This window comes from Pavona decussata, unplaced genomic scaffold, assembly GCF_977016875.1.
Source record: "Pavona decussata unplaced genomic scaffold, jaPavDecu1.1 SCAFFOLD_395, whole genome shotgun sequence".
NCBI classification, from domain to species: domain Eukaryota; kingdom Metazoa; phylum Cnidaria; class Anthozoa; order Scleractinia; family Agariciidae; genus Pavona; species Pavona decussata.
The window spans coordinates 1-285,000 of NW_028145766.1; the positions used below are offsets into that span (position 1 = coordinate 1).

At 39.3% G+C, this 285,000-nt stretch overlaps 14 protein-coding genes and 2 long non-coding RNA genes across 23 annotated transcripts in view; 6 read left to right on the forward strand and 10 right to left on the reverse strand.

The window, feature by feature from the left end:
• Positions 1-41,459: 41,459 nt before the first annotated feature.
• LOC146451163 (uncharacterized) lies at positions 41,460-41,870 on the reverse strand. The gene has a single exon (XM_085099492.1). It carries the CDS (start codon positions 41,868-41,870, stop codon positions 41,460-41,462), a length of 411 nt encoding a protein of 136 aa, XP_084955618.1.
• A 3,406-nt stretch (positions 41,871-45,276) lies between these two features.
• On the reverse strand, positions 45,277-46,951 carry LOC146451164 (uncharacterized). Its single transcript, XM_085099494.1, has 2 exons — positions 46,678-46,951; positions 45,277-45,811 (listed from the first exon to the last, which is right to left on the reverse strand). The coding sequence occupies exons 1-2, from the start codon at positions 46,918-46,920 to the stop codon at positions 45,317-45,319; spliced, it is 738 nt and encodes a 245-aa protein (XP_084955620.1). The 5' UTR covers positions 46,921-46,951; the 3' UTR covers positions 45,277-45,316.
• An 11,758-nt stretch (positions 46,952-58,709) lies between these two features.
• LOC146451165 (uncharacterized) lies at positions 58,710-89,586 on the reverse strand. Of its 2 annotated transcripts, XM_085099511.1 has the most exons (10): positions 89,430-89,579; positions 89,250-89,348; positions 87,892-87,998; positions 86,232-86,314; positions 85,126-85,195; positions 83,859-84,134; positions 81,634-82,380; positions 60,227-60,444; positions 59,777-59,898; positions 58,710-59,120 (listed from the first exon to the last, which is right to left on the reverse strand). In XM_085099511.1, exons 1-10 carry the CDS (start codon positions 89,489-89,491, stop codon positions 59,033-59,035), a joined length of 1,872 nt encoding a protein of 623 aa, XP_084955637.1. In that variant the 5' UTR covers positions 89,492-89,579; the 3' UTR covers positions 58,710-59,032. The 2 variants fall into 2 exon arrangements, with proteins under 2 accessions (XP_084955637.1, XP_084955638.1); XM_085099512.1 differs by lacking the exons at positions 58,710-59,120; positions 59,777-59,898; positions 60,227-60,444 and adding an exon at positions 67,002-68,170 and having other exon boundaries at positions 89,430-89,586.
• Positions 89,587-91,399: 1,813 nt separating this feature from the next.
• On the reverse strand, positions 91,400-96,685 carry LOC146451166 (neo-calmodulin-like). The gene is made up of 3 exons (XM_085099516.1): positions 96,170-96,685; positions 95,772-96,068; positions 91,400-92,172 (listed from the first exon to the last, which is right to left on the reverse strand). The coding sequence occupies exons 2-3, from the start codon at positions 96,056-96,058 to the stop codon at positions 91,971-91,973; spliced, it is 489 nt and encodes a 162-aa protein (XP_084955642.1). The 5' UTR covers positions 96,059-96,068; positions 96,170-96,685; the 3' UTR covers positions 91,400-91,970.
• A 3,221-nt stretch (positions 96,686-99,906) lies between these two features.
• On the forward strand, positions 99,907-107,088 carry LOC146451167 (neo-calmodulin-like). Its single transcript, XM_085099518.1, has 2 exons — positions 99,907-100,454; positions 105,627-107,088. Exons 1-2 carry the CDS (start codon positions 100,180-100,182, stop codon positions 105,862-105,864), a joined length of 513 nt encoding a protein of 170 aa, XP_084955644.1. The 5' UTR covers positions 99,907-100,179; the 3' UTR covers positions 105,865-107,088.
• Positions 107,089-109,855: 2,767 nt separating this feature from the next.
• LOC146451168 (adenylosuccinate lyase-like) lies at positions 109,856-131,147 on the reverse strand. Its single transcript, XM_085099503.1, has 12 exons — positions 130,975-131,147; positions 130,613-130,816; positions 127,925-127,969; positions 126,689-126,768; positions 123,568-123,739; positions 122,787-122,924; positions 122,454-122,523; positions 120,893-121,040; positions 118,624-118,714; positions 117,435-117,524; positions 116,056-116,232; positions 109,856-110,650 (listed from the first exon to the last, which is right to left on the reverse strand). Exons 1-12 carry the CDS (start codon positions 131,116-131,118, stop codon positions 110,564-110,566), a joined length of 1,446 nt encoding a protein of 481 aa, XP_084955629.1. The 5' UTR covers positions 131,119-131,147; the 3' UTR covers positions 109,856-110,563.
• LOC146451169 (uncharacterized) lies at positions 112,029-114,027 on the reverse strand. Its single transcript, XM_085099502.1, has one exon. The coding sequence runs from the start codon at positions 113,732-113,734 to the stop codon at positions 112,151-112,153; it is 1,584 nt and encodes a 527-aa protein (XP_084955628.1). The 5' UTR covers positions 113,735-114,027; the 3' UTR covers positions 112,029-112,150.
• A 36-nt stretch (positions 131,148-131,183) lies between the features above and the next one.
• LOC146451170 (phosphatidylinositol N-acetylglucosaminyltransferase subunit Y-like) lies at positions 131,184-132,914 on the forward strand. The gene is made up of 2 exons (XM_085099505.1): positions 131,184-131,359; positions 132,668-132,914. Exons 1-2 carry the CDS (start codon positions 131,225-131,227, stop codon positions 132,797-132,799), a joined length of 267 nt encoding a protein of 88 aa, XP_084955631.1. The 5' UTR covers positions 131,184-131,224; the 3' UTR covers positions 132,800-132,914.
• A 6,286-nt stretch (positions 132,915-139,200) lies between these two features.
• Positions 139,201-140,463, forward strand: LOC146451171 (uncharacterized). Its single transcript, XR_014860085.1, has 2 exons — positions 139,201-140,074; positions 140,107-140,463. It is a non-coding gene; the product is annotated as an uncharacterized LOC146451171 (long non-coding RNA).
• LOC146451172 (uncharacterized) lies at positions 139,712-171,407 on the reverse strand. Of its 5 annotated transcripts, XM_085099508.1 has the most exons (5): positions 171,307-171,407; positions 171,164-171,181; positions 144,216-144,411; positions 142,994-143,172; positions 139,712-141,091 (listed from the first exon to the last, which is right to left on the reverse strand). In XM_085099508.1, exons 3-5 carry the CDS (start codon positions 144,391-144,393, stop codon positions 140,651-140,653), a joined length of 798 nt encoding a protein of 265 aa, XP_084955634.1. In that variant the 5' UTR covers positions 144,394-144,411; positions 171,164-171,181; positions 171,307-171,407; the 3' UTR covers positions 139,712-140,650. The 5 variants fall into 5 exon arrangements, with proteins under 5 accessions (XP_084955634.1, XP_084955633.1, XP_084955635.1 ...); XM_085099507.1 differs by lacking the exons at positions 171,164-171,181; positions 171,307-171,407 and adding an exon at positions 169,478-170,148; XM_085099509.1 differs by lacking the exons at positions 171,164-171,181; positions 171,307-171,407 and adding an exon at positions 161,052-161,287.
• Positions 171,408-176,556: 5,149 nt separating this feature from the next.
• On the reverse strand, positions 176,557-190,371 carry LOC146451173 (uncharacterized). 2 transcript variants are annotated; one of them, XM_085099514.1, is made up of 4 exons: positions 190,255-190,371; positions 182,799-182,906; positions 180,027-180,184; positions 176,557-177,995 (listed from the first exon to the last, which is right to left on the reverse strand). In XM_085099514.1, exons 2-4 carry the CDS (start codon positions 182,869-182,871, stop codon positions 177,294-177,296), a joined length of 933 nt encoding a protein of 310 aa, XP_084955640.1. In that variant the 5' UTR covers positions 182,872-182,906; positions 190,255-190,371; the 3' UTR covers positions 176,557-177,293. The 2 variants fall into 2 exon arrangements, with proteins under 2 accessions (XP_084955640.1, XP_084955639.1); XM_085099513.1 differs by lacking the exons at positions 182,799-182,906; positions 190,255-190,371 and adding an exon at positions 180,348-180,790.
• Positions 190,372-198,349: 7,978 nt separating this feature from the next.
• LOC146451174 (retinal homeobox protein Rx1-like) lies at positions 198,350-209,343 on the reverse strand. 2 transcript variants are annotated; one of them, XM_085099500.1, is made up of 3 exons: positions 205,242-209,343; positions 200,909-201,066; positions 198,350-199,730 (listed from the first exon to the last, which is right to left on the reverse strand). In XM_085099500.1, the coding sequence occupies exons 1-3, from the start codon at positions 205,468-205,470 to the stop codon at positions 199,557-199,559; spliced, it is 561 nt and encodes a 186-aa protein (XP_084955626.1). In that variant the 5' UTR covers positions 205,471-209,343; the 3' UTR covers positions 198,350-199,556. The 2 variants fall into 2 exon arrangements, with proteins under 2 accessions (XP_084955626.1, XP_084955625.1); XM_085099499.1 differs by having other exon boundaries at positions 200,909-201,069; positions 205,242-209,339.
• A 12,084-nt stretch (positions 209,344-221,427) lies between these two features.
• Positions 221,428-222,365, forward strand: LOC146451175 (histone H1.0-B-like). Its single transcript, XM_085099498.1, has one exon. It carries the CDS (start codon positions 221,537-221,539, stop codon positions 222,122-222,124), a length of 588 nt encoding a protein of 195 aa, XP_084955624.1. The 5' UTR covers positions 221,428-221,536; the 3' UTR covers positions 222,125-222,365.
• Positions 222,366-227,052: 4,687 nt separating this feature from the next.
• On the reverse strand, positions 227,053-247,308 carry LOC146451176 (CCR4-NOT transcription complex subunit 3-like). The gene is made up of 22 exons (XM_085099501.1): positions 247,104-247,308; positions 246,941-247,008; positions 246,749-246,823; positions 246,525-246,614; positions 246,245-246,305; positions 244,079-244,146; positions 240,976-241,002; positions 240,391-240,459; positions 239,355-239,423; positions 238,450-238,494; positions 237,981-238,028; positions 237,109-237,175; positions 236,637-236,797; positions 235,304-235,466; positions 235,160-235,184; positions 234,376-234,674; positions 232,156-232,583; positions 231,406-231,523; positions 230,307-230,505; positions 229,420-229,552; positions 228,308-228,433; positions 227,053-227,475 (listed from the first exon to the last, which is right to left on the reverse strand). Exons 1-22 carry the CDS (start codon positions 247,126-247,128, stop codon positions 227,377-227,379), a joined length of 2,463 nt encoding a protein of 820 aa, XP_084955627.1. The 5' UTR covers positions 247,129-247,308; the 3' UTR covers positions 227,053-227,376.
• A 6,788-nt stretch (positions 247,309-254,096) lies between these two features.
• LOC146451177 (uncharacterized) overlaps positions 254,097-285,000 on the forward strand; it is a 63,434-nt gene continuing 32,530 nt past the window's right edge. Inside the window, exons 1-2 of the long non-coding RNA XR_014860087.1 lie at positions 254,097-254,162; positions 255,216-255,302. This is a non-coding gene — a long non-coding RNA (uncharacterized LOC146451177). The remainder of the gene's footprint in view (positions 254,163-255,215; positions 255,303-285,000) is intronic.
• On the forward strand, positions 262,032-266,346 carry LOC146451178 (tetratricopeptide repeat protein 28-like). The gene is made up of 2 exons (XM_085099517.1): positions 262,032-263,259; positions 263,620-266,346. Exons 1-2 carry the CDS (start codon positions 262,032-262,034, stop codon positions 265,233-265,235), a joined length of 2,844 nt encoding a protein of 947 aa, XP_084955643.1. The 3' UTR covers positions 265,236-266,346.

A 285,000-nucleotide genomic window follows, 5' to 3' on the forward strand; every position in this document is an offset into this window, starting at 1 on the left:
CATAACGTAAAAAGTCACGCATAGAGTAAGTGCAAACGTGACTTTCGCTTTATCCTCTATGGCTTTCAACTCGCTAGGATTATTCACACCGAATTCCTTGGGCATAAATCTGTTAGTTTTATAATTTATTTGGTTTTATTTGGAATTTACCGCTAAAATAACTGGGGAAAAAATCATGCATAACCGATAGATTATATATTCTCTTATTGTGTCGCTATTGACGATAACTAAACTAGTTAGCTCAGCCATATGTGTGTACAGAATTCCTGTTTTTGCGACGCAACGAAAATTAACTAATCCTTTCTTTCTCTCTTCTCACTCCAATCATCGCACTAAACAACGAACTTATCCAAACTGAATTCGTCAAACTATGAAGTTTGCTGCTCACACTTTACCTTGGCTTCGCCTACAGTCTCGACGTTATGATATTGCTTTCTACACCGGCAAACAATAATAATAATAATAATAATAATAATAATAATAATAATAATGATAATAATGACCGTTTATTATTCACCATTGCAGTTAAAAACTGAATTACAGGGATAAAATACAAGCTCAAAATGTTAACACTTTTATAATGCGAATGGGAAAACAGGAAACGATTAAATTTATATTAATGGCATCATGGACTGCCGGACTCGTCAAAACAAAAAGAGGTCGAAAGGGCACAATCCTACTACATTTTTAAAGTTTCTCACAAAGTGGTTTTCAGTTTCGTAAGACTTCATAAACACTACAATTCAGGCTTACATAGGCTAGGATACCGGGAAAGGGGAAAGAGGAAAAACTGAATACAACGTGTACACCCCTCTGTGAACTCGAGTCAACAGAACGCTAAATATCCGAAATAAATGGTTATCCCTTACTTGTCAAAGAAGAATTATTTTGCATGGAAAAAACGTGTGGCTACAATCTATTTCCTTGATGCTGGCTCGTTCCCGGTTAGAAGATAGTACAGATCCTGAAAGCGTCAACCCCTAAATTAAACACGCATTTTTGCTTTTTCTTGATTCCAGATCTAGAATCTGAAGACGCTAATAAACGCAAGTAGAGCATGAAAGAACAAACCACTTTCTGAACAAAAGGCGATTTTCATTTACCCCAAAGTATTCTCTAACATTATTGAAAAGTGTCTCACATGTTAAACTTACTTTTTTTATCAGAACCTCTCATCATGTTCCTCTGGTTCCTTCTTTTCTCGTTTGCCTCTCTTCGCTGCAACTTTCTTCTCCCACATCTTTACACATAACAAGGTTATTATCGCTCCAATCACGGCACCAAACACTAGACTCCCTAAATATTTGCCTGATGGTAACATTTTATCGCACGTAGTTAAACGGCACTTGCTGAAGACGACTTGTGTTAATGAGTGATTATCGCAATGTTTACATCCGCTGGACTCAGCTCAGCTCCGATGGCTTCCTTGACTCAATGAACAACAACTCAACCAACCGTGTTTATGTATGACCGCAGACGTTCGCGGACCGGAATAGCTACTCCACCCAGCATGACAAGTTCTCATAGCGATCTGTTGTCGACACAAAAAGACGAAAAAAGTCCAGCAAGCGATGTCACGTTATCAGAGCGTTTGTCATTTCAGCGATGTCAGCACCCTCGGCTAATTGCGTAGCCCCCACATAATATGTGTTTCTCTGATCACCGCTTAAGGGTGTACAGAACTGTATCCAGCGAAAGGCACTCTCTACACCGTGGGGCGGTGATCGCTATAATGAAAAACCCTCTGCTAGACGAAGTCACGTTATCAGAGCGTTTTTCATCACCTGATTACAGCGATGTCAAGACCCTCGGCTTTTTCATTCAACGAAGCCATTGGAGCAGAACTGAGCACAACGCAATATGCCGAGCCGAAATAGCAACAGAACTTTGAATACAGTGTGGTCAGTATGGAACGACGTTGCGTCAGCGAACTACGCAGACTACGGACAAAGCAAAGATATTGCAGCAGCTAAGGTTCAGCGAAAACAGTTTGAAAAATTGTGGCTTCGCTCTTGAAATTTTAGAAGAATAAAAAAAAAACTGACGCCTGATTGAAAGCTTCGTGTTAGTATAAATGATAATAAATAATAAATAAATCACTCTAGTTAAGTGCCAATGTATTTAGCGCGGAGCACTAATTGGGGACACTTTCCAGATCGAATAAACCCGGGTAGAAAGGCTCCCTATGCGGCGTCCACTGATGGTGAACATCTTTAACCAGCTATGATCTGTACAGTTTTGTGGTGAAGAACCACTGATCGGCACTGTATAACCAAGCAGCTGCATCATAATAATAATAACAATAATAATAATAATGATAATGATAATGATAATGATAATGATAATGATAATGATAATGATAATGATAATGATAATGATAATGATAATGATAATGATAATGATAATGATAATGATAATGATAATGATAATGATAATAATGACCGTTTATTATTTACCATTTTAAAAAAAACTGAATTACAGGAATAAAATACAAGCTTAAAAAATTAACACTACTATACTGATACGAATGGGAAAACAGCAAACGATTAAATTATTAATGGCATCACGGACTGACTCGTCCAGGCGAATTGCCTGCATCAAAACAAAAAAGAGGTCGAAAGGGCACAATCCAGACTACATTTTCAACTGAAGTTTCTCACAAAGTGGTTTTCAGTTCCATAAGACTTCATAAATACTACCTTATTCAGTTCAGGCTAACATAGGCTAGGATACTGGGAAAGAGGAAAAACTGGTCATGGGCTCCTGTTTTCGCCCGAGGCGGTCTGTTTAACCGTAATACCAAAACTTAAAAGTGCAGTGTCTGAAGAATAATAATCTTATGAATAACAAGTGTCAGCGAAGCCTTTGTGTGCCTCGGTACAATTTTAATATATGTGCAGTGCAAAATCACAATGTGGGCTGGCTCTATATTCATCCAGCTACAAGTCAAAGATATTACACAACTCCTGCACAACTCACTCTTTTCGAAATTGGGGAGGAAAGATTGCGTGACAAGCCAAAAAAGCGTCTGCAAGGGAAGCTACAGATAACATAACATTTTTTTTAGAACAAATTTTCAGCTTTCTAAAACGCAAAATAAGCTACAACATTTACAATTTTCCGTCTTTGTTTTATGCTATCTTATCATAACAAACAAATGTTACTGCTGTGAGACTTCATCAATCATCCAAGGAACGAGCAAAAGTACAAGCCAAAATAGCTGTCTTCAGTAATATTTCTTCCGTTAACTCGAATAACTGAAAAGGAGCAATAAAATCAGTCTGATAAGTGAAGGTTGACATGTTTTTGACTACATAAACTTGCTCAGCTCGCCGAGCGAGTTTGTTGCGGGAATTCACAATTTCTCGCCGATGTGTCATTTGCGTTGGGACGAGAACTTCGTCTATTACACTCGCAAACCACGCAGCTGCATCATGTACGAATGAGAAAATAGGAAACGATTTAATTATTGGCATTACGGACTGATTCATGGCCTGCGTCAAAACAAAAAGAGGTCGAAAGGGCACAATCCTACTACAGAGATCCCACTATATTTTCAAAGTAATCCACAAAGTGGTTTTCAGGCAAACATAGCCTACACCACAGGAAACGACGAAATACTGAATAAAACTAACCCCCATCCCCCATCCCCCACCCCACCCACCTCCTTCCCAAAATCGTTGTCAACTTGTGCGGAATGGAATACTAAATATTCGACAACAATAGAGTTATACCTTAAGCTCTAAATTAAACTTGACGCGCGGAAAAAGGGAGAACGAAGCCATGAAATACTACTTTGTCATTTCTGACACGACACGTGGCAAAGGTCATTTTAGAATCACTGACAGTTGTCTCCAGGATCTGAGATTCTGGAAGACGCTAATATTCGCAAACTACGGCATGAAAGCACGCACCACTTTCTGAACTCAACGATTTTCATTTACCCCAAGTACTCTCTAACATTATCGAAAAGTGTCTCACATGTTTAACTTACTTTTTTTATCAGAACCTCTCATCATGTTCCTCTGGTTCCTTTCTTTTCTCGTTTGCCTCTCTTCGCTGCAACTTTCTGCTCCCACATCTTTACACATAACAAGGTTATCATCGCTCCAATCACGGCACCAGACACTAGACTCGCTAAAAATTTGCCTGATGGTAACATTTCATCGCACGCAGTAAAAAGATGTCACTTGCTGGAGACGACTTGAGTCAATCAGTGATGATCGCAGTGTATATACCCGCTAGAAATGCAGCGAGTGTCGAGTCAGAAAGAACACGTGTAACAGACGATGGAAATCGTTGGGCGCATAGGTGACGTCGCGCGGGCGGATATGACATCGATTTCTGATGATATCGAATATGACATCGAATATGACGTTTGCAGGAGGATACGACATCGATTTCTGATGACTTCGAATTTGACGTAGGCTCGATTACCAGCCGCTGTTCGGGAAAATGAGCCCGCGCTCACAAAAGGGAGCGGCGGAAATCGAGCCTAAATGACATCGGGCGCCGGATATGACATCGAAGATTTCTGTTTCCTGTTAGACCGGTTCGAGTAGGACATGCAAACAAAAAGCTGAACAAACGTGGTTCACATACATGTTGTTTTTATTTATGATATACATATACATGTGTAATGTATAAACGTCCAAAAGATCCTACGGTAAGAGTTAGTTTCATCTCAGTGTACAAAAACATTTCACTATTTGTCGCTCGATTTCATTCTGTGCGCACTTGGTGAATTCATAATCAGTGCAAAAATCCAAAACATTACGGAAGGTTTCTTTCGGTTTCAACAGTGACAGAATCAGCTACTAGCTTTGCGTGTCGTCATGTGCTGAGCATTATAGAAGCAAATCGTGCATGACGTAGTGTAAACTATTCCTACAAAATCATCCACTGAGTCGCAAAATAACAAACTGTCGTATGTCGTGCGTGACATACCGGGGAGTGGAATCGACCATAACCATTATAGCCTCCCAAAACCGGGCGCAAAACAATAACTATGAAGACAAACAGTGAGTGGTGCCCACGGTGGGAAAAAAATGTTGCAGTGAATGTTTTATTGGAATGAGCTTTGTGTAAAGTGATAACTTCTGAAATGAAAGGCGTATCCACAGATTTTCGACGGTTCCAGTATGTGCTAAGTCACACCATGGGACTAACACAGGGTCCGGAGCTTTACAACTGCTGTTTCCTCACCTGAAAACAGGCTGAAACTCAGTTACCAAATCTAGCGAGAGAGTTAGTTCACTGAAAAACAGTTTGACCAGAGTCGAGACCGAAGCGAGGAAGTCGGGGTATTGTATTCATGAAATCGGTACAACTAGTTCTAAACTCAAGTTCAGCCCGGTTCCCTCTTGTGGCTCTGTATTCGTTAACACGATATTGGACCAAACTCTCGCGTCAATACGAGTTCACTCCGGTTGTTTTACCAGAGCCGGTAAGTTTTTCTTACTGAATGTAAAAATTCATACCAGTATCGTGAAAACGCGGTGCGCCTGTTCGTTTCCTTTTCCTTCTTGTTTAAAATATTTCTTCCCAGAATAAAGCTATCACTGCCATTAACACGGTTGATGTAAATGTGTTATTTTGAATTACACTCTTATCTTGTATTATACTTGATGAAACGTTCCACCTAAATGATCTCAACATATGCTCAGACTTACTACAATGGCTACACGTTTACATACATATTTAATAATCCTAGGAGCTTGCATAGTCCTTAGCTCAATATCTACGTTCAGTATACTTGTGTAAAGGGTATGGTCACTCGCCTGTGACACAGGACATAAAATAACATCGCTATAAGTTCAATACTGAGGATAATTATTGATCACAGTAAAAGTCTATTTAATTTAATAATACATTATTTGCGGTGGATTTGTACCGTCTAATAGCATATATTAGCTAATATTTACACGGCTGCTAAAGCAAAGCTATTTGAATATTTGTGACATGACATGAAATGACATTGTCCTCCGAAAATTATCAGCAAATAGTGACCACTGAAGTCTAAGCAGTGTTTTTTTTTTCACACAGTCCACAAACTATTATTTCCAGCGGCTTTGTATAATTATACAGCTACAGCTAGGCCTTAGTTTTCGAACAGTGTTGGAGTGACGCGGTCAAAGCAGTTGTGATAGATATAACAAGGTTTTTGTCAATTTTACATGGTTTGAGGTCGTTGTCATGCATCTGAAGATATATAAAAAGCCTGCAAAACTACTGATAACAGTGTACACAATGTTTCAATCCAGCGAAGACATAAACATCCTCAGCTGAATAACAAACTGCCGTACGTTCTTGCTTGAGCTGCACATTCCTTTTGCCTGAAACCAACAGAACAAAACTTGGTTTATCTTTCTCCTGCGTTAGGGATAATGCGACTTACGACTTCACAGCGTATGCAGTACGATGTCGTGATTAAGGTGGCACGCGCGGAATTCCTTACGTGACCAACCGCGCGCGAAGAAATTACCGTTGTTAATACTAGATAGCCACCCTAAGAAGCAGGCTTTTAAATCATCGGCATCTTGCAAAACAGAAAACCATAGAAGAAAACGTGATACAAAACTTAAATAAATTGTATATTTTGTTTATGATGGGAGGAAGCGTAGAGAGTACTGCGCACCGAAATGAAATGAATGAAATGAACTCCACGAGACTACAAGCGAGCGAACTACGAGGGCGCGCGCGATAATTGCTCTCCGAGTCGCGTCTCCCGGCGAAGGAGGCTCAAGCGGTTTACTAGCCCGACCTAAAAAAATAAGGGACGGCTCGTGATCTAGAACTATACAAGAGCGGTAATTAAGTACGGTAGTATTGAGAATACTATCACACAAAAATTTTAAAAAAGTTAATATGAAACGCTGCCTGTACGGCTGTAAACGCACGCTCTCAACACACGCTTTAATATTTGCGCAAGTATCATCAGCTGAGAAAAGGAATGACAAAAATGCTAAATAAGTGATTCCCTTGCTGAGAGAAAAACCAACTCACCTGCTTATCAAAACCTTTCATCGTTTTCTTCAGGCTCCTTCCAAGATTCTCGTCCATCGTTTTCTTCAGGCTCCTTTCGTAAGTTTTTCTCATCGTTTTCTTCAGGCTGGTTCGAAGATATGGGAAAGGAACGCTGCCCGATGATCCGTCCCCTCACAACAGCTTGTAATTTATTGTTCCAAATCTTAAAGGCTAGTAATTTTAGCATCCAGGTGATGATACCAAAAACTACAATCCAGAAAAATACTGCCGAAAAACACGTCTCCATTTCTTTACCAAACGTAAGTACGCAGTTATTATCTCTAGTTTGCAATACCCGCGTACCCGTGGTCCAAAAATTTGCTTTTTCATGTGTTTATGGCTCTTTGCACATTGCCGCAAGCAGAAGCTCAAAATTCGACCAATCAGAATGCGTTATTTGACAAAGTGGCGGCGCGGCGCCAATCAAGTGCCCGCTGCCCTCTTGTGATTGTAAAATCTAAGGCGACTCGACTGACTCTCAGGCAGGCGCATATGAACGAAGGCGGCAGAAAGCAGTTAACGAAGTTACGAAGAGGAACAAGCACTCCTATCTGTAAAACTAGATGAAGAACAACAAGGAGAAAATGACGAGATAGAGATTCCAAGCGCTCAGCCTGAGCCTTCAAGAAAGACCACCTCGCGGCCTAACACAAGCAGGGAAGGAAAGAGCTACTATGGAGTATCGAGCCAACAGAGTACCAGTAGGGATAATAAGCGCTCTCGAGATAGCAAGTTCGCCAAGCCAAAAGTACACGATGCAAAGAAGGCCCGACTGGATGAGGAGTTAACCTTCATCCAAGAAAAGATGGACAGCTCAAAGAAATCAGTCGGACTGCTTCAGAATCACTTTGTCAAGGGCATATGTGGTGGTCACATGTCCCAAGACTTTAAGATACTATATTAAGCCCGACCAAGAATTCAAAACTGACACCAGCTCGATCCGTAAGAAAGCAGAACAGGCTCTTGAGAGCGCTGGCGCGTAGAAAGACTTACGATTAAGATCAGAAAGCTCGAACAGGCGAAACATCGTCGAGAAGAAATTGTATTACAAGAAAGCAGTCTTTTATCAAGGCAGACCCTACAAGACAACTCATTCCAATTCAATGGAAAAGACTCCATGTCTACAAACTCATGGAACAGCCGTGGGAACAAAATTAAATTAGCTTACTTAACTAAAATAGTCCGACAGAGCGACAACAAACCCGGCTTGTGTGGAAAAGGTTCATTGATGGGGTGTTCTCGCTATGGAACATAAGCGTACACGAAATAGAAGAATTTATTCATATAAGGCAAACAGCTTCCATCAAAAAATCAAGTTTACAGCTGAAATTTTAGAAACAGAAATTACATTCTTGGACACAAAAGTGTACAAAGGTGACACATTTCACAAGGAATCTATCCTTGACGTGCAAACATACTACAAACCCACGGAGACCTTTCAATACACGAATTTCTATTCGTGTCACCCACCAGGATTTATCTAGGGGGAAACTTTTTAAAGGCTTCTGAGAACAAATTTCTCTCATTTCCTCTCTCGATGATTCGGGATTCCCAAAAAAGATCACAAAAGTTTGTTCATTCATTTCGACAAAGATCTGACAAGTAATAAAAATGTTCATGTTGCGCATTCGTTCTAACTTGCAGGCCTGATACTCGGGTTACATTCATTCGAATGTTTTCAAATTTACAATGCAAATGACTTGGCTGTCAAGATGATTGACAGGTCAGAGTGGTGTTATCAAAACATCTATTGTTTCCAGACAGCTAAGTTGGAGGGGATTCCCCTAATTAACGAGTCCTTGTCATTACAAGAAGCAGAGGATTATGGGCGATTCAGCCGCAGTTTCATATGGCGGATGTGTGAATCATTTAACCACATCTTAACAACATCAGCCTTGCAACTAACATTTACCAAAAACTCCGTAGAGAAGCGCTTTCATGCGGCTTGAGGTAGGCAACGAAGATAATATCTTGAGGCAGCAGAATAATAACCAAGACAAACATCACTGTCAGTGTCCATTCATGAACGAAGCCAGAATAATAACAGAATCTTGACTACAGTATGGAACGGAGCTGCGGCTACGAACTACGGAACAAGCAAAGATATTGCAGCAGCCAGGTATTTTCACTTGAGGAAAAACAGTTTGGAAAATTGTGGTTTCTTTCTTGCAATCTTGGTCAAAACAGACACCGCATTCAAAGCTTCGCGTTCGTATATAGCGGACCGCTTTCGTCCACTGATGGCCGTGAACATCATTAACTACGATCTGTTTCAGTCATTTGCCGATGAAGAGCCACTAATCAGCACTGAATTCACTGAAAGTTAAAGAAGGATTTAATACTCACTATCATAGACTTTCACTGTTCGTTAAAGAAACCGTTCATTCGTGCAGTCGAAGCACAGCCATTATATATTGTTAACAAACTGGTCTAAAAATTACTTGAAACATTCTACAGATGATCAGATGATCTACTTGCATCATCTACTCTTTAGACAGCGATTAATTTTCAGGAGGTTTGTTTAACAGTTACCAAAAATGTGCAGTGTCTGTATAGTAATAATTAAATGAATAATAAGCGACAGCGAAGCCTTTCCATGCCTTCGCACAATTTTGCAATTTTACTATATGTGCATTGCCAAGTCACTGATTTGGGCTGGCTCTTTATTCATCCAGCTATGAGCCAGGATATAAATACAACTCACACTTTTCGAAAAGCGACAGAGTACAATTTTTCAGAACAAATTATTCTGCTTTTTAAAACGCAAAATTAGCTACAACATTTACAATTTTCCGTCTTATTTATTTTTTTTTTTGTTATCTTATCATAAAAGTCCACGATAACTGCTGTGAGACTTCATCGATCATCAAAGGAATACAGCACAAGCCAAAACGGACGTCTTCAGTAATAAAAGGGAGGCCATTCTTCAGTAAACTTGAACAGCTGAAAAGGAGAAATCAAAATCACACTGATGAGTAAAGTGGGGGGGGGGGGGGGGGAGGGGCAGTAAAATGTTGTCATGTTTTTGACTTAACTATCTTGTGCAGGTTGCCGAGCGAGTTTGTCGCGGGAATTCAGAATTTCACGACGTTATGATATTGGGGCGAGACTGACTTGACCTTCTACACTCGCAAACCACGCAGCTGCATCATGTACGAATGAGAAAACAGGAAACAATAAAATATTGCCATTACGGACTGACTCATGGCCTGCATTAAAACAAAGAGGTCGAAAGGGCACAATTAATTCCTACTACAATTTCATAAGACTTCATAAATACTACCCTTTTTTCCCACCCACCCTCTTCCCGGAATCGTTGTGAACTTGCGCGGAACGGAATACTAACAGTATCCGGCGACAACAACATAGTTATACCTTGAAGCTCTAAATAAAACGCGCGGAACAAGGGAGAACGGTGCCATGTAAATGCCTCTTTAGCATTCCCGACTCCACACCTGGCAAAGGTCATTTTGACTCACTGACAGTTGTCTCCAGGATCTGGGATTCTAGAAGACGCTAATATTAGCAAACTACGGTAGGAAAGAACACACCTCTTTCTGAACTAAACGATTTTCATTTACCCCAAAGTATTCTCTAACATTATTGAAAAGTGTCTCACATGTTAAACTTACTTTTTTTTATCAGAACCTCTCATCATGTTCCTCTGGTTCCTTCTTTTCTCGTTTGCCTCTCTTCGCTGCAACTTTTTTCTCCCACATCTTTACACATAACAAGGTTATCATCGCTCCAATCACGGCACCAAACATTAGGTTCCCTAAAAATTTGCCTGATGGTAACATTTTATCGCACGCAGTTAAAAAGATGTCACTTGCTGGGGACGACTTGGGTCAATCAGTGATAATCGCAGTGTATATACCGGCTAGAAATGCAGCGACTCTCGAGTCAGAAAGAACACGTGTAACAGCCAATCAAAACGATGGAAATCGTTAGGCGCATAGGTGACGTCGCGCGGGCGGATACGACATCGATTTCTGATGACTTCGAATATGACATCGAATATGACGTTTTCGGGCGGATACGACATCGATTTCTGATGACATCGAATATGACGTTTTGGAGCGGATACGACATCGATTTCTGATGACATCGAATATGACGTAGGCTCGATTACCAGCCGCTGTTCGAGAAAATGAGCCCGCGCTCACATAAGGGAGCGGCGGAAATCGAGCCTAAATGACATCGGGCGCCGGATATGACATCGAAGATTTCTGTTTCCTGTTAGACCGGTTCGAGTAGGACATGCAAACAAAAAGCTGAACAAACGTGGTTCACATACATGTTGTTTTTATTTATGATATACATATACATGTGTAATGTATAAACGTCCAAAAGATCCTACGGTAAGAGTTAGTTTCATCTCAGTGTACAAAAACATTTCACTATTTGTCGCTCGATTTCATTCTGTGCGCACTTGGTGAATTCATAATCAGTGCAAAAATCCAAAACATTACGGAAGGTTTCTTTCGGTTTCAACAGTGACAGAATCAGCTACTACGTAGCTTTGCGTGTCGTCATGTGCTGAGCATTATAGAAGCAAATCGTGCATGACGTAGTGTAAATTATTCCCACAAAGTCGCAAAATAACAAACTGTCGTATGTCGTGCGTGACATACCGGGGAGTGGATCGACCATAACCATTAACCATTACTGAGCCTCCAAAAACCGGGTACACAACAATAACTATGAAGACAAACAGTGAGTGGTGCCCGCGGTGGGAAAAAAAATGTTGCAGTGAATGTTTTATTGGAATGAGCTTTGTGTAAAGCGATAATTTCTGAAATGAAAGACGTATCCACAGATCTTCGAGTTCCAGTAAGTGCTAAGTCACACCATGGGACTAACACAGGGTCCGGAGCTTAACAACTGCTGTTTCCTCACCTGGAAACAGGCTGAAACTCAGTTACCAAGTCTAGCGAGAGAGTCAGTTCGCTGAAAAACAGTTTGACCAGAGTCGAGACCGAAGCGAGGAAGTCGGGGTATTGTATTCATGAAATCGGTACAACTAGTTCTAAACTCAAGTTCAGCCCGGTTCCCTCTTGTGGCTCTGTATTCGTTAACACGATATTAGACCAAACTCTCGCGTCAGTACGAGTTCACCGCTCCGGTTGTTTTACCAGAGTAAGTTTTCTTTACTGAATGTGAAAACTCATACCAGTGTCGTGAAAACGCGGTGCACCAACGCGTTTCATTTTCCTTCTAGTTTAAACTCTATCCGTTTCCAGAATAAAGCTATCACTGCCATTAACACGCGATTGATGTAAACGCGTTATTTTGAATTACTCTCTTGTCTTGTATTATACTTGATGAAACGTTCCACCAATATGATCTCAACATATGCTCAGACTTACTACAATGGCTACAGGTTTACATACATATTAAATAATCCTAACAGCTTGCACAGTCCTTAGCTCAATATCTACGTTCAGTATACTTGTATAAAGGGTATGGTCACTCGCCTGTGACACCGGACATAAAATAACATCGCTATAAGTTCAATACTGAGGATAATTATTGATCACAGTAAAAGTCTATTTAATTTAATAATACATTATTTGCGGTAGATTTGTACCGGTCTAATAGCATATATTAGCAAGAGAGGATGAAGGCTCTCTTGATATTAGCTAATATTTACACAGCTGTTAAAGCAAAGCAATTTGAATATTTGTGACATGACATTAAATGACATTGTCCTCCGAAAATTATCAGCAAATAGTGACCACTGAAGTCTAAGCAGTGTTTTTTTTTTTTTTCACACAGTCCACAAACTATTATTTCCAGCGGCTTTGTATAATTATACAGCTACAGCTAGGCCTTAGTTTTCGAACAGTGTTGGAGTGACGCGGTCAAAGCAGTTGTGATAGATATAACAAGGTTTTTGTCAATTTAACATGGTTTGAGGTCGTTGTCATGCATCTGAAGATATATAAAAAGCCTGCAAAACTACTGATAACAGTGTACACAATGTTTCAATCCAGCGAAGACATAAACATCCTCAGCTGAATAACAAACTGCCGTACGTTCTTGCTTGAGCTGCACATTCCTTTTACCTGAAACCAACAGAACAAAACTTGGTTTATCTTTCTCCTGCCTTAGGGATAATGCGACTTACGACTTCACAGCGTATACAGTGCGATGTCGTGATCAAGGTGGCACGCGCGGAATTCCTTACGTGACCAACCGCGCGCAAAGAAATTGATTGTTAATACTAGAAAGCCACCTTAAGAGGCAGGCTTTTAAATCATCGGCATCTTGCAAAACAGAAAACTATAGAAGAAAACGTGATACAAAACTTAAATACTTTGTATATTTTGTTTATGATGGGAAGAAGCGTAGAGAGTACTGCGCACCGAAATGAAATGAATGAAATGAACTCCACGAGACTACAAGCGAGCGAACCACGAGGGCGCGCGCGAGAATTGCTCCCCGAGTCGCGTCTGTCGCGTGCGCTGCGTGGCTCAATCGCTTTACTAACAAAAAATAAGGGACTGCTCGTGATCTAGAACTATATAAGAGCGGTAATTAAGTACGGCAGTATTGAGAATACTGCCATACAAAAATTTAAAAAAAGTTAATATGAAACGCTGCCTGTACGGCTGTAAACGCACGCTCTCAACACACGCTTTAATATTTGTGCAAGTATCATCAGAAGACAAGGAATGACAAAAATGCTAATTAAGTGATTCCCTTGCTGAGAGAAAAACCAACTCACCTGCTTATCAAAACCTTTCATCGTTTTCTTGAGGTTCCTTCCAAGATTGTCGTTCATCGTTTTCTTCAGGCTCCTTTCGTAAGTTTTGCTCATTGTTTTCTTCAGGCTGGTTCGAAGATATGGGAAAGGAACGGTGCCCGATGATCCGTCCCCTCACAACAGCTTGTAATTTATTGTTCCAAATCTTAAAGGCTATACTCAAGTACTTTAAGGCTTGGTTATTTGTCCTTCAAAGACCCCCAGCAAAGATTTTAAGGAACCTGTTTTCTCTGTCGAGAAAAGAATTTACACTATAGAGGAAATTCATTCCATAAACTGCCTGACTTTCTTGACCAAACGGAAGTCTTCCTAAGTGTCACGTGACATTCCTTGGTTGATGACGTCACATAACTTGTTTTTGAAAATGGGGAACATTTATACTTCAAAATTTTGAAAACATTGCCATTAAAATGTTTGGTATAGCTGTGCCAACCTAATTCCGCCTTTTAAGGTGGTACTCGTTATTTATCTTTTAAGATATTTGGATATTTATCATGTCACGTGACCCATTTTCCTTAATTGACCGTTACTCTTAAGATGTGGACATCATTAAAAGGCGGGATGATAAAGCCCTTAAAAGGGCTCATCGAGTAAGCAACAAACAAGATTGATATAATGTAGCTTTTTGTTCCCCATTTTTGAGTAAAGATTTTAACCGTTAAAAGTCGTTTTCAGGTCACGTGACTAGAATCTGATACAGCAAATTTTGGAAAATTAATAAGGACACCGATATTAAACTGTTTGCTAAGTTTCACAGAGATCGGACAAATGCAGTTCCTTCCAAATAAAAATGTGCATAATAATTAGGCTGGTCAAGCCTTAATAGGTGGTTTTCACCTTGCACGTCGTCACGCAAGGGAAAAAATAAAATCCTCAACCATTCAATAGATTAAGTCAAGAAATTGATATGTTGTAGAAGAGTGATACAAAAACAACGTGTGAAAGCCACAGGGCTGTGCGATATCTCCTAATCAAGTTATTCGAGAAAATGAACCACGGAAAATTACAGAGTTTAGTATGGGACGCCATGTTAGTGCCCCGTCTGATGGGCACCAACATGACGGCCGGAAACCAGCAAAAACATCTGGAGTTTACCTTGGCTATTTCAAAGCCTTTCTTCTCTCTGCTGAACTTTCACACATTGACATTAACGCTTCTATTACATGTTAGCTGATCAGACCTAAAAAAAACACGAGACGGATCGATGTTTTCATGTACGTGACATGTTTAGAGCAGCAATCCTTCTGTCACGCAACGCGCAAAAATCTAAAATTCAAACTGCTCTATTTTCAAAACAAAGAATGCTATCCCGCTGAAAACAAGCAAGCCGATGGAAATTTAGATTTTCTTATATGTGAGGAAGATAAAAACCCAAAATTGTGTTTAGTTATGAATTTCAGTTTTTTATGACGTCATGTGAAAACCAAGAATACACTTGAGCTAGTAATTTTAGCATCCAGGTGGTGATACCAAAAACTACAATCCAGAAAAATACTGCCGAAAAACACGTCTCCATTTCTTTACCAAACGTAAGTACGCAGTTAGTATCTCTAGTATGCGGGACCCGCGTACCCGTGCGTCCAAAATTTTGCTCTTTCATGTGCTTTTGGCTCTTTGCTGCAAGCGGAAGCTCAAAATTCGACCAATCAGAATGCGTTATTTGACAAAGTGGCGGCGCGGCGCCCACTGCCCGTTTGTGAAGGTAAAATCTAAGGCGACTCGACTGACTCTCAGGCAGGCGCATATGAACGAAGGTGGCAGAAAGTAGTTAACAAAGCTACGAAGAGGAACAAGCACTCCTAATCTGTAAAATTAGATGAAGAACAGAAAGGAGAAAATGACGAGATAGAGATTCCAAGCGCTCAACCTGAGCCTTCAAGAAAGACCACCACACGGCCTAACACAAGCAGGGAAGGAAAGAGCTACTATGGAATATCGAGCCAACAGAGTACCAGTAGGGATAATAAGCGCCCTCTAGATAGCAAGTTCGTCAAGCCTAAATTGACCGATGCAAAGAAGGCCCGACTGGTAGAGGAGTTAACCTTTATCCATGAAAAGATGGACAGCTCAAAGAAATCAGTCGGACTACTTCAGAATCACTTTGTCAAGGGCACTTATGGTGGTCACATGTCCCAAGACTTTAAGATACTATATTACGCCCGACCAAGAATTCAAACCTGACACCAGCTCGATCCGTAAGAAAGCAGAACAGGCTCTTGAGAGCGCCGGCGCGTAGAAAGACTGACGATTAAGATCAGAAAGCTCGAACAGGCGAAACATCGTCGAGAAGAAATTGTATTACAAGAAAGCAGTCTTTTATCAAGGCAGACCCTAAAAGAAAACTCATTCCAATTCAATGGAAAAGACTCTCTACAAACTCATGGAACAGCCATGGAAACAAAATACAGAAACTTAAATAGTCAGACAGAGCGACAACAAACCGCTTGTGTGGAAAGGGTTCATTGATGGGGTGTTCTCGCTATGGAACATAAGCGTGCACGAAATAGAAGAATTTATTCATATAAGGCAAACAGCTTCCATCAAACAATCAAGTTTACAACTGGAATTTTGGAAACAGAAATTACATTCTTGGACACAAAAGTGTACAAAGGTGACACATTTCACAAGGAATCTATCCTTGACGTGCAAACATACTACAAACCCACGGAGACCTTTCAATACACGAATTTCTATTCGTGTCACCCACCAGGCGTCACGAGAGGATTTACCTAGTGGGAAACTTTTTTTAAAGGCTTCTGCGAACAAATTTCTCTCATTTCCTCTCTCGATGATTCGGGATTCCCAAAAAAGATCACAAAAGTTTGTTCATTCATTTCGACAAAGATCTGACAAGTAATAAAAATGTTCATGTTTCGCATTCGTTCTAACCTGAAGGCCTAAAACTCGGGTTACATTCATTCGAATGTTTTCAAATTTACAATGCAAATGACTTGGCTGTCAAGATGATTGACAGGTCAGAGTGGTGTTATCAAAACATCTATTGTTTCCAGACAGCTAAGATGGAGGGGATTCCCCTAATTAACGAGTCCTTGTCATTACAAGAAGCAGAGGATTATGGGCGATTCAGCCGCAGTTTCATATGGCGGATGTGTGAATCATTTAACCACATCTTAACAACATCAGCCTTGCAACTAACATTTACCAAAAAGTTCGTAGAGAAGCGCTTTCATGCGGCTTGAGGTAGACAACGAAGATAATATCTTGAGGCAGCAGAATAATAACCAAGACAAACATCACTGTCAGTGTCCATTCATGAACGAAGCCAGAATAATAACAGAATCTTGACTACAGTATGGAACGGAGTTGCGGCTACGAACTACGGAACAAGCAAAGATATTCAACAGCCAGATATGTTCACTTGAGGAAAAACAGTTTGGAAAATTGTGGTTTCTTTCTTGCAATCTTGGTCAAAACAGACACCGCATTCAAAGCTTCGCGTTCGTATATAGCGGACCGCTTTCGTCCACCGATGGCCGTGAACATCATTAACTACGATCTGTTTCAGTCATTTGCCGATGAAGAACCACTAATCGGCACTGAATTCACTGAAAGTTAAAGAAGGATTTAATACTCACTATCATAGACTTTCACTGTTCGTTAAAGAAACCGTTCATTCGTGCAGTCGAAACACAGCCATTATATTGTTAACAAACTGGTCTAAAAATTACTTGAAACATTCTACAGATGATCAGATGATCTACTTGCATCATCTACTCTTTAGACAGCGATTAATTTTCAGGAGGTTTGTTTAACAGTTACCAAAAATGTGCAGTGTCTGTATAGTAATAATTAAATGAATAATAAGCGACAGCGAAGCCTTTCCATGCCTTCGCACAATTTTGCAATTTTACTATATGTACATTGCCAAGTCACTGATTTGGGCTGGCTCTTTATTCATACAGCTATGAGCCAGGATATAAATACAACTCACACTTTTCGAAAAGCGACAGAGTACAATTTTTCAGAACAAATTATTCTGCTTTTTAAAACGCAAAATTAGCTACAACATTTACAATTTCCGGTCTTATTATTATTATTTTTTTTGTTATCTTATCATAAAAGTCCACGATAACTGCTGTGAGACTTCATCGATCATCAAAGGAATACAGCACAAGCCAAAACGGACGTCTTCAGTAATAGAAGGCCGGCCATTCTTCAGTAAACTCGAACAGCTGAAAAGGAGAAATCAAAATCACACTGATGAGTAAAGTGGGGGGTGGGGGGGGGGGGGGGGGCAGTAAAATGTTGTCATGTTTTTGACTTAACTATCTTGTGCAGGTTGCCGAGCGAGTTTGTCGCGGGAATTCAGAATTTCACGACGTTATGATATTGGGGCGAGACTGACTTGACCTTCTACACTCGCAAACCACGCAGCTGCATCATGAACGAATGAGAAAAGAGGAAACGATAAAATATTGGCATTACGGACTGACTCATGGCCTGCATCAAAACAAAGAGGTCGAAAGGGCACAATTAATTCCTACTACAATTTCATAAGACTTTATAAATACTACCCTATTTCCCACCCACCCTCTTCCCCGAATCGTTGTGAACTTGCGCGGAACGGAATACTAAATATCCGGCGACAACAATAGAGTTATACCTTGAAGCTCTAAATAAAACGCGCGGAAAAAGGGAGAACGGTGCCATGTAAATGCCACTTTGGCATTCCCGACTCCACACGTGGCAAAGGTCATTTCGACTCACTGACAGTTGTCTCCAGGATCTGAGATTCTAGAAGACGCTAAAAAAAACTATTCGCAAACTACGGTAGGAAAGAACGCACCACTTTCTGAACTAAACGATTTTCATTTACCCCAAGTATTCTCTAACATTATCGTAAAGTGTATCAACTGTTTAACTTACTTTTCTTTTTATCAGAACCTCTCATCATGTTCCTCTGGTTCCTTCTTTCCTCGTTTGCCTCTCTTCGCTGCAACTTTCTTCTCCCACATCTTTAAACATAACAAGGTTATCATCGCTCCAATCACGGCACCAGACACCAGACTCGCTAAAAATTTGCCTGATGGTAACATTTTATCGCACGCAGTTAAAAAGATGCCACTTGCTGGAGACGACTTGAGTCAATCAGTGATGATCGCAGTGTATATACCGGCTAGAAATGCAGCGAGTCTCGAGTCAGAAAGAACACGTGTAACAGCCAATCAAAACGATGGAAGTCGTTGGGCGCATAGGTGACGTCGCGTGGGCGGATATGACATCGATTTCTGATGACATCGAATATGACATGGAATATGACGTTTTCGGGCGGATACGACATCGATTTCTGATGACATCGAATATGACATCGAATATGACGTTTTCGGGCGGATACGACACCGATTTCTGATGACTTCGAATTTGACGTAGGCTCGATTACCAGCCGCTGTTCGGGAAAATGAGCCCGCGCTCACAAAAAACGGACTCGAGGGGAGTGGTGGAAATCGAGCCTAAATGATATCGGGCGCCGGATATGACATCGAAGGTTTCTGTTTCCTGTTAGACCGGTTCGGGTAGGGCATGCAAACAAAAAGCTGAACAAACTTCGTTCACATATATGCTGTTTTTATTTATGATATACATATACATGTGTAATGTATGAACGTCCAAAAGATCCTACGGTAAGAGTTACCTAGTTTCATCTTAGTGTACAAAAGCATTTCACTATTTCTCGCTCGATTTCATTCTGTGCACACTGGGTGAATTCATGATCTGCAAATTAGCCCAAAGCCTTTCGGAAGTTTTCTTTCGGTTTCAACAGTGACGGAATCAGCTAGTTTCGCGTGTCATCATGTGCTGAGCATTATTGAAGCAAATCGTGCGTGATGTAGTGTAAATTATTCCTACAAATCATCCACTGAGTCGCAAAATAAAAGATTGCAAAATCTCGTTACTTTTTTAAAATATAAACTGTCGTATGTCGTGCGTGACATACAGGGGAGTGGAATCGACCATAACCATTATAGCCTCCCAAAACCGGGCGCAAAACAATAACTATGAAGACAAACACTGAGTGAGTGGTGCCCGCGGTGGGAAAAAATGTTACAGTGAATATGTTTTAATTGGAATGAGCTGAACGATAAACGGTGTATCTACAGTTTTCCCCATAAATATTTAAAATAAGCGAGCTTCGAATTCTAGTATGTGCTAAGCCGCACCATGGGTCTAAGGGCCACACGGCCTGAGCTTAAGCCGGTTTCTAGCTCATGAAGCACAAGAGCAGCGAGCCGCATGAAAAAAAAGGAATCACTGTTTCTTGTGTTTATCTTTTAATATCAACGATTCCAAAATAATATAACCATATCTCTCTGTAATAATAACATAGTTTGCAAATATTTGTGCTCCTCGTTTGACGCTCTTATACAAATTTTATGCGCAAATATATCTATACTTGTGTTAATCTCCCAATACAGAGCTCCAGAATAAATATTATTGACGCCACTGACTTTGAAGAATATGTTACTGAAACCACGATTTCTCCACCTTTGATGGCGTAAATAAATAAGGCGATCACAGGCAAGCATGTTTCCATTTTTTTAGCCGCATTGGTTACAAAATGTGCGTGCGAATCATGCACATGATTTGTCTGGTTATTGACCTTTTGAAGATCAAAGGATATTTCAATGACTTCTAGTAGATTGTTATTCCAAACCAAGCTGAACACAGCTAGTGAAAATGTTAATATACTGAGACAACCCTTGATTTTGAGAAAAAGAAAAAAAATATTGCTTTCATTGTTAGGCCTTTCACTTGAGAACATACAAGTGTCAGAATGGATGATTGCTTGTACACATGAGCTACACATGAGCTCATCAGTATCAAACTCATATCTCAGTGTTGTAAAAAAATTATGTATTTCATTCCTAAGGGAAGACGCCTCTTTAAAGTCCTGTTTACAGATACTATTTTTGTCACACCTTTTTAGTGAAACTTGTGGCACTTTCAAGTCGTCTGATCTGTGTTAACGTAGATTAGACTAAACTAACCTTGTTCCCAGGGTCGTCCTGTTGGTGAAATCCAAGAGATCATCATCCATGGGGATGAGGTGGAGAATGATCAAATTTTTAAATTAGCATTAATATGACTTTGCATGATCGGTTTTTGTGGGGACCAAGGAGCTAAGATGGGTTTGGGATTCGGTCTCTCATCTCAGCATTTAGCATTTCTTTTGTTTCAGCTATGGGGAATAATTATTTATTTATAGTTTTATTTTTTAAATTTATAAATTATATACCTGGGAGGTTTCCTTTCAAGCTCAAATACGACTTCCTGGTGGGGTTAAGATAATTTATGAAGTCCACTTAATTAGTGCTTTTATTTTTGTACCCTTGCCCTTTAATACTCTCTTCCCTGAATCACAAATATAACATGAGTAAAGTTGGAAGAGTTAGGAAGCAGTTCTTACATTGTATTTCTAAATATTTACTGTTTTCCATCTGAATTAAAACTATTAGCGAGGCAGTGTTACATATCAACAAGCCAGCATGAAATTACAATTGTATTTAGGAAGTCTGCCTCTGCCTAATTTTTACTATTTCCAGTATTGCAATTTATTACGTTTTTTTCTGTCGTTATGAGCTATTGTTTTTGACGGCATTTTCTAACACACAAAAGCGTGACCTAGGGTAAAATTAAAATGGGGTGATTTATAGTTCGCGTGACAGAGTCACCTAAAATAGCGTTACAATAAATTGACAAGAAACTGTTCCCAATGATTTATATTCCTCAATGAGCTACAAAGCGGTCGTAGTCGACAGCAGAAACTGTGAATTCTTCTCCGGCAAAAGTCTGTAGCTTTAAACTTCAGGCTTGAGCGGCCATTCATCAATGCTGTAGGAGTCTGTAGGGAAACAAATTAAAACACTTAGAAAAAAACGCATTTGTTGTCAGGCTGAAGGAAGATCACTGATGTGAGTCTTCAGTGAAATTTCTTGGACACAAAAGTAAAGCCTTTCAAAAACTGATTTGTGCTGAGATTTCGCGGGCGAGGTGTTAGAGTCCACTGAGTAGGTTTTTCTACTCCTTAGTTATTATTCGCTCCCTAAAAATGAATTCGTCTAACGAAGCCGTATTCCAACTGGATAAAAGTCTTTAAAAAGTACACTCGACTGATCTAGGACCCCTGACTGAGCTACCGTACTGATTTGATTTAGCGCCCTCCTTCCAATAAGCGCCCTCCTTCTAATATTATTATGTACAGCGCCTTCAGAGTACGTATCAAACGTGGTCTATCTTCCTTTAATAGCTGAGATACGTAATAATGTATTACAAAAATAGTGCCCTGCGTCTGAGTTTCTCAACTGTAATGTCCATGTTAGTTAGCCTGCGTAGCTGGCGGTATTCATAGTGTAGGCGCGAAAACTTTATTTCACGCGCGCCTACAATACCGCCAGCTACGCAGGCTACATGTTAGTTACCGCAGATAAATTCATGAGAACCTGACAAGAAGCCAAAATAAAACGGAGATTGAGATGTTACTCGCAGTCAGAGTAATATGCTGTGTCAAGATGAGGAAAGAAGCAAAACTTTTATAACTTTAACGTGAACACAAACGACACGAAACACACAATTGTGGAGTAAAAGAAGCCGGACTGATTGAGTAATTTCCATCCTTAGCTGAGGAAAATTTAAAGCTGTTAGAGAAAGGTCTTGTTGCCGCTGTATGGGTATATAAGAAGCACTCACTTCTTCAAGTAGATCGCTCGTCGTGTTCACAGGGAAATTTCCGGAACCCAGTCAGTGAATATCCCTGTCTCCTTCGTTTTTCTCTTTCTTCAGCTTCCCACAACTTTAAACTCAGCACTGCGATGATTCCACCAAAGACAAAAAATACTAAGCTCCCCCAGAATTCGTTCGATGGAAACATATCTTTTCCGGTGAGGCGAAGTAAAGCCAAATGTACTTCTTGTTGGTGAGAAACAAGCGCCTTCTCAGTTGTTACGAAGTAGGGTATGCATATGCATGCGCCCAGCATTTATATATTCGCTTGGTTTCTCCGGCGCAGTCTTGCAATTGGAAGGGGGGGGGGGGGGGGGGTAATACTTCCCTTATATAGGCCGGCAAAGAGAATGTGGTTTTTTTTTTTTTTGAGCCGTTTTAATTTTGGAATGAAATTTTTTTTCCAACGATTTCGGCTTGTCTGAAAGTCAGAAAATGGATATGGACTGCCCAGGTCTGAAAATGGGTATAAATTTTTAATAAAGGCCATGTCTAAGAAAAGGAACCCGCGGGCTGTACATCTCACCAAAACGTTTGAGGAGTACCCCCTATCACATCTTACATCCGAGGTAAAGAAAGTCAAATATGCGTGGGCACACCGCCAAAGGTTTTATTGTATTTCCGGATGGCATGTAGCCAGCGTCACAGACGGACTATAACCCCTATTACCGGGGGTTATAGTCCGTCTGTGGCGCAGACTAGATGGCATGTCGCGTGTGGAAACTCATAACACATAACTCGTAACATCATAACACATCTGGCTAATTGTTCTATGAGAACACAAAAGGGAAGAAGTCAATTCAAACAACTGATACTAAGAGCAAGATTACAACCAAAGAACCATCCATGCCTGTTACGATTCTCTGGTGATGATAGCTCTGCTGCTATCACATGCGATTTGAATACTAACGTCAGCATCTTCACGAAAGCGGTATGAAAGGATGGGTTCAATATCAACGGCTTGCTACAGAAATACGAATGGAACAACGAAGGGTGGCGACATGTACCGTCTAAGGCATTTGATCAGAGCAAGAGATCAGAGACAGCAGAGGAAAATGATTTTTCACTCGAGTCCCTTTATGGGTATTGTATTATTGTCAAGAGATTGTCATTGTCATCCTCTCTTGATTATTGTATATTATATATTCATCATTGCCTTTGAGACAAGCACAATATCAGCTGGAGAAGTAACAACTTCCTACCCATCGTCGATACTTTGAACTTTGCCAGAACTAGAAAATGGAATCAAAATTTCCTCTGGTTTCCTTCCATCATCTGTTTCTTGGCGGTTGTGTATGGATACGCGTCTGTCAGCGGTGCTCTGAAAAACCTCCGCGGCCTGAAGTACAAGCAAAATGCACTTTCATCTCGAAGTTTAAAATATTCTATTCCAAACAAACGTCTGTGAGGGATATATTGTTAACACGAATATTTATCAACACAAAACATCGACGATTTGTCAGAAAGAATGAGTCAAAGATTGTTCTAAAAGGGAGATTTTAACATTTTTGGCGTTCAGCATTCGGAAATAGTACTCTAGGTAGAGAAAATATTCACAAATCAATTAGTATCTTCTTGGACGCTGAGCGTTTTGAGATGCATATAAGTTAGATGACTCCTGCATAAATCAACATGTGCTACAAAAACATCTTTTGTTTTCAGTTTTGGTGACCTTCATCCTCTCTTGCGTAAGGGGATTCCCCCTGATCAAAGAGCCCATGTCACGATATTGATGCAGTGCAATCTAGTTCCTTTTGTAGCCTCAATCGCTCCTCCTGTTTTTTCCACGGATATATGGATCATATTTAGCTTTGCCTGGTGATAAAGAAGCCACGAACGGCTGTCATACAGTCGAGGCGGCGCAGCAATCCACAGAAGCCACGTGACATCACATTCGGAGATTGTTCATCGACGCGACTTCAGACTGACAGCATAACCAAGATAGAACAGCCATAAAAAAGCTTGCTAAAACAACCTACATAAACTGGAATACAGGACACTAAGAGGCGACATGTCTGTTGAGGGGAATCGCCAAGCGGCAGTCATTATAACTGTAACTGTCTTTAAAGCTTAAATGGAAATAGAACTTCACTTTCAACCACTGAAGACCATTGAAGGAAAGGCACATTATTCACTGTGATGTTTTAACTCTATAAACGGTGAGCGATCGCTTTACGACTGCTGTCTCCTCACCTGGAAACAGGTTGAAACTCAGTTACCAAGTCTAGCGAGAGAGTCAGTTCGCTGAGAAACAGTTTGAGCTGAGTCGAGACTGCAGCGAGGAAGTCGGGGTGTTGTATTCATGAAATCGGTAAAACTTCTAAACTCAAGTTCAGCTCGGCTCCCTCTTGTGGCTCTGTATTCGTTATAAACACGATATCGGACCAAACTCTCGTGCCAGTACGAGTCAAACTCGTACGAACTCACTCCGGTAATTTTACCAGAGTAAGTTTTCCTTACTGAATGTGAAAACTCATACCAGTGTTGTGAAAACGCGGTGCGCCTGCTCGTTTCATTTTCCTTGTAGTTTAAAATATTTGTTTCCAGAATAAAACTCTCACTACCATTAATTAACACGCTTGATGTAAACACGATATGGTGAATTACTCTGTTATCTTGTATTTTGTATTATACTCGATGAAACGTTCCACCTATATGATCTCAACATACTATGGCTTAGACTTGCTATAATGGCTACAGATTTACATACATATATTATAATCCTAGCTAGCAGCTTACCGAGTCCTTACCTCAATATCTACATACAGTATACTTACATAAAGGGTATAGTCACTAGCCTGTGATACAGGACATAAAATAACATCGCTATTCGTTCAATAATGAGAATAATTATTGATCACAGTAAAAGTCTATAAAATTTAATTGATATATTATTTGCGATGGATTTGCACCGGTCTAATAGCTTATATTAGCTTATATTTACACGGCTGTTAAAGCAGAGCTATTTGAATATTTGTGACATGACATTAAATGACGAAAATTATCAACAAATAGTTATCACTTTAGTCTAAGCAGTACTTTTTTCTCACACAGTCTACAATCTATTATTTCCAGGGGCTTTGTATAATTATATAGCTACAGCTAGGCCTTAGTTTTCGAACAGTGTTGGAGTTAGGTGGTCAAAGTAGATGTGATAGATATAACAAGGGTTTTGTCAATTTTACATGGTTTGAGGTCGTTGTCATCTGAAGATAAATATAAAGCCTGACTATAGCTACAGCGTACACAATGTTTCAATCCAGCGCGGGCATAAATCTGTTAGTTTTACGCTAAAATTACTGCATAAAATCATGCAGCATAACCGATAAAGTTGATTCTTTCAGTCTAGAGACAGGTCTTACCTTGGCAGTTTGGCCATTAAGATAGCTGCTGCAGTCACCAAAAAAATCCAGAAGAAAAAAATATTTTCTTCTCAGCGCTTCGCGCCTCTCTGACGCGGCTTCGCCGCGGATCTCGCGAAAAAAAATAACCTCTGGCACCCAGGGTACGCCGATGGATACAAGCGATATCAGCTACGAAGAGGAGCAAGCAACTAGATGAAGAGCAGTAACGAGAAAATGACGAGATAGGGATTCCAAGCGCTTAGCCTGAGCCTTTTAGAAAGACCACCACAAGGCCTAACACGAGCAGGCAAGGAAAGAACTACTATGGTGTATCGAGCCAACAGAGTACCCTGGCTTCCAGAAGTTATTTTTTCGCGAGATTAGAAAGCTCCAACAGGCGAAATCTCTTCGAGAAGAAATTGTAACTAGAAAGATGTCTTCAAGCAAGACAGACTCGGTGGCTAGAAAGAGCAATGTAACCCGACGTAACTACTCGAACCAAATCAAACGTTTCATTAATCGAACATAATCGAACTCAATCGAACGATTGGGTTCGATTGATTGGAATCGAACACAGAATACATTTTGCGAAAAAATAATCGTATACAGTTCGTTTGAGGAAGAAGGGGGGAGTGGGAGGGGGGGTCCGATTTCAGATGAGAGTCCTTCGAGAGCTCGCTCACGAAAATAACGAAGTATTTTACTTTTTGTATTTTTATAGAAGTCCCACTCCGATCCAACTCTAAGTCTAACTCGAACTCGAACTCGAATCCAAACTCGATGATTCGGGATTCCCAAGAAAAGATCACAAAAGTTTTCGTTCTTTCATTTCGACCAAGATCTGACAAGTACTAAAAATGGTCATTAATGCTCCGCATTCGTTCTAACCAGAAGGCCTGAAACGCGGGTTACATTCATTCGTATGTTTTCAAATTTACAATGCAAATGCCTTGGCTGTCAAGATGATTGACAGGTCAGAGTGGTGTTATCAAAACATCCATTGTTTCCAGACAGCAAAGATGGAGGGGATTCCCCTAATTAACGAGTCCTTGTCATTACAAGTAGCAGAGGATTATCGGCGATTCAGCCGCAGTTTTAAATGAAGGATTTGTGGATCATTTAACCACATCTTAACAACACCAGCCCTGCAACTAAAATTTACCAAAACTTCGGCAGAGAAAGGCTTTAATGCGGCTTGAGGTAGACAAAGAACATGGCAGAGTAATAACCGGCACACAAACGTGAGCACATCACTGTAGCAGTGTCCATTCATGAACGAAGCCAGAATAATAAATGAGAATCTTGACTACAGTATGGAACGAAGTTGCGGCAACGAACTACGGAACAAGCAAAGATATTGCAGCAGCCAAGTATGTTCAGGGAAAACAGTTTGGAAAATTGTTGTTTCTTTCTTGCAATATTGGTCAAAACAGACACCGCATTCAAAGCTTCGCGTTCGTACATAGCGGCCCGCTTTCGTCCAGAGATGATGAAGATCATTAACTACGATCTGTTTCAGTACTTTTCCGGTGAGGAACCACTGATCGGCACTGAATTCATTGAAAGTTAAAGAAGATTTACTCACTATCACACACTGTCATTGTTAAAGAAACCGTTCATTTGTGCAGTCGAAACACAGCCATTATATTGTTTACAATCTGGTCTAAAAATCACTTGAAACATTCTACATATGATCTACTTGCATCATCTGCTCTTTAGCAACTGAGCTATTAATTTTCACTTGAGCAGTCAGGTTTGTTTATTAACTGTAACAAAAATCAAAAGTGCCGTGTCTGAAGAATAATAATCAAACGAATAATAAGTTTGAGCGAAGCCTTTGTGCGTCTTGGTACAATTTTACTATATGTTCAGTGTAAAGTCAATTAGGGCTGGCGCTATATTTATCCAGCTATGAGTCAAAGATATTACACAACTCACTCTTTTCGAAATTGGGGAGGAAAGATTGCGTGACGAGCCAAAACAGCGTCAGCGAGGGAGGCTACAGATTACATTTTTTAGAACAAATTTTCAGCTTTCTAAAACGCAAAATAAGCTACAACATTTACAATTTTCCATCTTTGTTTTATGCTATCTTTTCATATTAAACAGTCCAATGTTACTGCTGTGAGACTTCAGTAAAAGTAATAAACGACTGTTAAAGCAAATCTCATTGAATATTTGTGACATGACATTAAATGACATTGTCCTCCAAAAATTATCAACAAATAGTTATCACTTTAGTCAAAGCAGTGTTTTGTTTTTTTTTTTTCACACAGTTTACAATCCATTTTTTCCAGCGGCTTTGTATAATTATATAGCTACAGCTCGGCCTTAGTTTTTGAACAGTGTTGGAGTTAGGTGGTCAAAGCAGTTGTGATAGATATAACAAGGTTTTTGTCAATTTTACATGGTTTGAGGTCGTTATCATCTGAAGATATATACAAAGCCTGCAAACTACTGATAACAGTGTACACAATGTTTCAATCCAGCGAACACAGGGCCCTGCAAACCAAACCAATCGATAAAAATAAAGACATAAACATCTTCAGCTGAGTAACAAACTGCCGCACGTTCTTGCTTGAGCTACACATTTCTTGCACCTGAAACCAACAGAGCAACACTTGGTTTAGCTTTCTCCTGCCTTAGGGATAATGCGACTTACGAGTTCACAGCGGTTTGTATGACGTAAGATTTCGTGATATAGGCACTCGCGGAATAAAGAAAAGAGGCCGGCTTTTAAAGCATCGGGATCAAAACAGAAAACTATAGAAGACAAGGTGATCCAAAACTCAAATATTTTGTATAGTTTGTTTGTGATGGGAAGAAGCGTAGAGAGTATGGCGCACCGAAATGAAATAAACTCCAAGAGACTACAAGCGAGGGAGCCACGAGGGCGCGCGCGATAATTGTTCCCCAAGTCGAGTCTCCTCGCAGGAGCCAATTATCGCGCGCGCTCGCGTGGCTCAATCGGTTTACTTTCCCTAAGTAAAATAAGGAACTACTCGTGATCTAGAACTACACAAGAGCGGTACTTAAGTACGGCAGTATTGAGAATACTATCACACAAAAATGCAAAAAAAAAAAAAAAATTAAATAAGAAACGCTGCCTGTGCGGCTGTAAACGCACGCTCTCAACACAAGCATATTTGTTTTTTAACAAGGCAAGTAACTGAAGTCAAGGAAAGACAAAAAGGATAAATAACTGATTTCCTTACTGAAAGAAAAACCAACTCACCTGCTTATCAAAACCTTTCATCGTTTTCTTCAGGCTCCCTCCAAGATTCTCGTTCATCGTTTTCTTCAGGCTGCTTTCGTAAATTTTGCTCATCGTTTTCTTGAGGCTCGTTCGAAGGTATGGGAAAGGAACGGTCCCCGATGATCTGTCCCCTCACAACAGCTTGTAATTTATTGCTCCAAATCTTAAAGGCTAGTAATTTTAGCATCCAACCGATGATACCAAAAACTACAATCCAGAATAATACTTCAGAAAAACACGTCTCCATTTCTTTACCAAACGAAAGTAGGTAACACTAGTACGCAGGAAGCGTATGTGTGGGTCAGTTGAATTATTTGGAGGCGGTACGGTTCGCGCCTACGCAACTCATATGTATACAAGTTCACATGTAAATGTTGTTGTGATAGCCGGAAAAAAAAGAAGTAGCGGCGCCAATCAAGTGCTCACCAATGATCTGCCCGCTTGTGATTGTGTCTAATGAAGCCTAATGAATATAATATGAAGTCACGCATGAAGCAAGGTCAAGCGTGATTGTCGCTGTCGATGTCGTCTTTCTGCTCTTTGGTTTCAACTCGTTAGGTTTTGTGCTTCATTTAGAGGGAATTCCTTGGGCATAAATCTGTTAGTTTTACCATTTATGTAATTTTATTTAAAATTTAACGCTAAAATTACTGCATAAGATCATGTAGCATAACCCATAAAGTTGATTCTTTCAGTCTAGAGACTGGTATTACCTTGGCAGTTTCGCCATTAAGATAGCTGTTGCAGTCACCAAAAAAATCTAGAAGAAAAAAATATTTTCTTCTCAAGCGCTTCGCGCCTCGCTGACGCGGCTTCGCCGCGGATCTCTCTCTCAAACTCGCGGAAAAAAAAAAAAAAAACCTCTTGCACCCAGGGTACGCCGATGGATACAAGCGATATCAGCTACGAAGAGGAGCAACCAACTAGATGAGCAGTAAGGAGAAAATGACGAGCCAGTAGAGATTCCAAGTGCTCAGCCTGAGCCTTCAAGAAAGATCACCACACGGCCTAGTTACACAAGCAGCGAAAGAAAGAACTACTATGGAGTATCGAGCCAACAGAGTACCCTGGCTTCCAGAGGTTATTTTTTTCGCGAGACTAGAAAGCTCCAATAGGCGAAATCTCTTCGAGAAGAAATTGTAACTAGAAAGCAAGACAGACTCGGCGGCTAGAAAGAGCAAAGTGACCCGACGTAACTACTACCAAATCAAACGTTTCATTAATTGATCGAACATAATCGAACTCAATCGAACAATTAATCGATTAATTGGAATAGCACACAGAATACATTTTGCGAAAAAATAACCGTATACAGTTCGTTTGAGGGGGGGGGGGTCCGATTTCACATGAGACCTCTGACATGAGAGTCCTTCGAGAGCTCGCTCTCGAAAATAACGAAATATTTTACGTTTTGTATTTTTATAGTAGTCCGAAAATAACGAAGTATTTCGCTTTTTGTCTCTTTATAGTAGTCCAACTCCGATCCAACTCTAAGTCCAACTCGAACTCGGACTCGAACTCGAACCCAAACTTGATGATTCGGGATTCCCGAAAAAGATCTCAAAAGTTTTCGTTCGTTCATTTCAACCAACGTCTGACAAGTAATAAAAATGTTCATAAATGTTTCGCATTCGTTCTAACCGGAAGGCCTGAAACTCGGGTTACATTCATTCGAATGTTTTCACATTTACAATGCAAATGCCTTGGCTGTCAAGATGATTGACAGGTCAGAGTGGTGTTATCAAAAAATCTATTGTTTCCAGATAGCTCAGATGGAGGGGAATCCCCTAATTAACGAGTCCTTGTCATTAGAGGTAGCAGAGGATTATGGGCGATTCAGCCGCAGTTTTATGTGGAGGATTTGTGGATCATTACTCGGGCCGTAAGGCGACACGAGTTAAGGATTCGGTCTGCATTATCAAATTCTTTTTTATTCTTGGGGTGGCAATGGGCCGAGAGATAAAACTTCGGGCCACGAATTATTGTTCTCGGTCTCGTTTTTTGTACTCGGCTGGCACGAGTTAAGTTTTCGTCGCGTTATAAAATTCTTTAAATTCTCGGTCGCGTTCTTTGTACTCGGAGGAGTGTATACAATATGCGAGCCAGCGAGGCATGCGAGGCAGACGTGCGAGGCATGAACAAAACATGCGAGGCATACGAGGCATGAACAACCCCAACATAAACTGCTAACCGTTACCGGGGAGCTATTTAAGCTAACCTGAGTGCTATTTAGGCTAACCGGAGTGTTTTTTAGGTTAGTTTTGTTAAACCGCAACTAAATCAGTCTATGACCCCGCGGGCCAAGATAGATAAAGATGTGCCTGAATTTCATTTTAAAATATAAACAGCGACAACATTGAAAAACGTATAAGGATAACGTACGCGTGATACGCAACGTTTCTCTAGATCATACCGGACTGTTTTGATCCGTCACTAGTGACCCGGCGTCACATACATGCATATCAGGACCGTACAAGTGGTTTTTGTCTCTAAACGAAAGGTGAAAACGTAATAAGGATTAAAGCCCCGGGATTATAAAAAGCATTCGTATGACAAATGTCGTTTTCCCCTGTATTTCATTCTGACTACAAGAAATGCAATTCTATCTGGTGGCTTATTCACGCCTCACTATATCTCTGTATCTATCTATTTGGGGGAATTAGCGATGCTGGAGGTTATCACTGCTAAAAGGTTGTAGGCTTACGCCATACGTAGTCAAATATGGCACGAGTTTAAGCTGAAAACAGCTTCTTGTTTAACTACATCTTAACAACACCATCCTTGCAACTACAATTTACCAAAAAGTCGGTAAAGAAGGGCTTTAATGCGGCTTGAGGCAGACAAAGAAGATGATAATATCTTGAGGCAGAGTAATATTTTAAGCAACATAAACTCGAGCACATCACTGTCAGTGTCCATTCATAAACGAAGCCAGAACAATAACAGAATCTTGACTACAGTATGGAACGGAGTTGCGGCTACGAACTACGGAACAAGCAAAGATATTGCAGCAGCCAAGGTTCAGCGAAATTGCGGTTTCTTTCTTTAAATTTTAGAAAAAAAACGACACCACATTCAAAGCTTTGCGTTCGTATATAGCGCCCCGCTTTCGTCCACTGATGTTGAACATCGTTAACTACGATCTATTTCAGTACTTTGGTGAAGAACCACTGATCGGCACTGAATTCATCGAAAGTTAAAGAAGATTTACTCACTATCACAGACTGTCGCTGATCAACATTCCATTAAAGAAACCGTTCATTCGTGCAGTCGAAGCACAGCCATTATATTGTTTACAATCTGGTCTAAAAATTACTTGAAACATTCTACAGATGATATACTGGCATCATCTGCTCTTTAGCCAGCGATTAATTTTCAGGAGGTTGTTTAACAGTTACCAAAAATTAAAAGTGCAGTGTCTGTATAGTAATAATTAAATTAATGATAAGTGACAGCGAAGTCTTTGCATGTCTTCGCTCAATTTTGCAATTTTACTATACAGCTGTATGTGCATTGCCAAGTCAATTTGGCCTGGCTCTTTATTCATTCAGCTATGAGCCAAGATATTAACACAAATCACTCTCTTCGAAAAGCGCCAGAGTACAATTTTTCAGAACAAATTATTCAGCTTTTTAAAACGCAAAATTAGCTACAGCATTTACAAAATTTCCGGCTTTAGTTTATGTTTTGTTATCATAACAGTCCACGGTAACTGCTGAGAGAATTCATCGATCATCAAAGGAATACAGCATAAGCCAAAACAGACGTCTTCAGTAATAAAAGGCCTTCTATTCAAACAGCTGAAAAGGAGAAATAAAAATCACAGTGATGAGTAAAGGTTGACGTGATTTTGAATTTACTATATATCTTACGCAGCTCGCCGAACAAGTGTTGTCGCGCGATATCACAATTTCTCGACGTTATGATATTGCCTTCCCCGGCAAACCACGCAGCTGCATCATATATAATAATAATAATAATAATAATAATAATAATAATAATAATAATAATAATAATAATAATAATAATAATAATAATAATAATAATAATAATAATAATAATGACCGTTTACAGGAGCTCATAATGGGCTCCTGCCGTTTACATGGGCTCCTGCCGTTTATTATTCACCACTGCAGTTAAAAAAAATTACAGAGATAAAGTCCAAGATTAAACAATTAACACTACTATACTGATACTAATGGGAAAACAGGAAACGATTAAATTATTCATGGCAAGAAGGACTGACACGCCGAATCGCCTGCATCAAAACAAAAAAGAGGTCGAAAGGGAACAATTCTACTCCATTTTCAAACTTTTTCACAAAGTGGCCGTTTTTAATTTCACAAGACTTCATTAATACTACCCTATTTAGTTCAGGGTAGGATGCTGGGAACGACGAAAAACTGAATACAACGTGCAATATTTCCGCCTCTTTTCCGGCCGAAATTATGTAGATGTTCAAGCGAGCTGTTTTATGCCTATCTTTCTCTTTGTATGGTGTTCAAAACACCATACCATATACTTAGTGACTGATGTGATGTCACGTGGCTTTTGTGGATTGCTGCGCTGCCTCGACTGTATTGCGCTGATCAAGCTGATCAACTCGAAACTTCAACATCCCCCCCCCCCCCCCCCGGGCAAACCCCGGGCATTTGAACGTTTGAAGATTGGATCGTTCAAATTCCCGCCCCCTTGGGCCAAAATGGAGTTCAAATGCCCTACCTTATCGTCGGATTTGTCTGTCAAATGCCCCTCCTAAAGAACAATCGTTGTCTGCTCCTGTCATGAGTTACTACAAAAACCACAACTTTAACACTGAAACTAATGATTGGAAATTGAATTTATTAAGTCGGACAATGTCAATCAGCAAGTGTAAGCTGTTCTAACTCCGAAACACGGCTGTTTAACGAGAAATACATAATAACATATTTAAAATGAGTTAGCCGGCTACGTAGACTGTTCGAGTGGCAGGGTGTTCTGCAGTTTAAGCCAAAGCAGCGTTTTTTTTTTATTCGACAATGTTTTTTTTTTCTTTAACTGTTCACTGCTGTTTTATGGCTATTCTAAAAACCTCTGCAGACACAAATGCGGGAGAAAGGCGCAGCTTGACTCATTGCGTAAAAAACTACATCGTTTAAAGAACTAGAAATACATATTGTAAAATTAGTTAGCCGGCTACATAGAATGTTGTTCGAGTGGCAGGATATTCTGCAATTTTTAAAAGCCAAAGCGGTTTTTCATTCGACAGTGTTTAGTCTTTCACTATTCACTGCGGGACAAAGCCGCAGCTTGACTCATTGACATCGTTTATATACAAAAAACTATCTATAAAAATAATTAATTTTTAAGCACTCTCACTTTTGAAGACCTTTTTCTGTAATTTAAAGCTTTTTTTTTTGTAATGCTGTATCTCTTCCTTTACGGCTCTTCCATCTCGTCCAAACACGTGTTTATAGCTGTTAGCGTAGCCTGTTCCCGGTTCCTAGAGAGATGCGCGAAGGAGAGTGCGAGGGGACGAAAACGAGGGGGAAATGGTCCCCCCGCGTTTTCGTCCTTTCGCACTCTCCTTCGCGCATCTCTCTAGGAGCCTGGAACAGGCTACTGTTAGCGACTTCGGCGCCCCCCCAAAAAGCGATTTAAAACCTGACACTTCCGGTTCAATTTTCCCCACCCCACCCAGGCAAGGTCAAATTCCCCACTCCAGGGCACAGAAAATAGTCAAATGCCCGGGGTTTTCCCAGGGGGGGGGGGGGGGGGGAAGTTGAGGTTTCGATTTGATCGGCGCATATGTCAGCCGTTCTTGGTTTCTTTGTCACCAGGCAAAGCTATACATGATCCAGATATCTGCGAACGAAAAACAAGAGAGCGAACAAAGCTACAGAAGGAGCTACTGTAGATTTCACACGCTTCACTGTATCAATATCGTGCGTGACATGGGCTGTTTGATCAGGAATAAACGGGGAATCCCCTTATATCACCGAAACTAAACACAATAAATTTTTGACAGCACGTATTGATTGATCCAGCAGACAGCCAACCTATTTGCATCTCAAAACGCTCGGCTCGGCGTCCGAAGAAGTTACAAATTCGTTTACGAATTAGAATTTTTTTCTACCTAGAGTATTATTATCCAGCGTATTATTATTACTTCAGTTCGGTAGTTCGCGGAATGCATTAATATTAAAATCTCCCTTTGGAAGCGAATAACCTTTGACTTAGTCTCATTCTTTAAGACAAATCGCCGATATTTTGTGTTAATACTGATGATATTCGTGTTAACAATATAACCCTCATATTGTTTGGAAAAGACAATTTTAACATTTTTAAATGTCGAGATGAATACACTAATAAAATCTATGACCCGCGGGTTGGCCTTATTTTATTTGCATGGCCATACAAATTTACGTGGTATAAGAATAGGGAGGTTTGCGGTTCGCATCGTTTTTGTAATCAATATTTGGCTCTTTAGAATAGATGTCTTTATATCCGTCGCCAGTATCGCCGCGATCGTCGGAATCACAGGAATTTGAAGAAGGGCTGGGCGATGAAACAAACGATGTCATCGCCGGCGCTATGTCCTGGGTGCTGATGCTGTGAAGCCACTGAAGATTGGTTAAACTATCTTCAAGAGAAGATTCATCGTCTTCTTTGTCTGTAGGATTCTGGGCTTTCCAGTTTGCTGCAAATCTTTCAGCGTAGGATTGCATTGCTACCGACATTTTGCTGTTCATAATATACACGGACCAGTAACCTCTGTTTAGCTTGCGATACAGCTGCCCCGTTTCGGACTTTACTATGCCACCTTAGATCAAGTCAAAATGCGCCCAAGGATAACGCGATTAACGCGAAGCACGGAAATAAAATTGTAGAAAGTTTATTTTCATACGGCTTTTTTTAGCGAAACGTGCTCCACGTGAAAAGCATGTGCTCACGACACTTCCTTTGCTTCTATTGGTGCAGACCTGGACTAATGTCAATCAGAAATTCAGAATGATTGGCGGGATGGGGAAATTTGAAGGGCCTAGCCTGTACGCGCCGTATAAAACACGACAAAAGTAAAGCACTCATCAAAACACAGCAGAACGTCAGCTGCCCATCGTCGGACGTTGCGTGCTCTCAGTACACGATTTGGGAAGTTGAGAATTTTATCCAGCACAATTTCAAAATGTTTCCCTGCGACGACTTTTGGCAGAGCCCAGTGTTTGGTCCCCTGATCGGAGCCTTAATAACATTGCTGTGTGTAAAGGTGTGGGTGAATCAACCAGCAGAAAGGGAAGATAGAGAGAAGAAACTGCCAAGTGAACACGACGAGAGATTCTGATAAGAAAGTGAGTTTTGAATTTATTTTGTACACACGTCATATCCTCTTTGTGTTTGTTTCTAGTGGTAGGCATCGCTTCCCCTCAATCCTCCTGTCACTCGCTCATCATACTTTTGTTATGAGGCCAATTGGGACATTTTTTTTTTTGCGGAGCGAGCGACCCCTTGACCCTGGATTGTTTTGCAGAAACTCGGTTATGCTTCGGTGGTGTCGGACTGAAATATTTTGAATGTTTTCGACTGTCATGTATCACAAAACTTCGCGGGGTGGCAGGGCAAAAACTGTCATGAACTATTCTTTTGCAAACAAGCGTAGGTAACTGGCAAAAACAATCCACTGATAGAGTACACCGCTACGGCGGTTCCCATGCATTTACATCAGTTTCCCCACGTGCGCTTTCATAACTCTTTCTCGGCAATGGTCTTTTGTTTTGTTAGCCAATTAATGATATGATGTGCCTGGTTTAGAGACGTTATGCTCGATCCCGGCCCTATTGCTTCCAGTTTCAGTTGTGTTGGTGCATGCACTGTTATGTTTACAGTCAACTCCCCTTATTGCAGACTCAGTAGCCTGTGAACAGGCTCCCAAGTGGGGTATAGGGCGAAAAGCCCTATATCCCACTTGGAAGCCTGTTGTGGACACCCTCGGGACCGCCAGTTATTGTCCTTAATAGCGAGAGTCCGTAACAGAGGAAATTGATTTCAGTCAAACGTCTGTAATTTATTTTTACCGGGGATTTAGCTGCTGTCCGTATTATCGGGGTGTATTTTAGCGAGGTGTCAGCGAGACGAGAGTTTGACTGTACTAAACATGCTAAATACTGCTCGATTGGCAAAAGGAAAGGTCAAGCTCTCTTTGTCATAGATAAGTATCCAGACATTCAGTGGCGTCGTGACTGAGAAAGAATGCGCGGTCAGCTACGCTAGATTTTAATCTGTGTGTTTCCGTGTCTACTTTAGATTCAAGAGAAAGACGAAGAAGATGTGGTGTATTTACTTCTGAGGACGTCTTTTTTGGCTTGTGGCGAATCATTGCCATTGAAGCATGGCAGCATATAGTGGACTGTTATCATAAGTGTTTTTTTACCGGCTGAAGCCAGAACTGAAAGGCTGAAGCGACGTTAGATTTTTACGTTAGCGTTTCTTAGTTAGAAGATAAGGAGTTGTCAGTGCTGGTGACTTATGGCTCAGAATTGTATCAATATAGCCACGGCAGATGTGAGTTTTAAAAAACTCTGACTGTGCAAAACACATTAAAGCACGAATTGTATTAAAATAAAAGGCAAGAGAAGACACATTGGTTAAGTTGCTTTCTCAGCTTCAAGCGATGAGAAAGAAAGTGAAATAATCATCTTAAACATATTCCTGTTTAGAGAGAGAATCTCGACAGCCGGAAATACGTCTGCGTTCGCAGGTTAATTGCTGTTCTGTTATGCTTATGTCTAAAGTTCTTTTGTGAGAAATCCATAACCTTCTCAAAACTCAAAAGAGGCATAGACCACCTACAACTAAAAGGACAGAAGACCTAAGAATTCCATCGGTCATTCACGCATTGGTATATCAAGCCACAAACAACGCTGCTCCTGCAGAGAAGGCAGCCAGAATAACTAGCCTGCACCCATGGTCAAACTTGACTGGAGGAGGGTTATAATAATAGCTTATGCGTTATCGTGAAGCTAACTGAATAAATATCAAACATAGATTGCTGTAGATAAAATCCACCATACCAAATACACCCCAACAAAAGCGCCGTCAAAGTGATTTAGTAGTCATTAGTAGCCGTGTTAGGCCGAAACTTCAAGGTACGCTAGACAAAAAAAGGTCGAATACAAATAGTTTCGACCTTTTTTGACATCTTAAAGATGTCAAAGATGTCATAAGTAGTCTTCCTAAAACAGCGAAAACCGTGGGAGTCTTGCTACAAAGCGTGAGCAAAAGTGCTTGAAGCAGAAGAACCTTTTTCAATTTTTTTCGCGCAAGCAGTAAGCATACAAATCCTTCTAACGTTTGGAACTGATACAAAATTAAAAGGATTTGTGTTCAGTTTTGGTGATGTAAGGGGATTCCCCCGATCAAAGACTCCATGTCACGGTATTGATGCAGGGTTAAATCTACAATAACTCCTATTGTAGCTTTGTTCGCTTTCTTGTTTTCTTCCGCAGATATCTGGATCATACATAGCTTTGCCTGGTGGTAAAGAAGCCAAGAAAGGCTGTCATACAGCCGAGGCAGCGCAGTATATCCACAGAAGCCACGTGACATCAAATCGGTGATTGTTGATCGATGCGACTTCAGACTGACAGCATACCAAGAGAAAAAAGAAAGGGCCATAAAACAGTTCGCTAGAACAACCTACATAAACAGGAAAACAGGCTGAAATATGCTAAGCTGAGATAGGTGTACTGAATGGAATCGTCAAACGCAGACATCACAACTGAAAATGTCTTTAAACCTTAAATGGAAATAGAACTCCGCTTTCAACCACTGAAGGAAAGGCGCGTTATTCACTGTCATGTTTTAACTCTATAAACGGCAAGAGATCGCTTTACAACTGCTGTTTCATCACCTGGAAACAGGCTGAAACTCAGTTACCACGGAAGTCTAGCGAGAGAATCAGTTCGCTGAGAAACAGTTTGAGCTGAGTCGAGACGGCAGCGAGGAAGTAGGGGTATTGAATTCATGAAATCGGTACAACTTCTAAACTCAAGTTCAGCCCGGTTCCCTCTTGTGGCTCTGTATTAGTAAACACGATATTGGACCAAACTCTCGCGTCAGTACGAGTTCACCGCTCCGGTTGCTTTACCAGAGTAAGTTTCCTTTACTGAATGTGAAAACTCATACCAGTGTTGTGAAAACGCGGTGCGCTTGTTCGTTTCATTTTCCTTCTAGTTAAAAATATTGCTTTCCAGAATAAAACTCTCACTGCCATTGATTAACACGGTTGATGTAAACGCGATATTTTTAATAACTCTCTTATCTTGTATTATACTTGATGAAACGTCCCACCATAGTTAATTGAAGGCAATGGTTATGAAACCTGACAAACTTCTTTGTTATATGTTTTTGTTTGCCTTTTTGGCCTTGACCCTGCACAAACAACAATAGAATTTGGAATGTGTTGGAGCAACTGACCAATCGCAATGTTTTTTATTAAGATATTCAACTTTGGTGGAACGTTAAAACAAAGGATTGTGCACGGTCGCGGCCCTTCCAACATAAACTGCAGCACCATTATTGTTTTCATGGAAAAGTTTCATAACCAGTCCCTCAATTAACTATGGTTCCACCTATATGATCTCAACATATGCTTAGACTTATTACAATGGCCACACGTTTACACACATATTTTATTATCCTAGAAGCTTACACAGTCCTTAGCTCAATATTTACATTCAGTATACTTATATAAAGATATAAAGGGTATAGTAACTCGCCTGTGATACAGAACATAAAAAAAACTTCGCTATCAGTTCAATACTGAGAATAATTATTGATCACAGTAAAAGTCTATTCAATGTAATAATACATTATTTGCTGTGGATTTGTACCGGTCTAATTGAGTATATTAGCTCATACTTACACGACTCTTAAAGCACTGAGCTATTTGAATATTTGTGACATGACATTAAATAACATTGTCCTCAGAAAATTATCAACAAATAGTTCATTATCCCTCCTGCATACTCATTAGCATTTAGTTATGAGAAAGTCACCCCAGACGAGCAAGCTCGCTGGGGAAAACATGAGAGGTGCTAATAGAGTAAGCAGAAGGGGTGGGTGGGTGGGACGATTCCAACCACAGTTAGGCAAAACTGACAACTATGAATAATTAACGCATGCTTATATACTATGCACGCGGGCTAATGAATATTAATAAAGTATGAATAGTTCATTATCCCTCCTGCATACTCATTAGCATTTAGTTATGGGAAAGTCATCCCAGACTGCGCCCCGCAATCGCCGTGGCATTCGCTGGCTAATCCAAACAATCATACCAAAATAAGTCCCCCCAAGTCCCCAACCTTACCCATCCTCAACCCAACCAATTTCCCAACCCTCACTAATATTTCAACATGACTGTCATAGATGCTATAGAGAAAACCATGCCAAACTATTACAGGCCTTGAACGCATCTCCAAAGTTTATTGCCACAAAAACAAAATGAACAAGACAAGATCAAAGGAACCTACGAAAACTATGATAAACTATGCAAACTTATGACACTCCTTGTAAACTTTCGTTAGTATCTACCTCTATCGAAACAACAAAATCAAGCCTTAGAATGCTTTGGGAAAAAAGGATAAACAAGCTTTACACCCTGAAACAAACGTAACGCTTAGAATGCTAAAGTAAAACCATGTAGGTTATTATACTGCTTGTAAGCTTTCGCTAAATCTACTTCCAACGAAGACAAGGTGTCCGCCGCTCCACCAAGGCCAAGCACCTGATTCAATTTAATATAATGACGTGCAGCTGATGAGGACTTCCAGCCCACGTGATCCATGATCACATCAAGCTTCGCTCCGGCAATGGCGAGCGAAATTGCACAGCCACTCCTTAGACCATGTAAAGTAACATTCCGATTATTAAAGGCTGGAATTTGGCGAACATACGTCGAGAGCCGCGCCTGAGCCGCGGCCGACTCAAAAGGTGCTGGCAAAATTTCTCCAGAAGGGTTGAGGGGCCGAAACAAAATCCTTGTCGGATAGAAATCTTCAAAAGGTCGCATAAGCTAATGTAAACCTCAACTGCAGTCGCCGGGCAGACAGAAGGGTCCGCATGACACTTGAGAGCAAAAACGTTCGAAGTGCCGTCTCGCAGCGACTTAGTTAGTGTATGGTTAAAGAGTAGAGCCTTTTTTTCCGGAAAATAGAGAATCTCCTTTGTTTTCATTCGACCGAGGTCTCCGGCCCTGTCACCACCAAAGAATTGTACCTTAAAAAAGGCTTAATCTCTTGCGAGAACAAATAGCTGTGTCGAAGAACGAACATGTATGTTCATGCGCTTAGTTATTTGAAGATAAAAAACACCAAATCCTGAAGAAAGAAAGGTTCAGCCTTCTCTGCATGACCCTTGCGGCGAGCTGTTCCTCTCTGACAGCTGATAAATAGGACTTAACCAGTGGTGAAGCTGCGGGGTTGGCGATCCCAGGGAAAAGACTCTCGGTTGCCGATCTCCCATACTTGTTGAATATAGCTCTTAATTTTCCAATTATCGAGTCAATGGAGCCGTATGCTAAACGCTTAGGGCAAACACAAGAAGAAGCATTCTTCTCACCCAACAAAGGGCAGGAATCAATATGTACCACCGTCTTGCCGAAATTATCCTTCCAGATCAAGAAGTCAATCACGTCGTCAGGTATTGCCGAGCAAATGTCCCTCTTCGAGGTGGATTCTAAGAACTGTGAAAACTCCATCTCTAAAGCACTTCTTTGTTTTGATAAGGGGTAGCCTGTTGCCTAGTAACCAAAGTTTTCTTTCTCCCCCTTATAAAACAGAGGTCAATAGGGGCCTTCAGACTCTTCAAAGTTGTATGTGACTTTGTCTGACGCTGATAGCCACATCTCTGACAATAGCGAAAATCAAAATCCTTGGGTTTGGAACAAGCCGGGCACGACACAGATGGCTGGAAAAGCCTGGGTACCAACGGCAAAGACTGAAAAGAGAAAAAATGGTTTCTCCCGTTAGGCAGTTTACGACATGTCTTTCCCAATCCTAAATGCCCAGAGGCTATACGGAGAAGAGCCAGGAATAAAACCATCCTTTGAAGGGAAAAGGAGCGTATCCGGTGATCCCTTCTCGGCCACCAAAACATTGTGGCTGGACAATGCATTTAATAACGGCCACCATCCGGGTAAGGGGGACATCAATGGTACTACTATCGTAACAACTGCATTCACTGATGCTAGGAAACGCACAAGAGGCCCAATAAGTGAAAATGGTGGGAAAACGTAGGCGTTAACGCGGTTGCCATCGCAAACAGAGAGGTCTTGGTTAAAAACATTGACACCCGATGACTCTGGAGTAGGGTAGGGCGTAAAGTGCTTTAACGAGTTCCCTTGCCAGTCCCGTTGAACATTGCAATCTAATGACATCAAATCAAGATCATGGCCATTAATTCCGCCAAACCGACGCTGGACGATTTCCCAAGACTTCGGAGAAAGCATAGCATCCGATCGAGATAGTCTCCTGGAAAACCAATCTGCCTGGTTCAGGTGAGAAGGAACAAAAGACATTTCCAGGGAAAGGTTTCTATCCACCAAGAACTGGAAAATCAAACGCGAAATCTGAACTAACTTTCTAGAGCGTGGCCCACGGCCCGACCAAGCGTGGAAAACAACCATGCTGTCCACCTGTGCATCAATCCTGCAATCAGAGACGCTCTCTGGGAGTGACTGCAATCCCCTGAGGACGGCCCACATCTCCTTCACATTAATATGCTCGCTTCGAACGGTTTCTTCCCAGTAGTCGCCGACAGAAATGGTCCCGGTAGGCAGGTGAGTTACCGCTCCCCAACAGAAAGACGAAGCGTCTGAGGTAAAAGAGATGGCAACATGACGTTCACTTCTCCACCGAATCGCCTTGTCCCAACTATCAAGGAACCTCCAAAACACTATTTCCTCTCTCAGATTCGGAGATAAATTCACCTCACCACCTCTGGAAGCCCCTGCGATTGACGCCGCCATTTCCCTAATGTAGAATTTAGACGCTGGAAAAGCCAGGGAGAAGGAATTGCATTTCCCCATCAACCTCTGTAAAGACTTCAAGGAGATAGTAGATCCACGTGAAAGTATTTGCTCGCGTGGCTGAGAGAACTTTATCTTCTTATCTTCAGGAATTCGAAACGCCTGCGCTATCGAATCTACTATCATGCCCAAGTAACGGATGCTGGTTACAGGGACCAGAACGCATTTGGGGAGGCCCAAAAAATAACCCAGGTTTACCAGCACGAAACAGACTATGTACAAAGCCGCCTCCGCAGATTGATAACTGTATTCCGGCGTCCTCTGCAACAGTGGGCGTGACCAAAATCCCTTCAAAGCAAACAGCTCCCCATTCAAACGGTCGTCAATATACAGTCAACTCTCTCGTAAGCGACCACCCTTGGGGCACGACAAAGTGGTCGCTTACGGGAGGTGGTCGCCTACGGGAAAGATCAACAAAATAAGCCTAATGCTGGATTAATTAATTAACTACATAAAAATATTACCTTATCAGCTAAAATTAGGCGAATAGAAACTAACATATTTGGCTTTTTGACCTGCAGCAAGTTTCGAGAATACTACAGTGGCGTGTACAGTACTTGTCAATGTGTCTCATGTTAATTAAACTCACCTGAAACTTTGTATAACATTTTGGAACAGATCACTGTAACAATTCCCGTTTACCTACAGATATAATTGTAGCCATCTTCTCTGTCTGTAAATTGTTATCATATGTCAGCAGTCCAGGGTAGCATCATTAAAAATTGAGCTTTTGCGATTTCTGAGTAATGAGTTTTTGGGGTGGTCGCTTACCGGAAACAGAAAACAAAAGAATTTGTCAAATTTCTGGCCTAAAAAGTGGTCGCGGTCCCTTAATAAATTTGAGAGGCAATCACTTACGAGAGAGCTCTTGAAACAGTATTTAACTGAGAAACAAAACGGTTGTTTGCGAAGTGGTCGCTAGCTTACGGGAGGTGGTCGCTTACGGGAAGTGGTCGCTATGAGAGAGTTGACTGTACAGGGAACACGCGACCCCTAAACTCCTAAAAAATTTGTGGGACCCAGTCCAACAGTTTGGTATACAAATGGAGAATTTTTCCACCCGAAGGGAAGCGTAACTCCAACCAACCACCACCCCTGCCACTCAATACCAAAATACTGCTGAGAATCAAAGGAAAGCAAAATATGGTCATAGCCGGACTTGTCATCAATTTTGCTCATGTAGGAGTTAGGATATACGAAACGAGGGACGCCAACAAGCGTGTCCAGCGAAAAGGGGGTGTCGACCACAAGTTTAAAAACCTGGCATCAATGCATAACCCCGGCTTTTGTGGTTCGATCGTCATGGGAAGGACGAGGTGGGGCGGCGCCCCTACACCCACTTTACCCCAAACACGGATCGCTCCTGTCTCGATACGTTTCAAAATCGTTTCCGTAACAAATTGCGAAAACTGTTTGCAAGAGTAGTGGTTCTTAAAAACCCTAGTCGGGGGTTCCGCGCTCTCATACTTAACACCCATAAATGATCCCTTAAAGGGCCTCATGAATGTTTTGATATCCACCCCATGCTCCAACCATTCTAGAACGTCCTTTGCAGGTTCGTACCCGACCAAAATGTTTTCCCAGAGTCCAATTCGGGTGCGAAGTTGACCAGGTTGAAAGGAGCGCGGATCGCGAAACGACAGATCCCGCAGGTTAGAAGTTTCCCCCGCCACAATGCCTTGAACATGGGTTAAACAAGCGTCTTCTGATGTCATTTTCTCCGAACTCGGTTTACCCTCCATGGATACCCATCGTATTTCCTTATGCCTGCTTTTTCCCACCGCTTCCAAAGGCATAAAGGTCACCGTATCTCCCTTGAGACGTTTTGGTTTGGGCTAGAACAAAAGAACCAAAAAGGAAAAAGGATCAGAACGATGTACTCAAACAGAGACTGCAAACCCGAGTTCGGAGAAAATGACCACTGTAGCCCGAGTAATCGGGCTCAAGGGCATGCCTATGGGCAAAACGCTTGTGGGGTCATTTTCCCAACCTCGAGACCACAGACTAAAATGACTCATATTACTCAGTGCCTTACATTTTATTATTTTCAATTGCAAATACAAGGACAATCCCGAATTCCATTGCAACACACATCACTTTAACAGATTTCACAATCTTTAACACTTGTCCGGGCAAGAGCGCGAGATGTGTCCCGCCTTTCCACACACCCAGCACTTCCTCTCCGAAAGTGATCTAAAACCGAGATTGGTGCCGCGCCTCTGGTATGGAGCCTTGCGCGTCCGTCCAGTGAACGAAGCTTGATTCACCGAAACGGGTCGTTTGGTTGCCTTAGCAATAACGTTGGCCACCTCGGCCTCCTCTTTCGACGCCACCAGCTTTATTAACACCTGCTGAAGGCACGGGTTGCTCAACAACGGACGGCACTGCCTTAGCACTATTTCATAACGCAACGCTCTTTCATCCTTCTTTTCCTTCGTAACATTAACCACTTCATCCAGAGCGGCGATCGCAGCATATGGGTCAAAAAGAGCCGCAGGACGCGCGATCAGCACTGGAGACACGACAAAGCAGACTCGACTGCCGATGCATCCCTTTTTTTTCTTCCACTCATCAAACTCCATCTTTAGTGCCCCGACCGTTGCGGGCGGGACCTACAAAAGAGAGAAAACACCAAGTAACTCCACAATGTCCTTAAAGATGGTTTGCTTGTCGCCTTCCATTCTTACGCCACCCCACGGCACAGAGCGAAAAGAAAACTCATTGCACAAGTGGTGCCCGACCGATTTTTTTGTTTTCGTTTTGACGCCACCTCGTGGTACAGGGCAAAATTTCTCGACACACCCTCGACCGCTTACTTCGTGTTTCCCTTTGTTTTTTTTTTCCACGCCGCCCCTTGGCACAGAGCAGAAGTCCTCGACCCACAGCTCGATCGGTCCTCGACCGATTTCCCATTTTCCCTTTTTTTTTCCACGCCACCTCGTGGCACAGAGCAGAAGTCCACGACACACTGCTCGATCGGTCCTCGACCGATTTTTTTTTTTTTTTTCACGCCACCTCGTGGCACGGAGCAGAAGTCCACGACGCACTGCTCAAACAGTCCATGCCACCATGTGGCCAGACAAGCAAAACAGAACACCACTGTGAGACTAAAACGGACCTTGGCCGAGGCCGCACATTCCGCGCCCCTCAAGGGACAAGTAAGGAAAGGTGCAAACGGCATAAATAATTTCTACGGTCCTCCAACACAAACAGCTCCCAAATATATCGCAACCCTAATTCATAAGAAAAAACAAAAAGAAGAAAACAACTGAGTGCAACAGCAAAAACATAATATAAAACAACAGACTATCGCCCAAACATTTAAAAGAACTGTATCGTGGCGAACCCAGAAGAATACCCGCCGACCATGTGCTCCAAGCGCGAAATTTAAAACCGGCTCCCCAGTAACGGGAAAAACATAACGAGAAAATGTAATGTTGGGCAAACAGAAATAAGCAACAAACCCCGGCTAGAATACAAGACTAAAACATTGTAGGCGAATATATACCTCAAGGTTGACTGTCGAGCTGTTCGACGTACTCGTCTCATTAACATTTTCTCGGGCAGAACTTTGGGCCGCAATATCTCCGCTCGCAGTTGCTCCTGAAGTTGCACCAGCCAGTTGCACCAGCGGAGCAGCCTGTTCAACAGCGCCTTGAAGTGGTTGTAAAATTTCCTGGGCCCTCGCACGGTCGTTCACTTGGGACGGACGCTCGGACATCTTCAACCGATTCCAACCACAGTTAGGCAAAACTGACAACTATGAATAATTAACGCATGCTTATATACTATGCACGCGGGCTAATGAATATTAATAAAGTATGAATAGTTATCACTTTAGTCAAAGCAGTGTTGTTTTTTTCTCACACAGTCTACAATCTCTTTATTTCCAGCGTCTTTGTATAATTATATAGCTACAGCTAGGCCTTAGTTGTTGAACAGTGTTGGAGTGAGGCTGTCGAAAGCAGTTGTGATAGATATAGTAAGGTTTTTGTCAATTTTACATGGTTTGAGGTCGTTATCATCTGAAGACATGTATAAAGCCTACAAAACTACTGATAACAGTGTACACAATGTTTCAATCCAGCGAACACAGGGCCCTGCAAACCAAGCCAATCGATAAAAACAAAGATATAAACATCCTCAGCTGAGTAACAAACTGAGTGCCGTACGTTCTTGCTTGAGCTGCACATTTCTTGCATCTGAAACCAACAGAACAACACTTGGTTTATCTTTCCCCTACCTTTGGGATGATCAATGCGACTTACGAGTTCACAGCGCTTGTATGCAGTACGATGTCGTAGTACGCGCGGAATTCCTTACGTGACCAATCGAGGGTAAAGAAAGACGTTAGTATATCTTAGAAAACTTTTGAATGCAGCTGTTACTAGCTGTGGTAAGCCTAACTAGGCAGGCTTTTAAAGCATCGGGATCTTGCAAAACAGAAAACTATAGAAGACAAGGTGATCCGAAACTTTAATTCTTTGTATAGTTTGTTTGTGATGGCAAGAAGCCTAGAGAGTACTGCGCACCGAAATGAAATGAATTTCACGAGACTACAAGCGAGCGAACCACGAGGGCGCGCGCGATAATTGCCCCCCCGAGTTGCGTGACCTCGAAGGAGGCATTTGTCGTGTGCTCTCGCGTGGCTCAATCGGTTTACTATGCCTAAGAAAAATAACGGACTGCCTGTGATCTACAACTATACAAGAGCGGCACTTAAGTACGGCAGTATTGAGAATACTACCACAAAAAAAATATAAAAAAGTTAAATAAGAAACGCTGCCACGAGGGCGCGCGCGATAATTGCCCCCCGAGTTGCGTGACCTCGAAGGAGGCATTTGTCGTGTTCTTTCGCGTGGCTCAATCGGTTTACTATGCCTAAGAAAAATAACGGACTGCCCGTGATCTAGAACTATTTAAGAGTGGCACTTAAGTACGGCAGTATTGAGAATACTACCCCCAAAAAATATAAAAGAGTTAAATAAGAAACGCTGCCTGTGCGGCTGTAAACGCCACTCTCAACACACGCATATTTGTTTTCTAATAAGGCAAGTAACTGTAGACAAGGAAAGACAAAAAGGCTAATAAATAAGTGATTTCCTTACTAAAAGAAAAGCCAACTCACTTGCCTTTCAAAACCTTTCATCGTTTTCTTGAGGTTCCTTCCAAGATTCTCGTTCATCGTTTTCTTCAGGCTCTTTTCGTAAATTTTGCTCATCGTTTTCTTGAGACGGTGGGAAAGGAACGGTGACCGATGATCTGTCCCCTCACAACAGCTTGTAATTTATTGTTCCAAATCTTAAAGGCTAGTAATTTTAGCATCTAAGTGATGATACCAAAAACTGCAATCCAGAATAAGACCTCAGAAAAACACGTCTCCATTTCTTTACCAAACGTAAGTACGCAGTTAGTGTCTCTAGTATGCAGGACCCGTGAACTTGAAACTTTCCATTTGCATTTTTCAGTCGCAGGTGTCACAGTCATAGTCAACCAATTCGACCAATCAGAATGCGTTATTTGCCTGGTCAATGTTGTTGTGCATGTGATAGCCAGGCTCACGCTTGATGAAGCACTGGCGTCAATCGTGGGGTCACCAAAAATTGACAAAGTGGCGGCGCCAATCAATTGCTCACTGCCCGCTTGTGATTGAAAAATCTAAGGCGACTCGACTGACCCGTCATGCAGACGCATATGAACGAAGGCGGCAGAAAGCAGTTAACGAAGTTACGAAGAGGAACAAGCACTCCTATCTGTAAAACTAGATGAAGAGCGGCAAGGAGAAAATAACGAGATAAAGATTCTAAGCGCTCAGCCTGAGTCTTCAAGAAAGACCGCCACACGGCCTAACACGAGCAGGGAAGGAAAGAGCTACCATGGAGTATCGAGCCAACAGAGTACCAGTACGGATAATAAGCCTCCTCGAGATAGCAAGTTCGCCAAGCAAAAGTACCCGATGCAAAGAACGCCCGGCTGGATGAGGAGTTACCCTTCATCCAAGAAAAGATGCACAGCTCAAAGAAATCAGTCGGACTGCTTCAGAATCACTTTGTCAAGGGCATATGTGGTGGTCACATGTCCCAACCAAATCGAACGTTCGATTAATCGAACTTAATCGAACCCAATCTCGATTGAGTTCGATAATTGAACACAATCGAAACCTCACAAAAAAATTGGGCTAATCGAACCAAATCGAACGATCGAATGGGTTCGATTAGTTCGGTAAGGTTCGATTGAGTTCGATGGGTTTCATTGAGTTCGTGGATTAGGTTTGATTTTGAATCAGTGAATATATATTTTTCTGGTTGGATTCCCGGGTCCGATTGTTAGTTGAAAATGATGTCCGGAGTATGAGAACACACACTGTTTTGGGGATGACTCCAGCCACAAAAATTGATTTATTTTCCATTTTAACGAATCCATGCACCGGACAGTGTCATTCAACATTCAACACTGCCACGTAAAGCTTGTATTGGCCACGTGGATCTGGAAATAATGTGCAAGTCTTAAGCTGTTAAGCAATCTCCTATGTGCTGAGATTGCAGAGGTTTTTTTAGAAATCGTTACACGGTTAACAACTCTATTGTTGCTTTAATTGCTTTACTTGCAATTATGGCAGTTTCATTTATCTCACGTTATCTTGTGGATGTTGTGTTGAAGACCGCGTTCTTCGCAACTTGCATTGTCTTATAGTCCGTTGAGCGGAGTTGTATCAGTAAAGGATGTGCTTAATACAAATGGCAAGTTTTTATGATATGAAGAGTTTAGCAACAAATTTAACATTACCACAAATTATTTGCACTACTTGCAACTAATTTCAGCCGTTCCATCCGAGTTGAAAAGGAGAGCAGCACAAACGTTTATACCTGCAGCTGATCTCTCTCCGACTTCCGCATCCGTTCCGTTAAGAAAAACTTTTTTTGATCTTGCTGAAGCGCGCTGTAAAAATTATTACCAGTTGTTCAATAATCACGGCTCCATTGTTCCAAGTGGAGTTAAAAAGTGGCAGGATAAATTCCCAGAAAAATTTGTTGATTGGTCAAATAAGTTTCAAGATATATACCGCTTTACTAAGGATAACAAACTCCGTCGATTTTGTTTTCGTTTTCTGCGTAGAATAACTGTAACGAGGAGAGAACTCAAACTATTTCATTTAGCAGATAACGATAAATGTATATATTGCTCTAGTGCTGATTCAAAAGAACACACCTTTATTGATTGCAGGGAGTCTGCATAACTTTACTCACAAATTATATCATGGTTCAGCCAGTGTCAAGGTACTACAATAACACTCGAATGAAAAAATTGTTTTTCATGATGTACATCATGTAACTGATGTGCTCTCGGACCCCGAAAGACGCAGGCTAGATTTGCTCATCATCTTGGTCAAACAATATATCTACTCCTCTAAACACCTTCAGAAAGAATTGTCTTTAGATGAACTTGTAAACAAACTTACTATTCAATGGAAATTAGAAAAATGTGCTTAAATGGAATTTCTGCTCTCAATCGAAATGAATGATGTGATGCATTTTTTTTCTTAACTCTCATACTGTAAGGTAATGCATAGGCTCGATTTTGTAGTTTTTTGTTTCACTTCTTTTTGTTATCTTAACAATTTTTTTCTTCTCTTCTTTTCTTTTTCTCGATTACTTAGTTGTCTTTTTTTTTCTCTTTTAACTTAACAGAAAGTACTTTGTAAAATTCAAATACTTTATATGTGCAAGTAATTTATATAAGTGTAAGCAACCTAAGTGTATTTGCGTATTTAAATAAAGCGTGTGAAAAAAAAAATAGTCCGTTGAACTTATATCATTTTCGATTTTACAATAAACTCACTGTGTTTTTTATTCCCAAAGGTTATTTCAATAAAGTGATTATCAATTATTGCTTTTTAAAATTTTTACTTACTTACGTATGCTAAAACGGTCCCGCCGCTGAACTGGCATATTTTTAGTGATTTTTATATCATTCGATTAGGTTCGATTTGGTTCGGAAATCGAACTCAATCGAACTCTCACACAAATTTTTTGGTTCGATTGTGTTCGATTTCCGAACTAATCGAACCCAATCGTTCGATTAAGTCCGATTGGGTTCGATGATTAAGTTCGATTACCGAACTGTTCGATTAGTTACGTCGGGCTTCAGAATCACTTTGTCAAGGGCACATGGGGTCACATGTCCCCGACCAAAAATTCAAAACTGACACCAGCTCGATCCGTAAGAAAGCAGAACAGGCTCTTGAGAGCGCTGGCGCGTAGAAAGACTTACGATTAAGATCAGAAAGCTCGAACAGGCGAAACATCGTCGAGAAGAAATTGTATTAATAGAAAGCAGTCTTTCATCAAGGCAGACCCTACAAGGCAGCTCATTCCAATTCAATGAAAAAGAGTATCTACAAAACTCAGTGGAACAGCCATGGGAACAAAATACAGACAGAGCGACAACAAACCGCTTGTGTGGAAAAGGTTTATTGATGATGTGTTCTCGCTATGGAACATAAGCGTACACGAAATAGAAGAATTTATTCATATAAGGCAAACAGCTTCAATCAAACAATCAAGTTTACATTCTTGGACACAAAAGTGTACCAAGGTGACAGATTTCACAAGGAATCTATGCTTGACGTGCAAACGTACTACAAACCCACGGAGACCTTTCAATACACGAATTTCTATTCGTGTCACCCACCAGGCGTCACGAAAGGATTTATCTAGGGGGAAACTTTTTAAAGGCTTCTGAGAACAAATTTCTCTCATTTCCTCTCTCGATGATTCGGGATTCCCGAAAAAGATCACAAAAGTTTTTGTTCGTTCATTTCGACCAAGATCTGACAAGTAATAAAAATGTTCATGTTTCGCATTCGTTCTAACCGGAAGGCCTGAAACTCGGGTTACATTCTTTCGAATGTTTTCACATTTACAATGCAAATGACTTGGCTGTCAAGATGATTGACAGGTCAGAGTGGTGTTATCAAAACATCTATTGTTTCCAGACAGCTAAGATGGAGGGGATTCCCCCAATAGTTAACGAGTCCTTGTGATTACAAGAAGCAGAGGATTATGGGCGATTTAGCTGCAGTTTTATACGGCGGATGTGTGGATCATTTAACCACATCTTAACAACATCAGCCTTGCAACTAAAATTTACCAAAAAGTCGGTAGAGAAGCGCTTTAATGCGGCTTGAGGTAGACAACGAAGATAATGTCTTGAGGCAGCAAAATAATAACCAACACAAACATCACTGTCAGTGTCCATTCCTGAACGAAGCCAGAATAATAACAGAATCTTGACTACAGTATGGAACGGAGTTGCAGCTACGAACTACGGAACAAGCAAAGATATTGCAGCAGCCAAGTAAGTTCACTTGAGGGAAAACAATTTGGAAGATTGTGGTTTCTTTCTTGCAATCTTGGTCAAAACAGACACCGCATTCAAAGCTTCGCGTTCGTATATAGCGGACCGCTTTCGTCCACTGATGATGAACATCATTAACTACGATCTGTTTCAGTACTTTGCCTGTGAAGAACCACTGATCGGCACTGAATTCACTGAAAGTTAAAGAAGGATTTAATACTCACTATCATAGACTTTCACTGTCCGTTAAAGAAACCGTTCATTCGTGCAGTCGAAACACAGCCATTATATTGTTAACAAACTGGTCTAAAAATTACTTGAAACATTCTACAGATGATCTGCTCTTTAGCCAGCGATTAATTTTCAGGAGGTTTGTTTAACAGTTACCAAAAATGTGCAGTGTCTGTATAGTAATAATTAAATTAATAATAAGTGACAGCGAAGCCTTTGCATGCCTTCGCACAATTTTACTATATGTGCATTGCCAAGTCAATTTGGCCTGGCTCTTTATTCATCCAGCTATGAGGCAAGATATACACACAACTCACTCTTTTCGAAAAGCGACAGAGTACAATTTTTCAGAACAAATTATTCAGCTTTTTAAAACGCAAAATCAGCTACGATATTTACAATTTTCCATCCTTGTTTTATTCTTTCTTATCGTAAAAGTCCACTGTAACTGCTGTGAGACTTCAAGGATCATCAAAGGAATACAGCACAAGCCAAAACAGACGTCTTCAGTAATTAAAGGTCTTCAATTCTTCCGCAATCTAGAACAGCTGAAAAGGAGCAATAAAAATCACACTGATGAGCAAAGGTTGACGTGATTTTGAATTTCACTATCTTACGCAGCTCGCCGAACGAGTTTGTCTCGCGATATCATAATTTCTCGACGTTATGATATTGCTTTCTACACCGGCAAACAGTAATATAATAATAATGACCGTTTATTATTCGCAATTGCGGTTAAAAAATGAATTACAGGGATAAAATACAAGCTTAAAATGTTAACACTTTTATAATACGAGTGGGAAAACAGGAAACGATCAGAGTTATATTAATGGCATCATGGACAGACTCGTCAAAACAAAAAAGAGGTCGAAAGGGCACAATCCTACTACAGGTTCAAAGTTTCTAACAATGTGGTTTTCAGTTTCATAAGACTTCATAAATACTACCCTAACGAGGAAAAACTGCATACAACGTTCACACCCCTCCGTGAACTTGTATCAACAGACCGCTAAATATCCGAAAACAATAACTATCCCTTGTCAAAGAAGAATTAGTTTGCATGGAAAAAACCTGTGGCTACAATCTATTTGTTTAAGTGGCCAGTCTTGATGCTGGCGTTCCTGGTTAGAAGATAGTACGGATCCTGAAAGCGTCAACCCCTAAATTAAACGCGCATTTTTGCTTTTTCTTGATTCCAGAATCTGAAAACGCTAATAAACGCAATTAGAGTATGAAAGAACAAACCACTTTCTGAACTAATCGATTTTCTTTTACCCCGAGTATTCTTTAACATTTTATCGAAAAGTATATCAAATCTTTAACTTACTTTTTTTTATCAGAACCTCTCATCATGTTCCTCTGGTTCCTTCTTTCCCCGTTTGCCTCTCTTCGCTGCAACTTTCTTCTCCCACATCTTTACACATAACAAGGTTATCATCGCTCCAATCACGGCACCAAACACTAGACTCGCTAAAAATTTGCCTGATGGTAACATTTTATCGCCACAGTTAAACAGATGTCACTTGGTGAAGAACGTAGCGACTTGTGTCAGTGAGTGGTTACCGCTGGGAAAAACGGCTCAGTTAAGCGCTCCGGTACATTGACTCAATGAACAACAATAGGACATTTTCAGTATGGCGTCATTTGATTACAACTACCAGAATCCTTCAGTTTTTTGTTTTCTCAAGCTAATTAGAGCTATTGTTCTTTTCTCTCCACTGGGATTAAAAAATTTGAATTTGAAAAGGAAAACGAAATGAATTCTGGTAGTTGTAGTCAAATGACGCCATCATGAAAATGGCCTATTAACAACTCTACACCACCCACAGTTCTCATAGCGATCCGATACTACGTGGTAGAATGCGGATTTGTTGTCATAGCGATCTGCTGTCGACCGGAATAGCTACTCCACCTGATAAGTTCTCATAGCGATCTGCTGTCGACACAAGACGGAGGAAAAAAGGTCCCGCAAGCGATGTCACGTTATCAAAGGGTTTTTCATTTCATCGATGTCAGCACCTTCAGTTATATAGCTAATTGCATTGCCTCGATCACCGCCTCAGGGTACGGGGCTGTCAGTAAATGAGAAATCTGAGCCAGAGAGAAAGTGGTGCAGAAAGGCCACCTCCCAAGAGGAAATGAATAAATGATTGGTCATGACTAGACATTCCTCAGTTTCAGCAACCGAAACCCAACCTTGCCTCCCTGGCCTGATCAAACATTTTCAGCACACAATGTATAGGCAAACAAGGATGACGTAGAATTTGTGAGTAGAGCAGGTGCTAATATGCAGGTAATGGACCACTTTGGATGCATCAAAGTTAAAAAAAACTCATTCAAAAACCATGTTAGGTGGGGGGAAAGTCATTATAAATATTGCAAAGGCTTACTTGAACATTTTTTGAAGATATTTGAAACTGCCCTACACGTTTGCCTGCAACTTCCCCCAATGTTTATAACAATGACTCAGCACACCAAAAGGGTAGAGGGAGGGTAGGGTAGGGGAGAACCCAGATTCCGAGATATATTGTATTTTAATTTATGTAATCTTTACTGAGGAAACCAACATCACTAGAAGTGATTTAAAGATTCCTCTTAAACGACTAAATCGATGAAAAAGACGAAAATTAAGAGTATATTGGAAATCACATTTGGAAATTAAAAAAAAAAAGACTAAAATTCATACCTAGGGTGGATAAGATGCCTCGTTTTAGAGACACCATGCTTAAAAATGGTTAGAGAGGACACTTCCCTGACTGAGGAATAAAGGGAATATTTGTTTACAAATAGGATTTTATGTCTTCAATCCGATCTGTTGTTTGTCTTTTTATTCAGTACTGAAGTTTCTTTAGGAATTTTGTTGTATTGTGTGACATAATGTCACGATACCAGGGTCACGGGCTGGGGCCCTGACAATCTATATTGTACCACCCTCTAGCGTTCATGACCTTTGCACCAAGACACGCACCACGTTCGTCAGTGGATTACTTCTGAACGAATTCAGCCGCCTTTTATTTTTCCCACCCGCCCTGTGGCCCTGTCCTCTTTTCCTAGTCCTGTGTTTTGGTTGCCCTCACCTTTACTGGGCAAAATCATTAATAGTTAATTCAGGACAGTAGTAGTCCTTTCGCTGATGTTGTAATGAGGTGGCTATGGGCCTTTGTTCATAGCCATACATTAGTTCAATTTATATAAAAAATAAAAGGGGCTATGAGACTTTTGCTCATAGCCATTTTCACCAAATCATGGTTTGTTTTGTTATCCTTTGCCCAGCAAACTGAGCCCGGGACATGCAGCACACAGCAATAATATTTATGTTAGTAGGGGTGAAGACATAAAGTGAATTCCTGTCGTTTGCAGCAAAGTTTATGGAAGACCAATAACCCATCTACTGTTCCTTTTATTACAGCATTTCACTGAAATCCAAATGTTCAAACAAACATGTGAGGATAGATATCTTTGAGGAAACATCTAACATAAGCCAATAATCTTCACCATTGGTCATGATGTCGTGAAGGAAATATTGTTTTTTTAAACTCATGCAATTTCTTATTCAAGCTTACACATCTGATCCCAGTTGTTCAAAAAGCGGAAAACTCTATCCAGTGGATAACTCGCTATCCAGTAGATTAAATTCTACTCCAACCAATACATTTTATCCGTTCTTTGAACGACCGGGGCCTGATCATTCGAGAAGAACCCACTATGGTTTGAGCAGGTCTCGGCATTGCTGAACACAGCATTCGGTTTTTCTTTTTCTCAGCAAACACAGCTTGTGAATCTTCTTCAGTTGTTCTTCCAACCTGATACAAAAATGAAGCAAGATTTTCGCACAGCCCCAAACATTAATTAAGCCTATACATTTGCGACTTAAACTCTTTTGGAAGAACTTTTGGAACTCTTTAATTTAAGTAGCTAGGGGACCCCAGGGAGATGGAGTATGCAGAAGTTTTAATCTGATTAATGTGTGATGTGTGCGGCTGTGCCGAAATCTTTCCCGAAATGAATATACAAGATGCTGATCTGATGGACTTAAATTAGTAAACAAATGTTTCGAGAAAAATGCTGAACTCACATCTTTAGAACTTTGGTAACAGCTTCCGCGTCTGCTTCCGAATTTTGTTTTTAGTGAACAACCCGCTGATTCACTTGCAGGCACACCACCCAAGAAAGGTGTGAAACGGCTGTCTGATCCCGCTCGTATTTCAACGGCTCTCTTTGATCTTCTTGTCTTTGTTCTCGTCCTCTGCCGTTCCTGTTTCCTTTCTGTAACATATCTGTCTACATCCTTAAAGTTCACTTCATTTCCTTATGTTCAGTCATCATCAATAGCAGATTTAGGACTGGGTCAAAGTACAAGGGGTCACTACCTTAATGAACCTTCTGAAAAAATTTGCTTGACCCAGAGGATTTAAACTATTAATTCTGAAACATTTTAATGCAAGGCCTTAGATCTCTACTTATCTTTTCAGATCACTCACCCCAGAAACTATGAAGAGTATGGCGAGGGAAAGGGATAATTAATAATTTGAGGGGGAGGGGGGGGGGGGGGGAGACAAAGAAACCTTAAAAACGAGCAAGAGAGGATGAAGCGAGGCATTCAGTGGAGGAACCTTGTTTATAACACAATTGTCTCTAAGAAGAACTACGTTTACAATGAAAAATACCAAACAAAGTATTTATTAATCGACCTTTTTTTATTTTTTATTTATTTATTTTATTTTAATTTTATTCATCGACATGATGTCCCTCAGGCTGCCCAAACGATTCCATAATCCCCCAATGGTACCAGTCTCTCTGAAGTTCCTGGTAAGAGGAATTCATTTTACTCTCGTGGAGAGTGGTTTTCGTTTATTTTTCCAAAAAATTATTCCAAATTCTGGCAAATGTAAACAAAACAGACGTGCAATCTAAAATCTCTTAGCAAACACATGTAGCCCGTCTGCACTTTGTAAAGAATTGATTAAGAGGAGGGGGTAGATTCAACGCCGAGGCCGGGGGGCGTTCACTTGAGAAAGAGACCTTTTTAGGAACAGTAACTGCAGCAATCAAGTACGTACACTCGGCCTCATTCAAGAAATGATTCTGATGATTAACAAAAATCTATTCATGCTAAGTGGTATTTGCAGTTACCGAAACAGAAAATGGGTCTTGAATATCGTGTACCAGCAAAGGTTTTCAGGTACGCCTTACCAACGTTATTCAGAACCAGATGTGTAGAGACGTTTATTCACATTCTGGAATACTGTCAATCGAGCGCGACCTAACTAAACGTTTGCTTAATTTGTTTATATTGATATTTTAATTGGTTGTTTTTAGCTCTATGTGATTAAGTATTCATGCAAGAATCCATGCAATTCATACAATGATTACTAGAACTTTATCATAAGTGGTTTTTAGAGTTACCGAAGTTATTTAAAAACAGAAATGAATTATTCTAGAATACGGTCAATCGAGAGCGACCTAAGTAAAGGTTTGACAAAGACTTTACATTAATTTGTATATTGATGTTTGAATGAGCTCTATATGATTAGGCTGAAAGGGGCCTGGTTGTACAATAGAGGTGCGTACACAGTGGGGGCATGCACTTATTTTCTCGTGTACCCTCACTGGAATACTAGGGAAGCTTAGTAGTAAAAACACCACAAAGTAGGGCTGCTTAACAGAGAAGTGGTGAAACTCGACAAATTTGGTTTTGGTTTTATTTTTACAACAGCGCTAGCACAACACGTTCAATTGTTATCCATGACCATTTCTATTCGACAGTTTGAGCACAGTTTATATGTCAAACAGAGCTTAAGTGCCGTGGCATCTCTGCAGGAACATTCCAGTCCTATGACAAAGGCAGAGTGAACCACCAAGCTCTGCCTGGATCAACCTTGGATCCAAGCTTTTGGGATCAAACTGCCAGAACAAGAATTTCTTCAAATGTCCTTTTTGCCGAGTGTATGCCTGACCAGTCTAAGACAACAATTGAAGATTGCAAAATAACTGAATTTATCGATCAAACATGAAGTCAATATACATAGAGCAGTAGCGTGAAAGTCTAGAAGCACATGTAAGGTTGGTAGAAAGACTGTATCCTGAAAACATGTTGACACTAACTTCTGAAACACAGGCTGAATTGATCAAACAAGAAGTCAATTGCCCAAAACAGTAGTGTAAAAGTCTAGCAGCACATATAAGAATGGTTGAAAGCTTGTATCTTGAAAAGATGCTGACACTGACTTCTCGGAAGCACAGGCTCATAAGTTGTCAAGAACCATGGCTGGAAAAACCTTGCCTCCTCCACAAAGAAATCCATGTGTCAGGCGATGCAGAGGTACAAATGTTCTAAGGACAGAGAACACTGGATATCATTCTTTGTTCATTGAGTAACTGTACAACACATTTGAAAGAAAGAAAGAAAGAAAGAAAGAAAGAAAGAAAGAAAGAAAGAAAGAAAGAAAGAAAGAAAGAAAGAAAGAAAGAAAGAAAGAAAGAAAGAAAGAAAGAAAGAAAGAAAGAAAGAAAGAAAGAAAGAAAGAAAGAAAGAAAGAAAGAAAGAAAGAAAGAAAGAAAGAAAGAAAGAAAGAAAGAAAGAAAGAAAGAAAGAAAGAAAGAAAGAAAGAAAGAAAGAAAGAAAGAAAGAAAGAAAGAAAGAAAGAAAGAAAGAAAGAAAGAAAGAAAGAAAGAAAGAAAGAAAGAAAGAAAGAAAGAAAGAAAGAAAACTAGATTACGTAAGGTTACGCTGTGTTTGTATATTTGTCTTTGTACACATACGGGTACCCCATAAAAGGTAAAAGAAGTTTGGCACTAGGCCCCTCCGTACAACTTAAGACCAAACATGTAATTAATTACAGGCAATTGTCAATAAAGAAGGAAAAAACTGAACCGTGTTATTAGATTTCAAACACAACTGAAGAGAAAATGGGAAGAAACAAAAAGAGAAGAGAAAGGGCAGGAAAAAGAAGGGAAGACAAGAGACGATACTTCTGTTTGTATCTCACCTGTCCGAAGGGTCCATCTTCTCAATGAGTGGCAAGAGTTTTTCGCCAGCAAGTTCTTTTATGTTCAACTGGAAACACAGCAACTGAGCTTCGTGATGGAGGCAAATAAGCTCGTGAAGTTCCTGCGAAATACAACGGCAAGAAAGATGAAACAATTACCATTAACAAACGGGGAAGTTTCCCCGATTTTCCGTTTACTTCTCTTGAAAATGTTGTTCTGTAAAACAAAGTTTCTATACTCAATTGGTTGCCTTTCGCAAAGAAAAACAAACAAACAAACAAAGTTTTGAAATTTTACCAAAAACATCCTAATGGTCGCACATTTTTTAGATGGAACCACTTTTTAAACTCTCATGAGTTGAACTTCGCTGGTAATTCACGACCACTAAACTCCCTCTCTGTAAAAATCATGATTTTTAGGCTCAGCCGTATCTTTGTTTTTCCACTAACCTTAAGAGAGGAGTAAGTGAACTCCACCATACCACAATGCCGGCTCATATCCTTACATGACCCGATTATTTCAGTTTCATAAGGCAACCAACTGGAGAGAAGCACACAGCTTTCCTTGCGAATGGACTCGTCTTGATCTCCCGAGGCATCTTGTGGGCAGTCCTGGTCAACCAAATTGCAGTTTCCGCAAGGACAGCGTTTGGAAAGCTGCTCCTCCGCTGTAGGAGATAGAAGAAAGCAACTCATGCTCAATATAAACACACTTCTTAACAAGGACAATATCTTAACTTGCCCCTAAAAGCATCTGCGTATAAGAGTTATAACACCCAAATGAATTCCTCGAACCGATAGTGGAATTACTTCAGAAAAACAAAACAGTTCGACTGCCGAAACATCAAGTTAACTTCTTAGTGCTAAAAAGATTATATAGACTATGGTCTGGTTTTTACTACCGACTCGATCACTCAATCTCAAGCCAAATCATAACCGAAGGAAAGCTTTCTCTTTTTGTCCAGGCTCGTAGGCTGAGGTGCGGTGAGGAAGGTGATGGAAACCGGAGCGATGAATATGAGCTTATCAATATCAAAGTGGTATCTCATTCTTGTCTTTCATTCCTAAGGCAGAAAACTCCAAAGGCCAGCTGTTTATGCATACATTTTTTCCGTTTTTGTATTATCATTTTTTTTTTGCACCTTTTAATGCAACTTTTGTTTCAGTTAAGTGACAGTTTCAAATCGTCTGTGTAAACTAGAGGCGATTTCAGTGTAATATGTGTCTGCAGTATTGCAGGGATTTAAACTTGATGCAAACTTGCAGGGTTTCTCAGAATATGTACTACGGTATTCCGTTGAAATCGCAGCTAGTTTGCGGATGCAATCTGCATGGAGTCGCTGCCTCGCGTGACAAAAAATTGTAGTACTGGGTTCAGACAAACGTTGTATCGCTCATGTCAAAGGAGCCTCAAGGTACCCCTTATACATCTTGGAACTGAGTTTAATGTTTCAAGGACCCAGTCACTGCATATCCCTGTCTTCTTCGTTTTTCTCTTTCTTCAGCTTCCCACAACTTTAAACTCAGCACTGCGATTATTCCACCGAAGACAAAAAATACTAACTCGTCCGATGGAAACATCTCTATCCAGAAAAAGCCAAATGATATGGCACAGTGTTGGTGAGATCCAAGTGGCTCCTTTTGTTTTTGTTTCGCGTTTTATAATACACTGCTTTTGCTTGACCCTCTATGCTGTCGTAATCTGAGATCAGGTGTTCTTTTTTTCGGGGGAGCGCGAGAGTTGGCGGTCGGGAGAAGGGCCGAGGAAAAAAAAATAATTACCTCCGAATTCTCCCGACCGCCGTTTAGAAAAGAAAAAAGAACGCCTAATGGCAGGTTACCGCTGTGGCGGTAACTTGTGCGAGAAAAAACTATAGAAGGCTCTCCTGTTTCAAGCACTTTCGCCCACGCACTGTAGCAAGACTACTTATGACACGGCAACTAATGACTACTGAATCACTTTGACTGCGCTTTTATGGGGTGTATTTGGTATGGTGGATATTATCCATAGCACAGTCTATGCTTGATATTCTATTCACTCAGCTTCATGATAACGCATAAGCTGTTATTATAAGCCTCTTCCAGTCAAGTTTGTTTGTGGCTTGATAAACCAATGCGTGAGTAACAGATGGAATTCTTAGGTCTTCTCTCCTGTTAGGCGTAGTTTTACTAGTCTATGCCTTGTTTAAGTTTCGGACTCGTTTCAAGTTTGTTATGGGGTTCTCACAAAAGGACTTCAGATTTCTACTTTGACATACGCATAATAAAACACTACAACAAGACAATTATTTCACTTTCTTTCTCATCGACTTGGAGCTGAGAAAGCAATGTGACTTCTCCTGAGTTGTATTTTAATGCGGCAGTCAAACTTTGTGACATAACATGACATATAAATCACAACAGTCATATAAAACGTGTATAATAATTGATAATATTAACATTAGTAAAATTCTTGATGTATTGCACAGTCAGAGTTTTATAAATCTTATATCTGTCATGGCTATATTCATATAGTTCTGAGCAATTAGTTACCAGCACAACTCTTTATCTTCTAACTAAGAGACGCTAACGTAAAAACCTAACGTCGCTTCAGCCTATCAGGGTAAAACTATTGTAGTCACGATATTTACAATTCAGTTCTGGCTTCAGCCAGCAAGAAAACACTTATTACAACAGTCCACTGAATGCTGCTACACTTAATGATAATGCTTTGCCATCAACCAAGTAAGACGTCCTCGAAAGTAAATACACCACATCTTCACGCTGGAGCTGCTGCTGTCTGTTTCTTGAATCTAAAGTTGACATGAAAACACACAGATTAAAATCTGACATAGCTAGCCGCGCATTTTTCTCTCACGACCGTGCTGAATGTCTAGATACTTAGTTATTACAAAGAGAGCTTGACCTTGGCTTTCCTCTTACATTACGATCCACACCACTTGCTGCAGTATCGAGCAGAATTTAGTAAAGACAACAAATATGCAAGCACCCCGCGCCTTTCAAACACCAAGGAATGGGGCCGTAGTCCAGCATAGCCTCTCTAAACCAGGCACATCATTGTGGTTACCAAAGCAATAAATCCCTCAGAAAGAGTTATTGCGCACGTGGTGAAAACTTTACTTAGCGTGTACTAATTTCAGTGGAGTGTTTTTTAGTTCTGTGATACATTATATCAAAAACATTAAAAATATCTCAGTGCACCACCGCAGCAGAACCGAGTTTCCGCAAGGCCGACCTTAAATGTCATACTGTCGTACCAATAATTATGATCGCATCAGTAATTTCAGTGCAACAGGGTAGAGGGATAAAAGGAAACGATGCCTACCGCAAGAAACATGCGGCAACGACCGACGGCTAAAATGAAAACCATTGGGAAGACATGATGTGAGGTGGAGAGAAAATCGTGGAAAACTCTGCTCTCGGCCTTATTTGTGACAAACAGACACGAAGAGGATGTGATGTATGTACAAAATAAATCTCTCGTCGTGTTCACTTGGCAGTTTCTTCTCTCTATCTTCCCTTTCTGCTGGTTGATTCACCCACACATTTACACACAGCAATGTTATTACAGCTCCGATCAGGGCACTAAACACGGGGCTCTGCCAAAATTCGTCGGAGGGAAACATGTTTGAAACGGTGCTTCTCAAATCGTGAACTGAGAGCGCGCGAAGTCACCACGATGGCAGCTATGTTGTTTTGATTTGGCGAGAATCGCTGTCGTATTTATAGTGCGTTGCCGGCACTGACACGCGCCTCATTCTCCCTTGAAATCTGATTGGTTCATTAGTTCCGGATCTGTCAAAACAAACCAATAAAAACCAGTTGCTCGCAACCTTTAGGGCTTAAGTCTGACTATTGCGGCTTCATCCTCCACTGACTTTGCAGTGATCATGATATTTCGCACCTCAGAAAACCATAAAGTCTAACCAAAAACATGACTTTGTATTGATCGAATAATCGTGGTTTACTTTTGTCAGTGGTGCACAGAAAATGGAACTGCAAAAATGATTGCAACTTGGTAAATTGGAGAAGTCGCTAAGTTTGACTACACTGAATACAGCAAAATTCTCTGTGGCAGTGTCCCTTCAACGTGGTAAACATTGGATCTTTTTTGGATGTCTTTTGGTGCAGCATAAAGCACCACAAAGTCGCCTTTTTCAAAGATTCACCCTGCAGAAAAGGCTAGTAGCTGCTGTCATCTGAGACGATAAGTACGTGAAAGGAAAATGGACTTGAGCGAGCACCCAAATATTAAACTAATATATGATGCGCCAGACAAGGGCAAATGATTACTCAAGGGCGCTAGAAAAATCGGACCTGCTGATTAAAGTGAGTCGCCGTGTGAGTCTTCGCATAGTGCACTAAGCTCGCTGAATTTTATTGTCCCTGATTCATCCACAAGTAACATATTCAGCATGGATCATAAAAATCGCACGATTCACTGTCTCCACGACAGCAGCCCTGCTGATAGATCTAAAGCAAACCTGACAGGAAAGTTGGATGGAAGATAATCCAAAGAAACGGCAGAAATAGGCTACTGTAGGCTCGATTTGGTAATCGAGCCTAAGACTACAGTGGCGACAAAAATATCCACCGGGTAAACTAAAGTGATTCGCACAATCGTAGAAACTTTCAAATTTGTCACAACCTGAATATAGATCCTTTTTTTAAGAAATAGAACCGAAGTCGTTTCATTCGAGCCATGGCAAACACCGCCGGTACGAATTCATCCATAGCATGGCTTAAACATATCATTCTAAACGTTTTCGTTCATTTCATGAATGGTCTGACAATGCTCCATAATGATAGTTCCGCATTTGAATATGAGTTTTACAATGCAAATGAGTTAGCTGGTGGGATGATTGACAGGCCGGAGTGGTGTTAAACAAACATCTATTGTTTTCAGATGGCGGGGATTCCCCTAATTAAACAGTCTGTGTGATGATCGTGGGCGATCCGATCGCAGTTTTTTTATTTCGTGTTTGTGGATCATTTAACCACATCACAACGACAACAATCTTGAAACTTAATTTACGACTTGAGGTTAACAAAGGGAACATCATAATATCTTGAGAGAACAACAAACTACATAAATTCGAGTGCATTAGAACAGCGTTCATTCAGGAACAAAGAATAGCAAAGCCGCACAATCGACAGAAATTAGACAACAGGAGAAAAAAAACACCAAGAAAACACATTGCAGCAACCAAGTATGTTCAGCGAAAACGGTCTCGTGTTCTTTTAGTTGTATTTTTTTTTCTTGCAATCTTTAACAATACTGACACTGTATTCAAAGCGGCTTCCTTTGGCCCACTGATGGTGAATATCTTCAACAAGGATGTGTTACAGCACTCAGCTCTTAAAAGAACAACTGATCGACACTGAATTAATTAAAGGATGCGGAAGATTTATCGAAAGTTTCCCCATTATCATTTTAAGGCCCACCTTCACCCAAGAGTCATTGCGGTCGTTTATTTTTGTTTTGAAATGCTGTATTGTCCAAACGCGTGATCTTATTGACTGTACGAACTCAAGCGGTTCATGCGGGTTTCCTCTACGACTCGTGCTGGAAGGAAAGAATATTCGTGATCGCTTATTGCTTTCTCACTCGACTCCCGCTCAAATAAAATGGGGGGGGGGGGGGGGGGGGAATTCATATATGAAAACTGTTCCTCGGCACTCAATACATCTTATGTGAATGTGGGCTTAAGAGCACATGGTTTCTCTTCAGAATATTCATTTTAGTAATTTAGTAACAAACCGCTAAAAGAGAGAAAGAGATTGCACCATACTCTAAGAAAACTAGGTAATAAAACGTGAAAAGCTCTAGTAACCCCCAAATAGCGACAGTCATTAAATAATCCCAGAACCGCATGTGCAGAGTTCAATTTAAGAAAAGCTCAATTATATTCGAAAAGCCTAAGGCTATTACGTGTTTTTTTGTTTTTGTTTTGTGATACCGTAACTTGTCACGCTAACACTAATTGTAAATATTCTTATGTCACAAGTAATATACGATGACTGTTTCGTCGACAAATACATCTGCAGAGTACACATTTCGGTGGATAGTTTCCGTCAACTAATCATCTTTAACTGGTCCAAAAAATGCCATGTAACCTGAAAAACAAATTCAGGAGAAATTTGAAACAACTCACTGAAACACAACAAGAAGGCATACACACACAAAACACAACTAAAAAAAAAATGGGATGGATTAGAAACCATAAAAAAGCAAGCTTTTAAAAACGCCTTTAAAAATCATTTTCATCCTCAAATTTTTCTATTTATGCAGGCAAAACATACTCTCACACTTTTATGAAGACCTCTCATCATGCTCTTGAGCTTGCTTCTGGGACTCTTCATATCCATCCCCTATTCCTCCAGCCTCGTCTTCTTCATATCTCCACACAGCATCTAAGCACAGCACTGCAATCATCGCTCCAATAGCGCCAAAGACAGCAGCCAAGCAAATAAACCCCTCGTGGTCTTGAAAAAAATTCATGCATTTTCCATTTTCCATCGCCCCTGAGTCCGTTCTCCATGAGCGATTCACACACAGTATTGTTAATACTCCGGCGACGGCACCAAAAACAGCTCCCCAGAAAAATCCACGCGGAAACATGTTTAAGCAGAATCAAAAGTTCTCAAAAAGGAACTTCTAAGGTAGGCAAGAGCTACAACGTTGGCAAATATACTCTGTCACTATATTCAAGACCAAAGGTAAAACGCAAATGCGTATTAATACAATCACGAAACTAGAAGGAACACTAACTTAGATACACCGAGCACGGTTTATATCAGCTGACAACAGTGTAGGCCACATTCACGTGACCTCTGGCAGCAGTGACGTATTGTGCCAAAACAGTCGGGATTCCCCGGTGTATCACTGCTGTGCATTATCATTCACATTCGGCATAATTCATTGGAGTGGAGTGAACAATTTAGTTGAACTTACATCAGACCTGACGGTGGTCACGACAAGAATGTGAATTCGAAGAGGGCATACAGAACCAATTAGCCATCAAACCTACTTTGTTTTCCCCTAGGATGTCCACTTCACTATAGTAGTTTATAGCAAGTTAAACGCTTTATTTATCGCCTTATTTCATGTTTGGTAGGATGCAGTGTTGGTGAGATCAAAGCGGCTCGTTGCTTTTGTTTTCGCGTTTTATAATACACTGCTTTTGCTTGACTGTCTCCGCTGTGGTAATCGGCGATCAGGTGTTCTTTTGTTCGGGGGAGCGCGAGAGTCGGCGGTCGGGAGAAGGGCCGACGAAAACTGAATTCTCTTCGAATTCTCCCGACCGCCATCTAAGAAAGAAAAAAGAACGCCTGATGGCAGGTTACCGCTGTGGCGACTACTTGTGCAAGAAAAACTATAAAAGGCTGTCCTGTTTCAAGCACTTTCGCCTACACACTGTAGCAAGACGCCCACGCTTTTCGATTTTTAGGAAGACTACTTATGATATCTCAACTATTCGTATTCGAACTTTTATATCTAGCTCATCATCAAGTTTCGGCCTAACACGGCTACTAATGACTACTGAATCACTTTGACTGCGCTTTTATGGGGTGTATTTTGTATGGTTTATATTATCCACAGCACAGTCTATGCTTGATATTCTATTCACTGAGCTTCATGATAACGCATAAGCTGTTATTATATAAGCCTCCTCCAGTCAAGTTTGTTTGTGGCTTGATAAACCAATGCGTGAGTAACAAATGGAATTGTTCGGTCTTCTCTCCTGTTAGGCGTAGTTAGTCTATGCCTCGTTTAAGTTTCGGACTCGTTTCGAGTTTGTTATGGAGTTCTCACAAAAGGACATCAGATTTCTACCTTGACATACGCATAATAGAACACAACAACAAAACAATTATTTCACTTTCTTTCTTATCGACTTGGAGCTGAGAAAGCAACTCAGCCAATGTGACTTCTCCTGCGTCGTATTTTAATGCGGCAGTCACACTTTGTGACATAATATGACATATAAATTACAATAGTCTTAATAAAACGTGTATAATAATTCATTGCTGTAATATTAGTAAAATTCTTGCTGTAATGTCTCTTGCACAGTCAGGGTTTTATAAACCTTGTATCTGTCGTGGCTATATTGATACAGTTCTGAGCAATTAGTTACCAGCAGAACTCTTTATCTTCTAACTAAGAAACGCTAAGGTACAAATCTAACGTCCCTTCAGCCTATCAAGGTAAAACTAGTCACGATATTTACAATTCAGTTCTGGCTTCAGCCAGTAAGAAAACACTTATTATAACAGTCCACTAAATGTTGCTACGCTTAAATGACAACGATTCGCCACAAGTCAAAAAAGACGTCCTCAGAAGTAAATACACCACATCTTCAAGCTGGAGCTGCTGCTGTCTGTTTCTTGAATCTAAAGTTGACACGAAAACACACAGATTAAAATCTGGCGTAGCTAGCCGCGCATTTTTCTCTCACGACCGTGCTGAATGTCTAGATACTTAGCTATGACAAAGAGAGGTTGATCTTTCTTCTTACATTTGAATATTTTGGAAACGATCCTCACCACTTGATGTTGTATCGAGCATTACGATGACAAGCTTTTGTATAGACAACTATGCAAGCACACATACAAACCGCAAGCAATGGGGCCTTAATCGAGCATAAGGTCTCTAAACCAGGCACATGACAGCGGTTAACAAAACAATAAATCCCTCAGAAAGAGGTATTGGAAGCACGTGGTGAAAAGTTAACACTGGGCACCGAGGTAGTGTGTACATTTCAGTCGATTGGTTTTTTTTTTCTTTTTTTTTTTTTTCCACCTGCTAGCTCGAGTAGTTTTGTGATACATGACATCGAAAACATTCGAAAATATCTCAGTGCACCCCCGAAGCAGAACCGAGTTTCCGCAAACTATTCAGGGTCAACGGGCCGACCATAACATCACATAAGCGTCATACTGGCGACATGTCATTATGACCATCATGAGGGATGGCAGGAAAACGATGCCTACCACAAAAAACATAGCGGGAACGAACGACGGCTGAAATGAAAACCATTGGAAAGACACAAAGTGAGGTGGAGAGAAAATCATGGAAAACTCTACTCTCGGCCTTATTTGTGACAAATAGACACAAAGAGGATGTGAAGTGTACGTGATGAAGATGTGATGATTTAGTTTAAGTTATACAACCCACCTCGATTAGCTTTGCTATAAGCGGCTTGTACATTTTTCTAATTTGTTAAATTTTAAATCAGTCATTGAAATGAAATGATTGATTGATTAAAATGATGTATGTACAAAATAATTTCAACTCACTTTCTCATCAAAATCTCTCGTCGTGTTCACTTGGTAGTTTCTTCTCTCTATCTTCCCTTTCTGCTCGTTGATTCCCCCACACCTTTACACACAGCAATGTTATTAAAGCTCCGGTCAGGGAACCAAACACGGGACTCTGCCAAAATTCGTCGGAGAGAAACATTTTTGAAACGGTGCTTCCCAAATCGTGCACCGAGAGCGCGCGAAGTTACCACGATGTGCAGCTATGTTGTTCTGATTTGGCGAGAATCGCTGCCGTATTTATAGCGCGTTGTCCGCCTTATCCTCGGACTCCCCTGAAGTCCCTTGAAATCTGATTGGTTCTCGAGAACATACTTAACAGATATTAGTTCAGGATCTGTCAAAACGAACCAATAAAAACAGTTGCTCGCGACCTTTACAGCTTCATCCTCCGATGGCTTGCCGTTGCCACTCACCTCAGAAGTTTAGCCAAAAACATGACTTTGCTGTATTGATCGAATAATCGTGATTCACTTTTGTCAATGTTGCAAAGAAAATGGAACGGCGGAAATGATTGCCACTGGGTAAATTGGAGAATTCGCTAATTTTGACTAAACTGCCACTTCAACGTGTTTCATATTCGATCTTTTTCGGATGTCTTTTGGCGCAGCATTAAAGCACCACAAAGTCGCCTTTTTCAAAGATTCAGCCTGCAGAAAAGGTTAGTAGCTGCTGTCATCGGAGACGATAAGTACGCAAAAGGGAAAGGGCCTTGAGCGAGCATCTAAATAACTAATATATGACGTGCTAGACAAAGTCAAATGATTCCTCAAGGGTGCTTACTGCTAGAAAAATCGGACCTGATTTAACCGGCACCGTGTGAGTCTTCGCATAGTGCATTACGCTCGCTGTTCAAATTTTATTGTCCCTGATTCACCCACAAGTAACATATTCAGTATGGATTAAAATCGCACGATTCATTGTCTCCACGACGGCAGGCCTGCTGATAGATCTAAAGCAAAGCTGACAGGAAAGTTGGATGGAAGATAATCTAAAGAAACAGCAGAATTAGACTACAGAAGGCTTGATTTCGTAATCGAGCCTAAGACGACAGTGGCGACAAAAATATCCACCGGGTAAACTAAAGTGATTCGCACAATCGTAGAATCTCTCAAATTTGTCACAACCTGAAAAATACATGTAGAACCCAAGTCGTTTCACTTGAGCCATGGCAAACACCACCGGTATGAATTCATCCATAGCGCGGCTGAAACATATTCATTCTAAAAGTTTTCCTTCATTTCGTGAATGGTCTGACAATGCTCCATAATGATAGTTCCGCATTCGAATATTCTGAGTTTAAAAAATGGAAATGAGTTGGCTGGTAGGATGATTGACAGGCCTGAGTGGCGTTAAACAAACATCTATTGTTTTAAGATGGCGGGGATTCCCCTAATAAACAGTCTGTGTCATGATCGTGGGCGATCCGATCGCAGTTTTCTATTTCGTGTTTGTGGATCATTTAACCGCATCACAACTACAATCTTGAAACTGAATTTACGACTTGAGGTAAACAAAGGGAACATCATAATATCTCGAGGCAGAACAACAAACTATATAAACACGAGTGCATCAGAACAGCGTTCATTCATGAACAAAGCAACACAATCTACAGAAATTAGACAACAGTATGAAAACACGTTGCTGTAGTGAACAACGGACCAAGCAAAGAAATTACAGCAGCCAAGTATGTTCAGGGAAAACAGTTCGTGTTTTTGTATGTTATAGTTTTTTTCTTCCAATCTTTATAACCAAAATGGGAAAATAACTAATTACAGTTTATTCATAGGTAACCAACTTTTCACTTTTGTGGATATCTGTTCGGCGGCCTTTAATAAAACCCAAAGTACTCTTTCCGCGCAAAATGTTAACTGAGCATTTTGTTACATTGGAAGCTAATTTCAATCGTTTTCGAAAGTCTACGTTGTCGTTGCAAATGCTTAAAAATGGTCAGCTTGCATTTTCGTTAAACGAAGAACAACGTTTAAATTCGGAAAATAAAACACCATTCTCTAAAACGTTCTTCAATTAAATTTTCAGTTAAAGCATCCGAGCTGATCCAGTTTTTTAAGTTTTACAAACATAGTGCCTTTGAAAGGACACAAAAAGATCTGGGAACACAAAAGACAGCTTAATCGTCCCCCATGCGTGCCCCTGTTTGTTAGTTTCTTGAGGTGTCTTCTAAGACCTGACAAAAGACAGCTTAATCGTCCCCCATGCGTGCCCCTGTTTGTTAGTTGCTTGAGGTGTCGTCTAAGACCTGACAAAAGACAGCTTAATCGTCCCTCGTGCGTGCCCCTGTTTGTTAGTTTCTTGAGGTGTCTTCTAAGACCTGACAAAAGACAGCTTAATCGTCCATCATGCGTGCCCCTGTTTGTTAATTTCTTGAGGTGTCTTCTAAGACCTGACAAAAGACAGCTTAATCGTCCCCCATGCGTGCCCCTGTTTGTTAGTTTCTTGAGGTGTCGTCTAAGACCTGACAAAAGACAGCTTAATCGTCCCTCATGCGTGCCCCTGTTTGTTAATTTCTTGAGGTGTCTTCTAAGACCTGACAAAAGACAGCTTAATCGTCCCTCGTGCGTGCCCCTGTTTGTTAGTTGCTTGAGGTGTCGTCTAAGACCTGACAAAAGACAGCTTAATCGTCCCTCATGCGTGCCCCTGTTTGTTAATTTCTTGAGGTGTCTTCTAAGACCTGACAAAAGACAGCTTAATCGTCCCCCATGCGTGCCCCTGTTTGTTAGTTGCTTGAGGTGTCGTCTAAGACCTGACAAAAGACAGCTTAATCGTCCCTCATGCGTGCCCCTGTTTGTTAGTTTCTTGAGGTGTCTTCTAAGACCTGACAAAAGACAGCTTAATCGTCCCTCGTGCGTGCCCCTGTTTGTTAATTTCTTGAGGTGTCTTCTAAGACCTGACAAAAGACAGCTTAATCGTCCCTCATGCGTGCCCCTGTTTGTTAATTTCTTGAGGTGTCTTCTAAGACCTGACAAAAGACAGCTTAATCGTCCCTCATGCGTGCCCCTGTTTGTTAATTTCTTGAGGTGTCTTCTAAGACCTGACAAAAGACAGCTTAATCGTCCCTCATGCGTGCCCCTGTTTGTTAATTTCTTGAGGTGTCTTCTAAGACCTGACAAAAGACAGCTTAATCGTCCCTCGTGCGTGCCCCTGTTTGTTAATTTCTTGAGGTGTCTTCTAAGACCTGACAAAAGACAGCTTAATCGTCCCTCGTGCGTGCCCCTGTTTGTTAATTTCTTGAGGTGTCGTCTAAGACCTGACAAAAGACAGCTTAATCGTCTCTCATGCGTGCCCCTGTTTGTTAATTTCTTGAGGTGTCTTCTAAGACCTGACAAAAGACAGCTTAATCGTCCCTCGTGCGTGCCCCTGTTTGTTAATTTCTTGAGGTGTCTTCTAAGACCTGACAAAAGACAGCTTAATCGTCCCTCATGCGTGCCCCTGTTTGTTAATTTCTTGAGGTGTCTTCTAAGACCTGACAAAAGACAGCTTAATCGTCCCTCGTGCGTGCCCCTGTTTGTTAATTTCTTGAGGTGTCTTCTAAGACCTCACAAAAGACAGCTTAATCGTCCCTCATGCGTGCCCCTGTTTGTTAATTTCTTGAGGTGTCTTCTAAGACCTGACAAAAGACAGCTTAATCGTCCCTCATGCGTGCCCCTGTTTGTTAATTTCTTGAGGTGTCTTCTAAGACCTGACAAAAGACAGCTTAATCGTCCCTCATGCGTGCCCCTGTTTGTTAATTTCTTGAGGTGTCTTCTAAGACCTGACAAAAGACAGCTTAATCGTCCCTCATGCGTGCCCCTGTTTGTTAATTTCTTGAGGTGTCGTCTAAGACCTGACAAAAGACAGCTTAATCGTCCCTCATGCGTGCCCCTGTTTGTTAATTTCTTGAGGTGTCTTCTAAGACCTGACAAAAGACAGCTTAATCGTCCCTCATGCGTGCCCCTGTTTGTTAATTTCTTGAGGTGTCTTCTAAGACCTGACAAAAGACAGCTTAATCGTCCCTCATGCGTGCCCCTGTTTGTTAATTTCTTGAGGTGTCGTCTAAGACCTGACAAAAGACAGCTTAATCGTCCCTCATGCGTGCCCCTGTTTGTTAATTTCTTGAGGTGTCTTCTAAGACCTGACAAAAGACAGCTTAATCGTCCCTCATGCGTGCCCCTGTTTGTTAATTTCTTGAGGTGTCTTCTAAGACCTGACAAAAGACAGCTTAATCGTCCCTCGTGCGTGCCCCTGTTTGTTAGTTGCTTGAGGTGTCGTCTAAGACCTGACAAAAGACAGCTTAATCGTCCCCCATGCGTGCCCCTGTTTGTTAGTTTCTTGAGGTGTCTTCTAAGACCTGACAAAAGACAGCTTAATCGTCCCTCATGCGTGCCCCTGTTTGTTAGTTGCTTGAGGTGTCTTCTAAGACCTGACAAAAGACAGCTTAATCGTCCCCCATGCGTGCCCCTGTTTGTTAATTTCTTGAGGTGTCGTCTAAGACCTGACAAAAGACAGCTTAATCGTCCCTCGTGCGTGCCCCTGTTTGTTAGTTGCTTGAGGTGTCTTCTAAGACCTGACAAAAGACAGCTTAATCGTCCCCCATGCGTGCCCCTGTTTGTTAGTTTCTTGAGGTTTCTTCTAAGACCTGACAAAAGACAGCTTAATCGTCCCTCATGCGTGCCCCTGTTTGTTAGTTGCTTGAGGTGTCGTCTAAGACCTGACAAAAGACAGCTTAATCGTCCCTCATGCGTGCCCCTGTTTGTTAATTTCTTGAGGTGTCTGCTAAGACCTGACAAAAGACAGCTTAATCGTCCCTCATGCGTGCTCCTGTTTGTTAATTTCTTGAGGTGTCGTCTAAGACCTGACAAAAGACAGCTTAATCGTCCCTCATGCGTGCCCCTGTTTGTTAATTTCTTGAGGTGTCGTCTAAGACCTGACAAAAGACAGCTTAATCGTCCCTCATGCGTGCCCCTGTTTGTTAATTTCTTGAGGTGTCGTCTAAGACCTGACAAAAGACAGCTTAATCGTCCCTCATGCGTGCCCCTGTTTGTTAATTTCTTGAGGTGTCTTCTAAGACCTGACAAAAGACAGCTTAATCGTCCCTCGTGCGTGCCCCTGTTTGTTAATTTCTTGAGGTGTCTTCTAAGACCTGACAAAAGACAGCTTAATCGTCCCTCATGCGTGCCCCTGTTTGTTAATTTCTTGAGGTGTCGTCTAAGACCTGACAAAAGACAGCTTAATCGTCCCTCATGCGTGCCCCTGTTTGTTAATTTCTTGAGGTGTCGTCTAAGACCTGACAAAAGACAGCTTAATCGTCCCTCATGCGTGCCCCTGTTTGTTAGTTTCTTGAGGTGTCTTCTAAGACCTGACAAAAGACAGCTTAATCGTTCCTCATGCGTGCCCCTGTTTGTTAATTTCTTGAGGTGTCTTCTAAGACCTGACAAAAGACAGCTTAATCGTCCCCCATGCGTGCCCCTGTTTGTTAATTTCTTGAGGTGTCTTCTAAGACCTGACAAAAGACAGCTTAATCGTCCCTCATGCGTGCCCCTGTTTGTTAGTTGCTTGAGGTGTCGTCTAAGACCTGACAAAAGACAGCTTAATCGTCCCTCATGCGTGCCCCTGTTTGTTAGTTTCTTGAGGTGTCTTCTAAGACCTGACAAAACACAGCTTAATCGTCCCTCAGCGTGCCCCTGTTTGACTAGTTTCTTGAGGTGAACTGACTGACAAACAAATGAACCCTTCAATGTTTTGTTGACAAATTCGCGCACGCACATAGGGAATCGCGGAAAAACTGATGCAACAACCTCACGTCTACTTCCCGCACTACGGGAGAAGAGGGAAGTTAAGCAAGGAACGACGGCGGGGTAAACTGATGAATGAATGGGCCTGTTTCCACATAATCAGAGAGAAAAGAGTAAGCCAGTCAAATAACGTGAGCTAAACTGAAGAATTATAAAGCCTTACAAGGTCAGGTAACAGACCAACTAATGTGTCTCTTAAAATGTGATATAAGAAACCGTGCCTACACTTTTTTTCAAATGTTTAAGCCACTTACTGTATTCTAATTCACAAATACAGACTGTTCAACTGAATTTTAGCTCAATCGTCTCGAAATTATAGGCCCCTTTCAAACAGCAATTAACCTTTTCTGTCAGATTACCCGATTTCGTTGACCATTCTTGCAGTGTCTGCGATAACGGCCACCCACAATCGGTGATAGGAAGAAGGACATTCTACCGAACCAATAACTACAAGAACCACTGTAAAATCGTATCAGATTTAATACTGCTATTTCGGTACAGTTAGTCAGTCAGCCACCATGACGGAACCCAAGATTTACATGTACTGCGAATGAAAAATGCGAAACACTAGACCCTGAACCACAAAACAAAAATCCAACATTGATTGTTCCGATGTAAAGTATATGAAATAATTCATATATAACGTTTTGCTCATAAAAATAGCGACAAGAATAACCTCAGAACAAAGAGTTCAATTTAAGAGACACTTAACTAAATTATATTCAAAAATATTCAAAAACTGAACACCAGAGTCAATTTGTTATCACGTCTTTTGTACGATCACGACCTCTTCTACTATCACAAACCATGATTAGTAGTCAAATAATCTAGTATTATGAACAATACACAATTTGGTAACCACGTCGCAGAGCACTTATTTCGGGGATAGTCTCCGTCAACTAAATGTCTTCAACTGGTCCAAAAAAAATGTCAGCTAATCTGAAAAACAAGAATTCAGGAGAATATAAATATTTGAAACTCTGGCACAAAAGAAAGGCGCCCCCAATAAGGAAGTATACACACACAGATCACTAAATTACGGCACGAATCAGAAAAAATAATTAAAATAGTAAACGTCTATATTCTTAGCTAGCTTGTTAATGACTTTTAAAATCATTTGCCGTTCTCTTCTCCGTAGAGGCTCCTTCGAAAAAAAGGAACGAAGAGCCGGAAATGGGAAGAAAAACGGAAATGGAGTAAAGGAGCGTGGAGACGACGAGAAGAGCTCTCTCCAGTTCCTTATTTTTTTCCGCTCGAGCGCAAAAGAGGCGTCTGCGAATTTTGACCCGAAATATTTACGAATCACAAACAGAAAAATAAAATACACTCACTTTCTTAAGGAAACCTCTCATCATGCTCTTGGGCTTGTTTCTGCGTCTCTTCATACTGATCCTCTATTCCTCTATCGTCGGCTTGTTCAACCCTCCACAGAGCATCCAAGCACAGCACTGCCATCATCCCTCCAATAGTGACAAATACAGCAGCCAAACAGCATCTTTCCTCGTGGTCTTGAAGAAAATTTATGTATTCTTCATTTTCTTTCCCAGCTTCTTCAATGCTCCACAGAGTATTGAAACACAGTGTTGCTATTACACCGCCAACGAAACCAAAAACAGCACAACAGAAAAATCCACTAAGAAACATGGTACGAAACGTCCTTAAGGAAGCTTGTAAGAAAGAAATAATGCTGCACTGGACCGGCGGTGTTTTTTATCAGGAGAGGTGGGCTCAAAATATACAAGCTCATTGGTTCCTGCTCGTTCCATTGACGTCAAGCCATCCGTGAAACAATAACCAATCATGCGATTCGCCCGGACAGGCGGTCCATTGCATTTCAGCTACATCCGAAACCGAAAGGTCATCGGTGCAGTCCAATATGTCGCTGCACGTACACCGCTTTCAAACGCACCACAAACGAAAACTTACAGTTTAAATTTCTAATCAATCCTTCATTCTCTACATGTAAATAGTTCATTAAACTAGAAAGCTACAGTCTAGTGGACTTAATTTTCTGACTCTCTCTAACAACTAGTAAACAGAACAAACACAGAAATACTACATGTAGTATTAAAATTCCTTCTTTCCGTTCAAGTTTTACTTCACTTCGTGCCGTAATGCCCATTGGGGGCAAATAATCTGCTGTGCACTGATCTGAATAGACCAACAAATATTCAGTTTGTGATGGGATAAACCGGATTATAGTGTAGTGTGGATTCTTAAGACAAACACATGTAAAACCTCCCTGTGAATAGTGTTACCAGTTTTAAAATGCAATCCAGTGACGTGTGATCACAAAGCGAAAAGGAAGACTAAGAAATATCACGCAAGGTTTAGATCAGCTGACAGCTGCGCAAGTCATATTCAAATGTAAAATGGATTACGTTTCTATACGAACCGCATCGGTGTTGCGTCGGTGTTAGAGTGGAAACCAATATTTGCTTTTATCAACTAAGCACGGTAATTTGGTCAAGGCAAATCGTTCTGTTAAACCATATTCAAATGTAACAGCTGATAGCAATGAAACATTTTACCAAATGCAGTTGGGAAACGGTAGATCACATTATCATTCACACTTCACATAATGGATTCGGTCGGGTATTTTTCGCTTTTTTTTTTATTTTTTAATTTTTTTACGCGGGATGCCCTCAGGGCAGATCCGCGCAGACCGTGCAAAATTTCGGCCGCGTTCCTTTTCTTTTCTTCCTCGTAGTCACAAATTGCAATGAATAAATTAACTGAACCTGAATTAATTATAAGATGTTGACAAAAGCTAGCACAAATTACGAACAATTGGTATCTGGTGGAATGTGTCAATGAAAATAGAACTACAGGACTGTGCAAAAAGAATGCAAACGTACGAATTTCGGCCATTGTTCAACCGATATTCGGCCGAGATTTCGAAGCCGCGCGAAAGTTCGCGTACATCCCCAAAAATTCGCTAATCTAGGAATGCTATTTCGAGACGACTTCGCTTGAAACGATACGAAATTTCGTATAGCTAATCGAAACTTCTTAATCTTAAAGTTTCTCTTGGTAAGTTGGATGATTTATGACGACGCTCAATTTGAAATTCGCTCGTACGTAAAGCGATTGGATTTACGTCGGTTGGTATTGAAGTTATCACCATACTTGCAGAGTTCCTTCGAACTCCAAGAGAAAAATCAATCTTATGGTCGAAGGAAGCTCATAACTCGCAAGTAATTACGACCCGAAAAGCAATGAAAATCGATTTGTTGTCATTTTCATAGCGCGGTGCAGTCGACGAGTAAAATCTGTTGCGCGAGCTAGCTATTTATAGCCGCCGCTCGTGTTCCTTTAATAGCACTTCGAATATCTTGTATAATCGTGTCAATAACAAAATGATTGAATATGATTGGTTCTTAACAGCCCATATTTATAGCTCAATTTTGATATGTAACTCCAAAACTGTCCGATTTGACCTGTCCGATTACTAGAAGCTTGTAATCGGCAGGTCACATCGGACAGTTAAAGAGCCAATGAAAATCAAGTAGCAAATGCCACTAGCCAATGAAATTTCACTACATGGCACGTGATAACCAATCAAAATCAATGAAAAAATTGTGACCAGGTAAGCTGTTCAGCTTCAACTGGAAAAGAAAAATGGAGGAAACTAACTGGTCCAGTGACTTTTATTCAGACACAATTAATTGGTAATAGGACTTCGTGTCGTACAATTCAGGGGTAATCAGGCTCGTAATTTCAAATCGGCCTCGCGCTACGCACTCGGCCGATTTGAAATTACTCGCCCGATTACTCCCTGAATTGTACTCCACTCAGTCCTATTACCGTTACTTATCGCGCGCCTTTAATAGCACTTCGAATATCCTGTATTATGTGTAAGAACTTGTTTTCATTTAAGGAAACTGAGATAAAGGAAGATAATAGCTTTAAGCTACATTTTAAAGTAGGTAAAGGTCTAAAAATTTTCCGAGCAGGCGACATATTAAATTATTAAATAATGCGATTCACGCTTTCTGGGCTTTGCCGATGAAATGTACACCGTATGTGTATAGGCTGGTTTTCACTTCTTGTGCTTACGCTTATGACATGTTATGTCGCCGTTTTCACCAGTGAGAACAGGGACGACATAACTGAGCACAAACACAAGCACAAGGCAGTCAACCGTTTCGTCCGACATCTTGCTTAACATTGATTGAGGGTAGCTGGTATCGAGAATTCCGTCAAGAAATGGTTTTCTGCGTGTGCTTCTGTCCTAATGCTTATGTAGCTTGTGTTCTCACTTGCTTATTTTTATGCTTATGCTAACGCTTATGTCCTAGTGAAAACCAGCCTTATAGGTGCAAACAAACACTGCTTTGGAAAACCGGCTTCTCCACAACACCGAGGCGCACAGCCCTTACGGTCTTTGCTATTCGAGATAAATTGAATTCATCGACCTAGGCCCCAAAGAAATCTTATATATCTGTGAAGATGTTCTTTTCTTTTACTATGTGACTAGTGATATGGCAAATTACTTCACTTCATCGCTGCTTTGATGAATCACGAATAGCGTGATAAGCCGGTTAGCATGCGCACGTGCTTTATTTACACTCTGTTACATGTATTTAGAAACTTAAGTTTCCACAAATGTTATTTTTCTTTCGAAGTGTACACACAGATCAAGAACGAATGTTCGAGTGATTCAGTTGACAAACTACACTGTGCCATATTTACGTTTTCCTTTCTCAGAGTTACCCCCATTACGAAGTACTCCGCGAGGTTTCGAAGACGAAGTCCGGCATGCATTTTCGATAACGGTGAAAGAATAAAAAACGTTACAGCCAGCGAAATAATCACAGACATCTCAATCATTCGCTCCGCGTTGGTAAACCATAAAGTGTGATGGTTGCTAATATTAATGTTGATAATGCAATGCTATAATATTAACAACGTCAAATTTTGTGCTTGACAACAACAAATATAGTATTATACGCATAATCTACAACTGTGTTTTTCTGATGTTGAATGTGTCACCTTTACCGCGGGTCTGTTCAATTCATGTCAACAGTCTTAATGCGTTTTCGTCCCTTTACAACTCAGACGTGTATACACGTTCGTAAGTATTAAGTGTAAAGCTAATGATACTGATACACGATTCAACATTTGTTCAGCAACAAATGTTGACAATGTTGCATTCGGTTTCATCAATGACTTAAGGAGGCTCGAAGCAGTTTTTTTGGACTTAGGGTGGAAGTTTTGAAATTACAATCTCGCATACAAGATAAACTTCGATCTCCTTCACACTACTTCATCATTTCAACATATGATCAAAGTTAATTTTCTCATCGGTTTCCAAGCAACAGCTATTACCATAGCAACGAAAGCCCATAGCCTCTCATTTTAAACATTGTCGATTATCTCGAAATCTAGTCAGACACTTTATGACGAAAATTTTGGGATTTAAACTACTCAATCTAGACAACTTGTAGGCGAAATTAGAAAAAAATCCGTAAGAGCGTTTTCAAGTAAATAATGAATCAATTTTTACGAGGTGATTTTGTTTATTCTAGCATTTTTCACCAATATCTCTAACAAAATAAAACTTGACACTTTTTCTTTTCTGTTAAAAGGTCCTTGCTCATAGCAAAACATTCTAAATGTATATTGAGCTTCATGGGTGTCTCCGATTTTAAGATATTTATGTTTGAAAACAGTGAAAATAAAGCGCAGATGAATGAAAAAGTTTCTACTTTGCATAAATCGAGATATCTTTAAAATACCCCGGCAGATTTTTTCTGTTCAATTACAAGCGCTGTGAATATTTATGATTACGTGAAGTCGTGCAGAGGTAACATTTACATATATATATGCTCCTGCTTCTCAAGTCTTCCATTGTAAATTTTACCTTTTGCACGACTTCACATTATGATAAATATTCAAAGCACGTGAATAGCAGTGAAATAGACCGGGACAAACAAAATAAAATTCTTGTTCGGAGAAAGCGAATAACGACTGAAACTTGACCAAGATTCAGCCTTCTTATCTAACACCAATTTCGATTCCTGAGCCTAAAACTTGGGTAGGTATCGAAAAGAATTATTACTTTAACCGCTTGTAATTTAACAGAAAAATCAGTGGGGGCATCTTAAAGATATCTCGATTTTTGCAAAGTAGGAACTTTTTCATTCATCTGCGCTTTATTTTCACTGTTTTCAAACATAAATATCTTAAAATCGGAGACACCCATGAAGCTCAATATACATTTAGAATGTTTTGCTATCAGGAAAGACCCTTTGACAGAAAAGACAGAGTGTCAAGTTTTATTTTGCCAGAGATATTGGTGAAAAATACTGGAATAAACAAAATCACCTCGTAAAAATTGATTCATTATTTACTTGAAAACGCTCTTACAGATTTTTTTCTAATTTCGCCTACAAGTTGTCTAGATTGAGTAGTTTAAATCCCAAAAGTTTCGTCATAAAGTGTCTGACTAGATTTCGAGATAATCGACAATGTTTAAAATGAGAGGCTATGGGCTTCCGTTGCTATGGCAATAGCTGTTGCTTGGAAACCGATGAGAAAATTAACTTTGATCATATGTTGAAATGATGATGTAGTATGAAGGAGATCGACTCTTGTATGCGAGATTGTAATTTCAAAACTTCCACCCTAAGTCCAAAAAAACTGCCTTGAGCCTCCTTAAAGAAACCTTACGGTGGTACAAAGTAAGGGTAACAAAAAACGCCAGTTCCCGTACTTTTTTGAGCAAACATTATCTCTTACCTTCCAGTAGCTGTTGCGTCCTTCTTTGCAGCTCGTTAAACTTACTGAGTACAATTTGCCAGTGTCTGTAACATTTGTAAACTTCCTGCCATGGAGAATCCTCCCTTAACTTATAACTTCGAGTAACCACGTCACCAGTGAGTCTTAACCATTTTTCATGTTCTTCAAGAAGGCTGTTAGTCTTGTCTTGGATTTCTTTGTGAGTGGAAATGTTTTCCATATCGAACTCAGATTCAAGACGATGAAGAAAGTACTGACAAGACGAAGGTCTTTCTCTGCTTTCAGCGATGTTTCTCAGATCAGAGTACAGCTTTATGCTTGTTGCTTTAAGTTTGCGATATTTACCAGGTAAAGAAAGTCCAGTGCCTTCAGCGAATGGATCAAGCAATTCTTCTTTGTCACCTTCAACATCTCCTGCCTCTGAATTTGATTGGCAACGTAAGTTTCCCAATCCAAGGGATTCACTTGGTTGTCTTGTCGTATTTTGTGGTTTGCTGTCCATACCAATCAAGGATTTTAATTCATCACCAGACAACCTGCTACTTCGGTACTCTCCAGCTTCAGTGGATTGTTCAACAGACGTAAGTGTATCAAGTGGTTTGTCTGAGACCGAGGAGTTCTTCTCTGATGACAAAGGGAGCTGTAAATTATGATGCAATCCTTCCTTTTCTTTACAAGCTGATGTTATAGTCCTCTGAGCAACATTGCCAGATGGTCCGCTTGCAATTTTTGCTGAGGATTTCAGTCCTGAAAAAGAAACTTTAATGTCACATCACATAATTGTTTCCGCGATCAAACTAAACATATGCAAATGAATTGTTTCTAATGGATGTGCACTTGGGTATAAGGACGTTTCGAGGGACTAAACTCAAATACACACCAGTCTCTTATGATCTACAAGGTACAGATTACTGAGAAACTGAGGCCACCGTTATCATCTTCCGTCAATTAGAACGGAACGCTTCAAAGGTTTTTTCATGAACCCATAACTTTTTAAGTATATTTAATCCTCTTTCATTAATCTAATCTGAATATTTATAGTTTTAGCGATGTATGTATTTTGCATTTATATCTTGTAACCAAGACTCAGGTTTGTTTACTACTTGTCTATTTTAACATTTTCATCCTCGAAGACCAAAGTATGGCTCTCTGCGCTGTGCTTCGCTGGCTCCCTATAAAATCACAGCTATCACCTCCGTGACGCCGTGCTTGCTTTCAAGTGTATGACTGGCTCCGCTCCCATTTACTTTCTAACACGTAGTGAAGTAAGCGGCAGCACGACTAGAAGCTCTCAACTTTTGCAAACCCCCTTATTTAATTAAATCTAGATCTGGACAAAGGACATCCTATTACCGTATAGTAAGTCTGTGGAACAGTTTGGGCAATTCTTTTAAACTCTGCAACTCTGTTCTTATTTTTAAGCGTTAACTTCGAGCTAACTTATTCGCTGCTTTCCTTTCTAGTCTGTCTTATTAGCTTTAAAATAAAGTTTTTATCTTGCTATTTTTGGCGACCATTCTTCAGCTTAATTTTTATTCTTTTAATGTAAATCATTGCATCATTGTAACTTTTAGATTTACTATCGTTTTGGCGTATAATCTTGTAAACTAATTATTATTATCACTGAAAAGCCCTTTTCAGGGAGTGTCATTGAAGTCTGTATTTTATTGTTTGTATGGAAAAAAAAGGTAATATATAGTCGGAAAAAATCCGATTTTCAACCCCGATCCCCTCTTTTTGATATTGTTTTGCTTTAATTTTGACTGCATGTTTTCTTTCTTTTCTTTTATTACTTCTAAATCGTTTTCACTTCCTCCCGGTGATCATCAGATCCGCATTTGGGTTTCATAGGATAACTTGTTCAAAACCTGGCGTTATTGATGGGCAGTAGCTATGGCGAAGTGGTGAAAGCACTCGCCTCTCACCAATGTGTCTCGCAATCGATTCCCGGCGTTCGCGTCAAGTGAAGCTTGAGTTTGTTGTTGATTCTCATCTTTTAGTCCTCTGAGAGGTTTTTCCCTGCCGGGTTATCCAGTTTTCCTCTCTCTTCAAAGACCAACATTTCCAAATTCCAATTTGATCTGGAGGGTGTCCCTAATTAGTGCTCTGCGCTTAATAAGTTACGGAGACGTAAATAAATAATTGATTGATTGATTGATTGATTGATTGATTGATTGATTGATTGATTGATTGATTTTAACCAAAATGAATGAAATTTTTTTTACCTTGCTCTCTGGAGTCAATTGTTGAAGGTTTTCCTTTAGCATCTTTATTCAGTACACTGTCTAAGTAAACCTTCGCAGAGCTCCGAGAGCTTGTTGGCCGCATGAGGGACTTTGCTGTGGATGGTCTCCCATAAGACGCATTGTAAGTACTCTTCATGGCAGGCTTCTGTGCTGCTGGCTTCCTAGCAACTGTAGGCTGCTTTGATACAGGTTTGCTGGCAGATGTAGGGACAGACTGCTTTTTTGCAAGCTGCGTGGGCTGTTTAACAGGAGGTTCTGAAACAGATAGCAAATCAACCGCAGCATTAAACCCAACATGCACTGCACCTGGTAAGAACTGCAGTAGGGTGAAAGTTTGGTAATTCAAGGCCTCCCTGAAAAAGAGGCGTACATTGGATAACTTTTTGACTGAGAAATTTCAAAAGCGCTTCATGCTTGCCTAACTTTTGAATGCGCTGCGTGTATATTATGTTCACTACTAATCTACTCTTGTTTTTGCTTTACGACTAAATTTGTACGGATTTAACCTCAGCAAATGGTCAACAATTAAAAAACACGAAAACAATACCGAATTTCTAACAAAGTAAGACTTGGGACAAAAGACAAAACGGGATCAACAGTTTAAACGTAAAATGCAGAGTACATGAAAAAGCTGAGCAAATTTGGGACATTTTCACGATTTTTTCTTGGCCAAAATAAAGATATATGCCTTCGTTTAAGCCAGGTCTTCTTTTCAAATTCATTTTAAAGAATTTAAAGAACCTGAATGACAAAGAGCACCTATAAGCACCACTCAATGGCTTTCACTTAAGCTTTTCCTTCACTAAAAATTAAACGTCTGACCAGCCGCCAATGTCGTACTAAACAGTGCATATTGTAGAAAAGAGCTGTTCTATCATTATTTCGGCTTCCAGCCACAGAGACAAAAGGCAGAACCACTTCGGACGGAGTAAGAGGTAACTTGCTGCTGGAAATTATTGCTCACTGCATCTTCTATACAGAGGTATGGTTAAGATTTGCAACAGGCAGACAAGAGGTCTGTGCAACCAGGCAAGATAGTTGTTTTATGGAAAAAAATATCGTTTGCGATGATAAAAGCAGCTGGGCAAAGTCGTGTTCACAGACGGTCAATTTGCCTGGTACCCGGTCCTTAATGAAACCCCTGTCTCTGTAATGAATAGTCAAACTTTTAAGCAATTTAAACCTTTTCACTGACAATACAATGATAACAGTTCTTCCTGTACAGGTAAAAAAAAAAGAGACATACTTGTGGTTACAGGAAGAGGCTTTTTGGATGTTTTGTTTTTCTGCTTAGCCTTGACTGCAGCTTCGTCAATCTAGAAACAACAGTAGTATTGAGAACGATGTCTTATTCAGTAATGACACAGGCAAACTTGGAAAAAGAAATTCCGTGCTCCTATCAGGAGTTGAACCTAAGACCTTCCGATTACTAGTTCGGGATGCTCTACCACTGAGCTACAGGAGACTCGTGGGAGCTAAGGCCATTAAACTAGGTGCATGGGACAAACATTCTGCATACTGCTAGGATTGGAATGTCAATGAGTGGCATATGCGTAATGAAAGGAAATGTGATGTTATATTTTAAGCATGGTGAACAAATGAGAATGATGTACATGTAATATTCAGTAATGACACAGGCACTCGAAAAAGAAATTCCGAGTGCTCCCATCAGGAGTCATACCTAAGACCTTCCGATTACTAGTTCGGATGTCCTTCCACTGAGCCACAGGAGACTCGTGGGAGTAGTATTGATATTCTAAATCCAACTAATTACTGGAAATAGTGAGGTACAAACTAAGAACAAAGGAAAAATATTATCATCCCTGAGACAGGTTTTTTAGCCTTTGCTGTTGTCATACCACTTCATACCCTATCAATAGGCAAACATCTAATAATTTTAATTTATTTGCATAGAATACTAGAATACTTCCAAAACACTATAATATTGTTTATAATATTGTCTCACATGACTGTTGGAATACTGGTACTGTACACAATTCACAATTATTCCATGAGCGTGCGTTGGATATGAGATATGAGATATGAGATGATAGATAGCCAACTCGGGGCGCTATAACCATCTCATATCCAACAAGCGCAAGTGGAATAACTGCGTTACTAAAAGCAATCAAGAAACATTGCTAGATCGTACTGATTTCATTGTGCAAGAATAACCAGCAGACAATTTAATGGCCACCATTTCGCAGCCATGGTAATAATAATGCTCATATACCATGGCCGCCAAGCCAATCAAATCCCTGGAATTGCATTATACAATGATTCAATTTTTAATAGTTATCATTATGCTACACCTGTATCAATAGACAATTAATTATGTATATTTAGACACACTTTTGTTTGTATCTCCCTTGCTCTCTGTGCCTTGGCTAACAGACCCTCAAGTGCTGCTAGATCTTGTCTTTCAGCTTCTTTTGCTGATTAAAACAAAAAAAATATTAATAATAGCAGTTGAGTGAGAGGGTACAATTGTAGGCAAGGCATTCTCATGGGTAACAACCATATTTCCTTGGTGGAATATGATCATTAAAACTACCAAATACCAGAGACGAAGTCATTTTTAACAAAAAAAAAAATCTGTGAAACAATCCTGTCTTCATCTTGTGAGAAGATTTCGGATTTACGTCCCAGATCATGAAATACCAAGGTTGGATTTGTAGGTTTGATTCCCAGACTCGGTGCCACATGTGGGTTGAGTTTGTTGATGGTTCTCATCCTTACTTCGAGAGGTTTTTCTCCATGTACTCCAGTTTTCCCGTCTCCTCAAAAACCAACATTTACAAATTCCAATTCTATCTGGAGAGACTTGTACCCAAACTATAAAGTGCACTTGATCATGTCATAATGGAATTCTGCTGGATAAAAATTTACCGTACAGGGTGAAACAAATCCACCATATTCAACAAATATGCAACAACATTGCACCAAATAGTCTTTAAAGGGCAGCTAAATCCCTCCTTGTACTTAAAGTAATGTCATTACAGCTACAAGGTTGGATTTGAAGTGACCAAGAGGCCCTCAGGGGGGGGGGGGGGGGGAGGGAACTGCCCTATATTCTACACTGTACTTGCTAGCCTCTATACCTGTAGGTATGTGCAGCCCCAAAGGATATGTTTTTTAGCCATTGTTGGTATAGGGTATGGCTCAATCTCGTACCCAGAGTCTTCAGGCTTTTTGGGCAGCGGGGCAACGCCGGGAAGACTCTGGGAACATCGAAAAAATTCAAATTTTTTGATTGGCTGTTCCGTAACGGTTTCCATTGTTTTACCGCAGAAATCCTGCGGTAATAAAATTTGATGTCCCCAGAGTCTTCCCGGCGTTGCCCCGCTGACCAAAAAGCCTGAAGACTCTGGGTACGAGATTGGGTATGGCTTTCAACCATTCTTCTCTAAAAGTTTCAAAATGGGTATGAATTCTAGAAAGCAGGTCTGAAAATTGGTACTAACTTTAGAAACCAGGTCTGAAAAAAGGGTGACAAAAAATTACACGCTTAGGTCTGCAATACTGTCAAGGTTTGGAAAAAGGAGCTATACATACCGATTACCCCACCAAAAGTTCTGAGGGGGTACTACTTAGCTCACCTACTCCCCCCCCCCCCCCCTTGGCTAGAGGCCTGCCGTTGTGGAATGCCCAAGCCCATTTACACATTACACTTGATGTCTGGTCTCGAGGGAAACAGTTAGTTTTGTTTTCGCGAGAGTCCTGATGTTTCCTAAGATGAAGTAGAGGGAAACATCAGGACTCGAGGGAAAACAAAACTAACTAGTTTCTGAGGGACCATACATCAAGTGCTTTGTTATATATTTAGACTTTGCCTTCAACAATCACAGCAAAACAAACAAACAAACGACTGAGAGGGCAACAACTGCAGAATTGTATCCCAGTCAGGATACATTTGTATTTGATCAGGGGCATGTGACCAAGAATCAACCAATCCCAGTGCTCATTTTGTGGAGTGAAAGTCTGGTATATAACAAAGACACAAGTATCTCACCTGTGTGATCAGTTCCTGTATCTTCTTTGTCATTCTGCATTGTTTCTGATTTTGCAAGGCTTTCTGTGGTTTCTTCACTCTTCTTATCCAAATTTGATTTCATTGGCCTACATGTACAAGCAGTTAAAATATCACAACTGTTTACTGAAATATAAATCTTGAAGACATCTGAATTGGATGGCAATGAAAGCAGCAGTGAAATGATCGCATGTGGGAGTCATGGGTAAAGATACATGTACAGTGTATCTGAATGAAGGCAACTGACTTCAACAGATTCAAAGAGACCAGGGCTTTCAATAAGCCCTGGCTCGTGCCAGAGTATTCTGTTGTGAATCGAAGTGACGTTTAAGCCAAATTCTGCCAAAAATGTAGGAACAGTGTCCAATAATAATACTGGACTATTTACCTCATCTGAGCAATTTCTTTCACAAGAAAACTAATGAAAATGTTTTAGTGACTGAGAATGTGGCGAAATCATTACATGGTGAGACTTCTTGTATTCCACATCACAGACATTGTGTACGTAATAGTTATGCAATGCTTTCGAGTGGTATACCGTGAAGTATCCCACAAGTGACTTGATTTTTCTTAGTATACACACGAACCTTCAGGCGAGTGTGTATACAAAGAAAAATTAAGTCACGAGTGGGATATTCACGTTATACCATGAGAAAACACTGCATAACTAATTTATCCCATGCCACTCATTGAATTAACTTTCCTGTTCGACGTCTGGTTCCAGGAATTCTAGCCTTCTGATTGGCTGTATTCTCTATGGCATGGGATAAATGTAGATATTAATAATTGCTCTCTCATAAGTGCCGTACAAGGGCAGCCACCTACTTTAAATCTTACTGAAAGCCCTGAGTCATGAGGGTTAATTCAGAAAATAGCTTCTTTAGGACACAGGTGGCCTTCTTCAGAGATTTTCAAGGACAAAAGAGGGGCTAATATTTCATCTTCTACCTGTTCGGCCTGTAGAGCAACCAGTGTCTGCAATTGCTCTTTCCTCGAGGTATAAATCAATTTCTTGAAACAAGATTCTCGTCTGAATAATCAGGAATGTTTCGGTTCAGTGATTCTCGCTCGTTGTCCGTGTTGGAGGGTATGATAATAGCGTATATAAGCTTACATGTACATTGTACATGTATAATCTTAGTTAAGGCTATCAGATAGATTTCTGCACAGCTTTATTCATAAATGAATAAAGCTGTGGAGAAATCTATCTGATAGCCGTTACTAAGATCTACTCTTCCCGCATCGTATTAAGCCGAGAAAAAGCCTTTGTTCTAGAGACAAAATTATGGAATGCTCATTTAAGCTTTCATAGATGACAAGATTCTCGAAGATAAACGCACCATGATTTGAGCAGGTCTCGGCATTGCTGAATACAACATTCGGTTTCCTTTCTTCTCAGCAAACACAGCTTGTGAATCTTCGTTATTCGTTCTTCCAGCCTGATTATAAATATACAATATGCGGATTTGGTATACTTAAATTACAAAAGAGAGATTGGTCATGATAATCGCTGAACTTACATCTTTAAAACTTCAGTAACCACTTCCATCTCCGTCTCCGAACTTGCCGCCAGAGCCGCCATTTTGTTTTCAGTGAATACACCGCTGATATAGTTGCAGACTCATTATACTCGGCCCTCGTTCCCAGGACTTTTCCCTTTCAAATTCGGAGGGGCCCCTCCCAAATACAAGAGAAAAGCCCTGGGAACGAGGTTGGTCGACGAAACAGAACCACCCGACCTGTAGTGAAAGGACCCCTAATCAGGTATGAACTGCCGAACCGATCCGTGATAACCCCCTTATTAGGGTTCCGAGTGCGAAAGCACGATATCAACGTCATCAACAACGTCACTTTGAAATAAATCACGTTGTCTGATCTTCTTTGTGATTATCGCCGGTCACCCGTTCAACTTGTACAATGTCACCGAATTATCCAGGAACATAAGTAGTAGTAACAGCGTTCAAGTTCAGAAGGAAAAAGAAAAATTCATCTTCATGGAGTGGCTCTTGCAGGTGCTCACATTGGCGTTCTCCTTAAAACTTTGAATTTGGCCAATTCATGTCGTTAATGTCTAACAGAGGATGTCAAAGAAACGCACTTATTTTTAACGCACGTAGAGAGCCATTGTTTAGCCGAATAGGAGCCTCTATCCGTACTAATTCCTCAAGTAAGCTCCGTACCGGGTAGATTGATTTTTTACACTGAGTGCTTTTCCTCGGGAAAAGGCGTGACGTATGGCATTTCAACTGTGGGCGTTGCCATGAGACCCGTTTTAAAAAATAAACCTACTCTGGAAAGCGTTGACTTCAAGGCTGAGTGTGAGAGACACAGAATCTCCGGGTCGTGGGCTCCTGACAAAATATAATGTTTCCACAGACACAGCTTTTCTTCTCCAAAGACCAGGGTGTTACAGATATTACACCTCACCCTCTACGAGGATTTAAATCTCCCACTGATTATGCACATTGGTTTCCGACTCAGGCTCGTCTGGTCTGGAGCACCGTTTTTCACTCGCTTGTAGCTCCACTTATGTCCAGAATTGCACCTAACTCTAAATTTGGGTACTTCATATAAAACAAATTTTAAATTTTCATATGACTTGGTGTTTGACAGAATTATGTGTGTTTTAGTGAGAATTAAGGTTGGGGGACACCTTGTGATGTCGATCTATCATACAGTTCATGAATCTCATTAGCGTGCATTTCGGGACATATCTCAAATCTCCAAGTAAAGGCTCAGTTTACAAGGAGGTAGCGGAGTTGTCGGCTGCGAGTAAACAAGGGGAAACCAGTTGTCCAGCTAGATGGGAAATCCTAAAGCTGCCTTAAAACGTGATGGCTTAAAAAGACCAAACGCAAGTGCCAACCTTATGGATAGTCCTCTAGGTGATCTCTAGCACTAGGGTTACCAAACGGCTTTGTGAACAGGTCCCAGGCAGAAAGAAAGTTTTAGCTTGAGAGCTCAACAGCGAAGATTACTGAAGATAGGGTGCTTTATGAAGAACAGAACGCTTATTTCAGGGGGGGGGGGGGGGGGTGAGCACCCAACGGTTCACTTCGGTAGATATCTGTTTTGGATAGCCTTAGGATTCAGTCGTAAAGAAAATCTAAAGTTTACATAGTTAGCTAGAATTTTCGTAAATTCAGCAACAGCTAGTAAATCAGTCGGGGAATAAAGTTCCGTTTCCTAAATCTTTCTGCAGCTCTAATTTTCAGTTAAAGCATTCGAGCAGATCATTCTGTATCAGCTTACACAAAAGTGTGTTTGAAAACGATCTTGGAACAAAGGAGACAATGTATTTTCAAGTATTGTGCGCAAATATTCTCGTTTGGTGCGTCTGAAAATGCCTAACAAGAGAATTCTGTTCTCGTGTGCGTAAGTACCATGATGAGGATGATGATGATGTCCAAAATCATCGATCACGGTAGGGACGAGACCTTTGAAAAAGCCGGGGCGCTGCGCAAAGAAAAAAAAACACTTATACAGTAGGGTCGCCAACATATAGAGGTTCTTACACAAAAGGTGTTCTAACAAGCACAGAGCTGCTTACTCAAAATGGGTGACACAGCAGAGATGCTTATACAATTGTAGCGCCGCGTAGCACAGGGAGGCCTATTTAATATAAGGATACATATTGGTAAAAACTAGGAGGAAGGAGGCGAGGGGTGCCTTATAGGAAAACAGCACTAATTTGGACAAATGTGGTCTGTGTTTCACTTGACACAACCTGTGAGGAAATGGCGCGATGTTTTTCAACTAATCACAAATATATTTTTATCCGCATCTACTGACAATCATTTAGTTTCTACGTAGTTTCTTCTTCTTCTTTTCCTTCTTCTTCTTTTTTTTTTTTTTTTTTTTTTTTTTTTTTTTTTTTTTTTATCGTGTAAGTCTGGCTAGGTTAAAATAGCCTTTATTGGCCCAAGGAAAAGACAAAAACGCTGAAGGATTCTGCGTTCCAGATTAAATTAAAAACAGAACAAAAAACGAAACAGTCCATTCGAGGCAGTCGGACCATCTCGAAGTCCCGTTTACTGATCGAGTATCATACAATTTAAACTTTACAGAGACTTCAAGTAATCTGCCATGGAGCTTTTGGCCCACGTCACAAATTCCTCGTACTCCAGTTGTCCGTTTTTGTTTTGGTCAAACATGGCGATCAGTTCTTCAGCCTCTTCCTCAGTTAATCTCTCTCCAAACGTTGTCACCACGTAACGTAACTCCTCCGTAGAAATGTAGCCGTTACCATCGCGGTCAAAAACCCTAGGAAGACAAAAGGTGCGATACATGAGGGATATCAATGGGTGTGGAGGCAGAATCGGATGGGGTTAAAGCCCCATGCGAGAAGATGCTGGATTGAAGACAATTTGAGGGCGGGATGCGGGATTAAATAACCACCTCCAGGGAGAGAGACCAGAGATAAAGTTTGAAAAGAAAGCTAGCAAGCGTAAGTGGCGGGATTGTTTGAGCGAAGATGAAGTTTGGGCGAAGTTTCAGCGGCGAGCCCACGAAAAGGAGTGTCGAAGGCGCTGGGAAAAGGGAGGAGGGCAGCCCATGTTTTCATCCAGGAAAAAGTACAGCGAAAACGAAAATCAAGAGTTTCACTTGACAAAATACTTCAAGATTTAGCAGCGTGTATCCAGGTTCTTCGCCGCCCGCAATTTTGAATTTAGCGAGGACCCTGCGACGAGGTTGACGAATCACTTTTTAATTTTTCGAGAGCCCCCTGTGTTGCCGGGATCACGAGCACGCAGCCTGAATTATCTATCACGCATAGAAATCGAGAGAGAATGATCAGCAGTGTGTAGCATGAAACAGACAGCAAGGAATATTCGTGAATAAGCCATATTTTTACATAGAATCACTGTAATAATCTGTTATATGAATGGAACAAAGTAAGTTGACGTGTAAAAGCAAGATGTAACATACTATATGAAAATATGGTTCACCGACGAGGACTCGAACCCCAGTCTCCTGCATTTAAGGAAGACGTGATAAACACTACACCACAGGCGAACCTACAGTGACAGCGTACGAAATAGCACAGCTTATTCTTATTACATTACTAAGATGTCGGGGTCGCTCACTCAACCCGGCGAGTCTGATTTCTCTTAGGATCGGCAAACAGTGATCTGAATATTCAATTAATATGTAAGATGAAACAGACAGCAAGTACTATTCCTATTCTGACACGTAATTGTTGTCCATGAAAATAAAAAATTTCCTCTGGATTTCCTCACGTTTCCTTCAGTGAAAATTCTTAAAAACTGGCACAGAGGTTCACAAAAAGTTATAAGACAAGTTTTTAGGCAGTGACAAAGCCACAGATTTGCAAAAAGGAAAGAATCTACCTTGGTAAGTCCTGTCTTTTTTGCTCCTAAAAGATTTCCTGGTGAAGTTCTATCCGTCGTGAAAGTTTTAGAAAATTTCACCAAAGGAAATTTAAAAAAAATTGAAATCAAAGCCCTATACACACTAACAAATGCCTGTGTTTGAGTACTTTTAACTCGATACTCAAAGGAATTATTTACCAGCGAGGGTTCGACGGACTCAGTTTTGTTCTTGATTATTACATTTTGGTTGATGTCAATAAATTGGTCGAAAGAAAACAAGAAAAAACTGGCCTTCGATGTGTTACATAACGCGCATCATATCATTATAAGTGAAAACCATATGGAGCCACCTTAATAGGTTAATTGCAAATTCACAAGAAGCCTCCAATACCGGCGCAGTTTTTGGGGCGAGCGAACGCTATGCGACCAAGGGGGTGGGACCCGGGGGGTTGGTATTGGGCGACTATGATTCAGTACCCGACATTCTGGCACTCACGCGACACGCTCCCTCCCCCCCCCCCCCCCCCGGAAAACGCCTGCATTACAGGCTAACTCACAAGTTTGATGAGCGCCTTTACCTCGATCGCTTGAAAGCGAACATTAAGAACTGAGAAGGGAAGGGAAGGGAAGGGAAGGGAGGGGGGGGGGGTAGGTGGTGGAATCCAGGATAACCCTAACAGTATTCTTAATGATCATAAGCATTGCTTGCGCCTTTTAGTACCAAACTAATTTTGTTATTTTTATTTATTCATTTTTAATATCCTTGAGGACCAACAAAGTTTTGGTTACTTCCTGATGTGTATTACATTTACTTCCTCGATCTAAATGAAAAATCATTCTTACACGAACATGTGAATCCAGTGAAGGTGTTTTTTTCTTTTCTTTTCTTTTTTTTTTTAATGTAAACTCAAGAACTTGTTCTTCTAGATTCATTAACTATTTTCACTAATTGAAATATAACCCACAAAACAAGGGCATTCTTCACTGCTGAATGAAAGAGCTCTCTAAAACTATATATAAATATTTCCATGCTGAAGAACTTCCTGTATTGGTTATTCGACAGAATAAATACTGCAGAGAACTCGTTATCATTTGCGACCTAAGAAAACACAAGCCTAAGGCTTGCGTTTTTATCTCTTACGAAACACACGGAAATGGTTTAAGACGGATATCAAAACTTGAATTAAATTTCTTTTATTGCCCGCTTTTTCGTATTTTAATTGGTAGGTATCAGAAAACGCGATGTAAGTGTAACAGGAAATCGGAAATGAAAAAGGTTTGATATTGCTGCAAAAAAAAAAAAAAATGCAAAAAAGACATCATTCATTTAACCCGAAACGTTAATCCTGTTGTTGCAAGTATAAGGTATTACGTACGTGTGAAAACAGTATTCCCAGAAGAAAAATTGCCTTTCGGCTGTTGACGTCTAGAAGCTATGTTTGTTGAAGATAAAGGCACGAAAATATTCATTCCGAAATTAGTTAAAGCAGGTGAAGCGGATGTCCGCAGTGCAAAATTCAAAGAATGATTAATCAAGTAAAAATTCCCACTGTGTGTTTTATCATACTTCAGCAAAAAGTACTCTAAGAGAAATGTTTTAGAGGACTGGCTAAATATAATTCGACCAATTTCGGATTCCTCTCAATTCTGCTAGCAAATTAATAAATATTCACACACAGAATTTTTCAAGATTGAATTTTACCGTCTAGTTTTAAATCATGCATTTCGTCTACTATTCCATATGTGGGATATTACTCGTATTTATAGGTTCTGTTTTCGGGGTACAAATTTCTGACTAAAACATGGCAGTTTCGGGAGCGGAGTACGATTTCATTTTACGCTTTCAACATAACAAATTGCCCAGAGGTAGTGTTTAAAATGCACAACATCCCAAATTGCTTTTACCATATTGCTTTCAACGACAGGTTTATTTTGTTTGATCTGCTACCCCAGTTGTTTTTGCATTGTTCCTACCTTTTAAAAGGTTTTAACCGTTTTCAAGGCTACTGCTTGAAAACAAATTATCTGAAAACTGAAAATTTTCATCCGAGATAAAGCTGAAGGCCCAACGAATACAAAAGATAGTTTCGATTTAATTTCTTAATGCATCCTGCTGTAATTAGAGCGGCATTTGACAAGTAATGTTCGCCTACCCTTGTCTGGCGCCTGCTAATCAGAATTCAAATCCCATTTGTTAGAAAGCAAACAAAACCTAGAGTTAAATTGGGGATTCCTCGCCCATGGCATTTAAAATAACGGCAAATACAAAACCTACTCCATTGAAACCGTAATGTCGTTGGATCATGAAAATTTACAGCGCGACATACCTGCCAACGAACGCATTTTGCGTTGCCAGAGGTTGTAACTAAATCCTACCTTACGCAACTGACAAACGATGTCAATAAGACCAACTCCTTTGACTGTTTGTGTAGTTTGTGTCTGTTTGATAGTCAACTTTGACTATCCTGGCGAACATAACTCTACCACACGACAAGAAAAGTGAACGTTCAGTATTAAGATCACACTTACCTAAACGCTTGCCGAAGGGTTTGTTCCATGTCGTCCCGGCTGCAGCCCTCAAAGTGCTTCGCCATAGAGATAAACTCTTGGAAATCGATTACGCCATCACCATTCTTGTCAAATTTCTTCAACGTCTCCTCGATTTCCCGATTACTTGGATTAAAGCCGATTGCGCGAATCAGGCTCCCAAATTCGTGCTCGTCGATCTCGTTGTTATTATCTTTGTCAAAAATATCGAACGCTGTTCGCATGATTCGAAACTCCTCGTTTGTCAGTTGAGATATTTCCACGGTCATCGTGACGGAGCTGGGTGAAACAAGACACGACGAATTAATTCGCGCAAACGCGAGAAACGAGAGGGTATTTCTCCTAAAAGTAGCGAGATAACAACCAACTGGATGACTCACAGGTGCTAATTGCGTTACTAAACTAGAAGTTTCTCTTTTTTTTATACGAGTTGATCGCCTTTGTGATGTTTAAAGACAGAAGAAGAGAGCTATGCCGTGACCGAACTGAAGTCTTTCATTTCGATTTTAGGCTGAGTATGCGGGTACGCGTGGCTGGTCTTTGTTATAAACGCGATTCTTGCCCTACGGAAGTAAGACGGATTTGTTGGGAAGATTTCTAGTTACACTTACGCAACTTCAATCAACTGTTTCCATGGCAACTGCCTAATTGCTTTTGTCTAGAGGATCTCCGCCTGATTGGACGAAAAGCAACTAAGATAGACACAGACCGCACGGCACCAATAACCAATCAAATAGCATTTCAATCGCTTGAAACGGACAATGAATCGATTTCCCTGTCGATAAAAATGATCTAACATTGCTTGGATTAATTTATTAACGGGTCGATTTGCCAAGCAAATAAGCTTTCGCATGTTACACACTGCGTTGATGCTATCTTCACGTCCAAAGACACTTCACACAGATGTCTGTTAGGTTTACAAACAGGATGACACATAACAATAGTGTGAAATTAAACGTGAGACGAGTCATCACGCGGCTAAATATATTCTGTGTTTTCGATCTCGGGAATAGTTTACCGAAGGATCGATTGCTATCACAATCACTGTGTACTCAACTGATCCTATTGATGGTTTGCGTGTGACGTCATGGCAGCCATGTTGGTGGATAGGAACAATAAGATTTTTCTCCTCTGTGAGTTCACTGTCATTTTTATGCAAACTTTGTGAACAAATATTCTTTTGTTTTGTCCACTAACATGGCGGAAGTGAAAACCACCTATACCCGCTGAAAAAAATGACATTTTTCACCTGACAAGATTATCTCCTCGAAATCACATCGGCTTGACAGCCTGTACATCAGGTTTTGTTTGCTATCAAACTAAATTTCTTAATTATTATATTTTATTACATCTCATCACCTGATTATAACCAAACAATAAGAAACTCTCCTGTAATTTCGACCGAACGACATTTAATACTCACAGATTCACGACTATCGCGACTCGTTCCATTTTTGAAATGTTGTTTATTTCTATTTAAAAATAATCCTTCCTATTTGATGGATCCAGTTTGCTTTGGTGTCAAAAAGAATTGGGACAAGTCTAAAGTTACTTCTGAACAAGACAGCTTCCTGAAAAAAAAAAGAGTCAGAAAATAATAATAAAAAAAAAACATGTCAAACGACCTATAAAAAAAAAAGTCAGAAAATGATAAAAAATCAAACGACTTATATATCAAACTCAGAATGTTCTTCTGCGCTCCTAAGTAATAAGATTTTGTTTATGCCAAAGCACAAGAAAGAATTCGATCCAATTTCTACCACGAGACATCACTTTAGGGCGGTGCCTTCTTATACTTAGTATTTTGTGCCGTTTATGACTATGCAGGAAAAACAAATCTTAGCAAGGGTTACAGGAAGCCAAAAGGGGATAATTAAGCACGAATAATTCTAAAAAATTTAAAATACATCCCACTGTATGGAGTTTAATTCATAACTGAATTATCTCTGAAAAACGCGTGGTTACCCGTAATCAATCAATCAATGTTAATCTTTATTAAGGAAGCCGACATCATGCAAAGATGTTCACAGTAGGGTCCTCAAAGATAAAAATTACAAAATAAAAGAGAAAAAAAGTTTAATGAGTAGCAAATATAATTTTCTTTTTGGATTCGAATAATCCTTGTTAATTAAGATCTGCTTTTCCTGAAAAGTCATAAAATTACCTTTGTTTTAGTGGGCACTGTTCTGAAGAAAATCGAGTTTATCGGTCCATTCAGAGATGCACAGAACGTTTGTGAAGTAGCAAAAGAAGGTAAAGTTACAACAAATTGACGACTGGAAATATAGACTCGATCCAAATGTTTTATTGCTAATAGTAATTTCTTACTTCCTTATTTTTGTATTTGTTTTTCGAGGGCCACAAGTTAATCAGTAATTGTAGTTTCTGTCACGTATTACCCTCGTAAAATAAAGTCGTTTACTTACTTACTTACTTACTTGCAGTGAAAACTGTTAAGCGGAGAAAAATGGAATTGAGTTGATTGTCTACACGCCATCATCCTAGGACGTCACATGATCACTGAGGAAACATGCTATGATGCTTAGTAACCGTTCCTTAGCGACGAAGACCGCAGGCTCGCCGTCAGCCTTTTCAGTTGTCACAACAATCTCGTTCCCAGAGTCCTCTGGCTTTTTGGTCAGCGTGTGGGCGCCAGGAGAGACTTTGGACTCTTTGATTAGCTGTTCCGTAACTGGCTTCCATTGTTTTACCACAGAAATCCTGCGGTAATAAAATTCCAATTCTCCAAAGTCTCTCCTGGCGACTAACCGCTGGCCAAAGAGCCAGAGGACTCTGGGTACGAGATTGTCGTGGCAACTGAAAAAGGCTGACGGCGAGCCTGCGGTCTTTGTCGCCAGGGGGCAGCGGCTAGCAAAAAAATATAAATTAAAAAAATGACAAAAAAAAAAAAAAGAAAGACAAAGCTGCTTTGGGAAAATGTATGTTATCAACAAGATCTCAAGAACTGCCGTGCATGCTACGACAAAAACAAAATGATGCTATTATTATTTATTTAACGCACGAATCTATGGTATATTATAATTATCCATACAGGTTAGAGTTGACGGTTTTTTTTTATATTGCGGCTAGATTTGAGTCAAAAGAAAATCGCAGCGCTAAAAATCGCTGAAATCGAAATCACTTCAGCGTGATTGGCAAATATAAACTCTTGATTAGAAATGTAAATAGGGTATATTGAAATCGGAGGATAGAACTACGGAGAAATATACCTAAACAAAATAACAGGCCAAATTAGCACATGTAGGAAGTACGGAAATAATTTCTAGGTTGTCCAGTGTGATTAAAATGACAAACGGAGAAAAGGGCGAATATAAATAAACGCAAATGAGTAAGCAGATGTCTTCCTCATAATGCAACTTCAAAAACTTGATTAATAATTTATTCTTTCAGTGCAAAAATAGAAATGTTTACTCGAGTAAGTCGTCTCGGAAAACGTCCATTTCCAACGGAGATTATTTTGAGCCAGTGGTTTTCAAGGCTGTCAGAATTAATTGCAGGCACCAAGGTGAAAAACAGAAGAGCAAATTATCATCGGTGCATCATAAGCAAAACATTTTATGTTAAGATGTAGGGTAATTAGCCATCGCAACACCAGATCTTCTCTTCCTCGGCACTGAATAACCTAAATATATTTCGAGGTGGACGGTGGGTAGTTTGTTAACTTATTCACGGAGTGAAATAAGGAAAGTATCGAGAAAAAATCAAGTAAAAGTTAAGTAAGGAATAAAAGAAGGCTTTCTAGGTAGTTATATGTGGGTGTGTTTCCGTTTTGGTTTGTATTGTTACAAGCCGAATAAACCGAGATTAGCAGTAAGTCGATAAACTGAGCATAAACCAAATTGTTGCCGCAGAAAAATTTTATTTTGTCTTGACAAAATCATTAATTTATTACCGTAAAAGAAAACATCGCTCTATTTCAGTGGCATAAAGGAATCAAGCGAGCGGTGAAAGCGGAAGGCAAACGGTCGACCAAAAGGAGTGTGAATAAATTAACCGCGGAGGGATACTGAAGCATATACACCTGAAATGCATTTGCTATTTTCTCGTTCGACGGTTGAAGCTGGCAATCAATTTATTTTTAGAATTTTATAGAATTTTGACAAAATGCAAATCACCATTTCATCAAACCAACCAAATGTCTTGAACCGATGTTCACCGCTATGTTATCCGAACGCGTTTTGCAACCGGTCCGAGTTCCGTATTCAGCCAATGAGCGCACTGGATTTTCAGGAGGGAAATTATGTATTGTAAAGGTTGTCAGATACGAAATACAAGACTTGCAGCCCAGCTGTTACCATCGGCTTTTTGCGTTTCGCTTTCGTAGCTCAAAGATACAACCAGAAGAAAATTCAGTTGTGACCATTTGACCATGGCTGAGTCTTTATCGGGAAAGATGCCATCTTTCAAGCGCGCTTTCAACGCGTTTGACCACGACCAGACTGGAGAAATTAACTTTGTTGATTTTCCTACTGTGGTGCGGTCTCTGGGCTACAATCCAACAAACAGTCAAGTTGATGAAGTTCTCAAGGCCGCCAATAAACAAGTGAATGATAAAATTAATTTCGACGAGTTCTCAGACATGATGGGGAAGTTTGAAGAGTGCAGGAAAGAAGAGGCGGAGGAATCGCTTCGCGAGGCCTTCAAGTAAGTTCAACCGGCTAAAACAATTTCTATTTTTCTTTTCCTCAAAGTTTTGTAAATGTTTATTTTTACGCTCTTCGTGTTTCCTTGATATGCTTTCAAATATACATTCATAAACAGCAGTTCTCAAAATGCGCGCTTTGAATAAATTTTCCTCAGTCGTAATAAAATACGGCCATGTATGACAGACTGAAGATACGCCGGCGTTTTTAACCCAGTATGTTTTCATTAGAGGAAGCTATCTTGAACGAAACGGAAACACTACTTTCCATGTATTAGATACTTCTATAAAAATAAACGAGCACTTTCAAGCTATTTTAGTTACGACTGGCTTATCCCAACTTCGGAGTAACTTTTTCCTCGCGTATATTTTGTTTCGTCCTCACAGCGCAGCCCCAGCAGGCAACTGTTGCCGAATTTACATCGCGTTGTTTTTAGAAATTTCGCTTGTCGTGCCTTGAGGTGCCCAACATCTGGGTCGATTGAGCTAAAATTAGCTCGTTCTTATTAAAATTTGGCAACCGCGATCGAAATTTAGCGGTAATCAACACGAACGAATTTGCTGTCAAATCTGATTGGCACTATACCTTAGTTCAGTGATTGGCATTAATATTCAAATTGAGCTTTTATCTCATTAGTCTGCCACCAGCTGCGAAAGACAAATTAAAACAGCCAAGAAATTTACACGCGACAGCAAAACGCCTTGCGAGTATAACACAGGGAAATAAATTGAACCAAGTTCTAGATCTATCGCACGAGGATATGGTTTCCTAAAGTTAGGAGAGACCAGCTAAGTTTCTAGTTTAAAGGTTCCTGTTCAAGCTCTCGGCCCACGTGTGATAAGATGACGATGATATTGATTTGAAACTGAAAAGAAAAATTTAAACTTAAATTTATGAAAATTTATGTTTGTAGCTAGACTGTTTGTTTCTCCTTGCAAAGAAAAGTATCAATATAAAAGCCGGCCAAGTGAAATAGAAATTGACCCATGCAAAGGTCTACAAAAAAATGTTCCTTCGCAGTTTTGCTAGGTTTCTCCGCGACATTTTTCTCAAACTTTGTTTTGCACTCGACCGGTTGTGTGACAACTATATATTAATGAACAGAATAGAAAAGATAATAAATAAATACGAATACATTTTCTTTTCCACTTGAGACTGGCGTCACCTGGTGAGTCGGAGAATCGACGCTTTTTTTTTCTTCTTGCGTTTTTTTTTTTTTCTTTCGGTAAGGGCTTTACACGGAGTTTGTAAACCTAGGAATATCGTATACGGAAAGAAAACTTGAAAGCGTAAATAAATAGAACACTTAGTCGCAGGTTTCGCAATCATCTGTCATTTACGCCAAGAAGTATATTCGACCTTGTGTTTTTAGCACTTTCGCTCCATAGCAAACAAAACACAAAAGGGAAATGATCGAAGGCTTTTACAAGAAAACAGACCAAACCACCAGTGTATCCCAAAATATCCGACCAATAAAAATTCTCTGCTCTTTTTTCCTATGCAATAAATATTAAACTCCTCTTGTGCGTTTTAGCTGCGCGCGTTGAGTAACTTGTTTTACGCGCGGCGTATAGGCTGATAAAGGATTCAAGGGCGAAAGCTGTTTGACAGAAACGAATTTGAGACAAGAGCTGCTAACTGGAGAGTACATATAATCAATGTTTTTTGGAGATAAATGAAAACGAAAAAGGAAGAAAAACAAAATTAAGTACATGATGGTTTTCTCCAGAGGATTCTGTGGGTTATTTTAGTTTAAGAGCCTTAAAGGTCAACAAGCAGGCAATTTGCACCTGCGAGCAACTTTCGTTGAATTGTAAATTTTCAAGGTGTTGATTGCCTATTGCTCAAAGACGAGATCAGTTTTCGAAACGTGACCTGGCTTCCTCCAGAATCCATGAAGCGTTAACCACCCTTTGTGGGCGGACTAAATTTCGAGCATTCGGAATCCAATTTTCAACATTTTTTCTAGTTATCCATATACTAAAGGCGATAATTTGAAGAGCACTTTGCGGACCATTTCCGCACTGGCCCGGAGACCATGACAAAAAGCTCTTGTGGAAATATTAAAGCACACTGACAAGTTGGTCCAGTTTGCTCCTGCAGCCTTATGTAAGCGACACCTTCTGTCCAGTTTTTCAATAAAGTGATGCACTATTTTGATTAATTTTAGTGCAAATTCAAATACTAAACAATTGTGAAGTATTATGCAGCCACTGAGGCTTTTCCCTCAGGCGTATCTCATACCTTTTGACTGCGGGCTCTCTTATCAGCGGATGATCGCTGAGGCAATATCATGGATACATCGTGTACAATATCGTACTAGAGACTCAATCAGGCTCCGCGGTTGTTCAAAGAGTGGATATCTCCATCCAGTTGTAAAATCGTTATCCAGAAGATAAAATGTATTCCAACCAATACATTTTATCTACTGGATAACGAATTATCCGCTGCATAAAGTTATTGGCTCTTTGAACAACTGGAGCCTGGTGTACAGAATGCTTAGGCTCTTTGGCCAGCGAATGATCGCCTTAAAAGAGTCTGGGGATATAATAGAAATAATTTTTTTGATTGGCTGCCTGTTCAAAGGCGCCTGCCTTTCACTTGGATTGTTTTACCGCAGGATTTCTTCGGTGAAAAAATCCCAGTATCCCACACGCCTAACCGCTGGCCAAACAACCTCAGGACGCTGTGTATGAGATTGGTTAGAGACTCTGATGTTTCGTTAACCAGGGTTCAAATGATTTAAATCTGCATTGCAAACTGAAGAGAATTGTAAAAAAAAATTGTAAACTCTGCTTCGTTAAATAATCACCATTGACAGTGATTAAGAATCCTGTTTATCCCTAAATTTGAGAGGCACGAAAAATAAACTTTTGACAGAAAAAAAGGCTTAAGGTGGCTGGCACCGGTTTCCAACACTTGACGCGATTTGACGGATCAATACTACCACTCTTTAATTATCAGTTGATACTACAAAAATTGGTATAAAAAAACGCCTAATTACAAGTCGTAGTTGTTTTTTGACTTTATAGGTTACTATAGCGACAATATACAACAGCCCTAAATTTAGCTTTAAGTGATTATAACTAAAAAACGAGCTCGGTAACGCCGATTTTTTAATATCGAATTGCAATTAGCATGTCAAGGCCTCCCCTTTTTGCAAATAAAAAAAAAGAAAAAAATCTTGGGAGGGGTTAACAGCCACCTTAACGTTTCGAGAATTTTAATGGCTCTGGGAAGGTAACGTTTTTCCGTAGGGCCAGGTGTTGTAGTAATTATTTTAAATACAAAAGCCTGTTGTTTCAGTAGTTAGTTGGGAACTTCATAAATCCGTTTCCTGAGACTCAAGCAAGGTGCGGAATTGAAGGTGCTCCGAAGGGTTATGAGTGAGAGGAAACACAAGCTTGATATGTAGGAACTGAAGGAAATTGAACAAATTTCGGTGCTTGTCTGGAAAAAGATGTGCTAGATGTAAATAATATTATCAAAACGATGCAAACAACGACGTGAAGTAACATTCTGACTGATTACAGCCACTTTCAGTGTTACGTGAAGAACAGAGAATAACGACTATCTCTCGACATGCTATATAAACAGCAGAAAGAGGGTTTAAACTATTAATTAGGCTGGAACATTTTTTGGTTATTGGCAAAAGAAACAACAAAATAACTAACTACTTACTTTAAATGGCTGATGAGAGGTGTTGACCTTGCAAGGCTCCAATTTACTTTGAAATTTAAACGACTTGAGCTCTCGTCCCGCATTCGATCGACTCTTGGTCCGTAATGTCTGGTAGAATTTGGATGCTTTTGGATGCTCCAAACAGTCGATTTATCATTGATCATTGACTGACTTCTTGAAATTCTGCCCCCCCCCCCCCCCCCCCCCGTCATTTTGGTGATGAATAAGGCCATCGTCATCACCCAAAGTTGAGTTCAACTGTAAATAAATCAGTTGTGCTTACATTTAACACTCAGGCCCGGTTAAGCTGCATGTCGAAAGGGTTTTTACTAGAATGGATACTCAAAAACAAGGTTAGACACCTTATGATGAGTACAGAACAGAAAACTTAGTTCAAACTTAACAGTAAATGAAGTTTAAAAATAGAAGTACCGAACCCCATCTATTCATATCCACTTCGCCAACAAGTGCTGACTACTTCGTTACTTGTTTGAACGAGTTAGCCATGACAATAAATGACACTTAAAACGTTTCTCATATCAGTGATTAGGCCTAAATGGCGTAGATCAGTGCATGCACAACCACAAAACGCTGTTACCTGGCGAAATGGAGCTCTTTTTCCGCTCAGCTTTCTGCCTAACGTGCAAATGGGGTTTCTGCTCTCGATCTACGTCAGCACTATGAGGATTAAGAATACTAGATTGTGTAAACATCATAAGCTGTCCAGCCATGTTTTGGAGTATCCATCAGACTAGGTACAACTATGTCACAAGATAGTCGCTATGCACGCAACACTGAAAATTGGTTTAACTTAGCCCAATGAGTTTAGCATAATCATGCTACCTTTTTCTGTTAGAAATATTTTTTCTTTTCCTTTCCGTAAGCCGGGTCAGCTTTCCTATTATTTTTTGTTATCTGCAGAGGAAATTCATCTACGACATCAAAGTCGAGACCTATAATTAAAAGCCAACGTGGAAACATAGAAACTAAATTTACTTTCCTGTCAGTGTGAATTGTCAGATATTTTTTCATTACCATGACGCTGTAAATGATTAACTTGCCATTACCAAATTATTCGAATTTATCCGAAAAGGCGATCACCTTTGCTTAAGAATTTCATTGTTGCAAAACCGAAGCTACTGGATGACTGGCAAGTTCGGAGATTAAGTTTGAACAAGTTTCTACCGAGGATGTAAGAGCGGCATTCATTAGCCAATAAAAACAACAATTATCTATTCGTAGCAAATAAACTCTGCAATTAAATGTTCCCGCAAAGTACATTTTAATACCAAATTATTATCACTAAAACTTTAATGCGAAGAATCTGGTAACAAGTTCTTAAGAAGACGCATCGTACATGCACAGTAGTTTTTTTCAAACCTTATCTCATTCCAAGTGTTTTCGCTTATCCTTACTCCTGTGAGGAAGTAAGAATTTTCTGGGAACGAGGTTGCTTGCGAACGAGGTTGATGACAGTGACGTCATTTTACAGGAAGTTTGACCGTGACGGCAATGGCTACATTTCTCCTGATGAGCTGCTGTACGTGGTGTGTAACAGCGGAGAGAAGCTGAGCCGAGAGGAGGCAGAGGAACTCATTGGCATGTTCGACAAGAATGCAGACGGTCAGCTTTCCTGGGAGGAGTTCGTGGAGTTTTTCAAGTGCGACAGAGAAGCACCGGAAGCTGGTATGACCATACCGGAGGAGGACTGTCCTGAGGAAGATACGTAAACGTGACTCCTTGTTTTGTAACGAACTAGTATGTAGAATGAGTTAAACCTTGAGAGTCGTATAATCTTGTTTCTCTTGTTTTTTTTTTTAAATCGCAGGACTCTGAGATACGTAGTTTTTTTTTATTTAAAAGGTTATTAAAAGGTCGTGACTATGTCACTCTCTCTTAAGGTGTCAATCAAACATAAGATCTCAGGGGCCTGACAAGCATGCGTCTTTTCTACAACCACTGCAAACTTGATCAATATTGATTTGTCAGTTGTCGCTTCCATTCAAACCACTATAAAATTACTAATTTTTTTTTGTCAGAGACATTCTACTTTCATGAGCTTTTGAAGCATATTTAGTTCACAAATTTATATTCCACCTCAAGAGACAAAAAAAAAAAAAAAAAGAATGTAAAATTTATTGATTGATCGATTGATTGATTTATTGATCATTTGACTGAATGATTGATTTAAGCAAGGTAATTTATTTAATCTTAATAACACAGGGAGTCCTTACGTATCTTCCGAGCCAGAGGCTGATGATAAAGTGCTTGACAATACGAGATCGAATTAGAATGTTATTGATTGATTGGTGAATGATTGATTGATATATAATTGTGCATGGAAAGTTACGCGAACATACGCTACCAGAACATGGCAAATGTCTACATCTCGTAGAGTCTGCTCCCATCTGAATAGTTTGACCGTATCCAGAACAGATTCCCGGTTATACAGGCATGTACAAACCCCTCCCCTCTTCACCCCCACAAAGGTTTAATTTTTTTTTTCTGTTTTGGTCTGAAATCGGTTTAAGGATTTTGCCATATTGGTCTTCATGACACTGCACCGATTTTTCGCTGGCTGAAATACTTTAAGTGTTAATTTTCAAATAAATACTACAGCGCATCAATTTCCTTTGGGGCTCAATGGAGTGTTTTCACATGACGTCACGGCTGCCATGTTGGTGTCCCAAAACAAAGAAATGGCGGCCATGTTGGTGTCCCAAACTAAACCTCCGGGAATTGAACACTATTTTTATGCAAATATTTTCTTTTGTTTCAGTAAACCAATATGGCCGGTAGTCACGTGAATGAAAACACTCTATACGCATTACTGCGGTACGTTAATGTGTCCACATACTTATCACGCTGTACAAAGTGATCCTAACTTTTGACTCTGTAAGTGAAATAATGCTAAAGAAAAACGTTCCAATAAAGCTGCATAGCATAGCACTTCAGGATAATGTTGTTGATTTTAACAAGAATAGGCCCACTTTTAGGAGTCAAAGGATTTATGGCTCCTAGACTGCAAGCAGTCCCTTTCTGGATAGTCGAGGGGTCGAGCGAAATAGCCGAGCGCGAAAAAACTGAAGCGAACGAGCGGAGGGGGGCTTGCGGAGAGGCGGGAAAAACGCCTCTCCATAGTCGCTTCTCGTTTATTTCTCCTCGCTCCAGTCTCGCTGCACTGTGAGCGCACCCTTTGGACTAAGGGACGGACCATTAGAAAAGTGATGGGGGGGGGGGGGGGTAGAGAAAATACAAAAAAAAAATTCATGCAAGCCAAAATGCCCGAAAAAAATTCTTGCAAGCCGAGACGGAAGAAAAAAAATTCTTGCAGAAGGAGATTAAGGAATTATTATAGAAAATACCTTTTAGTGTTTTAATGACAGAAAATTTCTTCCAGAATGCCCCCAAATGGCCTTTTTAATGTTTTGAAAATCAAAATTTTTTTGTGGAAGTTTGTTTTAAGCGAAAATATTCACAATCCCAAAATGAATTTGACTTTTAAATTTTAAGTAAATTGAGATTATATACTACTTGAAGTGTTTGTTATGAAATATTTCATAAAATTTCTTGGCGCCAACAGTTTTGAAAGATTTTGCATCAATTGTTGTTAAAATGTGTTAAAAAGTAAACAATCAATAACCAGACAGTACATGAAATTTGATTTAAATTATTTTAGAATGATGACCAGTCTTTTATTTAAGTATGAGGCTGATTTTACTACCAGCACTAGATACTACTTAGACACTAATTTCGATGTTTTTGTTAAGTTTTGACCATTATGCTGTAATTTTTAGATATTGTCTCAGGGGTTAAAGGTAATCATTTTAAGCCCACAAAGTACAACTTTTTTTAAAAATCCTTTACTTAAATTTTTTTAAACAACAACAACAACAAAAAATTCGTGCAGAGGGTATCAACCGAAAAAAAAAAATCCTGCACAAGCACCGGGCAAAAAAAAAAAATTCCTGCAAACTGAAAATCCCCCACCCCCCATCACTTTTCTAATGGTCCGTCCCTAACCAGAGAGGGACTGCTTGCAGAATATATAGCTCCGACAGTGCAGACCTGACCGTCCCCTCCCATTCTGTCAGGTATTTGTCTGGCATATGGCATGCTGTTGGTCCTCAACGTGGGTCATTTGTAAACGGTAAAAAGAGGACGCAGGCGGCCAATTTAAAGATGTTACGTTAGGTCATGGTCATGCATGACCATCCCCACAAATTATTTGCCTTCCTGTCGAACGCCTCCACGTGTGATTGTGCAAAGATGACGGGCGACGTGCGTGTTGACGACTGTATCGAGGATTTCATTTTCAAGCCTGTAAATTCAGTGGTTGCCTAGTAATAGCGAACTCTCGACAGACACCAGAAATACTCCTTCCGAAGGATGAATAAAGGTCGGTCACGGAGATCGCCCTCGCGTGGAATGGAGGGGGTACGCGAACGCTGGACGAAGAGAGCGCTCGAACGCAGAATGCAGTGAGCCGCCAGAATGCAGAACGCAGAAACTCCCTCTCTATTTTGCGTTCATGCGCGCTTACTATTCCCCACTACGTAAAATAGCAGACGATTTTCATAATGATTGCAAATCGCAGATCAACTTAAGAAAAACAATGCACAACAGCTAAGACGAAGACGCAGTGAAGAGGACCAAGAATCAGCTATACAAAGCCTACCTCGTCAAGGATTGTCCCCTAACTCCCATTTCCTTTCGAATACGGCAATATACCTTTGTTTCCGAAAAGCTGTTGCCATAATCTGGAACACGACTGTTGCAACAGCGGCTTGTCTGAAACCAAAACAACAACCGCTGCGAAACCCAATGCACACAGTACCTTAGATAGAAGAAAGAAGTCGTGACTGTCTGGGTTTGGCAAAACGAAAAGCTCATCTCGAGGAGAGTGACCGTGAAAAATGTAACAAAAAAGGGTTAAAGTACTAGAATACTAGAAATACTAGCGTTGCGATAGTTACGTCTAGCCTTTGATTTTTTGCTGTCGTTTTTTTTTTTCTTTTTTTTTTTTGTTTAATTTTTATTTGATTTAGTCGATATAGCCGGTATATAATGGACATTACTACAATTACCAGTTTTACTCTGGTATTATTCAGGCTACCTCGTCCTCAGGCTCTTCGCGATATCCAAAATGGTGGTACGGAGAAGACCCTGGAACACGCTACTAAAAAAAAATTCGTGGAGCATTGTCACGTGACCTTCGTGATTTTTGCCTTCGCTACACTTTTTCTGTGAAAAAAAAAATGGAAATAGCCATACTTGATCCTGTAGAACGTGTAGCTGTCGGAGACTGGGCCCGATGTGTTATCGATTGTGCATCAAGATCCGTGATTGACAGTTGGAAATGATGTGATCATTGTAAATCGTGTTGTAGTTTCCGCCCAAAGTGATTTTACTTAACCCATAGAGCGAACCTTTGACCGAGACAAAACCCTTGTTATCGTGAGGCAAATAAACACTTTAATCTTATAACCTGTGACTTGTGTGGATACTATCTCTAGCGGCCGGAGAATCAAGCAAATAGCGAAGGCAAAACTCAAGTGTGTCGCGTCACAAAATACTCCACGTTAGTGAAGTATTTTTGCAGCGTATTCTAGGGTCTCCTCCGTACCGCCATTTTAAATATCTCGAAGACCCTAGGGCCTAGGTTGTTGTTCAGGCAAGAAGTTGATCCTGTGTAATTGATAAAGTCTGCACACAACAGTGTAGAAATGGGGTTATTTATTACATGTTTACATGCTTCTAAGTCACGCACTCAAGTCTACTTGTTTATCAATATTCTATAGCAAAGACCAAAGACGAACAATGCATTCACACAAAAATTGCTGGAATATATTTGCCAGTATTTCCTTAAACTTGCTGTCATCAAAATCAGAACAATACGACATATTTGCACTATAATTATTACGTGCAAAAAAAACAAAACCCTAAACAAATTGTTTGCACTTTGAGTTTCAAAATGATGTGATGACGTTATCCCTGTTTGTTTTGCTTTGTTTGTTGTTGTTGTTGTTGTTGTTGTTTTGCGCTGTAGAATGTTTTTAGCAAGTTGGAGCTTTTCTTGGCAAACCTTTAATTTAAATTTTTCATTCTAGTACCTACAGTCCCACCCTAACACACAGTCCCCCTTAGAAGAGGAATTTCCCACCATCACGGTCAGTTATTAAAAGATAGTGTAGACGGTGTTTAACAAAACCACGTTCTAAGCCGTCTTCAATTTTGCCACCAATCATATCTAAACATTGGCTGCTGCTGAGAAGAAGGCTTGCATCCCAGACTAGAAAACTATTTATCCACTTAAAATAAACCCCTTATAAACAGATTTGAAGGCCCATTGATTGTCTTAAGCCGCGACCTAAGTTAAACTTTGTTTAAATAACTGGCCCTCAGTTTCTAATTACATAAAAGGAAATCCTAGACATCGATTGAAGACTTGCTGTCTAGAACTGATTTAAATGGAACTAAAGCTGGTTGAACTTCTTCCTTAATGAATCTGGAAACCTGGCAGGAATAACAAAAGGCGGTATTAGTTCAGTACACTTCGGTCGGGCCAATCCAAGTGAGCCTTAGCTTCAAAACTGTATTTCACTAGTTTATACTGAATTTAAATTTGTGTGGAAGCGATGGAATGTAGAACGCCATTAGGTGGTTTTTTGAGGGTTTATGCCAAGGAAGATTGTTACGTTTTTTGGGTAAGAACTGTTCTGAAACTGAAACTCAGTACGGCTCATAGAACGTCAAAGGGATAACCGTAATCAGTTTTTCTCGATTCTTTCCACATACAAGGGAAGGACTTGAAAGAATTGGCCCTATTTTTTCGTTGCAATCCATTTATACACTCTTCAAAGGTCAAAGGTAGGAAACATACTTTCAGTCTAATGACTATTACTTTTAGGTTTCCATTGGTATAAATGGCTTTTCAAAGAGTTACTAGACACGGTCCGTTTACGACGAGAATTTTAAGTAATATTTCTCAAACTCATTAATAACTCATCAAGAGAAAACAAAGAAAATCACTACCGTGACCGTGGTTTGGATATGTGATCATAATTACCATAAACTTTTGCCAACTTTAGCCTTGAATTTCTCCAAGAATAATTGATCATTTGAGAAGCCATATCAAACACTCGAAAGTGTGTTTCATCAGATATCCAAACACCTCGAAGTCGTTAAAAAAAAACTCGGCTGCACCTCGTTTTTTCAACCTACTTCTCAGTGTTTGGATATCTGATGAAACACTCTTCCTCATGTTTGATGTAATATATCAATCATGCAAGTTGAGATTAAATTTTACTCAATATTTTTACGTTTGGGGTTCGTAAACGTGGAAGAACAGTCATCATTAAAAAACCTAAAAAATATAAATAAATAGATACAGCGGGAGCCCGTTAATACGACCACCTTTGGGTCGTGAAAATGCCGTCGTGATAACGGGGTGGTCGAATTAACGAGGTTGTAAAACTAAGGAAATGACTGGAATTTCAATTTGCTTGGAGCACAAAAAAGTTGTCGTAATAACGAGGTGGTCGTAAGGAGGGGTTCCACGGTACTTATTTATTTGAAATAAGTAAACAAGTAAATAAAGAGACATGAAAGACTGAACTTTCTCATGAAAAAAGTTAGAGGGGAAGTATCATGAGGTTTTTGACCCCTTTTGTTAAAAATGGTGAAATAAGACCTTCACTTTGCTACAAAGTAATTCTAGAACAACGAGAGTAGAGAAATCAACCCAATTCTTGACAGAAACAGCTCGTACTCTGTTTTAGCGTATTTTGAAACAAAAATGCGAAAACTTGAAAAACATTAGCCTTATATTTTTCAATTCTTAATCCATTCCGACCTACTCTTTCTCTGGCCAGGGGCACTAATCGACAGTTTTATTACACTGGGGTGATAATTTATAAGAAAACTAGACAATTATTTTTTGTTTCTGTTGTCAGACAAACATTTTTGGGTTTTGAAATGACATCAAATTTTCATGATACTTCCCCTTTAAGACAACTAAAACTTAGAAAACGCTCCTGTGCAACTGGAATCTCGTCCCTTAGCTCTTGGGCTATTTGGAGTGTTTTTGTCTTCTACAACCGCGAACAAATGAGTCGTAAAATAACACAGCGTCACTGCAGTCAAAATAAAGGCAATGAGCAAGTGCTTTCGCCACTTCTTTCGCCAAACTCGTACCACAGCAACATTTAAGTAGGACATTTGCAGCCACAAGGAGAACGAATTGAAAACAAAATCAATGCTCAGAGCGATAGATACACGAATAAAGAACTGCTTTACAAAATGCAAGTTGTTAGAAGACGGATCACCATCGTGGTACATGAAGTTGTACAACTGGATGAAACCGACCGCTGCTATCAATGCTGTTGATTCTCCCAAGATCATCTGAATGCTCATGTCGGCTACAAAGCGCATGCTTCTGGGGGAGCGAAACCGATCTGCACTCAGTGTAGCTTCTTCATTGCACCACTGAAGCTTCTTGTACATAAAGTACCACATATAATCGCGAACAACGATGGTTAACCTTTCCAGTAAGTCTATCGCACCGTGTGCGAAGCTTAGAAGTATAAAGAGTAGGAGATTCGTTAGTTCAGCTTGCATGACACGGAAAACAATGGCGGAAGCAGTGTACAGCACGTTTAGCAACACGTGCGAGTCCCCGGGATGAATAAAATCTATTCTTTGCGCCGCTAAACGTACAATTACCTTTGGAGCAGCGGTTACCAGAGGCAACGCTCCAGCGATAACAGCTCGGTAGGTCTCCGTTGCTCCACCATACAAAGGGATCAAAACATACACCAGAACAAATGTGATTGGGATTCCCAACGCAAACTGTGCAACAAGCATCACAGAAACCCTGAGGGCTTTCTTGATTCTTTTTCGCCTCTCGGTCTCGCTGTTCTTTGCTATTTCTCTGCCGATAAGTAAACTATTCATCAACAACATCAAGACAAAGAGGCCGTTGAGAGGGAAGGACATCCAAGGTCTCTTGTAAATGCCGTATATCTGAAGATAAAGCCTGTAGCAAGTATCCAAGAACGCACCGAGAAGATTAAGGATCAGTAGGTTGAGTTTCTTGATCAAATGCCAGCCGAATACCACCAACATAACAAGAAACGTCCATAGTTGAACCACGTATGCTTCTGTAGTCGCAGCTGTCACCATAACGGCCTGAGTTCTCTTTGGAAGTGCCGTCCAGTTTTTAGACTGCATATCAAAGCAAAGATCAACTGAGTTGAAATCTAGAACGAGTATTAAAATAGCGAGCGAACCCAGCGCCACACCGCAGACGATCTGGATGTAAAAGGCATGTGTCATGGCCTTCCAGAGCGACATCCGCCATGTTGGCGGCCGGGATCTCTTCCATCCCATTTTGCTGTTGTCGTCCACTGGCGGATCGTACTCCTGGAAAATCACATCATCAGGATCGAACTTTCTAAATTCCTCCAATGGATCTTGTTGTTGTAACAACGGGGCATCTTCAAGGAGTCCCTGGCCTTGATAGGATTGAATAACACCAGCGGTGAATGTCTCCGTGATATAAGCAAACACGCCTTCGAGCGAGAAAGGAGTTGCAGCCATCAATGAAATAAAGAAGCTCAGCAACGACTAAAGGGTTTTGTTTCCTTAATAGTTCGCTTGTAGCCTTTAGTATTAACTTGCGTCCTTCTCTTGTAGCTTTTAGTATTACCCTACACAACTGACTGAGCGTGCGATAACAAAACCGAAAAAGGAACTTGAATCGTCTGTTGATCCACTTGATCAGTTCCCGGAAAGCCGGATGAATTTAATTAAAGGAATTGTAATATTCCAACGTGTGTGACCTTTTGTATGTATAAATTATTTTAAAGCAAATAAACGAAGATAAAACATTTAATATATAAAAATGATCTGATTTTGTGTTCAAAGCCGCAAAGTTAAGGATGAAAGACTCGAGAAAAAATAAAATGTTTACTTGGTATTCTTTGAAATATAAAAAAAACTGAATTCAGCGGAAATAGCTTATTGGCAGTGAAGTAAACAATTCCGAGAACTTGCTGAGGAAGTGATCCGATCATCACGTTTGACCGAGTAAAATTCAATGAACCGGCACTAAAGGACAAGAGTGAAATCGAAAACTTGTCGGCTTGTACAGAAATTATTTCAGATAGGGATGGAATATGGATTGCTTCGTAAAACGTAATTTGTAAACCCGCGGAGCACCAAAGAGCTCTCAAGGACTCTTTTCAAAGGCTACGTCCGTTACGGGTCCAGTGGAATTTGGAAGTATTGGTTTAGTTGGAGGGATGAAACCAGAAAACCCAAAGGAAAACCCCCGGAGCAAGGAAAAGAACCAACAACAAACTCAACCGATACTGATATGGCCGGTCGACGCCGGGAATCGAATCCGGGCCACATTGGTGGGAGGCGAGTACTCTCAACCTGCACCATCCCTGCTTCCTGCCATCCCTTGCGTGATCAGGAGAATAAACTTAAGGTTAAGTTCATGCAATAGAGTAGAACCCCGCTCAATACGGACACCCGCTTAGTAAGGACAATAGTGTTTGTGTCGATCTAAAGCTCATCTATTTTCTTCTACACAACGGACACTTTTCTGTGATACGAGCGACACACTCATACAAAGTTAACCTCGCTTTACGGAAACTGCAGCTGACACTAATTATCTGCGCATTATATAAATTATCTAATATTTAGTCACAGACTATTTTAAGCGATTACTTTTTCAGCTGCGGTTGAAGCACTGAGAGAACATTACTTTTAGTGCGATACTATTTGAATGAGCGTACGGTTTCTTCGGTTGAACCTAAGTTACAGTCAAGACATTACTGCGCCTTTCAATAACATACGGATTCTGACCTTCACCACCGATTTGCATTTTATTGCTGTCAATCATAATTACGGCGACAACGGACTAACCACAAAAATACAGAAACCGACAAAGTGGCTCGAAATTCGCCAATCACTGAAACGAACATTAATTTTTGCCACGTTGAGCCAAATGCCTTGTTTTATTAGATGTCCGCTGCAGGTGATTGACAGCAGTGAAACTGAAATGTAACGGTTGGTTGAATCTTGAACTTTGTTTCATTTTCTTTTATTTCTTTATTCGTTCATTACAACAACTGATATACATGTATATCTGCTACAAAAATATTATATAATGGCAAGAGATCTTGGCAAGCTCTACCGGGCTTTTTAAAGATGGTAATTATGCAAGGGAACTTTAAACGGCGACTTTCAGTTCGATTATTCATAGTTAACCCTTACAGCCCTAATCGTGATCAGTATCTTAATTCTCCTTACAATATCACAGCATGATCAAACAAACAGGTCAAGAGAAAAAAAAAATAATCTCTGCAAAGATGCCTTGATATCTGAATAAATTCTCCTTACTTGTGCCGTAAGAAATATATGCGAACAGTGAAGAGAACTTGCATTTTGATATCGGGGCTTAACGGGTTAAGCACGAATCCCCGCACTTGGCCACAGTTGCATGTTTTCCCCTCTGGGTTTACACTGACTCATAGCGTTATCTGCGCAATAACAGTAAATGTTGAAGTTGTGTTCAAAGTGATTGTCCAGATGTGAACACTCGTGTTCTGGATGTGCAGCAAACACTACAAACCCGGAAGCTGTTACTCTAGTACAGTAACTTTTAACACTAAGAGTGCATTCGATTGCCTCTATTCCGGAATAGGAATATACGCAATGATGACAAGAAATCCCTTACAACAGGTTTTCTGGGTTACTGGAGTACAAAATGATCGAGTGTCAGCGAACTTTTGCAGAAATGTCTTCCTAAATTTATTTAAAAAGAAAAATCTAACAGCTATTCCGCTTATTCTTATTCCCGAATAAGGTCAATCGAACAACCAGATCGATTAGATCAGAGCCTTGCTTACCTGTTGAGGCGCACGTCCTATGAAAGTGCTTGCGTCCAAGATGGTGTCCAGCTTACTGTGAATAGGAGCAAAGTAATCACAACTCCTGATCCTATCAACCAAATCATTATCCCCGCCCTGCTCCTTGACAACCGCTCCAGACTCCTGGGACAGAACACGGATCTTCTCGTGGCACTCCTATTGGATGTAATTGACACCACACAAGGTGAGGTGGAGTGAAACATGACTAACAAGTTGCCCACACGACAAGCGCTTCATCCCGTTTCTAAGGCATAAAGTAACTAGGAGTATTCCTACTGCCCCCGCTAAATGGGGTGCCAGTCCATCGCATGGCTACCCCCAAGCAAGGTTACCCTTCCTAACGGTATCCATTCATAAACACAGCCACAGAAAGCCAATCAACCAGATTGGCATCTGCAATTCTGACCTATAATTAACAATTAGATTATGAGCTCGAGATTTCTATCGCGTGATAGTTGATGAGGGCGAAGCCCGAATCCGACTACCACCCATAGAAATCGAGAGCAAATTATCTAATTGTTAATTATAGGTCAGAATTGCAGATGATAAATCTACTAATTGTTCAAAACTAAACAGGTAAATTATCTATATCCTCATCGCAGACACTTCGAAAACGCGACAAAGCGGCCGCCATTTTGTTGAAAACCGCTACTCACTATCTATCACAGAATAGATAGCGAGTAGCGTAGCCAATCAGAGAACGGCATTCGTGTTAGAACACTAGTAGATATACACTAATTGGGCATGTTCGATATAAATGTCTCCATTTCCCTTTGGAAATGAGATAAAAAAAAGAAAAGAAAAGAAAAGAAAACGAAAAAGAAACAAAAGCAATAAATGGGATACATCTTATATTAGTAGTCCTTCGTGAATCTGGCCCAAGGTATGAATTGGAAAATTGCGTATTTTGGTTTGATATACACGTAGGGTTGGGATTCAGAGGAACTACATATTCATAGACTGCAAAACAGTCATATTTTTGCGTCGGTCTCTCAACGGAGAGTTGGACTGGAGAGAGACGCGAAAATCACACGTTTGTGAGGTACGCGTGAGGATCCACGCTTTCGGTGCTTTGTGCCTATTGATTTATAGAGAAATATTGACAAAAAAACGGCTGTTTTACAGTCTAAACATATGCCAAATCATCTCGTTCATAGGACAGCTTAATGTCACGACTGCTTCCTTGAAATCATTGGTGTACATTGGGACCTTCAAACGGAAACTCGGTGACGCTTTTCATCGTCAACTATCGACGGACAGTGAAGCGTCAGCAAGGTACAATTTACACCCTCAGCTCGCCCCCAGCAAAATTCAGCGGAGTACCCCTCCCTCCAAGGGGTTTGGATACAGTAATGTACCTGTCTGTTGCCACCAGCTTTCACCATCGCCATGATGATGTTTTCAGAAGCCATGAACGGTAACTCTTGACGAATGTGGCGGTCAATAACCTACCAATCAAACAAAAAGGAAGAGTTAGGGCTAGGGCTAGGGCCGCAGTTTAGAAGCGTCAAATGCAATTTAAAGTACGTTACAACTAAAAATCGAATCCCCACTCAGTTTGACTTTTGCACCATTCACGTCTTAAAGCAAAGTATATTTCGTGTTGTCTGTGTGGTTTTTGGTCTGATTTGTTGTGATTTTTCCCAGTTTTTGCATTGTACGCCTTGCATTACATTTCACTGGACTTACCAAATGGAGCAATAAATCGACTTTGTTTATCGATGTTGAAGGAAATGTTGAACGTAAACCCCTTTAGCCCCAAGAAAAATGCTGTATGTTTCTAAATTGGTAACTCTGAACTGGAGACCACATGTGATATGAAATTAATCACACCAACAGAGACAGAGGAGATCACAGATTAGACTGAGAAGTGGCCAAAACTAAAGGGAAAAAAAGATTTAAAAATGTCATATCTCTTGTACACGCCCAAACTATAGCTTAATTTGCAGCTCTCGTTACACTGGCTACTGTAAGATATTAACTGGACCCTTAAAGTACAAGGGAAAAAGTTCCATTAGTTGGAAGGGTGAAAAAGGAAGGCTCATACTGAGCTCTTAATTGAATCTTGTGCCATATTGAACTATTGGTCATTGCAACCTGACAAACCGGTGGCCACAAGATTTAAAAATGTCATATCTCTTGTACACGCCCAAACTATAGCTTAATTTGCAGTTCTCGCTACACTGGCTACTGTAAGATATTAACTGGACCCTTAAAGTACAAGGGAAAAAGTTCCATTAGTTGGAAGGGTGGAAAAGGAAGGCTCATACTGAGCTCTTAATTGAATCTTGTGCCATATTGAACTATTGGTCATTGCAACCTGACAAACCGGTGGCCCCAAGATTCCGTATCGAATTTGTGGAATTTGGAAATGTTGGTTTTTGAGGGAAGGGGAAAACCGGAGAACACTGAGATAAACCTCCCGGAGAGAGGCCGAGAACCAACAACAAACTCAACCCACATATGACGCCGAATTCAAGAATCATCTCACCCGTATTAGTGCTCTCCCCACTGCGCCATCCCTGCTCCTCCTACTTTCATTCTTACCTTAGGGTAAACCACTAGACCTTCCGAAACATTCTGCAAAGTGCTGAGTAAGATATCTGCGGTGAGGAACGCTTCGGCAAGACTTATTCTCCTGCAAGATAATGATTATCAAATAATAACCTTACTTTAAAAAAAATCAAGTCAAAAAAGTCACCAATTAAAAGAAAACAAAGTGACTCTGTTTTCTCAACTGATACTACAACTTTTAAGGCTAAATGGCGGTATAAGGAGTTATATTGGGCACGTAAAAGCTCTCTGAGATTTGCCACAAGCCTGCATACCACTCATCGGAATACAAAAAAAAATTCCCTGACTATTCACAAATCCATTGACAATAAAACCAGGAGAGAAGCCCTAGATTTCAGTTTTTCTTTCATAAATAGCTTTCGAAACGACATAGCCTTTGGCAACATGAAAACTCCTTTGCAAACCTTATGGTTAGCCAACAATAAAATTCCCTTACTGTTCACTGACTCTGAGGCAGAATTTACAATTTCCTTGACTTGATCCAAAATTCCGACTTTTACCTGACCGTGGCAACCCTTAACCATTGCCATACTTTGTGTTCCTCTAATTGTTTGAGCATCATTGGTCTGAGACCAATGATGCTCACTCTCGTTCAGACGAAGTGCTCGTGCCCGAATTATCAATTGATATTTGTGTATAGTATTTGTTCCCTGTTTGTTTTCTTTATTTGGCCTTCACAATGGTTAAAAAGATAACAATGGACAACTAATCGCCAACAGCGCGTGAGATTCAGTTTCACGAAAATCGAGAGCGAGGGTTTTAAATCCAGACGTGATCACATCCCTTCTAAAATTCGTCCGCTAAATCAACACGGACGACATTCGAATAGAGCTTCAACCAACAGGAGCAAGAGAGAGTTCCAATGGTTTTCAACTATCGTTCTCGTCTGGACGCTCTCGTTTCGAGTTTCACAAATCACCTTACGGATAAAGATGGCGCCTGTACATTTTACCACTAGTAATAGTTTTCACTAGAGCTGCCCCCGCTTTTAAAGATCTGTTTAACACCTGTATATGGTTTTTACTGGATATAAATACTGTGCATACAAATTTTAAAAAAGAAACGTTTGAATATTTATTTAAGTTAACATCCATGTAACTGGTTAGCATATTTATCTGTAAATATGACATTGAAATTTATCACAGTCATACAGTTTTGTTTTGTGAAACAGCAACGTATTGTATGTATAATTACCTACAATATATAATCCATAAATCAGTTGATATAAATGTATTTCAATTGTAAAGTTAATATTCCGTGTAACAGGAATGTATTGTACGTTAAAAATTTGAGTAATTGTTGGGAAAAATGACTATAATAACCATAACAACAACAATAACTAAACTTGCAACACTGTATAAATCTATCAAAATATAATCATCTGCAGTATATTTACGTATAAATCAGGCAATATAAATCTATTTCAATTGCTGCTCGAAGATGTGAACTCGTGGTTTGAAAGGCTGCTAAAGATGGCGAAAGGTGTGAAGTCGTGGTTGCAAGACCTTGACACACTGCAAGAAGATGACAAAACGCGATAGTTGAAATGCGATTCTATTCAGTGCTCTTAAATGCCTTTGAATTCAAATAAATCACTCGTGAACTCGTGGTTGGAAAGGCTGCTAAAGATGCAGAAGATGGCGAAACGTGACTTCGTGGTTGCAAGACCTTGACACGCTGCTAAATGATGGCGAAATGCGAACTCGTGGTTGCAATTCCTTGAAACTGCTAGAAAGAACTCGAAATGCTGCTAGAGGACGACGAAACGCAAACTCTTGCTCGCAAGACCGTCAAACGCTGCTCGAATGACAGCTACCCGACAGCACCCTGCGCGCTTGCTGAAATATTACCCGAGACGACCGTGCGCGCCTAGTTTGATCAAATCGAGATTTTTTTCGCATACTAACAAATTTAGTTACAGTACTTACTTTCTTACATTTTGAAATTCCTTATATGTATACACGCGGGGAATCCTAGGGTGCCTCCTCGAGTTTTGGCCTCTGGGCCAAAACCCTGCGGGGGCAACAATACCTTGCGAAACTAACACAGCCAACAGGCACATAGAAAACCTTTTTTTAGCGAAATTCGTCTCTCTGCTAAAAACATTATGTATGCTGGGTTGGAAGATTTTGGAATTTTTCTGTGCGTTTGTATGGGCGTTTTTAGGATTTTCGTAAGTTAATAATTATGGCTAAATATACCGGCATGGCAGTCTCCATCTTTTACGGTACAGTAAATTCACCTGTTAGCGCTGTCATCCAGTGTTCTCTCCAGCCACTGTGTCGCTGCAGTTTGCTGTGCATCCCCTATGAGAACCATTAAGTGACGTGCAAGGCTGCAACATCTTTCACTTCGCATTGGATTCCGTTTGTAGGGCATTGCACTTGAGCCTTTGAAAATAAATGAAATTATGACTAAAGCGTTCTGTACGCAGTTTTAGTTCGTGTATACGGCAAAAGATGTCGGTCTTGCAAGATTCAGGATGATTTAGTGACAATGTTTGAGAAAGTTTCCACGTTGAAGAAAAACGTCCAATCTAGGGAACCTGGTCTATGTATAATAATGGTTAGAAAACAGTGCAAACTGAACAAATAAAATTGTCAGCAACGTCAAGCAAATCCTCAAAAATTTCTTGTTAACCCTCGAAACGCAAGGGTCTTCTTTTTTCCTTTTTTTCCACGGGCAAGATTTTCTTCTTAAGTTCAATTTGTTCCAGTTAAAGAATAAACAAGTTTTCCTGTATAATGATTAGTTGTCCAGTCGGCACACAATACAGTTTCTCTAATGAAGTGACAATCTTTTTTCTGATTAAATCTTCCAAGCAAGACCAATTGTCAACAAAAGAAATGCTTGACACATTTTCTTTGCAAACTCTTGTAAAAAACTAGAGAAAAACTTGTCTATGTTACACGTATTTGATGCTTCGTCAATGGCAAATTTGTGCAATACGGGAACATTTTTTGTGTGAATGTTGAACAACTTTTAGCAGCTCTCACGTTTCGTTAACTTCATTTGCTGGTTTAAGAAAAAAGGTGTACGTTATGTTTTAACAAATCAAAGCAAAGCCAGAACTTGGCTTACAAGCATTTCCCGTACTTGACTGACCAATCGTAAATTTATCAGCCCTTAGCAACAGTTGTATTAGTGTTTTCCCACACTTTGCACTGGTTGCCCCTTTCTGTTTGTTCTGTTCGAGTTTGTTTGCATAGAGCGGTTTTCAATTGAGTGTCGAAAGCAACCTCGTTCCCAGGGTCTCTCACCCTGGGAACGAGGTTGGGTCGAAAGTAATTTCGCGTTTGCTTTGGCTTTGTATTACTATGCTCTGTGATTGGTTAACAAAACTCGCGCCACTTTCTCAACCAATGGGAATCCAAACCAAAACCAACCGTGTTTCCGCCGCACGCGTTTTCCCGCAATTGGCGCCAGTTACATGTATTTGCTTTGAATTCTGATTAGCTCGTTGTGTTGTTTGCGTCTGTTGCGATTGGCCAGAGTAATTACTTTGGTTTTGGTTTTACGACACTCAATTGGAAACCGCTCTAATTAACTCTCTGTCAAAACAATCCAATCCGGGCTTCGCTCTGACAAAAGACCAGCACTGGAAACGACAGCTCATGAATCATCTTACGGTGACCAATTTAACACATCAACTCGGTTGATACGTCCACAGTTTCGATTTTCACTCCCTCACCGAGGAAGTACCAAAGTTTCCCTTTGATCAATTTTCTTTACCGTAGTTTGGTTGAGTGACGATAATGGTTAAATTCTTTCCATCGTTTGATAGTATAGTCCCTTGAACTTACCGATTTGATCTTTCTCAAAGGGTTCTTCGATTTCTTTTTGATTGGCTAAAAGCCTGATATCTGTACAAATCTAAAAAAGAGAGAACAAAAATAAATAATTTTGTTAAGTTAACCTTTCTCTTTTAGTGGGGGACCAGGGTTTATTCTGAGGAGACGCGATGCACGAAGTGTGACACGCGGGGTGACGCGCATCGCCTCTCTCTCGCGGGAGGCAGTTTTCACTCGACTCGCGTGTTCCGCTCGCTTTACTATCCCTAAGAAAAAATAAGGGATTACTCGTAGTCTACCTATGGCCGGCGCCTTAAGAAGGTCTATTCTATACACTGTGAATACCTTGTGAACTGATGCTCCTAAACTGCCAAGAGCTGACAGACAGTCCAAGTCGACCTTCCGACTGTATGTTTGCCCTGTGACGATGTAATGACTGTTAAAACCAGCCATTTCAGTCACTAGCTGGTCCAGCTTTTCCACCTAGAACAAGAAAGGAAATAATTTATCGCTATATTAAAACCTATTAACTTAGAGAAACAACGATGAGGAATAAGAACAGTTTTAAAGACCAAAGATACAGTCACTTCAACCAGATGTACGATAAAGTCAGGTTCATCAAGCCAAATGGCCTATCGAGAAAGAGATTTAGCTCTGGGTTATATCTAGTTCAGCATGAGAATCTGGAGAAGGAACTAGAACGTACCCAGAAACGTAGCCTTAAGATTATCGGACTCGCTGTAGATCATTTACCCTCTCTCGCTAAAAGACGAGAAGAACTCAATGTTATTCGAAAAGATCCCAGCCATCCTATGCTTTTTATTTCATGCTTATAATTTAAGGCGCGGTCATGCTCTTAAGTCACTGCCGCTCTCAGGAACTGAAAGACATGAAAGCAGCTTTTTGCCGAGGGTAATAATGTTGTGACGTTAGGTCTTTAGGTTTATTGTATAGTTTCACTGCAGACATATATTTTTCTTTCTTAAGATAGATGGAATACTGCCACCCCTCCCGGCCCTCTGGATGAGATACATTGTACTAGGTTATGGCCCTGACGAACTGTACATGTATGAGCTTTGATTGAGTCAGTGGGCTTTTATTCGGCATTACATGTCAGTGTGTTTACCTGTTCATGGTCCCCATCAAAGAGACTGAGGAAACTGGCCTGGGTGCCTGTAGTGCCCTTGACGCCTCGGAATCTTAAATCATTTCGTGCCCTGATCAGATTTCTAAGATCCATGAGTAGATCCGACAGCCAAAGGCAGGCTCTCTTTCCCACTGTCGTAAGTTGAGCAGGTCTGTAGTTCAAAACAAAATACCTTAAACACCGATACGTAAGCCGTTGAGTCGCCCAAACAACTGGAAACAAGGATGACATTTTTATTGTTTAATAGACTGTATGAGTATTGTTGGTGTTCGTGTTATTAATACAGTCGAACCTGCATCAGGCGGTCACCCTCTATTAAGCAGGCAGTTGTTAAAGTCCCGAAAATTACTTCTCTTAATCATTGTAATTTTGACCTCTATTAAGCGGTCGCGATTAGAGCGGTTTTCAATTGAGTGTCGAAAGTAATTTCGCGTTTGCTTTGGTCTTGTATCACTACGCTCTGTGATTGGTTAACAAAACTCGCGCCACTTTCTCAACCAATGGGAATGCAAACAAAAACCAATCGTGTTTGCGCCGCACATCGCCGCACACGTTTTCCCGCGCTTGGCGCCGGCTACATGTATTTGCTTCGAATTCTGCTTGCCTCGTTGTGTTGTTTACATCTGTTGCGATTGGTCAAAGACATTACTTTGGTTTTGGTTTTACGACACTCAATTGGAAACCGCTCTACCATATTACCCTGCAATTCCTTCGATCTTCCTAGAAAAATCGGGAAGATGATTTTTCTAGGAAGATCGAAGAGACCCTCTGCTTGCAGGGTACTCAAGTATAATAACAAATGGTCTGCCAAATAATTTAATTTCTAGGATCTTGGCATTAGTATTTTATTAGTCCGTTTCTATACTATGTTCTACATTGTCATACCACTATCATTATTGTTACAGTTACAGGCAAAAGATTTTGTGAGAGATTTTGTGTAAAACCGTAGTGATCAAACGTGATATAAAATGTCACTTAAATTGTGTTTGGCGTGTACTCTGTGCAACCAGTATTAAGCAGTAACAGCCATACCCCAAGGGTGACCGCCCTTTAACCCCTAAGGCAAAACGACATTTTCTCCAGATCCAGGGCTATAAACTCTATGTCCTTAATGGTCTTAAACTGTAAAAATTTAAAAGTTCAAAAACATCCCAACCCTTGTGAATATTAGGTATATCCCAAATATATAGTTTATTTTGCAGTTCTCAACATCTTCATTAATGCGAGAGATGTCTTAAGACCCACTACTTCTAGGGGGAAAAACTTGAAAAGTTATGGGGGTGGTCAATCATATCACATATGGGAAGGGGTTAAGATTTTATCCTTTTATTGAGTAGATCTTCACAACACCATCTTGGTGTCAAAAATTCATTGAATTCAGTCAAATATTGACAGAGTTACGGCATTATGTGCCAATTGGCACTCTTAGGCCCAGTTCAGACGCCGAACTTTTCATGAGCCCACATCACGGAAATCCCGCCTTTTGATTCAGACGCCGAACTTAATTTACTTGAAGCAAAACGAATCGAAATGTTAGCGTTTCTTTTTATTTTTTTATTTGAAATACGTTATAATAATTTATGCATTAGGTTCGGCTCATGAAAAGTTTGGCGTCTGAACCGGGCCTTAGGGATTAAAGGGTTAATACAGGTTTGACTTTATTTGTACATGTATATATAGTTACTGTATTAGCCATACTTTTATTAGCACTAGAATCGTATTTTTTAAAAATGCGCATCTAAATCAAAGTTATGGTATAGTGTGGTATGGTATTTTAAGCCACAATCACAGATTAGCATCACTCCTAACCCCAAGTTTAGAATCTCAAAACCCTTTTTTTTAAACAAAACAAAAAAAACAAAAAAAAAAAAAAACAGCAAACAGATGAAAAAAAGTCAAGTGAAGAGAAAGCAATATTGATGTTGAGCAGACATAATCAAAACTACATACATGTAGGTATTGATCATTGAAATCATTAGTTTCAATAAACTGATCTTAGCAAATTTAGCTCTGAAAGTGTACCCGAATGGTATATTTACATCTGTATGCACTTGGAACCAATACAGCTTTCCCTATGGAACTTTTGCACCAGTTTTTACTCTCCTACATTTTCAAGTAGTATTTGTCTTTGCCTAGCTAAAGTGGAGTTTAAATTTGTGTTCAAGTGGTGGTTTGTGGAAATCTAGTACATACATGAACAGTGGACATCTCCGATTTTGAAGTCAATTTTGGGGTAAAAATGTGTCGCTTATCCGCCCGTTTTTTATGATGACAAAAAATTGTCAATTACACTGTAAATTGAAGAGATCTTCCGCCCTCAACAGCTGCCAATGTCTACAAAGGGCCTATTCAGCCCTGATGTCCAAAGGGCTGAATCAACTCTTGGTGTTGCCTTTTGGACACAATTAGGGGCAACACAACCCAACCAAAAACCATCTTGGCTCAAACTGGGACTCAGTTTAGCCCTTGGGTCCATTTCAGCCCTTAAAAAGAACCAGTTTGGTTCTAATGGAGAGCCACCTTAACCCTCAAAATATGTATGTATGTTACTCACTTGAACAGCAACACTTTCGGGGTTAAAAGAAAATGTTGTCTTTTGAATTCAGTTTAAAATGGACAGGTAGTAATTAATGGGGATTGGCCTGTACAATGTACATTACAGTGTACTATTTATTACAATCATGCAAGAACACAGTTTCTGTTTGCCCTGACAATTCAGGTATTAAAAGTTAAAATTTTAATACCATAAAGTTTCAAAATAAATTTAAGGTGCCACTTTTGTTTGTTTGTTTTTGTTGTTGTTTTGTTTGATTTTTGCAGTCTTTCAGTACACCTTCCACATGGGATAATTATTTATAATTGTCACCAGCCCGTCTGCATAGTCTAATAATCACTATTCTAAAAAAACTTTACTCTGTGGAAGGTTGTGAAACACATTTTCTCTAGGGTTTACTGATTCCAGGATTTATAAGCATTAAGAATTAAAAAGCTATATCTACATTGTAATATGATTCATAATCTGATCTCTCAACAATGCATGTAAAAAGATGAGTAGGGGATAGAAAAAATATTCCTCTTTCTAACTCATAACAAAACTCACTGAAAATGTGTATAGCCAAGGGTGGGAATTGACTTGTACTTTTCTGCAAACCGTGACAGCCTTTCTATGCATCTTGCAAGCTTTAAAATTAATAAAAACAAACAGTCAGGGTACTGAGACTATTATTAATAACAAACTAATCTTATAAAGATGGAAACCATGACTATGATAAATCACTTTCAGTGTCAAGTAGCAGAGTAGTCAGGCATACTTGGAAAAAAGAAATCCAAGTTCTCCCAACAGAAGTCGAACCTTAGGCCTGGTTCATACTCAGTATGTCGGACTTCACATGAGCCGAATCGAATTCGAATTGAGACCGACCCAAATTATTAATCCCGGCTGAATTGATTCAGACGCCGAACTTAATTCAGCTGAAATTAATACACTGAAGCATATTATGACTGAAGAAAATTGCAGATTTTTAATAATTTATGCATTTGATTTGGCTCATGTGAAGTACGGCGTCTGAATCAAAGCCGATCCACAGCCGTTATTCCCGGCTGAGCCAGGCAGGAAAAATGGCTGAGCCAATCTGATTTAGATCAGCCGTTCTGAATTGATTCAGATGCTGTACTTCACATGAACTTAATTCATTGAATTCAATTTGGCTCGTGTGAAGTACGGCGTCTCAACCAGGCCTTAGACCTTCCAATAACTACATGTAGTTCAGATGTTCTACCACTGAGCTACAGGGGACACATGGGAACTAAGGTCATTAAACTAGGTTTATGGGGCAAACATTCTATTACACAATAATCATGGTTTTTCAAGTCATGTTCTTTTAGGTGTATCTAGATTGAACGTGTGCGTCTGTTTCATTTGACAAAAACCAATCCTGTAACCAGAAGAGATTATTTAACACATGTACAGTGTAAGTATGTAATCATGTACATGTACCATCAAATGTTTACCAAGAGCATACAAATTTATTTTCTTAAGGGTATTCCAAAGGATTGCAAGGCCACTTTGATGAAAAATACCATTTTATGCAAATTAAAGTTCATTTCTTAATTTTGCAATTCCCAAAACAAAAAACAGAAAAAAATAATGTAATCTTAAATGTGCAAAAACAATAGCATTATTTTTGGATTCTATAGTTTATTATCTTCACAGTGATATATGGTTTTCTAGGGTTTCTATAAAAGAGGCAGGTATACAATTTTTTTTTTCTGAGGCACACCTGTGAAGGTTTGTAATAACCTTAAACACATTAAGTACGAATCATGCCATGCCCACCTTTGGGAGTAGAATGTCAAAAGCATCCTTTATAACTATCAGGTCCTATGAAAAGTTAGAAAGAAAGATGGCAGTGAAGTTAATATCAACTTTTATAACGTTAGAGACCAAGTAAAAGGAGAGGCCTATACGAAGAGGACCCTGGGTAGATATGGGATTTGGACCCACCCGGGTCCAAAAGTGGGTTAAATGAGGTCAAATCCTCTCCTTTTATCCCGGCATTGATCAAACATTCAACAGTCAAATGCCCCAGGGTGGCATTGAAAAGACAGATCAACTGATAGGTGAATGATTCTAAAGTCTAAGAAACAAGAGACTACTCTTTAAAGTGGAATTCAGTGAACTCTTCATCTTTATAGTACATTATATTATTACTGCCATCATACTCCACAGAAAAATCCTGCAATTTACAATACTCAAGGGAAAAGTTGAGGCTATATTTCCATCACCCTGTTACTTTTCCATCCAATATACAACATGACTTCACTGCAGTCCTGTAAGCAAGTTCATTCATTTTAGGTTAGAAATGGTACACAGGATTTTTTATGCCACTGGCACTGTGGCTCAGCATACCCTAGTAGTAAAGCCACTGATCCATTAACTGTGACAAAAAATTTTTCATCACTACCCAGACCACTTCTTTGATAAATTCTGATATTCCTGAGGCTCATACCAGCAGTTAGGATTTGAGCCTCATGAAGGCATGTCTTTCACAAAAAATGTTACAACAACAAGTTAATCTGCCAGAGCATTCCATATAAGATGCCAAGATTCCCTTAACCCTTTCACTGCTACAAGGATGTACTAAGTACGTCCTGTATCAGATTACTCATATGCTATGAGGACGTACTCAGTACGTCCTGAGTTACAGTGCTTGTATGAATAATACCGCACATAGTAAAAACAATCAAACCACATATAAATAAACTTATGAGGGCCTGGTAAAGACTCATACATTTGGTGACAGATACATGGCAAGAAAACCTACAAGATTTGTTTTTCTTGTCAACTGCAAATTATCCGCCATCTTGGATTTTCCATGAGTGGTTTTTGGGTGAATTGTGTGATTACTTCATCCTTTTTTCGCTTGAAACTTACTAGCAATGTGTGGATACACAGCTGACGATGTTCTAGAGTGGCTTTGGAACGATTCTGCTGACGAGGAAGACATTTTTGGCAATGAATTTGATGGCGAAAGTGATGAAGATTATCGCAACAAGTCTGGTCCGCACAGGGGTGAAAAAATGGCTTGCAGCAAAAGGGTTAAGGCTGAAACCTTCAAAAATAGCTGGCCAGGGTTTTTTCCTGTTGTGGCATCAATGCATTGTGTTTCTGTCAAATTAGCTGGAAATAATATGTATAATTACTGGGGAAATCCCCTGGTCCATGGTCCTTATTTTCAGCTCTGAATTATCACTAAGGTTAAAAGGTCATATCTTGGCAGCATTTTCACATGGCCTGATAAAAATTTAAGAAGGTAATATTTGGCTAAAACTCTAGCTATACTAATTTTTGTTGGTTGTTTCTGAGGGATAGTAAAGGTTGGTGCAACATGAGGGGACAACTTCCTGGGACAAATGCCTTTTAGTGTTACCAGAGGGGTCTGGTCGCATGAAGGGACAAGCATAAGTTTGAGGGGACAAACCAGTTTTTTGAGGGACAAGTCAAGGGGACCAATAGATTTTTTAAAATGGCTAGTTCACACAATGGAACTTAAGTCCCCTCGACTTATTCCTGCAACAAGTCCAAGGAATTTGTCCCCTACTCCCAAAAAAAATGAATAGGGGTGTGTGGCCCGCTTCCCAAAACCCTTACCCTATTTATGACCAAAATCTGCGATTTTCCCTACCCTATTTATGACGTGACCAAAAATTTGATACCCTATTTATGACCTGATAGTGTCTGGTCAACTTCAGTTAAAAAAACCCTGGAGTCCAGCACGTAACCGGGGCGCATGACAAGCCGTTGCGGCACGTACACATTGATGCCCTATTTATTACCAAAATGGCGGCAAAATGGCTAAAATCGATACCCTATTTATGACCAAAGTGGCTGAAAAACCATACCCTTTGGAGCCGCACATACTTATATAGCTCATATAAGGGAGTACCCCCCCCCCCCCCCCCAGGGCATAGCCCCATACACTAAGTATGTATGTTTCCTTTTCTAACTCAATTCAAGCTTGCCATTTTTGGAAAAGGTTTAGTATGACAGTGTTGCATGTGCACGTATACCGTATTAGTATACACAGCTGGTTTGACAAAGGTTGTCCAAAAAAGTGTAAAAGCATATGCGACAAATGGCATTATGCCAAAAGGTAGTCTGGCAAATAACCGAATAAATTTCCATGAAAGCTCAGAATCCATAATGCCTGGACCGTACAGCAAACACTTGAGATGGCTATTCGGCTTACCCAATTCAGATTCCCCGGGGTTAAGATTCTTTGTTTATTGCATTTGCATTGTAATGTAGCATTGATATGCCCAAAGGATTTGAATTGGGTACAACACTGCGTTAGCCGAATAGGTCTATTCTGAGCTTTTATTGAAATTAATTGGGTTATTTCCCAGAATACCTTTCGGGATTGTCGCGTACGCTTTTACGCTTTTTTGGACAACCTTTGTCAAAACAGCTGTATACAAGGCTGTGTGGAAATCTTTCCAAGCAATCTTCTTGAAGTTTACTTACGGTATTATCACCAACATAACAAGAGGTAGCCCCCAGGTGGATGATAGAAGCCGCCTTGGGACAGCACGCGCCAAACGTGTGCACGTGCGCCATGACATCATGTCTTCGTTTCTTCTCCTCAGCAGCGGCTAAATTATAGTCGATGTTCGTCAAATTAGCTTCCATTTCTTGAATTTGTTCATCTGAGATATCCAAACCCAGCATCTAGAGGAATTTAAAATTCATTAACCCCAACGAAATTCGATTTAGTACACCTTCAAAATAAGCTTAATCCGATAATCGTCGAACCAAAATTAAAGGGTTCGACCCTTTGTGTTCGACCTCCACTCAACAGAGAGGGCGTAGGAAGAATTCAATTTTACCTTTTCAGATTTCGCTAGAAATAACCATAACTTTCTCCAAGTAGAAAATTTCTTGTCCTCGGAAAAATTAAACGCCATTTCAGGACTAGCATAGCGACTTGTAAGAGGACTTCGGTAAACCGCGTGAACTGAATCTCCCGCCATATTGGATCCAAAGAAGCTGCGGTCAAAAAATGTTTGGTCAGCAACCTTACAACAAAAAATTATGGGCCTCAATACTAGGTAATCAGCGGTCAGTCACGGAAATGTTATGGCGGACGAACAAGAAGGAAGGGTTCATTTCACTTTTGCCGACAATTTTGCTCCGTATTTTTTACTGATCTTCTCTCCGATCTTTGTTGCTATATGCCTCTCCGGGATATTCTACACTTATCTGACTACAGAGGTAGGATTTTTCATGTACAGTGGAACCTGTCCTTACGGACGCCCCTTTAAATACGGACACCTCTCTATTTCCCGACGAAACTACTCGAACTGTTCGGTAATCGAACCTAATCGAACGATTGGGTTCCATTGAGTTCGGCAATGGAACACAACCGAACCAAAAAAAATTGTGTGAGAGTGCCACTGCGTTCGATTTCCGAACCCAATCGAACTTAATCGAACGGTGCAAACCATCAATCGAAATAGACAAGAATTTTGAAAGTCTTTTTTAGCATGCAAGAACAACAAAGAATTACGTGAAACGAACAATAGATTGATGTAGCTTTACTGAAACATCATTTTATGATCCACCACTGTTATCATTTTTAATCATTTTTAATCGAATGTATGCCAACTTCGGCCACCAAACCTAATCGAACTCAATCAAAATTCGACTGGGTTCGATTGCTCCAATTTTTTTTTTGTGAGAGTTTGAACCCAATCGTTCGATTAAGTTCGATAAATGAAACATTCGATCTGGTTCAAGTAGTTTTGTTGGGCTATTTACAGACAGTTGACTTGGTCCCAGAGAGACCGAAATCCATATAAAGCCTACAGTACTTCTCTTTAAAAACAGACACCTCTATAATGCGGACACTTATTTGGGTCCCCTTGGTGTCCATAATAGAGAGGTTCGACTGTACTCGCCCTGAGAGTGGAAAGCAATGGCACGTTTCAAAAGTATTGTTTTTGAGAAAAACCAAGGGAAATGTTGTATGTACCAGGCGTTAGATCCAAAAAGTAAGTTTATGTGAGCCGTTTTGGTTTAAAATAGGGATGACTTTTTTAATCGAATTATTTTTGTGTGGAATGTGGTATGTTTTGCTCAAGTGATGTGAAAGGGTTTGGATCATTATTTTGTTCTATTTTTGTTGCTTTTTTCGACTGAAATCGCATATTAAGGTCTGAAGTGGCTAAACTCACCCCAAAATTCTGAGATATACAGTGTATATACATGTTACCACCACCCTTAACCATGGTCAAATTTAAAACATATGAAATTTAAGTCTGTTGAAGATAAGGTTTTTACTGAGCTCAAAACTGATAAGTTTTTTGGGAGTTTGTAAGTTCACTAAATCATTTTAACAAACTCATGCCCACAGACTCACTAAAAACGTATCAGTTTTGAGCTCTCAACGTGAAAAACCTTATTGTCAACAGACTTGTCTTGTTTGTTATGTTTGACTGCAGCTAACCCGAACCCAAGCTTGCAAAATAATGTTGTCTGTCCTTTGTTATTAACCCTAGTAAATATTATGTTTTATCACAGGACTTTCCAGAATCATGTCTGAACCAGTACTCATCCTGTTACTTTGGTCTTCTTGTACCAACCTTCATACCGGTAATGGTAGTTTTCATGTATTTCAACTGGATGGGACTAAAGTTCTTCATTCACAACTAAACAAGGGAAGAGGAAGGTGACATCATGGCAGTGCCGACAACGATGGAAATAGCTATGATGATGATGATGAGGAGGAGGAGGAGGAGGAGGAGGAGGAGGAGGAGGAGGAGGAGAATGATGAATTGATCATGATAGTGGTGACAAGGACAATGTGAGTGGTTTCTTTGTATGTGAAAATCTAGGGAGGCATGCCCCATTTGATATCAGCCATAGGTTGGTGACAGTTAAGCCAGTTCTCCTTATGCCAGTGGCCATACCTTCCACCTCTGGGGCAATCCTATGCTCTTCTTCTTACAAAGCTTGCATATCAGGTAATGACCTGGTATATCAAGGCAAAAGGTTTCTTCGGTGGCCTTTTAAGAACTAGCAACTAGTTGGCCCAAGGATCGTTTAAAGGCTCTTGAATGTACAGCATATGAAGAACTAGGCAACCACGAATAGTCACTAACAAGAGTCCTTTACTTCAGAGATAGCATGTAACAGACATTTTACAAGGAGGAAAAGACACTTGGGTCAGTTGGTCATGGACAAAAAGTCAATAAACATAGATAGGCTCATCGGGAATCCTTTCACAAGAACTTGCTGACTTCCCAGATGAATGACTCATTAGATTACCTGATGATGCCTTTGCTGGTACAGTCAAATCTCTCCTTATGGACACCTCTCTATTATGGACAGTTCACTTGGTCCCTGAGAGACCAGAATCCATATAAAGCCTACTTCTCTAAAATGGACACCTCTGTAATATGGACACTCATTTCTGTCCCCTTGGTGTCCATAATAATTTTTGAGGTTCAACTTTATATGCTTTTTATAAATTAAAATATTAAAAACTGGATCATTGGATAATGCAATTCCAAAATTCAGTTTTTTGTTGGCTGAACACACATGAGACCCTGCAAAGCAATTAGTGTTCTATGGAGTTCTCTGCACTAAAAAGCTGATTTCTGTATTTTTTGAACGCACACAAAATGGGATGAGACAGACCTCTCCTCTCCCCTCCCACCTCCTCCTTTTTTTTCATCCCAATTCCTGCATGTTCAAACAGCGAAAAATGTCACCCAAAGAATGGAAACACTGGCTATGCAGGCTACACTCATTGAGTATTAACCATTACACCATGCCCCAAAAAAGTGGCCATTAAATCGTCTTCTTGTTGTTATTGATACATGAAATCAGCATGATAACACTGATATTTGTTGTTTTAATAAAACAATTATTCCTTCTGTGTTTGTTGGATATGAGGTCACTATGGCTAATAATAATTAATACATAAAAATATATTAGTAGTTATGTAACTGTGGTCCTTTACCTGCAATGCCAACATGTGTTATTCTCCTCAATTAAAATTCTCCATAAATTTTTTTGTTTTAGTTGGGAGAATTTGATTAAACGTCACAAGTTATCTTTGATTATCACCTGTTTTATTGCTATGTCCTGTTTTCACCAGTAAGACGTCATTATGATAGTATGTCCTCTATTAAGCACTGTGTTGGTGAGGTGGGCATTAACTTTGGGCTCTCAAGGGAGGGGGGAGCTTATTGAAGAAGGGGTTAGTAGTAAGAGTACTCAAGTGTGGTGCCACAAATATTTGAAGCTTTGAAATTATGGGATATTTTAGGATGTTCATAAAGAGCATGATAAAAAAGCCCACTTGCAAAAAAAATCAGCATCTTTTCACAATTTGGGGATGATATATTGGCACTGTTATGCTCTGTTGACCCCATACCAATCCTTCAAATTTTGCTTCATTTCCAGGATTTATATGGAGTTATCAGAGCATAACAGTGCCGATATCTCAAACTATATTCAGGTCGCAGAAAATTTAAGCGGGTGGAATCTTATTACTGCTGGAGATGGCTTATAATGCAATAAAGACACCATCTTTTGAGGTTGAGGAGGGGGTTTAGGTGCAGGCAGAGACCATCATCTGTTTTGTGGTTGAGTGGGTTCTGTTCGAGTATAGTAGTTTTGACCACCTCCCTTATGCGTCTCTAGTATAAAAACGGACAATTGATTGAAGGATTTTACGATTGAAAATTTGATTTGGACAAACCAATCTTTGCCTGCTATCTAAACTGCGTCCACTTACCGTGATCACGCGTCCTTCGGACTGTGTTCCATTATATTTAGCAAACTTAGGTCCTGTCCCCCCTTAATCTGGATAAACTCGAAAACTCATTCTTTTTTATTTGAATTAGTATTCATGAACGGGGCCCATTCAGGAGCGGGTTTTCAAAAAGATCCATTGTCGGTGGCTGATAACGCAGTTTTAGCGTGAACGGAAGGCGAAACAGGAGTAGAAAAAAGATGCGATTTCAAAGCTATCCGAATTAGAGTACAGGGAGCCTTATCCACTCAAGAGAGCGTTTTCAAGAAGATCCATCGTCCTCGGTGCTCGAAAAGGCCATTTAGTGTGGACAGAAGGCAAAACCGGAGTAGAAAACACATTTGATTTCAAAGTTATCCGGATAAGTGTGAACGGGGCCCACTCAGGAGTGCGTTTTCAAAAATATCCATTCTTGATGGCCGAAAACGCCGTTTTAGTGTGAATGGAAGCCAAAACCGGAGTAAAAAACAGATGCGATTTCAAAGTTATCGGGATTAGTGTGGACGGCGCCTAATAGGTCTTGTCCTATCAAGCACAACATGCTAATTCTGAATGGAGTAATCTCTTTTCAGTTTTCATTTCCACCTAGCACGAACATCAAAACAATTAGATTCGGAGCGTAATCAGAAAAACCATTGACAAAAATGAAGGCGGTCAGAGAAGACCGAACTACGACAAGAAGAAATAGATAGAGGGTGTTAGTTTAAAAAAAAAAAAAAAACGGTGGCGCTACATCGGTGAGGAGTGAATACGACTAAATGTTTGGTTTTGTCTATTGAGTTGAGAGGGTAAATTAGCCACTGTGTTGAAAGATATACAAACGGCAGACGTTTTGGAGGCGTAAGCCTCTCGTCAGACTGAGCATACATACGCTCTGACCAAGGCTAGCGCTTGTAAAGGTGGTCAGATAATTTACCTCATCACTGAACTCAGTAGAAGCTGATAAAGCTGATACGAAACAAGAAAAATCAAACGCAAAAACCAGTGTTTGCCATTGTTCGTCACCCAGAAAAGCGACAGTTAGAGAAGGTAGACCGTCAAAACAAGCAAAAAACAAAAAACATTGCTAGAAATTTTAGTATTGAAGTCCGCGCGTTAAGAGACTAATCTCAGTATTTTCCCCACTCTTAGCTCTTTTCACTGGTCTTAAGTTTGCGTAGCTGGAAATATTTCAAAACCTAATTATCTTTTCCCTTAGTAACCAAGAATTTATTCGACTCAATTGTCTTTCAAGGGTAGTCATTTGCTAAAATCCCTAAAACTCTAGAAAATAGATTACTCCGCCGTGATAAGAACCGTTTCACAACCGAAAAAATTAGGCTAGGGCTTAGAATTCAGAGAAACGCGTACAGTAGCTGCGTAATTGAAAAGCTTGGTGTCAATGAAAAATGGGAATAGGACAATTTTGAAAAATAAAGTTGACTTTTAACAAGGAATATTGGCGCTAACGTTGGACGAATGAAAGTCGATTAAAATTATCAATTTACTACCTTTAATTTCCAGTTTATGTATATTGTTAGAAGTCATTTGTTAAACATCCTGGGAGCGTAAACCTATCAACTCGTTGAAATTCAAATTTTCAACGCCGAACATATACGTGTTAAATTACTTGGCAAATTCGATACTGATTGCCTTCTTTTAATGCGAGTAAATACAATCCAAGGAAGCTTTTAAAGTTGTGTTGACCCAGGTGTGGATGAGAAAAAAATTCGAAAGGCGATCTTCTAGGGAAAATAGCAGCTAGCACAAACATGAAAATAATCCTGCGATAGGGGATCGAATAACTCAGAGAATGGTTGAATTTCGTTTGTATTTCGAGCAGATTTCTTTGACTTAAAGAGGCCATCTTTCTAAGCTTCTGCGCCTGTATTTGAAATCCTTAAGTGTTAAGGATCAAGGAGCTCTTTCCCGTGGTCTATCCGTTTTTTCAACTTTTCGCATTTGTACACTTTAAAATAAATTTTGAAATTTAAACTATTGTAATCTAGGGAAGTACCGAAGATTATTTTTTTTGTGTAGCAGACCGAAAAGGAATCAGGTATAAAATGAACTTACAAGGGTGTAAGTTTCACATTTGTGTCATTAAGGTTGAAAATTATCGCCGCCTTTTTATTTTAGTTTTATCTAAAAATATTTAACACCGTCTTCGGACAGAGAACAATTTTCCCACAAAGTTGATAGTCCCATATCGGACAGTGCATGTAATCAATTAAGAATTTCCAATTAATCCTTCTCATTTACGCTGAACAAAATCCATTTTACGAGCTTCAGAACAGCGAGTAATTCGATTTTAAAATGCGGATATAATTATGAGAACCAAACATGTGGCGAATACGCCAACTTCCGCGAATTCACGGCCATTTTTCCAGCGCTCAGTGGCTGAAGTTTGCGTTTCAAATTTGACCTCCGATTTAAAAGAGTCCCACAATGGGATGTCCCGTGTTCATTTGGTCGTTGTATTATTTGCCTGGAAAAAAATTCCCACGAATAAATTAGAAACTAAACACATAAAAGTGGTTTTGTGTTCTAATGCTCAATTGGCGCTTCCGTAATGGTTGTTTAACGATGGCATTTGGTACATTAAAAGATCTCTTCTCCGAGTGAGTAAAAACAGTCGGAAATAATTAAATTCTGCACTGTAATCAGAAACTCTTGAAGACCTTTCGCCGGTTGAAAATCAATATTTTGAGAATAAGCTATTAAAAGTTTAACAGTAAGCTCTTGCTCGAGGGTCGAGCCATGGACGTTTTCTATTGAAAAATAATTAAATTCGCTGATAAAGGTACGAACCGAACATGACAATGAAAGTTAACTGACACCAGCACGACTAGATATCAAGTACGTTAAACGCAGTACAGAACCGATCGGTACATTCGTTTGTATCAGTTAATCCGTAAACTTACTTTACACCTTTTCAAAACGGAAAAAATAATAATAAAATAAAATGAAATAATTCTCGGTCCTTTTAAGTCTTTAACTTTCTTTCGGCGGAATATAGTATGGAAATAAAATAAATGTCGGCTTATTACTAGGTGACGAAACAGAATTGATTTTGGTGAGCTGAAAAACACGGCTTAATCAGCGAATTACCATTTTTTTTTCTTGCTATTTAATCTTCAAAATACCCAAGATTTTAAAGTTCTTGCAAATTAAAATTTATTCAATTTCAGAAGCAAAATTGTGTTGAATCAACTTGTAATAGTCCAATGAACCTCAACTAATCCACGAAAAAAGTGACCGATTTGTTGAAATTACTTCAAGTGCTGAATCCGTCAACAATTTAGCAAAATATTAATTTTAAACGATTACGCGCGATTGTTGTTCATGAATATATATATATTTTTCGTTTAATGTGTGAATTTCTGAAGACGAGGAAACCAGAAGAAATATAATAATAATAAAATAACACGATACTTCACTACTGCCTTCGTGTTCAGAAGTTAATTTGTTTCTTCTGACCCATGATCATGAGAGGAAGTAAGCAAAGGCCCTTTCAGCGCTTTTCACTCGAAAATGTTCAAATATTTCGCCTTCACTGTCGATCCACTTATGTTCCGCCGCTAACTCTGGTGTATTCGCGGCGTCATTTTATCGAAAGTGTACCGTTTTTTGCCGTCAATATTGGTGCATTTATCAATCAAATCCTTGCTCAGTGTGAAAACTATACATCTTTTTTTTCTTACACCTGCCTGTGAAGAAAATCCGGCCTGGCTTAAGTCATAGACAAAAGGCCGTCGATAATCTCAACTCGGGATATTCTGGTTCTCCGCGACGTTTTAATGAAGGCTACTTCAGTTGTCGGTTGGCAGGCTTGAAGGGAAATCCGTCTTTTAAAACCCAAAATTATCGAAAAATAAAAAATAAACCAAAACTTTTAAAAATAACATCTCCCCATAGATAACGTAAATGAAGGGAAAAAACAACTTAGAAATTGCGAAAAAAAAAATAACTTTTTTAAATATCATTGACCTTGTCAATTACACGTAAAAAAAGGAAAGAGGACCAAAAGGTTTTAAGATTCTTGAAAAATATCATTTGCGCGCATCTTTCTAACTTAAGATGTCAGTTATAGTTTTTTAGAGCTCTAAATGCTACTGAGGTGGGAACTGTAATAAAACGTTATTTTCAAAATATCATCAACGGTTATGTTAAATTAAGTAAAAACTAAAACATTTTGGGATTCTGTTATTACAAATGCTCACAAATGGCCTCCAAGTTAGAAACTTGAAACTAAAGCGCTCGAGATTCTGAAAAAGCTTCGAGAAAATTGAAAGAAATCGTTGCATTTAAAAATGCTATTCAATAGGTTGGTTGTGTGCCGAAGCAACTGATACAAAATGCATTTAAACACTAGAGAGTCTGCAATACAGTATATTCAGGCATATATGCTTTCTTTTTTTAACTTGATACTAGAGCGCGGGACAAACTCTCAACTTTACATCAGTGACTCTAAAGTCAAACGTTAACTCAGAAACGCGGATTGGATCTCGGTAAAAACCTCAAGATACATGAAGACTGAAAAAGTGATTATATTATCAGTTTGGTCGAAGTATCCGTTGTCTTAATAGCAATTTAATTTAATAAATCAGTATGTAACAAAGGTGGTGCGAACCGATCGTGATATATTTCTACTGCTTCTTTTTAATTTATCCGATTCTTGTAAGCAACAATTTTTCATGTTTAATTTACATTCTTGGCTGAAAACATGTCAATTTTCATGAAACTTGCTTAAATAAGAAGGAAAAGATTAGTGTTTCCTCAATAAAGAGTTATCAGTAATATAATAATTCCGTGATAGACTCTTGCAGTTTCTACGGTACTTTATTCAAAAGCTTGGCCTTCAAGACAAGCAATTAGTACACTGAGTGAACTGGATTTTTTTTTTATAATTTTACAATAATATTACTTTAAGTTTAAATATACATCTTATGTTTGCTTTATGCGATTGGGACAAAGTTACACGTATCTCATTTCAGAAAGTCACTGTTTACTGGGTTTTAATTAACTAATCTTTCGCCGAGATAATGCGTTTTGTTGTGAATATAAGAGTTATATTCTTATCAACATTTTATATTTGCGGTTGAAGAAAAGTCGTCTGGAAATCAATTTTACCATTACAAAAACCTATAACTTCTTTTTGTCACATCGAAATTCTCAGTCATAGTGTTTAGGTAGATTTAGCAGAGATATACTTTAGAGCTGGCGATATGAATTTCCTTTCGGCAATTTAAGGCCGTTTGTAGTTCGTGAAGTCGTGGTAACTGCGGTGTTTTTGAGTCAAAAACTGTTCGCGAAAACCGTAAGAGAAATTGATTTTCTCATTGCAGGTATAATTACGTTTGCGATCACTAATCAGGTTGTCGAGGTGAGTTAACATTTACTTCGTTATTCTGTCACCAAACAAAACGTTGTGACAGCTTGCTCTGTTGAGTTCTTGGCACAAACGAGGCAGTTTGTTATGTGGACTGGAAATCTCTTATTTCCACTGGACAGTATTCAACATAGTGTACGGTCATTAGAAGCCTCAATTACAACCGAACTTGTCCAGTTTTTTTTTTAAAGAAGATGTACACAAAATGCACATCAACCAAATTATTTACACTTACATTATTCATTAAACAGGAAGGAGCGATAGACCTAACAAAAGAGTCGTTTCCCAATGTTATGTCTTTCAACTTGTCACAGTTACAGCTTAGAAGCGCTCAGTCATGTTTGTTCATATTACGAGATCCTCATTAAATCTAAATCGCAGGATTCTGCGAAGTAAGCAAGACCTCGTGTTCCTTAGCTCTCCGTCGGAGCACGGCGATGCTTGAGCTTCTGATGTTTTCGAAGTAGTCGATATTTCTGGGGCTGTGTTCTCTATTGTAAGCTTCGTGCCCACATCCCTTGAACCTGCCGGCGTACTGCTCCGGGAATTCCTCTTTTACCTTACGTTTAATTGCTATGTACTCCTCCTCGGGTTTATCTTCACTATCAGCTGCAACATGGCCCTCGAGCTCCACGCACGAGCTTTCCTCTCTCTTAATCTCCGTTCCTCTAGTCTCTTCCTCCTCGTTATCCTCTGCCGTCTTCTCGCTCGCCGTTGTTTCATCGTTGTTCTCCGAATCTTTCTCAGCGTCTTCGCCATCTTTCGCTTTCTCCCGTTTTCGCCATTTCGCTCGTCGGTTTTGGAACCAAACCTGTAGAAATGAAACAAGGGCATATTTTCAAAACATTACTCTAAAGAAGTCACTATCTATTTTAATATCATTGTTTACAAGCAGCATGTGGTTTCATACAATAACCTTTATTATCTTAATTCCCATGAAAAAACCTGCGGCCGAACCGACCTTTTACATTAAATCATCTCATTGCAAACTTAACCACTTTAAAGTTGCTGTTCTTAAGATTTTATTGTGTGCGACCTTCATTGTAGCCATTAGCGTCTAGTGTGGCAAATTTTTTGATACATCTAGACAAAACTCTACGCTTTCATTGAAGCGTTTTTTTCTTGTGGCAAGATGATATAAATAAAATATTAGAAAATAATTATTCTTTTCTTGTCAGTAAATGGCTGCTGTGAGACCGAACAATGATCGGCGGCACTTGCTCGATTACAACAACAGAATTTGCATTTTTAACCCTTCCGTTGTCAAGTTTGGTTTAGATAACATTTATCCGTGCCTGTTTAAAGATGTAACTGTTTGTTGAGGATAATTCCCGAGAAATGAACTACGAATTAATAGGCGTTAATCGTGTACACGGAAAAAAATCTTGTTTTGACGAGGTTTTCACTCGAACTGTGACCAGAACACAGTGTGGGTGAGAGAGCAACATTTGGTGTCTTGTCTTAATTCATTTGATTAAAAATTTCCAATTAGAAAGAAATAAAGAAGAATGAATGAAGCGTGGCTGGCTTTGAAATTTGAAACAGTGAGAGAGAAAATAATGCTGCAAGCATCGGATAAATGCTCACTGAGGACAATGACGCTCATTACAGACAAAGATCGCCTTCTCAAAAAGAGAAAAATAATTACTTCTTTCTAAAGCCGTTGCTCGTGTCAACGCAAATTGAAAAGTGACAACTGCTGAGGTTATAATGCGACTTGTAATGTTGGTTTTATAGACTTTTAATTTGCGATTTTTAATGCTTTTTTTTTCTTCGTTCAACATTCAATATTTTCAGTAATCCGAGACATCAAATTCGTTTATGTTGCGTAAAATGTGACACAACTATGATCAGCGACAAACAATCTGCTCTGTTCTTTTGAATTCGAATTTTGCTTTTTTTTTTTCACTTTGCCTCTCCTATCTTATTCCACCTGTCGTATCAATGTAAGCGAAAAAGATATTAACGGATGAAGTGTCCAAACACAAGAACAACGCAATGAAACAGTTCAAAAGATGGTGAGTGACGCGATGTCACTATCAACAAACAACTGTGTATTTTTTCCCAGTATCTTTCAGATCCGAGAAATACTGTTTTCTGTTCTTGGGACATTTTATCAACAGCGCGCCTCTTGCCGCATGAATCCACAGACTGAAAGGTTACAAAACGCTGATGTTTATGATTTGATTGAATTTTTAAATAAACTGACGTCAAATTAAGTAGCCTCCGGCAAATGCGTTGTAAAGACTGAGATTTTTGAACATTTGGAGCGGAAATATTATTAAGGATTGAGGCAAATGTGTTTGCTCTGCGTCTTCATGGTGTAAATTGACGTAGGAGATCACAGAAGCTATCAGAACTGGTCAATATATCATCTGCCGAACAAGTATCCTTTTACGTTCAAAGCCTTATGTATTGCAACGTTACACTCACGTGTATCCGACTTAAATACGATGCTAGAATTAAAATTTTCCCTGCCTTAGAAAGCTAAAACACGGGTGAAGCCTTTAAAAAAGAAATCTGTAAACACACGTGGAACAAATGCAGCTTCTATGTTGGCTAAAACCCCCGAAACATTGTAGACACAAGAAGACGAAGTAGCGCAAATCGCGCAGTAGTAAAGCTCCCGGAAAGAGACGAGAATTTGTTTTGAAAACAAAATAAACTGAATTAAATTTGTTTTACTACTAACGACGAAGAAAATATAATATACCTGGACTCTAGCCTCGGTGAGATCAAGTCGTAGTGCAAGAGCCTCGCGCATGAAAACATCAGGGTAATGTGTGGTCTCAAAAGCTCTTTCAAGCTGCTCCAATTGCCACGGACTAAAGTTGGTACGAACTCGCATCCTTCGAGGTTTGTGTGGTCTCAAGTGGTCCAAAAACCTCTGGCCTGTAGAGTTGGGAAAAATAAAACGATTCTACTTTAATAGCTAGTATTTTGATACTGTGTATTTTAATCAAGTTTGATATCTGTTAATAAGGGTGTGACTTAATTGAAAGTTCAAGAAACGTGCAAGACGGGAGGATTGTGTTCTGATTTTTTTTTTTTATCTGAGAAGTTACACGCACAAATCATAATTTTTTTCAACCTTTGATTTGTCTACTATTAGCGAAATAACGGACTGTGATAATATCGGATCATTAGTTGCTTTATCTGTTACCAAACCCGTAAAAATAATCCTGTAAACGCGATAAGTGATAAAAATATTTTGATACAAGTTACCAGTTTTCATTAACCTTTGGGGAAATTTCATTTCGTGAAAGAAGTCGAGTATTATTATACATTTTCATTGAAAAATATATTTATTCCAACTTTTAAATAAATAAGCGATGCGCATAATTTTTAAAATTATTAACGCCTTGAATTCTTTTTGCAACTAAAACACTTGTTTAAGCGACATCACAATTTTGTTAATTTTTTATTCTCGAAATCTTTCTCCCAGGGGCGGAACAGGTGGGGTGCAACATTCAGAAAATAAAAGCAGTATTTCGAAATTTTTAATTCTGATTTCGTTTAAAAAGCCTGTTAAATATTCTGCCTGGGGAAATATTTCCCCTGACTCTTCGTTACCATGAAGCGGCAAAGCGTGGAAAGAAAATCTCGACAACAAAGCCACCTTAACAGTTATCTCCCCGTACATCCTCAAATCTGCGTTATCGCGTAAGATAATCCCTTGAAAAAAAATCGCAGTGTCTGGTTACGTTTCTCCTTGTGTGTGATCGCAAGGACATCTAGAGTTTTTGGCAACGCGTTATCGGCCCCAAAAATGTCAGTACAAATTAGTTAATACGAATTTCAGCGACATGAACAATTACTTAATGATACAGCCTCAATCAAAGAGATATATCTCGGAACTGACTTGAAGGTTGAAATTTTGTTCACGCAATGCGAGAAAAATTATTTTGCAATTAAAGTGTTTTTAATGCTCTTACCTTGAAAGGCGGCGAGTTGTATTTGAGGATCCACGTAGGTGCTGGGGTGATAAACGCAAGGAACTTCGTACGGACGGCCGGTGTACGAGTGGTACGGCAGATAATTCGGCACACTGCAACAGGAGTCGGCATAAGGCAAACTGTTGGCGTTGGAAATGGCCTGACCACGGGCAGACATCAGCGCGTAGAACGGTGACTGAAAATATGTACGATGTCCTTGTAAGTTACTCTCCATTATTTATAAAATGGCCAGCTAAGGATCTCTAGCAGCGCGGATCACGATTGCTAAAACGGACGTTAAGAGTGTTGTTGGTCTCGAGAGGAGCGCAGTCAAATGGCTGAGTCCAAATGTAAAATTACGGTGATATTTAAAGGCTGCCTATTATTTTTTGCTAATGGAATTATACAATGAATTCTGAAGTGTATTCTTTGCTCATCCTGAAGTTTGCAAATCAAATAACTATTCAATCAACTGGTCATAATATAATACAAAGGCCTTTAAGAATGGCTACATTTTGCTTTCTGGCTCGCGATTGGTCCGCTGCGCCGGACCGTCACCAAGTTTCAATCGCGCGTCAAACGCTTCGGATCGGGAAATTCGTTTGATTAATTAACAAGGGGAACATTGAATTAAAACATTTAACGACGCACAACTGGCAAGTGAACCAAACATTCCCAAGCCTCTACCCGTGAAGTCGGTTTAGCGCGAACCAGTTAGCACTACGAAGCTGTCATCGTCCCAATGTGGTCTCGACTCGCTTGCCTTTTTAGGACAAACACTTGATGTTGCTATTTGAACTGTGGGAGGTCCTAAAATTTCACCTGCGTCCAGTGTGCACAGCTGGTATCAAGCTCAGAGCTAATAGGATCACGGGTGATAGTTTAATGAATTATTCCCCATGTAATAAGAAGACTTTAAATTAGAGGCGAAAAAAACTCGTCAAATTCTCTTTCGTACCTCTCGACGAATGAGAAATTTTTCATCGCCTGCATAAAGCCGGCTCAACTAACTGGTCACACGTCTCAAGAAGCCGCCTTAATTGACGAACGTGAATAAAGGGACGCAAATTGGAATACTATAAATGGATATTTTGCGTTGGATATCGGCTTGTTGTCAAATTGTCATTTTGAGTCAAGTACGTTTGCCTTGTTCAAAGAAGGGAACAACAACATGAGTAATGATTAATTAATTTACAGCCTTTCATTAGAGTAGCTAGCTGTGTCGAGAAATAATCGCAATAAATTCGTCATTTAAAGTGATCACAAGCCTGTACCCCACAAAAGAAGGCAAATCAATGTCTTTCCCGAGTGATTAGCAGCTAAATTGTGGAAAAAAATTTCGCCACTTCTAGGTTTTACCATAAAGTATCGCTCCTCTGCGACTGTTTAGTTCGCCGCTTGTCTTGCTGGCTGGACTCAGACATAAATTTAAGGTTGTCCTGTTTGTTTTGGATCTGTCCGATGTCTTTAGGCTTTAATTAAACCGCTCACCAAAACATCTTTAGGAACTGTCATGTTAAATAATGGACGACAAGCTTTCTAAGGCACACTTTAATCAAAGCCTGGTGTATTCGGATCCCTATCGGCACTGACTGACCACAAACAAAAAAAAACACTGAGAACTTGACTGGCCGAGCTATAAACATATAATGTATCAGATTATAAAGGCAGATGGCCGAGAGTTATTTTCAACAAAAAAAAGAACAACCTTTGGTATCTTTTCACTGGAATTAATGCGCGAACCGGTTCTTTTCAAAATTTGTTAAAGAGGTGCTACACTGACTTTTTTTTAAATCAGTCTTCCCTAGATTTCCTAAATCTCAGCGGCGAGTCAGCCATCCCTCAGGCATGATAGCGCATGCTGTTTCCGTCAAAGCGAAGGTTTTACGTTTTCGCTGACGCGAGCTTTTGTTCGTGACGCAAATGAGTAAAGCACAAGGTTTCCTTGAGGAAAAACGACAAAGAATCAAGCCATCGAAGTATCAAAAAACAAGGAAGATCAAATTTGAAACAGTAAACTAACCAAACAATGCTGCGTAACTTGAAACTAGCCTTTTGGGTCATTAAGAATTTCCAAGGCTGTTCTTGAACGAAAATTAAAGAAAAATTAAAGGTTTTAGACGTTTTCACATCAGCTGAACAATCTCGTATTCAAACCTTTGGACACTAACCAAATATTCTAAATCCATTGTCTCGAAGCTGTGATCACGTGATCCAACGTGCAAATTGCCTTTACAAAATCGCCTTTACACACACTCCACTTGGTGACAGTAAAGAAAACGTTTAGAAGTGCGTATTAACAAGGGTATTGCGTATGAAAAGGCGACAAAACATGTTCAACGACTCATCCACGCGCCTAATTTTTCGTTGTCGACTATCTTCTATTTTGGCTCGACATTCCAGCCCGAGTCAACAGATCCGGCGCATGTCACCAATCACGTTCAAATTTCTTGGTAGGCATCGCAAACAGGAACCTGATATCCCTGCTGGTTTAAACATCTTTCTTGGTTTTTCGGGTTTGCTTTGTCTCTTTTTGGCAGAGCAAAACAAAACATCTGTCTCCACAGCAAAGGAACTGGCGCAGTTCGTCATTTCCACCAAGTTACGCTATTCCACATTCGTCAACGTTCCCAGAAAAATACATTGCAACGGCTGGAATCCGGCAATAAAAAAAAAACCATGTTCGAAGCATCAAATTAAGTTTAAAAACAAAAACCACGTTTATTCAGTCGAGATCTCCAAGGAGGCAAAGGAATTATTACGGAATACTTAAGCGACAGCTGAAGCCAAATCCTCTTTCTTTTATTACGGGGATAATTACGAGTTAACTCGGTGCTATTGTAAATTGTATCAACTTTAATGATCTTTGAATCTTTGAAAAAAGTGCTGTCGAGTGACCAACTGATGAAATGGCCTTTTAAAAGACAAAATAAAATTAAAACGAGATTTTTCTCTTACTTGTTTCAGTAGGGTAGCCTCTCACTAAGCGGCCATTACCGAGCGGGGCGTCATTCTTGAAAAAGACCTCGAGCGCGCAGTAAAAAAAAAAAAAGATGTAGCGTTTCAAGTTACATCGACTCCCCTCTTTCTTCGGCCATTTGTTTTCTCGGTTCCGTGTACGTGCTTTGGCTATTTGGCACACTAAACAACATCAGGAAAAATAAAAATTTAGGATTTTAAGTTTGTGACAGAAGTCGTCATTATTTACCTAGACCTGCGATTCCGAAGATTTCACAAGCTCATTTAGCCGCCTCTTTATTAAAAAGAGAAAAGGATTAATCATTTTATCGCGCTTTAAACTAAACGGTGTTTTTGGAATGCAAAAGATGAAAACAATCAACTGAAATCAACATTTGTTAAAAACCCTGTCAGCCTTGTAGCATCTAAACTTCACAATAATTACTTCTTTAGCTTTAAATCTGGCTGTCACAGTACGTTCTTTTCCCTTGCATAAAAGCGCACTGACCATAAAGAATTAGTGAGTCAGTTTAACTCAAGAAAAACGTAAATCTACAAGAAAAACTAACCAGGCTTGAGCCCAGTGGTCCAGAGCACATGTGATTAAGCTTACCGATAGTTACTGTGAACTTTGATGCCAGTGTAATTACTAATAAGTAGAGATTTTTTTTTCCAATACCGTATTTGGCCTCCAGTTCTGAGTCAGACTTTTCTTTATCTTAAGCTTAAATTCAGCCAAGCGACGAAGATGAAACCCTCATTTATAGTTCGTTATCTTGGTCGGCGCGCCCTCACTGCAGTGGTCATTAGATCGTAATTTTGTCTCGATAATATATTACCAGACTACCCGTGTTTCACGCTACAGAACATATCCCGGCCTATGGACAAACATTTTTCCGGTTTATTTACCGTTGAATAACACGCATATTGACCGATACCGAAGCAACAAAAAATACGCTTCGATATTTCAATATGTCTCTCTCGGTTTCTTTGAAGCTGTATCATTTCGAGCTACTTACCAGCGCGATGTATCTCTTAGTTACAGAATAAAGCTGCCATTTAATGGCCTTAATTGGAAATCTATGCATCCCGCTATCCTTTGTAATTCTCGGGCAAATAAAAGGAGATAAACCACAGTAGCAGGTATCAAAACAGCTTTTTAATCTGTTTTTAGTGCGTTTTTCTTTTAAAACAATTGAATTTTGACATTGGCCTTTCCTGATTTGCATGGGACGTTAGCTTTTGTTGATACCATTTCCATAGTAAAAATTTAAGGCTTTTATTTTAAAATTTCACTTAGAAAATAAAAGAAAGCAAACAATCCTCAGAAGACTACTTACTGCTGACTAGATTGAATTTGAATGACCACGATTGCGATTCACACATAGACAATGACAGACCGATAGATAAAACCACCGTGTTCTTCTTGTCATCTAGCATAATAGATAGCATCACAGAAAACACTGTTTTCTGGCTTTTATTTTAACGTTTATAGATATAAATTTTTCTATAGAGTCGAAAATTTATTTAAACTAGAGACCCTTTCATTCAGTGTAAAATGAGTACACTGAGAACTTAACTAAGAGCAAGTTTAGGATTTCATCCCCATACTGAGTACATTTGGCTAAGCTGACCATCCTTAACAACATAGCATACATGGCTACAAGGATGAACTGCTTGAGAGAACTAAAAGTTAAGCCAGATTTATTTATATCCTATCGATGTTTTATTTCCAAAACGTTTTGACTGACTACGGAACGAAACGTGTGGGGGTTGTACTGACTCAAAGGGCAGACGTGACTAAAAACTGTAAGACACTGACCCAAACGCTTGACTGTACAGGTCTTCTTCTCTGCGGTCCTTCTAGCTCAATTAAACTGCTACTTAATTTTTAATGTCGTTCTATTTAATACTGCTTTGACCTTGAGATTTAAAAACAAGGGTGTGAAAACGTGCTTGCGTGCTGTTGCGCCGCGGTCGTCCATTATAAAACAAGCTCAATAAGGTGGCAAACAAAGTGTACAATGACGATTTTCTTTGTGGTAAGAATTTTTATCACCGTACCTGTTCTTATGAAAATCATTCATTTTTCATTGTGAGCAACCGTCAAATTCAAATTTCCCCTTTTGATCAATGCATACTTTTGGAGTGTTTTGGCTTCCCCGCACAACTCAACCATAACGGGTAGAAACACTTTTTTGTATTATTGTTTTGTTGAGTTTTTGTGTGATTCACGCGACCAACCGCGTGTGCTCGTCATGCATCTTTTACAAAACAAGAAACTTCCTAATTTCATTAGAAAAAGAAAAGAATCTAAGAAAAAAAAATCGCGGGCTTTGGGTTTCGGTTTCCTAAAGACGTTTACCTTTTCAGTTCAAAAACTGGAAAAGATACTTTTTGTCTTCAATTCCTTTAAAGGTGTTCAGAAAAAGCCATTGCCACACCATCCTGAACGAAAAGTTTGTTTAAGTTGGAGCTTAAAATAAATTAACCCACGTAAAATAATGAGGCTTTTCACAACCAGATTTTCTGGGATTTAAACATTCTGGAACTTGGCCGAAGTTTAGAACTATAGATTGAAAAAAGTGCAGTAATAAATTAAAAAAAAAGTCTGTTTCCTTTATTTTATCATAATTGAACCGTTCTCCTGATGTTACAAAGGCGAGATAAAAATTTTATATCGATATGATTGATAATTTGGATCACAAAATAGTAAGCTATTGTCGAATGTCCGTGTGAAAAGAAGCTTTGGTGAAGCCAAAATGACATTTAAAATGTAAGTAAATTGCATTCTACTAGAAAAAAAACATCAATTCAAAGAAATTTCAGTTTTGAAAAACTTCTGTGTCAATGACAATGAAAAATAGCGAGCAAGTTGTACTGAAGAAACTAACTGTTCGTATTGACCTGTTAGGTAAGTAGTATCTCTTGGACGTGATTGATTGCTTCATTTTCCAATCGTGTTAATTGACTGAGGGCGGCCTGTAGGAAAACGGCTCGCAGTCTAGGCAACGACTCGGACAAGCGTTTCAAATTAACACAGTCGTGAGAGCGGCGTGGTGCTCTCTCCAACAGAACTGTATGATGCATAGAATTATACAAACTGGTGGCGTATTCAGCAAAAAAAACAACGGGTTTTAAGCAATTCAGTGCTGGTTGGATGACTTGTACCTGCTACACGTAAAATAAAGAAATCAAGTCAGCTAGCTTTCATTCTCTCGCTTCTGACAAAGCGCCCACGTAGAATTTCAAAATTTCGTTTTGTTATAAAAAATATATATGCTGAACAAAATAAAAAACGAACCGGAGCACCAAGGGAAAGTATTGCCGAGGAGTTTCCATTTTAGAATTTTAAAATAAAGATATAACAACTCCATAAACAGCACCACAGGAACGTTTTCATTTGAATGGTCACACTTTAGGATTTCATCAAAAGTCTTTAAGGTAGAAGTAGAACCATCTTGTACAGCATAATAGATAACTACACAGGACAATGCTGCTCAGTAGCTTTTAGTTGAATGGTCACACTTTAGGATTTCAGCCACAGACTCAAAAGTGTAGAACACACATACACACACATTGTGCAGCATCATATGAAAGTACTGCTCGATATACCACTCATTTTTTCACTTCAGAATAAACAGTTAGAACTGACCACGTTTTGGGAGCTGTGAAATATAGACTTTTATTGTTAGAGCTCTTTATGAAACTTTGTCAAGAACAAAAACAAAACCACAATGCCTTAATCACAACTTCGATTTTTCAAGCCGACCAAGGGTTTTAGGTTCAGCTCCTTCTTATACAGAACTGATTCCCTTCATATAAACGGACGTGAATGCCTTAGAACAATAGATAAAGGTCTATTCCCTTTCGTCGAAGAAGGTGTCAAGATACAAGGTTTACAAAAAGGCTGGTCATTCTAATTTTAATTACCCCTCGTTTAAAGATCAGCGTTCAGCCAATCGCGTCCGCAAAGACATACAGTCACTAGGATCCAAGATTGATGTCAACATACAACCTGTTTTTACAAGCAAGAAATTATCGCAAATTCTCAGTGTTAAGGAAATCAAACCTCCAATTTGTAAACACACAACGCGTTGTTTATCTTTTTGAAGGTGATTTGTGTGATGCAAATTATGTTGGGTCACTGCCCGACACCAACATCAACGCATCCGTAAGCATCGTTATTCTGCCATCGGAAAACATCTCATCACGAAACGTGGTTTTTGGACAAAAAGGAACCTATTAACCATCTTCTAAAGTTCTAAAGAAATGTACAAACAAGTTTGATTGCTTAATTTACAAAATGCTATTCATCAAGGACGTCAAACCTGCCTTCTCTGAACATTCAAACGGATTTGATTCGCGCCAAACCTTTTAAAAAACTCTTAAACTCTAGGTAATATATTCTTTATTTACTTCATTTCACCCCTTGGGAATCGTACCCATAGGGGCATGGACGAACATTTTGGAATTGTTTATTATCTATATATTTCCACTTTCCAGTCTTACTTTTTACTTGACGTCTCAGCATTGAATTATGCCGTGAAATGCCATTTTAGTTTGCAACATTTTTTTAATACAGTCCATTCCTCGATCCTCAAGGGCTTTCCAGCTTTCTCAGGGATGTTTAAGCCCTACAAATGACCAAGTTAAATGTATATTTAAAACAACCTTGTAGTGTTGTCATGATAAGCTAATCTAGTCACACCTGCTTGTGATCTGATCCTTCGAGAACTTCAGTGTCATGTCACCACGAAATTCAAAAGACAAACGTTTAAAACATTTTGGTCGTCTTTGGCTTCTAGAGCACGAGTTATTGAAAGTGATCATTGATGGTTCTAATTGTATTAGATTCGGACAGTCAAGAAAAGAGTTGGGGCAAATTTGAATGCAGCGGTGTGGAACATGCATTGCATAATGTTTTCACTTGTGGTACACTGTATTTGTAGTGTTTTGCTTTGACCACACGGACAAAGGTTCAATTAAAATCAGTACCCGCTTCAAGAAACATCAGTTTTAAATTTCAACTTTAACTTGCAAAAAGACCTCTGCAGTGAGGCAAGTGTTAAAAAGATTCCATTCAAAAACGCATGAGAAAAGGATATAAAACCACCTGGAAATTTGGTCGATTTTGACGCAAGACACTTTTCTTGGATTCAAGATAAACCTTTATAAATTTAGAAATTAAATAGTGAACTCAAATTTAGCCTCGAAGTCGTCATTTTTTTTTTATCATTGTAACTGTTCTGAGGCCTCTCACGAAAAAAAAAAACGCGCATTTTTTCACTGCATGACAGATTGTCCATCCATTATTTTTTATGACAATTTCTGCAGGTTCGTTCCTTTTTCACTGCATTGGCCACAATTACATTGTTGTCTTATTTTTTATACAGAGTACAAATATTTCCCACGGGAAGATCGGTTTAATGGCTTTTCCATCGTTCAATAGAAAGTAGGTCATGGTTGTGTTGACTATAAAGAATGTTTGCTGGTGGTGTGTTCGAATATATCCACCAGCTATCGTCACGATATTTTGCGTGTTCTTGTTTTCGCCATTTCTCGCTCTGTTAATAAATTTTCCAGAATTAAACCTCAGAAGAGAGCTTTTAGCTTTTCAGATATTACTTCAGTTTACCTCAACACAAATGTAAGAGGGTCATCCGACCCACCCTATGTCCGTTACACTCTTTTTTTATATAAGAATATATAAGAACCTTTTTTTAAAGAACGTTGAGACTGAGATTAACTAAAATTTAAGATCGATACCCAGGCGGCGGAGAGTCAGTTAAGAACATTTCATTTTGACCCAAATGTTTTTTAAAATGAATAGTATAATTACGAATAAAATGAATCCATTCTACAGAGTCCAATTAACCCAAATGATAAAGGGACTTCACTCTATGGCACACATTGCTGTTTAATAGGTGTTTTGGTCACGTCCGCATAGATTTATTGACATACCATAACAGGTAACTTAAGAATTAAGAACTTTTTAGGCTCAAATAGCCACAAAACTAAGAGCGTTCAGCCTCAGTCTCAAAGATTAGACTTTCTTATGAAAGAAAAAAAAGAGTGTAATGGGATTCATCATTACTGGCTGCTGACACTGTTTTCTCTTGTACTGAAACTATTTTTGAATTAGATACTTTGAACTGTTCTCAATTTTTGTACATGAATCATCGCACATCGTACAATTTTTTCATACACTAGAAAATGGAACTGGCCAAATTTGTCCGTTCTGCGAATTTAATACCAAACGCCTTGGAAAATGAAGGCTTTATAGGGCTGCATAATCAGTAAGGTAACGCAGGATTTTTTTGGTGGAGTCCGGCGTGAAACCAGTAATTTATCATTAGTATACACCAACCATTTCTTTGTTTGTTTTTTCAATCACATTTTTTGAGTAGCTCGTTGCATGTTTTCATCATTCCATCATTTGGTTTAATGTTTGAGTCTGAACTGTTTTTTAACCCTACCTATCCATATCTAGTCACATTTATGCTTGAGATTATGCAGGATATTAAAATGTTCTGCTTGACCTTAAAAGTGAAGGGAACAACTTTTTTCAGTTCTTTAGGTGGTTTTGTTTTCCTCTTTCACAACCTCACGCCTTGGCAATCCAATGTGATTTACTTACTGTACAATATTATTTTAAACTGTAAAATAGCTTCTGATTGGAATTGAATTCCATACAGTATGTTGCCCAGTTTCCGAACGGTACCAATATCCGGCCAATAAAAATTAAAATCGAACTTTTTGGATCGGTCTTAGCAACTTGCAGAAAACAACAAACGGTATGAAAGAACTTTAAGCTTTCGAATGCTTGTTCTCGTGGACGTAAAGCTCAAATGCAACGGAAACTCATACTGCGCAGTGAAACTACTGCTGATGGAATAAGGCCCGGGAATAAGGGTCTGTAATATGTCATTTTTTCGAGAGAATTTTCGGATATCTGGCGTGACGATAGTTGAAAAGCTTTGTTGCATAGAACTTAAACGAATTTTCAATGATTAATCATTCGAGAAGAACATGAAATTAGAAACCGTGCTAAGTTGTGCGTACCCATTATCCGACCTGCAGTCTTTGCTGAATGGCCAAAATTTTTGCACATATTCTGCAAAAATTTAATTTCGTCGGTTAACCTTTATTCAAACTTTTAAAAAGACATACATAAAATAACTGGGCACACAACGTTAAACAGAAACTGACCGCAGCTATGATGATTTTCCTCTATTATCTCGCCGCGTTTCTTAGAGATGAACACATATTTATGGTTTGCGCTTGGTTTCTATAATGGCCGATTTCTTTTCCAGTGAATAAAGTTTCCTTTGGCTGGTTATATATGGTGCTCGGATACTGGGCAGCCTAACCTCTCTCTGAAAAAGTACGTTTTACAAGCCTGATGATTATTTAGATTTAACTCTTCCTTTCATTATATTTGTGAATAAACAAATGTTCTAGATCCAAAATTTCAGGCACCTCCAGTCAAGAAAGAAGAAGATACAGTGTTACAAAGTTAAGCGATCGATACTGGGCCATATACTGTATTTTTTTCATGTAAAATGTTGTTTAGGTAACACACTGTCGCTCTTGTGCTCCATTGCATTTACTTTGTGGTTACTTAGTGAATAAACAAAGGTGGAATGAAACGAAAGTTTTCTTACGGTTATACCAGAGCCTATCTTAATGCATCTAACCACCAGTCATTCTTAATACATGTACATTACAAATTAATAAGGAATCAGTGGAGGGTGAGGGAGTTCTAAACGCTATAAAAGAAGTTGAACCGAGGAATGACGGATTTCTAGAAAATGATGAGCATGCATCGCAGTTTTGTTAACAGGAAAAAATTGTTTCAACAATATTACCATAGCTGCTACTAACTTCCTTTCTTAGGGGAATTTGTATTAAACATTATTTCTGTTGTCTGCGGATACCAGGTCCCAGATATGTATAGAAGATTCTATGACTACAGGAATTAAAGAATCTAGACTTTTATCGCCGAAGCTTTAAACCAGAAAAATAGAGGAATTAAGGAATCTAGTTTGTCGAAGCCTTGACCATAAATTTACAGGAATTAAAGAATCTAGTTCAGCGCAATCAATACGCTTTTTTGTAATTGCTGCGCCCTGTAAATTGCGAAAAAATTAGGCGATAGAAGTGAGCCGGATTAACCACTGATCTACGGTTAAAACTCATACTACGCTGGCGTGTAAGGATGCGACAGCCGGAAAAAACAATACGTTTCTTCGTTTTATTTTTCGTGCATAGCTGCCGCGTTAACTTCCCAAGCACATCACACTTGCTGCATGCTTAGCGTTTACGTTGTGTGAATGAAGCTTCTACTGTACAGGAGCTACGCTGTGGAGTTGGCTGTGTGATTCGCCCGAATAACTGAAGGCGTAAATATATATCATAGATTCTCAGTGGTTTAGCAATCAGTGTGGAGATTGCTCTGAAGAGTTTAGAGGCAATCTTGAACGAGAAACTTCAAGGAACAAAGAAACCTAAGAAATGAATGGTCCTACAGGGAACTAAGCAGGCCAATTTACAGAGGTTAATTCCTTCAATCCCTGAATCAAAACTGATATGGCTTGAGCATTTGAATCGATCGGTGGATGGAACCCTCAAGTGTGACCACTCCGGATGAGAGTGGCCCAGTGCGCGGTACTTTCGTGTGTCGCTTTCTTTGTTTCTCCTCCTTTTTTCCCGATATTTTGAAAATTGGAATTTAGAATTTTTTCTTTTCAGTTGAATTGAGCTGAAATAACATGTTATTATTGCTAGACTGCTAGAGAACACCAGACAAAACGTTTTAATATTAAACGACTGGATTAAATGCAATACGCAAAGCATTACCTGATAAAAGTTCCTTCTGTTACGGCTGAGGTATTGCTCCATGATTGTAAGAGATAAAGAAACGAAAAGCAAGGAATTATTCCTTGGACTAATGAATGCTGTATTAGCTTTAATTGCAATGGAGCACCAAGTATAATAGCAAGCATATTTGTACATCTGCTCTGAAGACGGCTCGCTCAAAGACAAACCTAACCAAAGCTATAACCGGCGGCTTTTCGAGTTCTCAACTTCGGATTTACTCAACTAACACGTTGGCTAATAGACCAGTTTCAGACCTTAAACTGATAAGGTATTAATTTATAATTCAGTGAAGAAATGAAATTCTGCGCCAGGCTTTATGTCAATTATCAAAAATTCAAAGAAATGCAGTAATTACATGCGAAAATATAATTGAAATTTCATTATATTCATTTATATGCATTTTGGACTTGACGCAAAACATCGAAATGTTTTACTAATGACCAAAAAGTGTTGTAATAAGTTAAAAATGCAGCTGAAAAGATCGCTATCTGCTCTTTATTTATTTATTAATTGACTTTAAATCCGTTTTAAGTGGTGAACAAGCTCAATAAATGCATGTGCAAATACTAATATTCCCGGATCGTGCGAATGGGCTTTGACAGAGCCTGGGTAAACTTGAGCTGTTTGGGAAAATTAATTTGGTCGTGAGTAGAAAAGACGGACGTTCGTTTATACAAGACAAATCGTAACTGGCGGAAAATATCAATGTTTCGCTTGGATAAAACATGTTTTTAAGCAACAGTCGAGTAAAGCTAAGAACACTAAAATTTCCGTTTTGGCAAAGTAGGTGATTTTGATTTGCTCTGATTATAAACGGCGAAATATAAGGTGATGATCTCCAAACAACATTTTAAAGAAAGTGTCGAGTAAGGAAAGGAAAAAAAATTAAGAAAGGAAGATTAAATGATTGATCAGCGCCCGGAAAATTCACCTTCATTTACGCTAGCCTGATCATACTGGTTATGAAATAAATCAGTTATGGCTCAATTTATATCTAGATTGATTTTAACTTCGCGTTTAAATAAAGTCATACAGAATCCTTTTATTCATTTTAATTGGCACGATCACAGCCTTGTAGCAATTTTAAATGATTATTTTTTTGGTAATTTACAAAGCTTTGCACAGTTGTCTCGAGGTCTGATTTGCAACAAAGAAAAAGACTGATGTGATTGGCTACTGATATACATCAGGCATGTGCCAAGAATACCAAGTTAGTTAACACCAAACTATTTAATAACGAAGTCTGGAGTGATGTAAGAAAGCTGCGTTTGCCTTTAATCTGAAACCTTTTTTAAAGTTGAAATTAAGTTTGCCATGCTCTCGCTATTTTTCAAATTGAACGACGAATTAATTAGTGCCTCGTAGAAGGGACCTGTCACATCACGATGAAATATCACCTCTTTCGGCGAGGGGTAGCTTAACATGCACCTCGACACTTCATGCAAAGAAGCGGACGATAAGCACACTTTTGAAGCTTCATTAAGCCTTTCTAATCTATAATACATTGCAAAAGACTATCCTTCGAGCCAGGGTTTATTTATTTATTTTTTTTTTTTTTCAAGAAGAAAAAAATTTAGAAGAATATTACTGACTTCGATCCCCTTTAATACTGAAGGACTTCTTCGTTAATTAATGGCGACAACTGATAATTTTTTTTCTACAAAATTAGTTCTAGACACATCAAACGATTCAAGATTTGTGTCTGGGAGTACAACGGCCAACTAAGGAATTTTTAACCTGACGACAAAGAACTCGACGGCAACTCATCTTCAAGAACTGGCCTTTGCCAGTTTAAAAATATAGCGATTTTCTCTCGCCTTCTTCATAAAAACCCCGAGCTTACACACATGCAGTTTTAACTATCTTAAAGTGGTAAAGAATTCATGTTCATCGTTTTAGTAATGAAAGTCGGCATCAAAAATATAAAAAATAACCAGGATAGGTTTTGCATGTAGCTAGACTGTCTAGGCAATCTCCATAAACGTTTCACATCGCCCGACCGACCATTTTATGTAAAATAAATAAATGAAATAAAAACTAGCAGTTTCTGATTCATTGCCTGCTACCTTTCCCGGTGTTTACTGTGAATTTTTAAAAATGTCTGGGTATACTTCTTCATTTAAAGCGACCCTGAAATATAAATCCCCTTCATAATAATGTCATCGAATGTCTCAGAGTCCGACAGCTACTGGTTGTTGCAAAATGGCCATCACAGGGAAAATATAATCAAGACTGTTGGAATTAGTTTCTTTTCCCTAACCGACTAACCTACTTTTTACGAATGAGAGGACTCTAGAATAAACCTTAACTCACAAGACGTTACTTTATAATTTTTTTTCCGATCTGCGGAAGGAATTAGCTATATATTGAGCTGTAGTAGCTGTAGTTTGTTGTTTATTTATTTTGAGGAACATGGCTGCTCATGATTTTCGTGGTAAGGAACGGTTAATCAGGTCTTCATCTGTCATGTAATGGTCTGAGTAAAAAAGGAACTTTTGTACGTTCAGGGGTACTCAACAAGAACATATTAGAAGCAAAATACTTGTAATGTTGTATCCTGTGTTCCCATGCAGATCGCTCAGTTGTGCCCTTTAACAGACATGTATTTCTGTAAGATAATAGATTGATCTGTTTGGATACTTTAACTGAAAATTCATTCGAAGCTTTATCCGCCGAATTTACTAGCTGTTGTCAGTTGGTCTTATGAAAACGCTAGCTGACGATTTTTTGCATTTTGAGCGACATATTTGCCCCTTCGCCGGAAAACGAAAGGAATTAGTTAACCAGTGTTACGAAATTTGGAGCTGAAATTTTGTCGAAGGAAATTGTAGACTGACTTTCTTTCCGACTAAAGCCGAATTTTTGAAGCGATTAAGGGCATCCAAACAGGTATCCGCCGAAATGAAACCTTGGGTGCCCCTGGAAGTCGTGCTAAGAAAATGTTTCTGAATTAAGTGGAAAACATCCTTATAAACATTGAGAACAGTAGAAATAAAAGTGCCATTAAGTTTACGGTTGTTTTGTTTTATTTTAATTTGTTGTTGTTGTTGTAGTTGTTGTTTTCTATCCCTTAAGACTGAAGCTAAAATGATGTCTAAGTATCCTAGCGGATATATCCTGCTTTGAGATAACTCAAACGGTTTTCGTTGAATCAAACGTTTTTTGTTGTTTTTGTTTGCTGAAATCAAGACAAGGAAAATTTCAAAATACTACTGTTTTTAAATGGTCTATGCAAGGGGAATTTGGTTTTTCTGTCCTCAACTTGCTTAGTTTGTAAATTATGGCAAAGTAATGCATTTCATACACTGCATGCTACGATATCAATTTAATTCTAACGTGGAAGAAAAACATTAGAATAAGTTTTAAGTGACACGACATTTCCATCTACTTAAGACTGGCCCAGTGGTTTCACGTCTCATCCATATATTTCTTTCATTAACATCCATAGCGAAAGATACTTCTGACTAGGCTGAAAGGTTTCTAAGTGTAGTCAGTAACTTCTAACAAAACTGAACCGGTGTTTTTGGGTCAATTGCGTTGGCTGTAACTATTTAATATAAAAGGACCAATGACAGTGACATATGGAAAGAAGCTTTTCTAACTGTTTCCTGGGTTTCTAACGCCTCATGTTAATCCATAATTTTCAATTTTAATGAACGTTATTGGGGTGGTTGAGTCTGTTTTTAACATAGAAAAGAATTATTTTGCAATTCTCAATGTGATCGTCCCTGATATTTTAAGGTAAATATTCTGTAGGTTGTTAAGTCAATGTTTGATTTGTTTTTACGGATAAGTGTTTCTAAAGAGCGCTTATTTGCCAGCAGTTTTAAGACCATTATTGTTGAATTATTGAAGCTTTGGGCGCCTTTTAGTAGTCAACCGCAACGACATCTTTCTTGAAACCTTTTCCAAAATAAACTAGTAATAATAATGATAATGATGTGTGGTAAAGCTTGTGTTTTAAGATCTTGATTTTTGCAATTCGTTAGAGAGAAGAATCTGCCACGTTTACAATACAAAACGAATACAATCTGTAAACTGTTTCCAAGGGAATATACGGGATTAGTCTATCAACAAAGTTGCAATAACTTTTTTGAAATTTTTTTAGACCTCGTTCCTCATTTCGCAGCCGCGATAAAAAGTTTACTTCGTATAATTAGCCGCATTAGTTTTGTACAAATACAGAACAGCTGATTTAGCAAGGACAAGTAGCACTCTTGTTTCCACAGTAGACACTTTCACTTGGTATACAAACACATTCACATTACAGCGGTGGGAAGAGGGTTATCGATTTTCAAACCTTTTTAGGGGCCAAGGTAAGAATGGATTGCAAACAACCACCGTTGGCGTGAATGGAAAAAGCTGTAGGTCATATATACTAGAAAGCCAGTGTGGTAAAAAATAAACCCAACTTGTGATCCAGTGTAAGACAAATTGTTTTATTTCGCATTACTTTTTTTAGGAGGGGGGGGGGGGTGGGGAGAGATATTGCCGTAGGAAGCTGCGGTGTAAAGGGGGCTTATTGATTTTTAAACCCTGATGAGGAAGAACGGGATGAGTACGAAACAAAGATCCTTAGCGTAAACGAACAAAACGTAGTTCATACAAAATAGCTCTCAGCTAATCAAGTTTAAAACAAGGCGAAGCTCCTTTATTTCATGAGAATTGTTGAAGACTAGCGTGTTAGGAAAATGGAGTGCGCGTGTGTGTGTTGGGGGTACTTTTAGGGTGCACTACTGTGGTAGGGTTTGTGCCTGAATCTAGAATATCTTCCGTAGAACGCACTCGCGTCTAGTTATATAGAAAAGATTTTCACCGTATGCATTAACGTAATCCAATATGTATTACATAAATGGTCAGTCGGAGTGTTTTAATAATAAACACTTGTTTTACAGAAGGCACAACCCTCATCAGGGATGATCAGGTGCCGGGCTATCATGCGATAAACACCGTGACGAATCTAATGCACGGCAATACAAGAAAAAAATGTCCCACCTCTTTTACTCTGTTGCGGAAACATGGTTTTATTCGTGGATAAAGTGGAAAGAGGATGTTTCGGAGGCTTCAGTTCTCCTGGCTAGCAACGATACAGGAATGAAGCGCTAGTTTTCTAACCAATCCAGCTTGCTATTTATGTAAACCACGTTGCTTGGATCTGGAACCGTGATAAATGTCCATGTTCACTGGGTGCCATGAAAATCTGTTCTATGCTGTCGACGCTAGTGCGCATTCTGGAAAGAAACCAGTTTCATGAACCAATGCAAACCTATCCCTACCATACGAGCTTAGCAAGTAGTTTCTCCAAAAAAGAAAGACGATGAGAACACAGGGGTTAAGCTGCTTAATGTCATAAAGGTAAATCTCATAATTACAACACATAAGTACTGTTAAGCCCTTAAAATGCCCCCCTTCCCGCCCACACACACACACAGACACTCCATACTTAGAGGTATTTCTTAAGATACTATACTACTCCTAAACAATGAAATAAAGTAGCTTGTTTTATACGTGATCAACCGTTTGGTTTATTTTTTACCATCCTGGAAGTTACTTTGTACGAACTACGATTTTTTTCGTTGATTCAAACGATCCTTGTTTCGCACTCATCCCTTTCTTCCTTCTCTAAAGGCTTGAAAATCAAATAGCCACTCCTTCCACCGCAGCTTTCCCAGACGACAGCCCCCCAAAAAAATGTCAAATAAAAAAACATATTTTACACTGGATCACAAGTTAGGTTTTTATTTTTCCACACTGGTTCTCTAGTATGTCTTTTCTCGTTCCCGTTAACGATGTTTCTTTCGAATCCACCCCCGCCTTGCCCCCTCAAAAGATTTGAAAATCGATAAACCCCTCTTCCCATCGCTCTAATGTAAATGTGTTTGAATACCTAGTGAAAGTGTTTCAACTACTACTGTGCAAATAAGAGGGCTACTTGTCCTTGCTAAATCAGCTGTTCTACATTTGCACAAGACTAATGCGGCTAAATATACAACGTAAACTTTTTTCGGTACTGCAAAAAGGGGAACAGTCTTAAAACAATTGAAATACGTTGTTGCAACTCTGTAGATAGTTGTGAACAGTTTTCAGATTGTATTCCAGTTTATTATTGTAAATGTAGCAGATATTTCTCTAATGAACTGCAAAACTCAAGAGCTTAAAACAGTCAAGCGTTATCACACATCATGAATGATTTTTGTTAAAGGTTCTAAGAAAGATGTCATCGTGGTTGAACAGATTATATTCGTTTAGTTTATTGTAAACGTAGCAGATGTTACTTTAATGATTTGCAAAAATCAAGAGCTTAAAACACAAGCTTTATCACACATTATCATTTCTGTCAAAAAAAAGGTTTCTAAGAAAGTTGTCATCAGTTGCGGCGGTTGAACTATGTTTTAACAAGCGATGACTAAAAGGCGCCCAAAGCTTCAATAATTCAACTTTAATGGTCTTAACACTGCTGGCAAATAACCGCTGTTTAGAAACACTTATCCGTAAAAACAGATCAAACAGTAGCAAGGAAAGTCAAATAATTTGAAGGGTTGACACGTAACAACTTATAGAGTATTCATCTTTAAAAAATCAAGATGGCAACTAAGGATTGTAAAATAGTTCTTGGACTTCTTAAATTAGGTTTGATCCAGGGAAAAACTGATGCAAACTGGCCAAGAAAAGTTCATTACAATGGCAAATTATGCAGGATTAAGATAGAGCTTACCGCGTGCAGAAGAGTAAAAAGCGAGGAAATATTTAGAAAAGTTTGCACCTGTCACCGTGATTAGACCTTTCACACTAAATAGTAACAACCAGCGCAAATTGAGCCAAAAATACCGGTTCAGTTTTTTTTTTCAGATATTACTACACCAGCGGATCCACATCTCAGTGATAATAACTGAGCATCTATAGCCAGCTGTAGATGGTTAGAACAGAAGTATATGGGTGGTAACATGAAGACATTGGGCCACTTGTCAGTACAGCCAACTCTGGCCTAAAGTGGACACCTCGCTGTTACGGACACCCTGATAATACGAACAGCAGCTCAATCCCCAGTAAAAACAAATTACAGACGTTTGACTGAAATAAATTCCCGCTATTACGGACTCTCGCTATAAAGGACACTAACTCGCGGTCCCGAGGGTGTCCACGGTCCGCAATAAAGGGAGTCGACTGTAAGTGGAAATGCGTATCGTTTAAATTAAATCCTGGTTTGTTCTCCACATAGAAATTCACTTGAGAATCCGTGACAATTCAGTGCCGATGATGATAAGCAGCATTACTTAACCCTAACTTAAGGACCTTTTCAAAAAAACAAGATCAAAATCCTCTGCTATAGAACATTTTAATCGCCAGTGGCATTTTGATATTTCCTTGTCCTGATCTTAGCAAACAAAAGATATTTTAATCAACGAAACCCATTTCAGGTTTCTCAAGCCGGTACAAATCAGTAAGGGCGCTTAGTCCTGATTTTAACTCAGTCTTGAATGGGAAAAAAACTATGGTAAAATCAACGGCATTTTCATTTCCATTGTTCTTCGTCTCTATTAAGTAAGGCGGCCGGACACAAGCCAGGCTTTCAATGCTCGGCAAACAAGAATTGTACACCCCTTTTACTCAATATATCCACTACATCCATTTGACTGTCTGACGTTACCATATTTCACGCAAATCAAAATATATTTGAAGTGCAATAAGGTTTTTAACCCGCCAGAATTCAACAGTACTTCTTCATTATTTACCATGCCATTAATGCAAACTTTTAAAAAGGCTACACTGAAGTCTTTATTTTTCCTCACAATCAAAGTAAACTTTTATCCATTTGTATCCATTTGGTGTCAGTAAGGCCACATCTCGTTGGTCAACGATGGCCACCACAATTTCTTAAACATTCAATTTAATGTAATTTCTCTGACTTAAAACTGAGCCGATATTACAAGTTTATTTCGTTTAAGCATCATCAGGCTACCTTTGGTTTAGCTTAATTTCAGCATTACACCCCGTTTTCGGTCACTCCCAACGATATTCCAACATTCAAATTGTTATTCGAAGAGGCCGTTCTTCTTTGAGCTTCGCCTTGTAACATAAAAATTTTCATATTTTGAAATTTTTTCAAATCGTTAAATGAGAAAAACAATCCAAATAAAAAACCAAAGTAGGAAAAGTAGGAAAAAGTTAACTTAAAAGAAAAAATGGCTTGGCGAATCGGAATAGAGAACTTAACCAGTTGCCACATATGTACACAAGCAAATGTGGTAAAAAGGATGTTTGACTTCGTCGTTAAAACGTTTCTTAGTTGCGAGTTCCAAAAGCTTTTAGAAATCGCGTCACCTCCCTGTAAACGCTGCTACACTTGAAGGCAATAAAAATGTGTCGGCTGTGTCTACAAACCAACTGAGCTTAAACCATTTACTTCACTTCACATTTTGCACAGTCTATCCACTTGCAAATCACGACACGAACCCGAAGAGTCTGATGACTTAAGAGCTATTGTCTGAGAAAACCGGGCAGGTGGTCAAAGATCGGGGTCGGCCAAATCATTCCATACTAACATCATAGATAGGTTAGGTGGACTTATGGATAAATATACTAAAGTTTGCTCTTCAAGTGTTTTGGTATAGGAGATATGAGATCCACTCTCCTTCACCCCCTCAGGTCCTAGTTTTTCTGGTAGATTTGACCCAAATTTGACAGCCAGCAAAAACTGTACAATTTAGCGAACGAAGTTCATGTTTTGTACCTGATATAAATGGGCATAGAACTTCTTGTAAAAGGCCAGAGATATGCGAAATAAGCAAAAGTCACTCTACAACATTTAGTTTTGGAATACCTATATTTCGTATCTGCAAATGAGCAATAAATTAGCCATTTTCGACTTCACGCAGAACACACAACTAAAACTTCAGCAAAAACTGGATGCCAAAACCAAACACTCTTACCCTCCATCTATTAAAATCAGCAATAATCTTTTTGGGCCATTCAAACAGCAAGATGCTACATCACCTCCATTTCTCCTACTACTCGATGTCATGTACAGCACGACACGACGCAATCAATGTGCTGTTTAAGCCGCTCCTGGATTTCGAATTGGGTTTGTCTTAAGTTAAAAATATTCAGTTAATCAAATTAGTTCCACAAAAAATTCAAATCCCCTCTCTTGCGAATTTAACGGAAAGAAAATTAAGAAAACGCGAAAATAAACAAAACGACGCCATGTTGAATTTGTTCACTCGGGATAGACTGGGAACTAGTTGATAGGTTGTAAGGGAGCCAGGGGCTTAGTTAAGGTTTGCCATGGATGATTGTTCCACGCTGTTATTTATAAGTAAGCTTTTTGATTTAAGGAAGGCTGGTTTAGGCTCATGCTGTAAATAACAAGGAATAACGAACTATTGGGAAATGAAGATACTAACGAGAGTGACAACCATTTTCCTTGCTTATTAAATGGCCTACATGTTGTTATGCTTGCTGGGCAGGGAAAATCGTTTTGAAATTTAATTTGCATTTTGTGGGCTTTGATTAGGCGAAGTTTCTGGGTCAAGCTGTCTTGTACTGTCAAAGAAGGGATTACAACGAATCAAATAAGAGCCAAAAACACAAGAGTAATTTGGAGAAACAATAGCGTAGCCCAGTTGGAAGTCTTGTTTGCAGATTCACTTGCAGAAACTCTATTTTGTTTCAATACAAAGGGAAAAAATCCGACAAAATAACGTCAGATTATTTTATATTGTAAGAGACTATACACGTACGAAAGTATTTTATGACAATTTTGTTCTTACCATATGAATATTTACATTTAATACGTAACATATGGTCTTCGCTCCAGTCTTTTGCGACAGTATTTACATTGCAGTCAGAAGCGTAATGTATAACGCAAAATGAGCTGCTCATTTTCCACTGTTGTCAGTCCAACACGGTCCAACACCATACGCGCCAAATGAGCTTTATGTCTTTCCTCTAAAATCATGCAGAAAGGATTTAACAGATTATCTAACTAATCTGGGTGTCAGTGGATCGAAGTCGAGGCTTAGGGACACGGATTAACGAGGCTGATGTTATTCTCAATCGCGTCGGATTGCATTCTCTATCAGAGGAAGACAGGGAAATGTCCGAAGCACAAATACGAATTAACAACACATTACCAGAAGTTAAAATCCAGTTGCTCTCACTCATCTCACAGAGGTGAAGCGAAAAAATTAAAAAATCCTCGTCGGGTAAACAAACAGGTGTCGGAAGAGATATACCAGGAGTTTCAAGTTTCAGTTCCAATAGGATCCGGTATGTACAATAAGCCAATATTTAAATTATTTTCTCGCAATTCACCTATTTTTGGTAATTAATTTGCTCTTTATATGTTACCTAAAGATATTTTCACCTTACGTGTAGTTTCTTATCAGTTCGGAAATCTCTCCTAATTTATCAGATGCGTTGTTTTGTTACAATGTAACAAACATCTCATTCAATTGAAATCAACATTTCAAATATTGTTTCAGCCCTGTGTAACACTTGTCGAAAAGGCCATTCAAGCAGATTTAAAGTGGAGGATGCTTCCTCAAAATTTGAGGACAAGCTTAAGGTGAATGTTTTGAATTAATAGTAAGATTACTGTTCCCTTGGACCGATATATAACTTCTTTAATTATTTATTCGACTCGGTGACAATTTTGTGGTGATCCCAGCAGAGTTTAAGAGTCGGGCGTTGCAGATTCTACGTTAACGTGATGTTATTTGTTTATTCTCTGATTAGCGTTCTTGACGGTCCGGCAGCTCCTCCTTCCCATCTCCTATCATATTTATCAAGGTATCAAAGCGGAGATAATACAGCCAAAACTAATTTTTTGTTAATTTGTTGTGTAAGTTTTCAACAGCAGCTTTTATAACAAAAAAAGCGCATACTCCTAAGGCCTTCTGGTGTACATGACAAGCCGGAATGATAAGTCCAACGCTTTTATTAAAAGCAAATGACGTATTCAGTGAGGGCTCCTAGGTAAATATTTCGCTTCACGACATGTGTTCACTGACAGATCAACGGAACTAGCAAAGTTCAAAATAAGTAAACAAAAGATCGGAAGCAAAAACAAACATACCTTGGAAAAGGCAGTTATCTATAGGAAAAAGGAAATTCACCCAAAGGGGATCTGCAAGGAAAATTCTTTTTTCTAAATATCAAGCGCACATTTTCCGTCAGTTATCTTTAGTTTTACGCAGTTTATTTTAAAGGTAGAACAATTCCATGACACTGTGTCTACTTATTTCACACGTCCAATCTGATTGCTTTGCGGTAAAGGTAGAGATCATATTTCAGCTTTCCTCAGTGATTCAGAGGGGAGCGTGTCGAATAGAGAGATTAACCTAGGAGAGTCAATTTATTGAGTAATAACTGTGATCAGTTTGCTTATACATTGTACAGCGATTTGTTTTACTAATGTTATGTAGTACAAATGTCAAATAACGGTACTTCTTTCGAAGTTACTAAACGGAAACTTTCTTATAAAGGCATTGCAGTTTTTGTTATTAAATTCAACAATTCCAGTTGTTCATGCTTTAGCGTGCTTTATCGAGTTGTGAAGAACGCGGGAGTTGGATATCTCTGATTTCTTGACGGTGGAAATGTACATCCAAAGCCGCGCGCTCAAAAAAAAATCCAATGAAGTTATTTTTTCACGCTATTGCACGGTTCTGCTGCGCTGGTTCTATTTTGAGCATGATTCGTTCATGTCATTATTTGTTCAGATCTTGAGCTGTTTATCGCGACAAACAGACGTTTCTAGCAACAATGCGCCGGCGATAGGTCCTTCCCTGTCCCCTCCCTACCCAAAGTAAAAATTAGTAGGTCCCAGTCCCTTGAGAGCAATCCAACTCAAGATGGCGTCGTTCTGTTTAGTTCATATTTCTTTTTAAATTTTCCTTCTGTTAAATTGGCCAGAGAGGGGTTCTGATTTTTTTGGGACCATTTTAGTCAACTGCATATATTTAACTGTGGAGAAATCCAATGTGGAATCCAAGAGCGGCTTAATCGGCACATTGCTTGCGTCGCGTCGTGCTGTACATGACAACGAGTGGCAGGAGTAATGGAGGTGGTGAAGCATCTTGCTGTTTGAATGGCCCAAAAATATTATTGCTGATTGTGATAGAGGGAAGGTAAGAGTATTTGGTTTTAGCATCCGATTGTTGCTGAAGATTTAGTTGTGTGTTCTGCGTGAGTTCGAAAATGGCTAATTTCTAGCTCATTCGAAAATGCGAAATATAGGTATTCCTAAACTAAATGTTGTAGAGTGACTTTTGCTTATTTCGCATATCTCTGGCTTTTTACAAGAAGTTCTATGACCATTTATATCAGGTACAAAACACGAACTCCGTTTGCTAAATTGTACAGTTTTTGCTGGCTGTCAAATTTGGGTCAAATCTACCAGAAAAACTAGGACCTGAGGGGGTGAAGGAGAGTGGCTCTCATATCTCCTATACCAAAACACTTGAAGAGCAAACTTTAGTATATTTATCCATAAGTCCACCTAACCTATCTATGATGCTAGTATGGAATAATTTGACCGACCCCCATCTTTCAGCTTTTTCAGATTTTGCCCGGTTTTCTCAGACATTGACTCTTAATATCACAAAGAGAAACGACGTATGCCTTGCATGTGAGGAAAGGACATTCTGACAATGCCAAAGATTAGCACCACTAGGTTTGGACTTAAAAGACCCTAGTCAGCCTCCGCCATTTTTGATGCCATCGAAATTATTAATTTTGCAAGGTGAAGCGAAATCTTTTTGCTTAACTGTGAGTTGTGTTCCTGAAAGTATGTTTCATTATCTTTAGTAGTTTCACAGTGATTTCGTTCATTTCGACATGCTCCGAATAAAATATAATAGCCAAACTATCCCATATAAACAAAAACAAAGGTGTGGCTGACTAGGGCTCTTTAAGTCCTGGCAATATCAGGAGCTCAAACTTTCGAACAGCTTACCTGATGTTGTTAGAGAGTCATCTGACTTTAAAACTTAAAAAAACGTTTAGCAAACGAATCAATACTACGATGATGTAGCATCCATAAACTGCTTTTTATCCTGTATATATTAATTACTTTTATGAATTTTATCGCTTATTCTATTTTATTTATTTATTTATTCATTTTTATCTTGGCATGCCTGTAAACTAGCTGGTGCAGTTTTTGAACTAAACCATGACCCAGCTGTTCGAAGCCCGATTAAGCTAATCCTGGGTTAACGTGAACTAAAACTCGAGTTTAAATACCAATCAATAGTGATTTTTCTCAAAGATTTTTGCCCCTCAGTTTTGACTTAGACTTTCCTTTACCATTAGCTTAAAACTACCTTTTAAAAGCACGTTTAACGAGCGAGCTGAAAATCTCGGTTAACGATTTATCCTGGATTTAGCACTAATTGGCTTTCGAACAACCGGGCCTGTACCTGTAGGCTTATACAAGGCAGTATCCCCTGGGGTTACGGCACTATAGTACTCTCGTGTGAGTTTCATGCTTGAAATTATATTTAGTGCATGCCAACGAACTTGATCTGCAACATAAAGTTCCTCAATAAACTGATAACTTCTCAAAGGTATCAATCCTGAGTGCAATGATCATATAGGTTACACTTGCTCAGTTTCATTGCGATTGTTCTTATAGAAATGGTGTCATCACAGCGGGATGACTCACAGGTAGAAGTGACTTTTCACCCATCTACACGGCATGAAGCCTTTTGAAGATGAATTCAAATGTCAAGTTCATTCAAACTAGTTGAAGAGACGGTTAGATCAAACACCGGCAAAAAGGGGCGATGAAATACCATACGTTAGCAGAATTAGACTCATTATTGATAAGTCTGTCTCGGTAAACCCCCAGCGGAGGGAAGGGGGTGGGGGTCTATTCTTGGGAATTTTTGATGGGGTGTACGGCTCGATTTACAAAACCCTACTTTAACCCCCTAGGGTTACGACATCATGGTACTCTCGTGTGAGTTTCATGCTTGAAATTATATATAGTAGACATGCCAACGAACTTGATCTGAAACATAAAACAAGGACAGTGCTCAAGGAATATTCTTACTACGTGAATCAGCCATATCTTCACATAGGATCGCTGTAATGAACAACACTTATCAGCACTGTAATGACCTGTTATATCAAAGGAACAAAGTAAGTAATCACTGTGTAATCGGCGAAAAAACATTTAAAAATATACTTATCAGGCCCGGTAAGTTACCGGGACTTTCCAGAAACGGGCCCCTGTAATCACTGTGTGATCGGCGAAAAAACATTTAAAAATTTACTTATCGGGTCTGGTAAGTTACCGGAACTTTCGAGAAACGGGCCCCAAGCCTCTAAAATTCATACCCATTTTCAGACCTTGTCTCTAGAATCCATACCCGTTTTAAAACTTTCAGACCAAAATCTGTACCCTATTTCAGACTGAAACGGTAAAGAAGAAAGAATGGAACATTCTACCTTTTTTTTAAATTAGATCAGCCATCTGTGGACGATTTTAAATCTGCTATGACGAACTATTTTAGTCTCTCGCACTGATTTTGTATATTTATTTATTTATTTATTTATTTATTTATTCATTTATTTATTTATTTATTTATTTAGTCAGTCAGTCAGTCAGTCAGTCAGTCAGTCAGTCAGTCAGTCAGTCAGTCAGTCAGTCAGTCAGTCAGTTAGTTAGTTAGTTAGTTAGTTAGTTAGTTATTTATGTACTTATTTCTTTTTGTAGCTATTTTTCTTGTATTTTTAATCTTTCACATGCACATTCACAGTGATGGGAAACCTTTGTGAATTATAATTATATATTATATATTATAATTCACAAAGGTTTCCCATTACATAAACGGCTTAAAATACCTATTTAGCTTATATAGGTGAGTATTCCCCCTCCAGAGCTTTTCACTTTCCCCGCATATGCAACCTTTGTCACAAGTGGTATCTGGTACAACGAACATTTGATGCAAGTATTACAAAAGCTGAACTTCATTGGACCATGAGAGTTGGCAGCTGATTTACTTTTCCAAAATGGAGGCCGTTCTACAGTACCGTGTATTGAGTTGTTCGACGTTTATAGAATTACCTCAATAACATTGTTTTAAATTAAGCTAACATACCTTCCAGATCTCCAACAGCTTCAACGCCAACATGTAATCGATTTAAGGGAAATTAAAGCAAGGTTAATTAATGATTTCATAGCGGGAAATCTTAATTTGAAGCGTGTTGCAAGCAATTTATTTAACTTGCTTATTTTGCTTACCTTTCATATCGATTTCATAAGTTTTCAGCGGCTTTATATAGCTCCTGTCAAGATCCAACAACGCTGTAGTTTGCATAATCTTTAATTAATCCATTGCGAAGCCGATAGAAAGGTTCGATACGATGAATGTTTGTCAGCTTTAAGCGTTCAGTGCATTCAAACATGGCCGCCCCAACGACACACAGAGAACTCAGAGCGGAAATATCACGTGACCAAATCTAAGAAAAGGCGGGAATTTGTGGGCGCCGTGCTCTCGAGCTCGCCGGGGCATAAACAAAGATGAGAAAGATTTGGCTAAACTAAGAAACATTGTTGCGGAAAAATTGTTTCTTGTTATGTTTCTGGGGTGGCTAAATTAGCAGGAAGGAAACAAAATGTTTTGCTGCCCCGGTGGCTAAACGAGAAAACATTGTTTCGGAAAACAAAGGTCACGCCTGCGCATAATTAATAATAAACAGACTTTGTTGCCAGGACACATTTTTAATGAGCAGCACTGGAAAATAATCAACATTGCTTTCATGGTGGCTAAACTGGGAAACATATGTTTCGGAAGCAAAGTTTGTTTCCGGGAAGCTAAAACATTTTCTTGTTTCCGAGCAGCAAAATTTGTTTCCGCAACATACGTTTCCCGCGCGGCTAAACTGGGAAACATTTGCCTCCACAACAATGTTTCCTAGCTTAACCAGGCCTGAAAATTTATAGGTTCAAACTGTACTGTCTTGAGGACTGGAGGGAAACAAAAATGTTATCCGGTTAGAGAAAGCGGCAGGGAGTCTCAAATAGCCAGAAGGAAGTTAATGTGAACAGTATCCAATTGCAAGGTAAACGAAGTTCAGTCCAAGATAGCAACAGGTCCAAAATTCTAAATAACTGAGGCTGCTACTCAATATAGCCGAAGTGGTTGTAGACTGCGAGCAACGTTTTTCCCAGTACTGTCACGCTCCTTGTTCACTTTTCTAATTTATTTGTATAATTTTACTGTCTCTTTACGCGCGTGTTGACTGTTCTGCGGGAAAAATACGACCGTTCGCAATTTAAAGACGTAAGCTAGTGCGTCATTTGGTATTTATTTACTTCACAAGGGGCCCACACAAACTGTGTGACCGTTTGTATTTTGAATTTATAGAGGAAATGTATGGGAATGTCGAAAATCCTCGTATTATCGTACTAGATTGCGATAAGTATCCTCATTTAACATCAAAATAAACGTATTTTTACCTCAAATGTCGTGTGTTGTCGTTCTTGAGGTTGAAGACGGCGATTTTAGCGATTTGAAGGGTTCGGCGTTGGACGTTCACTCGAGTGTAATAGTAGAGAGACTACTATTACACTCGAGTGAACCGCCGTCCAAGCCGTTTTCAACCTCAAGAATGACAACACACAACATTTAAGGTAAAAATACGTTTATTTTGATGTTAAATGAGAATATTTATCGCAATCTAGTACGATAATACGAGGATTTTTGACATTCCCATACATTTCCTCTATAAATTCAAAATACAAACGGTCACACAGTTTGTGTGGGCTCCCTGTGTTTACCTTTACATGTGATTGAGCTATGCAAAGGAGTCATGTCCATATTCAATATGGAATCTTATTCAATTCAAATGAATGTAAGTTCAGTTGAGACTGAGAACAAAAATTAAAAAATGACATCATGACAGGAGAATCGCAGCCGGTCAGCCATATGTTGTTTTCTGCATTTCCAGATCATTTTATAGCTAGTTAGAGCGGTTTTCAAATGAGTATTGAAAGTAATTTCGCGTTTGCTTTGGTTTTGCTTCACTAGACTCTATGATTGGTTGGCAAAGTTTGCGCCATTTACTCAACCAATGGGAAGCCAAACCAAAACCAATCGTGCTTGGCCGCAAGCGTTTTCCCGCTTGACGCAGGTTTCATGTGTTTGCTTAGAGTTCTGATTGGCTGATTGTGCTGTTTACATCTGTTGTGATTGGCCAGAGAAATTACTTTGGTTTTGGTTTTACAACACTCAATTGAAAACCTCTCCAAAGCGCAAATTTGTGTAAGCCAATACAGTTTGGTCTTTTCTTATTAATTCTTTGGCTAAAAACTAGTTCAGAGAACGGAATCCTATTCCCCGAATTTACGGGCTGCTATTGGGGATGGCTTCCCGAAAATGCTAGCTAAACTTTTTCATATTTTTTAATGAAGTACTTGCCCCTCCGAAAACAAAGGGATTAGTTTATCAACCTTACAAATGTTCGAGGTGACCTTTAGCTGAAGCGGCTAGTGTTTCTCTGAGGCAGGTAATGTATTCCAAACAGATATTTCGAACGAAACGAAGCGTTGGGTGCCGCCGGAGTTTGTCAGAGCTGAAAGTCACCACAAAGATGAAGTAGCAATAAGGAGACCAAAACTGTAAAACCCAAAAAGCACAGATGGTTTCATATCGTAAAATTTACTGGGATATTTGCATGGAAGTGAAGCAATCGCTATTGAGTTATAGGTAGCATATATCTAACTTCTGCGAAGTCTTTTGTGTGACTGCAGTTTATTTTAGTTATCATTTGCTATTTGTTCTTTTTCATCCAATTCTCGCCAAAATTATTAACTTTATAGTCACGCTCTTATGGTAGGCATCCGTTAGTCTGAGAAGACCATGGCGTCGCGCTCTTATACATTCAATTAATCCGATACAGCGTTGGGTGTGGCTGAACAAGCTCCCTCCTGCTCTGCTTGCGGGGCTTAGAATTTTTCATATCTTTACTGCTTCAGTACACGAATTTTTGACAGTGAAAAATTGTATCTTTGGGAAAATTTATGACAGTGGTTATACAAAATATGGCTTCCGTGCTGTGTGCTGCTTTGTTATATCGAATAACTCTGAAAAATTAACAGGATGTCTTCATATTATTTTTTTACCCGTTTCAACGAAACAAACAAAAGCACGTCAGAACATTGCATATATAGTTGTCACTTCGGAAGTTATGTCTAGTGCCATAGTTGTTGTTCTGTCTCTGGGTGTTGTTTTAAAATCCAAATTGAACCCCATGAATTTAAGTTTCCTAAATTAATAAATCAGCAATACCACAATCGGTGTCCGCTATGTTTATAAATTAAACAATATGACTTATTAAATTGAAATGTTATGACTGACAGTGCCTAAAGGAAAATGTCATGTGAGGCCCCCCTGATATCACCAAGCCACGGTAAACAGTACAGCCTTGTAACAACACGCAAATGGCACTGAAAGGTGAATTCTTGAAAACTCATTGATCACAATCACTTTTCGTTTGCTCTCTAATACCACCATCGATGGTTCTTACATACTGAACTATTCATTCACTCAGTGCAGAGCTGATCAAGTTTCCGGAAATTGTTCATATCACAAACTAGAGTTCATAAATAGTGTTTGGTCCATCCGGCAACGAAAACTTTCCGCAATAGAAAGCGGAGATACCAGTGTCAATGCACGGAGTTCTAATGTGCCGCGGAAAATGCCGTACGCACGACTCGGCTGTGCCTATATCTGGCCTATAGTAATTGAGAGTCTTGGTACGTCCTAGGAGAAGGTCACAGCTAAATTTGTTATGTGGTCTTTGGTATGAAAATTTCAAGAAAATGGAACAAGCTTGTTCCATGTTGAGGTCACGGTATATTCTTGTGCAACTTCTGTGTTGCGAAATACTATCATTTATCTACAAAGCGGTTTACAGTTAGGTTTTGGGCTTTAGGTTGGTTTTAATGCCCTCGGTGATTGCATGTCAAAAATAATTAAATTAATCAAAATTTACTTAAATTGATTAATTGATAACTAAATTAATCTGAACAGCCCACTTTCCAATATGTCCAATTGTTTCTTGGTCGAAGGCGTTTTCTTCGCAAGGGCTACACTTGATTGGTGCAGTTGTTGTGACGTGTTGGTTACAGTATTCCTTGGGTCTCGCATTTACAACTCTCATTTGAAAACCGTTCTAATATTAGCCTGAGTATCCACTCCCCCTCCCCTTAGGATCTAGGAAGGCCTGATACTCGCGGTATTCTAATATCAAGTGGAAGAACTATGAACGACTCTGGCGGCGGGTTTCTAATTTTAACACACTACACCGGGCTCGTACAACTACGGCTACATTTGATTTCTCGTCTTTAATCTCAAAAATGGCACTGTTTTCCTCTCACTGCCCAGATCACGCTTTATTATAAAAACCTGTCATTCCTGTTTTGCGCACGCTATGCGGATGCCGTTACAAGAGGTTTACTTTCATGGCATAAGCTATTTATGTAGATAAATCAAAATTCAGGAAATGAATGACTTCTCCTCTCACTGAGTTATTTACAGAAGCCTCTTTATTTCATGAAACTGCAAAATAAAACCCTCTATTGTGTGGGAAGTTTGTAGTTTTAAATGCGCAGTTCATTTGACAAGTTACCTAAGAGTCGTGCTTTCATGCCAGTCAAAACAACTCCGCATTTCATCTACGAATCCTGCGTTCTCTAAATACTTGGACTTCTGAAAGTGTCAAATAAGACGTTGTTAACAAGGGAAGGAAACAAAAAAACACATTGTGCCGGTATTTAAACCGTTGATTAAATCTTCAAGACCATAAACCCGGGGCGTGGCATTCAAAAAGCCACGATTCCTAACCTAATTTCCAGCTGAGCATTCTTCTGTTGAACATTTCCTGCACTCATCGATTAAGCAATCGATTTTTCCATTCCTTATTTTTTTTTTTTTTTTTCAGATCTAAAATGGCTCTCGTATACTTTAGCATTCTCCGTGATTGACTGTTGACACATAACACCACCGTACCATTTAATTAGACTAACTGCTTGAAATAAATTGTTAAAAACATTAAACCAGACTTGCAAATCTGTTAATCTCAAGAACTGGACGTCAGCCAAAATATGTAAGCCAAGAAACTATTGCGGGGATTAAGACGAAATAAGCACTTTCTTTGCTGAATAGAGAGGCTTGATGTTGTGGCGACCGATAACCTTTAGTGGCTAGAATTTTGATATTAGATACATAAACCGTAGACTAAAAACGGATCATTTTCTGTACCAATAAAGAAAGGTCGAGGTTCTGCTACACGCATCTTTCAATGAATTTTGGCATGTTTTTTTCTGTGAAGAATAAACACCGAAATAGTCACATTTTAATTTTCGTGGGAATATGGAATGAAATTGACTTTTCGATAAGGGCAAACATCTTTAGCATCTTCCCTAATCTGGTTAGATTATGATAGCAAAGAAAATAAATAAATAAACCAAAGCAAAACAACACACAGGTTTATCTTTAAATACTTCTTGAAAATTTCTCAAAAGCACGTATCGGTTACAATTTTTCTAAAGGTAAACAAAGTCTTTGACCATCGAAAAAAAGCTTTCATGTATGAGTGAATTAGAATTCTTAAGTTTACTGTAACAGAAGAAGGGTTGGTGACGAAAACGTGAAAGGATTTTGTGTCCTAACAATATACTATCATCTATTGGCATTTAGCAGCCCCTAACTAGACAGTTATTGACAAACTAAGAAGTCACGAAATCGGATAATTTATCACTTGAAGTTATCAGATGTCAGAAGAATTCCATCTGCCCTGATAGATAGAACATAAAGAATTTGGCACGATTCGATCTCATGAGTTTTAAAACTGTAGGAAAAAGTCATTAAGTTTTCATCTGAAGTAACATTAATTTGAATGTCGTTATCTGCAATGGCGCGCACTACGCGAGGACAAAGTTTTTATTGCACGATCTTTGTAGTTTGAGTGCAGCATGCTGCATTTAATACTGTATATATACATATGTAAAGGAACTATTTACCTATGTGTTTTACGAGACGTACTTAAATGCTGAGAATAACAGAAACAAAACAACTGGAGTTAATAAAGCTAGAAACTAAATAGAAGTGAAAATTTCATGACATTTTGGTCACTCGTTTCAACATTTCTTTTCGTGTATGAAAGGCCTCGTGTTGCTAGAAGCTATTTTTTTTTTATTATTATTATTATTTTTTCTTTACTTTCTCAGCTAACATAAGAAACACGAAGCTGCCTTAAATGCTCCTCTGCCTTTGTTCTCAATCGTAAAATACTGGAGCTGCGAAAGTTTTCAAACACCTCTGCATCCCACGATGACATTGGCTCTGTGTGGAGATGCCTTTCGGGAAAGCTTTGATGTGAACCACAATGTCTAGCCAAAGGAACGTAAAAAGGAGCTAATGTTGTGGATACTTCATAAGATTTATCTTTTCTATTGTCCTGGGATTTTTCTTTTTCCGGTCCGCTACTTTCGGAACTGCTAGTTTCATTTGAGGCTGTAGTCGTAACGGCCGAAGGTTCCAATGAGTTACAATTGTCCTCGTTGGCTTTGTTTTGATTTTCGGGAGCATTGTCAAGCAGTTGTTCAATCCGAAAGCTTTTACCAATATTTTCGGAAAGAGAAGGCTGCTTTTTAGTCTGTGGAGGATCTTTCCGTGACAATATGCTCTCAATACTGAAGGAATTTGATGATAGCGATGGCTGTTCATTGTTCTCTAAAATCGGGGATGAAGGTTCATCAGACATTTCCACTGTGTTGTCCTCAGACGGAGTCAAATCCCTGTCGAACACTTCGAGAATTTTCAACGTCACAGAAGTCTTTTCAACCTGGCTTTTCTCTCTCCTGCCTGGCCTTGCTTTGGTTTTTTCTTCTCTTCGTAGTTTTGCTCTCCTGTTCTGGAACCATACCTGAAAGAACATACCCATTTTGATAAAACTATAGTTATAAAAAGTTAATAAACCAAGCCTTGGCAAAGAAAACTGTAAAATACCTCATCGAGTTCGTTGTGGCAAAACATGTGCTCCAAAACATTTTGGTCGATTATTCGTTACAGTTTTACTTACTTTTATAGCAGAAATAAAGCCAAGTCAGAAATGACTGTTTCAATATACTTTTTGACAAGTTGCAAAATTATTAATGGCAATGTTTAATTCCACCCTGAGACGAGACTCTACATAGCTGTGGCATACAATGTAAACAACAGCCAGCGTTTTCATCGCTTCAAAAGCGGCTGTGTTTACACATCGCACCCATGCATTTCCACGATTGGAGTTTCAGAGAAGTTTTAAGAAACAAAGCCATTGCTCACAAGTAGCAAGTGTGAAACATAAACCATGAAATCAGCTTGAACTGGAGAAGTCTGTCTGACAAAAGAATGGCTTCCCCCTTTCTACGAGGACATTAATCATCCACATTGACCTGATATGGGTAATTTGTAATATTCTGACAAGCGAAAAGCTTTAAGGTTAAACTGAGGAAGTTATCCTACTAAAAAGAGCTGCTGGTTTGAAAATCTTTTTGCCACCACGGTGTTCAAAATGACTTATTAAACTGAATATTTGTTTTGCAGAGGCAAGACTTGGAGGATGCATGAGCGTTTCGCTCCTTAATTACAATAATTGCTTACACATTACTACGTTGTACGTTCAAGAAATATTTCAAAATCAGCAGTAACATTAATCATCGAAGTGGTGTGGTTTCATAGTCAATTAGAGCTTCTAAGAGTGCGCTTTAGCACCGTTTAAAAGCATTAAAAGAGATGAAACGATTTCCTCACAATGCCAAACACAAACATTCCTTCACACCCATGACGCACTCCGAAAATCCAAACTTAAGAACAGTTTAACACAATTTACGCATAAATCTCTGTCGGAAAGGTAATTTATTGATTAGCAGGTAAGGTGGCAAAAATGTGTATGAGTTAAACTCGCATCTATCGCGACACGTATGCCACCATAAATCAAATTCAACAATTGGACAACAAATAAATCACTACTGTATGTCTACGGAACATAGATTTATCGATTCAATGTGCAATTTTCGTTCCTTTCGCAATGATTTGATAGTTTAAGCTTGAAAAGTGCAGTCGTAACGAGACAAAATCTCTGCACGAAGCCAGTCTCGGACGCTCCGAACGGAAGCTACTGGCGACTTAAAGACGCCAGCAAAATTTTCACAGTTACGACTTCGTAACTGTTTGATAAACACAAGAGCTATTTTAAATGGCTTCCCAGCGTATTCCAAGCTACATTACAGCCTAGCGGAAACATGGAACAGTGTTGTGGTAGAAAATTGTCTTTTGGTCGGGAAAAAAGAGGAATCGTTTAATCCCCAATTGACAAAAAGTGGTTCGCTACAACCCCACTAGCCAAATTTAATTAGGTGAGTATAAATCACAAACTCACTCGGTAGGGTGTCCGTCCTTCACCTCAAAACATACAGCAACCTTCTGTTTAAAACTTTCTTGCGCCTTCTCAGAATAATACATTGAGAACACCATCACATGGGAAGACGAATAAACGGTCGATTCCGTGTGTTCTTTTGAGCAAATTATCCTTTCCAAGGCCAAGGCAGAAAAAAAGAAAGAAATGGCCTGTTCTTCGTTCGCCTGACCGTAAAGTGTGAAAACGATTTTAAAGTCTACCAACAAAAGGTGTTAAGAAAATTATCGGTCGGCAGCTGTTACAAATTGTATTGTACGAACATTGTATATCAGCCAAGCCTGTCCAGAACTTTCTACATAATGCCATTTGGCCACTTACGGAACATGCAATTCATATCGAGCGCAGGACGAAGAAAGAGTCGTGTATGGAAATTCGTAAGAGCAGGCAACTTTCTTGGCGCTCACAGTCATAACATAGAGAGCGGCTTCAACAGCACACGAGATATTAAATAATGCGGCGAGGATTGTGTTTGTAATTTTGAGATGTTATTCTTACCTGCACTCTTGATTCTAGTAGATCGAGCTTTAGGGCAAGCGCCTCTCTTGTGAATACGTCTGGATACTGTGTTTTTTTGAACACCCTCTCCAACTCCCCCAGCTGCCACGCATCAAAATTCGTTCGACTCCTCCGTTTCTTGGGCAAGATAGGAATTTCTGTCGGGATTGCATCACAGCGAACAAAAATTAGGAACAGTAAGAGATACATTGGATAACTAGTCAATTGTTTAAGCAAGGGCTGCTGCAACAGTTAAATACACCACGTTGTTTGACAGTAGAGAGAAAAACAGAAAGTAACAAGGTGTTTAAATTTGCATACCTATTGCTTCGATTATCTCAACTTCGGAATCCGAACTCAAGTCCCCTAAACTACCCAAAGTGACTGGGAAATGGAATAAATTTGCATCTGATCCGGCGTTTGTCGTGCTCGAGTAGCGTAGAGTTCCACCAGCTGCGTGCGCATAGGCTTCGCTTTCAGACAACATGAGATTAAACGAGGGAGGATGAAAATTCATAATCCCTTTCTGCGAAGATACCGGCACTAAAATGAATAAGCAAGCGCTCCCGACGCACGCTTAAGACCAGCGCGTTTTTCCGTCAAAAGGGAAGGATTGATTACGCTCCGAGCTTTAGGCGCCTCGTTAGGAGAGCAATGCCGAGTTGTTAACAGAAACCTAAGCTTGCAGGCTGGCAAAGATGCCTAACAAGCCGTCAAGTCAACTGTCCAATTATCTAATTACGTCTCAAGTAATTAAAGCTGATAAGAGACCCCCGTCCGACGCCACATATATCACTCTACACATCAGCGACCGGAGCCGCGCAGCGCACGATTGTCTCATTCGTGCGCTAATTGGTAATTGTTTGCGATCGGACTGTTTATACTAAGCGCTTAGTCCTTGCGTAAACAATTTGCCAGCGCACGATTACCACTGGGTAGTGTGGAAGGGTAGATTAAGAGCTCTTCAGAGTTCTAATACAGAAAGTGAGATTACCGTGCTAGCGAAAAGCCTTTGATTGGTGTAATATGCGCTGATGCCGTTTCATTACACGGATATGGCATTTCGATGATGTTGGTTATTGCTTGTTATATTGTAGCATTTTAAAAGCGTTAAAGCCATAAATCACGAGCTTGTTATGACTGTTATCCGCTATTCATCTGCGATGAAAGCCAAGGGCGCAAAGCAAACTCTTTTCAACAGTTGAGAGTTTGGGTCTTTATGTTACGCTCTGTGTACTTATTTGGCACCTCTGTGAAAAATCAGAGAGCACATCTGGGTTTTACCAATACTATCACAATTGAATTTGTCGAATATTTTCTATATCGCGATTTGGATCTAAAAAATTTAAAACGGAGACCACACACGCCCTGATGGTCTGTCAAAGTGATTTAATTTACGCTCGCTATCAAATCAGGGAAGAAAAGCACCTCTTCGAGAGCTCCTTAACGAGCATTCCTGTTTTAATCTAATTTTCTGGAAGCTTTTAGAGCTTTGGTGATGTAAAAATAGAAGGTAGACGAAGGAGAGCGAGCGGAATGTGGCCGACTTTTGCCGTACTTGTTGGCTTGTCTGGATTGCTTTATTATTGTCAGCAAGAATAACAGGAGATTATCCAGACTGATGCCAGGAAATTTAATTAAGACGGATCAACAGACTTGAGGCTCTCGACTCATGCAATAGCCTTTTCCTGCGACGTTACAATAATTGGTAACCCGTCTCTCAAACCATTTTCCTTTTGCATTCCGAAGCTAGTTTCCCAGTTCCTGGCAAGCTTTATTATTATTGCTTACGATAGGGTATTCTCTTCTATGCAAGTCATTCTTGAGGTGAAAAATACCCGGGGTTACTGGGAGGGGGGGGGGGGGGGGCGTACTCCTAGGAATTTTTGGTACGGATGTGCCAGTCGGTTCCTCAAATCGCGAGCCCATTGAAGGCCTAACTGTGTACTTTTTCAATTCTTCTTTTGAGATTTGGCCTCTAAACTTTATACCCAGGAAGGCTAGACGAATAAATGATTTTCACACTCAAAATCGCCGTCCCCCCTCCTTTTTTTCTTGCCAAAACGACAAAAATCAAGCACTCTTTTTGAAAGCAACAGACAAAAAATTGAATATATTTTAGGCGAATACTCTGCACGGGTTAGATGTCAGAGTCGCACAACACACACCGAAGATTCCAAGGACGGTCCCTGAGGAAAATTAGGTACATGAACGGGAATAATTAACAAGACAAGTGAGGAACTAAAAATGTCCTATCTGTGTTGTGACTGGTTTTAAATCGCTTGCTGGTGAGCAGTTTTGTAACTTTTTTTCTGAAACGCTCTGAATCATGTTAAAACGCAGAAGTCACGAATCCACGACTCAGGCATGGCGAGGTGTTTCTCATCCCGAAATTAGATTGTGATCACGATTGAAAATAATAACTCACGGTTATTTTAACTTGTATTCAAATGCAAGTTTTGAGTAGTTTCCTTGCTGTTTTTAAAATGCTCCTCGTCATATTCTATCAAACTTGCTAAGATCTTTCTGTTGCTAATTAACTTATGACTTAAACTCGTGTCTGTAAGTAAAAGAGCAAATATATTATTACTTTGCCAATTAAAGTGAGTGCCCTTCGGGTTGACCAAAAAAAAAACGCTTCACCAGTAATTCGGATTAAAGAAAATAATGACTAATCCACTGGTAGTATCCGTACGATAGCGTAAGCCAATAATTAAGAGTGACTTAGACAAGCTCGCGAGGAAAGCCTGGCTATGAAAAAGTACTCCTTACGGGATGAAATTTTGCCGTGGAGGTTGATTCTCTGCGGACCCAAGCACGTCGAAGCTGCGCCCATCTCGATCATCAGATTTAAGCTGTGGAATCAGGATCCGGGTAGTCCTGCAAAAGAAAACATGTTTCTTACAAAGAAAACATTATAGTATTCTCTAAACGGAATGCATGTGTTTGCTGACCCACATGTAGTTCAGGCACGTCTTAGATAGTTTTAAGTGCCGATTACCCGAAGCGGTTATCTCGGTTTTGATGTCAAGAGGCTATTGTGTTTAGCCTAATGGTATAAAATTCTAATGCTTTTAAGATAAGCAGAAGAAATGTTAGTACTTCGGGCTCTAAGTTATCTTTCTCTATACAGATTGTACTTAAATCAAAACAGTATAATGACGTAATTGGTAACTCTCCACGTTCAGTATTAAACGGCTGAAAGTCTTCTTGCCTTCTTTAGTTCCCTAACGGAGTCAAAGGTCTTCAGCTTCAGTCGCGTATTTTGGTTCTGGCCTTCCACTATAGTATTTGAAAGACATCCTACCGTGTATGACCTTTTAACTGAAAACTCTCGATTTTTCTGTGGTGCTATTGTTTTAATGTACAAGGTGGTTCTAACTTTTGACTCTAGATGAAATCCTTAAGTGTAACCATCGGCTGCGGTATGGTTTAGTATTATGCCATGCTAGTGACTCTAAGTTTTGACTGTGTGAATAAAATCTCAGCGTGACCATTCATATGAAAGCTACTGGAGTCACCCACTTTCCTAAAATACCGCTTATTATGCTAGAGCATACTGGCTTAAAGTTCGTTCTAACAGTTTGTCGCTAATGTGTACTTTGGACTAAAACCCTTAAGTGTCACCCCTCAGCAGTATCCGACATTCAAATTGAAATTGAGCTGGTCTCTTTTATTTTTTTTAATGGCATTTTGAAGGACTAGAAAAGCCAGGTGTACCTGTGGATGACAGATAACCCATGATCCTTTGACATTGTCAATCATTCCGACTCAATAATCTCTTTATTGTGAGAGCCGTGGAGGAGAACCTGCACTGTACAAAATAACTCTTTGATTACAAGTGGCTTAACACAGCACATTTTTACCCAGTTCCAATTCTAGACTGTGACTCTCCCAGTGTCATGATATGTGGTTTAAGTTTTGATCAGCCGCAGAAGAAGCGGTTTTTCAAGGGTACTTTTCAAGAGTACCTTTCCTTTGTGCTACGATGTTTCTCAATAGTTAGGAATGGAAATTTGGAAGGCATAAAACTTTTTTTGCTGCACACTTGGGCACTGTGTGAAATGAAGGGGTCAACCTGAGGACAGAAACACAAATCTAGTGTACAATACGTTTTCCCAAGGCAGACCCACACAAAGAAAAGGATGTCCTAAGCGGACCCAGGGGAAGTTAATCAAGGTGGTAATAAAAAAATTAGAGCAATTGCTGAAAACCGTGACACGAAGGAATTTTTTTTAAAGAGAGAGGTCTTAATTTCCATTGCAATTTCCATCGTTCGTTTTCAGATCATCTCAGCTTTCTCATTCTTGGCCAGTTAGAGACCAAAAAATTGCAACTACTTTGGGAGCAAACACTCTCTATGAGAGTTTTAACGGAAAATATAAAAAGTATTTCAGTGCAACCTTTAGCAGGAGACAGGAGATCACTGACAAAGATTGCGACACATACTTTACAGTGCCTTCAAAGTGAAGCAAAAAATAACAAAGTACATCAGCGTTCTTTTATTTGGGCTACCAGTTTCGAACTCGACAATTAATTTTAGTTCATTTGTTTGACGAGTACAAAATTAACGGAACAATTCAACAAAGTTTTTTGCTCTTCTTTTCTTAATGGAAATACTAGTCGATAAATATAAAACCGTTTTCGGTCGATTTTATCGCCAATCGAATTACGTAAATCAACATACGTGCACAAAAATTGGTTAATTACCAATGCTACACGAAAAGACCGAAACAGCCGGATTATATTAGTCCCAATAAAAAACAGATCCCTGCTATTGAAACGCTCAACCTAATTTTACAGAAGGATAACTGAACAAACAATAGATCACAATCAAATCTTATCAGTAAGAAGCTCTAATCGAAGAACAAAGGAAACCTCGTTTCCTTGATTGTTCCGGTGCATAGTATTCTATTCCAATCTATCTAAACCGTCACTTTGGAATCCATTCCGGTAAGAACCAATAAAACATCATTCGGAGGGAAGCGTTTTATGACCCGCAGACAGGATAATCGCTTACTATCCAAGATGGACAACATTTTGTCAAGGCGATCCACTTACGTCGCGCGACCAATGCATCGACTGATCAAGAAAGTTTGTAGCGGATAGGATACGGATGAGGGAATGAGTGGACTGGCATGAAACATCATTAGTACTGACTGATTTGAACTGCGAATAAATGGTTTACGAACATGGAGGACCAATGAGTTGTGTACGCAACTTTCCTTTCCGCATGCAATCGATTTCAGGCGCACGGCCATGGAATTCTTTACCTGATAATATTAGAAAGTCTGACAGCAGAAACTTATTCAAAAAACAAATACATGAAATACTAATCAACTTTTTTTAAAAATAGAAAATGCTTACCTTACACCTTCCGGCTTCAATTCTTGAAATAATCAAAAGCTTGCAAATTTGTAACAATCCTGTAATTTCTATCAACATAGCTTGCAAATCCGGCCTTTTTTGTTCTGTACATTCACTTTTTTGTTTACTACTTATTTAAGTTTTATTTTAGTTGCTGCTCTTGCTTTGTAAACTTTGTCAATAATGTCAATTTGTAAACACCAAAATTTATTTGCATTTAGTTTAATATAGTCATACCTACCCGCCTCGACTAGCTTTAGGTATTTGCGGGTAGGTATATACCTAACTTGTAACTCTCTGTTTTCTAATTAGTGTGTTGTTGTTGTTACTGCTCAAGAAGCGTGCATGCAAGTCTACACTGATGGTCTTCCATATCTTTATGAATCAGCTATGGCTCAGAAATAATGTTATATACATTTCATTGTTACACTTGTCATCTCAGTTATCTGATGGGAAATCGAAACCAGAATTACACTCTTCAGGTTTTGATAAGGATATATTTTATAAGAATATCGAGGCTGAAATTTGCGAAATTTTAAAGAGTATTTTAAGAACCCAAGACTAAGATTTTGAAAAGGATATATTTGTGTGTTGAAAATCTGTAAATACAATACAATTATGTTTCTAACTTAACCGTATAAAATTATTCCTTTCTCTTAACGACAAACTAGCCAACAAAAAGGAAAAAACCTGCACTAGCTATAGCCAAATGTTCAATGCTAATGCCAGTCGATGAACGGTACATGTAATACATGATCCGTAATACATATGTACAGCATACAGCACAAAAGAAATGAACTAAACTAGCTGCAAAAAGTTCTTTCTTTGATATTGACACCCCAATACATTCTAAAACGAAAATGTCGTAAGCTATAATTTAAGAATAGTACAAGAATATTTTCAGCCTAAAAGTAGCAGAAAAATAAGAATATATATTCAGCCTGGGCCGGAAATAAACAACATTCTTATAAAAAAAAAAAAAGAGTCTAATTAATGCAAGGCACATTAAGAAAATAGCGCCCGCATTATCGATCAATGAAACATTATCGGTTTTTCATGCATCTTCAATATGTCAAAAAAGTCGCAGCAACTGGAACATATTTATCCTCGTGCGTGTGAAAATGTAAATTTTCTTGGTGTGGAAGTAAAGTTTGAAGCCAGCCAAATGATAGACTTCCCTCGGCACAGATCGTAGACCTGACTTGCTGTTCTCAGACCCAAAAGCGTGATATTAAAAGACACCTACCACTGTAGATTATGATAGAAAAGCGAAACTTGGTATTGAATGGTAAAGAGCTTTAAACTAGACCTTGTTTTACTATTATAAATTACAACGCGATTTCGTTATTTCATATTTATCGACTATCTCCCTTTTGAATGTCACCGATACTGCTCTGACCTTATTATCGTCATTTCTCTAGTTTCTCTGTAATTTTTTGATTCAATTATTTGTCGACTCTAATTTACACAACCCGCCTCGATTAGCCTTTGCTATATGCGGGTTGTGTATGTATTTGTTTTTTGTAACTAAGGTTTAAGAAATTAATAAAGTTGAAGACGGTTAACGTTGAAGTCGGAAGTTGAAATGTCTACCAATTTTGTAGCTGTCATGACCCATATGCTTGGAAAGAAAAACACTGAGACCCTCCACTGGGACTTTTGGCTGATATCGAAAGCTTAAAACAATAAGAACAACAGCCTTACGATGTGTAGTTCCTGATAGGAACGCCTGTACGACAAATCAGTGAGAATTTTTGCGGATCCACCGAACGGGTCACAAACATACGAAGAAAATTCTCTCGTTGTGGTATAAACTGAACTTATCCTCTCTCAATATCCCCTAGTACCCGGATAACTGATAGGATACAGTCTGTAACGATCAAAGCCGTTGTAATGCTTGAGCGAAAAAACTAGCGTATTGAAATGGCCAAAAATCTTGGCTGTCAAAAAAGAAAGGGCTGGACTGACTGACTTAAAACATGGAGGCCGTAAAAACAGCCATAGCATCACCGTGCTATAGTGAAGAACAAACATGCCGAACCGTCTCAACTAAGCAAGTTTTGACCATGACATACAGCAGCTATATGTAGATTCCTTTTCTCGGTTTCAGAGTGCGGTTGAAGGCGAAAAACAAAGGAATGTTGCAGGGTTATTGCTAAGGGAATCCGTTCTTTTTTCCCCTCAGTAACCCGACTTTATATTTCCCTGCTTCTTATCTAAACGGGTAGCCCGACGATGGATTTCAAAGAAGAAACCTTAAAATTAAGACCGTACAACCCATCACTGCAGTGCTAGTCAACACCAGAATCATATAGAAATTAATCTTATCTTGCAATCATGATATTTGAAGTCTTGGAAGTCAAATTTGCCAGGCGATAAAAGAAACCGGAATCAAGTCCGTCATTCTGAGTGACCTTCGCAACTGACTATAAACACGAGCATTGATGCCAGATTACAGACTGAAAATTTAAACAGTTTACATTAGGGTTTTCCCCAGAACAATGATCATTTTGTAGCGAAAGATGCTGTCTAGACTAAATAATGAGAACGAGTAAAACACAAGCACATGAGAGTTGATCGCCCACGCCTGCAGTGTCAATCTCCATGCATGTTTAACAACATCCACATGCACAGTACACCAAAGGGCATGAGGCTAAGTTATACTAGTGCAAGAAAAAGAAAAGCTCTTGAAAACCGCCGACACTACCGGTGTAAACACCATTCGCCACCAACAAGTTTCATTCGGGCAAATTAACTTCAGTCCAAATGAATTACTCGAAACTAGACTGTTCCTTTGGTCACTGCGCACATTTTACTTTTCACATTTATGTAATTTAATGCTATCTTTATATTACTTTTCTTATATATTGTAACTTCCTTTTGTTGTGAGCCATTGAAATAGTGCACAATTATAAAACCTTATAGACTGAAGCGACGGAACGAAACGAAACCATCTGATTGAGCTACGACTCGCACCATCGATTGGTGATGTGGGTCAATAATTTACCAACTGACTGGTGTATAAATCCTTTCCAATTTTTTAACCTACATAAAATCAAAACTCATAAATTTAAGCGGCCCACAACAACTGGGATCTGCGGATCGAATGCATCACAGATCAACAGCCCTAGGGAGATTTTCAGTTCAGACAGCATACTGGAATACAAACGTAAGATTTAATCTGCTAGAGGTGCATTGTCATCGGTCGAGAACTGCCCTGTGAATCAGGGAGTGTATGAGGCTGCAATGCAGTGGAATGCATTCGAAATAGCTTGTGGACAGTGTAGTTTTATACATGTCTTTCAAACTATATTATTATATAAATTATAAAAATAATATAATATTGTTTTTATTATTTATTATTATTGTTGTTTCAATCCTTTTATTCATGATAAGTGCTGAAGGGGTCAGTTTGGAGACTTGCCTTATATTTGCACGCACAAGTTTTCGGATTTATCCAGGTCTCAGAAAAAACGTATCAGTCACAGTAGAGTCACATAGGCCTGGTTGGCGAGCACCATCTGCGAACTTTTACAGATTTTTTTTTCTAACACAAGAAAGCAAAGTTCAATTGGATTACATAAGATATGTGAACACTGGATGTAAGTTTTCAAAATAAGCTACAAGTTGACAATTTCAAAGCCACGTTATGGAAGTGAAATATTATTTTTTCTTGGCCGAAGGACATGCAAGACTAATCGGACTTGAGCTAGGTGTCATCGCAATCGATTGATACAATACAGACACATTTCGATCAAGATGACATTCTTTTTTAAAACAGCAAGTGTCCTAATTTGACCTCTCATCTTCGAAATTTGTCCTATCCATTTTTTTCATTCAATACTTCACGTAAGAAGTGGAAAGTCACAGCTGAACTTTTGGTGCACAGTATAAAACTACTTTGGCTGTGCACACAAAACAATTCATACTCAATCAGCCAGACAGTCCAGCCGTTTAAACACAGATACCAAAAGAACAGCCTTAGGTTGATTCGATCTGTCTGTACTTTGAGCCAACGAAACTATCCACAGGGTAAACTTACGCCCTGACCGTGTGCTGTATATGCTATACGTACACAGCCCTGCTTTTGGAGCAAACTGTTGCAGAGGCCGTGGGTTCTAATCCCGTTTAAGCCTGACATTTTTTCAGGTTTTCTTTTCACAACTGCGGTATTATAAGTTGGCGTGCGTAACTACGACTTCTCACTTATTAATTCTTTTATCCGCAGTTTAAATGTATGTAATTTCATATACTCTTGCTCTCAAACTTGGTTGAATTTGCAATGTCTTTGGTATTTTAACGCTTAAAGGTGTGAGTGATTAGACACGCAACTTACTGCATCAGTCCTTATTTTTTTTGTAGGTCAGAAGAAATGAAAATCAATTAATTGGCGAAGAATATTATAACGGCCGACTTGCTAATCTTGGACAGGAAGACAGAGGTGGTTGAAACACAATACAGAATAAGGAATTACTCATCTGCAAGGAGTTTTAACTGAGTGCATGAAGATTGATCAGTTGACCGGTGCGACCGAATGATTTATGATTTATTTGATCCTTTTAAATGTTATGACTTCGGCTCACAAATGCCAAAGAATTTATCAAATTTCCACTTAGGGAAATTCAATTAGGCTACAGTCACCTTAAACGAAAGAACTGATAAGCAGTTTTCATTTCAGTGACATTTTGGCCACAGAAAGAACAAAAAATGGCGGAGAAAAAGGTTACAGTAATTTGGGTAGAAATCTAGGTAGAGGCGGTGATTGAACTGCAGCCCTTTGTTTTATCGATTCTTATTCAAAATGCATGCACTTGAATCGTATCAAAAACGTATTATGTCGATCTGTAACCAGTAAACTTACCCCAATGTAGTTTTTAGCTGCAGCAATTATGGAGCATCAATCGGCAACAACTGCAGGCAGGTACGCCAGCATCTAGGTATACTTGATAAACACACACCAAAACCCTCCCCCCTCCCTCCAAAAAAAAAAACCGACAAATAAAAATAACAAATCATCTGAGGTCAACTTCTGTAGCAGCTTCCGTAGACGCTTTGGCCCAACCCATTCCACACAAATCCGTTTTAATATCTCAATACAAGAAACTCATTTATTTCAATTCTTTAAAATTCAAATACTTTTAAGTGGCTCTCTTTGCATTTTGCTGCCTTTTAAGTTAGTTTTTCTTGCATATTTCTCTATTTTGAGTCGTTCGTGCGACATTTGCATTTTTTCCGTGAGACCCATGGATTGCACACAACAAAGCCTTCTTGACTAAACATGTGCCCGCGAGGCTTCTCCAGGGGGAGGTCAGAATTTATCTCTGACACCATTTCGGCTCACCAGTTGCACACCGGACCTTTTCCGTGTTGGAAGATGATGTTTGAGTGACCTAAATGTTCAACATGACAGGGCTAAGGAGGTCTAAGAAGTCTAGCGAAGCTGGATGAAAACAGAGGATTAATACTTTGAAAGAATGAGAAAAATGAACTGCTGATGTGTTGTAAGCGCATGTTGTCTGAACTTATTAGTGTGAAATTGGAGTTGACATCGACTTGTCATCGGTGCTTCCTAATTACTGCAAATCTAATAAACGGATTAGTTAAGCAAATTGACTAGAATAATCGTCCGTGTGTCAGACGTTCACGGAATTAAAAGCAATATTCCTTTTGTTCTCCTTTATTTCAGAAAGAGCTTTTATAATTTTCCAAGTGGATTTTCGACCACAAAATATGTTTTCGGTTAGTTCTGAATTGGGCTTATAAAGGGTGCCACTAGATTTCACCTTTCAGTATTCAGCTGTTACAATGTATTGCTATTCTCTAAGTTTTTCCACTAATTCCGTTAAGATCTTAGTTTTATTCTGGCCGACGACGATTCTCAAAGGTTGTTTCTCAGTCTAAATCGCCTCTAATTCGGCTGGAGCACTAAAGGGTGGTCCGCTGATTCAAATAAATGACTTTATAAACTACGGCTTGGTTCCTACTAGCGACATAACCATCATAGCAATAATCATAGTCAAAGTCATAATCATAAGAAAATGTTCGATCATTTTCTTATGATTATGATTATGTCGATCATAAGCGTACCCACGTCTTTATGACTGTTTTTCAGCGTTCGCACTACGGCATAAGCGATTATGGAACCAAGCCTTAGCGGGGATCACTTCTGCAAACAGGAGCAATATGTAGCTGGATCTTCATGTAGATCAGAATCAGCAATGAACCAACTAAACCAGCTTGAAAGATGCAAGGATGATCGAACAGCTGGTATTTTAATAGCATTGCCCAACAATTTTGTATCTTTCAACTGTTCAAGTTGCTTTGATTCAAATCAAAATTAACCCATACGTGAATCATGGACTGAGTCATCATTTGAAGTACACTGTTATTCGAGCTGGCACTTTTTATGTTACTATTTCTGATCATGCTTTGCAGGGTGTTTCTAACTTTGCGGATGACTGAAATCCTTTAAAAGTTTGACCAATCAAATTAGAGTTACGCAGCCTAACTACGGTACTTTCCTGTGATACTGTTTATTACGCTCTTCCTGTAGGCCTAAGAATCGGGATTGACCATTCAAATGAAAGCTTATGTGTTACATTATTTCAGTATTTAGCAAAATAGAATGCATTTATTTTATTTTTTTAATTTTGTTATTCACAGCGTCATCTTGAAATGATTATTATTTTTCCTGGGACAAATCCAGGTTAATTCACTAAAGCATAATTCAGTTGACCTAAAAAAACAGTGTTTTCAGACAACGGGTAAAGTTATCCCAGTTATTTTTAAACAACAACTTGGGTCACCGACATTGAAAAGGAAAAGTAATTAAAACAATATTCGCGCACGTTCCATCGAGGGAAAAGGATTTTTGGTACAGCTGCTGAAATGGAGGAAGATTTTTAAAACCCAATTTAGCTGTCCAGGTTTTCGTAATTTCATTCATTTCCTACGGAGCTCGATAAATTATCAATTAGCTGAAAATATCAGGAATTTTTCCTGGTGAGCCTTTAAGTTACAGCTGGCACACGCTGAAGATGTTTTTGTAATAGAACAAGCTCGTCTGGTTATACCATAAACATTTAATTAATGTATTAGATTGGACAGAACGTCTTTTTATCATAAAAGTGGAGAGCTGGTCGAGTTGTTCTATGACCGTGAGAAACTATAAGGCTGTGAACCTTGTAATCGGCATTTTGTCTAATTCATTCTTCACTTTACTTTGCAAAACATTCATCCAGCGAAATTTGCTCGTGTATGTTTTATGCAACGAAGGGTCAGAAGAGGTGAAGCCCTATTGAGATAATTAAAAACTTTATTCATCAAACTCGAAAGATAAGAAACGCAAGCAAATGCGATGATTGAATTGCTGTATTATTTTTCCAAAGCTTTCACCCTGCGCTGGGGAATTTTTTCCAACCTTGACCGCGCTAAATGTCGTTTGAGTGACCCCGATTGGTATTTCATTGAGGAATATAATATCTCTTTCGATTGATTCAATAGCGCTCAACAGCAGGGGACGGCAGTAATTGGCTTAAGCTTTCATCGGTTTAAATTGCCAAAAATGGAACTTTAATCTCTTCTATTACTTCAATAGCCACATGTTGTGAAGAAAAATAACCGAGCCTCGGCAGTTTTCAAAGCGTCTACCATAAATTAAAAACAGAAGCCAGTAAGTGGATTTGCAGATTGCGGTGGGAAAAGCAAACGGTTTTGCTACGTGGATTAAAACCTGACTTGCATTACGACGAAGGGTAAATCCAATTTACGTCTCAGCTTTCGGCGAGGGTTTCATACTTTACAGTTTTTTAATCTTTTGAATAACTGAGTGAAAGATGTAATTCCTGTCTGTCTATAATCTACAAAGTCCGTTATAAATTTTACTTAGTTTCGTAGAAGCGCGTCTAAAAATCCTTTTTTTTTTTTGAAATTAAAACATTGAACTGAATTTCTGCTTAAGTTCTAACCACCTCTGAAAACAGTATAATTCTTAATCGAGTGATGCGAGCGAAACATTTTGGACTCTTAGACAACTCAAGACTGTATGTAGTGTCCAGACAGTACGAACAGTACTGGAGTCCACCGAGGGATATCTTGATAGTACCGGCTATCAAAAATGTACTTTTTTTTTCAACAAGGGTAACTCTTTCGATGTGCGGTACCTAGATGTTAACTGTACCCCGGGGAACCCCCAGAGAACGCAGAGAAAAACTTTGCAACAAGAAACGAAACATCGAGCACCTCAACTCGACACATATCACACGTGGCGAGCGTAACATTCTCCAACCCAGGTCACACTAGTGGGAGGCGAGTGCTCTCACCACTGAGTCATCCTTGTTTTGGAGTCAAGCTAATTTCGAAAGCGAAACGGGAACTGTCTCGAGAGGGCCATGAAGACTTAACTCTGTCACACACACACGTAGTTCACTCTACGAGGAAAATCAAGGACCTCAGTTAATCGTTCATGGTATGTGAAGACTGAAAATGCTTGTGATGTCCTGCCATAACTACAACTCCGATTGGGTCAGTTTTTAGCCAATTATTGTCTCTTGAATGTCTGAGACAATGAACAATTATTTTCATTAATTCAGTTATCCCAACCACTTTAAACCACTCAGAGGTAATAGTGGCTCACTGCAGGAAACTGAGAGGATGTTGAGGACACTCGTTTTAACTTCTAAATCGGGTTAGAAATGCGAAGTTGCCGTTAATTTCAGTCATCTATGTGTACACTCTGTTTTTGTATAAGAATTTATTTTATAAGAGTATCGAGGCTGAAATTTGCGAAATTCTAAGAATTTTTAAGAGTAAATCCGAGGCTGACATTTTGAAAATAATATAATTTTGTGTGTAGAAAATTTGTACATACAATACAATTATATGTTTTTAACTAAACCGTATAAACTTCTTTCTCTAAACGCCAAACTAGCCAATAAAACGAAAAAACCTGCACTAACTGAAATGTTCGATGCCGAATGACAGTTCGATAGGATAGCTATAATCTAAGAATATTCAAAAGAACAGTTTGAGCCTAACATCGGCAGAATATTCAGCCTGGGCCGGAAAAACAACATTCTTAGAAAAAGAAAAGAGTGTACTCCTGATAAGCATTATAACTGGCCTGATTATACTATGGGTAGATTCTCCGTATACGGCCGGATATAAAGGGTTTGTTGAGAATCGAGTTTCTGCTCCATAAATGCCAGACTCGATCTTTTACAACCTCATTTTCGCAAAGTAAGAAAAAGATTTATTCCCCTACCCAAATAATGGATCCTGGAATTTATTTTGTTTTTTTGTTTTTTTAATCACAAGTTCATGAAAACCAAGTGCCATTTGAACTTATATATCAATGGTATTTTTTTCCCGCAGCTGTATATGCGGGTACAAGGTTGTCCTAAAGCGTCATACTATATTCATTTCAGTTTGTAAAACAGTCGGCTTCAAACTTTTGAGGGGATGAGTAGAATCCTAAATTGTGATCATTCACTGAATAAAGTTCCTGACCATTTTCTTTCCGTTTGCTACCGGTTTATCATCATTCCTTTACATGGTGATTATAATGTTTGAGTCTGAGGATGACTGAAATCCTTTAGTGTGACCATTCAAATGAAAGCTATTGAGCAGTACTTTCTTGTGGTGCTGTTTATTATGCTGTACAAGGTGACTCTAACTTTTGAGTCTGGTTGGAGTCGTAAAGTGTGACCATTCAATGAAAGCTGCTAAGCAGTACTTTCCCGTGGTACTGTTTATTATGCTGTACAAGGTGATTCTAACTTTTGAGTCTGGTTGGAGTCGTAAAGTGTGACCATTGAACTAAAAGCTGCTAAGCAGTACTTTCCCGTGGTGCTGTTTATTATGCTGTTGTACAAGGTGGTTCTAACTTTTCAGTTTTGGTTGGAGTCCTAAAGTGTGACCTGATTGAACTGAAAGCTACTGAGCAGTACCTTCATGTGGTGCTGTTTATTGTGCTGCTGCACAAGGTGGTTATGATTCTTGAGTGACTGTGCAGGTGAATTCCCAAAGTGGGTCGATTGAAAAGAAACCTAGATTGCATGCATGCGCAGTACTTTCCTTCCTAAAGAAAATTGGCCAGGATTTCTACGTAATAATTCTGACATTCTTAGGAAATAAACTGTTTACGAACGAAGATTTCGTGCGACTTAAGGACAAGATAATTAAGTTAGGAGCATTTTACACCCTCTTAAACGCCTCCGCCATATCTTTCCGGTGTGAGTTTGACGCGTGTTCGTCTTCCTTCCCAAATTAACTTAGTTCTCAGAGGAAGGTCCCTAAAGAAGGGAAATACGCTGATGAGTGGCTTAAGTGAGATGAAGTTCCGTTGGGGAAAACAGAAGGCTGTTTTGCAGTCAGTGGAATGCTAGCAAGCAGCTTCAACGCTGAACAAAGTGATGACCTACTTCAGTTCGACACTGGCCGAGAGCGTTGAATCCAGCAAGTTGTTTAAAAGGAAAGAATTCAACAATATTTTCAAATAACCAAGTCTGTTAACATGATCATTCGTGACTGATTTGCTTTCTGTTGTTAAAGAGTCCAACCTTGCTTAATAAAGAGATTACACAGATTTCGGTGTCTTGAGGTAATTCTTTCAATAATAAACCGGCGCTGCATACCTACCACATACCATTCATTTCCTTTTGAAACGTTATATCGACTTTGGTTAACAGCCTCATGCTTTACCTGTACACCAAGAATTCACACCGAAATATAAATTTTCCGTTCATGTTGGTTAGTCTTTCATAAGAACTGAATAAATCTTGCTAAGACTAGACCTCACGTTAAGCCGACTTTTTTGGTTTTATAAAATTCATCGTTTTATAAATTTCATCGTTCAAACCGAATACTTAGTCCTGAACAGGAATCTTTCGTATTCCTGTCTTTTTTATGCTGTGCAAAGAACATTTAATTCTGTGGATAAATCCCCAATGCGAAATCAAAACAACGTCAGTTAACTGAAATGAAAGTTTAGGCTACTGAGCAGTTCTTTTCTTGCAGTAATGTTTGTTATACTCTACAAGGAGGTTCTCCTAACGTGTAACCGCGGAACTGAAAGCTATATTGTGATGAAATTCGCTGACCACTGAAGATCAAAATTTAGAGCGCTTTCATGCCTCTGCACATCAAAGGAGGCATTGCAAGACCCTGATGTCTGCTTGTCATATTTGTTTTTGCTTATAATATATTCTCTTGGTGGGGTAACCTTCCCCCAAATAGTTTCTCTCCTTCCAAGGTCAGGCACTTCAGCGAGAAATATTCATGTTTCGCAACAACCTCAAAAGCATCACTTTGTTGAGAGGTCGTGCTCAATGACACAGGGTTTAAGTTCGGAAGATATATGATTTGTGAGCACTATTTTTGTCCGAGTAATTCGAGACTTAATCCGGCCTTCAGCTAACAAATAAAATCCAGTAAACTAAATCTATTTTTGGTTATGCGAGTCGTCTGTTTTCTTAATAAACTTGGTCGCAATTTTCAACGCTATTACAATTTGCCGGGTCAAGACACGTCAAAGATTATGATACTTTTTCTATGATAATCTCATGTGAAACAATTTCGATAAAAACTTGAATTTTGAAACATTGTTTATAAGCTCGGGCAAACGAATCCAACATGACAATCCGACATTATTTATTAGCAGTATAGCAGATGACAATGTAATGGCAAAGAAGTTGTTGGCTTCTCGAAATGGTTCTACTTTGTGAAAACAGTTTCATTTGAGGTTTCAAACACTTTTTTCGAAAGCATGTTTGTGTAAACCCGCGAGCAGTTAGATAAGTGGCGGCCTGTATAGCAAAATTCGGACCGCTCTGGGAAACAACCAAAACTTTTTTCATTCAAAGTCCAGTACGCAGCGCGCATGTAACATATGAACCAAGTAATTGGCCTTGCTCACAAGACACCCGCGTCCCTTGTGCCGCAGGTCTTTTGGTCAGTGGTTGAACCGCGAGGGCTCTGGGGACGAAAATGGGTCCCCGCGGGTAATCAGATTTTTATTTCTTTGTTCCCGCGCAAGCTCATGATCAGCGATGAATGGCGCATCTTTCTCACGGACCAGATTATTGGATACATGTCGGGATGGTGTTGGGCAATGCTAGGTTAGCATCAGACATTTCATCAATCATCAAGGTGTGAACCATAACAACGCAACAGCAACAACAACTTTTACAGGTAGCAATTGCTAATTATAATTTAAGCGGACCAGCTGCACATCAGTCGGAAAGAACGATTTTAGTTTTACAGTAGTTTAAATTAGAAGAAATCGTAATTTGGAAAATTTAGCAACGCTATATGTCAGACGAACTTGGCTTTGACTTCACAGAAACTAAATTTCCAATTTAAATGAAAATGCACCTCATCCGAACATTCATGGCTATGTCTTCGAAACTGCGCCATAACTTTGCTGAGTGGGTGATTTTTAAAACATTGATGGACTTGCGCACGCGCGGTAAACGCCCCAAAGCATAATCCAATATATTCTCGTACCCAGTGCTCTGTCTCGCTGATCAATCGCGGGCCAAAAACATAGTAGGTGATGTGTGCAAGTAAAACAAGCTGGTCAACCTTTTTGTGCCCTAATTTTAATATGAAGGTTACACAAATGACTGGCTTGTTAGTTGGCGTGAACGTTTGTAAAGGGCCAGGTCAACGCGCTATACGAGACATTTTTAAAAAGTATGTTTAAAAATAAGGCAACGGTATCTTTATCTTATTATGTGGAGGGGGCAAGATTGTAAAACAACTGCAGTTATTTCGGTTAGTTATGTTTATTTTGGGCTAGATCTTTTACCGATCCTGTGTATACTTTCAGCATTTTCGTTCGCGCTCCTATACAGATTGTTCTTTACAAGATTGTGAGCTTGCTGACGGTTTTCATTTAAACAAAACGGGAAGCGTATACTCCGTGAAAATATGAGGAGAAGGAAGGGAAGAAAGAATCAGTTCTTTCAGTTTGTTTTATTGGTTGTGTTTTTTAAGTTTCTATATTTACAATATGGTACATAAATTAAGGCAACCCTTAGGCTGTTTAGCAGATACCAGGCCAATTACCAAGCTAGTGCTTTCATCTGTTTGAATTCTTTCTCTTCACTTCAGCTTTCGGTGCTTCTCTACAAATTTACAGTACATTTCTTGCCTATTCTATACCTTTCATTTCATTTTAAAACTATTTTCATCCTGTTAATTACTGCTTCCTTGATTCAAACTAGTTCACACCCCCAAGACTGGCTCTCTTTCATACCCTACCACAAGCTTGTTGATATTACAACCTACAATAATTTTAGCGGTATTATAATTGCTTTCAAAGGGCTACCTCAGGAACTACGTTTTTACACCTGTACAGTTATTGCGGCACAGAGTTAAGGCTGTCAGTTTTCAGACCCTGTTGGAGGAGCTCTGAACTTGCCTACCTCTTCTCAGGTTTATCTTTAACAATGTTTATTGTATATATTTGTGGGTGATTGTGGCATGAAACTCGATTCCAATTTAATTTAATTTTCTTTCACATAACCAAATATTGTCTCGAGTAATGTGGTTTATGAATGTCATCTTAACGTGCAATCATTCAAACACAAGTTACTGAGCAGTGCTCTCACGTTTTACTATTTATTATGCTGTACAAGGTGAATCTAACTTATATGAGTATGTCAATAAAATATTAAAGTGCGCGATTCCATGGCCAACGAAAACTACTGAGCAGTACTTTCTTGCATGTGTTACTGTTCATTACGCTGTACAAAGTGATTCTAACTTGTGCATGAGTCTGTCGATGAAATCTTAAAAGTGTGACCATTCCAATGAAAGCCACTGAGCTGTCCTTTCCTGTGGACTGTTGTTCAGTCATTATTCTGTACAAGATGGTTCTGATGAACTCCTACTTTTTTTAGCACTTTAATGTGATACCGTGTTCCCCGCTGTAAGGTATTTTAAACTCTTAAAAAGATGAAATCGTTAAGTGTGACCATTCAAACGAAAACTACTGAGCAGCACTTTTTTGTTGTCCTGTTCATTGTACTTTACAAGGTTTAAACTTTTAAGTCACGTCTGGATGAAATCCCGAAGTGTTGTGTTCATTGAATTGAAAGCTTGTTATCATTACTTTCCGATCATCAATTTTGTTTTTTTCGGCAGGTTACAAAATCAGATTCACTCAACATCCACTTGTTGCCCCTCTTTGTTGTCCTCGGCATCAGTCACGTGTTCCGTGATAAGAGAGTGTTCTTCCTCTGTGAGCTCGGCTTCTGTATCATTGTTGCAACATTCTGATGAGCTCCCGGGCCTCTCTCGCTTAGCTTTCGCTCGACGGTTTTGAAACCAAACCTGTGAAGATGTGAGTATGTGAATAGTCCATTTTACTGTAATGTGCTCAGTGACCTGAGGCAAGATTCAAAAAGTACTCCTGGTTAAAATATATCTTGAGTATTTGTTTCTTAACAATAATCTATTGTCATTATAACAAATTTGCCCCTGGTTCGATTCCTAGAATCGGCGTTATATGTGGGTTAAGTTTGTTGTTGGTTCTCGTCCTTACTCCGAGATGTTTTTGCCCGCCGGGCTCCGGTTCTCCCCTCTCCTCAAAAACCAGCATTTCCAAAATGCAATACGATCTGGAATCTGAGGGCCACCGGTCTGTCAGTCGTAACAGAATGTTAAGTACCATCCTCGTTAATTACACATGAAAAGAAGGACGTTGATATCAAAACCAAGGCAACTCAAGCATCTCCTCCATTCAAAGCCTTGGTCGCTAAGTACACTATTGTAAATTTTTAATTGAATTTAAACGAAATTATCATCCGAGAGTTCTACTGGAGCCCATCAGAGCAAGGAAGAAAAAAATCTGCTTGGACAAAGCATTAATAACTCTAGCTTTCTTTCCTTTTTTTTTGCTGGCTTCTGACGTGGTGCGTTTGGAAAAACAAACCATACAGCCATACCGACTACTTTCTAATTCGCAAAAGAAACATCTCGGGAACTATGGTGCCGGAAGCTAACTGCTCATGCAGTAAAAGTAGCGATGCTTAATTTATCCAGGGGCCAGATTGTCGAAGGCCTCCTGGGTTGGGATATATCTTAAATAAGAATTGTTTCTTAATAACAGGCTATTGTTTACAAGCAACACTTAGAATTCATTCTTAACTTAGGAGGGCGTTGTGAATCTAGCCCCAGGGGGGGGGGGGGGGGGGGGAGAGGGATGCTTGGCCTAGAAGTTCTTTATCCTTACCCTCCCCTTACATAACACAATCGCATCCCTTTCTTTCACTTCGAGGATTTACCAAAGAGAGAAGAATATTTCTTACGTTACAGATACAATATAGCAGGACTATTCACACTAATCTTTGCGTTGTAATTTCTGCTAGCCTTTCCAGTAATAAGATTAAATTACTACTTTCGGTTCACAGCAAAGCCCCATACGGGCGGAGTCTCCTCGTATAAACGGGTGAGTAGATTACCCCCCCTCCCCTCCCCCCGGGAATTTAATACACATGACTAAGGATTACCTGTACACGCGAATCCCTCAGCCCCAGTCTCAGCGCAAGCGTCTTTTTGAACACGCTTGTCGGATACGGATTGAGGGCGAACGCTCGCTCAAGCTCATCAATTTGCCATCTTTTGTACGTGGTTCGGTTTCGTCTTCCTGTTTTGTCGAGACAGAAGTCTGCTATAAAAATTAGAAGAGAATTAAACTCAGTTAGCTTTGTTGTTACTGCAATAGGTTAGGTAGTACAAACAAACATACAAAATGTGTTCAACTAGTACACTATACACAGTTTTCCGGCTGGACTGGCTTATAAACAGATCGAAAATGAATTTAAGTGTGTGCACTTGAAAAGAGAGTTACACCGGATAAAGAACAATGCTTGAATTCGAATGAGGGCGTCAAGACATCAAGACACTTATTTCACTCATTGCATCTCTTAAAATATCCGAGCGTGTAATCTATTACCCCATTTCATAACTTGGTAATGTTCCACAACTGACGATATGGTAAAGATGTCCAGTTTTCTTTAGCATTTTTATTTTTATAGTATATCCGTGCATGTTAATTTTATTAGAATCGATAGAATAAGGACAAATATTGAACAGAGAATGACAACAGCGAGACCATCTGCTAAGAGCTGGTTTTTGACAATCAGATTTTTCCTAAAGATTTGAACTCAATGAGCTCTGTGATAGGTTAGAAAACTCGTGCAACGTGCAATATTAACCAATCATAGTTAACACGTAATATCTCAAACAACCAATCGATCCAATTGGCTGACGCGCCTTTTGCCGCGCTGGACGTCGGTTGCACGTTTTTGCTCTGAATTGTGTTTGGCTCATTCTTATCTGCGTTTGGGTTTTTCCAGATGTGATTCTTTTTGGAGTTTGGTAAGAAGCGCAAAATGGTAGGAAAACACCTCACTTGTAAACACTGAATGTCAAGGCAGCGGTGCTTGCTATGTAGCGTTGTTTAACAACCAAAAGGCGTTGTTTACTTGTTTGGACATATCTCGTTGACACGGCTCCAAAGAATCGCCATGTTTGATGTCAGCTGTGCACGTGTGTGAGTACTGTGAACAAGGTGGGAAAACACACTAGCTCCGTGTGTCATGAAAAACTGATGTGTTAAACATAACACAGTAAAATCAATCATGTTTCCCGACTATTGCCTTTGTTCATTTATTGAACTGCGCACAGGGCAAGATCGCCAATTATTAAGGAAAAAAACTAGCCCGTCTTGTGTTTAATTAGTCGATTTGGAAATGATTAGTGAAAGGCCGGCTTAAAGATCGGTAGATTAAATTTGGAGTGAATGAATCTGATACATTGCATTCACATCGCTTCATGTTCTGAATACAGTTCATCTAATATATACCATATAATATACAGAGGCCCATAATTAAACAATAAAGCTCTACAACAAATTAAACTTGATGCTTTAGCCAGTATATTGCTAATCAGGCCTGATGGACATCTAGGATTTTTTTTACTAGTTCTTTGTGTTTTTTCTTCACGACTTGATAACACTAAAAGGAATTGATGAGTGAACGTATTAGTAGGTAGAAATAATGTAAAATCACTGAACAAATTTTCAAGTTATCCGAGGCCTTCGGTTACGATTAAAAAAGTCAGTATCGACTATGTCTCTTTTCTTCCCTTTTTTCTCACTGACTTTGCGTCCCTGGATAAATTGATGAGCATTAGGACGAAAAAAACGTGATATAGTACCAAATCTGGCACATGCGGAGAAATATTTCAGTTATATACAGGAGGATTCATTTGTTGTTAAAATCTTGACCGGATTAAAGTCTCCTTCCACTAACTATTGTCAGCTTCTCTTGGTTTCAGAGTTCCGAAAGATATTCTCCTTTCCTGTAATTCTGCACATTATTCATTCACGTCTACCACTCAGTTTTAATCCGCTAATGACTTAAAGTGAAATAATCAACTGAAAATCGTTTAGGGAATTTGTATTAAGAAGTGGAGAAATACTGAGTTAAGGTGGAAATTTTTTTTTTTTTCGCTGTCTTAAGTTCATCAGATTTATTGTCATCGTCGGTGTAAAGCCCCACCAAAATTTACAAAAACATGATTTGTCGGCTATGAATCGGCAAACAAAAGCAAATGGGTTGTTTGTCAGAATTCAGTTGGAGGGTGGGGTGGTAGAAGTTAATTTATTCCCATATAAAGCATTTGTTTGAGAAGCTCGGCTGTACACAAAGATATAGACAGTCAAAAGTTTATAACTCGCACCGATAGGATCAATACTTTTGGACAGTTCGAGTTCATTTCGATTCTGTTGTTGCAATCGACTAAAATCAGCCCTCATTTTTTTCCTTTTCTAACGCAACGCGAGTTCTAGCCGACTGAGGTCCTCCGTCCCGGATTCTAAGACTACATTTGCGTCGTAAAGCTGAGTTCAGGTTTTATCCTTTAATAAAGAAAGCATTCTCAGTCTCTTGCGCTTTTTTGAAAAGTTACTTATATCATTTCCATAAAAATTAAAGCTTGGATTAAAGAAAGAACTATATATTAATGACATATCATGATAACTCCCAATAATAATTATGCTTGGTAATCGCTTCAACCGTAAACAACACTTTGTTATCTATTTCCCATTTGCGATGCGGCTCACTTATTATGATTAGGATCGAGACGGGACGCAAAATTCAGTCTCCAGACAAATTAAGCACGTTTAGAACGGGGCCAGAACGGAAAGATAATGAGGCAATTAAGAAATACTTGGATGGTGTGAATTTTTGTATCAAGGTTAATATTAAGATTTGGGTTTTGTGTATTTTTCGAAACAACTCTGATCTTGAGGCGCGGGTCCAATGTTGTCTCAGCCCGACAGCTGCGCAAACGCGGCGCAACGAGGAGATCATTTGGAAGTTAATTACCTTGAATTTTATGTCGAAATCGATTTGTGAATGAGTGGCATATTGGAAAACACTGATATTAAATAAAGGCTATCGTTGATATTTCTGCTCGCTCGCTCGCGCGCTCAATGTTCATGCTACACAAATGAATTTGAAATGAACACCACCAATAAGCAGATGAACCCGTATGGAAAGCTATCAGCGTTAAAAAAAAAAATGACTGCGTGAATTTAGCTTGAACGAAATTGTGATAGAAAAAGCATTCGTAAAACATCTCTCCCAAGAGTTTTTTTCTTAAAGATTTTTCGATGAAAGGTGAAATTTTGTTTGGCCTCCTTAAAAGTCTTTTATGGGAAACTTTCAGCAAAAGAAAAGGCAAAAAAAATTAAGTGGATAGGTATATTGCATTTCTATAGATTTTACCGATTTTGCATACGATAATAAAGAATTCATTAGTACAAACAATATTTTATTATCAGAAAACAGGACAGGCTAATAACACACACAGATACCGTTTGATAGTTCACGAAGTCTTTCTCGCAAGGAAAATAAGTTAGCTTGAAAAATATGTGTTAATGTGCATAAAATTCGACACATTTCTTGTACGTGTGCTCAAAAACCAATATATGAATTATTTAAATTTTGAATATGAGCGCAAGATTGAATAAATCTCTGTACAAGTAATGTGATGCCTCTGAAGCTTGGATAAAGAGAAGCTTAAATCTAGACTTGCATTAGTGGTTGAAGAAAAGAATACTCTGGATATTACAATTCATGCGGAATTAGCCGCTTATCAAACGCATAAGGACAAAACAACAATATTTAAGTGGGATCAGAAATCGCTGCTCATTATTAACACTACGGCAGCATTGTTTCCTAAAAAGCGAAAAAGCTATGCAACAAAACCTAATCGGAGGGAAAAAGATTATCCTCTACATTATAAACCAGCTGACACCCTACATTAATGACAATTGCCAATAAAAAAATTGTTCGGACAACGAATGACTTCAAGCACTTCTTTCTTGAGCAGTAGGTTTTCTCTAAAGTTGACCAATACCACGATTCAACTATGTTTTGAGTTAGAGAACGAAAATCTTTGTAATCCATCATCAAACTCATGTAGGACAAAATATATACAAGTTTAGATCGTTGCATTTTTAAATTTCTTTTAAAAAGGTTTTCTTTACTGGATCAGGTTCTCTTCTTTAAATACTGCTTCGTTTCGTACTTACACGAGTCACAGAAGCAAAACAGGAAATGAAAGGTTTGATGTTTGAAAATCGACAGAAATAGGGCTAATAAACTATGTAATGAGCGTTTAAATCGTGTTAAATACAGCGTATTGATAAACATAAAAACCGGATGTGTTTAAGATCAAAACTCACCGTAAGAAGTTCTTCATGAGAATTTGGCCAAATCTATATTGTGATGGCAGGTTATGTTTAATGGAGAAAGAAAATTTGAAACGTACCGTTTTTAAGTTCCTCCATTTCCCTGTTTCGCACGCCCTCCCGCTCATCCGTTAAGCTTCGAGCTTCAGTCTCGGCAAACTGCCCTCGACTTCTCTCACAATAGCACTCACAGGTGCATCGGGGAATTGTCAGTACTTGATAAGGTGATACGGCCCCATATCTCATACCCGCCAGGCGATACGGGTGATGTTGAGGGGAATACAGGTAGTGATGCCGCAAAAGGTCCATGCTGTGTTGCGTTCGATGCTCGCTTCGTAGCGCTTTAAATTAATTGGCAAATCAGTCGCTACAAATATAGAAGACGGGTTTACAAAGCTGTTCAATTGTGTGTTGAATGGCCGTGGCTATTAATTGAGATAGGTGTTAAAGGCACCCGCCGACCAATACCAACAAGGCGTGTCAAAGACTTCAGTACTTACCTTTGTTACATGACACAAAAAAATGATCTTGCAACTTCTTTATCGAAGAGCGGGGACTGAGATTCTGTTGCCATGGAGAGGGCGTGTTTCGAGAAATTGATCACCTAGCACTTGATTGGGTGCCTACCTATCGTCACTTGAACGAAAATTACTCTATTGTTACATAACTAAGCCACTATAAAAAGCAAGGCATCTTCCTCTTCAAATTGTTCTGTATAAAATCCATCGAACTGGTTTACTCGTTCAAATATATTCATCTGTTGTGAGAGTTGCCGGGTTTCAATAAAATCAGTAGCATTTCTGCTTGCGTTAACTGCTGTAAATTGGATCTGGATACTTCGATTTCTTACGGCCTCGTTTAATGTATCATAAATTGCATATGCCAACAAAATATTTTCATAGTAAAATAATAAAAAAAAAAGTTTCCTTATTTGCCAAGACGAGAAGTTATTCCCTTTAACATTTTAAGTAGACAGGGAAGACACATGTAATCGATTTATTTAATACCTCTGTGTAAAAATAAACTTCGCAGTCCGCAGTTCCCGATGAAACTTCCTGAAAATCTCGGAGCCATTATTACATTGTGTTCTGTTACGTTTTCACTGTAAGATGATATGGCTTAATACTTTTGTTTCAGTACACAAAGCAAAGCACTCAGGTCCAAATAATTCGTTTAAGGGGATGGTTTATTAATGTTTCATCAACTTGATCATTCGTGCAGCTCATTAAATTTTCATTCTAGAAGAAAGCTCTTCAAGCTAACACCTTCTTGAAAAGGCAGTCTTGTCCCACGTTCTCTCTTTGAATTTGTCTATCCCAATGATCACTTGCTGTTCTCTCCATAAACACACTCGAGATCTCATGCTTTTTTTTGTTCTTTTTCGCTGTTAAGACCAACTGCAGCTACGCCCAAACATTGCCTGTGGGGGAACTGGAGGGAATTTTTCGCAGAAACACCGTATTTTGATTTTTCGTTGTCTTGCCTCGTGTATTTGTTGAGGCATAAAGAATAAACAAAGTCAAGGAGTTCATGGCTCTAGATCGAAATTAATTGCTCACTGAATTCGAAGTCGCATCGCTTGGTGGACAAAATGATTTATAAATTTAGCTCACCTCTTTCACTTTATATCAACGAACAAAAAGGCTAAAGATTGCAATAAACATACTATTCAAAATCTTCCTAAATCCGCACTCACCCATCGTCAAAATCTCCAAGTAGGTTACAAGACAGGCAAGAAAAACAATATTCTCCGACAATCACTGGAATTTTAATCAGCTAAGTTTCTGAATCCCACATTAATTTTGAGCCGAAGCCATCAAATAAGTTATAACGAAGACCCACAATTACTCAGAGGTCGTTACGACAAGATTTCCCGGTTACAGTAAATAACCAACAAAACTATAATAATTTAGTCTATGCTAAGGCTGATTTCGGTTGCCATTGACAGACAAAACAAAGGGGATCCTTTCTTAGGCGCTCGCCCACACCACGTTAATTACTCTTTTCATTTACGTTAAGAGAACATCAGTTATTTTTATGCTTTCATTTGGGCTTGTTTGCTAATAAGAGGGACAAATTTTGCCGTTGTTATGTAAATATACTGGCAGTCGCTTTTTACATACGCGATGAATGATTCACTGATAAAATAAACTGCGACTTTTAAAATTTTATCGGCTGAAATAGCCGACGAAAACCGAAATCTAATCAATTGAAAGTTCAGCTTTTGTTAGCCAACTAAAAAGCTCGAAATGTTATACTCCCGTCGTATAACACTGTGGAACAAAGATGTTAAAATACTAGTGTTACAGTAAAGCCGTCCCAAAAAGTCGCCCTACAAATAACTGATAAAACTGATTGTTTATTTGTTGCTTGTCGCGAGTAAGAAAGATTTCGGCTATCTGACTTCTAAACAACAGTTTAACTCATGAAAGTCGGCAGCCGGACTCAGAAAAAGCTAGCCATTACTGGAACAACTGAGACTAAATTGTTATGATATTTATTAAAGCTGCCTCGATTTAGTCGCCTCAAACCAAAACTGATCATTAAAATACCATTATTTTTTTATTTCGCTTTAAATGTAATTAATTGCAGGATAAAAGTTTGCTTTTTACAAGAAGAATCGTATGGAAGGCTTTTATTTTCCCCTCAACTTCGGGAAAGATAATTTTTCTTGAAACTGAATTCTAGCGTAGTTTCTGTAATATTTTGAGAAGCTGTATAAAACTCAATAGAGAGAGCTTATGAACACTCCTAAATGCTCCTTTTTAATGTTTTTCTTTTGGCGTTTTACCGGAGGAAATTTCTTAAAATCTATCCAGTGCATAATTCGAAGTTAATAAAGATTTTAACTCGCCGAAATGAATACTGAAACACGACGGAGCAAATTATGCGAAGCATTAACGAACAATGGCGGATAATTTACGTAAAAGAAAAGATGCAGCTGAACACACAAAGTGTGGCCGTTGATATATTAACTTCGGATGAGGGTAGATGAAAAAAATACCCTGAATAAACGTTGGCCTTTTCACGGTCCATAATTAATGTTGCTAGTGCGTGATACATGCTGGTGTAAATCAATGGCGACTGCCAGCTCACCTTCTATCTTTTCGTGTATTCTGGCCCAAAAGCAGACACGCGCGCGTGAAGGAAAAAATGAATGACCGCGAGGAATTGAATCAATAATTAGTTTACACTCGAGCGGGTCATTTGTTGCGTTTTCCTTTTCTGTCTACACAAATAAATGACAAATCTTCGCCGTTTCTACTGAATCGTTGCCCACTAAGGAATACGGAGAAGCATAACTAGTTTTCACATTCAACTAAACTCATCGAAAAAGACGGCATTTTCAAATGTTATCCGAGACATATTTTTGGTCTGCACCAGAAACGTTGTCACGGAAACATGAATTCATGAATTTCAATGTTTCAAATGTTTCGTCGTTTGCGCGCACGCAAAATCTGACTTTTTTGAATTTATTTTCACAAATACATTTTGTTTCTGCAGAAAAAATACAGCGCGTGCGCGAAGGGGGAAATATATTTTGGGCTGCAGCGTTTTAGTGAGTTTTTATTTGGGAAAAAAAAGAAGAAGAAGAAGAAAAAAAAAAAACGCTTAGCATAACTTAAAAGAGTCAACGTTTGGATAGACTGGGCCGCAGTCCCAAAGCAATTTTCTTTCTATAACCTGCATTAATTTGACCAGCGGCCAAGCTGGTCACGTGAATGCAGAATGGTAAACATGTTAGCGCGTCCAATGCATTCTCGACTCATAAGGGGCGCCTAAAGCAACATATTAAAATGTTAACTCCTGTGATTACAGATCGTTTGGCGATCTTTTAAAGGCAAATTACAATCGAACGTGTATTAAGCGATCACTCCCGGGAAATGGTTAATGGGTTAAGCGACCGCTTGAAAATTTGATGTACCTGTAATCAGGCCGGGCATGCTCCGAAACTAATAGCCAGGATCGGGTTGTTCGAAAGCCGATTAACGCTAATCCACGATTAAAAGTTAACCGAGGTTTTCATCTCGCTCATGAAAAATGATTTTAAAGGCTCATTTTTAGGTAATGGCAAAGAAAGATCTAAGGCAAAACTGAGGAACAAAAATCTTTTGGACGAATCCTTACGGATTTGTAAATATACTCGAATCAAAGTTCACGTTAACCCGGGGTTAGCTTAATCGGGCTTTGAACAGGCTGCATGGTTAGCGCTAACCATTGGTTAAGAGGTATTAAAACCTTTAGGTTGTTATGGTATTTAACCCGGGTTAGCGCTAACCATGCCTCGAGCAACTGGGCCTCGCGATTAAGCTAATCGTGAATTAACGTGAACTTTGATTCGAGTTTAATTACTTATCGGTAACGATTCTTCCAAAAGATTTTAGTCCCTCAGTTTTGACTTAGACTTTTCTTGATTTTTAGCTTGCAATTAGGCTTTAAAACCATTTTAAACAAGCGAGATGAAAACTTCGATTAACTTTTAATCGTAGATTAGCATTTAATAATCGGCTTTCAAACAACTCGGCCCAGGTAAAGAGATCATCGAATTCTGGAAAAGCCATCATTAAAGGGAAGCATAAAGCGTGTGAAACAGAGTGGGGTGCTAATGCTCTACCAGCGAGTATCCTTTTCAAGGGACAACTTCTCGTGCAACTGGCTAAAAGAGAAATTAATGAACGAAGACTTGGCGTCATAAGAGGATTGAGTTTGTTGTAGTTGGTTCTCCTCCTTGCTCCAAGAGGTTTTTACTCCGGTACTCCCCTGGAAAGTCTCCCTAATTAGTGCTCTGCGCTAAGTATATTGACACCTAAATTTTTCTTGTTATTATTATTATTATTATTTTTTTATTTATATTTTTAATGCTCAGAAGACTTTTGACAACAAAGTTCAAACATTAATTTCCGAAAATTTGTGAAAATAAACGCGGAATTCATTTGCCTGGCAGGCTATTTGACTGGTTTCCTTTAATTTAAAAAAGTGGCCGTTTATTACTGGTCAACACGATGAAACATCTCGTTGGTACTTACAGTAGTAAGTAAAGGGTAATCGCGAACGCTTTTAAAATAGAGGTGACCGCTTAATAGAGGTCAAAATTACTGTAATCAAGAGAAGTAATTTTCGGGGACTTTGGCAACTGATCGCTCAATAGATGCTACGGGGTGGCCACTTAATACAGTGCCGCTCAATACAGGTTTGACCGAATATGATAATGTTTTTATTTGCGGTGATTCCACACTCTCGAATAAACCTATTGTGTCTTGTAAATAATACCTGAAAAAGCAAGGACGTATATACTTTAACAAAAATTGTTCCAAAACGTGAAAGTTCACTAAATTTGAAATCACATGCAACTGCAAGCTGATTTCGTGGATGATTATGGATAAGGCAGGGAGCTTAATTGCTAAGTGCAGCAGACACCTTACAGGACTGTACCTAGGATTTTTTGTCTGTGGGGGCAAACTCCGCACACCCCTCCGGGAGAGGTCTCCCGTATACAGACAGGGTTTCTAGTTGGAAGTTTTTGTTTTTACCCCTGCACAGAAAGTTGCCTTCAAAACCTTTAAAGAAAACAAAACACTCTGAATTCACATTGAAGGGAGATTTTTTTCAGTCAATAAGTCGATTTTCTTGTGATTTCGGACCAATAGCTCAGCAAACTCAAACACTATGTTAGAAAAAAAAAATTCAGTTTTCCCGGCGGGGGCAGCTGCCCCCGTTGCACCCCCGCTATGTACGGCCCTAGCTTGTTCGTTCCTGCGTTAAAACTCTGATTTGAATGATAGTTTTTTTTTTGGATTTTATTATTTTTACCTATTATAGACTTACAATACAACACTTACTGTAAAAACAACACTATTACAATTGTGCTTGATAACAACAAACTTTCAGCTCATTACAAGAAATGGCCCATTAAGTTCTACCCTGTCTCACATAACTATTAAATGCACTTTAGTACTTTTCTCCGCCCATCAGTTACCTGGTGTTTGTTTTCAAGAGCGTTATGTGTTACCTCATGTAGAAGTTTTGTATGCTAAGTATTGTAGAGTAAAATTAATTACTTATCGTGTACAACAACGTAATGTATATATGTTGTTAAGTACTGTCATGTAAGTTTCGTAATTTGTATTATAATTAGAATATTGCTATTAGGCATTTTTTTCTCTGTTCAGTAGTGTTAGAATTTGAATGATAGTCATGGATGAAAGTCACCAAATCAAACTATATGATGGAGTTTGTGTGTGTGTGTGTGTGTGTGTGTGTGTGTGTATTTTAGTACAATGATATCAATATGGTCTATGAAAATTTCACCAGCAAAATAAGCCGGCATGCCAATTAAGTAAAAAAATAAAATTGAGAGGAGAAAAGAAAAGATGACAAACAAAAGTGGGTTGGGGAGATTGAAGCATTGCAATCAAGGCACATGCAACTGAATGAAACAACGAAATGGAGAAATAAAAAGTGAAAACCCTAACAGAAGTATAAGGATTAGTCAGACTACCCACTAACTGCAACTCAAGGCTCATGTCAATATAAAATACAGGGTGCTGTTGTTCAGAGCCTGATTAAGGTAATCCTACTGGGTTAGCATGAACATTCACTGAGCTTAATTACTAATCCAAGCAGATCAATCTGTAGCTTACACAAATATACCACTTTTTTAAAAGGGTGCACAATGATCCGGGAGCACAGGTACCCCTGAAGAGGGAGACTGGAGGGGGAGGGGTCGTTTGAAGTCATGGCTAGATTCAGAATTTTTTCTTAGTTACCTCCTGTATTAGTGATAAATTGAACAAAAACCGTTAAATGACTAAAAAAAGTTAGTTTTGTGTCTCAGAACAGGTTGAGTTGAAACACAAACACATGGTAAGTATTGATGGTTTGCATGTGTCATCATGGCGGCCATGTTGGTGTACAGGAACAATAAGATTCTTCTCCTCTGAGAGTTGAATTCCATTTTTATGCAAATTATGTGAACTATTTTCTTTTGTTTTGTACACCTGTCACCATTATGACGGCAATGCAAACCACCTATAGGCATACAATAGCTCAAAACAGAAAACCCCTCACAGTCCATATGGAGTAAATTTTTAGGGGTGACGGGAGGAGGCGTAATTCTTGGAGGGTATTGTTTTCAATGCTTCAAACATATGAAGTTCCTTCATTGTCTTGTATGCAAGATGTAAAACCCAACTTCATGTAAATTATAATGATAGTCTTATGTATCAACTTAGTTACTTCTCGTTTGTTTGTTTGCTCACTGATTTTTTTTCTTTCCTGTTTTTAGCCGTTGTTTGTTATTGTGGTGTGATGTAACATCAGTTCATGTTTTATTATTAAAAAAAGACATACAACCCATGGCCATAAATGGAGTTGTCTCTCTCAATATTCACAGCAACTTTGTCAGAATAAAGAACAATGTATGTATTCACAATCACTTTTCAAATTGTTTTTCAATCAATGCGCAGTTTGCATATGTTAAGTTGAAAAATATTATTATACTACAATGATTGAATTTTAAGAATAGAATACTACATACTTATTTACTAGTTTGTTGGCAAATTGCTGTGGGTTAGGCTTGACATAATATTGATCCATATAAACATCATCTGCAAACAATAAGAAAGATTGCATACCAGTTAAAATGCCATAATGTGAAATGCTGGAGGATTGACAAAATACTGTATTTCCTTGAACAAATCTGTATTTCCCTGAACAATGGCTGGTAATAGGGCTAATATGGTAATGATGACAATGGCGTATTTTCTTTGGTTTCTGTCAAAGTTTGTGGCAGATTGGGTGAAACAGGCATACAAATGCAGCCATGACATTATATTACTTGGATTTATGGAAAGTTTGAGATGAAAATATTTAGCTTCTTTTACAAATAAGATGCCAAGTCACTTTTATCCAGGAGATTTGGTCACCCATATTGATGGTTTGCATGTGACATCATGGCGGCCATGTTGGTGGACAGGAACAATAAGATTTAATTTGTTCCATGTCCTGGAGACTCCCAAATAATCCTGCAGAGTCGGCATAGCCATTTTTTTTTTTTTTAACACCAATGACATTACTAAAATGATTCAATTTAACCTGCCCACCAGGCAACAATAAACAAATAGCTACTCTGTGGATGTGCTACAGCTAACTGTAAATCCCATTTATTACACGGAATGCCCGCAGGGCATGACGTGTCTAGGTTTCGGTCGGGTATCTTTTTTTTCTTCGTCGTAGTCACAAATCGCCACATTAATTTATGCATTAAAATATGTCCTCCCCTGGTAGGGATGTATTGTTCTGATTGTCTTCAACAAAAGCGGCCCAATCAAAATCTGTTATTCGGGCACATATATCACGAGAGAGGGGACCCACTCATCCCTTCCTGTGTGACGTCAAATCATTATTTGATTTATTTATTAAACCTTGATTAAATTCTACCCTCTCCCAGAAGGGATTTATTGTTCTGATTGTCTTGAACAAAAACAGCCCAATCAAAATCTATTATCAGCGCGTATATCACGAGGGAGGGGACCCACTTATCTCTACCTGTGTGACGTCAAAGCAAGTCATCATTTCGAAAAGTTGTTTTTGTTCAATGGCAGCCACATGTATGAATTCAAGACTTTGATCTGCCGTTTTCAGAGAGAAAACAAACCTTTTTCAAGCAGTAAATCGAAAAAGTAACTTCTAGGTAGTACTCGACAGTTGAAACGGTGGAAATTGGGAGAGTTCACAGCAAAGAAACTCCGCTTTAAAAAACAGATCGAATAATCAATGCGAAGGATTAGAGCTAGAGGAGGCCAGACCAGTTCAGCGGGGTCATGACGTTATTGCATAGTTATTTCTGGTATGATTCCTAGTAACACAACGATAAGTATCACGTAATATATCTGAATAAAACCATTCAGACAATTATTTCAATTGCCAAGGGAGGATAGTTTTTAAATATCTGCGAAACATACAATGGGGAATAATTGGGGCTACATTAAGCATTCCGTGTAATGCCATTAGAGGGGCATCTTGTTTATTTTATTCATTATCATTTAAATAAATATAGGTTATTTACTGGCCAAGAGGTCTGTATAGGAAAAAACTGTGCCTACGGCCAATGGGGCTTTAATACACCTGAGGCTGGGGGCATAGTTTGTCCCTTTTCAGATCGATCTAGCTAGGCCAGTAATGAAATAAGCTGCTTATTTATTTATTTATTTATTTATTTATTTATTTATTTTTAAATGTTATTGTTAGGCAGGGGAGAGGGGAAGGGGAGGAATTCCTGTTTTTCACGTTCTTTTCAAGAAGACGTGAAGGTTAAACTGGGAAGTTTATAATCTATTTTGCACATCATATTGTTGAGTGTTCACAAAAATACTTGTTATAAGAAAAGTAACCAATTTTGAAGTTTCTCCTTCCAAAAATTAATGCTGAAATGTTCAAGACAAATTGCAGTTTCACTCAGTCCTTCACTCACTAGGTAGCATTTTTGGTTACCATGACTGTGGTGAAGAGACAGGAAAATTCTACCCGCTACCAGATCCAATCAGATTATAGGATTTTCAGCATACTACCACTGTTCATGCGGTGTGTGACAAATGCAGACTGCAGACTCGCAGACTGCAGCCAAACCCTAACACTTAATACAGTGCATGTTGAGTTAAATAACACAGATGAACCTAAATTAAGTAACAACGTTGTGCATTTTCTTTCATGCCACATTTCAGATATATTTGGTTTGTTGAGGAACTTAGTGACTGTAAGATAGGTTTGGATTACAAACCAAATCTGATTGGTTCATGCAGTAACTGAGTTCCCAAATATCTCATTTAAAATGCAATTACAATCTAATTGGTTCATTCAGGAGCTGAGATGCTCAAAATAACAAGTATATTTTTATATGGGAATTGAGAGCATTTTTAAATGAAGATGTGTTTAAGTATTTTTTGTTTTCAAATTAGTTTTATTAAAATACATGTAATATAGATTGGCAAGTGAAACATGAGAGCTTGAGTCTGAAATGTGTGGAATAAACATGTACATGTAGTATCAGACTTGCAAGTTAGCATTGAAAATATACATGTGCATATATTATTTAAACAAATACATAAAATTTTATAAAAATTGGCAAAATAAAAATATATCATGGTCTTTCATACTGTAGGAAACAAACGTTGTTCTTGAAAGATTTTGAGATATTAAGTGAAACTGGTGTAAAATTCCATGTTTCTGAAACAAATTTTTAAGACTCAAACAATGATAAATTAAACTTTTCATCAGAATGTTTTTATGAATGTCTACACCACTTAATGTCCACCTATTCATCACTGATGCATTATTTGTCATGGTTCATCAAGAAATAATATTATAATACCGTATTTATTCGATTAACCGCTCCTTGAGGGCGCTTATTTAATTTTGGGCCCACAAGGGTGGGCGCTTATATTTCAGGGATGCAGGGCGCTTACTATTTTCCCAACATTTGCAACAAGTGAGGACATTTTTAGAGAGTAGCAAAACAAGGGATAACAAGTTTATTTGATGCTTCAAAAGACAAATTAAAATGAAAATGCTTTGAATCATAAAAAGTCATAAACAATGTAAAAGTTCATTGACTACTGTATCTAAAACCAATTTTGGAACACAACTGACCCTCAGAAAAAGGGCTCAGATAAAGCACATTCCAATTCATGAATTTTTCAGAAGCGATGTTTTACAAACACTGTTATTTCAAGAGGTGTTTGCCTACTCGTCAAAATGGCATCGAAAACTGTGATATTAGGCCTAATTTATAACTATAATTTCTTGATGTCTGTTACGCCAGCCACAATAATTATTATTGTGGCTTGCATAGCGAAAACACACAATTCAGACTAGGAATGGGGTGGGTGGTAACTCAAATTCAATCAACCTGAACTCCCTAGCTGCCAACTCAAACAAAATCAATTTTTCGCTGGATTTGACCCTACTTTTTTCAGTCATTTACTATTGAAGCTACCAGTAACTTGAATTCTGTTAACTCGAACTAATTTTACTTTCCCTTGCCTCAAATTTACCCCAAGAACTTGAATTCTACATGTATTTTAAAAATGTCTGTCAGTTGTAAACCTCAAAAATGTCAGACCATATATTGCTGATTCATCAACTCAATTCATCTTGATAAGCCAAATTGTTTTGCTTCCCCTCCCCACTGAGGCAGCACTATAAACTAAATTAAAATATTATTATTGTAAAATACGTACGTACCCCCCCTTCCCCCACCAACGCCACTATCCCTCGTGGGCTGAACCGCTGCTACTAAGAGACTTTCACAAAAAACTACAGTTGAACCTGTATATAACAGCCACCCTCGGGACTTGAGCAACTGGCCGCTTAATACAGGTGGCCGCTTAATACAGGATCACTAAAAATACTCACTGAGCGTTGCCTAATGTCAATTTTAATGGTGTCTATCATACAAAAACATTTCATGCAAGGAAACAATAGGACAATCAACACTCTTTCAAGAGATCAATACTTTAAACAAAGTTCAGTGCCAACTCGTAACTTAATGGTATAATATACGTAACATTGTGTAAAAGCACTGTGTAATAAATTGTCCTCTACTCTTGTACGGTGTACAGCACTGTATTTCTAACTCACTTACTTACGTGACTTGCAGTTCACAACAAAATATCTCATTCGGTCATTTCATAGTTGTTACGATCGAAGTGGAGTTATAACGGTAATGTTGCTAATTAAAAGTAACACAATATATAACAAAATTCTTCAAGTTAAAATAGGAATAGGGTAAGAATTACAGCGACTTAAACAAGTGGGACACGTGCGTTTGGCACCTCGAAATTTGAAACTTTTGTCGGTTGACTGCCGGCACTCCCAGCGACAATTCCTGTCATCCATGGTACTGTGTATATGGCTTTTCCATTCAAGGGTGGCCGCTTAATACAGGTAAAAATAACAAAGAAAGACAAACATGGGACTGCTACAGGGTGGCTGCGGCCGCTTAATAGAGGTGGCCGCCCAATACAGTTACCAAATACAGCGTTTGTATGCGCGAAAAATCGGGCCACTTAATACAGGGTGGCCGCTTAATACAGGGCCGTTATATACAGGTTCGACTGTATATAAGTGTTGCAAACCTGGCCTAGATCTCACACAAAGACTGAAAACTTGAGAAGCATTTCAGAGATAGACGTCAAAATAGAAACTATGGCACTATATAACATTGTACTGGAAACAAAATCCACTACACTGTACATGTCCAAAATTCAACATCATGAAACAAAATATCATTACAATTACTGCAAATGGGTTTTTAAATTTACAAATCCATCATTGTAAAAGTTTTGGTACCCACAATGCCCTGTCTTTAAAAATACGTAGAATTTGTACGCACAAGGTAAAGGATTTTGAAATTTACTGATGAATTTTTACTGTGTATAAATAAAGTTATCAATTAATCAATCAATCGTAAAAGTCAGTTGGTCAATAAGTTAAAAGAAAAAGAGAGGCAGAGTAAAACTGGGATTTTATGGTAAACTATATATTTTTGCAATAATAAGCAGCTACATGCCTAATGTATCACTCTAATGCATGTGTTCAAAGATATTTGTTGTTATAATAGCTTAAATGAGTTCAATTTAAAGGGGCAGTACTAGTGTCGCCTATTTTTAGTGTCACTTTGAAAATTATAGACAAGAAACATATTTGTCGCTATGTTAATGTTAAAATAACGGCCCAGTTTTGTTGACAATAACCCTACTAGTGTACAGAAACTAATATCATTCATCTTTGGCTGTGGATGGCTAGGATGGAAATGGATGGCAAATTGAAAAGGATCTGAGTGGCCAATGTTTTCAAGTTCCTCCATTCTGTGTACATGTATTTTGGAAAAAATTATTGCATCTAAAAACTCATCTTATTTTTATCCTGGTGCTCTAGGTGCAATGTCCATGCTAGAGAAGACAGACCTCCTCTTTAGTTGTTTAACTTCCCTCAACGTTTTTGTTTTTTCTTTCATTTAGTATATTTAGCTATTTATTTATTTATTTATTCATTTATTTATTTATTTATTTTATAATTATCTTATATAATCTTTTGGCTTCTTTTCCTCTATTAAATGTATGTGAAATGTTGTAAGCACTGTAAATATTACAAGTAAAGCGAGATATTGTAAGATATTGCGAATACTGTAAGTATTGTAACTTTGTAAGTACTATAAAGGAGTGCATAGTACTGTAAAATTAATAATATAAAAAAATATAATACAATAAAAAATTCTAAAGAAGAGGTTCTTAGTCAGATACTTGAGCAGTTTTGCCCAATATACAGCAACATCTCCAAGACAGTGCCCCGTAAAGATGTATACAAATTAAAGCTGACTGAAATTTGTCACCTGGAGAAGTCAGTGGTTAAAACATTTGAGTTGCAACGAATTTGGAGGCCTAGCCATTTCCATGCATCCTCTGCCTCCGACAAAGACACTGCATCAGAGAGTTCGAGGTTTATTCCGGACCTGAGTGAAGATTACGCATCACAGACTGTATATAGCAAACAAACTCAAGTTGGACATAGAGCGACGGTTTACATTTGTTATTGAATCCACACAACTAATGGGTCCATGTTAAACAAAAGAGTCAAATTGCTCTCCTGTCGCCTCCTGCAGTCACTTTTCCTTAGAGACGGAAATGAAAATGTTTCTTTGAACTTCCGGTTAATCAAGCAACTTTCGATGAGAATTTTTCTTTAACACGAAGGTAAATTTGAAAAAGAAAACTAGATATGCATAATTTTATTACATTGCATAAGCTTTAACTGCAGATTGAGTTTGTGGGGCAAACAAAATGTTGAAAATTTGCCACGTGCATTTACCTTAAACCTGGAATGGGTTTATTTTTACAAAAGAAGGCTGGGTTAGTAATGGGTGATGGGAAACAAGACATTAACTTTTTTAAAAAAAGAAGGAGAATGGCAAAACTGATTTTAAAAATATCCTAAAAAAAAACCTTTAAAATATTGATGTAATAAGAGAAAGAGGAACAATCAGACATCCAGACAAATTTATTCCAAAGATCCAGACACTGAAACAGTTGGATTACAATTCCATCTTTCAAAAATAAAATTGATATTAATTCTGAAGGTTTATTTTTGCAGAATGTTGCCCCATGTCTGCCTGTTTGAAAAATACACTGAAAGTCTCTTTACAAAAAAACAAAAACACTTCGAAAGTTCAACAACAAACGAAGGCATGACCTCCAGATAATTTTCGAGGTGGTTTCTTGAAGTAAAATTTACAGTGTCATTACTTATGCAAAACGCGTTTGGACTGTTTCGCACACAACTCGAAAGAAAATTCATAACTTATATTCTTGAAAAAATATTTCTCTTATCAAAACAGCTGACAATTTAAGAGTTAATTTTAAAGAAATTGTTAACAGCTCATTTAGTTTATTTGAGCTAAATTAAATGAAGATCACAGTATAATACAAACTGCTAAAGTACTTTGAAGACGTAAACAATTGTCGAGGAAGAAGATTTTAATTCATCCGCATAGGGTGTGTCGGCGATCAAAACTACAATTTACAATTTAAACTACCGAGAAATGTTACGTTATCTTTGTCTATTTCACTTCAAAAGCCGTATAATATAATTTTCAAGCTACCGGTGAAAGCATCGACGAGGATGTGCTCCAAAGAAATCCGACTCAACACTCTAACTGAATATTGCTATCTACAAAAGCTCGCAACGGAGCGTTCTAAGCGCATATGAATGACCCGACGTTGCGAACCTACGAAATACGCCAACTTTCTATAAAACCTCACACATCTTGGCCGCAAAATACGTTTAAGATATGTAAAATAAAACATCGTTTCTTTTTCTTTCTATTTTGGAGGTCAAGAAGGCTATAAAACGGCACCAGACACACACAAACGTGCTTCTTCTGTCATCAGAAAAGTGACCCTTTGAAAATGGATATTGCATGTACAGTCGACGGCAAGATGTCTTCGAACACTCGTTTTAACTTTTAAACGGCAAAGTTTCCCGCATGACCCATAGATTACTACAGAAAATAAAACAATTAACTCTTCTGGAAAATTGTAACTAAAATCCGCAACGAAAAAGTGCAAAAACTGCTCAAAGATTCCGAAGATCGACGCAATGAAAGGATTACCGTAAATGACAAGATGGCGGTTGACTTTGTTGACTACGTGATGTATGAAAACGGTACTATTAATTCTCAACTGGCGATAAAAAATTCAAAATTAAATCGCTCAAGTTGTAGAAAAAAGTAAACTGAATCATCATATTTAAAAATGATATTCATAACCCACATCAAACGTAAAATAAATGCGGTTGTAAATCAAACTCAAGAAAGAAAGTAGACGAGAAGGAGCTGGAAGGTTCGACTTGATGCGTATTAGTTCCTTTCGATATACACCAAAGTTTGATTCATATTCCTAACCTAAAGAACATTAAAATCAGCTAACACTAATAAAATACTACTAGAGTATTATTGTAGACATAAAATCACTGTTTTGTCATGATTTTCGACGAAATCCAGTTCAAAATTATTCAAAGTTTCAAAGTTGAATAGATTTTCCGGATCGAACAAGACGCGACGCTGAGATCGTTTGAAGCAAATACTACATTCTCGAAACTTTAGAAGCCTAAAAAAACGAAACAACGACCGAAAAATATCATAAACGAGTAGAACTTATTTTTAAAACCATTTCTTACGTCCACAAGTATAAAATATTAGAATTATTGGGATTTTAGGGGAAATGTTTACGAGGAAAGCAATTACGACAGTTCGCAGGCACTTCTCGAGATGTGTTTGTTGCCTATATTTAAGAAAAATTTAAACACACTTTCAACCCATCGCTAACCCTCTTTCTGGCTTAAATGCAAAGTTGGATGGTTAAACTCTGGTATATCATTCAAAAAGTAAAAATTCCTTGCATCACGCCAGATCTGTAAGACCTTCTTTGCAAAATGTCAATCTAAACCAAATCGGAGTTTCGTGGTAATCATCAAACTGCAAAAAATTGTACAGACATTTCCCCCAAAACTTACCTTGGTCAAAAAGCCAAACTAAGTTACTTTCATCTGCAACAGTTTTCGTGGCAATCATCCGAAAAGATTATCGTAAATTCGACGAAAAGTTGGGACAAGAAGCACAACTAGCCCAATGGCGGTCTGAAATGGCTGCACTTCGTGTGTGTTTCCACAGTGGTCCGCATAAGATGTATGAATAAGATGCGCGTTCGTTGCTGCGTCACTTCTCCCCAAGCGACGCCGAGTACTGTGTTCGTGAGTTTGATTGTCTCGCTATCGAATTCCTCGTGAAAACCTCGTTGTCAAATTAATATAATCAGTCATCATGGCAGAGGAAAGCGCTGCGAAACCGGCTCCGAAGACGACCCCCAAGAAAAAAGTGGCGAAGAAGCCCGCCGAGCACCCGAAATACGAAGAAATGATAATCGCTGCAATTAAAGAGCTCAAAGAACGCAATGGTTCTTCGCGACAGAAGATCACGAAATACATCAGCGAACATTACAAGGTCGGAGAGAATGTTGGTGTTCAGACCAAGCTTAACTTGAAGAGACTTGTTGCGGCTGGAAAGCTTACTCAGACGAAGGGAGTTGGTGCGTCTGGATCGTTTAAAGTTAACAAAGCTGCAGAAGTGAAGCCTAAACCAAAGCCTAAGAAGAAGCCAGCGGCCAAGAAACCGGCGGCCAAGCCGAAGAAACCTGCGGCTAAAAAGAAGAAGCCAGCTGCAAAGAAACCAGCGGCGAAAAAGAGTCCTGCCAAGAAGAAGTCGCCCGCGAAGAAAAAGCCTGCTAAGAAACCGGCAGCCAAAAAACCAGCAGCCAAGAAACCGGCAAAGAAAGCAGCGAAGAAACCCGCGAAAAAGGCAGCATCTAAGGCTAAGAAGCCAGCGAAAAAGGCTGCGAAAGGCAAAAAATAAGTGGAGAACATTGATATCTGGACATGAATTGTGTATTATGATATGTTAAAGAACCTTTGCTATAGCAGAGGGTGCAAAAGGTAGTATAAAAATGAGAATTTATGAATTCTGCCTGTAGATGCCAGTTTCTGTTTCCTGTCGTAGATAGACTTTTTTAGCAATTTATTTATGTAAAGTACAACTGAGATGGTGTAAGAGGTACACAGAAGTTTTGTAAATAAACGAAAAAAAGATTTTTTTTTATAAACAAACGTGTTGTTTTGATTCTTTCGCCTTATGCTAAGAGAAAAGTTTCAGGGTTGAAATCGTTGGTTTATGTCCAATTTTGTGACCACGCCCTATCCCCCCTCCCCACCATAATGCGTAACTTCCAGCAGAAACGCGGTATACAGTCGAACCTCCCGTAAGCAACCACCCAAGGACTTTTAAGGTCGCTTACCAGAGGTCGGACCACAGGGAGGTCCAAATTTCAGGTAATTTACATATGGCAATTGCGGAGACCTAACCGCCTTTTGCCAGTACTTATCGAAACCCATAGTAAGAACTCTTCTTAGCTACATGTATAGGTAAAAAATCTTTGGGTCTATGGTATTATTGTTTGTATCTAACAAATTACTCAATACAGCGATTGATACTCTTGTGAAAGAACTTGAATCTTTTATTACTCCAAGTGTCGCGGTCTAAATTTTTCAGGGAACGGACTAAGCAAAAAGTTAAGAACTCTTTCATAAAACCTGTGATGTACGTGGTTACAGGCATTAAAAACACCAACAGGCCCGGTAGGTTGCAAAACAATCCCACACTTGTGCGTCGATGAGTTGGAGCTAACAATAACCTCTCTCCTCCGCAGAGGCTCCATCAGTGGAGAAACGTGGAAAAAAGGAGGGGAATGGAAGGAAAACGGCAGAAATAAAAACCTGCGCGCTTTAATATTTCTCTCCCCCAGGCTCTACTCGTTTAATTTCCCTCTTTCCCCAGGCTTTCTAAGAAGCCTCTGCGGAGGAGAGAGAGAACAATAACTGCTGCAGGCAGGGTAATGGGCTCCTGCTGCAGGACAATTCAACGCACTTTATTCTCTCACAGGCTGCGCGTGTCAGTTCATTTAAAGCTTTATACGACAGCTCAACACGCTGGACCCTCCTCCAAGGGATTCAAAGGATACAGTATAGTGTGAATGTATTTTAGCAATTGACTGCCGGTAGCTCATGGGCCTATGTGCCATCTTGGCACCAGGGGACAAGTGAAGTCAAGTGACTGCCGGTAGCTCCGACTGTGAGATTTACGGCGTCCGCTGTAATGATGTGACCAATATGGTGTTACAGCGACACATTTTTCAATTTCCGCGCGCCAGTGAGAGATACAACAGATTGTGTGTCAAGTGGTAACCTACGGGAGGTTAAAAACAATTGACAATTTTAAACAATCGTCTCTAAAAGTGGTCGCTTACGAGAGGTGGTCACCTACGAGAGGTTCCATCTATAGTGATTTGACTTCAAAAATTTTGGTATTTTGGAAAAGTGGTCGCTAATGAGAGGTGGTCACTTGCAAGAGGTGGTCGTAAAGGGAGGTTCGACTGTTTTTAGCAATTATTCCACTCGCGCTTGTTGGGATGATAGATAGCGCGCCGAGTTGGCTACAATCATCTCATATCCAGCAAGCGCGAGTGGAATAATTGTTTTATTAAAAGCAATCAAGCAGTATTGCTAGTCTTGTTGATTTCGCTTTGCAAGATCAGCCAGAAGAAAATTTAATGGTCGCTGTTTCAGGGGCACCCAACGACAGTTTTCTCTCAGATCCTTTGAAACGCTATTTTAGGCTATCTGGAGTGCCTTTAAAGTTCTGTAGGTTCATTTCAGGCCACGTTATATTTTATCTGTTCGGTCATTCTAGGGGAACTTGAGTCTTTTCGAAATTACCAGGGCATTTTTGTCCATTTCCCGAAAACCTTAGGTCTTATTTCCTTTCCGAAAATCTTAGCTGACCTTTTTTCCGAAACGACATTTTTATCAATCCGAAAACACTAAGCCTTAAATTTCTCATATCACGAACGTTCGAGGTGAAAATTCCCTTAAGGAAATTGTAGGGGATAAAGGGCCTTCCGAACAGATAATAAATTTACCGAAACGATCCGGTGCCCCTGCTGTTTCTCGGGCATGGTATAATCCCTGGAATCGCATTCTACAATGATCCAGATGTTTTTAATAAAACGTTATGTTTACACTATGCTGGATAGTATTTTATGCCGTTGTGAAAAATACTCCGGCCTGGTGTGAACAGAAGAGGCCCAAAACCGCCGCCATCTTTCTACTAGAATCCAACCCTTACTCCTCGTTGTTGACTTCCGTTTCTGTTACTAAAACCTATCCGATATGTGACGATTCACTTAAAACAGCAAAATACTAAAATACTCTGGCTTAAACAACTCTCGAACAACTTACTTACAGGTCCATTCTTTTACAACAGGAAATTTTGGCACGTCTTTGGTTGCAGTGACTTCCGATGAAATGAGTGTTCTCTTGACCAGTATCGAAAAGGATCGATCGAAACAGTCACAGATATTTGTCGCAAATACCGATACTTTTCAAAATCTGTGCGTGGCACACTTTTACAGCTATTTAAATTAACGTCGGTTACCTACGCGACAAGACGGCAAAGCTTCTTGCCAAACTCAGCTATGGACTCACCCAGAAAATAAATAACAGGGGCAAATGTTGGTGTCATTTTCGCCTGTATTATGCAGAAAATTGCATTAAAAACAAAAACAACAACAACAACAACAACAACAAAAAAACAATATACTGCAGCAAATTGCGTGATCACATCCTTAATTCTCATGACCTGGGGGGTTGAATAAGCATTGATATAGAAATAGCTTTTCAGTGTTTTTGATTGAGAGATTTACTATTCTTTTTCATTTAGGACAATTTGCGTACCTTATTCCCTCAGAAGCTTAGGCTAATTTCAAATTCTAAACAAATTAAGTTTACTTTCATAACACACGGCAGCTTGTCCTTTGTCTTTACATTCCCTTGTAGACCTTTCGCAAGTTACATCCCTGCCCCGAACATGTGCTAACACAAAGTTGTTTTTGGTATATGCGTCTGTTTCAGTCTAAGCTTCTTGGCATCTGTTTTTTTTTTTCTTTTTTCTTTTTTTCAATGTGTCAAATAGTACTGAATGAACAAATGTTGCGAAACATGCCAAAATTGCGCTCCATGTTGTACCGGTTTACACCTGTCTAGGCCAAGTTTAAATCCTCCAAATTGTTGGACACATCAGTCAAAACAGTCATAGAATCGTACCCACCAAAGGCGTCAGTGGCGCAAATCTGACAGGGGTTGCCCCCCTCCCCTTAGTTTTTATCCAAAAACTGAGGCCCGTAGGGCTGACGCGCCGAGATGTTGAGAAGCGAGTCGTCCCTTTGAGTAACTTGGGAATGAGCGTGGGCTCTTCTCCGAAACAGCGGTGGTAATCGAGCCTACCCTTCGAGAGCAGACCCTCCCTCTTTAATGATGTTTTTTCGTCTGTCTTCAACTGATTTAGTTATTTCCTAGTTTAATAAGATATCTCAGTGCAGTTTGGTCTATTTAACGAGCTATTCAAGTAGAAATTCTCTCGTATGAAATTGAACCCTACTAAGACTCGTCCTCACGGGAATTGTTTTTGTTGATGGGACATAATCCACGTGACCTGTTACCGGCCGGAGTAGGGAGAACCTGATTCACGTTCTTATCACTGAATAATTCTACGTTTGCGTGCATGTGCATCATTTGATATAGCTTATTTCAGGGGCACCCAACGGATCTTTTCGGTAAATTATCTGTTCGGAAGGCTCTTAATCCCCTACAATCTTTTAATGGGATATGGGAAATTTAAGGCCTAGTCTAGTATTTTCGGATTGATAAAAATGTCGTTTCGGGTGCCGGAAAAAGGTCAGCTAAGATTTTCGGAAAGGAAATAAGACCTAAGGTTTTCGGGAAATGGACAAAGATACCCATAAAAGGAAGTTAATCCACTGCCATTGTCTACCAAAAATTAAACGCAAAGTTTGATATGCCCTAGTAATTTCGAAAAGACTCGGGTGCCCTAGAATGACCGAACAGATAAAAATATTAAAGCGCGGCCTAAAATGAACCTACAGAGCTTTAAAGGCACTCCAGATAGCCTAAAATAGCGTTTCAAAGGATCTGAGAGAAAACTGTCGATTGGTGTCCCCTGTTATTTGTAGAACACAAATAACCCTTTCTTGGCGATGATGGGCAACGTAATTTTCGTGTAACTGGGAAAACGGCTGAGATACGCTGAAAATTCTTACGAAGTTCGCTAAAGGGCTAAGATTGCCGCAAAACCAAGGTAGCAAATAACTACTCAGCTTAACTAAAAAACATTGTGGTACCAAAGCCAATCTTAACGAGTTTCCCACTGCTGTGAGTTGGAAATTACAGACACCGTGTCTCGCGCGCGTCATTTTTTGGCCCAATATTCCTCCAACTATTTCTCCAACAAACGGAAGTATCCCATGGAACGATCCCCACCCCCCTCCCCGCCCCCGTTTGTCAGAATTTTAGTGTTTAGGTAATATAGCAATCCGGGTGAAATTGAAAGTTTCCGTTATAACACATTCTGTAATGGCACCAAAACATTAGTTTTCCACTCCTTGGCGGGAAACAAAAACAAGCAAAGTGAGCGAACCTTTTCCTTATAGAGGCTAGCCTGCGAACAGGCTAATAAGAGGCATACGTTTCACACCTGTATGTCCTCTCTCATTGTGTTGGCTCATCTGGCCCCTTAACGTCTTTATTTAGGGTAATTATAACACGGTCGGTGGGTCAGGAGGGAGAAAGAGCGATGGACCTCGCCGCGTCTCAGCGTCAGGCAAAACAGTGTTATTGTATGGCAGCGTTGTTATCAAATCAAGCCGAAGCGCATATGCTTCAATTTTTTAATGAACGGAATTGTTAGAGCTAGCATTCGTATTTACAATTATAAACAAGCCAGTGTTCATAAAACAGACGAGGTCGTGCGGAGCTGTCAAGATCATCAGATCCGCCAATCCCTTCAAGCTAACCCAACATGGACACAACCGGTAAAAAAATTTGCACGAGCCAAGCGTGTCGCATCCTTTCTGTCTGTTATGGTCACGTGCCAGCACACGAGGCTTACGCACATGGTTCGATTCCTCGAGCGGTCGGTGAGGTTTTGTGTCCCGCGATTTAGACCATGCCTGGTTATTGACCGTTCCTAATGTTCCTCTAAGGGAGTTCTTTGTCTTCCAAGTATCTATACTCAAACGTGAAGCCTTCCTTTTTCCGTTGACCCCATTTTTCGTAGTCAAAATAGATATAAGTCCCCTGAAAGAAAATAATGGGGGTTAGTGACTGCACGAACAGCAATGTCTTTACGGTACGAGAGGAGGAGAGGGCGGAAGAAAGAAGAGGGAAGCGAAGGAGATGAAAGGAGAGGAAAGAGTAGAGGCAAAGGGGAGGGGAGGGGAGACTCAAGAGAGGAAGAGAGACGTTGAAAGGAGAGGGAAGGGGATAGGGAGGCGAGAAGAGGAAAGGTTCCAAGTAAAATGTGACCTGTTAACCCCGTGTTTAGGGGTGTGGGGTGGCAAAGGACACCACTTATCAGACGAATCTTCTACACATAATTTATTTACTTTAAGACTTCAGATGATATATTAACATTCTGTAATAAAAACGCCCGCATGTCTAGTTTAACAAGAGCAGGGAAGTTTGAATCTTTTCTCAGTTTCTATCTGTCGGGAAGCAGGGATTGTACAGTGGTGAGAGCACTCGCCTCCCACCAATGTGACCCGGGTTCGATTCCCGGTCTCGGTGCCATATGTGGGTTGAGTTTGTTGTTGGTTCTCGTCCCTGCTCCGAGGGTTTTTCTCTGGAAAGTCCGGTATTCCTCCCTCCTCAAAATCAAGATTTCCAAATTCCAAATCGACCTTGAAACAGTGGAGAGAATAGCCACTCGGTGGATTCCACTAAATTTCCCGTTTATTTTATTTCATTTTATTATTTATTTTATTTTTTTATTCTAATTAAGGGGTCACTCCCCCATCTTTAAAAGACGGGAATGGGAAAGGGGGGGGGGGGGGGGTGAGTCCTGCCTGAGTACAACAGTTTTTACTATTTCCCTTTGAACATTTCCCTCCTTTACAAGCAGTATACTTACTTGCTCATATTCGTCGGTGATAGCCTTGGGTTCCTCATGTCTTTGAAACCACATCATGTACTTGGTGTGGAATCTCCAGGACTGCTTTTTCAAAGCTTTCGCCGCTAAGTACTGTGCTCTTGTCCCCTGAAAACGTTTTTTTGAATTACTCTTAACTCTAAACAACAAGCCAGTTCTAGACAGTTTGTGAGGGGCTACAGAAAGTCGAAACACAAAGACAAATGTTGGAAACTCGATAGCATCATTCGCAAACACCTTGGGGTGATGAGAGGAGGTATATATATTCACGCTCTACTTTTCCTTGGGTGACCATTATCTTAATGCACATCACAGAATTACATTGCACATTACATTGCGTTTACATGACTTTCAATGCTAGTTCCCAATTTCTGTAGCCTCCCAAGCAGTCATTCTTAAGAACAAATGTTAAAAACAAGTTGAACAAAAGGGGTTAATTTCCTCTACACAACAGCCAGACCAGCGTGCCAACAGTCCTCCACTACTACAAGCTGTAGTGCCAAGTGTACCATGAGAATGGGCTGCATTCACACGCAACAGTAATGTTACGGGTACAGAGGTATTTTTCACAGTTTATGACTCTTCCGGAAAAGTAGATCTTATCAAGGGCAATTAAAATACAAAAAAAGATTTGGTGGGAGCGATGTAATTTTGAGAGATAATTAAGGAACAATAATCCTAAAAAACTTTAAAATACACAACAATGTAAAATTTTTTGGTCAAAATTCAAGCTTAATCATCCCTGAAAAATGTGAGGTTACTCCCAATTTTTCGTTTTGGATTTCAACAGCTATAGTTATGTTATGTTAATAGCCCTGGTTAAGATCTTTATTGCATGGTTATAAACCATGCAAAAATTAATACCTTAGTATTAGTAGGCACTGTCCTAAAGAAATAAGAGTTTCACGGTCCATCCCGAGATGCAAAAAACAAAATAATGTGCAGTAGCAAAAGAAGGTACCATCCTTACACTAGAGCAGATGGATTCCACATGGTGATATTCATACAAGTACCATTTATTCTATAAAATCATTTCATTTCATTTCATTTCTTCCATATACAATGTACATGCAGCATAAAGCAATGATACTCACCTCTTGGTAATAGAAAATGAAAAATAGCGTCTCTGTGGACAATCTCTGAAAGAACTCTATTGAATCTACGTGTTGAGGAGGATGTTGGTGATGGTGGGCTGGTGTAGGATACGGATTTCGTGGTAAACAAGGCCTGGTGACAAAAAAAGTATAAACTTTCAGTGGTTGTTCCTTACTACAGATATTCTAATCTCATCATTTTTTTAAGCAGTACTCTTGATATTCTGGTGATCGTTTCACAAAATTCTTGAAAACATTTTGGACTTGAAAAAATAGTTTACATGCAGAATTGTCATTAACAAAAAAACACGACTTTTCAAGAAAACAAATCAAGGTAGGTTGCAAATAAGAAATACCATAAAAATGGGAGTTTTAAGAAATGGACCCCTGGTCACTGGTATTCATACAACACGACAGTGAGAGAGAATGCAAAGTTTAGCCTTTGTCTCCCCAGTGGTGAAAAAACCAAAGGGAAATCTCTCTCATTATCAACATGGCTATTATCCTTGCTGTTCCATTTGATGACCAGGGCCGGGTTGTTCGAAAGCTGATTAACGCTAATCTACGATTAAAAGTTAATCAAGGTTTTCATTTCGCTTGTTAAAAGTGGTTTTAAAGCCCAGTTTAGAGGTAAGGTAAAGAAAAGTCTAAGTCAAAACTGAGGGCCAAAAATCTTTTGAAAGACTCTTTACCGATAAGTAATTAAACTCGAATCAAAGTTCACGTTAATCCAGGATTAGCTTAATTGGGCTTTGAACAACTGGGCCCAGCAGCTGCCCAAAGAAACAAGCTGGCACTAGGAAGCCTTGGACTTGAGAGGGCAGCGGAAATAAAGCCTACAACAAATCATGCTTGAAAAGAAGGATCAATACCACATATCAACACACCTGACTTTCTCCGAGTCTGCAGGAAGTGGCAGATGATGGTAAGCTGCCTCTAGCATTGCCAGCTGATAACACCTCTCCTTGTTCAGGGGTACAGGACCCAAGGGTGCCACACCCAAGAGGGGCTGGAGGTGTGCTGTGTTTGTCTCCTGTACTGCCTTGCTCTCATCTGTTGTCTGACTACTGCTTGAATCAAACAGTCCTAAACACAAACAATTAAGATGGAGGTTGAAACATACAGTAAAATGGCTACATCAAGAGCAAGGGAAATCAAAGTGAAAGAATTTGTTGTTTGAGAAATGTTGACCTTTTGCTTTGGCAGTTTCTACCAGAAGTTGGCAAGTTCCAATCATTTAAATTTCAAGTTATTTCAATTATGTACAAAAATTATCTCATTGAGCAATATTACAAGTAGGGCAACCTTCACTGTTTCCATGCAATGCTATGACTGACTTAAATAGAAGGCCTTACTTAATGCTGTAATGTAAAGAAATATTCACAGCTTTATACCGTCAATAAACTAGGGAAACTAGTTAAACTATGCGAACTCTGAAATCTCCCTGGCGATGTTCAAAACTGGAATGTAAATTTCAAAACTCAGTTCACATTTCAAAAACACTAGTCAAGCATGATGTACATGTAGATTGACTGTAAGACCTTTGTTGGGTGCTGCTTCTCAATTGACCTGAATGAGGCAGCTGAATGAGCTCATGAAGAGTTCTTTGAATTATTTTTCTGTTGCACCCAGCCCTCTCAAAATGTTTTGTAGTACAGTGTAGTAGGTAACATATATGTAACAGTCCAAGTAGTACACAGAAAGACTTAAGCCCAAAGGGGCCTTGAGGTAATTTGCTAGAACTGAGTGGCAAATCATTGTCTGTACAGCTGTAAGCAGCAAAATTGCTGGCTGCCAATATTATGTTAAGAGGGCTGCAAACTTGTACAGGTCTCTAGAATGTCTTTTGAAGTGGATGCCCACCATAAGGCAATAAATCTTGTGATCTCAAGGAAGCAAGACATCTTGCACACAAGCTTACCAAAGATTTTATGGTTAGCTGTAGCACAACCACCATATTATCTGGATGGATGATTAACTACTTACCTCTGCTTTCTGCACTGTAGTCTGTTGGTGCAGGGACAGGATTGCTCAACCCTGCTGTAGCTACTGCCTGTGCTGCTATTGACTTTAGAGACGAGAACGAATTTGATGTTGAAGGTGGCTGCAAAAGCAGAAAAATTGCATAAAAGGGTGAAAAAAGTTCCTTTCTCTGTACAATGTTGGTGTACAAAATTTATGCAAGTAAAGTTCTCAGCAGAATCCAGAACTCCAATCATGGGTGTTACCAGAGAAGTTACAGGTGACAAAGTTCTTTATTAGATCAATAACAAATCAAAACAAACAAACAAACAAAAAAAAAAAACATGACTTTTGGCCCAGCATGGTGAATTAATTAGAACAGCTCAGCAGAAATTTGTTTAGGTTAGACTGGCTTTAAATAACTTCAAAGGCAGACTCCATAATTATTCAGAGTAATAAGTGTCAGCGCCAGGGTCCCAGCTTCCAAGAAAAACCCTGTGACAGGATGTAAGGCAAATTTCAGTCCGGTCTGTTTCTGTTTTCTTAACCGCTGTAGTTGCCATAAGAATCAATAGTCACAATGAGTTGCTGTCTCTGCCTAGGTGTTTTTATAGGTTGTTTTTATAATAATATTATCTGTAATAACACTAAAGACCATAAAATAGAACAAGTCTAACATCTGTTTGTATTACATGCCTATCTTGCTGCAAGAGAAAAAAAAAGGGAGGGAACAAATCAGAACAAGTTGCCTTCTACAAGAACTAAAACAGATACCTGGCTTGGTACAGGGTTTGACATGAGATGAGAGCCACTCAAAATTGATGTTGGTTGGTTGGACGATGATACCAAAGATTCACCCATTGACATAGTGGGGTTGGATAGCACTGAACCAGAATTTGACACCAGAGGGGTTGTCATTGACAAACTAAACCCACTAAGATCTGACCCTTGAGCAGAGGAAGGCACAGAACTTGGAGGAAGGGAGGATGTCAGACTTGTTGAAGCAGCCTGCACTTGTGTCTGTGCTACTGAAGGTGTTGAGGGTTTGATCCCTAAAACAGAACTAAGAACAGGTGATGGTTGCGGCAAGGTGTTAGCCTGTGATGGTGTTGTTGCCGTTGATATCGTTGGAGGTGTTGTGATAGACATAGATGCAATGGATGACACAAAGTCAGAGATGCTTGACGAGATGGTTTCTGTTTCTGCAAAAAAAAAAAAAACATTTTATTAAAACACAATCCTTCATTTTCAGATCTTCCAGTTTGCCGCTATACATAATGTATAATAAATTACTGTATATTTAACTCTTATGGTTGTAAAAAAGATGCCAATTTTTGTTTTATGAAGAGTAAAAAACCAAACTGTATCAAATTGTGTTAAGCAGCTTGTTTTAATCAATGAAGAAATCTCAGGCTATAAAGGGATGTGAAACCCATGAAACTGTGATACCCATGCAATATATACTCTTACCAACTGAGCTTCACGTATCAAGCCAACCACAAACCAGCGTCTTTGTGAGTTTGCAGCCTAATTTCTTTGAAAGTCATTATTGAGCCACCTCTCAGTTCACAGGATTTTCCATTTAACTTTAACCCATTGCAGCCCACGTGTTTTTGACATTTTCACAAATTAGCATATTGTTAATAATTAACCCAATGTGCAGTAAAAATTGACAACTCACTGGGTCAAAGAACCAGCACTCCTTTGGTCTAGAATAGCTAGAATTTCTAATTGTCGAATAAAATACCCTACCTGCGAATTAAAGATTACCCAAAAAACAAAGCTGAAGGTAAAAATTTCGAAAATTTGATGAAATTTTTGATCCTCGCGTCACATGGCAGTAATTTGATCCGCTCTCGAGGAGACGTGTTTGTTTACGCAAGATTAGGCAGTTATCACGTTTCATCAATGAAAATAGAAAGAAAAACAGGCAATAAAGCTTTCCTAATTAAAACATTTATTCAAATAAGTCTTTGTATAGGTCTTAGAAGAAAATGCGTATAATTTTTGCCGCGAGGCGACCGTCTCGCAAGTGATTTGAAGCAATTGCGAGTCAATTTTGAAGCGAATTTATCGACCCGTGCGGAGCACGTTTTTCAAAACTTTTGCGAAAACTGTTCGGAATACGAAGAATCGATCAATTAGAATAGTATTTCAGTACAAATCCACAATCAAACCTGTAATTCTTTGTGAGTTGTATTGCGAGAAACGCTCTAACATCACCAAGAAAGTCCATGGCGAAAATAATGATTTGAGATGTCCGCCAGCTCGTCGCCTCTGTAAAACTACAAATTTTCCTCGAAGCATAATTTCTTCGTCGTTAATGCTTGGATTTCCGCTGTTGAAACTGTCGAGTATTCCTTAGAAGTTCCTCTTTCGATTTACCGTTTCGAAAAGGTGTGTTTTCCTTCGGAAAATGCGAAATTGGCGTCTTGAATATTTAAGCGTAAAGCGCGTGGCCCGCCATTATCGATGAAATCGGATATTTTCGGAAGACAAAAACCTTTTTGTGTCTAGACCCCCCTAAGACCTAAAAATATATGCGCAGACGATAGATTCTGATTGGTCAGTCTTTTCTAAAGACAATTAGAACAATAGAGGACAAAATTATCCCTTCTAGGGGAGGCAGGAACCTAGCGCGACCGTGCGAATTTTATCGGCCGGTTTTGGGCGCCTCGGCCGTTAATGGGTTAAGTGAATGATACACGGTTCAACATCGTTCAATTTTTGTTGATCAACAAATGGTAAATATTGTTGCAACTTGTTGACTTGGTGCGGCAACTTGTTGCACGGAATAGAGCCAAGCTCTATTTTAGTTCAGCAACGTTCAACAACTTTCAACATGTTGAATGGCGTATTTCCACATTCAACATCACATAATACACTGTTCAATATTTGTTGAACAGCAGCTGCAACATTTGTTGCTCAACAAATGTTGAATCGTGTATCATTGGCTTTAAACCTACTGAAAACCCTAATAATGTAGCCACTGACCTGGAAGGTGATTGCTCTGTACAGGCTGATCGATACCATTTCCAGTGATTAAACCAGGCCGCAACATACTGCTTGACAAAGTTGGTGCTGCTGAAGAGACATGGTTGACCATTCTGGATGGTACAGTTGAGGCTGGGGGTGAAACTGGCCCACTGTCCACATGGTTCTGCTGTGCACCAGCAGCCACAGCATACCCAGATACAGGAGGAGGAGGTGTAGTTGGAGGTGGGGTCTTTTGCATGGGCTCCTCACCATTACTCGACTCGTGATTCTCGAAGGCATTAGCATGGATCATTGAACTATAAGAAAAAACGTAGTGCAACATAAAAATCAACCAAATTGAGTAAGGTCTGGTTGTGTTACTTGCAAAATATGGTTTAGTCTCCTATGTAGCAGTTATTACGGTCGTTATGCAATGCTTCTTCCCACTAGTAGCTGCTTCAATCTGAAAGGCATGCACTCAGAACAAAGGGAAAGGCTTGTAGTTCAGATCGAAGCAGCCATTAGCGGGGACAAACCTTCTGTGACAACCATAAAAACTGCTGCGTAATAGACTAAAAAAATTAAGGTTTAGACTTAAAAATTTTGGAAACCTTCTCAGGAGAATAAATGTGGCAAAACAGCTCATCTATGAAAATTGGCGTTTCCAAGATATCCTGCATAGGAACATTCCACAGCAAAAACTGATATGGCATGGTACAGACGTTAAGCTTGACCCCTAGTCACCCTTAATGGCTAACTCAAAGACTGCATAGTGCAAAAGTTTAAAATTAATGATACTCACTTAACTACTTTAGCTGGCGTATTACCTAAAAGACAGTCACAGAAAATCATTAGACAAAACTGAACATAAATAGAAAAAACACTAGCTGTATGACAAATCAAACAACCAAATAATATTACAGTCAAGCAATGGAACTCCACTTACTAGCTTTAATAACAATTGGACTTGATATGCTTGCTGATGATGTCTGAGTGAGTGATGGCTGGCCAATACTGTTGGTTTTGAGAGGTGACGTCCGTGGAGGTGAAGAGCTTGGTAGGCTGTTTCCTGGTGTGGATCCATTCTTAGAGTTTTTCCTGGGCGAGTTCTGTTATAAAACAAACAGAGTGATTATGACACTGCTTCAGTGATCCAAATGCCTTTACAACATTCCCTGAGAGCCTCATAAGCACAACTTACTGATGGAAAGAATTTGGAAGAGGACTCGCAGAACTACAATGCAACTGGTTTCTTGACTTTCTATAATGCATCACAACTAAAATTAATGCAAACTGAAATAAGGCACTCAACCACCAGACAGTGTGAAATGTCATCAGATACACGTATACAGCCAACTACCTCTACAGTGGCCCCAAGGCTCTCCAAAAATTGTGAATAGTACAGTACCATGCAAAAGTAAGTTGACAGTCCCTCGAAACTACAACTTCACGACTGGATCCTCGATAGCTTAGAGTATCGAGGCTTGAGTCGATAACATGACTCTGCACAGACAGCCAAATGTGTTTGCATTTTGTTGGAGCGATGTGTGACGTTTATGCTCAAGCTGGAAAGAGTTCGCTCTTTAAGCATTTTCTTGGTTCCTTGCCAATTACAACCGAAAGAGTTGTACATTTTTAATTAAAGAAATGTTGTTTTCAAAGTTTCAATTTGAAAGATTCAAGTACAATCAAGTGTAATCATGCGAGCATACTGCTTGCGTAGCGAAGATATTTCAGAAGCGATTGTTACATTCCCCGAAAAAGCCGCAATATTGTAGTTTAGTTCACTTCATTGAGTTTGAAGTTTGATAAAAAAAGAATTAGTGTAGCATATTAAAGATTTAAGCATGTTTTCATTTCACAACAACAACGAACGGATGTGCTAAATAATACACAGAAGGAAGAAACATGCCAAAACAAATTTATTGAACGCTCACTTCTGCTGATTTGGTTTTAGCTTAACTTTCGACCAAACTGAGAAGAGACTAGGTGCAAGAGCCATGTGAAAATCACTTTTTTCTCTTTTATTGTTTGAGGTTTGAGAAATTAATCATTTCCTCGAAATCTGTCATTGACATCCTCCAAAAATTCTTTGACTATCTTGATACTCGAAACCCAAAACTCAAGCCTCGATATTCGATAACTTCGAGGCTTGAGGATTGAGTTTCGAGTCGAGACTGTTAACTTAATTTTGCACGGTACTGAACTTCACTCAGTCAGATTACCAATACTTAAATCCTGTAATATGACGTAAGATAATAGCTATCTTGAACTATTACCAGTGTTATTTTGGTCCCCACTCCACCAGGTGTTCCTGGTGTGGTTGGTGTTCCGGGTGTCCCGGGGGAGTTAGGAGGTATCGAAGAGCTTGGCGACAACGGAACATGATTGAGAATAACATCCATATCGTCGTCTGTGGGTGATGTTGCCAAGTTATTTACTGCAAAGGAAAGCACAGGTGAAATGAATGTAAGAAACAAGTCAATGAATGCTACAATGTAGACAAAAGGGGTGGAGGGAGGGTGTTTTTCACTCACTCATTTTACTCGATACTCTCATACATTGAAAATTCAAGTAACAGCTGGATTTACACTGTTAGCAAAAGTTAAATATATCACATTCATTTTATTCATGGGTTGCAATACATGAATTCTGATCCATTACATTTGTCTTTTTGTCTATTCTAAGGTCTGTTAGCTTGTTTAACACAACAGGTTTTTAAGTCCAAGAGCAATTGTCAAAACAACTTACAAGATGCTATGTCTGCTTCAAGGTCAAAGTCATCATACATGTACTCATTTTCTTGAAAGTCGGGTTCCTGAAAAAAGCAGATTGCAACATGTTCATTTCAGCTATTACATTTATTTTCCAACATCCATTAAGTGGCAGTTGCAGAGTGAAAAAACTGTCCAAGAACCTCAGTAGCCATCAACCATGTAAACTATCAGTGGCTATCTGATTGTACATACTGCAGAGCTAAATGTAGAAAAGAAAAAGCTACCCCTGCATAGCCCACAACAACAAAATGCACTATATTGCTCATACTGTTCAGTGCAAATAATTCTATCTCGCTCTTGAGGAAAACAGAAAACCCCTATCAGTTTTACACGGATGTAGCTAAGAAGAGCTCAGCAGGCTCATTAATAAACCCAGCCAGCTCCTTTGGACTGTACACCTTAAAAATAAGCCTCAAGTATTTGAGTTCTGTTGAAATTTCAGCTGATGATAAGATCTCTCTCAGATGGTGCAATTTATTTTGCTGATAGCCGGCTCTTAGCGACATCCATGGTTTTAATTCCATTTATCACATAAATTGCACTGCAACTACAAGTAAATCTCTGGAGGATCAAACAACCACAACAAAATTAACAATTATTGTTGTGATTCACAGTTACATTTTAAATCTGATTGATTCATCATTGAAATGCACAGACTCTCCTGGAATCAATCGTAACAACAGTCATGTTTTACTGAATTATGTTAAGTGCAGGAGGAAAATTAACCAAACACTTTGCCTTCTGAAGTACAGATTGTATTTAAGATCACTCAAATGAAGGACGCTTCTCTTTTCTACAGAATAGCTTGGAACAAAACCTTGGATCATCTCAAAACAATCTAAATACCTTGTAGCATTCTATGTAATAATCCATATCCTCTTGTAATTTCTTTATCTGCAAAGGCATATACAAAGGAAATCCTCAGCAAGACACAACTTAATTTGTATCTGATAACGATTTAAAACTGTCCCAAGTTCCGCTTGTGCATATGATTCCACTCACTTTGCTTTCACTAGCAGAAGTGGAATTGGAAATGAAAGACAACCATGCGATTCGTCTCATTCAGATTCCACCAAGCTTATAATTCTGCTTAATTTGACATCAGAGTCCAACTCAACTCAGCTTCTGATTAAGACACTAGTACAGACTGTATCAACCAGCCCTATTAAATGCCACAGATACATGTCATCCACACAGAAGAGTACATGTACATGAATGTGCTATAGAAAGCAATTACATTCAAAACAGAAATGCAAGTCACTGATACAGTATCAAAACATTGAGGAATATTCATGAATACAGCAATAGAACTTACATCATCAGGTTGTATTGTACCATTGTCCAACATCCTAAGGATCATCTACAATTCAACAGAAACATCCATAATCAAACACTGTACCTAGAGCTGTGCAGTGAAGAAATGGATATTAAGTGAATTCCAGTGGTGAGGCCATTAATTTATTTTTTCTTCATTGTGTGCCTTGATGATCAGGCATTTGATGGTTCCATGATCTTCACAGTTGCGTTACTTTGTTTCAATGATGTGTTCATCAAACTTCAACTGCGACTTCTGGCAATAAAAGACTTACAGCAGTGATGACACCAGCTGCAAGTTTGCTCATAATAATTGACAGCAAAGTAAAAAGGTTCATTTACCTAACAAACCACTTTGATTTTCATTTGATAACAAAGATAACATTTAATTGGCTGTAAACAGTCAACATTCAAAACCTTACTGAATAAAAGCACTGAAATGCTGGTTGTACATGTACATGTATAAAGGCATAATTTTATGCTGAATTTTAGGCTGAGTTTTGGTTAATGTCTGACTTGCTAAAAATCAATTTCCTCACGAAACCAAAACTTTATGTGCAAAACATTGCATGACATCATTTTAGAAAAATTCTACAAATACAAGAAAATTTCTCTCCCCATTATCTGCAGCATTGATAGCATTGATGGTATCCTTTCTGAATGAAGACAAAGTGGAAAAAAAAAAGATGCATTGACCAGTAAGGAAGGAAAGTCTGCTCAGTCTAAGAACATTTCACCAAATCTATCAGCAAAGGTAAACCCTGCAACAAACGTCCAGGCTACATTTCTCAATTTAATTTATAGGCCATCATGTCAAAAATACAGTGTAAGGAATACAACCTTTCAGTATTAAGTCTTTACAACAGTGTATTACTAACAGATCGCAAAAGAAAATTTGTCACTTACCTCCCATTGCTGGTTGTGGTGGCGATGTTTACCTGCCCAGTCTTGTAATTCATCCACTTTATCTTGTTTCTAGGTAAGCAACCAAAGAATGGGAGCAATTTTCGACTGAGTAAAAATAATGCTGTCATAAAACTAATCACAACAGATGCAAACAACACAATAAACCAAACATCTAAGCAAAATAATGCAGCATGTGAATGGCATCAAGTAAGAGCAAGTCACAATCAGTTTTCTATTTGGTTGAATTAAAGTTATTTGGTTGTGTAATTTCATTGATCAACTATCAACAGTGGTCATGTGCTAAAATTGGGCCTGATACAATCTCTCACAAGGTATCATGTCTGTGGCCAAAATTTGACTATGACACTGATTGGCTGTTAGAATTTGGCAGCAAATTTGATTGGCTGTTGGAATTTGGCAGCAAATCTGATTGGCTGTTGGAATCACCAGAAGCAGATGCACGCTCATGAAGCTCTTTGACTTCATGATTGAACCGTGATTAACAAAGAGCTTGTCATATTTCTCTTTTTAGCAAGTTTTGTCGATTGTGGTCACAATTATGTGCTTTGCTTTGCTTATTTACCATTGAAAAATCAAAGATTCTTAAAAAAAAAGTTAAATATAAACACCAAAAAGAAAACTCAAAAAAGCTGACCATATCTATATGTAGTCTGGATTTGCTTAGAAAGTCATGGAATGGTCTCTCAAGAGAGAACTAATGAACAAGAAAAGGATAATTTAACCAAAACAAACTGGCATCAATTGTCCCCAACGGCCAGTATTGAATCATGGGAGTATCATGTAATGGAATTTATTTTGATTGGCTGACTTGATAACCACGGATCAATTAAAAAAGTAAGCAGTACACTGTAGATGCTTGGTAAATAAAAATATTAATTGTATCGAGCTCTACTTTTCATTTCATGTTATTAAACCATGACATAAATATCAGGAAAAGAACATTTCCAAACCTTTGTATGCTATCTTTTTGTACTAATAAATTAATAGTTCAAATCAAATCAATCTAACAACTTACATCTCTATCGAGTTTCTTCTTCCGAGACCCTGCGTAGACTTGTTCAATTTCTGACTCAATCTGGTCCACCTTGGAAAAATACAACATACAATGTGGCAAATGTATTTAAGCATGCCTTACAAGAAAATTTGGAGAGTAACTAAACTTTACATTTGCAAGCAATTACATTTTCAAGACTGTTATGAATTGATGGCCCCAAGTGAGATCTTGGAGGCAGATAATTTACGCTTATCATAAGATGTACCCTGAAGAATCCCCATGTACCCGAGAAGAATCTCTTCTTTATTGTGAAATCAGTCTCACAGCACCAGGAGGAAAACATAAAACAATTTCTCAGAGGAAGAATTTAAACTATAATCAGTTTTTAGCTACATGTACATTGTATTTCTCCAAAATACATGTACACACGAACAATGCAAACACAGAAACTCTTGGGCTTACAGTAGTGGTTAAAACCAGGCTTAATGTCTGAGACAGGAGTTTTTAAAACTCTTGGGCTTACATCAGTGGTTATAAAACCAGATACTCAACACATACAACAAGAACTGGTAATTGCTACTAAAATAAAAAATACTTCAAGCAAACCTCTATTTGTAATCTGTCCAAAACATCCTGCAATGAGGAAAAGATGGAAAATTTGATTATTGCCTATAATGACTAAGTGTTTTTAATAAACATAAACTTTGATGTTTACATTTTCACAGACATAAGTTTTTCTTAAAATAAAAAATTTTGGCCAGATCAGTATTTGGGCATGCATGAACTTTAGAGCAAGGGACTTGTTTGCACAAACTAATTCAATGAAATTTACAACCTTGGTTAAAACCAAGGTTCAGCCTAGACACTGTCCTTAAGCTTGCATCCTTAGTCAGGGTCCGACAAATATTTTTGACAAAACTTGTCCCTGGGCAAGTGGGAGGCAAAAAGCATTTGCCCGGCATGAGGACCTGGTTGTCCAATATATAGCAGGATGGAAGAAAGTCTAGCAAAATCAATTCCTGTAATTTGCAAAGTAAAAAAGTGAATAAAGTACAATATTCTAATGCATTTGTACCAAAAGCAAAATTGCAGGTAACTGCAACACCTTTCTTTATTAATTTTGCAACAACGTGTTGACTCTATGGCTTAAATAAAACATTATTCTTTACGTCTCATTCGTAGAATATATAGACAATAAATCTGCCACGTTCGGCATCCACCATAAGCCAAGGAAATTCCTGAAGCCATCTCGTTTGGAATACCCTTTTGTGTCTTTTGGAATCATACTCCTTGTTGTCATATTTTGTCTTCCATTTTGCATTTTTTTCGGCACTTGTGTTACCGGTAACAGGCTTTGGTCATTGCGTGACAAACTTATCCATAATCGCATGATAATGGCAGAAGACCACGTTGTTAGGGGAATAGCGCCCAGCCTTTTGGCCTCTACCAGGAAAAACGGGGTCTGAAAGTTACGAAGCACGTAAAAATGGCGATCAAAACCGATACAGGGAAAAACTGGGTCTGAAAGTTACGAAGCACCTAAAAATGGCGATGGAAACCAATAAAAATACAGAAAGAAACTTGCCGACATGTCGACGAAAAGGTCTGTATTGTACCCCAAAATCATTATTGCCTCAAGTTTTATTGCAAAAGGTAAACATTACATAGGTTTCAGCATTTTACAGAAAATAACTGGTCAGTAAATCACCACGGCCCAGCGGGCTTCTTCTAGAAACAGAACACTTGCCCGGTAAAATTTTCAGCTTGTCCCCGGTGTCCGGCAGGGCTCGAGACTAACGGTAGCCAACTAGCCACAGGCTAGTTGAAATGCAGTTTTGGCTAGTGAGTTTTGGGCTTTCACCAGCCAAAATGGCTAGTGAAGAGGCATTTTTATAGTGGAAAGAAACCGCAAAGTGGAAGCAAAAAAAGCGAGGAAGACAGCTGTGGCTGTTGCCAGGTGGCTTGATTCCACAGAGAGAGCAAGACGGCCAAACTATAAGGATTAACTCTAAATTGTACTGAAATATTATGCACGGTAGTAACTCTGCCTGGAGAAATAAGTGATGTTGTTGTTTTTCTTTCTAGTGAGTTTTTGGAAATGTTTTCTTTCAAAAGTGTTGTGTTTACATTCCCTTAGGAAGAATTTTAAAGTAAAGTGGAGTTAAAACAGTTTTAAACAAAATTTCAATTCATAATTATGCCCAATACAGCTACGTTAAACTTGTACTTGTACCATATTGTCTTTCTAAGAAACAAATTTATACAGTCAAGAACAGAGCCCAAGTTCTTATGAGGAAAAACGTGAAGATTTATTATTTGTTTTACGGTAGAATATTTTAACAAGTTTAATCAAATGTGATGACGTTATAATTTATTACACATCATATTCTCTGGCTTAACAGGATGACAATAAAATACCTGATGAAGTCATGTCTACAAGTTTGCGACATTTTTTCCCTATCAACACTGTATAATTTAAAAGTTAAAATGTCTACCCTTCCGCAACCCCCCCCCCCCCCCCCCTTGTTTGAAAGTTCTGGCTAGTAGAAAATTGGTTTTGGCTAGTGAAATCAAAGTTGTCACTAGCCACTGGGCTAGTGAGAAAAAAAGTTAGTCTTGAGCCCTGGTCCGGGCTCAGTATTTGTCAGACCCTGTTAGTGCACACTTAAAACCCTAGAGAGACACCTTAATTACACCCAAATAGTGACGAGCATCTAACTTCTCCAAGTTCCAAACTTACTACATGATCAAACATGATCAAACATGTTCTGCACATCTCAAGATTCTTGGGTTCTCTATGGGTGGTGCCTACTAATATAAGGATATTTTTACGCAGTTTTAATTAATCTATGCGGAGAAAACAGAACTTAAAAAGTGCTCTTGGTATTTAAAGAGAAAATTGGGGGTAACCATGCATTTTTCAGAGATAATAAAGCTTCAATTTGGAAAAAAAAAACCATACATTCCTTTATACAGTCGGACCTCTATTAAGCGGCAACCCTGGGGACTTTGAAAACTGGCCGCTTAATAGAGGTTGGCCGTTGAATAGAGGTATCAAATACAGCACTTTACTGACAAAAAAATAATTCGGGACTTAGGAAAGTGGCCGCTTAATGGAGGGTGGCCGCTTAATAGGTGGCCGCTTAATAGAGGTCCGACTGTATTTCACAGCTTTTAGAATTACTGTTGCCTATCCATCTCTAAAAAATGCGTGGTTACCCCCAATTTTCTTTTTGGATTCTGATAGCTCTTGCTAAGATCTGCTTTTCCCGCATAGTTACAAACTGCACAAAAATACTTCTGTATTAGTAGGCACCATCCTTAAGATGAACCGTGAACTGTTCCCAATGAGCTCCCTTATGGTGCAACCCAATGAGCACCATAAGAAATATGGAGAGAAAAGCCAAGAGAGTACATGTATGTATTTTGATACTGGGAATTAAAGGCTTATTTTCTGTGATAGCTTGCTTTCAGGAAGGGCTTATTATTGGTTGCATATAGCATATAAACTTGAGTTGTACACTGTAGCACCTTAACACAGCTTTTATTAGATTTGAGTGCCATGGGACAGGTCAAATGCAAAATTGTCTCTGATGACCAGACCTGTACATGACCACTTATTTCAACCACTGAAGAATAAAAATTCTGTATTCTAATTGGTAATGAGTCAAGGTTGTAATACATTTACTTAAAAGAAAATTATACTCACAGTTATCCAAATCCTGGCCTCTTCTCTCTCTTTTGTGGCTGGGTCTATCTTCGCTGCAAGTCCAAGGCCTGTGGAGACATCAAAATTAAGGGATTGAGTACACTCAAGTTTCAGTGAGTACAAAGAAAGAACTCACGACCAAAAGAAGCTCACAAAAGTCCAGTCTCTTTTTCTAGAAACCAGGATAACCCAAGAACTTAGGCAAAATCATGGCAAAAGTTTCACATACAGAGCTAATGAAACAGAATCCCATTATTGTGAGTCAAGAGTTTAATGGCCATGTTTTGCCTGCAAGACTGGTAACAAAAAACACCTTTCTCCTTTCTTTGACTCCTAAAATAACAAGTAACAGCCATTTGAGTGGGAAATTTTCTGAAAAAAAACAAAAAACAAAAAACAAAACGAAAACACGGAGGTCCTCCACTTTTGTCATTCCAGCCAGTTGGAATGGAAATTATCATTCCATTAACGCAAAATTTTCATCTCAATTTTGTTGTCTTCTTGTGTCATCACAATTTTTTGATCTACCAACTGATGATTGTCACTTTGAACTGAAAACGAGGTTCTTCGCCGAGATGGAAAATGTCTTTCCATTCGATGTTGAAAGCTTCCAGATATTTCAAACCAAAAATCTGGTCTAAACAGAAAGTATCCCAGGAAAGAAAGTTTCCACTTCTGTTATCAAACAGTCAGATTACTCCTCTGTCACCACAGAGTTTTGGTTAATGATTTTCAACCAGTTACAAAATTACATAGTACTTTTTTGTCTATTTATAACACTAACTAGTAAAATATAGAATGAAATAATTAAAGGAGCTAGGTCATGTCATGCACATGGATACAGTTTTGCAAGTTCTCCGCCAACACTGTCGAATCAGGGACAGTCCATTCAATCCGGAATCTGTGGGCCACAAGGCCTAAGATTTGCCACACAGCTTACGCATCTATTTGTCTAGGCTATAGTTGGGCTATTTTCAGGGTTCTCATTAGAAGGCGGGACCCGGGTACCAGTACCAGGATAAACAAGAGTCAGTACCTGCCTACTTTCAAACTGAACATAGAGAAATTCACTTTAAGTGTAATTTTCTGCCCAGCTACTCTCTTATAGGTGCCACCCCCCCCCCCCCCCCCCCACTTCAAAACTTAATGAAACCCCTGCTATTTTGCTGATCTGGGAATCATATGGTTTTATTTCTTGACATGTTTGACTCAAGGTGGATTAGTCGAAGAGGACAAGGATGACATTTGACTGATTGATGACAACGCCTCACACTCTAGCGTTTCAGCCTCAGAAAATGTTGGGAATCGAGATGATAATGACAGGATTTCTTCACTTCTAGTTTGTTTCATTACTTCAATTATATATATATGTTTTTTCCAATGCAGGAATTGCAGCAGTTCAAGGCACTTTAAAGTTTTCATATATTCAAGTGCCAACATTCCAAGCCATTGAGTGTAGTATGATCAAAGAATTTGGCTTGCTTGACAACTCTTGTGCCTGCTTCTGCTGATTCATATACAAGAATCAGTCCTGGGAATAAATGCAGAGTTTTGACCTCACTTTCAGAAGGACAGTCATGTACTGACACTCTTGTATCATTGTCGGTTAGAAAATATTACAATAAGTATTTGCATAAAGGCACTGGAATACTCTCACTGTCAACTGGAAATGGGGGCAGCTTTAATATTAATTTTCATGTAATGATCTTCTAAGGAAATGTTCGTCTTCGGTTTTGAAATCGACTTTCTGTTTCTCATGCTATTTTGCTGGTGCAAATATCTGGTGGTACAAAATTCTTTGTTGTCTTTTATCAATAAAAGGAGCCTGGAACCAAGCTGTTTGCATATGTTTATGTCAACGTTCACCAAAAGTAGCACATTCTTTGCTTTGTCTTCATCACCGTCACTGAAGAACCTAAAATGGTCATGATAATTTTCTGCTTAGGTATAAAAGCACTAAAATTGGGTGATGGTATCCAAAACAAACCACAAATTAAAAATTGGCTGCTGCTGTAATCACCCCATGTAGCTTTTGCACATGATCAAGCGCACTGTTTTGTATCAGTGACAAATGATAGAATTTTCACACATTTCCTAGCGCCTAATATGTACACAGGCTCACCACATGACCCTGCCTCTTTAATTTTAATTTACAATGAATTTTACCTTCTTTAGAGTAAGCCTTTGTTTTTGTCTCTCTCTCAACAACTTTGAATCTCTCCATTTGCTAGAAAAGAAACAAACATTTTAAACTGAATTGCAAGAAAATGTCCATTTTCAAGAAGCATTATCATGAAGAACTTCAAAGATAATAAATTCCACACAATGAATTAATTCTCACCAATGTATAGCAATTTAACTACATTAACTATTATTAAAATGGCGTCGATTTATGACCGCTCATGGACGCCATTTTGAAATAACTACAACATTCAGAACATCATACCGTCTCGATGAGCTTTCTGTTATCTTGAAGAGTTCGTTTGTCCTTGATATCGTTCGAGGCCATCCATGTCTTAATCTGGTCTCGCAACCGCTGCGAAAGAGGCGAAAACAGTTTGAAATTACAAACTGGCGGTAAACCGAAAGAGGACGTGATATAGGGTGCACAATTGTATAATATAACAAACGTACGTTAAAACAAAACAATTAGATTAGGTTTAATCAAACCTGGAGTTTCTTGATTTCTTTCTTAAGATCTGCTTCGTACTTCTCCTTCTGATTCGCATTTGTGGCATTGTGAACCTGGAAGAATGGGTAAAAAGTTTAGAATCGTCCAAACTGTGAGTCCAACGTGCTGAGAATAGCATCACAATCATAATTGTTGGAACTTCGCATTTGACTTGTAAAATTGCCAAATACCTTTTGCCAAATATCTTCAAACGTCTCTACTCCTTCTGTTACTTTCTTTAGACAACGGTCAATTTCCCCTGAAAATGTACCAGAGCCATAGGAAATTAATAGGAAGTTCGCGACAAGCTTTGCAGCAAAAAATAGCACATAAAGGCCCATGTATTTCGCCTACCTTGAAGCTTCCGTTTATCCGCCATTACCTCGCTGCGTCGCTTTTTAGAAGCATAATTTCGTAGCTAGAAGAACTGCTAAGACATTCAGCGTTAAAATTCCGCAATAATGGAGAAAAATAGGGGGAAATTAATTGAAGTACAGTAAGAAATATCTTCGCAAATGATGCTTTTCACCTCGCCATAAAAACTACTATGGGATGACTCGTGGAAAAGCGCATGAGCGAAGCATCCAGTTGACATGCGTGGACTTGTGTTTTTCCTGAACTTCGAATATTACAAATTTGAAAACACCACGGCGTTCACGCGCTAAAAAAAGGTCACTTAAATGTAAATGCTTTATTCTTATACCCTTTGTTTAGATTTGGAAGTTTTAACTAAGCAGAAAGCCGAATTTTGTCTGTCGATATATATATTTCGATCTGACAAGGCTTGTCTGATAATCTAGTTCCCAGACTTTCCTCACGTATTTTTTAGCGACGCCTGTCACTTTATATACGTAACCACTCACGAGATGTTTTGAACATCTCGGTGAAGTGTGGTCACGAGATTTGCATCCACACTTTCTCCCATCGCAAGCCCCTCTCCCAGCCTTTAAATGGCACTGAATTGAAGCTAAAAGTAACGCTTTTGTATCGGCCGAACATTTGCGGCTGTCAGGATTTTCGAACATCCCTTAATTGACTGGGTATTTTTTTGTACGAGGAGAGGCCGGGCCTGATTTTTAAGCGGGAAGGAGGAGAAATTATTAGTTACGTTTCTTGTCGTGGTCTGTACCCTTACCCATGTGGTATTGTGGGGGTTCATCCGTTACGCTGTGGGGTAGAAGGGCGGGGGAGGGTGATTCAGGCCGGATTTTTGGAAGGGTGAGAGCTCTGTTTGACACCCGCTTATTACGGACAGTTGTGTCTGTCCCCACGTAAATCTCCGATTTGTTTCCTCTTACATTACTTTGCTCAAAACGGACACTGGTTAATACGGACAACGGACACTTTTCAGCAGGCGTAGTCAATCGATAGAAATCGATATCGGAAATATATCGGTACAATCGATAACAATCACCGATTGATATCGATGGAAATCGATAACAATCGAACTCACAGAAAAACTTATTATCGATTGTTATCCGATTGAGATAATGGCTAACAATCAATAACAATCGCTTATCCCAAGAAATCCCCGGAGGATTTTTAATTTCAAACACATTAGATGGCGTTACTATCTAGTAAACAATACGAGCGATGCTTTCAAATGGTAAAACATTTGATTATTTCCTGCCAGGGGTCCAACCACGTCCAAGCGGAATATTCATCAGGAGATTCTCTTGGTTTGGGGTTTTAAAATATTTTAACTTTTCCATTCATCTCAGCGCTGTCGATTGCATCTTGCATCTCCTTTGTGGCGTTCTCGCGTAGATGAAAGTCCAACTCGATCTTATATATGCACGGACACTGTAGCCTTCTTGTTCTATTAGTATCAGCTTGTTGCTGATTTGCATTGCATATCCACGATTGAATGACTCCATAAAACCAAAGAAAATACATCGTGTCAATCTTTACATGTAGAAATTGACAAAAAAAAAGTTTCAAATAAAAATCGATGATAATCGATAACAATCGATAAACCAAGCCTTATCGACTTCCAACTCACAACTTTTTTCTTTATCGATTCCTATCGAGTGGTATCGGTAATCGATATCAACCGATAGTACACCGGACACTTTTACGTGTCTCTCTGGCGCACGTATTAACGAGGGTTCCACTGTACTTCAAAAAATTTAAATCTTGAACTTATGAACCGTCAGTTTATTTTATTTTATTTTATTTTATTTTATTTTATTTTATTTTATTTTATTTTATTTTATTTTATTTTATTGTAGGCCTGGACATCATATCATTATCATAGGAGAGGGGGGGAGGGGAGGGGGGGAGAGTAAATCGAGATCGTTTCTTCCCTGAGTCAAAACGGTGGACTGAATCTGTAGTGGATGAAAATGAATATACTTTCATGAATGGAAGTCCCTTGGAGTGAAATAATTAGCTAGAAGACCAATCTAAAAACATTTCAGACTTTCCTGGAAGCGGCGGAAGGGAGGTACTAAATAAAGTATCAGAGAGGGAAGGGGTGGACGTTAACTTCTTAATCTTTTCCATAAAAACGTTTACAGCAGTCCATTGGCCCCTGACGCTGAACAGAATGGTATGCCCCTCAATACCTCAAAGGTAGAGAAAAAGATTCCCTGCGCTGCCCAGTGCTACGTTGACGTTGTACTAAACCTTTCCGTTGTAATTTCTGTCAGAATTTCTGCCCACTTTCTACAACCCTTTCTCTTTGTTTGGAGTTTGGTTACTCTTCTCAGGGGTTCACATTCTATTTTTGCAAGCCCTGACAATATTATAATTTTAGATTTCGCTACCGTTTCGGTATCAAAGGCACTGAGCCCTTTGGGCCGAGTTTCAAATATTGCCCACTAATTGGGGTACTCCTTCCCCCCCCCCTCCCCCCCCCCCCTTCCTCCCTTCCACAAGCAGTCTCAAAAAGGAAGATCTCCCGCCAAACTGTTGAATTTTACAGCCCATAGGTTGGCTGATTTACCATAATTACTAAAAAATCATGACGCTTCTCTGAATCTGACTCAATCAAATACTTGGATTTTATCAAACTTTTGAAATATAGTAAAATATGTCAGTACATTAAATAAAAAAATAGTCTGTTACTGATCAAAGTATCTGTAAGGTTTATTTTGTAATAAAATTATTCTTAAATTATTTCATTGTCGACATTGCGACATTTCTCAGTTTATAAAACATGTTTCAGCGACACGTTCAAATGTCATCTTCAGTTCTGGAAGTGTACCTTACAATTTGTGTGCTTACAGATTTTTAAACAGAGTGATAAGTGTAAAAATATCAGGCACACCCAAATGTTCACTTCCGGATGGAAATATTCGTACAGAAAATCTACAGTTTTCTTCGACAAAATGTTAGTTCAAAATTTCCATACACTGGAAAAATAATTTCTTTCTTTTTGGAATCCTTCTGAGTATGTTTTCCGCAGTTTACGTTTAATACCCTATCACATAACCTTATCACCTGAATGAGTAACTTACAATTAGCCATTTTTTTTATATAACCATTTTGTAGCACGTATGTAAAAAAAAAAATAATTATAAATTGCCAGTTACAAATCACGGTACAAAAGAAATTATTCCTGTCATACTTGTACTATTTGCGACATGTGACGTCGTAAACAATGCTCAACTGGTTTCATAATACAGAGAAAGTCCTGGATTTTCAGTTTTTAAGGCGAGAAATTTAAACCTCAAAGCAAGTCACTTCTTTATCAGCAACAACAGTGAATAGACCAACAGTGCGAGGTAATTAAGTACAACGTCCTATAAAACCTTATTTTGTTTGGCTACTGAATGGCCTATATAATTTAACAGTTTTTTGTTAGGAGGACATTTAGTGTACGGTTTTTTTTATTTCATAAGACTACCGTTTACCTTCTAATGCAATAACAGTGTCTACCGCAACGAAAAGGCGAAAGAAGTAAAATTGTGTAATGCGCTTCATAAACTGAATCAAACTGGCGTAATACATGGTGAAGCATCGTAACGGCACGACTAATTGCAGTCAGAGCTCGCAAAATTTTGTTTGGCCGTGTTAACATGGTTGTCGTGTTACTAAAGTTAGGCTACAGATAAAAGGAGACGCGAGGAGAAATAAAAAAGATTTTCGCATTGCTTGCACTACGAATTAAAACTTAGACATCACCGATCCATAAGAAAACATGTTTCGACACATTCGAATGCCATCTTCAGGTATGGGAATGTATAAGTTACAATTTGTGTGCTTATAGATTATTTTTAAAGGGAGTGATAAGTATAAATAAACAATCAGGCGCAACCAAAGGTTCATTTCGATGGAAATCTGTTAGGATAGCCTTAATTGCCTCAGTAATCACCGAAAATCTACCGTTTTCTTCTTAAAAATGTCAGCGCAAAATGCCCATACATTGGAAAAACAATTCCTTTCTTTTTTTAATCTTCCTGTGTACGTTTTCCGCAGTTTCCAGTTGTCAGTTTACGTTTCATAATCCATCACATAACCTCATTACCTGAATGAGAAACATACAACTAGCAATTTTAGTTACCATTTTGCAGCACGCATGTAATAAAAGTTTTAAATCATGGTACAAAAAAACTATCATTAACTATTTCTGACACAAATACGACGTCGTCTTAAACATGTAATGCTCAACTGATTTCAAAATACAGAGCAAGTCCGGGATTTTCAGTTTTTAAGGCCGAGAAACTTCGAACTAAGTCACTTCTTTATCTGCAACAGCAGTCAATAGACCAACTTAGGGCGCGTTTTTTTATCCACAATTCTGGAATAAGAATGGTTGGTACGGAATGCTAGGAATAATTCGGATTGTCTGCATAAAAAAAACCCCGTCGGTCCTAGCCGAGTAAACATTGCGTAACAAATATGGCGGCCGACGAAGAGGCTGCCATTGCAGCCGTTATCGCAGCAATTTTCCTTGTACTTTTGGTACAATGAAATTAGAAGCAATGTTTCATTTTGTCCAAAAGTGTAACCTTATTTTTTCCCTTGTAGAGACGTATTTGAATCCGCAGCGCTCATCTCGCCGTCCGCATCTTGGATCAGTTTCATTCGCAACATTCTGTTCTTGAATGGAATGGCATTCTGTTCATTCCAAAATAAGAATGCGGAATAGAAAAACGCGCGCATTTTACATTCTGTCCATTCACATTCCAGAATTGTGAATAAAAAAACGCGCCCCAAGGAGGGCCTCGTGAATCATGGCCCTTGGTGATACCGGTTTTTCCATAAAATGTTTAAAATTTATATCATGTTTCAGACCAAAACGAATTAAAAGCCATAACCTTTGGCGCCGAACAAATCATATAGCTTGTATAGGGGATTACCTCCCTCCCCAAGGGTTTTCCCACTCAATATACATTTACTTTGCTTTTTTTAATTTTATTTCAAATTTGTGTTAGCAGAGTATACAACATGAGTAAAGCAATCCACAAAATATTAAATTCTGTAGTAATAACTGATTTTTGAGTTGCGAAAGTTGGAGCTGTCGTTTAATTTGTAAAAATATTGTCCTACTTATCAAAGGCAATATTAATTTGTAGTTCATCAATCTCTTACGCAGCCACGATTTGGGTCGTCTATTTGTTTTGTAAATGGTTGAAAATTAACTCGGCTCTCGCGATTGTTGTTGTTGGTTTGTTTTGTTTGGCTTTTTTTATTGTAATAATAATTGTTTTCACTCTCATCAAACTAGCCTCAGTTGTCGCAATGAATAATTTCGCAGAAGACATGTAAATGACTCACAGAGTGGTCGCTTTAGAAATCAGGAAAAGCGTCTATCAAAAAGTTGTGTTTCTTTCCTTGTACTCTTCGATTTTTTTGTTTGTTCTTCCATGGCTATGATGTGTAAACAATTATTTAAACCGTTTATCAGAGATTTAAAGACATGTTTGTGTAAGCTAATACAGATTGGTCTGTTCGGATGCTAGTTACCTGAAAATTTTAACTTGCGAAAATTTGCTAACAGTTGTTGCAGGTTTCACCATAATCATGGCTGATGCTTTTCCGCAATTCTGACGACATATTTGCCCCTTCGAAAACAAAAGGACTGAATAGTTTTTTCAGTGTTAGAAAACTGAAAAAGATTTTCTTAAGGCTAAAGAGACCTTCTCTGATATGTGCGGTATATCTAAATGGACATTTCAAAGGAACAGATATCCGCTGAAATGAACTTTGGGTGGCTCTAACTATAAATTCGTGTCATTTATTTTATCTACTTTTTATCAAATTTGCTTCTGTTGATATTGTATTTCTTAAATTATTGTTTATTGTAAGAGCATTGAGATTTTTATGTAATGCGCCATTATTATTATTATTATTATTATTATTATTATTATTATTATTATTATTATTATTATTTAATTTGTCTTTATATATGTGTATTTATAAATACAACAGTATTTTGTGTTCATGATTTTAATTTAGTTCGTGTGTGTATTTGTCTCCTTTTTGTTTCCAGTTCTTTTGGTTTCTTGTTTTTTTTTCTAATTGCCCGGTCTGAAGTTCATGAAGGACTGGGTCCTAGTTCATACATTGTCCAAATTGTGTCAAATGAAGAAATGAACCCCTTTACCAGAAAGATCACATTAGTGAGTTTACCATGCAGGTTAAGTCATGTCGCATTTTGTAGTAACCAGGCTGTGATCTGTCAAAGATCGCCCAAATTCCATACAAATGTCTCTACTTTTGAGATGGCGTCCCCCAAATTCTCTGATATAAAGTTTCTAATGAATTTTTCTGATTTTTGAAACCCTTCTGCATGGTTGTCATCTAGCAACAGAATCACAATCTTGGTAAACTGTGACGGGCTCAAATTTCTGATTAAATGAAACGTTAAAAACTCGTTCCCACTCTGCTTTTAAACTCCGGAACGGGCAATTACTTGATCATTCTAAGCAATAAGCTTATGACAACTTTCTGACTCATTCAACTAATTCCAGGTTGCTTCTAAAGATATTTTGGCTGTCGTGATATAGCATTATACGTAATCTGACAACTGGAAACTGAAAACCTTCTCAGAAGGCTCCGTACAACATCCACCATCACGGTTTCTGATTTAGTAATGAAAGATGGCGGATGTCATCCGAATATATAGTTAAGTTTTCTGCAGTCTCCAATTGTCAGTTTTCGTTTAAACCCTATCATAAAGCCATTTCATCTGGATGAATAACTTAAAATCCGCCACTTTTTGATAACTACAGTTGCCATTTTGCAGTACGTATAATTTATGTAATAAAATAATCGTAACTTTGTAAGTTGTAAATCGCGGTATTGTTGTTGTACTATTTGTGACACATCACATCGTAAACAATACCCATCTGTTTTCATATATAATTCATAGCAAATCTTGGATTGTCAGATTTTAAGGGAGAGAAAGTTTAAACCAAGTCACTTCTTTATCTGCAGCAACAGTGAATAGACCAACGGTGCGAGGTAAGTACAACTATAGCCGAATTTTTATTTGTTATTCTGAGTCTGCTGAATAGCCCATATAATTACCGGGCTACAAAAACACTCCAAGAACATTTCAACAAAATACTGTGTTCCCTGGTAATTTTATAGCCTTTTTTTACATATTTGTATGAGCTAATTAGTTTAGCTTGAGCTGTAATTTAAGTTGCAGAGAGTTTAGGAAACGGAACTGGATTTATTTCCCGAATCCGCTGTTGCCTAGCTGCAGGCTTCACGTAGCCGGAAAATGCTAGCTGGCGACATTTTGTATTTTTGTCGTTGCCCATCCGAAAACAAAAGAAATTAGTTTCCAGTGAAACGAAAAACGTTAACCTGAGATTCTGCCAAAGAAACCATAGTTTAGATTTTCCTTCAAACTAAATTCAGAGGCGCTCGGGAACAAATATCATGAACCAATGGGTATACCCTTGTCAGGGTACCCTAGTTTTACATCATGATTAGAAGCCAGAAAAAGCTCCGTCGTTAATTTGTAAAATTTATTGGACCATTGTTTGCTTTCTAGAGTTATATTATTGTAACCTAGTAACACAATTTCAAGAAGTATTACTTTTCGGTAAAATGCTCAGTTTTTGTTCGGACGAAAACATTTTCGGACACTTTTTCTTCAGTCAACCGAACATTTTTGTGATTAGAGTATGACGTCGTAAATTATATTCAACTTTTTTTGGTTTCAGAGAAAGATCCCGTTTTCACTCTCTAAGGTAAGAAATTTTGAACCAAGAAACTCCGTTTCCTTCAACAACAGTGAATACAGCAAAAGAGCGAGGTTAGTAAAATTAATTTAAGTAGAAGAAAATCGACAGCCCATCAGTTACGACAATTTCGATCGTTTGTTTAGTTTATCCTTACGCTGGTTATTTTCAGTGTAATGTTATTGTTTACCCAGAAAAGGCGCAAGGAGGGCCGTACGAACGGTAAAATGTTCGGACTAAGATTTTTTTCGACCGAACATTATTTTTTGTGATTAGACTGTATGACGTTGTAAAATCAGTATTCAACTTTTTTCGGTTTCAGGGAAAGCTCCTGTTTTCATTCCTTATGAAATTTTGAACCAAGAAACTCCCTTTCCTTCAACGACAGTAAATACACCAAAAAAGTGAGGTTAGTAATTAGTAATAATTTATTTTGTTAAGCTAATTGGACTATAATTTATTTGTCGGGACATTGACAGCGCATTAGTTACGGCAAACTCGTCCGGGGTGTGGGGTGGGGGGACTCTCATATGTCGGGGGCGGGGATGCTGGTCGGAAGTTTTGAATTAAACCCCTTAAGCAGACCAATCTGGGCATGGCCTAAACTCTTTTCACCCCCTAAAAGAGACCATTTTAAAACATAGACAAATAAAAACTGCAGTAACTTTTCGAGTGCAACCCTAATCGAGACCTTCACGGCTAAATATAATGGCGTTTTACCCAGAACACCCTAAGTGAGACCAAAATCCGAAATTCACACCCCTAAGTAATACGAGTATTCCCCCCCCCCCCCCCCACCCCGCAAACTTGATTGTTTATTTATTTTATTGCACCGCTGTTCGGCTGCTTTCTAGTGTGTAATTTCACTGTTTACCGTGAAAAAGTGAAAGAGGGAGAATTGTTTAATGTGCTTTACAAACTGAATCCAACTTTAAATTTCTCATATCAATAGAAAACAATGAAAAACCGTTAAAGTGGGAAGTGTCATGAGGTTTTTAATCTCTTTTGTTGAAAATGCTGAAATAAGATCTTCAATTAGCTAGAGAAAAATTTTAGAACAACGAGAGGAAATAAATCAACTCAATTATGAAAAGGAACAACTCGTGATCTCTTCTAGTGCATTTTGGAAACAAAAATGCGAGAACTTGAAAAACTTTAGTCTAACATTTTTTAAGCTTCAATCCATTTCAACCTACTCTGTCTCTGGCCAGAGGCACTAATCAACAGTTTATATAATACACTGGGAAGATAATTTATAACAAAAGTAGACACTTATTTTTTGTTTCTGTTAACAGATAAACATTTTTGGGGTTCTGAAATGACATCGAATTCGTACGATACTTCCCCTATAAATTTTGGTCATATAAACACAGGTAGCCCAAGCTCTACGATTTGTGTTGACCAGTGCAACGTAAACACCAGCGTTACGTAATTTGAGCATCAAGATGACCATGGTGTAATAGCGAAATTATAAGGGTTTCATTGAAGGGAGAAAAACTATCGAATTTGAAGGGAGTATATAGAGAGAAGCTGCTGGAAGCCAGATAAAGCCATGTAACTGACTGAGTCAGTGGTCGTTTTTGAGAGCGTCTACCAAAATATGGCCATTTTTTTCTCCATGTACTCTTCGATTTTTTTGTTTGCTACTATGCTATAATGTTTCAGCAATTATTTAAGATGTTAATATAACAATTACATTTCTGCCCTTTTAAAGGCATATTCAGCTAAAGCTAACAGAGATTGGTTTATTTGAATGCCCTATAGTTAGCTGAAATTTTTAACTATTAAAAACGTGCTAGCACTTGTTGCAGGTTTTTAGGAAAGTGCTAGGTGTTAACGACATATTTGCCCTCTCGCGAACGAAACGAAAGGAATTAGTTTTTTCAGCGTTACGAAAGATCATTCGAACAGATATCCACCTAAATGAACCTTTGGGTGGCTCTGACTGTAACCTTGTATAATTATATTTTGCCTTTTTATACATGATTTATAAATACAATAGTGTTTTGTGTGTGTATATGCATCCTTTTTGGTTCCCTCTTGTTTTGGTTTCTTTGTTTTTCAAATACTCATTCTAGCCAGTATGACAACTTTCTGACTCACTCAACTGATTTAGCTTCTAAAGGTATTTTGGATTTCTTAATATAGTATTAAATGTAAAGTGATCATGACAACTGGAAACTGAAAACGCGCGCAGGAAGTTTCGTATGACGTCTGCTACTGAACTGAGTCTAGTGAATGGCCTATACTGATTTCAGACCCACCCAGCGACACCATTGAGCTGTTCTCTCCTCTGTTCTCAGCTGCTCCTGTATTGTGAAACAGTCTGCCTGCAGGTGTCAGGACATCGATAACGTTTTGGCTTTTAAATGGACAATAAAGACTTATTTATTTAGGAAGGCTTTTGCCTGTTATTAGATTAAATACTTTTAGATTATGAATTTTAGGTATTCTTAAGTATATTTTATTGTAATTATAATTCGTAGTTATAGTTGTGCGGCGCATTTGATCATATTTAGATGTTAATTTGCGCCTAATAAGTAATAAATTATTTAACAATTATTCCATGAGCGCGCGTTGGATATGAGATGGTAAATAGCTGAAATAGCCAACGAGCCGAAATAGCCGAGTTGGCTATAACTTATCTCATATCCCCTAAGCGCGAATGGAATAATTGTTTTATTAAATTCTCCGCGTTTGGATATTGCTGTTGAAGTTTACTAAATTTTATTTCAAGTAAAATTCTTTTAAATTAAAACGACCGGATGTTGAGGCAACTTCCGACCAAAGCGCGCGAAACACTGAATGATCACATGACACGCGCAGCTCTTTGCAAACGGAGTTGAATGAAAAATCGAAAGCGAAGAAAATCGGACACAGTCGGACATCTAAAATTCAAGAAACGTTTAGATGTACGAGTTACCACCTTTCTGAGACTAGCATTCAAGTGCTTTTGAAGTTCCAGCTCATCGAGAAGCGTAATAGTTGTGCACATTTGAGCAAATGTTTTGCTGTGTGGTGCCGAGCGAAGGAAGGGATCAAGGACGGTTTTTTTTTATGCTGAACTGAATTGCTCGCGGACGATTTAAAACACTTCAGACAAGTCCAAGTGTACTAGTTACAACCTAACTAAGACAAGCATTCAGTGCAAGTTTTTAAACTTCAAGGTTATCGAGAGGCGTTAGAGCTGTGCACATTTGTGCAAATTTTTTGTCGAGTGGTGCCGAGCGACGGAAACGAACATTATGGCCGCCGCTCGTAAATGCGTAAAAACATAAAGACAGGCATAAAGCTCTTCCTGAGAAATTTCTTCGATCGTTTTTATCCTCTTACCGCCAGGATTTGCAAGCCATCCTGAAATTTTTGAAGGTAACCGATTGTTATTGTTGTTGTGATGTGATCTAAATCGTAAAATCTTGCAATTTTAAAGATTTTAAAAGAAACTTCAGAGACACTTACCATTAAATAGTGTCATACCGAACTTTGTGGCTTTAATTGTAGTTGTTATATTGAGATGGCATAGTCTCACTGGTATTTCTTTCTTTGCTTTTTTTTCTTTTTTTCTCCATTTTTCCGAGGAAACTTTCGCTTCCCACCGAAAAAAAAATTTAGCTTAGCGACACCGGGGGCAATCGTTTTCCATATAAGGTCAAACTGCGGTATATGAGCTAATAACCGGGATTTAGTGAACCAATCAGAACGCCAGAAATGCATTATCCGAGGCTGAGAATTTAATAATGTTGTTTAGTTCTTTTCATTTGAGTTTACAAAGCTTCTGACACTGTTAAAGGACCACTTATCATATTTTTTTGTGGTGAACTTATGTACCATGATACAGCGGATACAACTTTTTTTCCTGAAGGTAAGCGAAAAAGAGTGATTATAAGTTAAATTCGATTAACAGAAATTGACTTAAAAGACTTTCTTGAGTGTGAAAGCGGCCGCGGTAAATAACAATGAGCTTAAATTCCAATAAATTATAGCATCTTCAAAGCAAAAGGATCTGTTTCTTTTCTGATGTCTCTTATCTCTAGAAAAAATTGCTCCAAGAGCTCTGCTGCGTTCTCTTTCATGGCTCAGCTCTGTCAATTTGATCTTCTTGTCGTAGCGCCGAACGGCAGATTCGGTAATTTTTACAGTATTCTTCGCGGCTTGGTTTCTTTCAAATTTCTAAATCTCCACGGCATCTAAGCTGGGATAACAATGCTCTGTTTTCGTTTTTGGATACTAGTATGGTTGCTTTATTTATCCTTGCTTCTGGTTGTGAGGTTTATTCATCACTGTTTTCATGTCGTTGTTTTTGTCTCGGCGGTATCAAATTTTAAATAAAATTTGCTGGTAAAATATTCAAACCTACTAGCTTGTCTATTTCATCAATGGTAGGTGCTTTATGGACTGTAAAGTTTTGCATTGACGAAAAAATTAAAGCCAAAAATCAAATAACCCACTCCGAGAAAAAAATTGGCGCACGAATATTACGATGGCCACAGTTTAACAGAAGTAAGAATTTCTCTTTCAATCAGCGCACGGTTTGTACTTTATCCGTTTACTCTCTTCAACAAAATGTCAGTATAGCGATAGAGAACTAAATTTGATTTTGAGACGGCATTACGGCTTTATAACGACGGCGTTAGGAGAAAATACATCCTGTATTGGGCGGAGTCGCGAAGCGACGGAGCCCAAGACGGAATATATATTCTCCCAACTAGCTGCCATTATAAAGCCGTAATGCCGTCTCAAAATCGAATTTAGCTTATAGTATTGAAGGGAAGAGACGGTGTATTACGCTCCAAACCGTAGAAGTTGAAATTCCATGACACGAGTGTCTCCCACGATAAAAATAGTATTTTTTTTTCTCATGGCGGCGTTTAGAAATGAGTTCAGAGTTCTTGTTCTAAAGTGCTGTCTTGTTGGCTTTAATTAGATAAAATTGAAAAATAAATAGAGAGAAAACTGGTAACGGGAAAAACAGGATAGGAAAAGAAAAATTTAAGAAAAATAAATCAAGTGTGAAGATTATTTGAATATTGCAGCGTGAACCACTTTTAATTTATTCACATTCTTTTATGCATTGATTCGAAGCTCCAAGCACGCGATAGGCATGCGCCTCCAAACCAAAAACGAACAGACAAACAATCACGCAAACATAAAAAAATTTTTATACTTCTTCCGTAACCACAAGATATTAACCCCGTAGAGAGCTATAATGGCTCCCTTGTTTTCAGTTGTAGTTGTTGGTGCAGCTCTGTCCTCTGTAAAACAAATCTATGCGACACAAGAGGAAGAAAACCTCTGAGCATATCTTCCCTGACACCAGCCGTAATCGACGAAATGGCCAAGTGATATTTTTGGCGCGAAGATATCTTTGATTCCTTTCCACGTAACGAACGTTGGCAATTTATCTTTACTTTTTCATTTCCTATCAGTTGCCTTTTCTTACGTTGTCCAATTTTATTTCCCTTTACTCGTTTGTTCTTTCTTTTTATATTTATTTATATATTTTATTACTTTTTTTAACCTGTGGACTTTTTTGTCGTTACTCGTTTTCTCGTCATTCGTTACTCTGTCTAGTTACACTCATAATCAGAAGAAATCCTCGTAGAATTAAAGATTAATTTTCAGTACTCGGTCTTTATGACTTGTTTTTGCCGTAAAGCTATTTATGATGTTCCGTCTATTAAAGAGTAATTTTCTTGGCACTGTCGTTTTGTTTCTCCCGCTGCTGTTCAGTATAATTTGGTCTCTTTTATCATGCTCTGTCCTGCTATTTTTTCCGTTGGTCTACACTGATATTTCGGCTGTTACTCGTGCTCTCAGTGATTCTCTATTACGATGAGCTTTGCTCATTCGTCGCCTGCTTTCTTGGTTTATTTTTCTGTCGCTCTCTTCCTCTTCTTTACTACATTTGTAGACACATTCAATAAATACATAAAAGAAGTTTCTATTTTGTTGTCTTCAAAATGTCTTTTGTCTTTCTAAAACGCAGTCGGACATGCAACTTCCCGCAAACGGACTGACGGACTGTGACGTCATGACCAGAGCCAAAATTTCTCGCATCGATAGGTTACTATATTTTCTTACCCAGGGTGCTCCACGCGTGCGCTTTTAAAACCAGCAATCACCACAGTAGTTAAATGAATTCTTGGTCCCTGTCCTCAGTCGCCAGATACACATAAAGACAAATTGGCAATGCTTAAAATTAGACGTTGCTTTGTAATGTACCATTTGCAGTGATCAAGTTACTATTGGAAACAATAATTTAAGCTCATTCCTCGCGAAGCGAGGGCCGAAGGCCCGAGCGTAGCGAGGTTAATAAATTTGTCGAGCCGAGCCGGCCCGAGCGGAGCTAAGCCGCGCGAATTCGAGCGAAAAATATATTTATATATATATATATATGTTTATATCTTTGAAGGTGTCCGCACTTGAATGACGTCAGACTGTCTGGCGTCGTCTGAAAAAAATTTGCATACATCGGAAAAAATATGCGTGCATGATCAAATTTCAACTGCAATGTTCATCAATATTCACTGGATACAGAACTATCTCTCCAGAATCTTTTCCCTTTCTTTTAGAAATCTTTTTTTGTGAAAGATTGCACTGAAGAAATTACACGTTTTGTGGCCGCGGTAAAATAATTTTCCGTGGGAAATAAATTCATCGAACACGACAGCGCTGCACGCCCGTTGTACATTTCATCGCGTCAGAAATAGATTTTTAACCGCAAACTAGCCTGTGGAACTACGAAAAGACCATGCTCATCAAAATAGTTGCTATGTTCAGAAACCTTTTAATCTCCTCATTTGATGCTACAACACGAAAGAGGGCTTTCCACCCAGCCCCAGCTTCGCGAGGTTTTGCGATTCACGTATTTCTAGTTCAGCGATTGATCATATAGTACTAATTACCCTCGGGTTAGGGACGGTGGTAGATTTCTGCTTTATATCGTCCTTGACATTTGGAGATTTCCTCATAATACTGTGCAAATGCCTGGGGGTTACGAGATTCGTCCTCACACCGCCACCACCACCCTCATGGCCGTTGATACGTGCATTACATTTCTTTATAACTCTTCAGTTCTTGGGATCAGTACATCATTTCACTCACTGTTTTCTCTCTGTAGTTTGTAGAAACGACAATTATGGGCAGCACTAAAAAAGTTGTGCAAGTAATCAACACTGCTACACATGTGGCCAACTTCCTTTACAAAACCGGTCGCACTCTCAAAGCCATCGAATTATCCAAGGAACGCTTGATTCTCCTCAACAACATCCAAATGACGAATACCTTCGTTCCTATCAGTGACCACACAAGTGCAATAGAAGGCGATAAAATGCACCGCCAGTGTGATCAAAAATACAAAGAACTAATGCAAATATTTGAACAGGGAAATTTGTATCAAGAACAAGGTATGTGTCAAAAATCGAAAGATCTTTACTTGAAAGCACTCAGCATCGCAATAGAATTTGGTCACAAACAGGGAGAAGCAGCATGTTACAATAGCTTGGGAATTACGTTTGGAAATCTAGGTCAATTTGTCAAGGCGGAGGAATATCTTCAGAAATCACTGCAGATTATAAGAGAAATTGGAGACAAAAACGGAGAATCGACAGGTTACATAAATCTGGGAATTGTGTTTCAATCTTTCGGTAAATATGTTAAGGCGGAAGAATATCTTCAGACAGCACTTCAGATCAGCAGAGAAATTGGTGACAAACACGGAGAAGCGGCATGTTACGGAAGCCTGGGAAATGTGTTTCATTCTCTCGGTGAATATGTCAAGGCGGAAGAATATTTCCAGAAAGCACTTCGGATCAGCAGAGAAATTGGTGACAAAAACGGAGAAGCGGCATGTTACGGAGGCCTGGGAATTGTGTTTAATTCTCTCGGTGAATATGTCAAGGCGGAAGAATATCTTCAGAGAGCGCTTCAGATCAAAAGAGAAATTGGTGACAAAAACGGAGAATCAACATGTTACGGAAACCTGGGAAATGCGTCTCTACGTCTCGGTAAATATGTCAAGGCGGAAGAATATCATCAGAAAGCACTTCAGATCAGCAGAGAAACTGGTGACAAAAACGCAGAAGCAGCATGTTACGGAGAGCTGGGAAATGTGTTTCAATCTCTCGGTGAACATGTCAAGGCGGAAGAACATTTTCAGAAAGCACTTCAGATCAAAACAGAAATTGGTGACAAAAACGGAGAAGCGGCATCTTACGGAAGCCTGGGAAATGTGTTTCAATCTCTCGGTGAATATGTCAAGGCGGAAGAATATCTTCAGAAAGCACTTCAGATCAGAACAGAAATTGGTGACAAACGCGGAGAATCAGATTGCTACATAAGCCTAGGAAACGTGTTTCAATCTCTCGGTGAATATGTCAAGATGGAAGAATATCTTCAAAAAGCACTTCAGATCAAAGGAGAAATTGGTGACAAAAATGGAGAATCAACATGTTACGTAAACCTGGGAAGTGTGAATGAATCTCTCGGTGAACATGTGAAGGCGGTAGAATATCTTCAGAAAGCACTTCAGATCAAAAGAGAAATTGGTGACAAAAACGGAGAATCAAAATGTTACCTAAACCTGGGAAGAGTGAATGAATCTCTCGGTGAACATGTCAAGGCGGAAGAATTTCATCAGAAAGCACTTCAGATCAGCAGAGAAATTGGTGACAAAGACGGAGAAGCAACATGCTACGTAGAGCTAGGAAATACGCTTTTTTCTGCAGGTGAATATTTGAAGGCTAAACAATATCACGAGAAGGGATTTGCACTTAGTTACGAGACTGGAAATATTGATCTGCAGCTTAACAGTCACCTTGGACTTGCATCAGACACTTTGGTTTTGACTGGAAACATAGGCGATGCTGTTTCGAGTCTCCTTGCAAGCATTGAAAAGTGTGAGGAAATGAGAATTCATTTAAGAGCCAATGATCAATTTAAGATTTCTTTTTTAGACAAGAACGCTCCTGCATACAAACACCTCAGCCGTTTGTTTTTGATGACGGGGAAATTTCATAAAGCACTTTGCACGCAAGAACTCGGACGGGCTAGAGCCCTGGCAGACTTAATGTCAGCTCAGTACTCTGTGGAACAACAAACATCAGTGAATCCACGGTCGTGGTTTAACATTGAAACGATTGAGACAAAAGAAAGTAACTGTTCTTGTTTATACATCACCTGTAACTGCCACCAATTATTACTGTGGGTTATTAAGCCAAACAAAACCATTCATTTTCGACTAAAACAAGTGAACGACCATTTTGGAAGCAAAAAGGAAAGCAGGCCTGTAGATAAAATTTTCAATGACATCATCTTTAGGAAATTTCATTTCCAGCTCACTCAAGAACACTGCGAAGACCGATCACTGTTTCCTTCAAACATTGCTTACGTGAAACATGCGTCTCCTTGGGATGGTGACGAACCCGCAGTTTTACGTCCAGTAGAAGAAGACGGAGACGACGAAAGCCAGTATGTTGATCCGCCGAATCTCTCTCAGTGTTACAAAATGATTATCGGTCCTGTTGTTGACTTACTTGTGGAGCCCGAAATCATCATTGTTCCTGATAGCGTCCTATGCAAAGTTCCTTTTTCCGCGTTCAAGGATGAAAATGATAAGTATTTATCCGAGACCTTTAGGATCCGCATTGCTCCTTCTTTGACGACTCTCAGGCTGATTCAGGAAAGTCCAGAAGATTATCACAGTCAGACTGGTGTACTGATAGTGGGTGAGCCTAAGATTGGTCAGGTGTTTCACAAGGGACGTCGTGTGAAATTATGTCCGTTGCCTGGCGCAAAAGAGGAAGCAGAGATGGTTGCCCGACTGCTGGGAGCTCAGCCGTTGTTAGGAGAACATGCAACCAAGGAGGCAGTTCTTCAGCGAATACACTCAGTTGGTCTGATACATTTCGCTGCCCACGGTGACGCCGAAAGAGGAGAAATTGCTCTCGCTGCTCCACGCTCTTTTGAAGGGATTCCACAAGAAGAACACTACCTATTAACAATGGCTGAAATTTCTCAAGTTCGTCTAAGAGCCAAACTGGTAGTCCTTAGCTGCTGTCACAGTGCACGTGGACAGATTAGATCAGAGGGAGTTGTTGGAATAGCCCGCGCCTTCTTAGGCTCCGGTGCACGTTCCGTTTTGGTTGCTTTATGGGCCATAGAGGACCTGGCAACAAAGCAGTTCATGAGTCGTTTCTACGAACACCTGGTTCATGGTGAAAGTGCCAGTGAATCTCTTCACCAGACCATGAAGTGGATGAGAGATAACGGCTTTGCAGAAGTGAGACAATGGGCACCTTTTGTGCTAATTGGAGATAACGTGACATATGATTTTGGAAAGTAAAGGTCAGTTTTAATCGATTTTTTGACATTACGGATTTAAAATAAGTTCAGAAAATGCTAATACACGTCTTGAGAGGCTTATTGTTTCTGACTAAACAGAGTCATGGATGGGCAATTCTCCTGACTGAAGGGAACTTATTTCTTTCTCCTGTTTATTACCATTCCCTATATCGCACACCATTTTGGGGAAACAGGGGTCGGTCCAGTACACGAAGTAAGAGAAATTACCTTTCGTTCCGTGTCTCGCAGAATATAGACAGAATCGTTGCAGTAATGCCTATGAGAACGCATTCTCTTTACCGTGTTACTTACCTGTGCGCGTTGACTTCAAAGCATATAATTGAGGGCCTTGCCTAAAAATATTCTTGTTTTTATTCAGATAGGTGCCACACCAAGACCGGGGAGAAGCTGGCAATTCGGCGCTATCCCGTTTAACCGGAAACCTGATAAACTGGGATAGAGATTTAAGTAAAGAAGAAGGAGTATATAGTGCGGATTGAAAACATCAAGGGATAAAGGCTTGAGGGATCCATTGGCGCTTGATCGTTGTCCTTCTTTCCACTTGGTTCCGGTTCTTGTTGTACATCTGTTTGTAGATATTAATAAGGCTTCTGTTATTTTAAAGTACGGAATGACTGCGCTTGCTGACTGCAGCTCCACTACTGATTAAGCGCCTCCCCCGAGTAAACACCTGACACGGGAGCAAAGATCCAAAGGAATCACTCTCAAATAAGCGCTACATTCTTCAAAGCTCTTACATGAAGCCTTTGAGCGGAAAGTGAACAACTATACAGTTCGTTTTAAACCCAGCGGTGGCCAATCGATTGAAATCAATATCAGAAATCAATCGATACAATTGATTTCAATCGATATCGATCACAGATTGCTATCGATTGATGTCGATATCGATCTTCGTTAAAGATCGATTGATACTGATTGTTATCGACAATCGGTTTATCGATTGATTATACCTCAGTGGTTAAACCTACTGCAAAGTAGACAGTCACGAGGACAGCTATTGTTCCTGTTGTTGTCCCTTTTGAAAAAAAGGAATAGTGAAGTCATGCTACTTTAGAAATGTTCTATTTTATCGAGTTTTAAGTAAGTGCGTGTTTGGCAAAAATACTCCTCAAGTAGGCAGTGCATCAAAAAGCACATAATTTTAACTAAAATGAATCAGCGCCACTAACCTGCGTTCAGTCCTAATTTCAACAGCGCTATTATTTCCTCTTATTGCTCGCTTGTTCAATTAGGCTCTGGGTTTCGTTTCCAAGTTCTCGTCAAAATGGTTTACCAAGCGAGACGTAAAATTGGGCTTGATCTCTGGTTAGCTTTATGTATGACAAACCAAGGAACTAGCCAGGTAATGTAAACGTCAAAAGGCCACTTTGGTTGGCCTCTTGGATTGAAAAATATGATTTTTAATTCAGGAATTCCTTTTAGTTTAAAGCATCTTGAATCAGAGTGAATTGTGTAGTGAATAATGTAGCAGGTCCTTTATTACCATTGATGCCTTCTGGCCCTGTATATAAGTAGCACAAGAACCCGGGAGCGGGGGAAGCCACTTAACACGATTGTCTGCGGGGAGGCTACGCCTGGAACCCTAAACCCCTATGTATCCCAATTTTTCAAGCTCTTCTCGTTTTCTCCTGAAGAATCGCTATAAACTGAGTGTGCCTCGGAAATCACGTGATATTTTTTGTTTTTTGATGCTCTCACAGCAATTTCATGTTTGAGCAAAGGTACTAATAACTGTTAGCCCTGAAACGCCTTTTATCTATTTTGTTTTCCAGATGATTTAGTTGTTGCGATATTGTTTGATTACGTTAATATTTGCCTAAGTCACGCTCTCTGTTAGTCGTTGCGCAATTCATGTAGAGTCTAGTTACGTATTAAAATTAAGTTAGCTACTTTCTCAGATTACACGCTTATGAGGGTTTCAAAAGGTCACTTAGGTTAGTTGCTATCGAGAGATCGTCCGCTACGCTATCCTCGCTATCGAAAAGGCTAGAGATTGCTACACAGCTACGCTACCAAACCTTGCCAGGAGCTCTACCAAAGTAAGCGATTTTAGTTATTCTATCTAAATGTTATTGATTATTGTCGTTATTTAGCTCTATTTGATTCGAGTTCATTACACGTTGTAAGTTTTATCAGTTAGTAGATTATTGTTACATAAGGCTTTCTTTGTTGATTGCCTTTTTTAGTTCGAACCACAATACAGCGTAATCGTCAGAACTCAGCTACATCGCTACTCAAGCAAGCTATTTCACTAGTAATAAAGTTATTGGCCGTGTGAAGAAAACCTTTGTGTGTTTGTGCGATTGCTTGACCTTTGCTACCACGTGGAATCGAATTGAACTTTGTGCGTTTGGATGTAAGCTTCGGCAAGATAACCTGTGATCCTCTGAAGGTCACATTCGTTCGAATTTGACGAGACTCTTTGGAGTTTGCTACCTGTTTGAATTTGAAACTCGTTATTCCAAGGCCATTTCCTTCAAAGACCTTCGAGCATATGAATCTTGACACTTAGCGACAGTGGAATGGTTAACGCATTTGTTATGTAACACACAGTCACGTTGCAAAGCTCGCGCTCGGAAATTGGACACCGATCGATCATGGCTTCTAATTATGAAACTAACGTGGATGGAAATCAGCAAAATATTAGGACAAGAGAGCGAAATCGAACCCTAGATTGGGAAGGAATCGAATCAGAGAGCCTACGGACGCTAAAACAATCAAGAGGTGCATTAAAAGGAAATGTTACCAAGGCTGAAAACGATATTCGAGAACTCATGCGTGACCTTTCAAACGTAGATCTGGTCAAACGGAAGTTTGAGGAATTGAAACAGATCGTTGACGACTTCAATAAGACTCACATCGCCTATCACGAAAAATTGACGAATGAGCACGACATAGCCGAGTCTAGCGAATATTTCAAGGCTGTGAATGAGTTGTTAGCAGAACTAGAGTGTGGCATAACAGACTGGATCAAATCTACAGAAACACCCTCGTCTCGAAGGCAATCACTTCCGACCCAGACGATTCCGGAAATTGACCCCGACGATTCTATCAGCAATGTTGGTTCTCGTCACAGTACGAAACTTACCCGCCTCTCGAAATCAAGTTCGGGCAGTTCGAAAGTGTCTCGGTCCAGTTCTCTTTCAGCCGCGAAAGCTCGAGCCGCTGCAAAACGTGCAACATTAGAGGCGGAGGCTGCTAATCTGGAACGCCTACAAGCCATCCAACAGGAGGAGCTTAACTTGAAAATGAAAAGAAAAGAATTGGAACTTCAAACTGAAATTGCGAAGGCTCATGCTGAGGAAAACGTTTACATCTTGGCAGAATCAAGTCAGGTGGGAAGTTATGCAGACTTCGACTTAAGCACCCGCACCCACAAGAAATCTTCGCTGATCCTGGCTCCAGATCTCCAGCGAAATCCAGTGCAAGAGAGATCGAACCTTCCACCTGCAGCCATGCCAGCTAAAACAGTAACTTTAAACCCAGCAGCTAAGAGTTGGATTCCTGAAGAGAAATTTCAAAGCGATCGAAAGCCCCCAAGGCCATCTGATATTCCTCACGTTTCAAGTTTCAAAGAATCTCCGGTTTACGTTCCAAGTATCAAAGAAGCCCAAGTTAAAGTGGAACCAGATGAATCAAAATATGTTAGTCAAGCCCTGATTGGCTCCCTTACTCAAAGTCTTTTGGAAGCTCAGTACCAGCAAGATCGTCGAATGCAAGAGCTGATTTGGCGACAGCAGGAAAGTACCCTAGCTCTGACGCTGCCTCAACCTGAAGTACCGACATTTAATGGAAATCCTACGGAGTACTGGACATTTATACGGGCCTTCGAAAATCTCATCGAACGAAGAACTACAAGCGAGAGTGCTCGATTGTATTACTTGGTCCAGTATACCACTGGAGAGGTCCGCGAACTCGTGAAAAGCTGCCTCACGATGAAAGAAGACACTGGATACCAAAAAGCCCGTGATTTACTGAAATCGAGGTATGGCCAAAGCTATCGGATTGCTAGCGCATTCGTCGACAAGCTGGTTAAAGGATCTGCCATCAAGGCAGAAGATGGCGAGGCGCTAAGAAGATTCTCTATTCTTCTCACCAGTTGCAAAAACACACTTCAAGATATCGGCTACTTGAACAAAGTCGAAAATCCAGACACCATGAAAGCCATAGTCGGCAGGCTACCTTTCGGTCTTCGCCAGAAGTGGCGCGATGTTGCAGACAATATCACCGAGAATAAAGAAAGGGAAATCACTATTGGGGACCTCAGCAATTTTGTCACCTCAAAGGCCAGAGCAGCTACCCATGCTGTATTCGGTGACCTGCAAAGCCACCCGCCATCATCTACAGGAGGTGTTAAGCTAAAACAGAAACCTGCGCCGCGAAATGCATCGTCCTTCGTGACACAAACTGAGCCCAAGCGAATCAGCGTCGACCTGAAGAAACATCAGCTCCAAAATGACCGGAAATGCCCTCTCTGTGGTTTGAATCACTGGCTATCCCATTGCAGTGCCTTTAAAGAAAAATCCTTACGCGATAGGCTATCATTTGTTCGGTCAAAGGGTTTATGCGACAACTGTCTTGTTCATGGTCATATGGCGAGTTCCTGTCCGAAGCCAAGGTTCTGTAGAGTGACAGGGTGTACCGGGAATCATTCTAGCTTTCTACATCCCAGAAGTGTGGGCCAAGTCGCGAGTCCGAGTGCAGGAAACCTTGCGTCAACCGAGAACAAGCTACAAACGCAAGACAGCTCATCAGAAGCCTTAAATGGATACGTGAAAGGAAGAAGCGAAGAGGCGAGTAACAACCAAAGTAAAGTCTCTGCTATAACTGGCTTGGCAGTGGTCCCAGTGAAAGTAAAAGTACCAGGAGGCGACGGCGTGGTCCAGACTTACGCATTCCTAGATAGTGGCTCCAACACTACCTTCTGCTCCGATGATCTTGCAAGACAACTAGGGTTGTCAGGCCAGCGAACAATGCTATCATTAACAACAATGGACAAGGAGAATAGTAAAACGGAAAGCCTTGTGGTAAGCTTGGAAGTGCTGGATCTAGAGGAAGAAAATCTCGTACAGCTTCCCATCGTCTTTACAAGACCGAAGCTGCCTGTATCAGTGGCAAACGCAGCTAATCAGCAAGATATTGATCGATGGCCACACCTCGCGGGTATCAGCATACCGAAGATTGAAGCAGACGTCGGCTTGCTTATTGGAAGCGATGCTCCTGAAGTGCTGGAGCCGAGAGAGATAAGACCGAGTCAAAATGGTGGACCGTACGCCTCAAGGACCGTGTTTGGATGGGTCGTAAATGGTCCTCTAGGCAGGACCCAAAGCTCTGCTACCCGTACCGCCAATTTCATCAGAACCGATGTCGAACTCTCTGAACAGTTTCGCAGCTACTGTAATATGGAATTTAACGACTCCATTCATGACCGTAAACATTCCCTTTCACAAAACGACAAGCGCGCCCTGCAAATAATGAATGAAACGGCCACACTCAAGAACGGTCATTATGAGATTGCGTTGCCATGGAAAATCAACCCACCCTGTCTTAACAACAACAAGCCTGTTGCGCAACACCGATTGCGGCTATTACAGAAACGTTTGTCGAAGGATCAAGAACTGTTGAAGAAGTATAAAGAGTGCATGGAAGATCTTCTTCAAAAGGGTTATGCCAAGGAAGCGCCAGTATCTGAAACCGCGGGAAAGACCTGGTACCTTCCCCATCATGCAGTGTTCCATCCAGCCAAACCAGGAAAGGTGCGCGTAGTCTTCGACTGCTCAGCAAAGTATCGGGGAAGCTCGCTAAATGACCAGCTCTTACAGGGGCCGGACCTCACCAATTCCCTTATCGGTGTGTTGACGAGATTCCGTCAAGAAAACGTGGCTCTAATGTCAGACGTGGAAGCTATGTTTCATCAAGTTAACGTCAATCCTGACGACTGCAGCGCGTTACGTTTTCTGTGGTGGCCTAATGGCGACCTAAGCTTAGAGCCAGAAGAGTACATGATGACGGTGCACTTATTCGGGGGAGTGTCTTCTCCTAGCTGCGCTAACTACGCCTTGCAGAAAACCGCAGACGACAACAAAGGGAACTTCGCCGCAGAAATCGTGAGTTCAGTGAAACGGAATTTCTACGTTGACGACTGTCTGAAATCGGTGAAATCAGATGAAGATGCTATTCGCCACGTGAGGGACTTGACAGAACTACTCAAGAAAGGAGGCTTCCGGTTAACGAAATGGCTATCAAATTCCCGAACAGTTGTAGAGTCTGTTCCTGAATCAGAGCGAGCGATGTCAGTGAAAGACCTGGATTTTGACCACATTCCGATTGAAAGAGCACTTGGCGTGCACTGGTGTGTGAGTTCCGACACATTCAGATTCAAGGTCAACATTAAAGACCGCCCAGCTACCAGAAGGGGAATCCTCTCAATGGTGAGTTCCATATATGACCCCCTTGGTTTCGTTGCTCCTTTCATTCTTCCTGCCAAGATACTTCTCCAAAACCTGTGTAAGAAGAAACTCGACTGGGACGACATAATCTCTGACGAAGACCTCGAACGTTGGAAATCTTGGCTAGATGCGCTGCCGAAGCTCGAGCAGTTCTGCATTGACCGGTGCTTTAAGCCCTCTGACTTTGGAGAAGTTGTCTCATGCCAACTGCATTACTTCTCCGATGCATCTGAATTAGCATACGGCGCTGTGGCCTACCTCAGACTGGTTAACGCAAGTGGTGCAGTACATTGCTCCTTTGTCATTGGAAAATCCAGGTTGTCACCTTTGAAGACGGTTACCATTCCAAGACTGGAACTCTCCGCCGCTACGTTATCCACCAGATTGGATAGGATGATTCGAGAAGAGATCGAGTTGGCAATTGACGAATCATTTTACTGGACAGACAGTATGTGCGTACTTCGCTATATCGAGAATGAAGAGAAAAGGTTCCAGACGTTTGTAGCAAACAGAGTGGCTGCTATACGCGAGCAATCCCTACCAACTCAATGGAAGTATGTTGAAACAAAGCTCAACCCCGCTGACGATGCTTCGAGAGGATTAGCAGTTGACGCCATAGTAGATAGTAACCGCTGGACGAAGGGTCCGGATTTCCTTTGGCAAAGCGAAGAAATGTGGCCTGTGCGTCCTGTTGCCATGGATCCAGAAAAGGAGCAACAGTGCTATTTAGAAGAGAAGAAGGCCACCTTTGTCTGTTTGGCTCGTGATGAGAGTGCCAGGGTCAGTGAAATTTTCGAGCGCTTTTCATCATGGCTTCAGCTGAAAAGAATTGTAGCCTGGATCATCAGGTACAAGAATTTACTCCGAAATGCTGTTGAGAAGCGGAAGAAAGGAGAACCGTTGCAGTTTCTATGCGACAATAAAGCAAGCCCTTTGAGTATCAAGGAAATGGAAGATTCTGAGAGAGCAATTATCAAGGCAGTACAAATCCACAGCTTCCACGAAGAATTAATGTCTTTAAAAGGTGGCCACTCAGCAGTTAAGAAGTCAAGCAGAATCGCAAAGTTAGATCCAGTGCTCGTGGATGGAGTTATACGTGTCGGAGGTCGTCTCCAAAACTCTCCGATCAAGCAAGAGTCCAAACATCCCGTGATACTCCCTAAAGACCATCACATCTCTGCCCTCATCATACGTCACCATCACTTAGTCTGTGGTCACTGTGGCCCAGAGCACACGCTTTCATCGTTAAGGGAGAAGTACTGGATAACAAAAGCAAGAGTTTCCATTCGCCGCATCCTAAGTGCGTGCTTCGACTGCAGAAAAAGACAGGCGCCTGTAAGTCAGCAGAAAATGGCCAGCCTGCCGGAAGACAGAGTGAACCCTGCGGGACCCCCATTCAGCTACGTTGGAGTGGACTGCTTTGGTCCCATAGAGATGCGACGCGGAAGGAGCTTAGTTAAGAGATATGGCGTATTGTTCACGTGCTTGTCGATCCGTGCAATCCATATCGAAGTTGCGCACAGCTTGGACACGGATTCTTTTCTGGAAGCCTTAAGAAGGTTTATAGCAAGAAGAGGCCAGCCATTGTTGATGAGGTCCGACAACGGCGGGAATTTCGTTAAAGGGGAAAAGGAGCTACGTGAAGCAGTTTGCGAGTGGAACCAAGACAAGATCCACAATTTTTTACTGGCGAAGAACATCAAGTGGATTTTTAACCCACCAGCAGGTTCCCATCATGGAGGTGTGTGGGAGCGCTGTATTCGGACAGTGAAAAAGGTGATGAAAGCGCTCTGCAGAGAACAAACTCTAGACGATGAAGGCCTCCTGACGCTCATGTGCGAAGCAGAAGCGATTGTAAATGGCAGACCGATCACCAAGGTGTCGGATGATCCCAGGGATCCTGAAGCTCTCACGCCAAACCATCTTCTCTTGTTGAGATCGGGACCGACCCTTCCTCCAGGCGTCTTTGTAAAAGGCGACGTGTACTCGCGCCGACGATGGCGGCAGGTCCAATATCTAGCGGATGTGTTTTGGAGACGGTGGCTACGCGAGTATCTACCAGCACTGCAAGAACGACAGAAATGGGGAAGTGGGAGCCGGAATCTCATGGAAAACGATGTTGTTCTTGTTGTCGACGAAAGTGCCCCGCGAAGTTCGTGGCCACTGGGACGTATCGTTGAGGTGTACCCAAACAAGAGGGACGGCTTTGTGAGGAGCGTCAAGGTGAAGACGAGGTCCTCAGTCCTGGTGCGGCCGGTGGACAAGCTAGTGCTGTTGGAGGAGTCATGAACGTTTGTGCTATTCAAGTACTTAGGACATTGTTTTAGATTTAGTCACTTAAGTTGGACATTACTCGTTGTTACTGTTTTTGCGTTTCAAGCTGATTGAATTATCTTAGTTAAAGGCTTAAGCTTTGTACACCTTTAAAGGGGCCGGAATGTTAGCCCTGAAACGCCTTTTATCTATTTTGTTTTCCAGATGATTTAGTTGTTGCGATATTGTTTGATTACGTTAATATTTGCCTAAGTCACGCTCTCTGTTAGTCGTTGCGCAATTCATGTAGAGTCTAGTTACGTATTAAAATTAAGTTAGCTACTTTCTCAGATTACACGCTTATGAGGGTTTCAAAAGGTCACTTAGGTTAGTTGCTATCGAGAGATCGTCCGCTACGCTATCCTCGCTATCGAAAAGGCTAGAGATTGCTACACAGCTACGCTACCAAACCTTGCCAGGAGCTCTACCAAAGTAAGCGATTTTAGTTATTCTATCTAAATGTTATTGATTATTGTCGTTATTTAGCTCTATTTGATTCGAGTTCATTACACGTTGTAAGTTTTATCAGTTAGTAGATTATTGTTACATAAGGCTTTCTTTGTTGATTGCCTTTTTTAGTTCGAACCACAATACAGCGTAATCGTCAGAACTCAGCTACATCGCTACTCAAGCAAGCTATTTCACTAGTAATAAAGTTATTGGCCGTGTGAAGAAAACCTTTGTGTGTTTGTGCGATTGCTTGACCTTTGCTACCACGTGGAATCGAATTGAACTTTGTGCGTTTGGATGTAAGCTTCGGCAAGATAACCTGTGATCCTCTGAAGGTCACAATAACAATATCACATTTTTTGTGTTTTGAAGCTCTAACGGCAATTTCATATTTGAGCGAAGGTATAATATACCTTATTATATATAATATCACACGAATCGTGCAATTTGAGCAAAACCGGTATAGCCAAATCTCAATTATTATATCCTTTTAAAACGAACAACGGCTGTGGACAGACCATAGGTATGACAGAGGTAGTTTCAGCAGGAAGTTACTGATTCTATGCTTCAAATTTGAACAGTACCAAAAATATTGAAGTGAAGATGAAACAAAGTGTTTCATTTAAAGTCCGACATAAAGCTAACACTTTTATTTTCCATGTGCTTGTTACAGCTATTCGAGAAAAATATTTCCCTGTCGAACGAGTTAGAGAAGTACTGAGGAGACGACGACACAAAAATGTAGCTCGTCAACTTTTCACTGATGATGTAGTTGGAAAGAGCAGCAAAATAAATCTCCACTTGCCAAATGTTAACCCCATAATGCAATTCGTGGCTGGGATGATAAGTCGTTATTTTTCCACACAAAGCTCTGTAAATGTGAATTGAAGAAACCAGTAAAAAAAAAAAAAAAAAAAAAAATAGAGGGATCAGGACTACCTTTGCCGCGAATTGAAACAAGGACCTGATTTTTGGTAAGGGGACGGTTTCTTAATACCTGATCAAATCCCACGATTTCACCACTTCATTCTGACCACTCCATTGTAATCGTTTTGCCCGATGGAAAAATTAACTTGAAATCTCGCCGATCAAACAGACTTTTCCTATCAAAGTCGTAAATAGCGCAGGGTTCTTATTTGGGTCTAAAAGTGATGCGAGGCTACCAGCACCACATCAGCTTGTATGATAAAAACCGCGAAATAGAGTAAGCATTACCTTGTTTAAACGTAACTAAGATCATTTAACCACATCTGAATGAGAAGACTACAAAGCCCGCGCGTTGCATAGCGCGGGAAAACACGCCAAACTCAAGCTAAGTTTGTGTTGCATTCCCACCAGACTTGTTGAAAATCATACGTTCGCTGTGATTGGTTAGAGCATGCGGCATCAGGTTTTTCTTACCCAATCACAGAGTTCAGCAAAACCAGAACTAGAGAAATCACGTGGATACTTTCGACACATGAATAAAATCCTTCTAGTTGTATGGGTTAAAACAGTTCGACAAAAAATCCACCCAGTTTTAAAGTCTATCTATCTCGATAAAATCTTCTCTAAACCCTCGACAGTGTTAACTGGTAGCGAGCACGTGTAGTTTTCGCAAACGTACGCTGTAGCCTTTCCATCTTTTCGCTCCAGTGTTTTGAAGACAGACAACTTGGAGGCGAGCCTGAGGAAGCTGTCTTGTTTACCATCACATAACATGAGGACTTTGTTCGGCATGTAATGAGTGTGAACGCACTACAGAAGTTTTTTGGTGTCCTCGGATTCTCGGTCACCAGCAATTATCATCTAAAAAGAAAAGTTCACATGAAGACAAATAAAAACAAAGAATATATGATAGTTTCCTTCACAAGTGTTATCCACCCTCTGAGGATCTGAGTACCGTTAATATTTTCCGTTAGAAATATCTTCAAATATGTAAGGCTATTCTGAAGTTACTTGTAAAACAAATTTGAACAGGAAATTGCTTTGGTCAAGACTCTGTTATCTCCTACTTTTAACTCGTATAACCAGATACAAGACAGTTATGCAAAAGACCGATTTTATTTGCTTTCTAGTAAAACAAGAGTTTTTTTTGTTAATGTTGATTGGATGTTTGTTTGGGGACGCGTTTTGAAACTCGAACGTAATTCTTTCTTCCCTGTTCGGGAATAGGACAGTTCATTGTTGCTTGCTTGTTTGTCTGTTTTAAAAAAAGCAAAATTTTTTCAACGCTACTACATGAAACTACTGCCTAAGCGCTTTTATTTCATTTCTGGTAAGAATTTGAATTCACTACAGAAGAAAAAGTTACAATAAAGTTAGAACAAACTAAGAAAGTAAGCGGACTGCGCCACAGTAAAGTACTACTCAGAAGCTTTGATCTGACGGATCGCTCTTAACTTAAGAACTGATTTGACGAGCTGTCAGTAAATAAACAGCGCCACAGGAAATTATTGCTCACTAGCTTTCATTTACGTTGTCACACTTTCGGATTTCGTTCATGCTCACAAAATAGAACCAACTTGTACAGCACAATAGACAGCACCACCAGATCCAAGGTTTAAATCCAGGAATGAAAGGATTATTGTTAACTAGCAGAGGATAAAATTGGATTGTTTTTACCTGTGAAGCTGCCGACAATATACAAGAACGGTCTGAAATAATATTTTCACGATAAACCTGAGCTGTTTCAAATACAGTTCGAATTTTACAGACTATTACTCTTATCCAATCAGAAATCGAATTTTGACTTGAAATTGATCCACGCAATTTCAAAAAGAATGCATTGAATGAATGTATTCTTGAAACCCCAGACTAATGGGTTGTATTTTCAAATAATCGGTTTATTACTAAAATCTAGGGAGGTACACTTGACCTGGTTCAAACAACTCTTGTCGCATTATTGTGTTAAATGCTGATATCAAACAACTCATATCACTCTCCAATAACGTGAAGAAACTGAACATTTCTAAAGCCTACGCGACAGGACTGCAAGGTGATGTGGGTGACCGATTGATAACTGTACCAAACTTAGTTACGGCTCGCCCCTACCGAAAACAAATCACAGAGGTAAATGTTTGGTGGTATTTTCTCCCATCCTGTGGCACTAATAAACAGAAAATTACAGGCCAAAAACATTTACTACATTTACGGCTACCTACACTACCATTTGGCCTTGTCGCGTAAACTCGAGGCTTCAAATTTCGACAACGTAACGTGAAATAGCTGTATATGATATCATATACCTCACATTACCAACTCACACAATGACCAGTTCTTCGTTGGTTAGATAGCTCAGCTGGCAGGGCAATGCACCGGCATCGAGGGTCATGAAACCCGTTCGTCTCTTTTTTTTTTTTCATTGTTATTATTATTATTATTATTATTATTATTATTATTATTATTACTATTATTATTATTATTAGTAGTAGTAGTATTATTATTATTATTAGTATTATTATTATTATTATTATTATTATTATTATTATTTATTTTAATTTTTTTATTATTTGTACTTATGGCCAAAAAACTCAATTACCTTAGAAAGTTTAAAAAAAAACAACCCATGTTGCCTTGATCGACCGCCAAGATCTCTAAACTAACACTAAACGCAACGTGTGGAAATAAATAAGGAGAAATGATATTTTGCACTTATGGCCAGAAAACACAAACTACCCTCGATTGTCAAGAGGCTAATCGACGTTGCCTTAATGGACCATCAAGTTGTCCTATCAAACATGAAAAGGAATGTATGTAAATTAATAAGGAGAACTGATATTTCAGGAATACCTACATTTGCATCACCTCTCTACTGTCCCCGCGGTAACAACTGCGCAAAAGTTTTCCGGAATCCTTGTCAAACAAGTGTTTCCTCACAAACTCGGCTGCTTTAACCGCTCTTTTTTCATAGACATCTTCCCCAAGAACTTATGCCCCGCGGGCAAGGCCAGAGATCATGAGACCTGGAAAGCAAAACAATCTGAAACATTGGAAAACTGTACTTTCCCCTCATTTTTTTCGAGTGACTGGCATTTTATCTTTCCCCTGTAATCGAGCATATTATGAAAATAACTAATTCTGTCCCTTAATCTCTTGAAATATACATGAACGCTACAACTCTTTAAAATGCACCGCCTGTAATTCCAATATTTCTTACATACAGCGTTTTAAAAAACTTATCATTTGCACAAGTGGTACCTAAACGTTGAAGGTGCTTAACTACATAATAGGGTATTTTAATTAGCCCTGACGGCCATATTTTTTGGCGTTATTAAAACGTGAAACGAATTTCCTTCCTGTGAAACGTGGTTTACTAAGTAGCCGAGAACCATGATTTTCCACATCACTTCTCCTTGTAAAACTCCAAATAATACTAATGTCCTTGGTTTCGGGTGTTAGGTATGGGATTGAATGGCTTGTATATTCTGACGTTGTGTGTTGAAAAAAAATAAAGGACAATTGAAAAAGAGAAAACACTAAAAGCACTACTTACTGTTTAGACTTCAGAACGTTTTTCACAAAACCCAAGTAACATTCCCGTGAACAAATAAATGATTCTTTACAAGACTAGTGTCTTACTTAGAAAACTACAGATGTATATGGTTTACTTAGGCGCTAGGCGTTTCCCACATTAGATATTTATGTTTAGTTATCCGTATTAATGTTTTTAAAAATTTAAATTAACTAAATATTCATATATGTATCAATACAATCTTAAAAGGAAATGTGAAATAAAGTTGATGTTGTTGTTTTTGTTGTTGTTGTTGTTGTTGTAGATGATGATCATCCAGGTGACTGCAGTCAATGTCACCTCGAACAGTCCTTCTCAGGACTACACTCACTAATTTACCTTCTTATGATATGACTCGTGGGTCCAAACCATTTCCAGTTCCAATAACAATGTCACTTTAGTAAACAGTACTCACCATTCCAAGCTGTGATCATCTTGGTGTCCAGATGAGACGGGGTCTGTTTCTTCGTTCTTCAAAGAGGATTTCCCTCGCTCGAGCGAGTTGCTCTTTTGCTACTGCTCCATCCACGTCAGACAATTGCGCTGTCTCCTGTAAGCTGCCTCGCACAATGAGAACATTCTTTCCTCGCAGCTCTTTATGAGGGTCCTACAAAACAACGAGGACAAAGTGTAATGTGGTTTAGTCCCACGATCTTAAACGCGTTGTGCCATGCTACCAGTAACTCTGACTGGTTTCCCAAAAAAATACAATGAAGAGAGCTGTAAATTGTTCTAGGCTAGATGGACTAGAGAAAGTTTTGATCATCAGCAGCATTTGACCGTCTTTCCACCAAGGAGATCGTATTATTTCACTCACTTGATTTTACACTGTATGAGTGTTCTCACCAGAACCCTACCGCCCCCCCCCCCCCCCGGCTCCCACCGTACCCGTTGAAATAATGTTTTTAAACAGAAAATTCTGCATAGCAATATTACTATGAAACTCGACATTTTTAAGGGGGAGAGGAAGAGAGAGAGACAAGGAAAGGTGAAATTTCCCAAAACTTATGACGATCATTGATGATCACTTCAATTACTCCAACTGAATCTTTCGTCAAACACACGGGCTTCCCTTTTTTCGTCAAAGGTAAATATCTGCCAAGAGGACTTAACTCTTTTATGATCATATTCTATCAACTGTAGCCTCTATTTGGAAAGCATTTATTTTTTTCTTTTTTCTTTTTTTGCCACTTTCATGTCATTCAAATATAAACGACAGTAGAACGTTGAAGGAAAAGACAAACCAGTGCCAACAGTTCAATTCATTGAGTGTAGTATGATGACGAAAGTATGATATTTAACGATAGAATTTTCGCCGATTTCCTAGCGCCTAATATATACACAGGCTCACCACATCACCGTACCCATTTAATTTTAATTTACAAAGAATTTTACCTTCCTTAGAGTAAGCCTTTGTTTTAGTCTCTCTCTCAACAACTTTGAATCTCTCCATTTGCTAGAGAAGAAACAAACATTTTAAACTGAATTATAACACCAGTCGTTATATTTAAACTATCTGCTTGCAAATTTCACAACTCTAAAAATTATAATGTAGTAGCTCAGTGTAACAGAATAATTTACCTATAAACTGGAACAAACATGTATAGTTTATAATTAACTTATACCATTACAACGCCCACTCGAATGGGAAAGCCCCCCCAGAAAGCATCACAATTTCGCACTGATGTAGTAAGCATTCCCCGAATTAACCTAGCCACTCCCTTCCTGAACGCACTCACTTTAGAGAATTCGTGAATCATGGTGGATGGGAGAAGTACCTTCGACGGATGTCCATGGCCGGCGAGTGAGGTGATTACGTTACCTTACTAGGTCTGGTGAACATTCTCGATATTCGGGTTGCCGTGGTGTCTAGCTGAGGAGAAGGCTTACATATAATCTACCCAAGTAACCACAGTCAAGAAGAAACTGATTTCGACAGCATTGATTTGGTGGGCTATGAAGCGGAAAGCGACTTCTATAGCCTTCCGCAAATGGACGCAAAAACAACAGATGTACTCGAAGAATTAAAAAACATCATAAAATTGAAGTATGGAGACGGGCAAATTACTGAAGATCAATTTTTCCCAAAATTCTGAAAAAATTGTAAGTTATTCCCAAGGCGTTTATGAGGGAGACAATGGTCTTCTGGAGGTCAATGCTGACGACAGTGTCAGTTTGTGAAAATTGTTTAAAGAAAGACTGAGAGTCCAATCAGCGGCAAAATGAAAACGAAAGACAGAATACACATATTACACAATAACGTATTGGACGACCGAGACTGAAAAGTTATGCTCAAGACTAAGATCGGATATAAGAACAAAGGCGACGATAATGGGCGAGATTTGACCGCCATCTCAAACGTTTTGGCCGATTTTCTTTCCGTTTTCCAAAAAAAACTTGCGAAAGTGTTAACGGACCCGCTCTTTAATTTTCTTGCGCTCGCATTAAGTATTAAAATTCTCGTCTTCTCTTGCTCTTATTTGATCTTGGGTTTCAAAACTGTATCGAAAAAAATTTCAATGGACTTGCGTTAAATATCGTAGCGAACTTGTTAGTAGAAGATCTTTTCCAGTTCACTATTTTTGAGTTGTATTGTTAGTTCTATTTGAAAAAGAAGGAGTCTCGTACCATTCGTGCACATTTCAGGCGTTGTAATGGTATAAGTAAACTATATACATGTATGTTCCAGTTTACAGATAAATTGTTCTGTTGCACTGAGATGCTATACTGATAATTTTTAAAGTTGTGAATTTTACATGCAGATAGTTTAAATATAATGACTGTTGTGCAATTAGGGAAAAAAAGATGATTGTACAAAATTTAAATCCACTGTCCAAATTTGAGGTCCAAACCATTCTATATTTACGGTGAGGCGATCGGCGACCATTTGCGGTCCAATTTGGGGATCATTTCCCGTCCGGGGATCATTTGCGGGCCTTTACTATTAATTTCAAACATATTAGATTGCGTTACTATCTAGTAAACAATACGAGACCCGCGTTCAAATGGTAAAACATTTGTCCTGCTTGAGTCTTTGTATCAAGAAAAACATGTGTCATGATCAGTGACGTTTCTTCTGAGAGCCCGCTTAATATGGACACCCTGACTACGGACACTTTTGCGTGTCCCTTTGGTGTCCGTATTAACCGGGTTCCACTGTACTTCAAAAAAGTTAAATTTCTAATTTATGAACCGTCGCGTCAGTGTATTTTATTTTATTGTAGCCCTAGCCATCATATAGTGGTGAATAAAATGAACATACTTTCATGAATGGAAGTCCCAAGGAGTGAAGTAATTAGCAAGAAGACTGATCAAAAAAAAACTTCAGACTTTCCTGGAAGCGGCGGAAGGGAGGGTACTAAATAAAGTATCACAAGGGGGAGGGGTGGACGTTAACTTCTTAAACTTTTCCATAAAAACGTTTACAGCAGTCCATTGGCCCCTGACGCTGAACGGTATGGTATGCCCCTCACTACCTCAAAGGTAGAGAAAAAGATTCCCTGCGTTGCCCAGTGCTACGTTGTATTACTATGCACACTAAACCTTTCGGTTGTAATTTCTGTCAGAATTTCTGCCCGTTTTCTACAACCCTTTCTCGTTGTTTGGATTTAAGTGCTATTCTTCCGGTTCACATTCTATTTTTGCGACCCCTGACAATATTCAAATTTTGCTACCGTTTCGCTTATCTCAGCAGAGAAATATATCAGCTTGTAGAAACACGACGTAATACAAAACTTGAGACGGAAAAACACCACGCTGAAAAACATTCAGCTTCTATACCGACGTGGTATGTAAATGTAATTAACACTGAAATAGTTCCTTGCTAAACTCCCTGAGGAATAAATTGAATTCTAGCAGCAACATTCCGGCCCCTGAACTTAAAGAATTTAAGTTCACTTAAACTTTTTAAGCGACTAGAAAAGTAACGAAAAAAATAAATAAATAAATAAATAAATGTTCTGTCTTAAGGACATTTGAAAGTTCAAGTTCACAAAAATTGATCGGCCATTCCTTGAAAAGTCCTCCTTTAATGACTGTTCTCATTTACGGTCCTGCTCAAGAAAGCACAGCTTCGTTATCGGTCTTGTCAAAGTACATTTCTTGGTTGCAATCTTTGCTGATCTAACGAGACTATCTCTTCCAGTATACACTTCAATGATCCGACCAAAAGGCCATTGTCCACATGGAACTCTTTCATCAAAAACCAAAACCAAGTCGCCAACACAAAAATTCCATGACGGTGTTGTCCATTTTTGGCGTTCTTGAAGGGCAGGTAGTTAACTTGACTGCCATCTTTTCCAAAATACATCCGCTAAGTACTGAATTTGTCTCCAACGGCGCTTGCAATATAGATCATCCTTAGAAAAAAACACCTAGTGGCATACTACTATTTTGTCGCAGGAGCAATAAATGGGGTTAGGCGTACGTCAAAGCTTCGAAATCTGTAGGGTTGTCGCTTTTGGGCGTTAAGGGACAACTGTTCAAAACGCTTTCCACTTTAGTCATAACGGTGCGAAGAACCTCTCCAGACACCAGCTGATCCCTCAACAAACTTCCAATGACCTTGCGCGCAGACCGGATTACACGCTCCCAAACTCCCCCCATATGGGAAGCTCCTGGTGGATTAAATCTCCAATCAATATTTCTTTGCTGAAAAACGTCTCGATTTTCTGATGTTCCAATCATTTATGGCTTCTCGAATTTCCCTCTCTCCTGCGCATAAATTAGTGCCGTTGTCACTTCTTATCGTCTTTGGATGACCTCTGCGATTAATAAATCTCCGAAGTGCGCTAACAAACGAATCTGTATCCAAAGAGTCAGTCACCTCTATGTGAGCCGCTCTCGTGGTTAAGTATGAAAAAAGGCATCCATAGTGTTTCACAATACTCCTACGCTGTTTGACGTGCAGTGGCCCGAAGAAGTCAATACCAATGGAAGCGAACGGAGGCTGATCAAGGGTCAGGCGATCTTGTGGTAAACTCGCCATCAGTTGTTGTCCATGAACAGCATTCTGTCTTCGACAAGTAAGGTATCTCCCAATCACTCTTCGAACAGTAGCCCGACCCTTAACAATCCAGAATCTTTGACGCAAGCTCGCCAACACTTATTCCTGGCCAAAATGCCCAACAAGCTCATGATGTTCCATGATGATAAGGCTCGACAAGTGATGGTTGCTTGGTAACAAAATCTGATGCTTTGCTTGGAAGTTTATTGGAGCATATTAAAGTCTGCCTCCAACTCAAAAAATTGCCCACTGATCCATCCAAGGTATCCACTTGTAAATTGAGCCACTCGAGCCTGAACATCTCAATACATGCTTCTGCCGAACCAAAGAACTTGACTTCTTTTGAGCGTCTAAAACTTGACGAAATGACACTCTCTGCACGTATTTGATTAGCTCAACTTCTGCGGTCCTTATGTCTTCCAAAGAAAGTTCCTTGGGTGGCAGACGGGCGTCCGAAGGATTACTAAGTGCCCTTCGTGAATAAAGCTTGTTCTTTATGAATTCTTTGAAGCGGATGAGCCAAGAGACACCCCACTTCAACTTGTACCAGGAAGAATAACGTTGGATCATCGAATTCATTGTTGTTCCTGGAAAGGCCAAAAGATGAACTTAAATTTCCTTCTTGATTTCCGGATCCTCATCTGAAGTCGCGTGGAAGGGTTCTGGGAAAGTAGGCCAGAAACGTTCATCTTTCCACAGGAATTCTGGACCCGCTGAACCACCGAGTGTTATGAATCATCTCATCTGCAGTTGCTCCTCTGCTAATTTAATCTGCTGGGTTATCGGACGTCGGCGCGTACCTCCCCTGGACGGGCTGGGAACCATCATGTATGACTGCAAGTCTATTGGCGACGAAGGTATGAAACCTCTTGTCCACATTCCTAGTATATTGCAGCACAGAAGTAGAGTCCGACCAGAAAATTGATTTGTCGATCGCAAACTCCAACTCTTCACGAAATACTCGGTCAATCGTGTTTGCAAGGACAGCTGCCGACAACTCCAGCATCGGTATGGTCATCGGTTTTACATGGGCTAG

Coding starts and splice junctions, on each gene's coding strand:
- LOC146451163 (XM_085099492.1), bottom strand. CDS start 41,870: ATGGAGTTTTCACAGTTCTTAGAATCCACCTCGAAGAGGGACATTTGC.
- LOC146451164 (XM_085099494.1), bottom strand. CDS start 46,920: ATGTCCGAGCGTCCGTCCCAAGTGAACGACCGTGCGAGGGCCCAGGAA. Junction 45,812..46,677: donor GCCTACAATGTTTTAGTCTT/GTATTCTAGCCG, acceptor TCTCTTTTGTAG/GTCCCGCCCGCAACGGTCGG.
- LOC146451165 (XM_085099511.1), bottom strand. CDS start 89,491: ATGGCGGCTCTGGCGGCAAGTTCGGAGACGGAGATGGAAGTGGTTACT. Junction 89,349..89,429: donor GTTACTGAAGTTTTAAAGAT/GTAAGTTCAGCG, acceptor ATTTATAATCAG/GCTGGAAGAACGAATAACGA. Junction 59,899..60,226: donor TCACTTACTCCTCTCTTAAG/GTTAGTGGAAAA, acceptor TGTATTTCGCAG/GAACTTCACGAGCTTATTTG.
- LOC146451166 (XM_085099516.1), bottom strand. CDS start 96,058: ATGACCGTGGAAATATCTCAACTGACAAACGAGGAGTTTCGAATCATG. Junction 92,173..95,771: donor ACCCTTCGGCAAGCGTTTAG/GTAAGTGTGATC, acceptor TTGTCTTCCTAG/GGTTTTTGACCGCGATGGTA.
- LOC146451167 (XM_085099518.1), top strand. CDS start 100,180: ATGGCTGAGTCTTTATCGGGAAAGATGCCATCTTTCAAGCGCGCTTTC. Junction 100,455..105,626: donor TCGCTTCGCGAGGCCTTCAA/GTAAGTTCAACC, acceptor GTCATTTTACAG/GAAGTTTGACCGTGACGGCA.
- LOC146451169 (XM_085099502.1), bottom strand. CDS start 113,734: ATGGCTGCAACTCCTTTCTCGCTCGAAGGCGTGTTTGCTTATATCACG.
- LOC146451168 (XM_085099503.1), bottom strand. CDS start 131,118: ATGGCGGGAGATTCAGTTCACGCGGTTTACCGAAGTCCTCTTACAAGT. Junction 123,740..126,688: donor CTTGGCTATACACATTTTCA/GTGAGTTTTGTT, acceptor TTTGAACTACAG/ACCTGCTCAACTTACGACAG. Junction 122,925..123,567: donor TTGATGGGGACCATGAACAG/GTAAACACACTG, acceptor TTCTTGTTCTAG/GTGGAAAAGCTGGACCAGCT.
- LOC146451170 (XM_085099505.1), top strand. CDS start 131,225: ATGGCGGACGAACAAGAAGGAAGGGTTCATTTCACTTTTGCCGACAAT. Junction 131,360..132,667: donor ACACTTATCTGACTACAGAG/GTAGGATTTTTC, acceptor GTTTTATCACAG/GACTTTCCAGAATCATGTCT.
- LOC146451172 (XM_085099506.1), bottom strand. CDS start 156,191: ATGTACAAATATGCTTGCTATTATACTTGGTGCTCCATTGCAATTAAA. Junction 144,412..156,035: donor ACAGAAGGAACTTTTATCAG/GTAATGCTTTGC, acceptor ACATATTTTCAG/TCACCGTTCTACGCGCTGAT. Junction 141,092..142,993: donor TCACCGAGGCTAGAGTCCAG/GTATATTATATT, acceptor TCATTTCTACAG/GTTTGGTTCCAAAACCGACG.
- LOC146451173 (XM_085099513.1), bottom strand. CDS start 180,543: ATGAATTTTCATCCTCCCTCGTTTAATCTCATGTTGTCTGAAAGCGAA. Junction 180,185..180,347: donor TGAGATAATCGAAGCAATAG/GTATGCAAATTT, acceptor CAATCCCGACAG/AAATTCCTATCTTGCCCAAG. Junction 177,996..180,026: donor TACTAGAATCAAGAGTGCAG/GTAAGAATAACA, acceptor ATGTTCTTTCAG/GTATGGTTCCAGAACAGGAG.
- LOC146451174 (XM_085099499.1), bottom strand. CDS start 205,470: ATGGACCTTTTGCGGCATCACTACCTGTATTCCCCTCAACATCACCCG. Junction 201,070..205,241: donor AATGGAGGAACTTAAAAACG/GTACGTTTCAAA, acceptor TAATTTTTATAG/CAGACTTCTGTCTCGACAAA. Junction 199,731..200,908: donor TGAGGGATTCGCGTGTACAG/GTAATCCTTAGT, acceptor ACATCTTCACAG/GTTTGGTTTCAAAACCGTCG.
- LOC146451175 (XM_085099498.1), top strand. CDS start 221,537: ATGGCAGAGGAAAGCGCTGCGAAACCGGCTCCGAAGACGACCCCCAAG.
- LOC146451176 (XM_085099501.1), bottom strand. CDS start 247,128: ATGGCGGATAAACGGAAGCTTCAAG. Junction 240,460..240,975: donor TGGACAGATTACAAATAGAG/GTTTGCTTGAAG, acceptor TATTTTTCCAAG/GTGGACCAGATTGAGTCAGA. Junction 231,524..232,155: donor CAAACCCTGTACCAAGCCAG/GTATCTGTTTTA, acceptor CTGCTTTTGCAG/CCACCTTCAACATCAAATTC.
- LOC146451178 (XM_085099517.1), top strand. CDS start 262,032: ATGGGCAGCACTAAAAAAGTTGTGCAAGTAATCAACACTGCTACACAT. Junction 263,260..263,619: donor AAACGTGTTTCAATCTCTCG/GTGAATATGTCA, acceptor TTTTTTCTGCAG/GTGAATATTTGAAGGCTAAA.